This window comes from Anguilla rostrata, chromosome 1, assembly GCF_018555375.3.
Source record: "Anguilla rostrata isolate EN2019 chromosome 1, ASM1855537v3, whole genome shotgun sequence".
NCBI classification, from domain to species: domain Eukaryota; kingdom Metazoa; phylum Chordata; class Actinopteri; order Anguilliformes; family Anguillidae; genus Anguilla; species Anguilla rostrata.
The window spans coordinates 17488761-17777118 of record NC_057933.1 but is presented as its reverse complement, the minus strand read 5'-3'; the positions used below and the strand labels follow the sequence as shown (position 1 = coordinate 17777118).

At 42.9% G+C, this 288358-nt stretch overlaps 8 protein-coding genes and 1 long non-coding RNA gene across 22 annotated transcripts in view; 3 read left to right on the top strand and 6 right to left on the bottom strand.

Moving 5' to 3' along the window:
- Positions 1 to 89762, bottom strand: part of LOC135250381 (ryanodine receptor 3) — a 126762-nt gene extending 37000 nt beyond the window's left edge. For 4 of the 10 annotated variants that reach the window (XM_064326613.1, XM_064326623.1, XM_064326632.1 and 1 more), the window contains exons 1-50: positions 89482 to 89761; positions 67142 to 67261; positions 59129 to 59233; positions 54137 to 54151; positions 53498 to 53572; positions 53054 to 53132; positions 51005 to 51117; positions 49266 to 49365; positions 45710 to 45803; positions 43892 to 43966; positions 43430 to 43586; positions 41894 to 42058; positions 40891 to 41012; positions 38766 to 38946; positions 37648 to 37783; positions 36271 to 36366; positions 35610 to 35728; positions 34288 to 34421; positions 33785 to 34026; positions 33078 to 33270; positions 30723 to 30939; positions 30309 to 30413; positions 28069 to 28172; positions 26712 to 26795; positions 26308 to 26467; positions 25135 to 25282; positions 24616 to 24821; positions 24008 to 24182; positions 23537 to 23745; positions 22941 to 23140; positions 22720 to 22786; positions 22275 to 22435; positions 21988 to 22153; positions 21335 to 21421; positions 21011 to 21237; positions 19605 to 20409; positions 19152 to 19352; positions 17810 to 17912; positions 16351 to 16485; positions 9513 to 9786; positions 9237 to 9351; positions 8162 to 8294; positions 5485 to 5588; positions 5109 to 5244; positions 4074 to 4260; positions 3875 to 3983; positions 3449 to 3569; positions 2530 to 2699; positions 1187 to 1407; positions 790 to 880 (exon numbers count right to left, since the gene is read on the bottom strand). In XM_064326613.1, coding sequence (XP_064182683.1) covers positions 790 to 880; positions 1187 to 1407; positions 2530 to 2699; positions 3449 to 3569; positions 3875 to 3983; positions 4074 to 4260; positions 5109 to 5244; positions 5485 to 5588; positions 8162 to 8294; positions 9237 to 9351; positions 9513 to 9786; positions 16351 to 16485; positions 17810 to 17912; positions 19152 to 19352; positions 19605 to 20409; positions 21011 to 21237; positions 21335 to 21421; positions 21988 to 22153; positions 22275 to 22435; positions 22720 to 22786; positions 22941 to 23140; positions 23537 to 23745; positions 24008 to 24182; positions 24616 to 24821; positions 25135 to 25282; positions 26308 to 26467; positions 26712 to 26795; positions 28069 to 28172; positions 30309 to 30413; positions 30723 to 30939; positions 33078 to 33270; positions 33785 to 34026; positions 34288 to 34421; positions 35610 to 35728; positions 36271 to 36366; positions 37648 to 37783; positions 38766 to 38946; positions 40891 to 41012; positions 41894 to 42058; positions 43430 to 43586; positions 43892 to 43966; positions 45710 to 45803; positions 49266 to 49365; positions 51005 to 51117; positions 53054 to 53132; positions 53498 to 53572; positions 54137 to 54151; positions 59129 to 59233; positions 67142 to 67261; positions 89482 to 89529 — 7590 coding nt within the window. In that variant the 5' untranslated portion in view covers positions 89530 to 89761. Of the gene's footprint in view, positions 1 to 789; positions 881 to 1186; positions 1408 to 2529; positions 2700 to 3448; positions 3570 to 3874; positions 3984 to 4073; positions 4261 to 5108; positions 5245 to 5484; positions 5589 to 8161; positions 8295 to 9236; positions 9352 to 9512; positions 9787 to 16350; positions 16486 to 17809; positions 17913 to 19151; positions 19353 to 19604; positions 20410 to 21010; positions 21238 to 21334; positions 21422 to 21987; positions 22154 to 22274; positions 22436 to 22719; positions 22787 to 22940; positions 23141 to 23536; positions 23746 to 24007; positions 24183 to 24615; positions 24822 to 25134; positions 25283 to 26307; positions 26468 to 26711; positions 26796 to 28068; positions 28173 to 30308; positions 30414 to 30722; positions 30940 to 33077; positions 33271 to 33784; positions 34027 to 34287; positions 34422 to 35609; positions 35729 to 36270; positions 36367 to 37647; positions 37784 to 38765; positions 38947 to 40890; positions 41013 to 41893; positions 42059 to 43429; positions 43587 to 43891; positions 43967 to 45709; positions 45804 to 49265; positions 49366 to 51004; positions 51118 to 53053; positions 53133 to 53497; positions 53573 to 54136; positions 54152 to 59128; positions 59234 to 67141; positions 67262 to 89481 lie in introns of all 10 variants that reach the window. The other 6 variants (XM_064326645.1, XM_064326677.1, XM_064326661.1 and 3 more) reach the window with 2 other exon arrangements.
- A 4398-nt stretch (positions 89763 to 94160) lies between these two features.
- LOC135250320 (formin) lies at positions 94161 to 172828 on the top strand. Of its 4 annotated transcripts, XM_064326515.1 has the most exons (20): positions 94161 to 94251; positions 96421 to 98272; positions 111239 to 111399; positions 118970 to 119090; positions 121456 to 121517; positions 125200 to 125945; positions 127972 to 127986; positions 128517 to 128658; positions 135831 to 135915; positions 138926 to 138987; positions 139336 to 139424; positions 140398 to 140527; positions 141034 to 141180; positions 141328 to 141387; positions 142030 to 142150; positions 151634 to 151726; positions 162070 to 162121; positions 167259 to 167408; positions 170341 to 170422; positions 171118 to 172828. In XM_064326515.1, the coding sequence occupies exons 2-20, from the start codon at positions 96532 to 96534 to the stop codon at positions 171160 to 171162; spliced, it is 4104 nt and encodes a 1367-aa protein (XP_064182585.1). In that variant the 5' UTR covers positions 94161 to 94251; positions 96421 to 96531; the 3' UTR covers positions 171163 to 172828. The 4 variants fall into 4 exon arrangements, with proteins under 4 accessions (XP_064182585.1, XP_064182591.1, XP_064182600.1 ...); XM_064326521.1 differs by lacking the exon at positions 127972 to 127986; XM_064326530.1 differs by lacking the exons at positions 94161 to 94251; positions 96421 to 98272; positions 111239 to 111399 and adding an exon at positions 115789 to 118505.
- Positions 172829 to 175308: 2480 nt separating this feature from the next.
- Positions 175309 to 178285, bottom strand: grem1b (gremlin 1b). Its single transcript, XM_064326592.1, has 2 exons — positions 177964 to 178285; positions 175309 to 177098 (listed from the first exon to the last, which is right to left on the bottom strand). Exon 2 carries the CDS (start codon positions 177095 to 177097, stop codon positions 176546 to 176548), a length of 552 nt encoding a protein of 183 aa, XP_064182662.1. The 5' UTR covers position 177098; positions 177964 to 178285; the 3' UTR covers positions 175309 to 176545.
- A 1882-nt stretch (positions 178286 to 180167) lies between these two features.
- Positions 180168 to 187017, bottom strand: LOC135250361 (neuroendocrine protein 7B2-like). 2 transcript variants are annotated; one of them, XM_064326581.1, is made up of 6 exons: positions 186818 to 187017; positions 186013 to 186244; positions 184573 to 184704; positions 182333 to 182442; positions 181218 to 181271; positions 180168 to 181055 (listed from the first exon to the last, which is right to left on the bottom strand). In XM_064326581.1, the coding sequence occupies exons 1-6, from the start codon at positions 186818 to 186820 to the stop codon at positions 180945 to 180947; spliced, it is 642 nt and encodes a 213-aa protein (XP_064182651.1). In that variant the 5' UTR covers positions 186821 to 187017; the 3' UTR covers positions 180168 to 180944. The 2 variants fall into 2 exon arrangements, with proteins under 2 accessions (XP_064182651.1, XP_064182642.1); XM_064326572.1 differs by having other exon boundaries at positions 182333 to 182445; positions 186818 to 186998.
- A 1032-nt stretch (positions 187018 to 188049) lies between these two features.
- On the bottom strand, positions 188050 to 197310 carry arhgap11a (Rho GTPase activating protein 11A). The gene is made up of 11 exons (XM_064326548.1): positions 196670 to 197310; positions 195082 to 195152; positions 194747 to 194843; positions 194135 to 194391; positions 193858 to 194021; positions 193607 to 193747; positions 192673 to 192846; positions 192430 to 192565; positions 192038 to 192146; positions 190988 to 191135; positions 188050 to 190891 (listed from the first exon to the last, which is right to left on the bottom strand). The coding sequence occupies exons 1-11, from the start codon at positions 196793 to 196795 to the stop codon at positions 189381 to 189383; spliced, it is 2934 nt and encodes a 977-aa protein (XP_064182618.1). The 5' UTR covers positions 196796 to 197310; the 3' UTR covers positions 188050 to 189380.
- Positions 197311 to 198465: 1155 nt separating this feature from the next.
- Positions 198466 to 203516, bottom strand: LOC135250353 (actin, alpha cardiac muscle-like). Its single transcript, XM_064326562.1, has 9 exons — positions 203425 to 203516; positions 201954 to 202104; positions 201536 to 201664; positions 200860 to 200970; positions 200669 to 200753; positions 199986 to 200147; positions 199340 to 199531; positions 198917 to 199098; positions 198466 to 198708 (listed from the first exon to the last, which is right to left on the bottom strand). The coding sequence occupies exons 2-9, from the start codon at positions 202080 to 202082 to the stop codon at positions 198565 to 198567; spliced, it is 1134 nt and encodes a 377-aa protein (XP_064182632.1). The 5' UTR covers positions 202083 to 202104; positions 203425 to 203516; the 3' UTR covers positions 198466 to 198564.
- A 3168-nt stretch (positions 203517 to 206684) lies between these two features.
- On the top strand, positions 206685 to 233381 carry eif2ak4 (eukaryotic translation initiation factor 2 alpha kinase 4). Its single transcript, XM_064326476.1, has 39 exons — positions 206685 to 207020; positions 207462 to 207577; positions 208032 to 208134; positions 209000 to 209173; positions 209269 to 209349; positions 209740 to 209882; positions 209980 to 210095; positions 211998 to 212155; positions 212595 to 213130; positions 213583 to 213698; positions 213935 to 214089; positions 214384 to 214808; positions 215191 to 215263; positions 215349 to 215438; positions 215517 to 215639; positions 216587 to 216691; positions 217248 to 217311; positions 218160 to 218239; positions 218488 to 218589; positions 218685 to 218735; positions 218953 to 219189; positions 219483 to 219558; positions 220022 to 220143; positions 220345 to 220394; positions 220486 to 220654; positions 220900 to 221016; positions 221390 to 221455; positions 221879 to 222049; positions 222365 to 222499; positions 222621 to 222728; positions 223068 to 223196; positions 225797 to 225883; positions 226614 to 226726; positions 226834 to 226892; positions 228423 to 228526; positions 229112 to 229180; positions 230395 to 230439; positions 230955 to 231070; positions 232946 to 233381. The coding sequence occupies exons 1-39, from the start codon at positions 206892 to 206894 to the stop codon at positions 233001 to 233003; spliced, it is 4971 nt and encodes a 1656-aa protein (XP_064182546.1). The 5' UTR covers positions 206685 to 206891; the 3' UTR covers positions 233004 to 233381.
- Positions 233382 to 236881: 3500 nt separating this feature from the next.
- Positions 236882 to 273435, bottom strand: LOC135250299 (cysteine-rich motor neuron 1 protein-like). Its single transcript, XM_064326462.1, has 15 exons — positions 272678 to 273435; positions 268467 to 268628; positions 267959 to 268132; positions 259318 to 259560; positions 253475 to 253654; positions 250153 to 250356; positions 248709 to 248837; positions 248177 to 248330; positions 245175 to 245296; positions 243686 to 243904; positions 242951 to 243166; positions 241768 to 241989; positions 240374 to 240496; positions 239768 to 239946; positions 236882 to 239319 (listed from the first exon to the last, which is right to left on the bottom strand). The coding sequence occupies exons 1-15, from the start codon at positions 272973 to 272975 to the stop codon at positions 239128 to 239130; spliced, it is 2817 nt and encodes a 938-aa protein (XP_064182532.1). The 5' UTR covers positions 272976 to 273435; the 3' UTR covers positions 236882 to 239127.
- Positions 273436 to 287540: 14105 nt separating this feature from the next.
- LOC135250312 (uncharacterized) overlaps positions 287541 to 288358 on the top strand; it is a 13434-nt gene continuing 12616 nt past the window's right edge. The window contains exon 1 of the long non-coding RNA XR_010328899.1: positions 287541 to 288358. This exon is cut by the window's right edge and continues 94 nt beyond it. This is a non-coding gene — a long non-coding RNA (uncharacterized LOC135250312).

The following is a 288358-nucleotide window of genomic DNA, read 5'->3' as shown; positions in this document are numbered from 1 at the left end:
AGAGGTGCAGTCACCAATGCTCCTGCTGACACACTGACATTTAGATCTCATGGGGGGGGGGGGGGGGGGGGGAGGGGTCTTGGCCTACTCAGAGCCAGGGGTGGGGGAGGAATCTGAGATGTGGGCCGCTGTCGTAAACACTTCCCATCACAGCCCAGGGTCTGCAGCGGCCCAGACACCAAAGCACTGGCGACTGAGAAAGAGAGAGCTGGTGGTTCCCAAACATCAAAGAGAGGATGCCAGTGCAAACTGTCCCAGCTGCGCCGCCTTCTCAAATTCCCGCTTCTTTCTTGGGGAGTGTCCTTACTGGGAGCCTTTCTCATCCTTCCACGTCCACTGCCTCATTTGTCCGGCTCGAATTACAACCAGTATATCTGATCCCCACTATCTTTTCTCGCACCTGGTAAACATACATAAGTAGGCCCTGAATGGTGCGGGTACAGCTTTGCGACCCCATGCTGAGTTCCCAAGGACAGAACCAGCTACTCGCTCTCTCAAGCACAGACAGGCAGAACTTGAAGGCACAGCACATCTGACATCAGCTTTTGATGTCACTCTCCTGTGACTCTCCCCCAGGCACCCAGACATAAAAGCGGAGGTGCAGACATGTGCTAAACTCGGAAACAACCTTACCGTCGGTTAACGGGGGGGCCGTCAGGGGAACAAACCTTTGTCGAGTGACAGACGACGCGCGCGCGGCTAATCTCCCTCCGCCTACCGAACACCTGCAGGCAGCAGCAGGGGGCGTGACGTGTGGAGAAAGGGAAGGGGGGGGGGGGGGGGACGCACCTTCAGAGGCATCTTGCAGTACTCAGTCAGCAACGGCACGTCGAAGACGAGGCGGCGCAGGAGCTGCTGCAGCATGGAGGGACGCAGGTACCTGCGGAACAGCGACAGGTGTCACACAGCACCGCGTAGACAATGACACGTTACGCTATGTAACGCTAGCATTCAGTACGTTACAGGTCACTGAGCCAGCGATGGACCGGCACAACACAAACTACTGAAGAGATGAGAGTGGGAAGTAGCTCATGAACACTTCTGTCAGGGAATTACCTCAGACCTTGAGGAGGTAGGACTTTAGAGCCGACTCATTTGCGTGGAAGTCAAGCATGGGGGATTGCCCTTCAGAGAGTCTGAGAGGCAGGCGATTAGGTGCATGCTGGGAGAGGGCGGGCGCTCTTACTTGCAGATGGCGAGCAGGCACTCCTCGATGGCGTCACGCTGGGCCTTGGTGAGCGAGCGGCCCTTGGACAGCCGGTAGATGGTGTGCAGCGTGGAGTCGATGAGGGCGGCGTAGTGCTCAGTGCCGCCGAAGTGCGAGGCGCAGCGGGTCAGCAGCGGCAGCATCGCTGAGCCAATGTACCTGTTCATGGCCAGGGCCGTCTCCGTGGTGCTCAGCGCCTCCTGCAGATGGGAGGGTAAACCGTACCCTGTCATGCCATCACGATCACACCACTTTGTAACACTGCTGTCAGAGGAAATGGATGACTTTTTCAGCTGTTTTGAAGCAGTAACTTTACAGCAAATTCATTTCTGTCGTAACTTCTTTCTTCCACCGCAAATAAAGTATCGTATTTCATCTGCAAATTGTTTGTTTCACTCCATGTGAACTGCTTGTTCATAATGGTGATTATTACACAACAATATAACTTCACATTTTGTATTCTGACATCATGTCATTACATTATTTTGTTTTTAAATAAATCTATTAGTCCTGTACTAAAACTCTGTTGTGATGATCTTTAGAAAGTCACTGGGTAGGCAGCCTCTGTGATGCAGCTGGCCACATAGAAAGGGTATCATAACACACAGGCAGTCTAGACACTGAGCCACACATTGTGTGTAAATCAGTCAAAAGTTTTATTTGTTAGCTGTGGGGTTAAGTCCCCTTCCGTGAGCCTTAGCGCTTTCCAGCATGGATCATAGGGTTGGGTGTCCGGTAGGCGATACGGCAGTTGGCTATTCTTAGCCGTTGTCACATTAACATGGGGGATCGTGTTAGAGGGTTGCCCGACAGAGGTCAAAAACGAGCAGGGCCGGGGAGATTCCAGACCTTATCGAGGGTCCTGCCGTCGAGGGAATCACCAATATCCGCCCACTTCCCTAAATAAATCAGCACGGCCGCGGGTCTAGCGAGCGCTCATGACGGCACGCATTCCTCACCCCGCCGCAACTTTATGTGTTGACCTTGCCCGCTAATGTACACCACTGGGAAGTAAGCAGGCCAGCCCCAGGGGCAGAAACCAGAGGACGCAGCATTACGACAGCAAAGCCCTGCAAACTAATGCCAATTTATTAATGCGCGGCCAGTGTCTGTGAAGGCCTGGGTGTGGACCCCTGGCGATTGAAACATCGCCCGAGTCTCCACCATGTGAAAATATATAAAATCAAAAATCCACGAGTGTAGCTCAGTACTGTTCAGACTGTTGGAGTACTACTTTTCAAAGTCCAAATTCTGATCCCCAGTGATCAACATCCTTGTCTAAATTTCCTGGCTCTAATTGTTGTTTTCACAGCCTGACTCACCGTGTCCAAGGAGGCAGAGGCCCGCAGGTCAGGCAGGAATCCCACCTCCAGCAGGTGCAGCAGGAAGCTTTGGTCCTCGATACCATACACACGGTCCAGGAACAGCACCATGGGGGCCTTGTGGTCCGGACAGAAGCTGGCCGACATGTCAGGCTCCGTCACGGTGCCGTCTGAGAGAGTCAGGGTGGAGGGAGAGAGAGAAAGGAACTGAAGAAGAACTAATCCATGTACACCAAGAACACAAATCCTTGTAAAAAGCGAACAATGTGTGCTATGAAAGTGTCATTTTTTTCTATTCTAATCTATCCGTGTACTATCCATGTAGCCCTGTACCAGCATTCATACCTTCAGGAAAATGTGATGTATACAGTATGTTAGCTGCAAGTATTGATTGATGGGGAATACACTTTAGGGGATTTTTAAGTGGACGGCTTAATAAATCTCGAGAGAATAAATCCAGGCCTGCTCATACCATGACGCTGCTGACTCATAACATGCGCTGTGTATACTCATTTAAAGCAGCACAGCTTAAGAGTTCCTGGAGCAAGATGGCAGACAGCAGCAGTCTGGCTGCTTCGGGCAGTCTCAGGCAGAGGCAGGGGAATTACAGGGGAGAGCACATTCTGTGCCGAGCAGGCTCAGGCCTACGCGGTTCCACTGCGTCCTGAAATAACTAAGAGAAAATAAGCCTCCAGAGATCTGGCTGCACTTAGGTGAACATCACGTCTAGTCTTTATCCTTTCCCGGTGGTTAAAAGCACATTGAGCAATGAGTTGGGAGCTTAAAGCTGAGCCGGAGCAGGCTCAATCAAACGGCCGAATCATTAAGATTAGCGCTAACGCTGAGGAGGGAAGTAATCTGCCATTAAAGCAGGGTTTTCATTTTCATTTTCATTCTGCTGGGGACTGAGTCATCATACCTTTATTCACTATGGGCATTTTGAGGGGTATACTGATGATGCCCACCAGGTCCTCCGTGGGCACCAGGGAGCGCAGAATGGCACGGATTCTCAGGGCCTCTCCTTTTCCCTTGTTGATAAGCTGCAGGACACAGATAACACAGCAGCTCAGGGTCATGTTACCTGGCAACTGTGGCACAAACACATTTCCTTGTGTTCTACAAACGAGTTCTATCACAATAGTGTTCTATCACAAATAAGAAAGTATTACACAAAGACTGTACAACGCACATTAGATCTACAGCAAATTGTAGATCTGTATTCATTCAATGCTTTCACATATAGTACAAGCCCTGTTTTTTAAAGAATAGCGGGTGAAGCGGGCCCAGGTTGTGCATTAAAATCAGACTCCTGCTCGGGGGACAGTGCCACACCGCTGTGACTCACGTGCATCTCCGGAGCGCAGCGCCCCAGCAGGTCAATGAGGGCGGAGTAAAAGGACATGATGGCGTTTCCCATGTGCACCACCTCCTCCTCTTCATCGCCGTCGGCGGGCCTGGTCATGACAGAGAAGAGAGGGGTTTGAGGGGCCTGGTGATGGCGGGAGACAGGGCGGGATGGCGGGGTTGATGCGGTGGGGGCTTACATGACTGAGCTGACCCCGTGGGCGGAGCTGGGCAAGTCCATGGAGGGGTTCTCTGAGATCTTGATGGCCTCTTTCATAGCGGCCAACAGGCCATTGCCCCCCTCTCCCCGGAGCGCTGGGCCAAAACACTCAGGACGCCGAATCAACAGCTTCACCACCACGCTAGAGTTTTCCTCAACGCTTTCACCTGAGGTACCACACACACACACACACACACACACAGAGGCATCACCCATAAGCCAATCTGAAGAAATGATTCTGGTTTAACACGACAGATTACTGAAGTCTCAACAAAGCATGCCCCGTTGTAAGCATAGAAATTGTGAAGACCTGTTCTGGTACTTTACATCAATCTGAACACAAACCAGGCTCTGAGAAATATGCTTGCATCATCATCACATCTGTAAGAGCACTAAGAAACACAGAGTTGGTGTATTCCCTGTAGATGCTGGAGATGCTGCTAGACTCTGTACCACACAAAAACCTAATTACGCAATGTAATGAGATATCATGATCAATGAACCCAGACGAGCAAGCGGTAATGTACTCAGTTATTACCAATCAAGAGACATCAGAAAGGTCTGCAAGAACATGTCACTGCAGGAACAGGGTTTCTTTCTCCTGTTACAGGATGAGTAAACTATTCAGGATCTTGAACAGGCACAGAGAGGATCAGGTCTCCTTTTGTCTGTATCCACTCCTGTACAGTTGTGATCTCCTCACCTGGGTACTTAACCTGGCCAGCAGGTCAAATAATGACCATGTAGCAGTTCAGCTTAATCTTTTCACATAATGATAGAGCCTTGAAACAACTTTGTGTGAGCTGATCCTGGACTGGTTGCTTGGTGTAAGCCATTTCCCAGAGCCACTCAAATGCTGCCGAGCTGTCTGTCTTCTTGTTACCTGGGAGACCATTCCACAGCATGTCTGGCCTCGCGGTTTTCTCATCAGTCAATGAAAACAGCCTGGGTTTCCCTGCCCTCCACTGAAATGGGCTAATACACAGAAACTCCACCCGAATCTGGCAAGACGTACCATTGACGAAGACTGCAAACCGGAGGAAGGACAGGTAGCGCTCCCCTTCGATGGGGTTCCAGCCGATGTCGGGGTATCCCTTTGCCAGGAGCATTGGGCAGCTCTGGAGCCCACAGCCCGCCAGATACATCACCACCTGTCACCCCCACAAACACACAGCAATGAGAGGCCTCGAGCACTAAATTACTTCACTCAACACTACATGACACCACATCGAAAACAGCTTTCAGTAAGCCGTAAAAGAAGAACAAACGTGTACACACACACACACACACACACGCACATATACACAAACACACACAACACACACCACACCACACGCACACACACACAACTCACATACCACACACACACAAACACATACACACACACACACCTTCTCCAAGTCAGGCTCTTCCAGTGCCAGGGCCAGCCCGTTGTTGTCCATCACTGAGGATGCGGCCACATCCAGGGGAGTGGAGCCCCTCATGGCTGGAGATGCTGCGTAGAGTAAAACACTGCTTTACTTCCATGTAATGTCCCTCTAATCCACCAGAGCCCTCTAAAAGCACACTGCTGTACTGGCATGTAATATCTGTATCCTTACTTATTAGAGCCTAGGGCAGCAGTGCAGTATAATGTTTAGGGAACTGGGCTTGCAACTGAAAAGCTTTTGGGTTGATTCCCAGCAGAGGTGCTGCAATGGTACCCTTGAGCAAGGTAGTTCACCTGAATTGCTTCTGTAAATATCCAGCTGCATAAGTGGATAGTATGTACAGATGTAACCTGTGCTGTTACATCATTTAGCATCTGCAGAATGCAAAAATGTTGTGTTATGTAATGTAATGTAATATAAAAATATCATGTTAGGTAATGCAATGCTATTAGAGTTCTCTGATTCAGAATTGCACACTACTATACTGGCATGCAATGTTTGTCTCCTAATTCATCACAGCCCTGTGATCTCAACACCATGTCTTCACCGGAGGGTGCCATGTTAGCACCCATCACAAACCTCCCTGGAATTCTGACTCAGAAACTTTAATGAAATCCCGGAAACAAAATCATACAAGGCCACACAGGATGTAACATGAGCATGTGAAGATGAGTGCAGTTACTGGCACAGGCAGCAGGGGGAACCATTTTCACCCCTGTGCTGCTCGGTTCTATTTTTGTCTGCAAACTGTTAATCTGTTAACAGCTGCCTACACTGAATTTAATTGAAACTTTCAAGTGCTTCTTTAAAAGGATTACTAACACACTTCCCATGTTTAGGGGAACTGGTATACACTAACAATGAGCACATGCTGGGCAGAAAAAAACACTTCTGCAGTTCACTCTGGATAAGAGCTTGGATAAGTGAGTGGAATGTAAATTTCAACGTAATGTAACCAAAAAACATGTAAAACTGCTGAAAGCTAGTTTCTGTCAACCATTCATCAACTGCACCAAAAAATGTGCACTCATATCATTCCAAATCATGCTTAAATTATTGTATGATTGTGATCTGCTCAAAATGTCCTTTGAGTCATGTACGGTTTCATTGCATGGCTTGTGCTGCATTTGTTTTTCATGCAATGTCATATTTGCAAGGGTATCTGAAGGATGAGCATGAGCGTATATTACGAAGAGCACCCAATCTGATTGGACGTTTCCTGCATTTAATTGCATATCAGGGAGAAACCATAGCAGCTCCGGAAGGGAAACGAGATGCTTGCCCGCCCAGACAGGCGTTCAGCGCCGTCCACAGTCTTAACTTTGTGCCCGCGTCTCCTGCCAAAACTCAGGGTGAGTCACTGTTCCCTCTGCTGCATTCTAAAACAATACAACCCCCCCCCCCACACACACACACACACACACACACACACCTCACCACTCTCCGCCTATTCCCGCCCAGTGAAGAGGCGGGAGTCTGATCTGTGGCCCTACCTGAGTCTAGCTGTGGCCTTCCTCCAGCACCACACTGCTTTATGGGATTACAATCCATTACCGAGAGTACATTCCGCTATCACATGCTATTACGACCACTTTGTCTCCGCTACCAAAACGCCTTTCAACACGTCCCTATTTCAAATGATTACATATATAAATACAAGTTGCAGTACATCAATTAAAAAATGAATAAATAAATAAATAAATGAATGAATGAATGAAAGTTCCAAGAGTGAGTCATAACAGCAAGACTGCAAGGGAGTTTTCTTTACTTATGTGATGCGCCCACCTTCCTTTTGGCAATACTTTTCAATTATTTTAGTCACCATTATTGTCCCGATGGTGACCACAGCTTTATACAGCCATCTGAACTCAAGCCCATGTTAAATAACTATAGTAGCTTTCAGAGAGAATTTGTGATGTGGTTGAAATGCTTGAAATGGCCGTGCAAATGATGTAGTCTATAACTTTCATTTTGATAACATGAACTGCCATAAAACGTTCAGTTTACAGCACTTTTTATCTAAACCTTTCAGCAGTAGTACACACAGAATAGTAAAATACAAAGTCAAATGAATATTAATATAGGACCGTAAAATAATAAGGTCCCTAGTACATAGTGCCTACTATTAATGGTACATGGAATGTTTACTTGGATGCTTCTGGATTCAAAAGCACATCTGGGTGTGCTACAGTATATATGCACTGCAATACAGTATGTTTTATTCTGAGATAGATCCATGGACCATCATACTTACTACATTCATATCATAGCGTATAACAGTTTATTATTCTTTACTGTAGTACATATTACTGCATACCCTAGTATTTATGTGGGTATTTTTTGTTTACCTAAATAAACATGTACTGTAATAACAAGGGAAACATAGCTAGTTATAGAACTACATAAACATTGAAGGGTTCTCCTCGCTTTTGTTTTTATATTTTCATAAGCATAGCATGGTTTTCCCTTGATAGTTGCCAAGTGGAGATGTTACCATGGCAATTTACCACTGCGTAAGAACTGCAGAGCAGCAGATAAAAATTCATCTCATTGTAAATTGACACACACACACACACACACACTGCACGCAGAAACAGAAGCTGGAGAGGGAGAGGCAGGTCCCGTAGTTTAGACCCACCTAGGCCCACACTGCTGTTCTCCAGGAGATAGCTCAGGTGGTCGAACATGGCCTTCTGGTTCTGCCGACTGATGCGGCAGAAATAGCACAGGAATCGACAGCAGCTGGCCACCATCTTGGGAAAGGCGATCTCCTGAAGGGCAACAAGGTCTTCCACATTACGCTGCTCTATTTTAAAGGCAAGGCAATCTGCAGCATTTCCTGGACACAAACCCATTCATCTTCTTTTCAATAGTTCCAAAACACTCTTCTGAAACATATTAGAATCTGTACAATCGATTATTTTTAGATTCGATTAACAGAGCAGTATAACCATAATGAATACACAAACATGTAAAGTTGATCAATAATCCATTTGACTGAATAAAAAAAAAATTAACTGATCTTACATTTTACAGTACATATCAGAATTATATGTTTTCACATATGTACACACTATGAATACATTGCTCTTCATAAAGTTTCAAAAACTAGACAGATTTATAGGCAACAATGAGAGCCAGAATTCATATTAACACCACAGGGCTTCCCTAATTTGAGCACTGTAGAGAAATGAAAGAAGATAATGATTCATTCTAGGATTCCCACTTGTCTAATTTGTGCATAGCTTCTACACAGGCATTGCTACGGATCACACCCAAACCCAAAATGATACCCAAAAAGGCCTGGCATGAAGATCCTCTACACCCTTACCCCACCCTCAGGTTCGTACTCAAGTATCAGAGTATAAACAGCTCTGCCTAGGGAGTTTCTTCACCTGCTGAGACTCACGTCTTCATTACTGCTACTACTTACTGTTTACTCTTGCCAGAATTCAGCTGGGAGTCCCACAGGACCAGCTCACTCTGCAATGCGGCCACTTGCCAGCGCAAAGCAACTGCCAGATACCTTGTCACCGCACAAAATCAAAGTACCGCTCCTGTGTTCATTCATATCATTACACACGCCCGTCATTTTCACTTTTGGAACCAATAGGGTCACTGCAAATACAGCTTAGAGCGATGTTTTTCTGGCTTTAAGAAATTCATATTAGCAGGCTCCCAACTTTCTAAAATACAAATTTGAGTATTAGTACCTGTGACTTGTCTCCTCCCAGCACGTTGACCATCACCTCCATCACAGTCTCGTGCATGCCCAAGACCCGCATCAGGTTGGGGTGCTGGTAGAACACCTTGTTGTTCATGATGTCACTGGACACAAGAGAGGCACAGTTTAAGGACATAAAACCAGTTAACTTTACTAAATCTAATATGCCTCATGAGTAACTGAGGACTGAGAGCTGTCATGTCATTTCTAACAGTGAGGGTGTAGTTCATGGGTGATTCAGGCATGCTTGGGTGCGGCTCCCTACCCCAGGCCGTCAATCATGAGCCTCTCCTCCTCCTTCCCCATGCGCACGCTGAGCAGGGAGCGGATCTGGCCCAGGGAGGCCAGCAGGTTGATGGTGTCCTTCACGGAGGCGGCGCTGATGGTGTAGCTCTTCCTCATGGCACGGAGCAGCTCGCCCACACAGTCGTACTGCCGCCGCAGCAGGCTGAACATCACGCGCACCAGCTCCGGGTCCTGGATGTGGCACTCCTGCGCCCAGCTCACCATCGTCTGGGAGATCAGCTCCTTCAGGTTGGCTGGAAATGGGGAATGTGGGGGGCACAGAACGCTCATGGGCCCTGGTTTCACACAGGCTTACATATATCCATAGCATAGTGCAGGTATACAGCAAACTTAAACTTAACTCATGAGCAGAGACAACTATTTTATCATTCACACATTTTATTATTCTCTCATATACATATATACACACACATAACATGACATATAACTTAATGATTAAAATATAATACTAGATGATATACTGACCAAGAAGAACCTGTTAAAATGGCTACTGTACTTTACTATACTTTGGCATTTATCAGAGCACAGCAGTAGTTCAACTACATAATTGTGTCAAATACAGTACGATTGAGTCAAAACATTATACAGCAAAGTGCTTGGTTAGGTTTTTATACACATCCTTTATATACACATCTTTTTGATGAACCAATAAATTGTCTTTGAGAAGATTCACAGTCTTTGCCAAGACTGAAATGCTTAGTGTTTTAGAGTGCAAGGTTGGGATTTTCCACAAGGGTAGTCAAGTGCCAGCAAAGATGTTGAAAGCAAAAAATGGCAGTTGCTAATGAAAAACTCTGACAACTCCACAATGCAGCCCACACATTTAACATCAAGGATTCCGATCCATCCAGGAAAACAGCTATTTTCTGCAGTTTAGTTCTGCAGGGTATCGCTGCTTACACCATTGTGTACACAGTGCAGGAAATAACACTTCAGCTTCTGAGGTCTGGCTTAGTGCTCCAACATGCCTCTTCCAACACCAGCAAACAGAGGTCTACAGCAAACAGAGCTCAGTAGACCTCAGTCTGCCCTTGTGTTGGTTTATCCCACTTGTTACCGCTGCGAAAAGTGCAGACCATGATAAAAGAGAACGACTCAAAGAAACAATTCAGAGCTCGTCTCAGTGATGCAAATCAACTTGCGAAAATATTCCCTTTTGTACTGCTGCTTTTAGAAGCTTTCCAGCATTTTCAATTAAACAAACAAGGGGGAAAACCCTCTTTGTGTACCACACAGCAAAGGCTTTATTTCATCAATTGTGTCACTGAAGCAAAAAGATAATATTTTCATTCACTATTTACCAAAATACACTTTGAAAATCCCATTTATGCAGTGGCAATGCTGCAATATCTGCAAGGCATTATTCAAAATATACTTGCAATATCAACATCCAAATATGTGACTATGGATATTGCTAGTACAGAATTGTATTTACATATTTATATATTGATAGTATTATATTTGCAAGTGGCAAACTAGGTCATCTCTTTGGACAGCTATTATGAAAGGCAAACCTTAAGGCTTCATTAAATTCAAATCAATACACCACCAGCCTTGTATGAAGGCTGGGGAGTCACACAAGAGAGGGATCCAATTCAGATTCCAAAACGCTTCCATGAAATTGACCACAGACATGTAAAACCAGAGACAGCAGTATTAAGGGCTTCTTCCGAGCAAGCCCAAGGCAGCGGCCTCTGTTCAGCACATTCTGAAACTGTAGCCACATTCATGAGCTATCGCAGGCAGAGCAGGGTTATACAGAGGAATGCTCCGCTCGACCACAACCAGCATGACTGCTGAGACCCAGAAGGGGTGTGAAAATGTGGACGCTTGCACACTTGCTACTGCGTGCATTACAGCATTTCTAACGCTCCAGAAACATGGCGTTCGTGTCTCTTCCGGGCTGCGGGGAATGACAATGAAGTTATTCTAATGAACAGCCACACGGATCACTGGAGCGAGAATCCTCTCGGACGCGCCGCTCGCACATCTCTTCATCTGAGGTATTCTACAGGGTGATAATCGGAAACGCGTGAATAACAAAGGCTGACCACCGGCTGCGCAGACTGACAGATGTGTAATATATCTGGGAATTTTCCAAGCGTCTGTATCTGATTACTCCCAGCAGAGGGACACAGAGCCTCACTGGTGCCTTTGTTTTCCCACAGTGGCATTACCCCGGGCACAAGGATTTACGGCACCGTCCATCATGCCCTGTCTCCCCTGTTCTGGCTGCCCCTACTCAACACCGGGAAATAATGTCTTTATGGGACCCGCCCCCTCATCCAACCCCGACCAATTAGGCGGAATGCATTCCAGCAAGCTGTGAATATCCCTGGGGAGATTAACAGGGCAACCGAGCATCAGCCAGTGAGGACAACAAACTGACATGACGGCTTGCTGATTGTAACTGGAGCACTTTGTGAAGCCTGTAGAGCACGGCAGGGAGGGGATTGCTGATTCAACAGGATCCAATGGGAGGAGCAAGTAGAAAGCAACTGTCGTCTTGTCTTCTCTGTTCAGTACAAGCCCAGTTTTTCCATGCTCCAAAATGAAGTAGTAACTCCAAAGTAGCTGGCATCTAAAATATCTTCAATAACACACAATAACCTTCTAGGCCAATCAAACAGATAAACTAAATCTGAAGTAATATTAAAGAAGCTTCAGAAAGTGAGCTATCCCTTTACAAATATGGAGGAGAGTGTCTGGTGGCCCTAACATAAATTAATGTGTAGTGTCATTTTCCACATTACCCATGGTTCAAAAGCGATGGGCACAGGATTCCACTCAGCATTTATTACTGCTGATTCCAAATGAGGGAGTTTTAAGGTGTGGTGAACTACGCAACCACATTAACCATGATTCCACACAGAGGAGTACTGGGTGTATTTCATTACTCAGCCCACATTACCCATGATTCCAAAGGAAGTAGTGCTGTATGCGTCACAGTGTTCAGCCCACCCTGATGGTTTTACCTCTCAGTGGGCTTTGTTGCGTGGGATTCTATCATGCAAGCTGATGCGCCCCACAGCCTCTCCCTGCGTTCAAACTCCCTGCTGAATCATGATTAATTCAGAGCCAATAACGGCTGCAGCGCTAACACGAACCACACTCGCTTCTCCCAACAACAGGGGGGCTAAACTACAAAGGAGGTCATGTCATCAATATTGTACATTGTCCCGACAGGCCATTTCTAATTCTGGATTTCACCTGAAAAAAAATCTGCCCCCAAATGCAATTACTGATCACTGTGATAGAATATACCAAAGGTCAAAATAATAAAACACACATGCACACACACAGCACACACACACACACACACACACACACGTGTTCCATGTCTGAGGAAACTGTAGCTGAGGTCTCAAATGATTCTGCATTCACCAACATGCTTTCCTAGACGTGGCCAAACTAATATACCAGACACCAACCTGAGAAAGTTAATCTCCCAACTCTTACAGGGAAGGTAAGGTACACTTCAGTGCCTATACATCACTAGCCCCCGGCACTCCTCAGCACAAAAAATATACTTTTTAATATAAAGAATTTCTTCTTGACTCCTGCCACTGAGAATTAAGGAGTGGTTCTATTTCATCCCTCCTGACTGTCAGAGACAGTGCTTAATATCTCCCAGCTCACAGTAGTGCAGGTCCAGAAACTTATATTGACAAATCACCCGTGACCTAGGATGACATAAGCAAAAGCATAAGCAACCCATTTATCCGAAAAACTGTCCTTTTTCCATGTTCTTACTATGCAGGTGTGGTATCACCTCGTTAGTCTGAGTGAATTAAAAACAATTGCTCATTTGCAACGTATCTTGTCACAGGTAGCCTTGGATCTCAGGTCAGAGCAGCGGGTTTCGGTACGGAGCTGTGTTCTGCAGTCCCTGCCACTAACTAGCGAGTTGTTGCTGTTGTTTTTTCCTGCTCCGTGCTTGCGGGTGGTTCTGCCACACTCTCTTTGCAAATAAAATAGCTGGCCTAACTAGTTTCCCAAATACCCCTGATCTTACAAACACTCCACAGAGTTCTTCAGGGGAGCCAAAGGCTTCTGCTGGTGCTACAGCATACAGTATTTTCGAAATGACTCCCCTGTGCATTCCCATCAGGCAGGAGCTCCTGTCTCATCTGGGGGGCCAGATTTAGCATCCAAACCTGGGGGTACCTTCAGCTGTGAGTCTGGCCTCTGAGAGCACCCAACACAAACACAAATTCAAATAACCAAATATAAAAATAACTCCAACTTTGCAGCTGCGGGTTTACTTTCTTGGTCTTGCTGTGCTCGGACAAATGAAACAAAATGCAATGAAACGAAACTCAAAACTTACACCCTCAGTGTTTGCTCCCAGCCTCGGCCCCAACCCGTGGAGAAAAACAACCCTTTAAGCACCTGTGCTGATTAGTTAACGCAACCCAGGTGCGTGTGCTCTCTCCACCAGCCGGCGTGACCGAGACCAACCCGCTTCACTAGCAGACCGAATGCCAAAGGTTTGATTCTCATCAGAGTGAAGGGGAAAGGGAATGCAAAGCTGTTGTGCCCAGTGCGGGGCCTAAAGTCACACGTTGAACTCACTGGGACTATTCAGCAGTCAGACCAGCACTTTGTCTGCCACAGTTCTGCCCTTTTAAGGCAACATCTGTCCCAAAAGATATGATTTCCCATGCATACAGAGTGAGGAATCACTTCTCATTTTCCAAGGTCACATGCCACTTTACCAGGAGTGTCTCCACCTTGTGGGCAGCTTTAAGCGGAGTGTTTCTGGGCATCATATGTGCCACGGCTTTGTGGTCATCACCTTGCACTTTTTCAACATATTACTGGGTCACTGTCTCCTTCTACCATCCAATGGGTGCAGCCTTTTTGGCAAGGCCCTCTGCTTCAGCTTTGTGAGGCATGTGTTCGGATTCTTTGTGACCTTGTTTCCATGAGTCATCCAGTATTAAGCACTGCCTCTGGTGGTCAGGAAGGATGAAATAAAATGAAGGCTACAAATGTAAACAGAGATTCTATGATTCCTGGAGGACTGCCACAGTTCTCTGTCACTCAGAATCATCGCAACCATGCGAGAAGATTCCGCAGGACAGTTTCTGAGATGAGCGGATTCCTTTCGCCTCCGTCATCCTAGGTCACGGATGACTTTGCTGGTATAAGTTTCTTGACCTGCACTAGTGTGAGACGGAAGATATTCCAAATTAAGCACTGCTTCTGATGGTCATCCAGGATCCACAGAATTGCAGTTACATTCATAACTAGTTTTATTTGCTGTGAGGAGAATGTCTATTCAAAACATGAGAGAATCTGATTCAGTACTCACACATGAGGTTTAAGGCCATTTGACTTGCTTTCCTCTAACATAGGTGTAATTTAATTGCTTAACAAATTAATGCAATACCATGGGGAACACAAATGTTGGGCAATTAAGCAAGTGATATGTTTGCCAACAACCATATAGACAGCCTTTTGTTATTGTTTTTTTTTCTTCAGATTATTGCTTGCCAGTGCAAAAATCTCAAATCCCAGTTGAGTAGCTCTATTGATTTTCACTCACTACAATTTAGCAATTTAACATTTCTACTGGACTGCTGACAGTTTGCTTTAGTTTGGTTGAGCCCAGGTACGGTGAATCAACCATGTCCCCTCTGTGAAATAAATTCCTGAAAAGAATTAATGGCAAGCTCGCCCTCACAATACTATTCACTTCATGTTCTTGAAATATATGTTAATTCTCTTTAGACATTAAAGTTATTTTATTATAGAGGTGTGGTAAAATAAGAATGAGAAAACCAATGTCATCTATGAAATGGAGAAGAGCCAATGGATAATAGCCAAGGCTTGTGCCAGTTTCTCCCAATATGACCTATAAGCGTGTTCCCGCAGGCAAGCTGCAGCATGCCAATATGCACAACAGCATGGAGATCTACAGCACTGGCTTTAAACTGTAGAGCCACAAGAGAAACCATAACACACATCTTAACTCATATCACTTTCCATTGACATTCACATCTGTCTAATTAAACATGGCAAGTTACATTCACTGCATTAATTACAGCATTCATGCAGGTGTTTTGACATACATCACAGATATTTCTATTCCATATTTAAATATATGTATAAGATAATGCGCTCGGCAAGTGGGTCTTGTGCTCAGGAATGTTTGGGAGCCCGTGGTCAGGTCTATAGACCAGAGTCTAAACAGCAGGGTGGAGGCCCTTGTGTGTTTTGAAGGGTGAAGAAAACAAATTGTACTGTAACTCTTCTCTTCTGCAGAGGAGAGCAAATGAGAGAGTGAACGGATGGGCATAAAGCAGAGATAAGTCTCGCCATCACGGTGAACCAAGGACAAGCGTGCCCCACATTACCATAATAAAATTGAAACAGAAATTGAAATGGAAATGACTGATACTGGGCAGCAGTAACACGAGAGACGAAGAAATATAGCTTTGGTCTCCTTCCTGTGAGTTTCAGCTTTTTCCATCTTCATTAATTAGCGAAAGTGCAACAATTTGTCTTAACGCTTAACCTATCACCTTAACCTACCCACAGACAATAGGAGCACGTCATACACATCAGGGAAAATGCTAAATGGTGACATGTAGCTTTAAGCCTTTTTACATGTATTGATGAAGTGCAAGGGAAAACATAGAAAATCAATAACCACTGTTTCTAAACACAGCTCATCAAACAACCGAGTCTGAATGCTTTAAGACAGAGTGAGATATATAACCACATATGATGGTCCTGAGAAGCAACTGCTCTCACATAAATTCCTGCATGTGGACAGATAGCAGCCTTACTAGGTGCAGCCTGTTCTTCTTCTGTAGGATTCTCCTCTGTTTTCTGGGGGGGACCTTTGATCTTGTACACAAGGGCAAGGAGGCGGCCTTTTATGGAGGTGTCCTGCTCCTCTTCCTCCTCTTCAATCGGGATTCCTGGACAGACAGTGATGGAAAGGTTACATCCACAGATAAACTATGTCTCTCTGATTAACCTGGCTCTTTTTTGTGAGTCCCTTGGGCACTTGTGGTCTACATGCTGGGCTAAGGGTACTACCATATGTGGTAATTCAATTCAGTTCAATTCAATTTTATCTGTGTAGTACTTTTTACGGAGACATTATCACAAAAATGCTTTACACTGGAAAAAGAAAACTGGGAAAAACCAGGCCAGAATTCTCAAATAGTTAAGGTTAAAAACTCCCCAATGGGAAGAAATTTGGGGTAGAACCCTGCAGTACAACTTCTGGGATGAGGGGGGGGGGGGGGGGGGTAATAGTTCAGATAATGCCAGGGGGTACAATGGGTGCTGCAACTAAAACTGGCACTTGAAATTTTTTATGGTTCCCTATGGGTTGAGAGCACAACTAAAAATAATGAAAATAAATGGTCACCAGTTCATAGCAGAGAAAGGAGGCCAGAAAATGCCACGGTTACCAAGATGTTTGCACTGAAGACTATTCCATTTGGGCGTGTTAGCCATAGATGAGCACTGCAGATAAGTCAATAGCATTATAACTGCATCCCCCACGGCTCAAGGCTCCTCAGTTATTTAATGGTACATGGTGTCATGTCTTAAGTTTAAGTTTAAAAACGAAACCAAAAATGAGACACTGACCCTGTAATTCACGGCAGAACACCATGCCCTGGTAAGACCAAGGAAAAATAGCTGTCTTCTCTCAGATCTGAATGTCATTAAGATGTACTGTCAAAAGTGATAAGATGAGTACTTGACCTTTAAAACAGGGATGGGTAGTTAAGTCCTGGAACAGTGATATCCTGTAGGTTTCAGAGTTCCATTTAGCAACAGATTTACACAAAGTAGAGCACCAGAATAATGACTCAAATAAAAAAATCAATAACTGAGGTTGAATGACCCTGTGACTCTTAATGATTAGGGCTGTTCATGCTTTAAACAACGGATGTTTGCAGTTGTAAGGCTAACATTTTTTTTTCACTACCTTTAATGTACAAATTCTTTCATATGATTACAGTATTAAATCAAGTCATTTACAGATTGAAGGGAGTGTGTGATAGAAAAATCATAAGCTCACACCATTGTGATGTAGCCTGAATAAACATGTAATAAATAAATAGTGAATTTAATTTCCTGTTCTGTGATATATTTATGCTGTTGTCCATCACAGTTACTCATTTTGACACCATTAACACTGTGACCTATAACACATTGTGTTGCTAACTGAGGGAACCAAAGTCAGCTGATGGGTCAGAGGTGGCTTCAGTGTCTGCATGGTCGTACCACAGTGCAGGCGAAGTTCATTGTGGAACTCATACAGCTCCTCTTGGATGTCCTCTGGGCAGGGACAGTCCTCTCCCATACTGAAGTTCAGAAGCATGTTAATCTGTGGGAGAGAGATTTCCTTAAGTTTCCTTCCACAGCATCCTCAGTGGTGTGTCGGGTCCTAATCATCAACAGAGCCGTATCTGTGTAGCCTTTCTCTGGGCTCCATCCAGCCAAATACTTTCATAATGCACATTTTACAAGACAATATTTCACTTGACATTGAAATCTTGTTTTCAAGAAGACAGTCTAAGTAGAGCCATCTTAATTACTCCTGAGGTCTGATAATGGTCCCTGTGTGGTAACGTGTTCTGGAGTACATGGGAAAGTGCTTTGTGGCTGCGGTCCAAAGTGCAGAGCTGTGGTCGGAAAATGTGTGTCACTCCTCCATAGAAGCAAAGTTCAGAGAGTGCTCAATGCTAGGAGGAGATGGGAAAAGGTGAGACAGTCCTTGATATACTTGAGGTCAACGCACTGCAACTAGACCATAAAAAGGGCTTGAGAAGGGAGGGAATTTCTTTCTAGGCAAAGCAGGGGAATTTCAGTGTCATGGCATCAGTGACACAGCAGAAAAGGGTGGATTCACATAACCTTGGGACTCTGACGCAAGGCTGTCAGAGTGAAATTGAAATGAAAATGTGAAGGCTTCAGGGAACAATCAGCGCCAGAATGTGAACCGTACTCTCTCACTCCCAGAGACTGGAGCTGCGGCCCGCAAATGGGCAGATCCTGCAGAGCTTAATGACACAGGACCAATGGGACTGGGGCTGCGGGAAATCAATTACCCATGACTGCTTGATGATAATATTCCCACCAGCTCCCCACATGCACTTGAATGTGGGACCACATGAGAGCCACGCTTGAGGAAGCTGGAACGCCAAGTGGGTTGGCACTTGTGGATTTGCAGCACAGTTTCAGCCAATGAAGTGTTCTCTTGAAATGCACAACTTCTGCTGCTGTGCTGTACCGCAGCCTGTTCAGTGTTAATGCGCAAATTCCAGAGATCTAATATCAACATAACAAAGTTAGTGGGTACAAACCCCCTACAGTGGTACCATTGGGAAGTGGGCAGCTTTTCAAGATGCAAATAAAAGGCAAACTCAATTAAAGCATCAGATAGCCAGAAGACTGGGAATAAAGCTGCCAAGCTGTGATTTTCTAATGTTGTAACTGTACAGGAGATTACAAAAAAACAACTAAATATAGCCCACAGTCCCAGCTGTGTCTAACGAGTCAGGTTAAACACAGGCTCAACCATGTGTATTGGAAGACTGTCGGTTGCCCAGGGATTGTACAGTACCTGCTCTTGCGGTGGGGATCGAAATTCCTTGGTCTTCCTTGCTGTGATGGCGGCGGACATGTTGAGGGCCTGCATTAGCTCGTTGTATCGGAACTTCTGGTTGTACTGCAGCTTCGACACGAAGCTGTCGGAGAAGGACACGATGGCCTCGATTCGGTGTTTCAGCTCGCAGTCGCAGAAGTAATGAAGCAGTTCACACATCTGAGGGAGAAGTGGGGGGATCTGTGAGATTTCACAAATCTGCAGGGATTTTCCATATTCATAAATGTCAGGAAAAAAGTATAATCTTTAACTGGATATGAAAAATGTCTTAAACTGCCTAAATGTTCTACAGCATTAGACAGAAGAGCCACTGAGAGCCCAATCAAGGTCTATTTTCATTGTTGCCATGGTGATCGATTGACCATTTAATTCCTGGAAGATGGAAGCTAAAGCCACATTCCGTAGACTTACCTGCCTTTTGACTGACTCTGGCAGCCTCTTCTCAAGCAAGCCCTTCACTGGCTGCTTGCCATCTTTGGCCTCCTCCTCTCCTGCTTCCACGGCCTTCTCCTCATTGCTGGTCACGTCCTCCTTCTCGGTGGCTTGCTCTGGCTCCTCCTCCTTGCGCTCGCCAAAGACATTGGGGTCGATGAGCAGCAGGATCTTCTGGACGTCCTCGCTTCCCAGAATGCCCATGATAAGGAGTGTGCCGATCAGCTTGAGGATGGGCACGAACTGGAACTCCACGCTGCCCCCCACGGGGTCGCGGATGTGGTGACCGCCACCCTGCACTGCCTCCGTCAGCATGCTGATGGCCTTCTCCTTCAGGATGTCCAGGGGGATCTCGGGGCTGGAGAGGTGCTGGTCTCGCTTGATGGAGATGAAGCAGGGCGGGGCGAAATTGAAGCGGGGCTTAAGCGACGTGCTGAGCCCCACGCCCGGGGGTTGGTGCCTCTTGGACTCGTCGGGAAAGAGGCGGATGCTCCGCGTCTCGTCGGTGACCGGGATGATGAACTCGTTGTTCATCATGAGCCGGGCCTCCTTGGAGGTCTCCAGGTGTATGCTGATGAGCACGTTGTAGAAGCCCTCGCGCAGCATGCCCGCCAGGTACTGGTTGTCGATGGTGTAGAGCAGCTGGGACTGGTCCAGGTGGCTGCACAAGGCGTGAGCCACCCGGGTGTTTCCCAAAGCACAGAGGGCGCAGTACAGCTTCAGTGTGTGGTAGTGGAATTTCCTCAGGTCATCTAGTTCTGAGAGCTCCATTATGTCCACACACCTGAGAGACCACACAGGGCATATTGCATATAATAGTATCAATGGAAGAAATTGAGCATTGCCCCAATGGGTTTGTAAACAAATGTGCTTTTTACTTGTGAATAACGAAAAAGCTATTTTTTGAAACAGGAACCAAATGAGATATTCTTAATTCACCATTCTAATGCTGTCAGTGGACAGTAATGGTGGTTGTTCCTAATAGTCTGAGCTTTGAGGCTTTTTATGTAATACAGTTTAAGTCACACCCTTGACCAATATTACATATGTTACATAGCATGTTTATGTATGAGTGTAACTGAAGTATTCTCCCAAGGGGTGTGTCTCTGCTGGAGCATGCATGCACATGTGTATCTGATTTTGTTCGTACATTCCTGTCTGTGTGTGTGTGTGTGTGTGAGCCCACATGTGGATATGGTAGAGTGTCCATCTACGTGAGTGGGTTTATGTGTGTGTGCGCCTGTGCATGCGTGCGTATGTGCATGAGAGTGTGCGTGAGTGTATGCGTGTGTGTGTGCCTGTGCATGGGTGTGTATGTGCATGACTGTGTGTTTGTGGACTGAGTGTGTTTATATGCATGCGTGTGTACTTCTCCCGTCTCTGACCTGTTCTCCTCAGGGATGTGCACAGCCATCATTTGCAGTGGCTCCAGGCACTGCACCACCCAGCCGTGCCTCTCGCTGACCCGGGCCGTCTCCACCTTCAGGAAGGTGTTGGGCATGCGGCTCCACAGCACCGAGGTAATAGTCTGCACATCCAGCCGAGGCGGGCACTGTGGCACAGGGTTCTTGTGCTCGCTCTTGAAGATAGCCGAGGAGAGGGGCATGGCGTTCTGCGTGTGTATATTTGAGGGAGGTCGAGCAGGTCATAAAAAATCACAAATATGACAGATAAAACTGACATATGTTCATGCCAAAAGCCAAACAAACCTTTATCTTTGCCAACTCAAACTGGAACAGGTTGGGACTAGTTGGCAGCACAAAAACTGCTGGGAAGAGCTTTGAATTTGGTTCCACCTAGTGATAAGACCAAAAAACAAAACAAAAGAAAAACGTAGCTTATTTCAAAGAAAATCAGCATTGCTTACAACAAAGTATTCAGATACCACAGAATAGGGGTGTTCTCTGAAATTGAAATTCAGTTTCCTCATTCAGCCCGGTCACCTTGCCCACAGTATGCCCCCACTGGCAGGCTTTACTCAACTTAGCGATGCAGAGTCAGTGAGCTAATGTCGCCCTCCGGCAGTTTGGAGGCCTCAGCGTCAGGATTAATCCGGAGGGATTTTTCAGAGGAATTAGAACTGGAATGTCATTTGGCTATTGGTGTCAGGTGCTGCTGAGAGCAGTAGTAATAGCGGGGGTGCAGGGTGACTCATATGTACTGTTGCACTTCACTGAAATGTGAAACATTGAGTAGATTGTACTCTTCAGAGTGATGTTCAATTCAGAGTCAACAGCTCAGCCTGAAATTCTCTCCATATATCAAAACACAGCTATAGCAGAGAACTTCCTGTCCTGCCTGTTGCTAGAAAACTGTGATACTCTGATAAAATTGGTAAACACAGTGGATGTATAGTGGGTACCTGGTAAGAGGTTGGTAGCTCCTTGCCATTGGCAGAGAAGTTGACAAGGCCTGTCATTAGGTCGATGAGGCAGCCAATCTCAAGGTCTACATTGCTACGACCGGAAGTGTGGGAGGCGCTCGCGATGTCTCCGCCCCACACCATATAGCAGTTGCTCCTCCTCAGACTGGATGAGGAAAAAGATGGAATGACTTAACTCAAACACTCAGCTACAGTTTTTGTTGGCAGAAGGAGGCTTTCATGGGTGCACGGGGGGGGGGGAGGAGGGGGTGGTGCCAAATATGTACCTCTCATGGACTCGCCCACGCTCATCTCCCAGGGTTACAGTGACAGTTCGATTCTTGCTGAGGTTGAAGTGGTTGCTATAGTAATGGTAGTCCGGGGTGACCCACCCAACCCACACGCAGGAAGGGTCCTGCCCTGCAAACACCCTAACAGAGTGGTAGTACTGCAAAACACAACACAATGGGACATTTGTGCATGAACAGCCATTATCTCTAGACTTAATCCCCATGATCCTCCAAAAACAAAAAACAGCAACACAAAATTGACCCAAAATGTATCAATGAGATAAATGTTTGCTTATTAAATCATTATGAGTGAATTCATTAAATGTACAATGTATCAAAATTATACCTAAGTAACAAAAACATTTTTTTTTTTAATTACAGCAGTTGCAAGGACGGCCCAGGCAATGTCATGCTCAAAGTCTTGGGGACAGTGATGCTTTACCATTGTGATGCTGCTGTAATCCGCCCTTCTTCCATCCTCAGAGTGTTTCAGGGACTTCACGGGATACCTGAGAAGCAAGACCAATGACCAATCAGTCATGCCATCTTTATGTGAGGAACACAGACTGTGAACGGAGCTGGAATATGTTCGGCTATCTGCTGTTTTTATTTCTCAGTTTATTTGAATGGTACGAGGCCACTGTGAGCTCCAGGCGGTCACACCTGTGTTTGGGTTTTTGGGAGTCGTCTTCGTGCACTCCGTTCATGTCAATTGACGGGTTGCTCCTGAAGGCCGTTTGGAATTCCACAGGCATGCTCAGACGACAGAACACCATGTCAGCGTTGCTGTTCTGGGTCCCGAAGGTCTTGTGGGTCACTTTGAGACAGGGTGGGCTGTCAATAGTCCCGTCAATTCTGGTTACCTGCAAACACTTGGGATTTAAATTCTGTTCTTTGCTTAATTTTGTTTTACACACAGTCAAAAAATGTTGGTGAGTCGTTTCCTAACTGAAATGGAATATTCACACAGGAAAACAGGAATTGTTATCACCACCAGATACTGCTAGGTTGGGGTGAACTGAATTTAAATTCAGAAAATTTATTGAAATTCAAAGTCAGTACAGAAAATTAATTGAAATTCAATTTATGAATGACCAATCCTTGTAGAGCGTAATGGTCATTTTCAAATTCATTACCGGAATTTAAATATATTTCGTGAACTGTCTAAATTTTAATGGAATCGAATCCCGACCCTGACAAACTGAACTTTGGTGATATTTTCACAAATTGTCTGTTTTTATATATTAATTTACCATTACCTGAATGTGGTTATGGTCCTTTGGCACATTGACAAAGGTTGGTAGGCGCTTGCTGAACCACATGGTGACATCTCGATTCATGTTGACGGCAAAAGGCTCAAAGCCTTCCTGGAGCCCGCACATGGTGTAGTACTTGAAGGTGCTAGCATCCTTCCCAAGGTTCATGCGGCCGGTCTGAGAAAGGCCCAGGCTGCACACTGGGATGAAGCCTTGGGAAAACAGGGGGGGAATTATTACATTTCCAAATGCTAATTTTCTCTGAAAATGCTTGAAAGGTTGTGGGAAATAAATGTGCAGCAAATAATTTCAATTAATGTGCACCAATTTTCAAGCGTCACACTGAATAAAGGTCGTGCCATACTAGGGGCAGACTTATTCCGGGAAAGGTCATGACCTAATAAAATGCTAAAGTCACACACATTAATCACATTGCAGAACCCTCGTAGATTAAACACTGAGCCCACCGCTCACCGTCTTCAGTCTCAAAGTCAGCGAAGCAGAGCTCGGAGCCTTTGTTGGTGATGAGAATCTCGCCGTTGAGGGTGAAGATCATGGACTTGTCCTCCATGTTGATCATGCAGCCCACCACGTCTCCTGCGTGCCAGCTGCGACCGAAGAATCTGCCTCCCATGTGCAGCCGCTGACCCTGAAACCGCCAAAAGGCACACTGCTGTCTTCACTGCTGAGGCTTTGCGTGCCACGTGACTCACGTCACATGACTCACGACTCACATATGTGCCACTATGTACAGATATGCATCTGAAGAGAAAGCAGGGATTCATGAACCCCTCCACAATGGGTAGAGCTGCTCTCTGCTAGCAATCACTGGAAAATGTATGCCAATGAAAACACTCTGTTCTACACAGCAAGTCACCTCGACTGGCTGTCTTATATTGATAGCAAACATTACATTTATCATGGGGGTCAGTAAAGTCCCCATCATTACAAATCCCCAAGTAACCACTCCTCAAAAAGTGACAGAATAGCTGAATTTATTCCAAGCCTTGAACCATGAAAAACGTCAGGCCAGTGTATTAATGTAATCAATGTAATGCCAGATGGAGGGGGTGGGGTCTCACCCTGAACCCATCAAACACGTAGGCCTGGTCGTCCATGCCCAGCTCAATGTCAGGCCTGCAGCCAGGTCGCGCCCAGCCCACACGCATGTCTCCGCCCGTCACCGCCTCAAACTCGAAGTACCACCTCCCGGTCTTCACAGCGTACGTCTGCTCCACGCGGAAGAACCGTATCTTATCGATGCTCAGCCTCTCAGAGGTATGCGCCGCTTAGAAAAAATTGGACAGCATGGCATCAGGTATCCCATTTTCCACTTTGTGTTTTCTGACAAGACAGCTTAAGCTAAGTCTTAGCGATCGGACCTGCGAGACAAATTGTGTTCTGCAAAAACCTTGCATGAAATTCTCTGTGACAGCACAAAAAAACTGCTACTTTCTTCCATTTCCCAACATTTATGTTCGGCAAGTAGGCTGTAAAAACAACTTTATCAGCTGCTTCATGACACGGATAAAATACAAATGTCAAAAATCCCCCACCCCAAAAAAATAATCTCATCTGATTTGAAAGGGGACTTGACTCACCACTCTCTTGGTCGGGAGGATCAATGTTGTATCCGTATCCAATCAGTGTTCGGATAGCCTCGCGGAGGCTATCTCGGTTCGACTTCTTTGTGCGCTCATCTAGTAAAGCATATGGCACCAGGCGAGGATTGCGCTTGCTCTTCAAATCCTTCACAAAACACAGAGGCAAAAAATGGATTTGCTGGCAGACGCTAAAGCACAGGCCGCAGTACTCGTGTGTACTGTGTACTGGTGTTTGTCACAAGTGAGCTGTCAATTCCCCAGCATAATTAAACACTTGACTTGCCATTTGTTATTATAGATGTCTCACATCCCCCGCTGCATTTATGTAGTGCCTTTCAAGGAACTCAATGCCATTTCCTGTGAGGGAGTTGCTTGGACCACAACTAATCGAGATCTCCCACAGAGAGGATTTATGTCAGCCATTTTGCCCCAGATCACTCACCACACTTTGGCTTGTAGGGTAAATTATATATTTAGCCATTTTAACAGGGTGTTCACAGCCAAATTGCAAAAATTGGACACTATGGAACACCACTACTCCTTGAAATAAGTGGCATACCGTTTTTTTAAGGCCAGTGAGGATCTCCTGTCAATGCAATGAGAAAGCTGGAAACTCATAAAACATCATAAAACTCTGCACTAGGGGAATGTTTTTATTTATTTTTTCCCCAAGCAACTTTGTCCAGTGGAAAAAGCATGACTGGCCCATCAATGCACATTCTAGCATGAAGCTAGTCTGCCATACAAATTCAAAGCTGGCATAACCCCTTTCAGCTTTGGCCATTTTGTTGTATAGCACAGCTACGTGTTCTTTTAGATTGGTAGGATGCTATATCATTTGCTATCTTTCAAATGAATATAGATTCATTCTTAAACAGATAAAGATTTCAACGCGCTAAATACATCTTTTGTTGCCAAAAAGAGTACAGTTTTTCCTTTCTTTCTAGGAAACATTTATCTCTGCACTATTCCATCTGTACACAGCCCATTATGTGTAATCGTACAAGCACTATTTTACAGCTATATAAATAAGCAAAAATAAAGATGAATTTCAAGTACTGAACATTTTCATTGTAGTCAATAAAATATACAATCCTTTTATATTCCATTTGCCCAAATGAATAAAAATAAACATTCAGAAAGCTGAAACACTCCTTCACAGAATTTTACCTGCTGAATGCCATAGGTCCATCCTTGTTTTATCCTGTCCTTGGCCCAGACATTGTGGGCATTCTCGGCCAGTTTATCGACCAGAACTTCCTGACCAGGGGTCAGTTTCACATCAGAAAGCTCCAGTGGCGCAGGCTTATAACCATTAGACATCATGTAGCTTTGAACGACAAAGACAGGATGTCACCAAAAGCATATAATACAATTAGGGAAACCATACTGCTCACTACCCAAAAGTAATGCTCATGAGCCACTTCTGTACTTTGTTTTCAATGCAGCAATAAAATATGCAATAAGGCATACAGCTCATATTGTCTCTAGTGAGATGCTTACAATGACCACCATTCCATGATACATGTAATCTACCAAAGCAATTAGAGTTCTGCAGACATATAGAGACTCACTTCTTGGGAAGTTTCATCTTTTTCAAGTCTTCTTCTGCATCGATATGGATGTGGACAACGTGGCATCCTAACGCCAACAAGGTCCTGAGGGCCAGAAAAGTATTTGGTGAATACCATAACAGAAGAAAGGAAAGGACTGTACATATGAAATCATATCTGCATTATTTAAAAATCAGATTGAGTGAAGAACCCTCAGCCCTTAAAACAGTAAGTCCTTTTACATACTGTGAAATGAAACCATCTTTTACAGTTAATGAAAGAAAAAGAATCAATGTTGTAACCAACAAAGTCATCACTATGTACTTACAGTACTGCAGTCAATGTGGGTCTATAGGTTTGTTTTTGTCTTTTGGATAGATGCAAGCCAGATTTACAGAGGATCAGCTAACAACAGTAGCATCAGCTTAATTATAAAAACAAATTACTTTCCTAATTAAGCATCTTTCTGAGGTAGGGTAAGTTATTTACATAAGTAACCATACAGTATCTTCATGGAACATAATAATACCAGATTCCAAAACATAAGGGTCAAACTTTCTGTAACCTATTGGTGTAAGTTTTACTAGTGTTCATGAAGCAGTTGGTGCAGGCGAGGTGAAATTAAGGGACAAAGACAAAAAAATTGTAAAAAAAAAGGGGATAGGAAAGCTTAAATCTCATTGGTATAACACAACAGACAGTGAGAAGCTGTAAACATGTCATTTTATCTTGAAGACACAGTGAAATAATACATTATTCTTGCCCTGTAATGAACCTCACTCCATCACAGCCACGATTCAACATATTAACTTTGACAGCTGCGCTTTACTGGATGCGCTGAAGTACATAATTGATTTTAGGCAATGAATGTACTCGTGGCCTTTCTGCTGAGCTTCACTCGAGAAATCTGAGCATGTGACTTCTGCGCCTTCTGGTCGAGACAGAGATTAACTGCATGACTCTTGATCTTTCAATTTCATAAAAAAAAGGTCTTTCCACAGGCCTGAGTTTTCATTTGTGTTTCTCTTCCTGAGATACATCAGAAAGGATCAATAGCTGACACAGACTGCGGACACAGCAACTGTGCAGCCCAGCTCCCACCGTCCCCAGCACAGCTGGGCATGCAGGAGGGAGCCTTTGTTCTGACTAGACACATCTGTTCCCCCGCATCTTCTTTGAAAGCAGACAGCATCACAGAGGCCTGTCATAGGAATGATTTTCATTCGAGGAATCTACTTTACTGCAAGCGGCAATATTCTTCACACATTTTGCCTACGCACAACGATACGGAGGCTCGCAGCATATGCATGCTCCTCTCCAATTCCGAACTCTGGACTGAAAAGTGCAAATCCAACAGACCCAGGAGCTCAGAGCTTACTTTAAAGTTTCAGTTGACATCTGCAGGTTATAGTTCTTTTCAGTTTCAGGGAGTTTGGAGAAATCCACAAGGCAGGGATGATGCCTCTTGTTGTCATCTCGCATCTAGGAAACATACGCAGAGAATCATTTCTTTGTATTTACTGCAACAGAGAATGTATGTGCACTTCACAGTCAACAAGACAGAGAAACAAATTTTAAACACAGTAATTGTACTTGAAGTCATAAAATGGTCACTATTGGCAGCATTTTCAATATGTACGTAGCAGTGGCTTACATGTATGCGGTGTCGGAATACCGAGGAGATAAAATCTATTCTAGTGAATATGGTATGGATGCACATAAGCATGTTTTCTTGGGGAAATTGGGAGAAAGGAGCGTGGAATACCAGGTGAGTAATCTCATGATGTTTTTTTACGATTGTATTTTTGTGCAAAATTATCCACTTGAAACAACCCTGAGCCTGAAGCAGAATTAGATTTACATTTCCAAGAAAACATGCAGTGGGTTTTTTTGTTTTTCACTAAAAGCGAGCCTCTTCAGATCTGCAGTCATTTATTTTAATTAAATGAACACCAGTCAGCTCATTTTATGCAACAATTTTACTCTAAAAAGACGATTCTCCACGTTTGAAATGGACTACCGCTAAAAGCTTCTCAGAGAGAACCACTTGACAATCCTTCACATCGACTTCCATACAAATACTGATGGCTGGGTTCCATTGGTTTCTGAAATATAATTATTTCTGGGAAAAGGGAAATGTTGCAGTTCAAATTGTTACCAACATTCCCGGAAATTGCGGACGTGCAAAATGCGGGCCATTTAAATAATTTACACGGTGGTTTGCGGGTTCAGAGTATGCAGTGAGTCTGACTGGAACACTGCAGCACTTGACTTGCTTAACAGATGTCTGCTATCAGTGAATATGCTTTGGCTAAAAGCAAAACACAATGTTAGGAGAGAACTGGAGGTACCACACGTAAGAAAAAAATAGATGCTTACAGTGTAATGGAATCTCCAAGGAAACAAGAACATTCTGTGCAACAGTGGGGTGAATAACCACCAGAAATTCAAAGATATCACCCTTGCCAAAACACCACCACACAGCATGATAATAATCTATCCAGTGCGTAGGGCTATTCCACAATGAGCAGTGAGGACACATTGACAGGGAAATAACACAATCTGTAACAACTGGAAGATCAGAATCATGTTTTTATTAATGAGAGAGTTTGACCATTGCGTGATGTTGTCTTCACCCCCTATAACATTGTCCAAGGCCTTGGGAAGCAGCCTGTGGGTGGAGCCATTTCTCACATGGTTCTTCTCTGGGGGAGGAGCTAATAGAGAATCTGGGACTATTTCCTGGAATGTTCAGGCTGGTAACTGTACACTTTGGTGATGGGTATACTTTTGGCCTGTCAGAAATGGAAGCCAATTGCAGGGCAGCAGTTATAAGGGGTGGAGAGAGGGGCTGAATTAATCGCTGCCTTACTAAAGCATGATATCCTTGATTTTGAGTACTGTTGACAAACTGTTTCCTCTTCTTGCTTGTACATTAAGCTGTCTTGATGTTAGCTTAGCATCATTATTGTTTTTCCGTCTGTGTGACAGATTTACGGAATGATCGCCATGAGCCCGAAAAGCAAACCGCAAGCAAACTAAAATGGAATCACTAAAATGAATGAGCAGAATGTCGTGAAGGAACAGAATGTGGTTTTTTTCACTTACCCGCTGTTATTTTGAACCGCAAATTATAAAAGAGAAAGCAAAATGACGTATAGGCTTTTGTTTGGCTTGAATGGTGATAAAAGATTAAATTAGGTCATATACATGTTAGGTTATATACATGCAGATCACGCAGTTCACATTCAAAAGCAAAAACGCTTGTGCATTTTGTAAACGGCATCTGGCAAAAACACTGCTCCTCTTTGCGGCAGAGGTTGTACAACATAAACTTTTGACATTCTAAAATGTAATATTTGATAATTGCTAGTTCTAATTTGTTCAAACATTTTATGAGGAATTAGCATTATGCAAAGATGTAGGGTGATGACTACATCTGTGAGACTGCACCTGCTGGAGATAAGTGTCCCCCGCAACTCATCCTAGTGACACTGAATACTATTCAATCCTTTATTATTAAAGGGTAGTAAATGCATACAGTCGGTAGAAACAATATTCTCATCTTGCTGGTGTCTGTGAATACAGTGGGCACGTATTTTATATGACATAACTTACCTTACCATAAGACCAGCCAAGTTCAATCTTGTTCATACCCCACAGTTCATGGATGTTTTCAGCCAGTTTGTCCCGTACTTTCTCAAGGTGCGGAGGCAGCACAATCTGAAAGAAACATCAAAAGACAGTTGTAGTGAACAGAACCGTGCACCACTACCTATTACCCAAAGCTATGAAGGCATTGCAAATAACACTCAGCTGTCCATATCATTCAAATACTTCTCCCAAAGGTCTGTATATTAACCATGGATAAAAGAAAGTTCAATATTATTATTTTTAAACACAAACAAAAAACACAAGCTATTATGTCAAATATAATTTCTAAGAAGTCCATCATACGTAAACTACTGTATCAAACAGATGGAGAACAGATCAGGTTAGTGGGATTGTACACAGGGGCACTGATGTGGTTACCTGGCTGGTGTCCACAGGCATAGGTATGAAGGAAGCCTGCGACATGAACTGTGCGGTGCCCAGCAGATCCCTCACGCCATCAAAGTCTCGCTTGTACTCCTTCACCGGCTCCACTCGCATTTTCTCCTTGGGCAGCAGAGCTTCGTAGCACGGCGCATAACCAGAGGGTGGCAAGAATTTGAAGTCGCCATGGCGACCGCCCAACAGGAATCGCACTCTGAAAAAATCAGAGCCAGGCAGATGAGCAAATAGCTACTTAAAACCAGACAGTCAATTTACCAAAAGAGCACCTCACTAATAATCTGTTTACATAAAACACAGGGCAGGCTGTCTCTGCCCGCAGTCAACCTCAAATGCTCTCTTTATCCATCCAAAGCAGTTCACTCAGATGCCCTCTACTCACACTGCGCTTCCCTCAGCCACCATTTACCCACAGTACACTTCCCCTAGCCACCTTTTGGCCACAGTTCACTTCATTTAGCCACCATTTACCCACAGTGCACTGCACTCTGTCACCTTTTACCCACAGTACAGTTCCCTTAACCATAATTTACCCAGAGTGCACTGCACTCTGCCACCTTTAACCCACAGTACACTTCCCTTAGCCAGCATTTACCCACAGTACACTTCCCTTAGCCACCTTTTGCCCACAGTTCACTTCAATAAGACACCATTTACCCACAGTTCACTTCATTAAAACACCAGTTGCCCAGAGTACACTTCCCTTAGCCACCATTTACCCACAGTTCACTTCATTAAACCACCATTTACCCAGAGTACACTTCCCTTAGCCACGTTTTCACACAGTTCACTTCACCTAGCCACCATTTACCCACAGTGCACTTCACTCTACCACCGTTTACCCACAGTGCGCTTCACTTACCCATCATTTACCCACAGTGCACCTCACTCTGCCACCTTTTACCCAGAATGCACTTCATTGTTCATAGTGGTCACTATATTTTTATTTTTCAAACTCGTAAAGAAAATAAAATAAAATAAAATAAAAGAAAATAAATTAAAAAATGAAATAATTTTATTAAAATGAGGAAAATCAAGAATGAACAACACAGATTCACTAGAATGTGTGGTTGACAATAAATTGCAGATCTTTCCAGTTCTACAGAATAAGGTCATTATAACTAGTTATGATCTAGATCAGTATGCCACAGGCTGCGTCTGTGCACCATAACCAGATCAAATACTGTTTACTGTATTAAATCAGAAAAAAGTCATATGCAAAAAGTTATACATTTACACTAGTTCAAGCCACTCTGCTTTTTTACTCAATTTTTTAAATGTCTCATTTGCAAGTAAATGAGGATTACATTATAACAAACACAACCGAAGCCAGTCGTGGAGCTGGAAACACCCTGCACCTCCCAAAGTGCCCATTCCCTACCGGGGCAAAAGGAGCGATCGCAGCTGACACGTCTGACAGGGCCCTGGCTGTGAAGTCGGGGTGTGGAGTCAGCCTGACAGGCGTGAGGAGAAACAGCGCCGAGACTTTCCATTCGAACGCCGAGCCACCGCCCGTCTGCCCGAAATAGCAGCCGAAGGAGTAGTAATGGTGACGTACTTCAGGACTATTCTGAGTGCGGAATCAATTATTAAAAAACCGTCGCACGGTGGCTGCCCTCCTTCTGCTCCCTCTCTGTGAGTTGAGAGGTGAGGACGTGCCCTGCCTCAGCGGGCGCGTTATTTCTACTCGCTGGTTCTTCCCTTTACGTCAGCTCTGATAGCTGACAAAATGATGTAAATGCAAAAGATGGGTTATGAAATCTCTCGTACCAGCACGCATCATTCCGTGCGAAGCTCCCTCAAATTACATTAATACACAAAGGAAACAAAAGTAGGAAAAATTTAAATGAAGTACAAATGTTCTGCAGTTAAACCGTAGTAGCGGTCGGGCTGGAAAGTAGATCAAAGAATAGCCTGGGGTTGTACATACTGAGTGTGTGTCAGTGTGCCGAGAATGCAGGGCTAATCATGGGAGCTGTGTAAGCTCGCTGGAGCTTGAAATTCCTACTGCAGACATGCCAATCATATAACTTGAAGTAACCATAGCAACACCATGAGAAGTAGTTCTAGCACCTGTGTCCAGACTCCTTTATATTTATGGATTCCAAAATAAAAAGAAAGATACATGTCATTATGTAAAAAGAAATTCAGTGCGCGCGTGTGCTTGTGTATGTGTGCTTGTGTGTGTGAGAATGTGTGTGAGTGCGAGTGAGAGCCCGTGTACGTGCGTGTGCGTGCTATGCGCAGGTGTGTGTCTGTGTGTGTGGGTGTGCGTGTATATTGCACTTTACACCGCGTCTGTGAGTGATCGCGCGGGTAGCTGAGAACACATACTTGACCCCGGCAGAAAAGCTGACAACAGGGAAGAAGAGCCCGTCGGTGTTGAAGTTCTCAAACATGCCCTGCACAGGCTGCCCATTGATCCGGAAGGAGATGCTGGGGGCCCCCAGGTCCAGGCAGCAGCTCACCACGTCGTCCGAGGTCAGCAGGTGCTGGCTGATGGAGGCCACTGCCCGGGGAATCCGACCTGCAGTGGGCACAAGGAGTCAGATCTGAACTCGCCGAAACACCACACTGGTGCTATAGTATGTCGTGTGTGGACTACTAGCCTGTCATATGGATTTACTACAACAGCACCACAGAGTACACATTACAATCATTTATACACCTAAAACCAGTCTTGCCACGGCCTGAAGGGAACGTGACATGACAAAAAGAAGATCTTGCTGATATGGCAAATGAGAAAGAATATGCGCATGTTTTAATCAATTAACAATAGGGACAACATAAGTAAAACTACTCAGAAAACCATTCCAGAGTGATGGAGAGTATCCCGATATCCTTCCGTATGCTCACTACTTGCTTCATGTCTCATTGAACAGCAGTCTAAGAAGTGATATGGCCAAGTGAGCATTTTATCAGCAATTCTGTAGCAATGCTGGCCATGTCATTTTATTACAGGTTATCATCACAAAAACGTCATTTATGTAACACTATGTCCTGTTTAACACAGTGGAAAAAGATGTTTTACAGGGACCCACCTGACCAGAGGTGAAGACCATCAAAGCTATAGGAGTACAGGTCGTCCCCCACGCCGTTTCCACCCCAACCCTCGCCCCCTCCAGGATAGGGGGCGTACCCTTTGGAGTTTGCCCAGCCCACACGCAGGTGAGACGGCTCACTGGTCAGGAAATGGTCCACCTGGTCAATCATCAGCTCATAGTACCACTTCCTGTACTGTGCTGAGCCCTCACTCATGCCAAGGAAAATATTGGGCCTCATGCTGGAAACAAGAAACAAGGTAGAAATCATTATCACGGCTCTCTATGGCAACAGGTGACACAAGTAAAGAACAAAAAACAAAACAAAATGCAGCCTTGGAATTGTGTGCTTCAGTCTATCACAAATAATTTAACACAAGGCATGTGTGGCATGGTGTACTGTACATTATCCTTCCTCTCACAAATATAAACCATTTTCTATTCAGGTGGTGGTTCACAAATAACTTTATCGAGTGACAGACCACATCAGTGAAGCGTGTTACCTTTGGACATCATTAACCAATCGCGTCTGGAGGAGCAGGTCCCTCTTTGGGAGCAGGTTATCACAAATGAGGTTCTGATTGGCTCTTACAGCCACTCCATTGCAAACACAGAGGGAACAGAGAACGTCCAAAATCTGCATAATAGTCAAAGACAAGAGGAAGAGAATGAGGAGGAGGAGGAGTGAGGGAGTGCGAGAGAGATCATTCTTATCATTGCTTGGTTTTTCTTTTTCTCTTTTATACATCTTAACCTGTCATATGCATCAGGGCATGAAAAGAACTTAACTCACCAAATCACTCTTTTTTAAATGCATAGGAACAGGACAGAGGGCACTGTAGATGTATCCCAAGATTAACTCTGTGGTAATCTTTTATCATTCCAATAATGCACAGACCATCATCCAGAGATGATTATTGATGAAAGGCATACTTGACCATATGGACATATATGATGACACACAGCGCTACTTCACAAGTGAGAAAAAGAGAAAGGGGAAGGAGGATGGCCTATGTGGGGCGACATAGCTCAGGAGGTAAGAGCGGTTGTCTGGCAGTCGGAAGGTTGCCGGTTCGATCCTCGCCCTGGGCGTGTCGAAGTGTCCCTGAGAAAGACACCTAACCCCTAACTGCTCTGGTGAATGAGAGGCATCAATTGTAAAGTGCTTTGGATAAAAGCGCTATATAAATGCAGTCCATTTACCATTTACCATGTGATGGGTGCTGGACCAAGGCATGTGAATTATTATCTACCACATCCACAGTGGAGTGGGAAGGGTATCCACTAGTTATCCATACATTTAAACAGTGAATGCTATCAGGTGTAACTGTCTATAACACATCATGGATCTCATGAGACTAAAATGATTGTATAAAACAGACATACTTTAAAATAAATAACAGATTTTGCTGAAATTTGCAAGCCACTTATAATATAAGAAATCTGCTGCATTACACTGTTATATAAAAACATTACCTAACTACTCGACAGCTAGCCACTACCTAAGCATCGGCTAATTCAGATCAGCTTACTTCACTGAGATGAAGATGATCTTCCTTCTCTTTGCTGGAGGCTCAAACCCTGTCATTCATGATTTTTCCCCTGGAAACTGCAGTACAACCTCTGCATTACCCTGCATCAACATTACTCTGAGAAAAACCTGTTGCCAAAAACTACAACACTTGTCCACTTCACACAGTATCCCACAGTGTAATTCTTATTCTCCTCTCATCTTCATATTCTCCTGTCCAGGGACACAGTCTCGTTCAGAACTGTTGGTGCTTAGTATGCGGCGCGTGTCCGTCAGAGAGCGGCTCCGTCTCACCTTGTGGTTCCGTCCGTGTTTGTACAGCAGGGAGATGATGGACTTAATGTGTCCTCTCTGAATGATGTTGAGCGCCTCCGGGCTTTCAATTAAGATGCAGTGAAGAACCTCAAGAATTCCTGCAGGAAGAAATCAGATAGCAATGAAAAGGACTGGGGACAGCTGAACAAGAGAGCCCGATAATGACATGGGAATCACAAAAGATCATGACGATGCAAACTTATTACTTTGAGTAATATTTCACTGACTTGTACAGCCTGCACATTTCAGACAACCATTAACAAGCACACGGTGAAAAGATGTGCTGCTCCTCCTGTAAATTTCGCCGGTCAGTTATTATATCAGGGCTGACAAGAACTTGGGTCGGTGTAACTCACCAGGTTCGTCGAAAGTAATGGTGAGCAAAATCAATACCAACACATCGGCGTTGGAGTGTGAAGGGTAGCAGGCAGGCGCTGGGCGAAAGCCATAGCGCGCACATAATGTAGCGCTGTCTGGCCTGGGCCCAGCCTCTGGGGCACGAGGACAACGCTGGCCCGGTGACAGGGGCTAATGACCAAGTAAATCCCCTCTGATCGCCGTAGCTTCCCCCAGCTTTAACCCATTTGGCCCCACTCAGCTACCTGTGTCTGAGGCAGGGGGCTTGCCGGCAGCGCAGTACCTGATGAGGACTCCAGTCTCTCCAGCTTGCTGACCAGCCAGTCCAGGTTTTGGGAGAACTGGGTGCAGTTGTTTCTGTTCCCGCGGATCAGGGCGGCTACAGGGGAACGAGAGGCAGAAGGGAGACAAAAACATTATTACTGTTCGCTGTTACACCGTAGCTCTCCTTTGATGTCTTTTCCAGTCATTTAACTTCCAGCCAAGGTTCTGCACCTCCCTACGCACACACTCTGTTTTTAGCTCTTTATTCGCTAGCCCTGGGACTCCGCACATCTTGAGTACGCTGCTCCTGCTAACAAAGCACACCTTGAATATCAGCCACCCTCGTTCAGTCTCAATGATAATGACGTCTCCTGCTCTAGGCCTTCATTAATTACGCCAAATAAAAGAAAGGGGAAAGGTGCCACAGAGAGGGGGAAGAGAGATCCCCGGCGAAATGACAGGGTCAACCAAACCCGCCTGACTGAGGACACATTCATTTAAGGATGTACCGCGTGAGGAATATGAAAGCGAACGTGGTCTGCACACTAATGCACCCCGTGAGGACCAAGCACGCTTTGTAAACATGAAAATAAAGGCAGCTTCGAGAGACGCCCAACAGACTCAAGCGGGGAATTAAAATTTATCACACACAGATATTTAAAGCCTCTGAGAATGGCGAACACTTCCTGAATCTCAAAATGATTCAAAAAAAGAACTAAAATTATACCATTGTCCTTTTTGGAAAAAAAAAACGACATGAATATATGGTGATGTAGCCAAGCCTCCCTCTCGCTGAAATAGCGGCTGACAGGCTGGCTGGCTGTATTACGCTTTTTCCACTAAAAAAGTGTAATACATGAGGCATATGGAGAAGGCAGGATGCAGCTGAGGGTGGTGATCAAAATTGATGGCATGTTCCTCCGCTAGTTCAAAAACCACACGGGGAACAGAACCACTTTCTTCAGCTGAGAGTGTTCCCTGCTTGAAAGGCTTGTGGGGGGCAGGGGGAGGGGAAAATCTGTCTGAGTTTCTCAAAACACAGCAGACCTACTATCTGCCTCCAGCCACCGGCTTCCCCACCCAGGGTCTGCGCTGCTCCCACTGGCGACCACCCGGGGAGCTTTTCCAGAAGCCATAAATGAGTGTGTAAATGGCATTCGACCCCCCCCCCCCCCCCCCCCCCACCCGCCTCGCCGCACCAAATAGCCCACGCCGCGGCGTTGCCTGCGCTAGCCCGGCGGTAGCGGCGGGTTCAGAGCGGGCCACACTTTTTTGATTTGCGAGGAGCAGCGGCTCCCCGGGCCCCGGTGATTGATTGCGGCGGGCCTGTCATCGGCGCGGGCGATCACACGGGCCGCTGGGGCAGACAGCTGCCGGAGGGCTCCGCCTCTCTTACCCAGCAGCTCGTATAGCAGGTTGAGAATGTCCTTCCAGGCCCCGGCCGCCTCCTCCCCGGCGCTCTCCCCGAAGTGCGCCGCGCTGTTGTACAGGTTCAGCCGGTCGATGCAGTTGGACACCAGAGTCAGCATTCCCTGAAACACAGAGCCGTCGTTCCTCCGGGTTCTGACCACGCATTTCACCTTTTTCCATCAGACATCTGTGCCCCCCCGCCCCCCATTTTTCCAACTTTACTGCCTTAATATAATACTCAAATTCAAAAGCTAATGTAATACACTGAAGATGTATGTGTGTGCTCAGAAGCATGGAAAAGTAGAGAGAGAGAACAATGATGAAACTTAAAAAACAATTTAAATATTCAATTATTTTAGATCAGCTCTCAACAGTGAAAAATGTATGTTATAACAGAAGAACTGAAAGAAGGGAAGAAGAACCTCACACAGATGTGACAAAATTGTGATTTATGAAATTTCAGGCTATAGGAAACAATCCTTGATGTTCCATTAAGCATTGATGTGCAAAAGAAAACATTATGATACATGCTGAAAATAATATTGTATAAAATAACAAAATAATTGCTCCCCATTGCCTATTGAAGCTCTCAAGAATGGTTTTGGTAAAAAATGTAAAAACATTAGTGAAAAAAAAGTTGTGGGGAAATTATTTGTACCAAATTATTTGTTTAATTTTAATTGATATTGTTTATAATTTCAGAACTCGGTACATCATTGTTTACCATAGCAGATATTTAAAAACTTGGTTTACAAACAAACTTGGCTATCAAGAATTACTCTCATTGATGGAAGAAAAAAAAAACATTTCACCCTGGCCACAAAAAGCCCAATCATAAAAATTATTGCTGTGTTGTCAGGGGAGGAGTAACTTGTTATTTAGAAACTGCTGACAGTTTAAAGACTTTAAAATGTGATGTGGCATCAAAAAGAAAATAGAAATAAAAAATTGGTTAAACAATATGAAATAGTGTTTTGGCAGGCAGGGGACTACCTCCACTTACAAAGATTGGCTCAACACAGTTGAAATCCCTCAGTTAAAGCAGGGAATACACAGACGCCTGCTCAGGCTCCCCACATTCCTCCCGTGTGTGGCAGGACTTACTTCCTGTTTGAAGAGGTTTTGCCGGTTCTTGAGTGAACGCAACTTGATTTGTTTCTCCTCGTGCTCCAGCTCGGCATCTGGAAGCTGGAAGTAGGTGATGAGGTCATTCAGGGTCTGCAGGACCTCCTCAATATGCAGGGCCACTGCCACGCGATTCTTCCCTCTCAGGCTGTCCAAGTCTCTGCGAGAGCAGAACCACACATGAAAATGAGGACACCTCACACAGCAGTGTCAGAGTCTTCCGAACTGCACATGAACATGACGACCACTCATATGTAAGTATCAGTCTTCTGAACCATACACGAACATGACGACCACTCATATGTAGGTATCAGTTTTCTGAACCATACATGAACATGACAACCACTCATATGTAAGTATCGGTCTTCTGAACCGCACATGAACATGACAACCACTCATGTGTAAGTATCAGTCTTCTGAACCACACATGAACATGACGACCACTCATATGTAAGTATCAGTCTTCTGAACCATACATGAACATGACGACCACTCATGTGTAAGTATCAGTCTTCTGAACCACACATGAACATGACGACCACTCATATGTAAGTATCAGTCTTCTGAACCACACATGAACATAATGACCACGCAAATGTAAGTATCAGTCTTCTGAACCACACATGAACATAATGACCACTCATATGTAAGCATCAGAGTCTTCAGAACCACAAATGAACATGACGACCACTCATATGTCAGAGGCTTGAGAGCAAAATGTAAATATGCAGATTCTCACATGTTAACAATTTTGATACATTTCAACATAAAATATTCCTACTTAGCTAACTAAAGTATCGTGTTGGCGAAATTAAATTCCTTGTGCGCATGGTTTGAAATCACTACAAAAAAAAATTCCAAAATCTACTAAAGTTTTGGTTTTCAAAGATGACATAATTAGCCCAGGAACATTATAAACCTGAAGAAGATACATTCAGCCTTTGATTTATTTCTGGATCTGGATGTATGGGTGGAGCTGCCAATGTGCCAGTGAGACCATTTAAATACCTTTCGGTACTTTCTTCCAATCATCATTTTCCTGTCTAGACTTAAAGCAATACTCAGGGCAGTTACAACCACTCAGTAAAGCTAATCTCACTTCATGAATAAATGACAGTGGCCACAGGCAGAATGCAACCTTTGCAAATAGCTGTGACAGCACTTGCTGTATTTCCCTTCACCATTAATGAGAGAGAATGGAGTTGTTGTTTTTTTCTACAGTAAAAATATTTTTGTCAGTGTATTGTAGTGCCAGACTTCACATCTTGTATAAAATACTGTCCAAGTTGTAGTTACCACCAATCTCTTACCACACAGTTCAGACGGCCATGTTTAACAAATTAGTTTACTTCACAGTAAAAGGTCTATGTACCATTTTTATGTAGCTGGTACAGAGCACCCAGAACACTACTGGAGTCACTCTTGTCTCATGATGCAGGGACTCAATCCCCCAGGCAATGCTATGGCTAATTACGTGCTACACAGTAGGGCTGCCAGCCACAGTGAGCTCTGACACAGTCAGGGTCTGATTCCAGACTGCAGGGCTCATCACTGTACACAAAGCATTAGCGCTTTAGCTATATACACACCACTAAATAGCTACACCATATGTTGCAATAAACTGCCAGTAACACAGAATAATCCTCAAAAGAATAGGCCCTAACTCTTTTTGTGCTGAACTAAATTGTAAAAGAGACTGGCAAAGGTTCAGGTCATGAAGAGCTACGTGGACACAGACAGTAGGCACAAGAACGCATATGTCTGTTATATAACAGTGTGTTCTCCAGGGCTGCACCTTGTGCACCCTCTCAGAAACTCAACTCCATCAATCATGGCTGTCCTTGCCTTGGTCTGATGTTCCATCGGTGACTGAATTGGGAAAATAACTGCAATCACTGCAAAAGCACTGTAATGCTGACACACAGAGTAATATTCATGAAGTGATTTTATCTTTCCTTGATGAGCTCTGGAAGCCATTAGTCCAGTGAATTGAGATGCTAAAAATAGACGCTCGTGCCGCGGTCCTGTCTGAGTGATTGAGGGGTGTTGTGTAATCAGGTGAAGCGGCTGCATTTGGGCCCGATGGGCCACCGTATGGTCCCACCTGATGAAGTGGCTGAAGAGCCGCGTGGTGTTGCGGATGATGCGGGCAGCCCGGGACTCCTCGTGCTGACAGCGCTGAAGGGTCAGCCCGTCGTCCATGTGGCCCTCCACGTGAAGACAGGCCTGCACAGGGGTTCACAGAGGTTATCCTGCGGCTATACCACACAGCAGCTTGGACCAGCTGCCAGTCAGCCGCTAAAACTCTGGAAATCCAGAGCCTTTTTTATCCTGAGCAGGGGAAGCTGGCCCGTTTTAAACCCACGCTAATTAACGTTGCGGGATCTGTGCTGCGTGGATTCACATCGCGGCAGCGTCACGGCTGCAGTGGGGCGTGCTGATGCACCCGTCTGGGCAGCGTGCCATTTCTGGAGCCCATCCCGAATTCAGGCGACCTCGCAGACACAGCCTCCATCAGCACGGCTAACCCTCTCACCGAGATTTCCCCACCTGAGCTCACCTCATTATCACCTACGAAATGATGGCTTCTGAGATTGAGGTGTTTTGTCTGTCTGTGCTAAAACCAGCTCGGCCCACAGACCCCGCGGGACGACGGGAGTGGAGGAAGGGCACCTGCCCTCACTTCTGGCAGATTGAAATGTGCCAAAGGCAAAAAAAAAAAAGGCTATTGAAGTGAACTATTGAAGATGCTTTACATATTGCACAACTGAGAATGACCACTGCTTGGCAGCAACTGCAATATCTGGAATGCGTGCCAGTACTCTTCGAGTGGCAGCACTGCAATATATTTACTATAAGATTCATCCAGCAGCACTTTGAAGTTTTTGCTTAATGATGGACCAAGAGTCAAAGCATTAACCATCTCAAAATTTACGGGGGAAACCTAAGGTCTTACACTGTTTGAGGAAGGATTTACACTTCAGGGGAAAGTTTATGTGAATTGTCACTGCCAGTTTCTTAATGAAAGTAAGCTAAACAAATGCACATTCTGCAAGTAGCCTTGGATACGGTTATCAACACAGACTCCGACTGCAATAATCCCTCACCCTTCTTTTGAGAGGTCCCAGGCGAGAAGATTTTACATCAGGCGCCTGGTAGGACAACCATAACCCCGAGGCCACATGTAGGACGAAGCAGATCGAGTCTCCGTACTTAATCTCTGCCACCCCCATGCCTTCAACATCTCGCTTCGGGCTGGAATCCTGCTTGTCCTAAGAGAAACAAGCAAAAAGCAAATTTGTATTTCACACCGGTAGCACAAGGCACCATTTTGAACAAGGGAGATATCCAGTGGAGAAATCTTTAGTCACAGAATGTGCAGCCTGTTCAAAATACATAACTATTCAAATCACACATTTGATTATGCCAAGCAGCAGGTGTTGAGGCCGTGATCTGAGAAAGCAATTTAAAACCTGCTGACAGACCTAAATCAGCGTGGTAAAAGGCCTTCGAAAGCAGTGACCTCTTTCTCAAAAATAATTAATAATTAAAAATGAGGGATAGAGAGGGGGAGAGAAAGAAAGAAATAATACTGTCACTGAATAATATTGGCAGGATCATTTAGGTGACTCAGTACCTTACATTACATTTGTATCACGCATTCAAACCTGAAAACAATACCATTAACAATTTTGCAAATAGAAAATTATTGTAATGAGTTACAAAAAAAAAACATTTTGAGCAGCACATACCAGGACTGAGAACATCATTATCAGAGAAAACCCTTGAAAATCATGACTAGTACATGCTGCAGCTAGATACAGACTTGTTATGCAATCTTCAGTATTCTATCTGCAAATAAGTAAAAAAGCACACGATCTCATATAATAGATCAAATACATTATGTCTGTTGTATCCACCAATAGATGTACAGGTATTTGTGTTCATAATTATTTATTACAAATAGATCTGTCAAGGCCAGAAATGTCTGCATTTCCAAAATATAAACACCTGGAATCCTATCTCATGCTAGATCTGTGGGTATGTCCAGAGAACTTCTAATATCTAAGAAGGTATCAAAAGTGTTATAAGGACTAGATAATAATGTAATAACTGGAAAATATAAATATTTGCAAGTTCTAGCTGGAACATTACATTTCTTGTTTGTTAACCCAAAAAGTTCCTCTTGTTTTCTATACAAGTTGAACAACAGTCCTGACATAATGATACGATATGTGTCATGTTTACATGGATTTAAAACATTTTTATTAGGTGAATTTATATTTCATATGATTGCCTTGTGCATTCACAACAGAAAATATATGCATGCTAGGCTGAAACTGGGGAGTTTTAGTATTTGTCACCATGGCTGCCATGCTATATAATGACTCACAGCTAGTAGGAGCTTGTCTGAAGAACCACCATAGCTCATAAGCACCTGACTCACTATAAGAGCTACACTGTTATGTAATTCTAACACACAATTTCAACATTCACGCATCAAATTTCAACTGCAAGTTTGTAAAAAGTTTGAAAAGGGTATTTTAAAAAGATAAAACTGAGACCAATCATAACCTCTTTCTCCATAGCTTTACTTTGTGGCAGTGACAGGTTCCTCATTGTGCTTTAGAACTGGACCTCACCTTGGAGGCTCTGAAGCAGAAGGCAGTGGATTTCGTGTCAGATTTCTCCCGGTCTTGCAGCACCAGCCCCCTGTCCTCCGTCAGTGCCAGGTAGTGACCCGTGGTGAGGTGGCGAAGGCGGAAAGGCTGCCCCCAGCGAATGTGGCTCCCGCTCCAGCTGGCAAGGGCACACGCATCGCCCAGACGAACGCAAAATAAATGTCAATACAAAAATTCCACTACTTCACAGCGGACGCAATGGTCCTATGCCAAGCTCATTAATTAGGCAGCTGGAGAAAACTAAAGCTGTCGAATCGAAGGAGTGGAGTAATGCTATAAATAGCAATAAATCCATCTATCCCATGGGTGAGTGATGACTTGGGTGAGTGTTCAGATTTCTCTCAAAAAAAGTGTGATCTCAAAACTGGGATTTCACTGAAAGAAATGTATTACAACATAACTGCCGAAAATGGGTGAGCTCACCTGATTCTGAGCGGTTCCAGTCTCCACAAAGACCTGGCTTTAGCACCTGCTTTACCTGCCTCATAGTTCACTATCCTGTGGGGCGAGAGCACAAAAAGCCATTTAATAGCTGTTCATTGGACCCTAGTGCACTCAAGAAATTCTCTGTCAGATTTCCATGACGTAGGAGTCCTTATTGCTTTCTGGTTTTGCAGTCTGTTATTACTCATCTTTACCACACTGTATGCCATCAATGAGAGCACACACACAGTGACAACTGAAAAGAAGGTGCCCATCATGCATGTGAATCGGAAAATTACAGAATATAGTCATTCTTATTGGTGACAGTTCTCGTGAATGTTGTTGACGGACCTGGTGAAATTTAAGGGTCTTTATGTACGTTCCTGCCCGATTAAATTTCAAGGACAGGACTAAAAGTAAAGCCAATGCTGACAACTAATATTTAATCTGCAAGGGTATTTGCCAAAGTCTATTAGCTAAAAATAGGCCACATGGTTCCAAAGAAGATGAAGGGTCCTATCACATCTCCAGTGCTTGGTGATGCTTCTCAGAGCCTCGGCCATGACCCATTTCTGTAAAAGCACACCATTTTCCTCTGTTTACTGTCATCTGTAGTGCAGCTCATCTATACATAGAAGGGTAACAATTTTTTTCATTTCCTCAGAGATGATGACTCACAATGAGTTGTGACACCGCACTGTGGTGCCCCTAGCCCTTTCCTCATGACCGGTCTTAGTCTGCACAGTCTACCAACATGGGACAGCCTTAGTGCTCTCCTGTGAATCCTGTTCATGATGGCTGATGGAAAGCACAGAGGCACACTGACTGCACAGGTGCTCCATAGGTTTGGAGGCCTCTGATTGCTAATGCATATCTTTAGCAATTAATTAGTTTTTTCCACATGATATAGACTACAAGGGCTAGAGGCACAAACCATAAAGAGAAAATGCAAGCAACAAAAGAGGCACAAACCATAAAGAGAAAATGCAAGCAACTTTTATATGGCTGAACACAAATTCTCATCAGTTTATTATTAAACGGGTCTAGACTCAGCAGTGAATGTCAAACAGACGAACAACCAACCAAACAAACAATAGCTAGCTTTTTAGATTCCAAATCTATCTTATGGACTTTAGTCTACACACACAAAAAAGAACCGATGAGGAAGGGGGATTATCCACCCATTATCTAACCCGCTTATCCCTGGTCAGGTCAGCATGCATTGGGCGAGCGGTAGGAATACAACTTGGACAGGTCGGCAATCCATCGCAGGGCACACATTCACTCACGCACTCATACTGTACCTATGGCCAATTTAGACTCTCCAATAACCTGCATTTCTTTGGACTACCGGAGCACTTGGAGGAAACCCACAGATACTTAGAGAACAATGAAAACTCCACACAGAAAGGCCCCGGGCCGGGATCCAAACTCAAGACCTTTTTGCTGTGAGACAGCAGTGCTGCCCACTGCCCAAAAAGGAATCATTCATTTTTTTCATAAGAAAGTCTAAGAATCATTATGGGTGAGAAACCATCCAAACAACCAATTGATCGCCAGCCTGTCCGATATTTCAGAGAATTGAAGCACTGAGTTTGGGGAATTAACTTGTGCTGGACTGAAAAGTGAGCATCTCAAATGGAAACAGAATGAGAATGAGCAAAATCAAAGTCACTTGGATAATACAGCAGGTGATTCAAGATGTATTGCCCAAAGAGAGCTCGAGCACGAATGATGGATAACGTGAAGTGATAATATAATCCCTTAGAAAATGAACATACAAGTACATAAATGAACATAAGCTTCTTGCAAGCTCACCTCTGTTCCTCTTCACTCTGGTCTGACCCTGGAATGGTAAGGGTCTCGTCATGCCCATGAAACAGACGCATCACGTGACCACCAAGCAAGTACCCTATTGGAGGAGGGGGGAAAGTCACCATCAGAAAGGACAATAAAGAATCACTGATGACTGGCAAAAGTAGAGAGAGATGATTTACCCCTAAGGAGTGTGTTTAATCGAAAAAATTATCAAATTTTAATTAAACACATTCAAAATTTCTTGAAGCAATCTAAGCCCACTTTGTAATAGATATTTGGGATATTTATTAACTTGTGATCATAGCACAGTTATACATCCCCACCAAGACTATTGAGGAAGCATATTGTTTATATAAATATTAAGTATTGAATAGCTTATATTACTTCTCCAGACCTGTCATTTTGCAATTATGTTATATGTGGGGACAGTAGTTTGGGTAAATATAGCATCATAGAAGTTGTAGTAATGGCCACATTAGTTATAAAAATGAAAACTACAGTATTCAAATGATTGTATGCATAGGATGTAAAGAAAATAAATATTCACAATTAAATCTATTCGAGAAAACATGCATACGGTATTTTTAATGCTGTTCTCCTGAGTTTGGACCACCCAATTATGCTCACACTGCAATGCTCGGTTGCCGATTTGGCAGGAAGATAAACATCAGCTCTCCTCCAAGTCATATAATATCACTGATGCTAGTTATCGCACCTCAGTCTTCAAGCTGGCCTGATACACGTACATCGGAAACACTTCCTGTGAACTGGAAGATGCCTTGAAAAGGATGAGCCACCCAGCTGCTAAACATGTGTATTTTAAGTAAAACAAGGATATTAAGCTATCTGAATTGAGTGCTAAATGCCATTACTTCTAGTCCAGTTGTGGATACATGGTATGGTGTCATCAAAAATAAAATATCTTAAATAAGATGACATTTTGCCCGAGCGGCCTCCTGTACAGTTGACCTGTAGGTGGTCAGTAGGAAGGGGTCTAGGCACTCCCGGTTCTAATGTCAAACTTTACATCACACACCACCTGCCCACTCTTGGACTCCAATATAGTTTGTGATAGTGCCAAATCATGAAGTCTTACTAACTTCAGGAGATTTTAATGCAAGAGTACGAAACAACAACTTTACCAGAGAGAGACAGTATATGGGGGTAATATGGCCAGGGAGCTCTCAATAAAAATGGGGAATGGCTGTGTTGTCTTGGTGAAGAGAAATCCCTGAGTATTTCAGGCACCCACTTTGAGCAAAATAGAATTCATAAACTCACATAGAGATCACTTGACGGAAAAACAGAGTGTGACTGATCATACAGTTTATCAGGGTAAGTGGAAAGATCTCTGCAGGATTTAGAGTAAGAAGAAAAGCATACATGAGTAGCAACCAGAACATGGCCATGGGGACTGTATCTCTGAAACTCAGGAAAAAACAGGAAAACAAAACAACACTGCTTTGACAGTTGAAAACTAGATGGCAGACGAGGGAATAAAGATTTCACTATTTCCCTTAAAAAGTTTTTCAGCACTGTGAGATGAAGCCGAGTTCACCATCATAAGTTTGAACTGTGCAATGGAAGGACAAAAGTCTATCCTAGGAACATGGAAGACACTTGTAAGAAGGGAAAATGATCAAAAAAATTTCAATGGATGCTACATCAGAAAAGACTAAAAGAAAAGACAAAAGTGACTGTCGAAAAGCTTTTTTTCACAGCAGAACAAAGAGGCATAACATGAAGAGATGACAGGACACCAGAAATTTACAGGAAACCAAAGGCCAAACCAAGACAATCTACTGAATCATAAAGATGGGAACCAGATTACAAGTTACAAAGGGAAATTGGCAATATGGATTTCCACATATTCTGAATATGCCTAGTCCAATTACATTAACCCATATCCCTGAAGCATGGAAAGGATGCCATACCTGCCTAAAAGAAGAGCAAGGCATTAGGATATGGTGGCATTTGCTCTAAAAAGGTCAACGCAGATTTCAAAGAACCACCAAAACATCTCACACACAAAGTTCGAGAATAAAAATGGATAGGCAGAATGTTAAAGAACCATAAAAGACGATAGAGTTATAAAAGATTTTTGCTATATCATTGCTACTGCCAATCAACAAAACCCAAACAAGTGATTCACCCCTCGCTATATCATGCAGACTCAATACACATCCTGGGAGCATCACGGAAAGAAAGGAACAAAGGAGGTAAAAAGCAGTCTTGAAGCAGATATTATTTTTGTTTCTAGTGCCTTTTTGCGCTTCAAAATGTGCTAATAATGCTGAACCCCTTTTCTCCCCAACTTGTTTTTGGGACCCAGAAAAAGACTAATGTCTAACTGAACACCAGCTAGATAACTATTATGGAATAGTAGAACAAGGGCAAAAGACAATGAACCATAATTAAAATGGCATGCGGCAATTTATGTCTTCAGAGATGCTGAGCCAGAGCTAACCACACTTCCTAAAAAATACACCAGGCAATGCTGGATACTCCTCTCGAAAATGAACAATGACAGTACAATTTATATCCATACACGTTATAAATGAACCACCGTTAACAACTTCCTCTGGAAGACTGCAGAGAGCCTTAATGCAATTGCATTGTGTCGCTCTGGATAAGAGCATCTGCTAAATGGCAGCTAAGATGTAACAGCATTTTAAATGGTCAAATATTGAATTAATAAAACATGCAGCTTTAATGAGCAGAGCAGAAGGTGATATAATTCATATTAAATTGTTTCAAAATGGCTGTTTTAAAATGGTACCCTATGGGCATGGTGAATGGCTTAAAAAATATGACATTAAAGTGTTTGGATTTTAAACAAGGTTAGAATGATCTGCTGGGTGGCACATCATGCTACAACACAGGTGACTTAATGCACCAGGCCCATTGGGAATAGAATCCTGGCCATGCCAGTACTGACTGGCTGGGATTTCTGCAGGGCGACACACAGCTGGACTTGCACACAGCAATAGTGACGTGAGAGTGAGATTTGGGAAACGGAACAGAAATGAACAAATCGACCACTTGCCATTAGTGACTAATTTGACATATCAATGCATTTTACTGTGGAGGGCTGAACATTTCGGTTTGTTTTGACAAGTCGCCGACTGAGTTTCAGAATGTCTTAAATGGGGTTCTGAAACTCGACTCTCCCATCACTAGTTAGCACCACCCTGGCCTGGGAGGGCGAGTTTCACTCAGGGATTTGCCATCTCGTCACACGGGAGAGACTGCTGCTGCGTATGAAGTGTAGCCCTCCAACTCAATGACACTTCTGCTGGTGAACTGAAGTGTGATAAGACGCAGCTGCTGGCAGCAAATAATTCAGAGGACACAAGCACTAGCCTGCAATCTCCCGAATTAACAAAGGATCTCACAGCAATTGAGTAGGCCTACAAAAACAATTAACCATTCAATTTAGGGGAAAAAAATCGGGGTTTAACCAGATACAACATCTTTATGTATCGCAGCCACTTTGATTTTCCCTTAACTGGCCTGCCATGTTGTTGATCTGAGCACTGCTGTGTTGCAGAGTTACCTTCTTCCACACTGCTGCCTGAGCAGGTAGGGTGGACATTCCACAGAGTCTGCATGAAAGAGGCATCCACTTGGATGTTGCCGTTGGAGATGGACAGATGCTGAACGGGGAGAGCAAAGTTAACATAAGACAGTGAAACAAAAACACTTCAATCCATACACTGCATTGACTGCATCTGTACTTAACAAATGTGATGTCTTAGCACACATTTATATATTTATTTATTTATTTAGAAGCATAATTATTTCATCTTTTGTGCCTTTTATTATTACCGAGACCAACTGCAAGTAACAATTTCACTGCACTGGTTGCACTGAGCATAACTATTGCATATGACAATAAAATTGAACTTGATCTTGAAATTACTAACATTTCATCTAACATCAATGAAGAGACTCAACTTGTAAATGCTTCATCATATAAAAAAATAAAAACATTATTAAGCCACTGGCCAAATCAAACCATATTTCTTTTACACATATTTAAGGAACATATTTAAGTGGCGTCACTGGAGTAGGCAGCATAATTCAGTGGAACTGATCCTAAAACTCTCATATTGAAATTCGGCAACCCTGAAAACACAAAGGTCTTTTCCTGTGCATGTAACTATATTACTATTTTTCTGTGGTGTGCATGTGTGTGTGTGTAGTAGCAGTAGTATCCTTGTGTGTGAGACTATGTACACCAAATGTTGGCAGACCCTCTTCTCCTAAGGTCAGTAGACTGTTCTCACCCTGCAGAATTCTGTAACAGTAGGTCACCGGGAAGTGTGTTACTACTGGTGACCTGGGGCCTTGGATTAGCTCTTATTAAAACACAGCCCCTTGGGAGGCTGCATGGAACAAGGGGAGCGGCGGTAACATGAGAGCAGGGCTCCTCCGGGGCATGCCTACTCCCTCATGCTGGCCACGTGGGGACACTGCTTTTACACCCTGAGGCAACTTTTTCCGAGCGTCAGACACGGAGATGCTTCCCAGGGCTGGGATTCCAAGGGTGTGAAACCGGTGAAATCATAACGGGTCTAAGGGCCCGGGGAAATATAACGGGGCCCACTGAAGTGTTCGGCCTGGGGTTGGATGGCATGTTCTCCTCTCCTGTGTTACACAAGTACATTCCCAGCAAAGGCCTTTCCGTAGGGTACAACTGCAGAGCACAACAGAGCCATACCTCAGCCTTAAGTCTCCCTCAGGCACAAAGTGACGACAAAGGAACCTGGGCTATTTCTTGTAAATCCCGCTGATCTGATCGCATCGGGGCAGTCTGTGGCTAGATATACGACTGAAATCCACAGAACTATTCTGTCCAAGAAATGTACTTCCACAGCCAGTTAGTCGTACCAAAGAGAGAGTCGTCATCAGAGAGTCGTACCAGACCACTCTATCATAGTTAGCATTAACAGGCATTTGAAGATTTGGCTGAGAGGGTAAGTGAAGCAGGCCTTCAGCCCCACTGTGTTTACTGCTTAGTGCTCAGTAGAGCGTGCATAGCAGTGTTCCTCTCAGCCATGTCTCTCTTCATCCACTGCAGGCCTTTTATGTGCCTTTCAAAGTCCTTATTCCCACTCTTGTGAGCCCCTAAGGGTGCACAATGAGTGCAATCACAGAATAGGCACAGAAGCTGATTTTGCTGGCCTCTATGATAATTCTTCAGGGAAGAATGGGCAGATTGTCCAGGGTCTGTCCAGGCTTGACCAGTACAGACTACATGCTCACTTCAGGCTTAAGGGCTGCTGCGCTCACCAGATAGCGTTCTGTGGACACGCTGACTAGGATGAGGTCATCACCAATGCGCACTTTCTCTCCTTCTGACCTCTGCTTTGAGGCAGGGTGGATAGTCCACCAACAGGCCTCACCTGCAGGAGGAAGAGATGCAGAAATAATATAATAAATGGAAGACCATGCTGCACAATAATTTCACCTATCCACAAATAGAGCATTACATACATAAAGACAAATGAACACACATGAACACACACACAAATGAGTAAACAGAAATCTATATATTTATAATTCCCATATATTTTTACATTCATAAATTTATATTTATATAAAACTGTGTATTAAATGTATAACAGAAATGATGAAGCATCAAATCCATTCAGCTCAGAGGTACTAAAGTATTAGTTTAATAAAGCACTGGATTTCTGGGTTTTAGTAGAAAACAAAGCCAGGGAAAAGCTTTGGTGCATTTAAACTGGGGACTTTACAACAATAAAGAAATTAGATAGTTTAGACAGTCCTATTATTCACAGCTTCCCCAAAGAAGTTACAAATATGCCAAAAATGGAATGCTGTATAATGAATAGGACGTTTTAGAGGATATTGAGAGAGTAAATTTTCTTTAATGCACCACGGTTTGGAACTGAATCCTTTGCAATCTTGTGACATTAGTCCCATGTGGAGACAGACAACCGCCCACATTCTTACATAGTGACCACCAGGGTATGCTCCATCTCATTGTACAGTACAAGAGCAACTGTAAAGCAATTACTGCACAGCTCAGACTGTGGACTTCAGAGTGAAAACAAAACAAAACAGTATCTAGCACTATGTGCTACAGAGGCACAAATGGGAGCAATTACAGCATGAGATTAGCCTACAAATATGTTCAGGCAACTCAAAACTTGGGGACAAAATGGGTTCAAAAAGTAAATAAGTGAAGGGAATAAAGAAAATTTGGATGAAGTGTATTTTGTTTAAAAAATAAATGACAGGCCAGTTTAACAGCATCTAATGTAATATACTGATAACTATGAATAGGGACAGGTTAAAAATATGCTACCAAATGATTTTGGAAGAGACGGATCATGTTAATAATCTTGTTTCTCAAGACGGCTACAAACAGTTTTCTAAAACTTTCAACTGAAACAGGGTTAATGATAGGTGCATTTTCTAAATGAAGTTACTTCAATGACGTATTCTATCCATGACACATTATCAAACTGAAAACAGCAGGAATTACGGGATTACTCTCAAAGTGGATTTCCAAAACATAATTCAGAGAGCAGTAAAAGAAACATTATATTTGAGCACAATTCTGTGGGAAGTGGAGTGCTGCAGTGACTCATTCTGGGGCTCTGTTCTTATTTACATAAATTACCTTGATAAAGATAATTGCGGCAAAACATTTACATTTTCAGGGGACAAAAAAGCATGGCAAAAACTGTTGAAAACATTTTGGAAGCTATCAAAATGTTTAAATACTATAAACATCTACTTAAAAATTTTGTAAAGTTTTTCATGGCAAACGTCAGTAATACAGATAAATGCTCTGTATGCAGATGATAATAATTTAAGACCATATCATTTTATGGGAGGATCTAAATTAAAGCTTAAAGCATACAGTAAAATTGTCTCGGGTGAAATCAATGACCAAGGATCTCAATAAGAAAATTCTAATAAAGTTATACGATGCCTTCTTCAGTTATTACAGTGATCCAGTACTTCAATTCAAGACGCTGCACAATTATGGCACATAATCTCTTGAAAAGCACAGAGAAGGCAAACAAGACTGTTTGTTTGGAGAAAAAAAACTGAAAACCTTTTAAAATGTAATCTCTTCAGTCAGCAAAGGAAAACTTGTTTTCCTTTGTTGACTGAAGAGAATTTGTTTCTGTTTACAGATATTATGTATGTCAAAGCTACAGAAATTATGTTGAAATTAAGTTTTGCTAACAGTACAGTAGCTGTAAGTATGTGAAAACAAAAGTCAAATCATAGGTAAGCAAATGTTTGAAAATGAAAAAGTAACAAATTAAAATGGAACCCAAGTGTATATGTATGTATTACCTGTCGAATCCTCTTGTAATCCCACATCAAAAGACAGTTTATCTGTCAAGGACCTTGACGTCTTCAAGCAGGTTAGGTACTGCAGTGCACACAAATTGATGTCAACTATATAATTACATAAGGAGTATATTGCCCCTGAAGCATACAAATCAGTTAATGCATTGTCAGATTTCCAATTCTTTTCTCATAGCATGTGCTCAATGAGTCCCCAATTTTGTACACGGCTTATTTTGTATTACATACAGTATTTGAAACCCTGGGATAAATTAATATTAAAACTGTGGGTAGATATTACAGGCCAGAAATTCAAACCATACATTACCATTGTTTGAACTGTAACTCCTTCATCCTTGACAATAAGGAATTCGATAAGTAAATAGCATGTTTGACAGGAAGGCTATATTTCTCTCCATATCAGGTTTTATGGCCGCTGGGCATTCTCACCATTCCGCTGAAGGAATGCCTGAGGAGGATGGCGTGGCCATAGAGTAGGGTCCGGTGTCCACCCCCTTGTGCCGCCTGTGAAAACAGCACACCCGCCTTAAAGGCCACCCTCTCGGAGGAGCAAACCTCTCAGTCAGAGCACCAGAGCTCCCTCTCCCCCGCCTCAGCCCATGGGAGGACCACTGCTTTCATGGCACATGGAGAGGGGCGACTCTGAGGTCTCGCTGAGGGCAGGTTGTGCTGAGGTTCTTTCAAGGAATTCCTATTTTATCAGTTCAAACCAGTGCACACATGCACACCATCACCAGGGCTGATTCTGTTAGGAGGGGTTCCCTGTTCTTCCACAGAACGGGAAAAATTTCATCACAGTACCGTTGATGAGGAAATGACAGCTCTCAGGATTACTTTGTTGGCAAGAGCAAAAAAAAAAAAAAAAAAGATTTCATTTAAAAAAATAAACATAAAAAAATAAATAAAGGTTCTCGGCATTTTGTAGAAGATGCAAAAAGAAGCTGCATAAAAAAAGATTTCTATAAAAACCAAGTGGTTTGTAAAACCAGGTAGTACACACATCATTTAGGTTTAGATCCTTTTTCAAGCCTTTTGTTATGGACAGCTTAGACAGCCAATAATACTCACCTTTCTTATGAGCCTCTAGGAAGCATTAAGATAAAAAAAGGACGTTTGTCAGTATTGTTTGGCATCATGGTAAACAACATATATGTCTTTGATGTCTTTCAATTTTCTCAGACGTTGATAATGTGAATACACTGCAGGTCAAATTGGTATCAGCGATTATGTTAGTGTCACCTTGACTTGAGATAAAATGACTTTAAACAGACAGCCATATCAAACCACAGACATTTTAAAATCTTACATGTGCATCAAGAATTTGAATCTCCAAGCACAAAAAAACTGACATGACTGTTATCTCAGTGTATGCACTGGTTTAGTTGCCATAGAGTACATACAGGCAGCAACTGTATCTATGAATAATTATTGTGTGCTTCAGGAGAAAACACCCTCACATGGAGCTGTGTTCATTATCATGTTGACTACTGCACATGTGGGAGTAGGACCATGGCTTTGTGCTAAACATAACGCTGGCCCTAGCCTCGCCCAGTTCCAACGCTACATCCAACCGTAGCTTCATATTCCCAGGACAGCCCACAGCACGGACGAAAAAGGAAAGGGCGTTCGATCAAAGAAAAGCGAAAACTGTATCTTGCCCCCAGCTGTTGCCAGGAGACGACATGCTCACATTAAATCAAGAACTTTGACCTTTTGCCACACACCAGCAGCTACCACGGTTCTCAGCTCCGACTGGGACAGTTCTGTGGGGTTTCTCTTTAGGACCCAGGAGGATTACACCCCAGCGGCCGAGAAAAAAAAAAGCACTGCTTGCCACTGCTGCCAGAGGACATCAAGGTTATATTCTTTAAATCTTAGTGATTGCTTATTATTGCTGACCTTTGACCAAGACCTCATCCAAAATGGTCCAAATTGCAGATTTGTCACCGAGATCCACGAAAGCTGGTAGGAGGGCAACTTTGTGCCAAATTCATTTTGAGAGACCCAGCTGAAACATAGCCAAACCTCAAAAAAGACTTGACCTCAAATCATCCTTGAACATCGTCTAGTAAACAGCAGCAGACAGCTTGATTTATAAGTACTCCATGGTTAAAAACTCAAGAGAGGTACAAGATTGTTACCCTCTAACAAAGAGTGGGAAAAATAAATAGAAAAGAAAGAGCCTATAAAAAAGGCATGCAAAATAAAACAACTTCCACCTCCAGGGGGAGACACTCATGATGCCTGTGTAGGCTACTGCAGCACATTCGGCTGCAGGTGTAACGGCACACTTCAAAGACAGTGTGCTCTGCTCAACAACAGAAACCATTGATTCCGGAACCAAGTCCGATTCCAGAACATTTCCTCCTCCTTGGTACACTTGAAATTTCAAGAGGTTAGAAATCAAAGAATGTAGAAAGAGAAGAACAAAAAAACATCACATAACAGAAGACACGAAACCCACTGAGTTACGCAATTGCTGAGCATATTGAGTTTCCCACAGCAATTCCTTCATGTCTATGGGTGAGCCCCTACTGTGTTATTAGAAAGGCACAACCATAAAAATTAAGAATATAGTTAACTAGAAAACAGTAGAAAAGGCATTACACTTCAGTGATAACACCGAACTGAAGCCCATTGTGTCACACAAGTTTTCCACAAGCACTGGATTTAGTTTGGTCAGTTGGCTATGCTGATCAAATTCTACCATTCCCTCCCTCTCACAGTCGAAGCTACAAAACAAGGCGCTGTAGTAAATCTTTTAAAGGGGAACCCCAGTGTCTAGTTCAGTTCATTGTTTTCTTTTGGCATATTATAAATATTCTTACAGCAATTAACAAGCAGAGGTGTGACTTCATTCTAAACTCAAAAGGAGTCCTTATTTGTGTGGCTTAGTTAGATGGCTGCCCACCTATTTAGCTAAGTAACTTACGGCTATTGTTGGAACATGAATCACTATAGCCTATGCACCAATCGGTGTAAATATTACCTGAGCATTACATTAGCCATGGTCTTCTCCACATGAATTATAGTTAATATAATAACAGTAGCATCAGGTATAAGTAGTTGTAAAAAAAAACTGTATTTTAGCTCATTTGCAAAGAGAAATACAGTAATTGAATATCAGAATATCAGTGCAAGTGCAGCACTTCTTCATGTGAAAGTGTAGTTTAGTACCAATACTGATGTACAGTATTTGCAGACCGTGAAGGTGTGTGTTCAACTGTAAAAAAAAAAAAGTACATTTTTCTCACTGGAGTTCCTCTTTAAGCAGAAGGAAAATGGTAGGGAAGAAGAAGGCCCTTAACTGTGCATCTTGGCACGGAAGACCAGGATTAGACAGTTTCACTTGAAAATGTTACAGTATATTGGGCTGCAGGAGCAAGTGTATGCTAATGGTAGCCCTTTGTAGCGCTGCTTTGGATTTGTAAATTACCATCAGCTGGCATTCTGAAGCATAGTGCAGGGTGGCTGCTTTGACAAGTACGTGCATCTCCATTCATGGGCTGAGATATGTGCAGGCCCCAGAAAGGTCTGTTGACTCACACACATTAGTAATGAGTGCTTCAGGTTTTTCATTAATTTAAGGACCATTTTCTATTCTCTCAAAATGTCAGACTGTGGACATCGGGATGAGCAATTACTTTAAGCTTGATAAAAGTCAAAAACTTATTTTTAGATGCAACCTAAATGTCCACTGGAATTCCATATGCATAAACTGGGAGAGAAACAGACAAAGAAATGTCACATTATTTAATTCTGTATAATAAGCAGGTTATTTAAATACAGTTTGTTTGTTGTTTTATGCGTAGAAAAATAAGATTCATGCTACCATTTTAGGTTCAACCTAACTAATTTACAGTACAGTACATTGTTAGATAATAATTGGGTGATATTTCAAAGTAGAGTAAAGTGATAATCTAATTAAGGACAAACAATATTACAGATTTAAAAAACTTATAGATGTTAATTATTCGATTGACACTGGTACAATACATATATTTTGCAAATGTATATATTTTCAACTAAAATTAATAAATTGCATACTTTTTTAAAACTCCAGCAGACTAGATTAAACATATTCATTTCAAATTTGGAGTTTCCACTGTTAATTGGAATACAGTAAAGATAACTGTCAAGCACCGAATATATACATTTGTAGATTTGGGCGTGGTTGCAAATAATTTGCCATGTCATTAAAAACTGACACCACTGGTTCATAATCCAGATCATCAAAATGATAATTAGGCTACTTCTGCAGCACACACCTTACAGCACACATCATTGCTGCCACCGAATTATCAACCCACTCTCTGCTCCCAATATAAAGATTCAACATATTCAAGTGAAATAGGCCAAGTAACCCATTGCATTAAGAAAGCTTACATGCTCTTTGAAAATGTCAGGAGTGTTGCATGAATGATAAACATACCCATCGGTCGTGGTCAGGAGGCTAGCAATGTTGAAAAGAAGAAAATGATACATCAAGACAAAAACAAATTATTGATCTGCTGCAGCCCAAATTAATCAATGGTGAGCTTCGGGAGAAAAAGCACAGATTTAACTAACACAGATTCACATTACTGTACAGCTGTGTCTCTTATTACAACACTATTCTTACCTGGCTCAATACAACTTTTTTCAAGAGGCAATTGAAGGAACTACTGTATAGCAATTTCTGATTTTGCACCTCTGAGCCAAAGTAAAAAAGAAAACAAAAACAAACAAACAAAAAAAAAAACTGCTGCGCGATGAATTAAAGTAAAAGTCAATCAAAGTTGGTAAAAACATTAAAGTGCCACAATAACAGTCTATACTATTTTGTAGGCATTTCATGTACACACAGATGCATGAATTCAGGGAACTAACTATTACAGTAGTTCTCAGTTTATAAAGCAAGAAAGTTCTGAATCGTATCTGCCTTAACTGAATAGCACACAGCGTAACCTTTCAATCAACTGTGGACATCTCATCTTCCACTCAGAGTGAAACTGCACGGCTAGAACAGAGATGAGATTCTGGGCACATTTGTCAGGGAAAGGGTGAGAGGGAACATAACCAGCAAAAAAGTGATTGTGCATCCTCTCATGATTGTGAAAGAATAGTTTCTTGTTTCCTGCCTGCATAAAATGTTTTTATGTATAATATTATGTATGCAATTGCCCTGTCATTTAGCAGCTAACTATCCTGTACAGGTTCTATCAGTATTATCAACAGCGAAATTATTATACAGCTACTTCAGGCTGTCACAGCTACAATGTTTGTTCTTTGCAAGTGCATCATGCAGTAAGGAATTGTTACAATGTTCTCCGCACAGGGCCGCCGGCTGGCTCACGCTGTAAAGGCGCTTGTTCCGAAAACAAAGCATGAGCCCTGCAACTGGGACTCGAACACCCTGTCACGCCATTGCTGGCTACGGCCGTAGATCCGCATTTGCAGGGCTACAACCGGCCCAGTCTTGCTGGGGGATGATAGGGGGGATGATGGCCAGTTCCGCTGATTTCAACACTCTCTACTGGCCACTCTAGTGGTCAGACCAGGCACGCGCAGACGCGCAATCCGAGAACATAGTGACCTCGACACCCTCCGACGACATGGGCAGCATATAATTCGAGGTGCGTCTGCAGTGTAGATAGAAGCAAGAATAGGCGTCTCCTCCAGACGTTGACAGGAAGGGTTGCAGTGAGAGATCAAGTTCGGTTTAGTTCGGCTTAGGAACATCGGAGATAAAATTACGTTTTATGTTCTCCGTACAGCCATAAAATGTAAGTAACAAGCAACACATCCTATAATGACACTTGAAGAGAGGCAGAGGCAATCAAGAGATTCCCATGTGCTCTCTTCCGACTTAAGTAGTTTGTAATTCAAGAAACATTTGGCATCAGTACAGTCCTTACTTTATAACCACTGTCAATACCAAATAATCTTTTTCCAAATTGTTGTGCCTTTTTATGTCGGGTATTTTTTAATGTTGTGGATAAAGTATAACCACAATGTTTGGAAGTGCAGTTGATGGCCATCGTCTGTTTGCACAGGTGTAGACTGTAGAGCCATACTTACTCCTTCGCTGTTTGGCCCAGTTTTGGCCAGCATCTCCTGCAGGGCCCGCACAGAAAGGGACTGCTCCAGCACAAAGTTACAGATGCACAAGTCTGGAGGAACATACTGCAGCAGATAGGGAGAGAGTAGACAGGAAGTAGTCAGGCAAGAGTCATCGTTTAGTACAGGTGCATTGTTGTGTAGAAAAGAACACTCCTAAACTAGACCTACCTCTACTCCAGCTAATGCTAGCTAGTGACTTCACTGCTAAACCGAATGTATTAGAGCAAGCTCATTTATAGTAAGTGAAACTGTTTTTTAATCAGCATTAATTGCCCAACTGTCAAGAAATAAAATTAGGGTAATCCCCAAAACCACATGTTAACCTAAAACTGTATTGCTACAATGTGAACAATTTGGTCACAGTTGATCAAATTTACCTAAAGAATTGTAGATATGTATTAGGATATCTCTAGCAGATCATTCTGGAAAGTAAATTCATCCAAAAATAAGCTGAACAGACAGTAGCCTGTTGTACCAGGGCGCCAGTGCCTCACCATATACAAAGACATTCGCTAACCTTTGTGAGAGCCTGTAAAACTGAATTAGAAAATTTGTGTTTATTAGCAGCAAGATCCATTCTTAGCTAGGTTACAGTTCATACTGAGTGAGCACATTGGCAGCCATATTGTTTGTTTGTTGTTCATGCAGCAGCATCTTCATTTTTACACATTTAGAGCCATTACCATGACAGTCAACACTATACAAGTAGTTAGTGTAAAGCACACTGTGGACTCTTGCATCCAGTGCCACAAAATTCCTCCACACCATGTATTAAGCACATGGCATTGCAGGAGAAAGACAGAGAGAGGAGGGGGAGGGGCAGCTTCAATGGCACACATCTGTGAATTGAAAGTGCACTTCTCTGCAGTGTTTAGACTCTTGAACACAATTGCTTCACACAGAACTCCAGGTTTGCATCCATCCGTCACAACTTGTGGCGAGGACACACATCAAGGAAATAATCACAGCCATTACAAATTAGGCACCGCGGCGGCCAGCTACCTGCGGGGGACAAAATGCATCGCATTTGCCAGGAAAGCTTTCAGAAAGCTCCCAAGCCGCTGTGCTGCAACACCGCATGTTGTGGTGATTATGAATGGGAAGTGCATTAGCCGTTACTTCATTTGTAGATCAAGAAAACAATAAAATGTAAAACTCTTGAGCAGAAAAATGTGATTTACACCTCCAGAATTATCAGGGATTTTGCATTGAAGTGGTTTTACATTTCTTCCCAATTTAACTTTTTGATCACTGTTCAGAAATAGGGCAAAATATCTGAGGTCCATCATTCAACAATGCTCAGAGAACTATCTGTGGTGTAATCTGAATGTGTTTTTGTTATATAACAATTCAATTTCTCTGAGGTATCTCCACAAATTGATGGACTTCCCACACAAACTCTGAGATCCTCTGTGGAGAGATCATAGAACAAACAGTGTATGGTAAGGCATATCTAATAACGAGCATTGATTTAATAAGGAGATACAAACACAAATTCAGAAGGGGAATGCACATACACATGAGTGTGTGCACATGGCAATATTCATGTGAAATGTGCATGTGTGTGTGTGTATGTATGTGAATCCCCCCCTCCCACAGGACTACTGGGCGCAGTCAACATAGTCAACGTAGACGATATTTGATCTGGGTCATAAGACATCCTCAGCACAATACTCAGTCAGATGTGCCACGGTGAAGTAAGTTAAAAGCAAGGTCAATCAAAGTCAGAATGAGACAAGCGTACTGCAGATCTTTCCATAAACTTGAACTTGACTTATTTTATGGCTTTCCTCTGCATAGTATTTTGCTGATTAGTCCAGTACTCAAACTAGCACAGAACTGCACTATTTAGTAGTACTGTAGAGTAACTAATTTCAGTAGCAGTAGCCTACTGCACTGCATTAGTGGTTAAAGGTCTCGGTCTACTGCAATATTTCAGCAATTAATGTGAGAAGGGAGAAAGTGCTGAGCTTGTACTGTTACATACAGTCACTGACATGCCAAAGATGGATTAATTCCTGAAATTGAGATTTCATTGGCACTATCATTAATATCAACAATTTTTTTTTAAATCTGATGAAATTTCTGCATTGCATCCATATGAATAACCTTACTTCTTCAAGCCCACTAGCATGATAATTTGATGCCTTGATGGATTTGAGTGTCTTCCTGAGTCATATAAAACATTCCACATCAGCAAAAAAATCATCAGATAACATAGGGAAAAAAAAGAATTACTAAATTGAACTAGCAAGATTGATGTTTTTATTAGGATCCCAATCTTTAACGACCATGTGCTGACTGTGTAACTGCATTCAAATCATATTCAGTGCCTGCCTGGTAATCTCAGATCCCTTAACGTTAGCTTATGCAATCTCCACCTTAAACATAAACAGGAAGCATTCTAACAATTTAAGGTAACTGGGCAGGTCCATTAAGATAATGAACATTATTGCAATGATCTTGCCATATTACCATATCCCCATGACAGGACAAAAAGATTTAGAATTTAAAATATGGGGGGCTGGGAGTCGGATGGCAGAAGTAAAGACATAACAATTAAAGAGAAATGTGCCTGGCCTAAAATATGGGCCAACAGCCAAACAGGGCAGCGCAGCAAGCTGACAGATTGAGGCAAAAGAGGAGGCAGGGACCTGTGTGATGCAAAGATAAATGATGCAAACCTAAGCTACATGTCCCCCTTTTTAAAGTACAAAAAAGTAAACTGTACTTAACTAGATCAATTCGCTGCAGTTGTAGTTCTGTGAACACAAGCCAGTTGAGCTGCCCTCATTTCCTAGGCCTTACTGCATCCTGACATGGTAACGGTAGATTTCTCCTTTGTAATCCTTTTACACCTTAAATGCAGCTTAACAGCAGTGTAGGATAATGGGTAAGGATCTGGCTTTGAAGCCTAAAGGTTGGAGGTTCAATTCCCAGCTAGGACATTGCCATGGTACCCTTCAGAAAGGTATTTAACCAGCATTGTTTCAGTATCTATCCAGCTGTATAAATGGATTCAATATTAATGCTATGTAAAAAAGTTGTGTATGTCATGCTCTGAGTTGTGTATGTCATGCCCTGCACCAAAGCAGTGGGGGGCACTGGTGTGTGATGAGGGGCCGTAAATCTGTCTGACTAAGCCTTCCCATCCCTGGGTGACTCTAGAGCCAAGTATGTATGACTTTGTGGTACAGCTGGCCACAGTTGGCACTGGCATGGCCCAGATTGGACATCATACCATGGGACCCAACCATGCACTACAACAGCACCTTAGCAGGATGAGCCACCTAGCAGCCCCCCATGGCAATGTTTCTCCTGGCTACAGACTGATATTTCAATTCAATTTACAAGAAATTGTTTTTAATAGCAATGATCACCTTGGGTAGCCTCTGACATGAAAAGCATATATTTGCTTTGGATTCACACCATACATCAATATGAAATCCAAACATTCACTTCAACTACACAAATCAATCTTGTCTACAAGAAATATTAAACAAAATCAATGCTGGTATACTCTGTTTTGACATTAATCAGTCATTAATTAAATGGTGTTGAAATAAAATATCAAGCGCATGAGAACTCCAGACAGAAAATACTTCTAATACAACAAGGGTGTGATATAATATTTGATGGCATATATATTGGGGAAAAAGATACCCTAGGAGACAGGCTCAAAGGCAAACACTATAGTGTGACATGTGGCAACCTTATCAACACTCCCGAAATTGACCACAACTCTCATTAGTCTTAAATTTCCTACAGACAGAAGAGAATTCCTACAGTAGATTATGTATTTCAGAGTTCCCTCATCAGGAAGGGAACTGGATTAAAGAGAACGCCCACTTGCAGAATGTAAATGCTATTGTCCAGGGCAATTAGACTTTCAAAATATGACAGTACATCTGTCCAGCAGTACAGTCAGCTTCCGTGTTTTTGTCATCCACCAAAGTCTGTATTCAGATGGCATTTATGCCATTTTGTTTCTTTAATTATTGGTCTGTGGCGAGAGAGGCTGTTAATTCCAAGGGGCTGTCAGAGGTGGAAGCCCTGCGGTTGGCTCTGTCCTAATTAGGTCCATTAATTCTCTTCCCCGGCTCGTATCACAGCGCACATCAACTTTCTTTTAATTGCCAGCATTTTCTCTCTGTTATCCAAATCCTCAGAGATCAAATTGCCATCCCTTCTTCTCGCCTCTTTATCTGTTTATCTGCCACCTACCCTTTGTCTGCTGCGCATCCATGCATGGTACAGTCTGCTTAAAGCTGGACAGCACCTTCTGGGCTAGCGGTCCATTTCTCCTCCAATATCTCCGCAAATTCTCCCCTACGTCTCCTCAGTGTCTTTCTCAAATCTGATTAGCACACACAGGCCTCATTCCCACTCTCAAGCCTAGCATTTCTTCACAACACCCCTCCCTGCCCTTTGTCAAGCATGTTTTCTTTTTAAATTATCATCCTTCACCAAGCGCTCCGGTAATGAGGGAAAGTGAAATTGGGGGCAGCACTTCCCTGTGGTGAGAAGCGGGCACTGGTGACCTGTGGCTCCTTAGGAATGGTGTGAAACTCTATCAGGGTGAAGCGGGGTGGGGAGACTGGGAACTGGCTAAGTGAGAGAAAGCAAATAATGAGAAGGGTGTCAGGTCTGAGCGCGGGCAGGGCTGGGAGGAGCGTGTCCTCAAACCCTAAGGCCACGGGGGGAGACGGGCTGACGGGTACATGCCTGAATGCTGCCGTCTGCTTGGGAGATCAAACCGATCAGTGAGCTCCTCTGTAAACACAGTGTCAGTTCTCCCTCTTTCCTCACTGTACCAGGGTAAAAGGTCAGGCTGTATTTATCAGCTGATTCCCAAAAAAAAACACTAAGTGATTATGTTCCAACCAACCGCTTCATAATAACACACAGCAGGAATGGAGTAATAGACTGTCAAAGTACCTGAAACCCAGACTAACACTTAGACATGTTTAGTTTGTTCAGTGTTAGTATGCCACTGTTCATAATGAGAAACCCAGCTCCGAAAGAATTCTGCCAACAGGCTTGGCCCCAGGTCTTCACCTCAGGCAGGTTGGTAATAGATTTCCCCTCACTCCGGTGCTGTCTTCCTATTCAAACCTGAGGACCTGGGGCTTTCACAGATAAGACAGTTTGGAGGCACTAAGACTGGTGGTGCCTGTTTCACTCTCAATTCGGCCTCATTCTGCACTATAAACAGAACAATCATATATAATCCTGAGAACTGGCAGAAAGAAAGTATAAGTACTTTAATTTTTTTTGATTTAACACAAGTGTCTCGGATGACAAAAACACACTGCAGTGAAAATATTTTTAAAAATTATTACTTAATTGAATGTCCCTTGTAGTGTAAATTTCAGCATAGTAGAATATATGGATCTGGAAATTCAGTCTCACGTCCTGAAAAAGAACTGTCGGGTCTTAGGAGGACATCACCAGTGAACTCAAGTGCGTCACCCTAAATCGTGACTGGTCCGAGATTTGCACCGCGCACTAGTAATGACAGTGGAATGCTTCTGCCCCTTTCATCCCTCCAGTCACAGCTCAATCACAGTCAAGCCACTTTTCCTCCGGCAGCAATATTTCTCAGTGGGATGATGCTTTTCATACAAATAAATTGCAATGAAGACAAAGCGTCCAATGAAGAAGCTATATATCATCTCTGTCCACTTTAATTACAGTATGATATGGAGCGTAAGCCTTCGGTTTTATTCCTTGTCCTCTTTCCTGGCCGAGAGCATGGGTGGAGAGAAAGCTTCATGGAAATAAATCATTCCCTGCTGTCTTTCATTTCTGAGTGTCTGTGGCGTGATCTTGCATCTGAGCCATGCAGAAATGAATTCAAGACAATGGCAATGGATTATAATCCAAAGAACAATCAATGCAGAAAATCCAATTATGTCCTGCTGTCACCAACCTGCTATAGAACATAGTAATGTAAGGTTAACCGTGGGCTGCTAATTGGTGTATGACTGATTAAAAGAATAGCTTTTTCACTCCAATTTGTAAACTATGTGCTGATAACTGCAATAACGTATGCTTCCATAGATTCAGTGTTATTCTCAAGGGACTTAAACAGTATCTATTTCTAAACATTGAAAGGAAAAATACTAGACTAATTAATTGGTTGAGTGTTTATGCTAACTGATAACTGCAAGGCAATTGTTGCATTCATGCCAGGTTATACAGAACATGTTAGCGGTTGATCCAATTAATAAATCCATGTACATCTATCCATAATTATGAAATTTTGTAAACAATCAGGACTAAGATCAGGAAACAAAAAATGAAACATTAAAATAATGAGGAGACGGCACATTTACAGTGGGGAATGCGATGGCTGAGATTTTTCATCTGTTTTGTGATGCAGTTCATTATTTCTCTCTCCCACTCCTTACTTCTGCTTGCTCGTGGTTGGATTGAAGTAACAGAGTTGAATCCAGAGAGCTTGTGGTTGCCATGGTGCTCAGCTTGCAATTCTCTCCCCACACACTATACTGTAAAGACTTAAATTCAGCCTTAAATGCACCCCTTCCTCTGCATTAAGACTGTGGCTAATTAAAAGGAGTATGTTTTGGATTTTAAAAGTCTCAACCGATGTGTTCACTGACATTCCTTGGGTGACAAACGACTGCATGAAAATCCTGCCCAGCATTTTGTAGGGTTATTTCAGTTCACTGCCTTATTTATGTGAGTGAGGAGCTGTGCCGTCGCCCAGTATGATTAATGACAGAAACAGGGTGTTTTAATATATATAAAAAAATACCCTCAAATGTCATGGGAGTGCTAACAAAGAATAGCTTTTTGGTTAGCCTGGGGGCTCCCAAATCTTTGCTTAACCTGACCACCCTGTGGTTTATGAGCTGTGCCTCAATAAAATGGTGAGCCTCTGACACTTCCAAAACTAACAACAGGCTGCAATGAAGTGGCTAGTTAACATACTATACTGTACATGTTAGAAAATACTTATTTCATTACTTTATGGTTCTACAGTATATTAAAACTATTCACTACAATTTAATATTCAAAAATGGACATGATCACAATGCAGCACAATTCACTTTTAGCTCATGTTTATTTTTAACACAGCTTTCAACATAAGCAGTAAATATATTATTGTATAATTAAACTCATTTTCATTTTATAATGCTATACATAATTTTATTTTCTAGGAATGATCTTTTCTAGTGTGCAGCCCACTATCTCAAATGAAACCCAGAATTATTTTGAAATTGTTTTTAAGGACTAAAGTCATTCTTAGATTTTATAAATGGATTGCCAAAATGCCACTGCTACCATTGTCAAATAAACTTTTGAAGCATAAAAACATTTAAACTATTTCACTCATTGTATTTGACAGCTGTCACACACAGATGTTCCTCTTTGATAACCCTGTTCATTGTTATATTCTTTCCGGTTATCTGATGTGCTCAATTTGGTCTTTCCAGTTTGGACTAGGCTTCTGTTTCCTTAGTTTTGCATGACTTTGTCCCTGTCTGAGGGATATTTAAAGCCTCGCCAGGTTCATTTTTACTAGGATTACTTTCCATTTTTTAATCTATCTTGAATTATAAACTATGTGAATAATTAATATGGTGGTTACCAAATAACCAAGTCTGTGAGCCCACTGTTAGCAGCAGAAATTGTTATCTCCAAGTCAATGTTCATTCAACTGTTTCAAAAATGTTCCAGACTTGCAAATGTTACTTAACGTGTACCTGTTTTTAAGACCAAATAATGTAATGCTGTTATAGTAAGGCCTTTAACTGTAACTTAAAAAAAGATCCCCTCATGCTCCCTCATCGACCCCCAGGGACCTTGCACCCCAGTTTTGGCCAAGCCCATGCTTTGGAGTGCAGAGTGAATTGAAGTAACTGAACTATAAATCAAACATACTGGGTTAGCTATCTGGGTTAACAAGGACTTATACTTTTGCCAGACACCAGTCAGACCTACCTTTGCTTCTGATGTGGGTTCCAGGTAACACAGTCGATTTCCGAGTCCTTCCGCAGTCAGGCAGAACTTGCGATTTTCTTTCTGGATGCTCGCGACACACTGCAGCACCACTTCATCATCCTGTCAGATGACAAAAATTACATGTAGTCAGCGAGGCTGGAATACCTGACAAGATTCAACAGGACTTCCCCCATTTTAGGCCATGGAAAACCCTGTCTTGTAAAGCGCTGATTCTTAGCCACCCTCTGTTTCTGAGCTGATTATTCAGCTACAAGCCACTCTTTATTTCAGAGTCTAGACCTCTCCTGTCAGTTCCACTCACAGAGTGAGCGGCCTCGGAATTAAACTTCTCCGCCGTAGGTTAATGGGGAAGCTTCAGGCAAGAATGCATTACCTGTTACATCACGTCCTGCTCTTAATGCAGACATGTGTTTAAACTCTATCAGCTGTTCTTGAAGGATTGCTGTTCCATCAGTGCTCTCAAGAAACACCAGGGGCATGCACGTAGGTTCACTGAGGTAGGCTTAAAGCCAATGACTTGTGTAATTTCTGTCCAAAACAACTCAACCACGATCAGCTTACTCAGTTCTGACTCTTACAAACATAAAGACAGTTCAATATGTATAAATGTATGCATAAAAATACACACTACATGGTATGTGGACACCTGACATCCAACATCTCATCCAAAATTATGGGGATTAATATGGAGTTGGTCCATCCTTGCTGCTATAACAATCTCCACTCTTCTGGGAGGGTTTTATGCCAGATGTTAGAGCATTTTCTGCAGGGATTTGCTTCTATTCAGCCAGAAGAGCATTAGTAATGACGGGCACCGATCGGGCAATTAGGCCTGGCTGGCAGTTGGCTTTCCAATTTATCCCAAAGGTGTTGATCGGGGTTGAGGTCAGGGCTCTGTGTAGGCTAGTCAATTTACTTCACACCGTTCTCAACAAAAGCATTTCTATAATATTGACCTCACTGTGTGCCTGGGGGCACTGTCATGCTGAAACAGGAAAGGGCCTTCCTCAAACTGTTCCACAAACATGACTGCTTTTCCGATGCATAAGCAGTTGATACAAGGTCTATGTATGTCATATTTACTAAATGGTCACAATGGGTCAAAATCGCTATTAGGATGCATTTTGTGGGGAATTCTCTGCATAAATAACGTACTGAAGCATGCATTAATTGTGTGAGAATTTTTTGAACTCCTGAAAGCAGGCAGTAATTTGCACTGATGTGACCTATAGCTAATACACAGGATGCCAGATAACTTTTTGATTGTGAATAGAACCAGTCTTGGTAAATGTGTTGGTATGTGCGACTGCAACAGAGCCGCCATATAGTGATATAACACAATATAACAGAGCCGAATGTTTTGCTCTGTGACTATTTCCTCAAGGGCCAGATTTACTAAGCATTTGGCGAATAGTTTCAGGTCCAAATTTGAAGCGTTCTGCCCCAAAAGCATGTGTCTTATGCAAACAGAAATAGAAGATTACACAAATAATGAGTGGGGATGCTGTATTATAGGTGTAGCTGATTATGTTTATGTTTTAAGTTCACGCAATTAGCGAGGAACAATTTTTGCATGAAATTTTTCTGCCTCTAAAGAGCAGGTGTAAATCAAGCCGCAAGCAAGACGGAAACACAGGTATAGCCCTTGAAGATGCACTGAGAGAATCTTTGTACACATGCAGCTATTTTTATGCACATACATCTGGCCATAAGACATTAGAGATGTATATGCATTTCATCTAAAAATGCAATTTGGCACTTTGTCCTTAGAAATTATGTTTTGTTATGTTAATTCTATTTTATGTGTAATCCTGAAAACACCAGAAAAACACAGTAAACATACCAGAATACAGACAAGTAAGTCAGTTCCAGATAATTTAACAACAGCAACAATCATAACAACAACAACAACAACAACAACAATAATAATCATCATCATCATTATCATCACCCTTTAAAAACAGCTAATTAATGACTTGGTTGCCTTAAACAGAATTACATGTTTATGTTTGGTAAACAGGTTAATTATAAAAGTAAAATATGTCATGATTTTCACTCACTTGATGAAAATAAAGCAACATCCATAAATCCCTTGACTGTCTGAAGTATGGTCACATCCCAATTTCAACAAAAATGTTTGAATGGGAAATCCTTTGGGCCTGCTGTTCACTGTTCAAACAATGTAAATGAAGCTGCAATAACTGATTGGATTGCTTAGTTATAAAAGGAAATAATGTTATAACTACAAGTGTGCTGAGTAGCTTTCATTAAGGAGAGCAGTTACACTTTGCTTAAGGGGGGTTATCTCACAGGGAAAAACAAAGTCAGCACTCTTTCCTTTCACTGTCCTGAAGATATAATTTAAAGACACACCGAGGAGCTTTGCATAATTAGTTATTTTGCTATTCCTCTGTTAGTTCTTTTAATAAAGCTCAAGTACAATTTGAATGGGACTGACAAATACGCAAAAGGAGGTGTTGTCCTTTATGATGTAGACCCTGCAGGCCAAATATCAGTACAGTCTGAACAGCGTGAGTATTGGAGACAACTTAGGATAATGTGGGTCTTATTAAAAATAAATACTATGCATGTTCTCAAAACACCAACCCATTATCATAAATCATTATGACACCATCAATTTGTTGATCAATTTGAGAATATTTTGTCCATGTCAAACTTTAATATAAAGGGTAATGCACAATTTATTTAATTAGTAGAATTAGAGTTCTGGAAAACGTACCTATGGACAAATAAGTCCAAGACTCGCTTGTATCAGAGTGATGGCAAGAGCTAAAAATGGAGGCCAAAAGGAACTACCCAATATCCAAAGCACCCCCTTCATCTGAGATGGTGATGGGGGTGTCATGGCTTTGGATTGCATGGATGCCACAGGTACTGGCTCACATCTCTTTGTTGATTATATAACTGCTGATAGCAGCAGCAGAATGAATTCTGATGTGTACATAAGCATCTTATCTGCTCAGGTTCAACCAAATACCTCCAAAGTACTGCTATATGCTATATACTACATACAAACACAATGCTAAAACAACAATGGAGTTTTTCAAAGCCAAAAACGTGAAAATATTTGACTGGCTAAGACAGCCACCTGAACTGAATCCAACTGAACATGTGTTTCACATGCTGAAGAGAAAACGTAAGGCAACTGGCCCCCAAAACAAGCAAGAGGTGAAGATGGCTGCAGTACAAGCCAGGCAAACCATCACCAGAGAAGATACTCAGCACCTGGTGATGTCTATTGGCCACAGACTTCAAGCAGTCATTGCATGCAAAGGATATGCAACAAATTACTAAACATGAAGTATTTAATTTGCATAACATGTACCAAACATTCAAACATTATGGTCTCAAAATGGTGTGTGGGTGGGGTAATATGTATAAAAGTGCTGTAATTTCTACATGGAAACCAAAATACATTTAAAAATATGTCTTTGTCCCAAACATTATGGAGCATGCATATATATATATATATATATATCTGCTGTAAAAAGGTCTGACTTCAGGCATGGTGTACCATCGTCCACTGAGATCTTCATGCAACCAAGCATCCATTTCAACACTGAATAATATCTGCTAATCATGGACTCGGGAGCCACCATAGAATAGCACTGTGACTTATGCATCTTGCTGATACAGCTACACTGATCATACCTATAGCATCGCCATTGATCTGCTGAATGGTTTTAAGGATAGAATCTTGTTTAGCATTATACTGCACATCAGTTTGTAGAGAAATACGTGAGTTTGTAATCCACTGAACTCTAGAAAGAGAGAGGGAAACAGATATTCTCTGTGGACAAAAATAAAAAAGTCATAATTAGTATATACAACATCCATCAGTTTTAAGCCTAGATAAATATTTCTTGTGTGGGCTCACAAGAAGACCTGAAGCTGTTGTATAACCCATGGTGTTTATCTAAAGAGATCTGTAGGCTTTTTCTAATAATGTATCAGTTTACCCAAGAAATATTTTGATTATTTTATCCCCACTAATTTTGATTTGGGTTTCATGCACGTACCATCAATCACACTTGAAGAAATAACTATATGTTTTATAATAATCTGGATCACTCACTTCACATGCAAATTTGACAACCTGCAATCGTTGCTGAATTCTAAACTCTTAATTTGACCAATAATCTAAGAATTATTGGGTAAATTTAAATGAATTACCTATCTTTTTTAAATAGTGATTCCAAATTATGCTTACTTCAATGCATAATAAGTATTGCTGTCATTTTTTGTTTAAAACATAAATTACAAACTACAACACCAGAATTGTGAAAAGCAAAAAAATAAAATAGAAATGATGATGAAGCAAAACATATAAAATATAATACAAGGTTCAATGGTTCTTTTAAATTTAAGACAAATCCTTTATGGGATAAATCTGCCCTATGTTGTCCACCCTAGCTGTATTCAATATAAATCCTTTTTATAAGAGATTCATTGATTATTATAAATGACAAAAGCTGAAGCATATGGAAATAAGAAAGGAAGCAAAAATGTCTTATTTTTACTGCTGTGATTCAGCTGTTTGTCGCCCATAGCCCACTGCTTCGAAAAAAGCAGAGGAGGACGTCAGCTCTCCAAACAGAATTTGATATACAGCAACACAGGTCTCTTTGCTCTCACTTTTGAGTTTATTCCATGGGATCACAAATATAAAAAAGACAGCATCATTCAAGCATGTGACCTTGTCAGCAGCAATGTCTGTAACGTTACAACAATGGGAAAATAAGGGCAGATGTTTTAACACAGATGGGTATTCATTGTAAACATAAAAGGTGTAGCCAGTTCTTTTTGATGGGACTGAGGAACCAATGCTGCAATACTTTTCGCAAAAATACTTTCTCTAAGACATTCATGAGCAGATATGGCCATAATTTATAGAGCTGGGAATTCAATTGGGACTGGGAGTCAAATTTAAAACTCTGATGCAGCATTTTCTCTATCCTAAGGCAAATGAATCTAAATTCCCTCATTCTCTATGTACAAACAATATCCCTTGAGCTTGTACTTAATGGCAGCACTTCTGTTAAGGGATTGCAAATAAATATGTAAATTATTAATTAGGCAATCCATCACTTCTGAGTGATGTATTTCCTCTTAACATGTTAATAAATTGAAACTCAACATGTGGTTAATAATGTGCAACTAACCGTTACCCATTTTAGCATTAAAAGGGGGGACGTATTGCACTAATAGTGTTGAGAAAGGCATTCTGCTCGGCAATGCCTGGCTGTAAGTGCAGTGCAAGTCAAGTTTTCCTTTGGCCAGGCAGTTATTGCCATGATCCTCATACTGCTACAGTAAAAATCTGTGCACAAGCACTTTGCAAAATCTGTGTCATTCCCTAAATTTGGTAATTGCATTGATTTACAGGGGGGGATTGCTTAGGTTGATTTTATTCATTTTCCATGGGCCAGAATGTGCTGATCCTGCTCCAAAATGAGAGAGGCTGCTTTTATGGCACAATAGGAAGCTGCATTATTAAATATGAAGAGATTCTGGGAGAGAACAGGAGTTCCACACTTTGCAAGAGGGCAACATACCTTTACACTGCTGCATGAATTTAAATGAGACCCGGCTCCAGGGAGGTCTCGGCCTACCCTAATGTGTTCAAACACCGCAACCTCTAATAACACACAACATTAATCATTAATATTAAGGGAATTATTAAATTCTTTGTGCTAATATGTCACTTTGGATAAAGAGAATAATGCTGGTCAATCAATTTCTCATTCATTGCTCTGATTTATAGGGAGTTTTACTATGTAGGCAGGTACAGCCTGTTGTATACTACATTACCACCATGAAGGCAAAGGCTATTGGAAACAAAATTAAAATCAGCAAGGATCAATAATATGGAAATCAGACAAAATTCTGCAAGCACAAAGGACTGTATCAACATCATGCTGTCAACTGCAGACTTAATACCCCATGGAGCCTCTGGATCCTTCTCATTGGTGCCATATGAGAGAAATATTGATTTGTGTTTCCCTCATTTTCTTGGCTGTCTGCTTGGCTAGCTCAGAAGCCACATTAATCAGAACCAGCAGTTGCCATGATTTGGCCTAGAGCCCCCTCTCTCAGCGCGGCATTAATACATTAATACAGCAAAAACCTCCAGCCCTGAAACTACCTCACAATGCAAGCTGTACCTGGCCCTTAACTACCATCCATTGTTAAAGCATGGGCTTACAATGGATCTCAAATGCTGGCACAATGCTCGTTGGTATATTTTCCAACTGGTGTAAGATTAATCACCAACTGTTCAAACCTACAGTTCTACCATTTCTGAAATTATTTAATGTGGGATTGCACAGCTAATTGAATTACACCAACCAACTTTACACCCAAACCATTCCAGTGAATGCAAATAAGGATGCAAACTCGTCTGACCTTGCGCACCATATGGCCTCATGGGTACACTGTCATGCCCCCCCAGTCTGAAATCCCTCCTGAACGACTCCAAGAACCCAGGACACAATCCTGATATAACAACCATACATTTTATTGAATGGAAAGGGTCTCAACACACTGATGACAGTGCTACTACGGGATTAGTTTGTACATGCATGCATCAATTGCATACGTGCAGGTAATTATTTTTGTCTAACTACTTGAAATGATTGAAATATCTTTCACAGGCTCAGGAAAATATTTCTGCAGCTGGACTGCTGAAAGGTGCGGTCCAAGAGTCCCAAATGGAAGTTGAGCCCAAACCCAAAATTCTCCACCCTGCTCCGCCCTCCACTCCAGGACCCCCACCCCAAAATACAGTTCAGTTTACCGGCCCCTTTACTACCTTGTGCTCATCAGGGCACATAAACAGTACAGGCAGGGGGTATGACGACTCCTGGCAGCCAACTTTACGATGAAAGTCCCACACAGGCCTAGTGGCTAACTTGACTCCCCAAGGAGAGGAAGGAGAGCCCCTGTTGCTGTTGGCTAGCAGCCCCATTCCCCTGGAAGCATGACTTCCTCTCCTTGCCCTAGACCAGGTGTGTGATCCCAGGGATGTTGATTTCCCAGGGGTGGAGTAGCACACCCACTGAGCAGTCTCCTGGGGGCACTAAGTGAAACTGGCTTCTGAAAGAAGACCTCAGGCTTCAGAATGAGCGCTCCCTGAAAGCAAGAGAGATGTCTAGAGACAGATGTGAACACAAAGCAGGATCCTCGTCTTAGTTTTTCCTTTTTTATGACAAGGTCTCCACTTCCTTTCTTTATCCATAAATCTTACTGGTAGAGATACATGTCACCATTATAATGAATGATGGATGATAATCAAAACAGACAGCATGAAAGTAAGACTTAACTATATACTTTATAAAGACTTGCTTCATCTAAGCAATCTCAGGTTTCTCTTTCAGTTTTGTAACACCATGATATCTAAAAATAAGTTGACTTAATATTAGGCAACATTTTATGGATTTTTCATAATTTTCAAGTCCCAATATGAACAGACCCCTTAAAATAAGGGTACAGCTATCTGTCACGAAAATTGTGCATTGATTCATTTATTTAATTGCAAAATATACATATATATATACTGTATGTATATATTTTTTTAATATGCCATGCTCATTAAAATTTATAAAACCTTTTTCAACAAGCAATTCAGCACTTCATTGTTTTACTTAATGAGACATTTTATCCGTTACAGCAGATATAAGCTAGCCTTGAGACAAACATGACAAGCACTGTTTGTCTTGGTAATTCGATGTGATCTCCTGAACATCAACCCAAGTCTGTATTGCATAACAGTCGGAAGTTCAATCAAGCAGCAATCCTCCTAAATGTCTGAGTTTCATCAACTCAAAGCTTTAAAAGGTGGAACTAAATCTTTCCTTCTTCTCTTACTATAACTGAAGAGGTTCAGTTATAGTAAGATGCTTTTCTTCATACAAACCTTTCCCCTGACTGAGAGATTTACGCGTGTAAAGCTTCCTACCAATCTAAGATGTACCTCATCTACATACAGTAAAAGCAAGCCATCGACTCAAACCACAGTGCTTCATATTTAAGAGGGAGATTTTTTCACTCTATAATTTGCATCCATGCCAAGGAATCTGGTGAATCTGCTGCAAAGCGATCTGGGGGAACTATCTGCTAGTTGGCTAAACGGTGGCATCACATGCTATGTATAGTGCTGGGGAATGGAGTGGCTCTTCCCCCTTTACCCTGGGGCAGCAATCTGAGCAAGGCACATGGTGTCCTTCCCCTTCCAGAACCACCCCCCACCGCCCCCAATCCCCAGATAAACCCTTCCAGGCCTGTTGCCCCCTAGTGGTGCTCAGAACCCCCATCGCCGGCCCTGTCAGTCTCCTGAACACAACATTCCAACATCTGGTTGAGTGGCAACATACCTTCTCATCTCTGAACACAAAACAAAACAGTGTTAGGCCTCCGCGTGGGGCTTCTCTTCTGTGTTCCGTCTATTCGAAAGCTTTAGAGACAAGAGCAGGTGTCCCGCAACAAGTGTTCAGCAGTAACCTGAGACGCCCCCCCGAGACATCCCAGAGCCCTGTAGGGCCAAACTAACGAAAACACAGATGGGAATTGCGAAAAGGTGCACATACGGGACAGGCACGTACCTTAGCTGTATGCAGGAGATCCAATGGATAACCTACCCTTAGAAAATATGCCGCTGAACAGAAGCATTTATTAATGTAAAACTATTTCTGTCAGCATTTACACTTTAGTGTTACATGTCAAAAATATTTTCTGTATAGCATTGCAGGTCTTATAAACGTCAGACAAGGTGATAAGTGTTATTTTCAAACTATCGAGTTAGGTTTTTATTTTTCAGGGGAGCCCAAAGGGTGAAGTCACGCACCAACCAAATATATCCCTACAAAAATCACACTGTCAAACTGCCTGCATTGTTAATAGCACACATGCTAACCATTCATTAAAGATAAATTTAATTAAATATGAGGCATTAAATCTAATGGCAACTGTCCTCATCTAAATGTGGATCTTCCAAACCCTGATGCACGCAGGAATGATTCAGAAAGAAAGAAGGAAAGAAAGAAAGAGCACCAGGTTTTAGTTCTAGGCAGGGCTTTGCACCTGTGACTCACTGGCGCTAATGTTCAGCAGCACCGCGGCGGTGAGGAAGCCGGCTGATGAGCAAGCTGCCTGAGCACCAGCCCTGCGTTCCCACTCCCTGGAGTGACACGATAAATTAATCTCTACATCCATTACACATTTCAGGCTGCTTTAAACCTGTCGCTAACGGCACGGAATCCGACAGCTTTATGATGTGATGTGGAATGTATGCGTGTGTGCGCGCGCGCGTGTGCATGTGTGTGTGCATACGTATGCAAGGCAGGTCTAAGCCATAAAACACTAGCGTTATCGGCGAGGGTCCTCTTTTGTAAATCACCACTTCTGCTCATGATGTTTATTTCCCTGTCCGGTAATGGGACTGATATGGAGAACAATGCTGGCAGGGTTTTCAGGAGCCTTTCCTGTATCATTTTATGACCAGAATGTTGGCTCAGTTATATCTCTGATATAATCTTACTTTCTCCGTACTTTCCAGCAGTCCTTTGTGAAAGGTACTTGTACTTCTTAAGGCAGAGTATCTGCAAAATGCATATCATCACTACAGAAATGCCTGCACTACAGTACCATGTGTTGCTGATGTGGAAAATTGTGTCACTGCTGAATATCGGGTGATGGAAGTTCAGAGGTCACCAGGATGAAGCGGGCATCGCCATTCACATCTCAGGTTTTATGAAACTACAGTCTGTTATCCTTGTCAAGGTTTAGACAGCAATCTGTCTAGTATCCACATAAATCAAACCAGTAATCCATACTCCACTGTGAACAGTCCATACTTTTCAACAGTGTTTGAAATAGTAGTGGTACCGATTTGAGTGACGGATAGGAGTGACCATTTCTGGTTGTGGTTCACAGGGGGGAAATCTGAGGCAGTAGGCAATTCATTTCCAAAAGGCCTTGTCAGTAATGTGAACTGCCTACTAATCACTCTAAAAGGGCTTTCTTACAATGTAAGACTGTCATAAAATCTCCACTGTCCACTTTTAAATGAACTGATTCCACTTCAAATCACAAAACAACAAAAAGCACAGTCTCTGCCTGTCATGAAGTAGACTTCCACCACAGCTGCATGATGGGAAAACAAGAAACAGCTTGCTTATTTCCCTTAGCCAAGACTGATTTACCATGGGAGACACTTTGGAAACCAAACAGAGGAGGAAAACAGCTATGTTAACAGGCACCTGCTAAGAGAAGGACATATTCAGCGACAAACACTTTGAACGTCCTGCGGGAGGGAAATGCAAATTGGCGCTGTCATACCCACTTATCTGCAGGCCCCCAGCAGAGCTGGGCAATGACCGGTGAACCTTCTATCCTCCTCAAGTATGCCAATAAAAACTCCAAACTATCTCCCACCTCTAGTTGAACTTGTTACTAATCGTGCGAGAAGGGTCGTACAGTAATAGGGATGGCTGTGGAAAACCTGGCAAGCCACCTGTTGTTTTACGGGCTACTCGACAGAGCCTGCTGATCCTCTTTCAGATCATATTGCACTGAGTTAACGAGAATGATCTCTGTACCCCAAGCACGGTTAGCCTTGTCTACTGTGTGACGATGTGGTACAAGTGACGTTGTCTCCTATGCTATCCACACATTTTTTAAAGAGCCAAGCCTAGTTTCTGGGGCTGTTAACTTACGAGAGCTCACTGCTTTCCACCTGAGTAAAGAGCTGAAAAGACCCAGGAAGTTCCTTAAGGTAAACATAGGCTAGATGCCCACAGTCAGAGCACCCATTTCTAGTTTATAGAGAACTGCAGGTGGCATTAACCGAACTGATTGAAGCATTGTGTATAAAAGATAATGGCTGAATCGCCTCATAACTGACTTCACAGCTCAGTTTTGCAGATGCTGCGTAAAAACTCGCCTTGCCTGTTTCAGCTGAGGAGCTACCACTAACAATCAAACTGTGTGCCAGTGTCTCAGTCTTAGGGAAAGGCGGATGGCCTGCTGCGTTTCATTTCTTGTGCCGAGAATGCCCATCTGCTCAGGCGGAGTCCAGAAAGCCACACATTTTAATTCAAGTCTTACTTTTTTACGAAAGGCAGACGTGTGCAGAATTCACTGCAGACACCAGACAAGTGCTTGGGATATTGGTTCAGCTTAAAAAAGCTTGTTATCCAGGGTAATTACTTCTCTCAATTCAACCAATTATGGTCTCCTCAGCAATAAATGTTTATCACTAACTTCATGTAAGGGACACTGAATTCATATACGATATATTAAATATTCAATAACATATGCAATAACAAATTTACCAGACAGCCTTCACAACTTTCTCTGTATGTCTTATCTGCCTGTGCCAGAAGTTCTTCCTTTCCAAGGAAAGAGACTGTGATCCTGCAAATTATATACAGCCATGCTGCCCATCTCTTTGTGAGAGACAGGCAGAATACCTCACAGTGAGGGTATCCCGTGAACCAGAACTGATCCGCCACTTTGTCAAACGTAATTTGAGGTGAGAATGTCAGAAATGCCAGCTCTGTGCTTTTCGCAGTCCACAGCACTCTGCATTCAGAAGAGAAAAACCACGTAGGTTATATCGATCAATAAGGTGATTTTGGAGTCAGATCTCAGAAAACAGGTGCAAAGTTAAAGGCTTTTAATGGAATTTCCTCAAGAGCAAATAAACAAAGTAATATTGTGCAGCTAAACACAGCCTTATGGTACTGTATTTCCCTGTATTACAAATCTGGAGTGCACAAATGTCCCATACAAGCACATAAAAGAAGGGGCACGGGCTGTGTAAGAGAGACGCAGTAGCCTAGCAGCCCTAACGGTAATACATAACAGAACAGCAGCACCCCACACTTCAAAGCTTCTGTTTGACAGGCCCTGTCCTGAGAGCTAAACTGGCCAATCAGACGTTGCCTCTGCTCCGCTCTGCTCCCTGTCTCCAAGACAAATGTAATTGAACCCGGGGTCCTCAGGTGCAGCCCGGTGTCTTAATTAGGGGGCCGCGCTCTCCATTAAAAAGGTGCAGGAGCAGAGGTGGCGAGGCCTGATTACATATGAAGGCCCAAGATCCCTTTATGTCAAAGCTTATCAGTGTCACGGCTGTATATTACGACAATCAGGGCTCAGCACTTCCTAGCCCAGCTTCCATTTGCTGCGGTGGCAGAAAAATACATTGTTTTATTACACACATCATTGACTCTGCTGCAACGAACCCAAATAAAAACGCAGATATCTCTGAGTCTGCGGCTCATGACGAGGGGACAACACAGCGGCCGTTAAAGAAGCATGAATCTTTTATGAGGTGAAGAACGGCAGTGTCGCAAATATTGGACTTCGGGTTTAGCGGCTGACAGAAAGTAGAATCCCTGACAAACAGTAATTAACCCAGCGCGCGCGCGTTCTGATACTGTCTGCGAGTGTAATTGGGAAATGCACAGAGCAAGTAAAGTCACTGCATCAGTGAGCAGCAGAATCAATGCTAAATTCGAGATGAATTAACCTGCATTTCCAGTACTACGAAATCTCAGATTTTGGAGGCTCGTTGTGAAAACAAAAATAAAACAACAATGTCAGTGGGAATAGGAGAGTGTTTCAAACTGCAGAGATATCGTTTCTACTTTCGCAGTTCTTTAAAAAGAAAAAAAAACTTAAAACTGCAGTTACGGCATCCTTGTAAATACAATTCAGGCCTGTGCTGTTTCTTAAATTGGAAACTTAAATTTCTAATGTCATGAATGTAGTGCATCGAATGCTCTTTAGTAATGAAAGGGGGAATACATACTGTCATCAGTGAGTTTTGTAAAAAGGCACGCAATATTACCATGCAGCGATTTTAAGTACCACACCAGTAAAAACAAAAAATGTCCTCTGAGCAAATGTAAGTAGTGCAGGAGTTCAGGGATTAGACCTGCAGAATGACTACCTGATCAAAAATAGCTTTATTTTGCCTCAGAGACGCATCAGTACCCAGTGTGCTTAGAAGGGGAGTTCTGTTAACTTCAGACACAATACTGCTGATGCAAAGCAGAGGCAGGTACGGGAAGTGTGTCAACACTTGTACTGCATGAAGTGGAGGTAAATTATACTTTGCTTCATTGCTTTACCTACTTTAGCTAAATCTAGAAAAATGTTGGTTTACTTAAAAATGCAATCTGCTCCAGGTGCATTTGCCGGCTTTTGTGTCTACATAGTACGTGTAACTGGACAGAGCACAGCTATGTAGTGGATAAAAGGATAAAAAGAATTTCTGCTACTACATAAAAAGGACTGCAGTTACTACATTACCGCTCCAAAGAGACCAAGAGACCCACAGTGAAATAAAAGGGAGAAGAAATTGCTTTCTGGAACAACACTACCTGGGCTGCTGTTAATTTTATGAGCAGTGCTGTTCTTTTTCAGTCGGCATTTGGCGGTTACGCACTGCTCCTCCTGTTAGGTCATGAGCGGCATGGCCCAAATTTTGAAAGTGGCTCATACCGCAGCATGGGGGAAACACAGAGCTCTTCAAAGAAACGACGATGCTCCTCGAGTAAAAGTGAATTCATGGGGTCAATGTCGAGGAATCCTGTAAATTGGATTCACCCAACGCTTGCATTTTTACTGCCCCAAAGTCACTTTCCATGCAATGGTGGCCAGGACAAGCCGAGGAGTCTGGGAACGCAGACCACCCTCCCCCGCCCCATCCTGCGACATGCAGCATGGCATTGTGGGCCACTGTGGAGGCTGGAACAGGTTCTGGCACTTGAGAATGTAACTCCAATACTCAGCTCTAGCAGACACAGGTAGAACATGGCAGAAAGCATCATGCCCGCTATGGAATTAAAATGTTCGGCAGTCCTCCATAAATGAGGTGCGTCAGCTCATTCTGCAGCCCTCCAACAGGCCACGCTTTCCCAGCATAAGCAATAATACTGATTCCTCTCCAGCTCATACAATAAATCCACATCCTGAGGCACTGCTTGTGATTGCTTCACTTCGATAGCAAGTTAGCTCTAACAGCAAAAGAACCTCTTTTACGCCCTTGTGTATGTGGGAGTGTGTGGTTTACGGAATTAAATTATTTTATTTTGTTGCAACATTACATTTTTTCCCCTTAAAATCAGTCTCCCCCAACTACTATAATTAAAATATGCATTAGCGTAGCTGAACATTAATGATGCCTGACAGTAATGTCACAGTACATAGTGTAACAATCCAGATCACAACTTTTTTTGGTTCCATGAAAAATGTGGGCAAATCCCCATTTGCCCTGAGAGAATTTCTGTTCCACTGAAACATTTTGGATCATATTCCCCCTTGGCCAAAATATTGCTCCTACATTTCCACAGGAGCGATTTACATCAAAAAACCTGACAAGAAAACTCATACAAAGACATCGTGTCACCATTGATATGAAGAGTCAGAACATCAATGTTAAAAACAGGACACCAATGTTCAAATAGACAGCGAGAAAAACACTAGAGCAGTGTTTTTCAATCCTAGTCCTGGGGACCCACTGCCCTGCATGTTTTGGATGTCTCCCTGCTCCAACACAACCGATTCAAATGAATGGGTCATTATCAGGCTTCTGCAGAGCTTGATGACGACCCATTCATTTGAATCGGGTGTGTGGAGCAGGGAGACATCTAAAACATGCAGGGCAGTGGGTCCCCAGGACCAGGGTTGAAAAACAATGCACTAGAGGATTCACACACATAAATCTGCTATTTTTTATTGCATTATTAAATAGACAAATCACTGCCAAAAGAAGCATCACTGTAGTGAGCACAAGAGCCTTAATGGCGTGTGCAGAACAGGGGCCCACCAATGCATCCTGTAAAAATGACAGGCACAAGCACCATTAGAATTCACAGGGAACAATAATTAGCAGTTTTCAGAAATAGTCCCAGCAATTTATTTCTAACTTTTGTCAATAGATAAAATACGTTTTCGGTTAATTTATGCATGATAGCTCCTGCAATGTTTAATGGTGATAGAACACACAGTCACAAATTGTTCTCCATAAATACTATGTATAAATATATTTTTTTGTATATATTTTTTTTACTAATATGTAATATGTCTTACATTTCAATTGAATGACTAAATTAATATAAATAAAAACTCATATCGGACTGAAATACCAATCAACCAGCACTGAAACGGGCATACCACTGAAATCAGTCTTCAAGGAATTTCTTAATTTAGAGACTGGATCAATACCTCATTAAAGCACCCAGCAGCCCAGCTCAAATTGTGGCGCAGGCTTAATTCCCTCTGTAAGTTCTCAGTCACTAGCCTTCCTCGGGGAGAACAGGAAGGGATCATTCTGCTGACATTTCCTGTTCAATTTAGCCTTCTGCCTTTAAAAGAAAAACTTGGCTTAAACTTCAGTGTTTGTAATGTAATCATATTGATGACATCATGAAAGAGAAAAGGCAATTTAGCTAACTTTTCTTTGCAAATAAACACTAAAAATCTCAGCAACCTCTTTCATCGTGCTGGAATATTATTATCACTTTCATCGAACACTTTAAATCTAGAGTTAGCTTCAAACTTGCAGATTTAGCTCATTACGGGTTTCAAGCTACAGAAACCACAATATATGCCACAATATACAATACAAAGTTAAATAAATCAAGTACAAAAAGAAATACAATAAATAAAAATACCATAAAAATACAGTTCTATTGAAACTGTGAAGCTGAAGTTCCCTGGGAGAGTGGGAAGAGCTATAAAATGAGTGCTATATAGGCTGGTCAGATTGTTTGATGTTTCTACAGATTTTGTCTGACACAGCAGTATTCATTACAAAAGCTAATCACACCTGAAAGCTACAGCTGTACAGTCCCATACATGCAAAACTACTATACAGCTGCAATGTGATTTGTCACTTTAAAAGTGTTCTCTTTAATTTCCAAAGCTATATCAGATTTTAAACCTTGGACATGTGCTTCATTCCACTCGTACTGATTTCAGACAAAACTGAGTCTGATCAGAAAGTCTAAACCAATGCAGATCTGCAGCCAGCGTAGACTAAGTGAGATCTGAGTTCAGACAATAATTTACCAAACTGCATGAACACAGGTCTCACAGGGTGGAATTTAACAGTTGGACTGACACAGATTCCACAGTGATCCAGAAGGAGATAATTTTATTGAGAACATAATGGACTAGTCATCCAGTCATCACTAGATGACTAGCGATGACTGGTGTTTTCCAACCTCACAATCTACTCTTAAGGTGAAACTAGTCGTTGCAGAAGAAACTGCAAATCATCCCCCCAGCTGCCACATTGATCAAGGGGGTCTCTGGCCCTGCGGTCCGGCAAGAGCCATCAGGTCACAATGGACAGTTTCAAACACCTGGGACTGATGGATCCATGGAGGAAATGAGTCACGGCGAGGCCCTGCAGAGGGGAGCGCGTGGGAGCGGAGACCAGGCAGCCGCCATCTCGCTAGCATTGAAGGAAGGCAGCGTGAGACGAGATGGGTGCTCACCGCAAGGTGACCTCTGTTGGGACCCACCGCCTACGTGAGCTGCCCTGATGGACGGTGAGGCCCTAATTAATATCAGCTCCCTCCGCGCTGACAGCTCACCGGTGCGCAGAGCAGAAGTGCGCCTCTGTAAAAGCTAGCATTCCCCGGCTCTGCCAGTAAGGATTAATCACATTTAAATGTCGCCCTTTCCACCACTGCTGTCCGCCCACTGCCTCACGCTAGAAGCAGAGCCTTTGATTTTGAGCTGTCTGTTGCAGCGGTGTACCTCCTGTGATGGAAGCTCTACTCAGCTTTACTCATTCAGATTTACAGGTGATCAAACTGCGGATCATGCACTGCAGAATCAGACGCCTCCCTTATCTGAGGCAAAAAACAACAAAATCAAACTGGCAAATAAATTGAGGCCAAGAAGTGGGGCAACTGGTCTTTCAGCGATGATGGCTCTGTGGCCCCCGGGGTCAGTCCATTCCCCAGAGGCAGTGATTGAACACCCTTCTTAATCACCGGTGCAGAAATTAGAAGGCTGGTGTACGAAGCTGGCGAAGTTGAGAAAGTGTAGAAGGCGCCCGACTGCACTGGCACAGCTGGCTGCTTCCTATCTGGGCGTCGCATCACACCTCCCTACCCAAACCGCTCCTGGACACCAGCACTCATGCCCCCAGGACATAATTTCAGACCAGGTCCTGAATTTTATTATGCTACACTTCCACATCTGCCAGGAGAAACATTTCAAAACATGCCACACTGATCAAGTTCATTTATAAACACACTGATATACTTTGCCAATAGATTGGTATTTTAAATCATCTTGTCTGCCCGTACACAGAGGTGGAGTTGATTAGCTTTAAATTACATTTTCCAGAACTTTAAAAAATCCACCATGGCTCTCCTCAGGTACCTGTTTGAGAATATGGCGATAGAGTTTTGTGCTTGTGCAACACAGAAAGAGCTTCTGACAGAAGGCCTTCACATCTTCCCCCGTTCCCCTCAGTATCCCGTATGAAATGAGAAGCTGTTGACTGCAGAGTATTAGCACTTACATTTCTCTTCCTGCAGCATCAAATTGCCCATGGCACTAAAATCCCTCCTATCTCCTGGGTTTACAGTAACACCGAGACTAGGGTCATTTCTCTCTGTTCTCAGGGGAAATAACTTCATTTAGCTGTTAGAGATACAAAGCAATAATGCTGCCTGCGCTCCCACTTATTAAAGGCTTTTGTAACAACACACGCAGCCTACAGATTGTTCCAACAATTACAGCTCGCTGACAACAAAGCATGTCACAAAAAAAAGACACGAGGCATCAATTAGAAATAAATGAATGGCGGATCCTTGAGTCCAGCCTGTGTAACGTGCGTGTGCATGAAAGAGGCAGGTGGGGAGCAGTTCAGAATCAGAGTGATGAATAATTGCTATGCGGAGCCACGTCTGGACCAGCCCGGCTCTACGCCTCCTCCAGACAGGCATTCACACGTCGCGCACACCCCGAACACCCCCCCCCCCACCAACTACAATCATCCAGTCAGCTGCCGCCTCGTGTGGACAGACCCAACACGCTGCTCAGCTTTAAAGGCACAATGCCTTTTGCACTCCCACCGGCTGACAAGCTGAATCATCGAGCCTCCAGCAACTGGAAGAATTGTATTCTTTCAACAACACAGCACAACACACTGCGGGACACGTGTGAGTCTCATCTCAATAACCTGGAAAGAGGGAGTACAGAAATGTTCAGGGCTGTTACAGGTTCTTTTAATATTATCATACTTTGTGGGTAGAGAGTGTTTTCATTGGTCCGGAATAGAATATTTCCCAGTGTCGGTGTCAAAATGCCATGCCAGACCTGGTGGTATACAAGCTGATGAAATTGTCTGTATATGCGTCAATATCAAGGGACAGCCTGCAGACGCTGTGGAAGCCTCAGATTTTTAAAAGCTAATTTTAAACCTTGGAGCTGTCTCCTGGAATGCAAGAGGCTTCCAGAAGGACATAAGCTCCAAATAAGCCCACTGCTAGTGAGCAAGTGCCTTCTGGATCACCTGGTTTTAAAGGAGCAGTTTGCACCAGTACCTTTGCTCCCTTTCCATTGTCACCTGTTGCACATCGCAAGAGCACGGCGCAAGGCGGCATTCTCTACTGGAAGAGGACACAGCCAAAGGCACTGATGAGGTCTCTAACCCTTTAAGTGCACATCTAAAAGGTAAAATTATGCTCATGTTGAAAACTGGATTCAGTACGATTCCGATGCCTTGCTACATCTCACCCATTTATTCCTAATGGCTCTTAAAAGGAACAGTGGTGCAATGAAACTGGGACAAGTAGCACAAAAATACAATCAGCAACATGATGTGATGTGGGGGGTGTGTGTGGGGGGGGAGTCTAATAGCCATGACTCAGCCTTGCACTTTAGAGGTGACTGATGTTTCACAGGTCATGCACTCAGTCCATTAGTTTTCACATTGCTTGTTTGTGGAATGCATTAGTTTTCATTCTATGCCTGCACACGCATAAGAAGACCAATCCCAAGGCCGGGACAAGCACATTGGAAAACATTTACTTTACCTGCATATCAGGCTCTCGTATTTATAGAGCGCTGTCGCGTACTACGTTACAGCCATAATTCAGAGGGCGACACAAAACTGAAGTGCCTGAGGTCAGGAGGGAAGCGCGATGCGAGACAAGTGCTGCTCGTGAGAAAACCTGATCAGTCTGTACACATGCATGTCACGCTTTGGAGTTGGGGGGGTGGAGTGTATGGGGGTGAGGGTGTCAGAAGGGGGGCCTCTGGGGGGAGAGTGGCAGGTGACGGGAAAAACAGATTGGATGCTATCACTGCAGGCATCGCATTTGAAACATTATAAATTCTATAAATACTGGCGAATAAAAAAAAGTCAGGTAAGAAAGCCTGAATACATTTCACCACATTCCATCGCAGGCCCTCAGTCAACAAGCACTCGACCAAGTTTCTCCCGCGCTGTCATTGAGAAAGAGTCCATTTCACTGCCAGCTTTCACACCTTTACACATCAACCACGGGGTGAGAAAAAGCAATATATGGCAAGCCTGCCAAGCTTATAGATTGATCTGCTACAGCATGACTTCAAACTGTCCGTCATTCACAAATGCAACTGACTGCATTTCAGTAAAAACTGAAATAATACTGAAATTGTAATGACAGGAGGCCCCTCTTCTTGGCATGCATGCATGCCTGACTTGCATAAGGCTGGCTAGAATGGTCCGAGGAATCGTAGGCTAGACGAGGGCTAAATTTGGGATGAATTTCAACTCTGCTCATATAAAACAGACAAATGAAAGACCTAAGCAAGAAGAAAGTACAAATTAATCTCCTAATAATCGCGAAATTATCACTGACTGAAAATTACGTGCAATTTATTCATGGAAATTATTTTTTCTAGTAAACCATAAAAATGCAGAACATAGAGTTCATAGGGTATTCCAAATTCTGAATGTAAAACTGTACAACCTGCTTCCATACCCGAAATTTGAACGTCCTATTTTGTTATAAAATAGGACCCCTGTATCCTGAACAGGGCATCAGCAGCGAATGGCCCATCGGAATGCACCCACTACCCTCTCTGTTTGGACTGGCACCATGACCAGGTTGTGCACTTCATCATGAAAGAAAGGGAGCACAGCTTCCATTCACCTCACACAGACAGGTAAACAAATACATGGCTAAGCTATTCTGGAAGGGGAGCCTTCTCATTGAAAATTACACACTAATATCCATGCTGCTCACATGGACCAGTGTTATTAATTTATTTGAAATGCACAATGTTTGCGTGAACAACTGCCAGACATGATTGTGTTTTTTTATGCACAAGCTATGCAGTAAACCCCATAACCGAACTATAATAAAATCACACAGAGAAATTGCCCATTAAAACATATCCCAGTGCACTAATCAAATTACATCTACGTAATATGTGAAGATATCTGAAAAAGTGTGACTAACAGATAAATTGTTTGATTCTTAGTAATTAATAAAATGACTTTTATCGCACCAACATGAAGAGTATCTTGTGAAAGCATTGTGAGCTCACTATCACTGAAATGATCCAGATGTGTTGAAAGACATAAAAGAGGTATAGCTTTCAGTATATGTATCTATTGCAAAATCTATTACTTATTTTCACAACAGCTAGTACTCTGGCAATGGTCAGGCGAAATGTAGACTGTGTCAGCCAGAAATGAGCTTGTTAAAAGACATCAGCATCTAAGCCCATTATGCTACACTGTGATCCCTATCCTCACACTTTCACCCACACAACAGAGTCACCATCACCACAGCCAGTAAGACTGAACCTGTCTTTACCACCATCAAGTGATCCGTTCCTCATGGCAATTATTGCCTAATTCCAGACGTGCATGCCAATGTCTACCTTAGTACAGTAGCGAAACAGTATGTACTGGTTTGTGTTGCATTGTTTTTATTTTTATTTCTCCTCACTTTGACACTGAGGTTAAATATATTTAGGGAAGCCCCTTACACAAATCACCGTTGTCATCAGATAATTAGCATGCCATTGTGACAGGAGAATCCAGGAGTCCTGGGGAGGCAGGGTGAAGGCATGTTAACAACTGGAGGAGCTATCAGTCTGTCTTACTTCTCTTGTATAACAACATCTGAGTAAGTAACGCATTAACATTTGCGTTTATGATGGACTGAAGCAAGTGACCATTCATTTCCATTTGGCTATGAATTCCATATCTAAGCAAAGCGTCATACAAAATCACTGATATCCACACAAAATATTACGTGAAAAAGGCTAATTAGCAAAGGTAGTACCCAGCCACCAAATAAAGACATATAGCCCTCTTAATGTGTACTGACTTGTATGGCTCTACTACTGAGTAAGGCACCGTAATTGCAGGTGTGCAATAATGATCTTAAACAATTAGGGCCAATCAAATAATACGGGCAATACACTAACATACATGCAAACGCATTAAATATATCTGACATATCGTATCACATTTGCGTGATTCATATCGAACAGTAAAAATAGAAACGTCTATAAGAAGCCCTTATGTGAACAAAAATGGTCAAAGTCGCATATTCGCTCCAGGCACACCAAAGCACCAGAGGTACAGCGACGTCTGAAGAAATTAGAGGCAGAAAGCATAGCCGCTGTCAAAATTATAGCGGCGATCACTAACGTCACACTTGTTACCAAGTGTCCGCGCTGTTCTGTTACAATAACACACACATCTAAGTGTTATATGAATATTACGCCTTTCGTTTCTCTCAATAAACATGACAAGTTCAACTTTTCTACGATAACTAGAGGTGAAATCTATTGTTCTAGCAAAAGAAGACAGCAAACTTTTATTTGAATCCCAAACCAAAAAACGCACCATGTGAGCAGCGAGTTAAATAATAAAACGACAGATGATATTGACAGTAACTTGGCTATCCAGTTCGTGCGCATTTATAATCCGTACAAGACAAGTTGCGACAATCACAACGAACGATGCGCAAAACAAAAGGATTGCCCTTTAGCCAAACCAGGAGGAACGCACGAGAAACAGGTATCATGCGCGCAACATTTCACTTAAAATGTCCACTGAAAGAGACGTCGCAATTCATTAGTTTTGGAATTTGTATGGAACCGGATGATGCTTAAGCATTTGTTGTATTGGACAAAAAATCGTGTCCACGGGCTTGCTTATAGCGAGGCTGCACTGACATAGACAAAGGAATACAAGACAATTACCTTAAGTACGCTGCGGTTTTCAACATTTGCTAAATTAAATTAGCGGAATTACTTACAGTTCTTAAGAACTGAATTTCATCCTCCCCTTCTCCACCTTCAGCCATGGCTGTTGAGGAGCCTGCTTAGACTCTGATAGCCTCCACTGTCGGCTTGCAGCACCGTGCTGCTGCTCCTCTCTCCAAACGATATTAGCATATAGCTAATCCACAGCCATATAGGGGAGCCCGGGCAAACCTACTGCACTGCAGCCTGTCACTCAAGCCTGCTCACTGCCAATGCCAAGGGTGCCTTTCTCGAGGGGACAAGCGAACATCAGCTCTCGGTGATGCTGATGCAAAATAAAGCGTATTCTTGCAGTCAAAATATGGCACTGGGGTCTGATCTCTGACGTCATTTCTGGCGTTTATTAGTGCCAAGCTAAAAGTGATCTCCACTTTAATTGCGAGGATTTTACTCACGCCGCTGAAGAATAGCTCTCTCCTCCAATTAATGGCAGGACACCTACAGTATACTGAATCAGTAGCTAAATAGCCTCATGAAAAAAAAATGCAGGACATTTTGCATCTAAGGGCATGAAGTTTATACGGTTGAATTAATAATAGATTAATATTCGCACGTAGGAAAGTTACATTTGGGTGATGGCTTAGACTGATAGATAGATAGATAGATAGATAGATAGATAGATAGATAGATAGATAGATAGATAGATAGATAGATAGATCACATAATACATGGTGTTAAACTGTAAATGTTGCAGGTTGACCCAGAATATCACTTCTGCAGTGCAAATACACAGTACAGTTCTTAAGCTGTCAATAGTTAAAATAATAAAGTTATTGTTCAAGCATAGGCTACACCAAACATAGGCTAAAGCTATGACATATAGCTTGCAGAAGTAAAATCCTAATTGAATTATACACTCATTTGTCCATTAAGTTAGACAGCAAGTTCCTTATATGTTCTTCTATTCTAAAGTAACATGAGAAATGCACTATGCAAACGGCCTGCCCATATCTACTTTCAAAGTGAAGTAGATTGGGTAGTCAGAAGAATTTTGCTGAAAGTGACAGGACACAATAAGTCTTACCTCACAGATTAAGAATTTGTGATGAGGACTGCTTGTTCATTTGTGTGTTTGATTAATGAACCATACTTTCATATGTTTAGTTTTACAGTTACTTGAGAGACCCTTGTATCACTGTTGCATAATAACATTTGACAAGGTATATCTACCTGTACTTTTTGTCTAAAAAATAAAATAAATAATAAAAATAAAACTGTTGCCAAATGTGTACTGTACATTCCATGACAGTTCATTTAAAATGACAAAATAACCAGGAAATTCCTGATTTAGATTTGGTGCCAGTTCTTCTTTTGCAGAATTACAGGCACCAGGGGGCCAGCAGCAGTCGCCAGAGTGGCCAAGGAGACGGTATGGCTGTGCCCACATGGTTCAGGGGACAAGGCATGAGAGTCAGTTGGGGATTCCGCCACCCAGCTGGTGATCATGTGACCAACATGGGAGTTAGAGAGCAAAACTGGATAGCATAGAAGCCAGCTGTTCCTATTTATGTTCGGAGAAAGCTCATCTGAGCCAGTTGGATTCACCGTGGTCTCATTGCAGAGATACTAAGTAGCTTACATACAAGCTTGTGGGTAAAGGCAAACAACAATTTTTCTGCTTTGAATTCTGAAATGTGGCAATACGGGACATTGGATTTTCAGACTGTGTTCTGACGTTAGCTCAGATAATAATATACATCGATGGCGCACACATAGCTGTAAAAGTAGGCTAGTCTAGGTATATCAGAATTATTTTATATGATTTATTTGAGACAATGTCGTTATTAAAGTTACACCAAATGCACATTATCTCCCATTTACTAGTACTGAAGTTATTTTAATATATATCAGAAAAGTCCGTTGTCAAAAAGGATGCCCCGCAAACGGATCAAAGAGTTGAGGTTGCAAAACGAACATTCATTCTCAGGCCTCTGCTGCTCCCCAGCGGTTTTGTGTGAGATCTTCGAGCGCAGCCCTTTTGAGCCGCATTTCGTTTTCTTCAACAAAAAAAAGGCAAGACACAGGTAGCCTAGTGTACGTGCAATTACTGTATGTAAGAATGCGTCGCGCCGTTCGCTAGATATAGCGAAAGAACCAGTATTATTAGTGTACAGTTATTGTATGCAATAGCGTATTTATATATAATTCATGTCGGTTAGCGAACACTGTCAATCAAGGCCTACCATACAAAATATCCCTGTCGTGTGAGGTTCGGTACTGTTCATCCTCAGCTCATTAGATCATGCGTTGGGGCTTTAATCTTCATGCATTGCTTTCCAATTAAGTGTTTATCTAGATCACTGTTCATTTAGTGTCCATAATCAAACATATGGAAAGCATGCCGAGGCATGAGCACCAGACTAACTCTGAACCAAGCATGGTATAAATTGATCTTACTCAACCTTGTGTTAGCCTTATCTGATGTAACTATTTCTACCAATAGGAGCACGATGTCAGTCTGAACACATGATAACTAGAGACAGTGACATCTTATCACACGGGATGCGGGAGAGGTCAAACCTTTAGTGTAGGCCTAGATATGCCTTCCTCAGGAGATGGAGACCATGAGATCGAATCTTGATGTTATGGGACTAGTTGGCATGAAGAGGATGCCAAAAAACCCTTTATTCCAAAAGCCTCAGATATGTCCTTTGCAAGGCAGTTCATTCAGAAGAGAGAAGCATTAGGCTAGTACAGCTATTACACTGTATTTGAAGGTTAACAACTTCAGAAATGCACTATAACTGAGGCACACTGTTTACAAAATCATTTTTTGGTCATGCATGGCTATACAACAAGAGCAACCACTGCATATGACATGGGCCTGTGCCAATTCAGTCCAACTAAAAACATATTAATACACAATCTGGATAATCACTTATGAACAGTTTTCAGCATACTTATTAATAGCTACTACGTGCCGTTGCAATTCACCTTGAGGAATGTGAGACCTACTACACATAGGAAACAAATGCATGTTGTGTGTTCTTATGCTTATACTATATGAATAGTGGAAGTTCAGTTCTCGCTGAACAAGTAAATATCATGTGAACAAAATGTGTGTCCTTTGCTGCCCTCTTATGGAATCTTAGTGATTGAAATATAGCGTTCTGTTGAAATACAGCCTCTAGTGGTAGATTTATTTTTTGTTAAACAAAGTAAATGTAGTAGGTTCTGCTGTATGATGTACTGTATTTGTTGTACATTTGGTACATTTTTAAACCTGATGTAAGATGAGTAAGTTTGTGCATTGGAAGAGTACATTCATTCAGTACATCTCAAATGCAGTCTTTATTGGTGACTCAAAAAGGACAATGTGTGACTCATGGGGAGGAAAAAAGTTAAAAACACATAATCATTATTGTTTTTGTTTCTGTTATGTTTTAAATAAAATAATAAAACAAATACAACATGCATAAAATGATTTATTTTTGTTATGGTCATTTTTTGTTCACGTCATGTACATAACATACTTTGAAAAGGAATCAAGGTTAATGCACTCAGAAGAAAAATAGCTGCTGTTGTCTTTGTTGATTCCATTTAAAGAGGCATGAAATAGGAGAATCTAGCAAGACTAATAAGAAATGATGAAATGTGCTCAGCTTCACACAGTGACACAAAAAGTTCACTTTGTCAAGAACATTAGCAATAATTTATTCACAAGAATGTACTGATTAATAGGCCTATGGTTAAAATGAGAATAACTGAACTGTTAACTATTGGTAGGCCTGAAGACAACCAGTGCAGATGACTGTCAATGGGTTGGTATCGGGGTTAAGGTTCCAGGCTGTGGGGAAAGGGAAATAGTCAGGACAGCTGTATACTGTAGGTTAGGGATAGTTAGCCTGCAGCTCGATGCCACAGTGATCAAGGAATAAGTTGTTCATCCTTGCTCAATTGTGCAATCACTGGATGTGTCAAAAACACAAATTCTATGCTGAAGGCTTCTGCTAAAATATCTCAATTTATTGCAAAGCCTTGGGTTCAGGGAACCAATGTACCATTGATCAGCTGTTTGATATAAAACAATGAGGCAAAAGAAAGATGCTCTGAACAGTCTATTTTTAAAAATGCAAACGATACTAATAATAAAAATGTTTGCTGTTGCAAAGCATCCATACAGTGTGAATACAGTACATAATTTTATTACCATATTTTATTTTGTATTTTGTCACCTTGGATCTTTCATGTTACTATTTGGTTTTATTTTTAAAAAGGTGAAATTGCCTTTAAAATTGATCCATATGGGTTATAGTTAACTAATCCACTGCCTTTGAATATAGTAGCTATAGAATGCTACTATATGCTGTGTTTACGTTGTCGTTGTATTTGCCCTTGTCACCTGTCCTCAGTTTGATCCGTTCTCACACAAAATGATTAGGTGTTATTAATATTACTCACAAAACCGAATTGGTTCTTCTCTATTACTATTCTTTCTCAGTATTCTAGCAGTTCGGCGCTCTACGCGTCTCCAGCTACTTTTCAGGCTGAATAACAAACAGAAGCATCGCTTTTCCTTATATTTTCACTGCCTACAATTTTGCAGCTGTAATTTATCCATGCCTTCTTCCCTGTATCACGATACTTCTGGTTTGGATAATTTTTCGGCGCTCCAATCGGAGCTGTCCAAAGGAACTCTCGGCTTTCCGAATGGCTCTGGCCCTTGCCTGTCAATAGCCGAGAGCGCTGTCCTCTGAGAGGCAACAGTGAAGACTGGCAGGACAGAGCAGATCTGAGAATTCATCTGAGTGCGAGTACAGAATGTAAGTACTGACATACATGTTTTTGTTGAAAACACCTGTCTGCTTCAGGTGAGTCTCTAGGATGGTTTTCGCGTCTATATACATTCCCGCATATTTTGCGATAGGATCGTAGCACGCGCATCTGCTAGGATGCGCGTGCAAAGTTATAATGCCGCACTGTTTTTTTTTTCCGGGTATTATATTAGTGGCGGATGCACTTAGAAGCATCTTTGGATGCAGTTTGGTCAGAGGACTGTGTGAAATAGTCATTTTCCACTATTCCGTAGTGTGCATCCATAGATTTTTAGCGTTTACGTAGGTTAGCATATTACCTACACAATACGTAGCCTGTACAACCTATGTCTGCGTTGCGAACAGACGGGCTAGGAATTGTTATAATTTATGTCCTACAACTTAAGAAAATAATTGTCCTATTGAAAAAATGTTTATAATTCCAATTACACGCACGTTTTGTGTGATATAAATTAAGTGTAGAATTTGTGCTATTTACGGTAATGAAAATCACATTTCCGTTCCATCTGAAGCATCTCCTTGTGGGACCTTTTTGCTGCAGCTTGTGAAATGTTGATGCCTTTTGGTTGGCTAAAGCGAATATCATATTCTTTAAAGGGTTGTTATGGAAATTATTAAGCTATGGCTATATTAGAACGCTGAACGTTGTTGGCAGTACTTTTACGTTTGTGTTTGGGTAGCATATAGTAGAACCATTCATTGCCATCATTCTCCTGTTTGTAATCCATACTGTAGCCATAGTTCCCAGAGGACACGAAAACTATAATTAGACCTACCATTTATTTATAACAGCCATACCGCATTTAACAAGAGCGGCTGCAGTGATGCATAAAATGAAATGCACGGACAAACTTTTGCTGCACGTAATTGTTTTTGCATTTTGTTGCAGGCTATATGGTGCATATTCTGAGCAGAATTAACTCATTTTTTAAAAACTGAAATGTATTTAATTTTCATATTAAGTTATTATTAGTCATATATAGGCTATGGAACTCACATAACTAAATTAACTTGCACAGTATTACGCAGATATAACGGTATTTTTGATATACTACTGTGGACCTGTTACTATTATGTAAATATAGTATACAGTATTTGGTTGCTGTAGGCCTGTGTTGCATTTCCATATGTCTGCATTCTCCAATGATGTAAAACAATTTTAAAGTGATAGTACTTTGGTAGGTGTCTGGCTGAGAAAGAAATTATCAAATCAGATGAATCTATTGTGCGGACAGAATGTCTTTGTACAACCTGAATGAAAATAAATGCTGCTGTTGATGTGCTGACATTTTTCTGTCTTTATTTGTGTGCTGGAAGAGACTGCCTAAGATATTAATTACAAATAAATTACAAATCATATTGTCTATATAAATATATATAAAGCAGCATTTTGTAGTTTGCATCTAGTGATCCTGTGAGAGAAGGCAGACCTGTTCAACAAGCAGAGGCAGGACAGGCTTTCTCAGCTGTAGTCTCGCCCACATGTACCCCCATTTTTTATCTCTCTGGAACTGGATTTCAGGTTCCTGATGTGCGCTAAGCTTGTTAGCAGAGACTTATTCAGTGCCTGTTAGAAATCAACTTGTGAAATTTCAGAATAGCAACCGAGCAGCCAATTTTTTTAGGTGTGTGTGTGACTCATTCTCACACTGCTATAGCAGTTTTCTTTTTTCTGCAATCGCCTTTTTATCTGGCACAATGGTGATGGTCCTGTGACCTGTAGCCTGCTGAGTAATTATGTTCTATAGAATATATTGTAGAAAGTAAGTGCTTTACTGTTTACGTGTTTGTGTGGCACAACAAGAATTAAAGGGAAGTTAAACATGAAATTAAAGCATTTATCCATAGCAAGAGAGATGTATTTAAGATTTCCAGTAGCTCTTTTTTTTCTCCTTCTGTATTGAGCCGGGATATTTTACCATATAAAGTTCAATGGCTGTATTGATCTACAGGAAAAGAGTGCTGGGTTGCTCTGTATTTTCTTTGTCACTTAAGCTTTTTTATAGTTTGGTGCACAATGCAGTAAATTATAAAAAGACCAATTATTTATTCAGAATGACAGTGTCGCATCATTCTGAATAAATAAGTCAGTGTCAAGAAAGGCTGCTGATGTATTTACGGCCTGTTCAGTAACGGCCTCTTCTTGGTTTCTGACAGGAGCTCAATAGTCCAGAAGATGGACGCAGAGTGCTTCGAAGGCTCCTCCTCTGCCCTGAGCTCAGTGCCAAAAGCAGGGCACTCCAAAGACTGATCACTTAATTAAAGTGAATGAATAATAAGATGGCGCCCACCATGGAGGGCTCACATACCGTCCTGCGGCTGCACAGACCCATCCGGGAGCTCAGCCGCGTCAGCCTATACGTCCCTGCTGCGAGGAGGCAAAGGTTCACGTACAAGGGCGGGGCTCTGTCCAGGGCCCAGCCCACTAATAGCCATGACCAGATGGGGGAGGAGAGAACAGGAGCAAAACAGAAGGGCCAGTCTTGCAAGAATGCGTGCGAGAGCCAGAACTCCAGGGAAGCAACAAAGGGCGCCATTGCCGAGCTCCACCGGCTCGCGGCTGAGCACCACCAGTTGCTGGCTGACCTCTTCGCTCTGTGCGCCGACTGTGCCGCCAGGGTCAGGATGGGCAACCAGGACGGAAAGCCCCTGGATTACGAAGACTGTGGGGTGAGACCACCTGTGGAGATTTTGAGCAGCAGCAACCTGCAGCACTCCCTCGCCCTTTCCCCTGAGTACAAGAGGGCTGTCTCACGGACTCGCAAGCTGAAGAAACTGGGAGTGAAGAAGACTGACAGCGCAGAAGAGTTCCTGCAGAGCAAGATGAAGAAGAAAGTAAAGACCCCCAAGATGGTCTCTGCACGGCCAAAGGAGGCTATACCAGGGGTCCAGTCACCACAAGATGTGAAGAGCCAGGGGACCTCTTGCTCCGCACTGGGGTTTGACACCTCTGGAATGGGCTCCTATGCCAGCATGGCCAGCGGTGGCAACCTCGCTACGGAGGAGAACCTCCACGCCACTCAGGAGAGTTGGGAATTCATGGACGCCCGCAACCTTGAGCCGGACATGGACCTCTGCAGTGAGCTCTCGGAATACGACAACGAGCTCTACCTGGGCTATGGTGTGACCTCCAGCTTCCTGGAGGAGGTGCAGGACCAAATCCGACAGGAGCAAATGCTGAGTGGGAGCAACCTACGCCCTTTTTTTAACCAGAGCGATGTTCCCAAGCAGGAGGAGTCCCCTGTAAAGTCAGCACACCAGCTGTATGACCAGATCAGCAGGAGAGATGCAGGGGTACGAGTGGTGGCCAAGGTGCAGGAGGCAGAGGGGGTGGTGCAGTGGGTCAGTCACACAGGCTCGCACGTCGCCTCCAACTCCTCACAGCTTTCATCCTCCATGCCTCTGGAGGACACGGTGACCCGGCACACCCAGCTACAGGCAGCTCTCCCTTCTGAGGATCAGGTAGCACAGGGTGAGGTGCTGATGAAGCACCTGTACAAGGGACTACAGGCAGGCAACCTGGAGGAGCTTGAGGAGTGGAGGGGGCAAGGGGGCAGTGCTGTTTTTGGTGATCCCTCGGGATCTCTGCACCTAACCCACCAGCGCCCTGCCGATTCGACCCCGGGCTTTAAATCGGGGTCTTCAAAGAGCCCTTCCTCGCCTTCTCTTTCGGGGGTCTTCAACAACTCCTATCCCGTCACAAACAGCCTGCAGAGCATGTCTCCTGTGCTCTCGCCCCTGTCCTCCAAGCTCCCCAGCCCTCAGCTCAACCACCGCATCGTTCTGTTGCCCGAGGAAGATGGGGGCCCGGACAGGGGTGACAGGAAATGGGTGCAGGGGGCCCCCTCGTCCCTCGACAGCGGACACGAGCCTAAAGTCACCACGGAGGTCATTGATAAAAACGGCAACAAAAGGACCATTACACGTCTGGATTTGAACCTCTCCAGGCAGGGGGGAGGCTCCAAGTGGACCACTCCCAGCACGACCGTGACCACACCCTGTACCGCAGGTGAGTGACTGTTGCTGAATGCATGAGCACATCTCTTGCCTTTCATTGTTCTTTCTATACCCCACACATCCACACAACACTTTTCCATGCTTAAAAAATTTCCTTACCCTGGGATCAATAGATATTGTTGGAGACTTTCTTGGTGCATTCAGGCTTTGAGAAAAGAAAATGAGCTTTGCTGAAGCATTGTGAAGTCTGAGCCTCTCCAAATTTGGATATATAACACCTGCAGAGCCTCTCCAAATTTGCATATATAACACCTGCAGAGATTTAAATGCAGTCAGGCTTGTGTGCTGGCTCCAGAACGTTCATGCCCTCTGAAAGAAGAGACCGAAGGTGTCTTTGAAGGTGCAGCACTGCAGTACATTGACTGCCAAACAGGTCTGTTATCAGTAACAAACAGAGACAAACAGCACTTTTCCAATAACATTTTTCATGCGCGCTATACCCTGCTGTGCGCAGTGCATTACCCACAAATGTGTAAAACCTTGCACCGCCGATGGTTGTTGTGAAATACACGGCTGCATGCAGCGCTCCAGTCATTCGCTGATGATCTTATTTTAATTGGGGCGGCTTCCCGGCATCAAGCTGGGGGCTGACCCGATGTGCGTTCCCCAGCCAGCCATGTGACTCTCGGGTGAAAGGCGCCCAACGGAGTGCAGCCAAGTGGAGCAAACACGGATGAAGCTCCGAGTTGGAGATTGATGCCCCCTCCTGATTAATCATTATTAACTATTTCGGTAGGAGTCCCAGATCAAAGGCTCCATGTCAGTGTGCAGATCAAACACATTCTCTCCCATGAAAACAACTCAACTAAAGCCCTGCCAATTTGCCCACTTAGTGTTCCACACCTTAAAAACGTTCCCCAGAGAGTAGGAGGGAAGCAGAGACAGATGTCAGATTTGTACTGGCTGTCTGCATTCCCTTCATTGCAGGGAAAAGGATTAGGCTAGATAGAACTTACTAGTGTTTTAAGAAAAAGTGGACTTCCGAGTTGGAGGGCCGGAGATTAATTTTGGTAATCTGAGCTGGGTTGCATCGGCATTTTCACAACTAACCAGCCAGCAACCAACTCTACATGTAAGCAAAGCACCAATGCCTAGTTTAATTAAACACAGTGATATTCTCCTGTCTATAAATTAATGATACCCCCAATTCCTTGTCCCTTCTGGAGATAAAGCATCCCACCCTATTCCCCAAAGCCTCAGATTCTGACTGCTGATTTCCAGGCTGATCCAGAGATTTCATTTGTGGCCTCCCATCTCTCGGCGTCAGCGGCTGATCTCATTTCAGCTTGAGGACGGAAGAAACTGTCTTCTGTCTCACTCTACTCATTTTAAACAATGGCGATGGTTCACCAAGCCGGCTGATTGTGTCAGGGTCTGTCTTGTGCTTCGTTTTAAAGCAGTTACATCGTTATGCTGTTTGACTGCATTAATGACCTGTGTTCTTCCTATTCAGCTCCCTGTGATTGAGTTGACCTTTGTGTGACGGTGAATGAGCTTATTTATTACACTTTGTGTTATGACAAAGGAATTTCAGAGGTGTCTGGATTCCAGTCAGTTTTTCAAATAATCCATATTTTAGTTAAGCAACTTAATTACAATGCCGAAGGGTATGCTCATCGTTACATTGCTCTCTTAGTGAGAAGTTTTGGAGCATAATTTCAAGTATTTTTGAAATGACTTGTAAAGTAGCATATGCTAAATTCTATAGCTATATGTATGGATTCTCAATTTCATGCTTATAAAAAACTTCCCAAAGCCTTTTATTGATATTTTTCACTGTAAGAAATCGGTCTTGGTTGTAGAATGGCTGCTGGATCATTGGATGCCATTTTATGATTAACTACATCAAATGAATCTGGCCATGCACTCTCAATACACTTAAGGCAAAGCCCACTTGACCTTAGGAACTTGTTATCATAGCATAGCCAAGATTTGTATGGGCTGATTTATCTGTGTCAAGATCAGGATCAAGTCCATACCTATAAACCCTTATGTTTAGCTCTGAAGGAGGTCCACGAGCAATGCTATTCAATATCATTCCACAAAATCTGCATTTATGATTAGACAATTTATAAATATGGTTAATGGCAAATATACTCTGACTAATGTGCAGGCTGCCAATGTCCAGTTGTATAATGTTGTGTTAATCGATCTTCAAGACTCATGACTTCGCTTGTGACTTGTAATGAGTGAGTTCTGGTAACGCTGCTCAAACAATGACTGCTTTTCATTGGTTTTACTGTGGCATCCGAATGTTTGGTTTGTTTTGAAATACCGAAACAGAGTATGCCGTCAGTTCCTTCCATGTCATTATATTAGTGTAATTTGTGGGAGAGAGAAAGGCTCTTCACGGATATGCTGCAACATTGCCTTGCTCAGTAATTCAGGCCAAAAGTCAATGTGCAATAGCTTGGAAAAATACTCTGAGATCCTCCATGCATAGCGATCACTGTGGACCATTCGTAGAGATAGGCAATTATTTTGATCCTTTTTCATTTAGTTGGGTACAGTTGTCATCTGTCTGTTTCTGTTGTGTTGTAAAACAACAACAAAAAAAATGTATTTGAATATGCTCTGCTGACTCACATACTGTAAAGAGCAGGACTGACAAGATTCTACTCAGGGGAGGCAATAACACAGAATGTCACTGTTATTTTTACTTTGTATCTCTGTAGTTATTCAAAAAAGGATATTAGAATGCAGTAATGTAATTTGTTTGGTAGTTTGTATACTCCATGTACTAAATGCAGTCACAGTAGAGTTGTAGTTCAATAGCATGACTTCTCTTGAAGTCATGACATGAATGATATATGAATTCACAAGCATGTGCTTTGCAGTTATATGATGATTATAGGCTTTAATTAATGGAAATCCGTGAACTTTCTGCCAGTGACAGAAAAAATGCCATTGCTGTAGGGTGCAGCTGGCTGTGGGTATAAAAATTCAACTCACCACAGTATTTATCCATCTTCTCCTGCTGCCTCATGTATGTAGAGAAGAATATGTATGTAGATTTAAGTTTTTTTTTTCAGTTTTTGATAAGACGTTGTTTTTTACAGAAATTATCTATCTTTGTCTTGTAATCTAAGTTAAGGCAGTGATACGAGTTCTATTAAGAATATGTTTTTATGGAACTCTCGGTAACTCATGGTACACTTAGTTTTCCATTTTTGTAAAAAAATAAATACATTTAAAAAAAGCAGGCACAAATCTTGGTGCATTGTTTCCGGAAAAGTATTGTAGGCAACTTTCCAAAGCAATAACAAAACCTTCTTAACTGACCATTGATTGGCTAGGCCCCTTATTTGGCCAAAATGTCAGTGTAATGGATGACGTTATGCACTTTCCTGCAGAGTATTGGAAGTAGCAACAAAGCAACCACTCCAGCCTTACTGTGACTGTGTCAGCTTAAAAGCTCACAATTTAATATGGTTTTTTGGTTGTGTCCCAGTTGTGTTCAATAGTGAACTGGAGCAAGATTAGACCATAATTTGAATGCACTATTATGATTCTCATTGCATCAAACAAAGACTGAAACATTGCTGGCTGCATTTCCATACACAAAGGAATGTTTCTATGTGTTGTATCAGGCAAAATATTAGGTTTACTGTTAACTGCTTCGTGACACTCATGAAAAAGATTGAGGATTTATTGCGCAATGATATTCAATTCTTCTCTTACAATAATAGGCCATTAAAGTGCCTTTATATTTTTTCTGGCATTGTTTGGTCCAGAGAATGATGTTACATAAGTCTTCCAACATTCATATGAAAATATGTTTTAGCACTATCCATATTTAATCCTTAATGTGGAATATTGTTGTGGAGAAGGCAACATTGCATGCCTCAGCGCAGTATGGCATCACTGGGAGCCAAAGCTAAGTTTGTGTCACAGAGGCATTCTAGAACATACAGCAGGGATGGTAGTACTGCTGTCACAAGACCCCTGCAATGATTGATGTACAGCTGGCTGACCTCCACATCTATAAAAACATTACAAGCCTTTGGGAGACAAAATGACCATGTAAATTCTTTTTTTATTTAAATGACACATATCTTATATTTGTGTCTTTTTGGTGGGTCTGTGTATTATCTACAGAAATCAGACTTTAAATGATCATTGCATTGGCCATATCTAGAACAGAAACACGAGTAGCATAGGTATAAAAATCAAACAACAATAAGAGGCTAACCTTAGTCACTCTCTGCACATACTGTACTTGGAGAGATTTTTGTGTCAGTGATCTTGTGTCTCACTAGATCCTCTACTGTCTTCTGGCAGTAAATGGAAAAAGTCTTAAAAAGTGCCTAAAATCACCAAAGTGAGATTCAGCTACCCTCTGGCATTTGTTAAAGAGCTTCAGTTTTCTTGGTTCACCTCACTACTGTAAATATAATTTGGCGATCCCCTGACAACTCTCTGCTAATCCTCAGGTTGGGATTTTCAGTTATTCCTGGGACATGTTCAATGTTTAATTATACCTGAAATGTTAACAAGGTCAAATTAAACAGACAAAGAAACTGGGGAAGGAAGAGCCTACCCTTCATGGTTTTTATTCTGCCAGTGACCTCCAAATTTAGATCCCTTTAGATCCAGTTAGATCTCTTTAAACTCTGTTTGCTGGTCCCTGAATATGTTATTGAATGAATGATGAATGATGGAGATGAAAGCAGGAGTCATATCAACAGAAATGTGCAGCATTTGCCCCTGTTTAGGAAGTGAAAGGGTTTTTAGAAATATAATAAATGGTGCCTTTATTATATTGAAAGTACAGAATGGATTATAGCTGGAGTATATCCCATAATTCCTATTTGCATTTTTGAATCAATCTTTATTTGTGCTACCATAAGGTTAGAGGAAAAGGTCACTGGAAACTTCCAAAACACAGTCAGAGGGGAAGTACATAAATGCAGTGCATAATAGAGCCTATTGTCTTGTCTTACACATGTTGCTCCCAATTATGAAGCTTGCAGTCACTCACCAACTGTTGGTATGCCAGTTTTTCATAACTGGCACCTAAAGTGGGCTTCTAGCAGACAGTTGAGATAAGGCAGTTCAGATGAAGATCAGCGGCTAAAAGAAGGAAATAGTGTTGGGTAATGAGGACTGAGGTAATGCCAATTTGCACATTGCTGTTGCTGATAGAATTTCAATCGGTGCACGTTTGCTGAGTCTCATCATTAGTACTGAGTGTGTTGATAGGTTTCATTGGCAGAGGGGTTCAGTGTGCGCAGTGGAAGTGACTGTGGTTCTCACATTATTTCAAAGTGTTAATGAATGCCCTCTGGATGTACCCCCAAATGTACTGTAAGTAATATTCTTATTTTATAAACCAATTTTCCGAAACTGATCACACCAGAGAACAACTTGTTCGGCATCTCCATTTTGGCATCTAACAGGAAATGAACAGCACGCCGTACTGCTCCCTCAGCTGACCTAAACGATTAAGGACAAAGAGCAGTTCTTTGCAGATAACTATAGTGGTTTGTCAGTACAGTTTTGGGGAAGGAGGATTTGCTCTCTGTTTTGTTTGTCATAGCGATGCGGGAAGCACTATTGAATGGAGCTCTTTTATTTCTTCCCCAGGGATTTAACTGCAAAGTTGTAGTGGAAGATTGAACATTTTTATTCACATTCTCAGTTCTGTCTCTTGCACATACTGTCACTTAATACATTATGACATGCTGTGATAGAAAGGACATATGCTTGCTCAAAAGTTGAAACAGATAAACATTAGCCAACATTTGTTCTCAGTTTTTTTTACAAGTGAATTCTTTGGTAGAACAAAAGCAATAAAACGCATCTAATGTACCATGCCAAACAGATTAATCTTTCTTCCAGTTAGCTTTTGGAGTGTGGAACTTGTGCATAGACTCTCTGATTAAATGGGATGACATGCTGGTTTTTCTCTAAAGCAAAATAAAAATGGAAGGCGGGGGGGTGGTGGCAGGGGTGGAATTCCCTCGTTCAGTAACACTCTGTAAGCTCTTTGTCCTAGAAATAGAAAGGACAATATTTTTTCACGGTGGAGTCGGTATGAAAAATGATTGTGTGAGGATCTGGTACACTACATTACTGATGTCTCCCTCAGGGCACTACGATACTCTCCATATTCATCTCCTCACCCGAATGCTGTAAGCCACAGCACTAATGACAGCAGTCAGGACAGCAGGAAAGAAGTGCGGGATCTGGAAGCCTTCATGTTTTCAATTTAGGTTTATGGGTTTTCAAATTGGAATAACAACAGGATGGAAGGGTCAAAATTTCCAATAACAGAGATAAGTAATGTGAAACACGCAGGAGGACAAGACGAAACCTTATCAGCATAAGAAATTTGATTAGGTATGTGTGTGCGTGTGTGTGTCTGCGTGAGTGCGTGTGTGTGTGCTTGTGTGTGCGTGCATGAGTGCGTGCACACGTGTGTGTTTGCAGAATAAATTTGCTATGTAACATGAGTTGATGAGAGCAGACAGTTTCAGCTCTTCTGTCATTGAGCTCTGGGAGCAGATGCTGCTGGTATTGTCCCTGACCTCCACAGACAGACAGCCCCCTGCCTGCCCTAATGAGATCCAAACCCAGGGCCTCTCACGAGCCAGGCCTCTGTAGCTCTTCAGAAAATCAGTCTGATCAGAGATTAGTTGAAGGGGAGCGAATGAGTGTGTGTATGCGCATGAGTGTGTGTGTGTGTGTGTGTGTGTGAGACCATTTGTGTGTGCATGTGATTTCATGCTTTTCAGCTCTCTCAAGGCCAGTAGCAAGAAAACCATATATATTTTTTTTTTCACTTGATAGTCTCTCTTATTGAGGTTCACCTCACTATTGTTGACATAATTTTATGATCCCCAGACTATTCTCTGCTAATCCACAGATCAGGATTTTCAGACATTCCTGGGACATGCTCAATATTTAATTACACTTGAAATGTTAACAAGGTCAAATGAAACAGAGACAAAATCTGGGGTGGAAGAGCCTGCCCTTCACGGTTTATTCTGCCAATAAGCTCCAAGTTTAGATCTCTGTAGACTCTGTTTGTTGGTCCCTGAATATTTAATCACCAGGGTTTAATTTCTCAACATACATTGGACACCATGAAGGATGGAGTTAAAACTGGAAAATACATCAACAGAAACAACAGAGACATTTGCAGCTGATTAGGAAGTGAGAGGGTTTTATACATATTGAATGGCACCTTTGTTATATTGAAAGTACAGAACGGTGTTTGACCATTTGTGTGTGCATGTGATTTTACACTTTTCAGCTCAATAAAAGACAGAAAGAAGAAACCCATATAATTATGTTTTTCAGTTAATGGTCACTTATGCAGTACCAGGATACATTTCATAAGGTTTTCTCGTATGTTGTATGCTATTTAGGAGATTGAATCTGCTATTGCATGCCAGAAAGGTAATGAAACAAATCTCTCAACCTAAGCTACTGGTGTAGGATGGGATAGCGTCTGTTCTTTTCTTTGGAAGGGGGAAATTTAACATATTTTTCAGCAGCAAATTTAAAGAGTGAACCCTGCATCAGTGAGTAGTGCAGAAAACAGTGGCTGAGTCAGATGTATTAAAGAGTATGCACACATGAGCTGCAGTGCTTGTGGCATACTGCTGCTGATTTCAATTGGGAGAAATAAGGTGACACATTATGGCAAAACGTATCACTCAGGTTGACTGTAACTCTTAACAATACACAGCTCCACTGTTGCCCATTCTCACTGAGCCAAGGTTTCTAAAGGAGGATGTGTTTCTTAACCTACATACAGTTTGGTTCCACTGGGGGAAGTAACCCTCAGTCTTACAGTGTAACATGGAGAGCACAGGACCCAGTTCACTCAGTAGCATCCAGAGCAGTCTCAGCACATCTCCCTGTGCTTCTGCCCGGCCCACGTTCTGATGTGCGCGGTCAGAATAATGCCCGCAGACCGTGCCCTGCACCATGGGATGAAAGTGAGAGAGTCCCTCCATTCCTGTCTCCATTGTCTGTCCGACAGCTGCTCACCTCTCACAGCCTGCTTTTCTGACTGCAGGCGTGTCGATCAATCACAGCGCAAAAACGTTTCAGTGGTGAAATGGGATGGAAAGGTTTTGCCTGTAAGTTGGGTATTCTTGGTCTGTGGGGTTTGCCTGTTTGTGGGGTTGCTTGGTCTGTGAGGTTTGCCTGTTTGTGGGGCTGGGTCAGTTTTGCCCTGGAATCCCTGCTGTATGAGTCCAGAGAGGAATGTCAATGATACCGTTGATGCTAAAGCCATTACCTGAGACTGGATCCCATCAGTTGCCATGCTGTCAACAAGAGAGTGAAGGCAGCATTGATACTATAATTCTTTTCCTTTTGACAGCAATGAAAAGACTGATCTCTTTAGCGATTTGAAATATTCAGTTTTTCTAATTCAGCCTACATTCATCTGGCTGTTATTATATCCCTTAGTATAGTTCACTACTATATAGACAAAGTCTTTATCTTAGTAAAAATGTTTTTGAGTAATTTCCCGGACTATATTTTAGAATTAACTAAGCTTGTCGAGTTTAAATGAATGAAAGGATATTTTTATACCGGCGGCAGATGTAGCTCTCATAATGGCACAGTGGCTCATGCATCCGCAGCAGCTGCTTTCTCCCTCCCTTGTGTGTTTCTGCACATGAGGGACCAGGCTCCAGCAAATGGAGAAGAGAAATGGCTGTGCTATAAACCTGTATGAGAGGGCACTATGGGAGCTGGGCCTTAATAATGTGAAGTAATGGCCTAGGAATCTTTGGACTTTTGAACACTGGGTTGTATGTTTGATTCTCATATCAGGCAATACTGGTTTATGGTGGTGAAAGCTACTTGAATTGTTATGTAATGTGTCACCTATGCAAAGCATCCTGGGATTTCCCATAAAATATTCAGTGGGAAAGTTCCTCTGCTGGGTCAAAAACCAGTGGCAGCTGCAATACCTTTTCTAGCCTTATGGTGGCAATGTTACTCAGTTTGGAAACTTTGTTACAGGTTTGTTATTTTAAAGCACAACATGACATACTCTCATGTGAATGTATTTAACATTAGCGGCGGTGAGAAAACACATGCATAACATCTGCTTTATGTTATGCCTGCCTATTATTGTTAGTGTTTTTAGTGTTTATTTTAAAAGTGAGCCCTTTAAATTTGAATTTAACTGATATGTAAATGAGGCGTCATTCAGAAGTGAAGTGTGATCTCAGATTTGTGAGGGTAATGTACTGCCAGTGAGCACGTTAAAGGAGTTTTTTTGATCTAATTATGCTGTTGTCTCTTGAGCTGTGAATAAATTGAATAACGAAAAGACATTTGTGTGGTAATGTCGTTTCAAACAGTTTTAGTTTGAGAAACATAATCTGATATTGCCCTCACCCAGGAATTCAGTTTTTCCTTTTATGTTCAATTGGCAGAGGCGGCTACTTCTGAGGATATGCAAGGTTCCCTCTATTAGGGAGGATGAGAGCCCATCAAAAGCATACACTAAGGTCAGTTCAGAAAAACATGCATGGTTTCACTGGTTTCTTTGAGGATTGGAGTATAGACCGCCAGGAAGGGAGGCTGAGCCCTGAGCACTGACAGTGAACCCTGAAGCCAGTCTCGCTAAGGCAGCAGTAGCGCACCGCCTCCTCTCTCCGTGTTGACATGGTGACTAACACTCAGCACAGATTATCAGCTGACTCTTTGTGGGAGGCTGAAATGCCTGGCGGGGGAAATAATTGCTCCTTCAGCGGAGAGAGAGAGGAACTGACGAGGTCGGGAGCAGAATGTAGCTCCGCTTTTGGCTTTGGACTAACTATGCAGTCAGCATTTTGAGGACTCCAGCTCCGAACCCGTTATGATACGTTATTATGATAGAGATTGCTAGCTCAGTCAGGCTTTTACATTGCATTTCTGTACAGTCTTTTCATACAGTACCTCTTCATAATATTTGTCTCCTGCTGGGTGCTTTCTATGAATGATTTGTATTCCAGTTTTCTGCTCTGATACTTCTATTGCAAGCAAAGGCAATAAATTCAAATATAACCCCTGTGAGTTTGCATTTTATTGTAATTTATTCGACTGCGGCTTTCATCTAATGTGTGGGCTCATTTATCCAGCTAAATGTATTTACAGAAGCAATCCCTGCTGAGCACTATGCCATACTCAAGGGTACAGCATCAGTTGCTTCAGTGCTCAACAGGAGCTTTGAATTGGTTATTTTTAGAACAGAATCCTTTTCTCAGGTAAATGAAAGGCAGGGTTGCAGCTGTGAAACTATAATGGTTGTGTTGTTTGGTGTTCTGTCAACCTAGAGATGTATGTCAGGTCTAGTTACCTGCCCTACTCTCTCTCTTTCAGGCCGTTCTCCCAGAGCATCCCAGACCTCCCTCTCTCTCTCTCTCTCTCTCTCTCTCGCACTCTCTGTCTCCATCTCTCTCTCTCTCTCTCTCGCTCTCTGTCTCCATCTCTCTCTCTCTCTCTCTCTCTCTCTCTCTGTATCTATTCCTGTTGTGTGAGTACATCTCCTCAGGGATGATGATACCACACAAGTGTAGGTGCAGACTTTGTGTTTGTGCATCTGTGAGTGTGAATGTCAGTGTGTGGGATGTGTATATGGTAGGAGTGCACAGACAGAATTACTTTGTGAGTGTATGTGTTAGTGTGTTAGACTTTGTATGTGCATACATGTATGTGCACATTGTGGTGGAAATGTGTGTACAACAGAGAATGAAAAAGGGAATGTTGATGTATGTGCGTGTGATTGACCATGAGTGCCTGAATATGCATGTATATGTACATGTGTGCGTATGTTTGTGTCCTCTGTTCATAGAGGGTAATGACATATGATGGGTTAAAAGTCTGATATACAGATCTGGGTAAAAGAACAGCCTGCACTATTTGAAGCTGAGCAGTAAAGTAGAATACAAATTTAATCTCTACATCCAAAAGATAATCCTTCTTTATCAGTGTGTTTCTCCATCCACTAGGCCTTAAGTGAATCAGGAAATGGAGCACACATATTTGCTTTCTGACCATATATGTCAACATTTAATTGGCTGTTCATACCTTGGCTGTCTCCCACTGTCCTATGAGCTGATTGCACTGATTCATTAGTATCATGCTTGAAAAGTTTCACCACTGAATGTTTTGCAAGCAGTGGAGCTTGAGAAAGGAATCAAACATCTTACCCAATCGCTGTCCAATCTATGCTCATCCACACGTGTCATGAAGTTTGAATTGTTGTTACAGTTTCAATCTATATAATCTTAGGAGCACATCAGTTCTGTATAAACAGTTTTGGCAATAGTGATTGCTGCTAATGGCTAATTTATGAATTGTCCAATGTTAATGTGTGGGATATAAATAAGTCATATGTGAAATATTTAAGGAATAAAGATGAACATTGAGCATGTCACTGGTCCTCCCATGTTGTATTTCCTGATGCAGCCTTTGTTCCTGTTCACACACTCTGCGTCAACAGGCCTTTCTACTCCAGGAAAGGGTGACCTGTAGACTCTCAGTACACTTTGTGTAAATGAAAACTGACAAACCACTCGCAGTATTTTCTACAGAGCCAACCAAGGTTCATTGTGCTTAAGGGGCACTAGGTGGATTTCAACCAGTGACCCCACACACACACACACACACACACACACACACACACACACACACACATACAAAAACACATACATGCACTAATACGCAAGCACACGCACACACATACAAAAACACATGCATGCACTAACAGGCACACAGTCCTGGATTCAATCAACATTTGTCATTGCCTTTTACTTACAATCAAATGGAAGTGTTCCATTTTTTCTCCATAAACAAGTCAAGTCTGTACAAATGTTGATTGAATCCAGGCAACACACACATACACACACACGCACACATACCCACCCTGACCTTAGGCCACAAATGCAGAGTCCTATTGACTTTGCCTGCACTTAAAGTAATGATCCACATAATCAGTGCATGCAGTGCATGTACAATGCAACCTGTTGAAAAATGGGATAATTCTAATGGTTTCTGAACCTAAGTCATTGTCTATAAGAACCCTGTGATGAAGGATGTACTGACTCATCCACATTGATCCATGGTACATCATGGCTTGTTGTATGCGTATCTTGTGCTCATGTGGAGACCACTCTTGAGTCACTTTTCATTATTACTTAAGGAGTTCAGCCTCAGTACAAAAGCTTGTGCTCAAGATGGAACTGGAATAGCTGAGTACACAATATAAATATAAATGTCTTCCATTCATAAGAGCTGGGTTATTCCTGCTGCTAGTATAAGTACCAGTTACTGTGACATGACCTTTCCCCAAAACACCCTCATGTGCACCCACTCACCTCAGTATCAGCCACCCTTCAGCTATTTGTTCAGCTGCATCATTTCCTTCAACAATAAATCAATTTGTTAACAAGCACAATACGAACAGAGATTTGGAGTCTACTCTTATTACACATATGCTTTTTCTTGATGCCTCGGTCATGAGTTTGTGTCTTAGCAAATGAGAGCACATGAAAGTGCTGGTTTGTTAGATGTGATATTTTTCTGAGAGACTGAGTTGGGACTATAAGAAGGAAGAAAATCACAGACCACATGTGTGATGTTTGGAGTCACATTAAAGACTGCAAAAGAAAAAAAAAATTACTTTGCCAGTAATTACATCCTTGGTTTTTAAAATAAAAATAAACACATCATTTACAGCATATGTGTGTTCATCAAACAGCATATAGTAGTAAAAGAATGACCAGCACCAGGCCTCATTCCTTCCTATTAACAGCCATAAACTAGTCATGTTGAAGGACACCAGAATAATATGTAGGCGCTTGGTCTGAGGGGACATGAACATAAATCAGAATCATCATAGATAGTTCTGTTATGGAAGCTGAAAATTGCAATGTCACACTAATGTCTGATTTTCCCAAGGCGTCGGAACTGAGTGTTGCCCTGCGTTGTGTGTGTTCTCCAGAGACTGAGATCTGGCTGCTGGAAGGAGATGATGCCATCTCTCAGAGTCACGAGGGCCCGCCCAGTATTCCCAGGCCAGACCACCTGGACTTTCTGAGGATCACGCCCCCAGAGGATGACATCATCGGCGACACACCTTACTATCCAACCCTGGAGCTCACAGTGAGTGTCAATGTGAAAGTATCCCCAAACAAATGGCACATGATTGGGCACCACTGCATTGGTTTCTCCCTACTCCACGACAGGCACCCAGGCTACCAGTTATCATCCGTCAAATATGACTCTCCTCATATTGATCCTTTAGCACTCCAAGGGCTGTAGGGAGCAGAATCATCATTGGCTTTATGAGTGCATGAATAGCTGCAGAGGTCCTTGCGTGGGTGCAGACATCACTAATTAAATGTAGTGAGCATGTGTAGGGAGTCAAAAAATATTTGTAAAAAAATCCAAAAGTAAGGTTACAAAGTTACTGGTGAGATACTCTCACAGCCAACAAATGAATAGAATGTTTGCATTCAAAATTAAGCTCGTTCCTCATTTTTAAATTTACATTATTGTCCCAATATAGCACTTCCGGTATAAGACAGCTTCAGAATACTATTTTTCATCCTTTATAAGACCAGAAATTCTCTGAGCTCAATAGTGTGTCCACGACCTCAGCAAGAAACAAGCAGCACTTTTCACAGCTCCACGTGACAGATCTTATCTAGAGCATAAGGATATCACAGAGCTTATGTGTAGATTCAAATCCATTCAGAGCCAGGCAGAGGTGCGCCTTCTCAGTTTTTAATAGTCAGGTTTGTCAGATGAACAACTAAGCACAAATCAAGCGTGTTTATCAGCATTCCAATGCCAGCCATACCGTACCAATGACAGCCAGAGCACCCTGGACTGGGCTTTTATGTGCAACGCCAGTAGAAGATTATGTGCGTGCGGCGATGTCTGTCTTTTGCCTAGTGTGTCCTGAAAAATACAATTATTTGAATAGTTCAGGATATATTACCTGTTTAAATGTTGTAATATCTGTAGGAGTTCCCTTAAACTTGACATTCAAACTATGGTAGTTCCACCCTTGCTGAGTCATTGCTGGTGAACATGGTGCTGCTGTAGTATTGCATTGTATATTTGAGTTCCTTTGTTGTTGTTGTTGTTGTCATAATAATACCATCTATGTGGCTGAACAGAACCATATAGGAAATGCACATTAGCACTGGTTCAGTCCATCAAAATGAAAGTGTGTTTGTATACTTAGGCCTCCAGCCTCACATTCCACTAGTGATCAGTTGCATAAAACAAATGACAGGGAGTCGCTGAAATATCAGCTTTAAGAACGCCTGCAGCTTAAATGTATTTTTAAAACTGCCATGTCAGAGATTTGCATTTAGGAGAGTAAATATCAGGCACTGTGCTATGAGTGAGAAGGAACTCTGACTGTGTGCTAGTGGGATGCATACAGCTCTGTGCTGTGTGTGAGTGGATCAGCTCTATGCTGTTTGCGAGTGGATCAGCTATGTGCTGTGCGTGAGTGAATCATCTCTGTGCTGTGTGTGAGTGGATCAGCTCTGTGCTGTGTGTGAGTGGATCAGCTCTGTGCTGTGTGTGAGTGGATCAGCTCTGTGCTGTGTGTGAGTGAATCAGCTCTGTGCTGTGTGCTGTGTGAGTGGATCAGCTCTGTGCTGTGTGTGAGTGGATCAGCTCTGTGCTGTGTGAGTGGATCAGCTCTGTGCTGTGTGTGAGTGAATCAGCTCTGTGCTGTGTGTGAGTGGGTCAGGTCTGTGCTGTGTGTGAGTGAATCAGCTCTGTGCTGTGTGAGTGGATCAGCTCTGTGCTGTGTGTGAGTGGATCAGCTCTGTGCTGTGTGTGAGTGCATCAGCTCTGTGCTGTGTGTGAGTGAATCAGCTCTGTGCTGTGTGAGTGCATCAGCTCTGTGTTGTGTGTGAGTGCATCAGCTCTGTGCTGTGTGTGAGTGCATCAGCTCTGTGCTGTGTAGTCACAGAGCTCCCCTCTCTTGCTGTGCTTCTGGTCCTTCGTTCTGTCACTGGGCATAGAACAGACCCTTCTGCATTGGCTTGTTTCCTGATGGATTTACACTGAGGGAAGTAAATACCATTACTCTTCCCAAAGGCCTTATGAGTCGCTCTGTTTATCCGTGTGGCTATTTTAAATCCCTTTTAATGACAGAGAATCACTCTTAAGCCTTGATAAATTACACAAACACGTTTCCTTTTCCTCTCCAGGCATAATATCTATAGTGTCATATTGGCGACTTAGCAGAGACACTAACAGTGACCATGTGGAAAGGTTTTATTATCTTCGATTTAAGTTATCATTGAAATGGTACTTTGAGTATAATGCATGCACTCAAATACATTTCAGTGCAAAAGATTTAGTCAGTGGGGTTTATTTATTTATGGGTTTATTTACAACACTTGTCATGAGCCATAAACTACAGTGACAATCCAGCTTCATAAAGGAAAACACATGACAGGAAGTATTGCTGATTTTCAATATACTAATATATTTTTGACTGTTTGTTTTCTGTTTAAATGCTGTCTGAGGACTACACATATTATATAAAACAGAAGCTGGCCATTAATCTATTACATTTTTTCATAAAATAATTGTTAATAGTAACCTAGATCCAAATGTACAAAGGATTACTTCATACTTAAATGGCTATAATATTAGTGTATGGCTGGAATGATAGGTTTCCTTTAACATAACATAGCATAACATAATGACAAGAACAGGCCATTCAGATCAACAATTTCCTGACTAAATTAGTTCCCTGATTACCTACAGACTAGATAATATTGTATCAAGCCTAGTTTTGAAAATCTCCAGAAATTCTGCCTCTACTACATGACCTGGCAGGCTATTCCACACTTTGACTGCTCTCTGTGTGAAAAATTCTTGTAATGTCTGTTCGGAATTTACCTTTTGCTCATTTCCATTTTTCCCCCTCGTTCTACTAACTGAACTCAACCTGAAGAATCTCTTGTAGTTCACTTTGTTGACCCCCTTTATGAAATCAAAAGCCTCAGTCACCATATGTTCACATTAAGTTCACCATATTTAAAGGAATGTGGATGGATCTTCAATTTGCATGGCAACTAATGGTCTTAACCAGGCTTGAAATTCCATTGGAAATTCCACTGGGGACTAAATGAATATTTCTCAGGCTTTTTACGGAATGTTTCCTTGTATACTGTGAAGCCAAGTATCAGTAGTTATGCTGTTAAGTTAGTGTCAGTTCTTCACTTGTTGTATGAGATTACATTTTCTTTTAACTTGTCGGTGGCACAGACTTTATGCATAACTTACTGATGTCATCACAATGATCACATTTCAGTCAAAGCAGTTTTCAAATCAAGAGTGGGCTTCATGCCGTGAGCCTGGCATTTACATGTAGTGTGTGCATAATCCACACTGCAGGATAAGAAGGCCTGTGTGTCTGTTCAGTGCTTAATGCATACTGTGGCAAAAATAGAGTGTCTGGGACATGGCAGATAACTATCTCTTCGAGGTACTAACAGAACCTGATATGACAAGGCTCCAGGGCCACTCCCAAACACAGCCACCCATATACAGACAAATGTGTTTCTTCATTCTGACAACATGCACTACGTACACACCCTAAATTTTATTCTCATGCCCCTGAAAAGCTATAATAAGCTTTGTTGCCTTTGTTGGTAGCTGCGTGGCATTTCTCTTCAAGTAGTAGATGTTAAAAAGCAGCCAGTTAAAAGGCAGCCAGTGCTAAAATGGAGTTAAACTATATAGTCTTGTGCTAGAGGCTGTACTGAGATGTGTGGAAATCACACCTTTGTGCTGAGAATTAGTCAAGCCTAGAGCTCAAAGGTGTAAATTAGCTGCATTATGTAGCCTTGCTGTACTGCTATGTGTATACTGTTCATCATGGTGTTGAATTTAAACTACAATCATGGCTGCCTTGTCCATTAGCATTGCTATTACATTGCATTGAATAATCTGTTTTATACTTTGAGCTTTGAATTGTGGCCCTTCTAGACCCACCACTAAAACTATTACACAGCAATTATATTGAGAGCTCCTAAGGCTACTGAGGAGTAAATATTACTGTGGCATTGAACATTACTGTCCAGAATTAAAAGCATAGGGTATCACTCATTAATAGAATGTATAGCCTCTGAGATGTAAATGTGATTTGTACCCTAAAAAACATGAGTGAAAACAGAAAAAAGTAGAAAATAACTGAAATATTTTCTCTGGAGTTGGAGATTTGCTGTTGAAGCGCACAGGGCCAGACAGGCTAATTGCAACAGATTATGTCTTGTGGTGTAATAGCACACAGAGCAGTGCTATGCTGTGCCTACCAATCCACCTGACCTGTGGGAGATTAGCGGCTGCGCTGTAGAGCTCTGTTTAATCAGTGCAAGGGAGAGCAGCGTTGTACCTGTCCCGCGGAAGTAGTTTGTGGAACCAGTGGAAACCAGACACCTTAATTGCCGCCAGAGTTCCCTCCCTGGGAGGGAGGGGGGCGGGGGAGGGCGGGGTGAGAGGTTGGGTGGATGCCGATCTGCATTCCTTTTCAAACCTGGAGGGATTTCTCAGGCAGCGCAGAGCTCTCCTGTGCACACACGGATATACCCGGGGACAAGCGAAAACATCGCAGTCAAGAGGACAGAAAGCTGGACCCCACTTCACATGCTTTCCTAGGGGAAGGGAGGTGGAAACTTCTGGATCCCACGGCCTGTCTCGCTCTAACTGGGCTGGGCAGGGCTGCGTTTGAAGTTTTTACCCTCCTCCTGCCTGTTGTGATTGCTCCCTCTTCCTGGTTTCCCAGGGAGATTATTCAGAGGCGTGCTCACTCCGTGTGAAACTCCCTCTACACCGGCGGGATCATTACGTGGATCAGCACCGCTCGGCTACATTTCGGACACCCGAAAAACACATTTCCTGGCCACTGAAGCGTGAATTAAGGGAAAGACTTTTGTTTAAAATGCCAATATTGCTGCCTGGAGAAAATCTATTAGTGTCTATTTGTGTGCTGCCAAAAGGATTACAAGAAACCAGGGCCTATCATTGCAGCCCTCTTGGGCAGAGTAAGAAGGCCCAGGGGATTTGTAGTGACAAAGGGCTTTTGTTTACTGGACCCGCTGAAATTGGACCAGAGGCTGGTTGAAGTGCCTGTAAAGGTGTAGAGATGACCTTTGTCAAAAGACTGAATACTCACTCTGTACTGGATTAACCTCCTCTTGCCAGGCTACAGTTTTGTAAAAATCAGCATATCAGATTTGTCAATTACGGTCTTCATGACAAAAGAAACATAATTATGAGATGCACTGCTATTATTTAATGTGATTTGGTGATTTAAAGCAGCCTCTGAATTGGTTTTTAGAAAAATGGCAAATGCAGACAATGACCCAGATGCCGAGGAGAAATTTCCCCCTGGCTCATTTTTCAGTAGAATCACGGGCATGTTTTCAGGAGCTGGGATGGAGAAATTGGAAACACAGAATCAGACGGAGGAGAGTGCGGTGCTCACGTCTTTCCGGAACCTGTCCAATGAGCAGGATGACACTGAAAACAATAGTAGCCCGGTCAGCAATGGTGATGATGGCCTAAACAAAATTGACACAGGCCAAGATACGGAAGGGGAGCATCAGAATAGTGAGGTATCTGAGACAGAGAGTGACGAAGTATTTGAGCCCTGTAGGAGTGGGGATGAGTCTTCTCCCAAATTGCGAGTGGATGGGCCTATCCCCACTCCGAAAACGCCAGATTCTCATTTGGTCCAGGTGACCATGGTGGAGACCTACAGTGACACGGAGACGGAGGATGAGGAGGGGAGTAGCAGCTTGAACCAATTAGTAGAGTGCGTTTCCCCCAGTGAGATCCACCCTCCTGAGGAAGATGAGCCCACGGCAGGCCTTAACGAAGATCAGCTGCTGGGCTCTGAAGGTGATTCGATTGAGTGGGACATAGAGGTTCCTGTCTTCAGGCCTCACTCTCTTCAGCATAAATCAGTTACAGATGGCTCTGACCCTCAACAGATGCCAGATAGCGCAGAACGTGACAGTCAAGAGGATCCCACCGTGCCTTCCTGTGAGACCGAACAAGTGCCTGCCGTTGACTGCAGGCCTGACGCAGGTCCAGATCTCTGCAGCCCAGACGCTACCCCGGACGCAATGGGCCTCCAGTTTTCTTCACACGCCAGTGCTTGTGACACATCCACCGACCGTTCACCTCGCGACCACGACGTCAAGGATGTCTCCGCAATCTACCGTGTGCATTCTGGAGATCGCTCTTCAGACACGGGTTCCACCGTCATACGCACCCCATCAGACCTCCTGCTCACCCCTGCCCTGATGGAGGCTGTGTCTGAGGGGTTGGAGGAGGACCCAGGAAGTGTATCGCCCCACCACAGCCAAGCAACGTCAGGAGTATCTGAGTGTCCATTCCCTGCAGATGACCAGACAGGTTTCAGTGAACCTCCAGGTGCCACAGAGACGGAGAAGGTGACCTCCCCCAGCCTGAACGAGCAGCCTGACCACGAGGTTAAGGAAGGCCCTCCAGAGATGGACACAGCAGAGCCACACATACAGGATTCCTCTGCTGAAACCCAGCCAAGTGACATGCCCTCTGTGCCTGAGAACCAGAAGGAGACGCCTGCTAGCAGGGGGAAGCCTACGAGCACACCCCTAGGGGCCTCCTCACGGAGCACATCCTTCCAGCTGCCTGCCCTCTTCAGCGGGCTGAAGGTGCTGAAGAAGGGGGCCGTGGGTGAGGAACGGGAGACCGTGTCTGAGATCAAGCACAGAGACACGGATCTGGCTCTGCTCAGTCTGAAAAAGCCGGTCAACAAAGCCAAGCTCTTCCCCGAGCAACTGCCCAGCAGGAAACGTCTGGAGCCAAAAGGCTCGCTGAAGCCAAAGGGCAGCCTGCTGGGGCAATTCACCCAGTTGCTGAAGCTGGACAGTCCAATAATCGAGGACAAAGAGGACTCTACATCAGAGTGCAGGGACAAAAGGGACTCCGAGGAGCAAGATAAGGGCACTGAGGAGGACACAGAGCCAGCCTCCCCAAAAGAGGATGCCGGGAAAGTCACAGAGACTCCATCGGATGCCTTAAAGTCTTCCTCCAGTTTCAAGACCACAAAAAAGAATTCTGTTGATTCTGTGGACCTGGATGCAGTGAAGAGGAAAATCAGAAATGACAAGGAGGCGCTGAAAGCCATCTTTCAAAGATCTGCTTCTGTTGAAGTTAAAAGCATAACTGAGTTAAATGTATGTATGTATTTGTCCTTCTAACATTTTCTTGTCAACAAAACAAAAGCCGTTTGTACTGAAAGATGTGTTGTTTTAGATCTTACTGCAAATAATCTCACTTTAATACTGCCAAAAAACCTGCTTTTTATTTCTTTCTAACCTCCAAATATTGTTTGAAAGTTTTAAAATTATGTTAGCTTTATGGAAATTAAGTTGATTTTGCTCTCAACCTTACCCAAATTGCTTTAAGCTTTCATTTTCAGCAGATGAATAAATAAGTTATTAGTTATTTCTGGCACTGAAGTTTCTTCAACCAGAATTCTTCATATAGATTTAAGTTGGATGTCCACAGATCTCTGTTACTGTGCAGTGTTTGCATTTTTTTATTTTTAACGTCCACATCAATTCATATCTGTCCTGTAAAACTGCATGTCGACCTGCTTCTTATTTGTCACTTCTGTCTCTGATGTTTCTGTCTTCAGGCTGAGGTGATCTCTCCAACAGACAGTGAGGATCGGACCCCTGGCCGTCTGCAGGCTGTCTGGCCCCCTCCAAAACCCAGAGATGAGGAAGAGAAGGTGGGCCTTAGGTACACTGAAGCAGGTGAGGAACAATGTTGTACACTGCAGCTTTCATCTGCTACCAAGCCCAATTATTGCACTGATGTCCAGCTTAATCTTTTTGTCCTAATGAAAATAAACACACCTCCACTCTTTTTAATCCAGGACTGGAGGCTGTCCTTCCAAAACACTTAATTTGACTGTTTAATTTAATTGCAGGGTAACATTAACAAGTGTGTGTGTGTGTGTTGTGCAAGGCTAGCTAAGCACAGATACATGGTATCTGTGTAATGTATCTTCTAAATCTGTTTAAAGCAGGAACCCACTAAAACACTGAGCTCATAATGCTGTTTGCTGGACATCTTGTGACTTCACAGGACACTGTAGGGCTCAGAGAGGTTCTGTTTCTGGAACAGAGGAAACTCTGGAATTCTGGGATAGAGTCAGCCTGCCACACCTCAGTCAGGCTGCTCAAAAACATGAACACACACAAACAAGCTGAAGTCGTGCCGCACTGAAAATGGGCAGATCTAATTACGGCTGTTAGTCAGTTTCTCCTAATGCCTTTACTGTTGAGAGCAAAGACCTTTGCAACATGAAACCAACTCCACTGGTACAGCCAGTTTTACTCTACCAGATAAACCAGGCTAGTGTACTTTGAAGAGTAGGTTTAGTGGAACAAAAGTCCACAAATGAATAGATAATATATCAGCAGGCATGTGTAAAATTGGGCATACACATGTTGATAAAATTTACACATACATGTGCACATACATAAAAATACAAATATGTACTGTTGTGGGAAACATATTATTTGATATTTTAAAGGTATCATTGTTGATAAAATATGTTGTATATGAATAATGTTTGAGGTTGTCAGGAGAGGTCAGTGATAATTTGAGATTATTTTCTGTCCTGTTTAAATGATTTATTGTGTGGGCGTGTCTTCACTGAAGGTGATAAGCCCACTCTGAATACCTCTTCTACCAGGAAATACTACTAAAAATGTAAACCTTGGTTTGTGTCCGTGATAATAATACATGCAGTAAAAGTGTTAACAGATCAACTTGTTAATTAACATTCAACTCTAAAAGAACTTACTGTTGTACAACCCTGATGGTACACATATCACAGAGCTAGCATGATGTTTTAATATACTGTTGTATAGAACTGTAGTATTATTATACTAGTGTGATTATTATAGTAGTTTATAAAATATAGTCGTACAAAATTACATGCAGTGAAACAATATGAGCTATCTGATCACTTTGTGGCATTCACATCGATGAATCTGAAATAGGAAATGCTATTTGAGGATACGAAATGGGATGTAATAGTTGCGGTTTTAATAGAGTACATTAATAGTGTATTAAGTAAAATAGTAAGTAGTTTTATGGCATGCCCTTTAGACCAAAAGTATCTTTTTAAACTGGCGTGTATTGTACAGAAATATCCACTTTGGGTGGAATGATAAATTTGTCACCATGAAATGGGGGTGAGCTCTTTCTTGTGTGGTTTGTTAAATAACTTGGATGGCTGCAGTACATTGTAAGTACAGTTAGTTCATTTGGATATGTCTTAGGCACTGTAGGTAAGTTGACATTTCAGGAAGAAAAGTGTTCTCTCCCATTGCCACAATGATAAAATGTGTACTATAATATACCTGCCTAACAAGCATGATGACTACACTGTCTTCATTTTTACCTGGGTGTGGATGTAAAACAGTTTGGATGTATCCCAACCCTAGCATTCATTTGGAAGACAGGTGAAAATATATTATTGAAAGTTGTCAGTATACCTAGCAAGTTTCTGCTGAAAAAAAAATGAACTTGTATATACTATGTCCTTGGGTGTGTATAATTATTATCATGGAGCATACGTGTTATTATTAATGTTACAGAAAAATAATTACCATTCTAAATGAGTTAACTGATTGAGTGTGATCTTCAGTTGCAACCCTAAACAATCATTTACTATGTCCAGTAGTATACTTCTATAACCTCTTCCCAAACTTTGGACCCATCCTAGTTTTCAGTGACCAGAACCCAGCAGTTATTATAAAGAAGGCTCTTTGCCTATAGTTTAGGCCAGAAACCACCAGAAGCTACCCAATGATGTGTCACTGTCAGTAGAAGAAATATTGCACTTCTACCCTCCTGTGGAAGTGTTGTGTATTACATTATCTTTGTGAGAGTATATACTCCATCCAAACCTTTCTGCAAAGGCTTTTTTGTGGGAAAAAATGGTTTACATTGTACATTATATATCATTATTAAAATAATTATTTATATGTAATATGTTTAATTTAAATAATTATATAATAGTGTAATTTATATAAATATATGCTTTTACAAAGTGAGTGTTGACTTTTCTGGTGAAGAGCCCTGAAGCTGTTTTGTGTTTCACAGAGCACCAGGCTGCCCTACTGCAGTTGAAGAGAGAATGCAAAGAGGAGGTGGAAAAGCAGCATGTAAGTCAGTCAGTTTCTGTACCTCCCCTGCAGCACACCTCTTCCGGTGGATTCTACAGTCCCAGGCTCTAGATTCCCCTGGCAGAGTTATTCTTTGCAGCCGTGCACACACTGTCTCAGAATCACTCCTAACCTGCGTGCTGAAAAGTGTCTGTGTAATACAAAACGATAAGAGCGTAAGAAATTCCACAGAAAAAGAGAAATCCTGCTCATCTTTCCTTCTGCTGGGCCCCAAATCAAATGTCGATTAGGGTTCACTGTTGGGAGGCTTGGAGTGATCTCCTGTTACATCATTTCATTTTGCAGAGAGGGAAGTTAATTTGTCTACTGAAACACAGAGGGGTTATGGCAAAATAAAAATCATATCAAGTTGCTAAGTCTGTATTCCTTTACTGGCCAGATGTCCCATAACCATTTGAATGTAAAAATAAATACAACCACTTAGCTTGTACGCTGGGCTAAGCCCTGGAGTAATTTTCAGAACTCATTAGATGTCACCAGTTACAAGGAAGAGACATTTGTGAATACCAAAATCTACTTTGCCTAACACTAACTGACACATGATACACAGTAAAAAGGCCATATCAAATGACCTATGAAGGAACCGCTTTCAATTCTCGTAGTGTATCCACATAATACACAGATAATTACTGTGGCAAACAACGCTCCATATGACAGATGGAAAGATTTGCAGTGCTTGCAGGTGCGATCAGTGTGACTTATGTCTGTACGGGGAGTGTTAATGATGCAGCTATCACCAAATCTCAATGCTTTTGAGGCTGATTTTCGAACTTTTCTGTGAATAGCTGTTAATTCCAGCCGTTTTGATAGTTAACTCTTCTGTATTGTACAGCATGGTTTCCCAAAAGTATACATGCAGGTTCCCATAAGCGTTAATTGCAATTCTCAAGTAGAAAGGGCCGTTTATTGTTTCAAGACATTTTAAGGTTTAATGTCATTAGTCATTAGTTAAGAGATTGGTCGTGAGGAAAACTTCCTTTGAGTTGTGAGAAAACCTTAAGTAATATAATATGACAATTATTCATATAGCATTTGCTTTTCTATAAATAAAAGTTGGCGTGCCGGGTTGAATATAAATTGTTGTGTTATGTATTATTAGTTGTTACGAAAGACAATCCAAAGACAGTTGATGGAAGGCTGGGCATGGACTGAACCAGACCCATTACTTCAGAAATTGAATATCAGAGCACAGTCTGTTCCGATGGAGATCTATGCACTGGAAAAATCAGGCTGAGAGAGTAAATTGGCCAGCATGTCCAATAATAAGGACTGGCTGGACATTATTAAGTTTTATTGTTTTTGAGAATAATTTTCTTGGCTACTGTATATAGCAGCAGGGGAGCGAATTATAATTAAAATTCATTTTTTAGATTAAGCTGTACTGTGGGCTTGTCAAATGTGAACTATGTTTTAACACAGAGCAATCTACTGCAAGAGGAATCTTTATTGGGAGATCTCTTCATTGGGAAAATGTATCCAGGACTGCAGACCAGTAACAAATTTGACTTGGTTTGATGCACAAATCTAAAACAGTCTTTGTGCCTCTGTTGAATCACCCACCTAGCCATCACCAAAGAGCCTTGAATTGTGGCCTGCGCCAATTTGACAACTAACTCAATAAGCCAGCTGTCTATCATCATTGGGTATTTCCTTTCTGTAGCTGCCATTTTGATGAGGATCATCTCAAACTTGAAGTAAGATCTGTAGAACATAAATAGTGGTGCAAAATGCATAAGGAACAATGAGGAGTAATAGTATATGAAGCTGCTATTTGTATTCAGCATTTGAGGAATATTCACATTGAGTTATGTGTGCAAAAGGAGCCATTCTCCTACATTACATTCATTACATTACATTACATTCATTTGGCAGACGCTTTTATCCAAAGCGACGTACAAAAAAAAGTGCATTTCATGGTCGTAGATAACTGCTAAACACGGGTTCAGTAAGGTACAATACTTATTTTGTACATCTATTTCTAGCCGAGAACAGTGAACACTATTCTGTACAGTATTAGGACAAATACAAATTACCAAGAAGTGCTGGGATGGGACAACATGTAACAAGTGACAGGAAAAGGGTTTTTTTTATTTTTTATTTATTTTTTTTTTATAAAAGAGTGAAATATACAGCGTGGTGGATAACTACAGTCCTACCTAAGCAGGGAATCAGGATAGTCAGAAAGGTTCGGAAATCTTTTCTGAGAACTGTCATCTTTATCAAATTAAGTTATAAACTTCAAGCACCTACCCAAAAAATGTTAGGAAACATACCTTCACAAAAAATGAGATGTGAGATGTGGAGGAAGGCTAAAATAAGATGTCTATGGTGCTGTAATTGTTTCCACATGTAGTCAGCTTGCCTCCTGCCAGTTCTGCGTATGAAATAAGATCACTCTTTTGCATCTGGGATTTGGTGGCCTTTAACAAACTGCAAGCATCCAAAATGGCTCATTTGTACGGTTGTGGTCAGAGCTGTCTCTTCTCTGGTTTTCCATCCATTATTTTTCTGAAATGTACTGTTGAGTTTTCTTGTGAATTATTGACAGGAATTTAATGTGCTCATATATTTAAATTTGTTTGTTGTAACACAAATCCTGTCCAACTGAACAGAAGCGTAGGCAGTCAAAGCTGGAATAACTTGGTCCCGAGGGAGGTCTAAAATGCATTTGGTTTAATTCTAGTGTCTGTTCTAGGATTAGCACTCAGATGTATTAGTCTGTGATCAAACATTTGAAGTCATGACATTGAAGTCATTTCAGTAGAATTACAGGCCTTTGTCTTGTTCCCTCTTGTAAGACTTGTGTCTACAGTACATGTTTTATTATAATGTCATATACTTTATGCCATATTGTATTATTATATAAATCATATTATATTCATTATAATATGCCAAAATTACAATGATGTAGTGCTGCAATTCAATTCCATATAAAAACATATAAATGTTTCATAAACCTCCTTTGACATACATTTGCAACCATTTTTTATCAGTTTTGACAAGATTGTCTTCATGATGATGAATCGATGATGAAAATTAACTTTGAATGATATTCTAGTGTTGAATCTCCGGTGTCATTTGTAATGAACTGTATGTGCGTGCGTGGTTGACGCACTTCAGAAATTGAACATGATTTTCACATTCATAAACATAAACTTAAACACTGTGAAACTACAGTAACGTGCCAGATCCAGTCTTGTGCTGACCACATGCTAACGAGGAACATGTGTTAAACATATTGCAAAATTGTTTCCTTCCAAACCCGAGTCTGGTTTTCAATTTGACTCTGAGTCTATTTGCACGCATACTCAAAATCCCATTGTTTCAAGCATGGCCCAATTATTTTGATGTTCAAAATGTTCAATAAACATCCATTGTATATTGTATTAGCCCTTCATTAGCAATCAGCAATAAATCTATTGTGCCACATGTGGTTAAATTGAAAGGAATGCACTGGGATCTGGACATGAAGTCGACATTAGTGTCAAACTTTAAGGAGAAAGGGACTACTGTTACTATTAAAGCCATCAGTAGAGGCTTCTATGTTGTGTATGACTATGTTGTCATACCAGTGTGTTATCACCATCCATTTGGCATTTGCATTCATGATTTTGGTTCCTCTGTATATAACTGGGGATTTCTCTGGCCATGCTCACCACAGGAACAGTTCCAGCTCCAGATCTTCCAGTTGCGAGGGGAGCATGCTGTTACAGTGTCAAAGTTGGAGGAAATCATTGCCAAGATGCGGAAAGACCTGGCCTACAACGGGTGTCACGAGCGCGGTGAGGTCCGGGAGGTATGCGTGTCCACGGAGGACGACCTGCCGCCCAAAACCTTCCGCAACGTTTGCATCCAGACGGACCGCGAGACCTTCGTCAAGTCGCCCGAAGGTGAGGGCAGCAAGGCCGCCCAAAGCCCCAACCAGAACGTGCCTAAAAAACTCAACCTTGAGTCCATCAACATGAGCCTTGCAGGCAAGACGGACGATATCTCAGGACCGACCCCGCCTCCTCCTCCTCCTCCACCTCCACCCCCACTACCTGGTGGTTCGTTTGCACCACCACCTCCACCACCACTACCTGGTGGTTCGTTTGCACCACCACCTCCACCCCCATTGCCCGGCGCTGGGATTCCTCCCCCACCACCTCCCCCCCCATTGCCTGGTTCTGGAGTCCCACCCCCACCACCTCTTCCTGGAGCTGGTCCCCCTCCTCCACCTCCTCTCCCAGGGGCAGGGCCCCCTCCTCCCCCACCCATGCCAGGGTTTGGACCTCCTCCCCCGCCTCCTCCCCCCGGAGGGCTGGCTTTCAGCCGCCTGGAGGAGAAAGCCCCGCGGAAGCCAGCTGTGGAGCCAGCATGCCCCATGAAACCATTGTACTGGACAAGAATTCAGATCCAAGGCAACAGGTTCGTACTCACACTTGATTTGAGACTTGCAGGAAGATTCAGAAGCAATGCAGGTAGGGAGAATGTGCTTTTTAGCCTTGGTTAAGCCCTCCACAAGACACCTGTATTTTCACAAGAGCTGAAAGGCACTGATGAAATGCACTATGTCCGCAGTTAAATTGAGAGTGCTATATACAGTTGGAACGGTCTGAGTGCCAATCTGTGTGTTGTGTGAAAGATTTATTGCCCTGTATTTCTATAGAGGGATTAACAGAGGAAGTTGAGTTCTGGCTCGCACTCTGTAGACCAGGCTGATAGCGAAGGATTGAGTGGGCCACAGCAGTTTCATGTTATATATACATTTTACAGTTGAAGTGCAAGTCGGCAAGCATGAAATCAGTGATACGAAGCAGTGATACGACTGGTTAAATTCGGAGTTCCATGTTAAAGCCATTTGCAGGAAGAACTTCTGTGGCAAATTATGGGGAATGTGCTATGTTTTAAACAATGCCAGGCCAACACTCTCATGTATATTTTATGACCCCATCAAACGGTACGCATTTGGGTTTTGTATAAAGGATCTAAGTGGCAGCTTTACAAGGGAGCTGTAAGTGAGAAAGAGATCCTTTGCAAATTATGAGGACTCTAAATTACATTTTGACTTAATTCAATTACAGTTTTCTGTTCATACTCAGTGTATTTAGGGGTCTAATGAGGTTCACTTGTTGGCGTTCTCCATGTGTCAGACCCAATAGCTTCAGTATATGGCTACTTAGATACAGTATGTTCCTCTGAAAGCAATTTTAAATGAAGAAAAGATTCATAAAGTCATAATGGGGTTTGTTAAGTTCTCCTGGCCGTTTTAAGACATATTTTTGTCATGGGTGTGAGTTGCCAATTGGTCTGATTGGACTTGCTTGACACTAATAGGACTGCTGGCAACATGGTTGCATGGTAAGCCAGCCTTTTACTTTGATTGTCTGTTTCAGTCCATCTCAGCAGTTGTAAAATGCTGCGGGTGAAAATAATCCTTGACGCTCTACTCAAAACAATCTGCCCAAAATTTGACTTAATGGCTGCTTACTGGTTTTGCATGAGATAATGAAACTTAAAGTATTCAGTATTCGGATTGGATTTGCAGTCTTTCTGATTGCCAGAGCTGTGTGAAAGCATGCTATAAATGCTGCAATTCAAGAAATAGAAATTAAGAATGTGGACAATCATAAAGAATGCACTAAAGTGTCTGTGATGGCCAAGTATAACAAATATGGAAAATCTACACCCCCCATCATGTATTGCATTTTCACTGTTCGTTTAAACGTATTCAAATTTAGTTTAAGATCAACATCTTAAACTAAACCTTGCAAATAGTGGGCTCAGTGGTTACAACAAGGTGGCACTAGACTTAATTACAGTACATTACAGTATATTTAGCATTACAACTATGATATATCCTTACTCATGTTTCCAAATCACAATGTGGCCCAAGGCCAACCCTGGAGCCAATCTCCTTTTTTTGAATCTGCAATTCTCTTTAAGGCACGAAATATTTTGCCGTGTTCTCTACTGAAATAGTTCAGAGCTGCTGTAGTTCCAGGCAAGTCATTAGCACTGGGTAGAGATTGGACCTTGGATAATTGTCCATTGAAAAAATTATTTTCGGTCAATGTTTCATACGCAGATATTAAATTATAGATTCACCACAGTGGCTCTTTAAAGTATCCTGGTGAAAAAGTATGTTTGTTGGACAGTATATTTCAGGGATGTTGTCAGAGGTAAAAATGAACTTTTAAGCACAGAACCGCACGGGAGACAAGTTCACGTGAGGAAAAGAGACAGGAAACCCCACCCCCCCCCCCCATCCCCCATGCCCAGATGACATATGAACAACCCTGATGAACTCTGAGTCTACTACCCATGCCTGTGCTAAATGACTTATATTCAGTCTGATTAAAGCATTGCATTAGCAGCCATTGTAGGTGCTTTATTGCTTACTGTAGCTTAGTCAGTGTTGGCTTGACTGTGTTCTCTTCTTTTTTATTTGAAGGGATGGAAAAGCAAGGTAGGGGTTTCAGCCTGACCTCTGTGAGACTCCTCTTCAGACCGTCTGACTTCACTTGTTTGTTTCTGATGTTGCTTGGCAACAAGAACCAAAATTCATCTGAGCAGTTCAGTTTCAAATGGGCTTTCTGTTGATATGTGCTGGGACCAGGAAAGCCATTGGCTCCAGAAATTTAGACTGAAACTTGAAGTGATGACTTTCACTTTAAAAACAGACAAGTCCAGGTCTGTGTTTTCTTAGTGTGAATCTATACTTGAGGAAATGTCAACCATTCTCAAAAAATAAATAAATATTGGATTCCCTCAGCACACATTACATAAACTGCAACTAGGCTGTTTATGTCAGGGTTTGGCTTGTACTGCTACTTCAGAAAAATCCAAGAGCTTCTGTAAGGCCTTGTCCCGCTCATCAATATGTCACTACTTAAGGGAAGTTCAATTTCAGATCATGTGCATTTATAGCTTGTACATCTACTACAAATGCTATGATGGTCTTTGTGCTGAAGCCAGTGTCACTGTCCCTCCCATCAGTAATAACACGCTCTGGGGCTCTCTTGAAGAGCCAAATATCGTCGACGCACAAGAGTTTGAGGACCTCTTTTCTAAAACAACGCTGCAACCAAAGAAGAAGCCCCTGTCAGACACCTTTGAGAAGAAAGCGAAGGCCAAGAAGGTATGTTTTTTATTATTTTGTTTATGCGTGTGCAAACATGCAAACTGTCAAGCATTTTAATTTATTCTGCTCTAGAGGACTCTTTGCTTGGACTTGTGGGAAACCTTCATCTGTAATAAACTGATACAATTGTGGAAACTCCAGTACGCTACATCAGTGGTCCCCAAACTCGGTCCTGGGGGACCCCTGTGTATGCTGGTTTTCATTCCAACCTCAACAGCAATCCCAGAATTTTAACAAGCTGTTAATTGTTCTTAATTAGGTGATTTTCATGTTTTAGAGCTGTGGTTCCAGAAAGGGCTAGTGTGGGTGCACACACCTGATCCTGATTCTACTAATCAATCACTAGAGTCATTGCTAAGCACCTTGATTAGTAGAATCAGGATCAGGTGTGTACACACACACTGGCCCTTTCTGGATAAGACTGGGGACCCCAGCTCTAAAACATGAAAAGCACCTAATTAAGAAAAATTAACATCTCGTTAAAATTCTGGGATTGCTGTTGAAGTTGGAATGAAAACCAGCATACACAGGGGTCCCCCAGGACCGAGTCTGAGAACCACTGTGCTACATCACTGGTTCCAGAGCTGTGCTGTTTGTTGCTCACATAACTCAGCTCATCGGCTACTGAAATCACTAGGCATAGAAGGAGTAAACATGACGGTAAACATGATGATTGGTGGAATTACTCACAGGAAAGATCCTGGCAGCTTTGTGATAGCTTCCTGCGCAGAATAGTTTACTGAGCAGTGTGAACTCCTGATCTGGAAGGAGTAGGAGTAGCAGATGGAATTTAATTGGCGCCACCAGAGGGCGTTTGAAGCACATGCTAATGGGCATGGTGAGGAGTCCCACCAGATTAAAAAGGACCTCAGTACATCTTCCAGTAACTTCCTAAAAAAGTCAATTTGAGCAGGCTTGACATAAGAATTAGGGGTAAAGAGCCATTCAATTTAATGGCAAATAAAATTTAATTGCCTTCTTTAATTTCTTCATTTTTTTAGCTTAGGGACCTTTAAATGATGGAAGTGCACTGAGCATGTGCTTCAGCATAATGCTTAAGAATGATTTAAAACTGAACCCAAGAGACTGATGAGAACACAGTAGTCGTGAAGTGAGCGTAATGGAGTGAGCACTTTAGAGGGCATTGTGGGCATTACAGGATGTTGTGTCTGTTCTCTTACGCAACTCGTTTGTCAGCACAATGATTCATTTTCAATATATTGAGTGATTTGTGAAACAGCATAAACACAGATTAATTATTATACTTTCTGAGGCTTTCTTGATGAGCCAAATGTAAATATTGCTTTACTTTTATCTACACCGACCATCCGTCTCTTCAAAGCATTGACAATCCCAGACAGCTTTTTCAGATTTCAGAAATAAATCCAGTGGATGAACTTGGTCCATGCATCTGATTACATGGTTGTGAGAGCATGCGCTATGCCACATTTTCACATTACTCATATTCAAACTTGGGAACACTTGGACCTGCTTAAGTATCCTGCAGTGCCCTACTGTGTTTACCGGTTTAAGCACACATTATGCTGAATGCCGACCTTAAATGGAATCAAAACAAGAAAGTGCAAAGTGTGCCAACTCAGTCCCACCTCCCCATGCTGTCCAAATTCTGACTATTTCTTTCTCTTGTTTGCTTGGATAAACTTGGGTATCAGGGAACAGGAGTTCTCTACTCGAGGTTAATCGCAGCTGGGCAGGACCCATATTTAAACTTCCCCCCTCCTTAGTATCAGCTCTCAAAACTGAGAATAAACAGAATTCTTTTTGATGAATGTATTTCTGAAAAAATATTAACACAACAAAAAGATATATGCTCTTTGATAGCTGTTGGGGAGTTTGTGACTCTTAACTTGTTTTGTGTGGTGCCTTAAGTGTACGTGGTCTGTGTACAGTGTGTGCTGGAGATTTTTAAGACTTCCAAGAACAGACCATTTGTGCATGTTTTGGAAAGAATATGAGCTGCAGACTGGAGTGAAAACCTCAAACTTAACCAAGCGTTCTGCGGTGAATTTGAGTGAAACTCAGTCAGAAGCAAACTTTCCCCCTGAGCCACAGACAAGCTGGAGCATCTGAAAAAGATCTCAAACACATCTCTATTGTGTCACATCTCTATTGTGAATTCAGTAATAAGTGGATGTCACTATTTTGTGTGACTAAAGGGGGCTTTCAGCCAAACCCTAAAAAAATGTTAATAAAATAAGAATGTAATACGTGCTTAAAGACTTAAGCAAGTATTAATTTAAGTTTACCAAGAGGGACTTGGTTCAACAGCCCCATAGGTCCTTTGTCTTATTACAGGATGGTCCTGGTCTGTGTGTGATATGTTAGTTTGTAATGTGAATTACAGTCCAGTGCTCCACCAGTCCTGTTTTCTTATAGATATGAATAAATGCCTGTATTCCTTTGGAGGCAAGCTTCATCAGTACTGGGGTCTGCCCAATGAGGCCTGCTGTGGCAACCCTGCAAAATGGGTAACGCATCAGGTTCAATGCTGCCGACATCGCCTGGCATCCAAGTGGTTAAAAAGAACCAGCTGGCCGAGTCTGCGCCCGCCCCCCCCTCCCGGATCAATGGGACTGGGCTCCAGGTCGCCAGCGTCTATGTGTCAGTCTCTGTAGCAGTCCCTCAGCCCTCTATCCAGTCTGGTCACCCCGAGCAAGTCCATAAAAACCGCTGCCTTGACATCCGATCTGACCCAGTTAGCCACGGATATCCATACTGCCAATCCTCTGCAGTCCTCAAACTGCAGCACAAGCCAAAACACTTTGCTTTTCTTTCGACTTGTAATGCTCAGCCAAGCATAAGCCATGACACACACATTTATAATTTACAGGAATGTTTCTGTTATCATTACTCTGTTTCCCTGTTGGTAAGAATACTGGGAATGATTAAAAGAAGTGAAAAGGGTGAAAAGGATGCTGCCTTTTAAGAAATAGTACATTACTTCTGGAATCACTGTCCAGATCAGACCTTAGAGGTCTGTGTTCTTGTGGTTAACCAGAGAAATGTTACCCATTAAAATGGAATGGGATACTGTACATTAGCCTAGGTTAGCAATGGGGACCATGTGTGCTTTTACCAGAGAAAGTTCGCTAGCTCTATTGCTGTGAGCTCACTAATGAAAGTGAAATTGGGTGTTACATTAGCTTTCCCACCTGCTGAAGAGCCCAGTGCTTGAGTTGTGGACTGTGTCTCAATTTTGCTGCCCCTTTTTCTCATCGCTCCATAGTGATAGACTGTGTTGTGCATATTTCATTTTTTGGAACTGCTGATGTAAAATGATCTGATTAATAGCTGCAACCATGAATAGCATAAGAGTATATAATGTTTCTATGCAGAGCTGTTTATACATATTGTTTTAAAGCTATGGACAAAAGGGTGAAATAGTCATGACATTCCATGTATAATGTATAATCACAGTGAGATGAGTGTATAGTATCAGTGTCCATATAGGATGGCATAGATCTTTTTCTTTGCCTTAAGTACCAGACTGTATAACTCTTAAATGAAGTGGTCATTGTTTCCGTATTACAAATCCTTCTGATGGAGCTGTATTTGTCAAACCTGTCTGACGTAGAAGCTGTGTCAGGGAACTGGGACTTGGTCGGAACTAACAGATCTTGCCCAACAGTTACAGTGTGCATGGGGAGATGAATGTGAAAATTTGGCTTCCCCCCCTTGGCAGGCAGGGTGCTTTCGTAAAGCACAGCTAAACAAAAGTCACTTGTTTACATTTCTATGATTTTCCCTGAAGTTTGTCCTGAGAGGTACAAGCTGCTTGGACTTGCACTTCCAGGTTTTGTGAGATGGAATCACTTTGACTGGCACAGGAAAGGGGGAAAGGTGTTAGCCTGCCAGACACCCTCAGCACTATTTGCACTTCCCCCCAACGACCAATAGCCCAGTCTGGGCCTAGAGAGACAAAGAGTCAATGGAGAGAGGCGTCTTGCCTCACTTGGCAATATCTGACCCCAGGACATCTGACAAGCCAATAGTTCCTGCCCCCATCAATACTGGTCAGGCTATTTCAACTCAATCAATCATAGCGTGGTCTCCAAGCAAGTAGGTGAAGAAGCAGAGCGCAATTACATATGCCACACAGGCCGATGTCTATGTTAAGCGAAGAGGCTGTCTGTGATGTGACGACTTTGGAGGCCGTGCATATCTCACAGGCTTCGTGAAAAAAAGTGTTGCCAGATTATGAATGATTCCCTGCCTCCAGGGGCTGGTCCTTGGGGACGTGTAGGGAAAGGACCGGAATGCACGCGCATTATGGAAATGAGCTCTTCTCTCACGTCAGTCTGGAGGCGTACAAAGGTCCGCCACCGCTCCGCTACCTAGGAGCTGAGTAATTTGTATCATGTGTCCAGTCCGAATCAAAAGGCCCTGTTTACTCTGGAGCCCTCGCCCGGCCGGTCATTATCATATCAAAGCCGCGGGGATGACATGGAAGGGAATGGCATTTCTGTCATCTCTAACTGCCAGCCGGACCGGCGGTAATTGCGGGCATGTGGCTTCACTCAGGGTCAAGCAGGAGCGGGCGGCGCTGGGATGATGGGACGTTTGAAGTGGAGGGGATGCGCGTGTCGATGCATTTTCCACGTGGATAATGCTGCGGCAGCAGATCGCCCTGGGGGGGGGGGGGATCAGACAGCCATCACAACTGCTTCCACTACAACTTTCACCACAAGAGACTTCCCCTTTGTCTCTGATGTACACCAACGGTATGGAGGGAGTAAATATTACACAACTGTTTATGTCCCCGTGAGCAGTCCTCTCCAGTTCAAATGAAACCATTTGTAATTGTTGTTACTCTTTTATGGTGATGTCAAAATGCTTTGTGTTAAATCAACTATATCATAATTTATCAATCCAATAGGGGAAAAGGTACTTAAATAAGTTTGTGGGTGTGTGCAGTCAGTCTAAAGATACAACACTGGTGTGTGTAGTTTGTGGTAGACGGTTTATTGTATGTTGCTTACTTATTTTTGTCTAGCAGGAATGTCTGAAGTGGTTGTCATTAAGCAGACAGTGTGCCTCTTTTACAAATGTTACACTTTCACAAGTGTGTCTCACTGGAAATTGGAGAAACCTGGTACCTCTCTCCATCAGTATGGAACAGCTTTGCATTCAGGGATGCATGGTCATGTGTCAAGGGTGTGTAAACTTGTCCCAACCTACAGACCAAATGGGCGTTCTTATCCACATTGTCCCGTGCCACACCTTTGAAAATGAACCTCATTGAAACAATTAACAGTTTGGTTGAAACTATGGGGATGCTGCAGTTATGGCCGAGGTTGCCATTGGAACCTATGGCTGGTGTGGCACATGTCCACATGTGTTTCTGTATCTGGGTGAAAGTATAGCTGATATTGAATTGGCAGCCCACTGCTTGTTGTGGTCTGGGGTTTTGCTGCATGTCAAATGTGTAGATGATATTGCACCTCTAAATAGGTCAAACTAGGCCAGTGGTTTGGGTTAAGGTTAGGGGTAACAGTAAAGAGAAATTCCCTACTTTTGTGCCAATACCATACATCATCTTGTAATATGAATCGGTGCATCCGCTATTTTCTAACCACTGCATATTCAGAAGAAACTATTTTGTTGTCTCAATATGCTTTATCCTGTGACTTTTGATGTGCCTTCTGACACCTAACTCGGAGACTCAAGAAAACTTCTCTGATTGGTTGGCAACAATCCTGGTGTCCACTGGAGGGTGCTGTTACATCTTGTGTCCAACCATGCATGGGTCAAAACATAAAAGGGGGTTGACAGCATCAGCATCTGTCATAAAAAGTTGCCAGTGTAAGTGGCTTTGAAAATCTCAATTAGTTCGGGCTATTGAAAGTTCCCAAATGGCTGGCCATTGAATTACCTGGTTGTCATAGTCGCCCTTGGTGCCCATGGAAACAGTAGCTGGGAAGGATTGCTGGCAAAGATTAAAGTGTGGCCTTTACAAAGAAGTTAATTAAAGGTGTTAGGGAAAGACTCACACGTTCCCAGTTCCCCTCTCTGTCTCTATAGTGGGATATCACCAGTGATATTAATAATGGCTGTTGAAGCAGCATGCATTCTTACCTTCTGTAATGCAATACTCACTTCTAAGGCTTCTCTTCTTGGTTCCCACTGGATGTCTCGGTAGCTAAAACCAAGTAATAACAGGCACTTCTACCTAATGAAGAAGGCTGAAACATTAACTTTTAAAGCAGGGCTTTACCTTGCCAAAAACTGTTTCTAGCTTTATGGGTAATTCAGTCATAAGTAATTGTGACCATGTGTAGGCACAAATAAAAACCCCGTGAATTTATAGTTTGTTATAAAACCCAAGACTGCTCTTCCAGATTGAAAAGATGTCCTTTTATGGTTTCATTTTTTCCTTTAACTTTCCTGCTGCTTAATATTTTTGACCATATCACATGCATGTTTTGTGGAGATTTCCTTTGTGTTTCACATTTTTCGCCCAATCAGAATGGTCCTCTCCTATTTTGCTCTTGTTGGTGTCATTCAGTAGGGCCTGAATTGCAAGCTTTTTCACTCCTCGTCGGTCCCTTTCAATCGCTGAGGTTCACGCCACGCGGGGTCATGAGGATTTTGACAGTCTATGGATTTGCCGTGGGTTGGGGTCATTTTTGGGTCTCTGAGAGATGTTCAAATTACACTCTCCCAGATCCTACATTTCCCCCCTTCAGATGTGAATCTTTTGCTCGAGTGCAAGAGTTTGTCTGCAGTGTGGACAGGTTTCAGGAATAACAGAGATGTTCTATTTTTACTGTGAATAAGAACACAATATTATTATTACTTGGCCAAGCCAAGAAACTTACCAGTCTACCTTGGAAAGAAATACATAGTGCCTGATCACAAGCAACAAAAACAAGGATGTGATAAAAATAACAAGTAAAACATCAATGATTTACTACGGTGCTGCAAACCATGGTGTGTAAATGTAACTGCAACAACAGCTGTTTTGTTACACAAACCTAAGATCTTTGATCATGAAATCATTAAACATCAAACTTTGATCATTAAACCAACAGTGCCTTACATCAGCCTACCCATGGAACCATCCTGTTAGGCAGAGTAGCCGAGCGTGTTTGTGTTTCTCATCATTAAGCTCAATAACAAGACTGTCATAATTTTGGCCTGTTTTTCAGATTAAACTGCTGGACGGAAAGCGGTCTCAGGCAGTGGGGATCCTAATTTCTAGTCTGCATCTGGAGATGAAGGACATTCAGCAAGGTGAGAGAAGAATGCACTTGTACTCCATTGCTCTTGTCAAGTTGTAGACAGTATTTTTCATCTCCCTGAAACGTACAGAAGAGCAGGTATGTTTGATGTGATGCAGGCCAATGAGCAGTCTAGATGCAGTACTTTCTGCTTTGATAATAGGGGCAGAGGAAAATGTAGACATGGAGACAGATTAAATCTTTCAGCACCGTACCTGTTCCAAAGCTGTATTGATTGCTGCCGTTAGAAACTACGCAGGTAGTTGGTTTATTATCTGAGTCTGGCTTTGAAATTTTCCTGGTTTTCGTGGTAGAGAGCAGTTTCCCAGGCAATTGTCCTGTCTCGTGAACGGCTATCATGCATTTCCTTTGCTTGGCTTGTCTATTGCAGGCACCAGCCAAATGTAAATGGGGGTATTTTCCTTCAGTCTGCAGGAAAAAAAAGTACAAACTCTTCCTCTAGGTCCAGGGGGAGAAGGTTATATTTGATTTGTGTCCACTCCCAGGAAAGGGGCAAATTCTATTTGAGAACATTTTAAAAGCCAAATTTGATTTAAATCATTCTAAGCCGCATTCCTTTTTCTAGTGAGATTTTATTTCGGGGCCTTGTTTACAAATGCGATGGCGTCGCAGGCCCCGGTGGGGGCAGGGCCCCCTCGCGCAGGACTCCAGCAGGAGGAGACGCTGGGACAGCGCTGGTGTTCCCAGCAGAGCGCCTGGCAGTCTGACCGTGCCGCGGATCTGTTTATTGTTGCCAGTGACGGTTTCCACCGCCTAATGGGAGCGACACCCCACTAATGATCTGAGTGTATATAAATCCCGCCGTCGCAGCCGGCAGAGACACCGTACCGCCACATAAAAACGCTCGACGCAAGCCAAACAACACATTGGGCCAAGCTGCGCTTTTTGGTTTTGATTTTTTTTTCTCTCTCTCTCTCTCTCTCCCTTCAGTCGGTGTGGAGGTAGAGAACCCCCTAATAAAAGAGCACAGCTCTCTCCCAGCGTGTGTCGACTTCCTTCTGCCTTAATGGGAGGTGTAGGTGAAATGGACAATCTGAATCTGACAATGCTGGAGAGCCGCCTAATAAGCACTTCTAAAGGCCCCAGCCCCTGCTCGCCAGCCCTTTGTTGGCAAATTAAAAGGACATGGGACATGTAATGTAATTACGGCCTCGCGGGACCTGGAGGTGCGGGGAGGGCTCTGGTTACTCTCTGCGGCCGGAGGGGCGCGAGGGAGCGCCGGTCGGGGGGGTGGGGGGACCTCCCGGCCCACCTCAGTTGGAGGTGAAAGGGCGGCTCCCCACGCCTGGCGTGATGAGTGAGTGGAGGGAAATGGAGTGACGCTGCACTGGGGCTGACTTTGATCTCCCACTACGGAGGTACACCTGAAGCGCCCTCAGTTCCCGAGCTCCAGGCCTCTCCTTTTGGCATTTGATTGACAGGTGGCAGTGGCACGCACCTAGGCCCAAAGGTCATCCTTTTTAATCAGAGCTGGGAAATAGTACCCCCCCCCCCCCCCAAAAAAAAACAGCCACCAGGCCTGTGCCAGCCTCAGTAAGGGTGGCCAGGGATCACAGGGCTGGAATGCCGGAAGGCGTTGGTCCTTCTTATCCTGGAGTCGTGGGATAGGAGCACTGGCCTGAGGAACTGCATGACATTCACCGCCAACTGCCTCTCTTTCAGTGCTGTGCAAACTAAAGCAGAGCAGAGACAGAGACTACTATGGCAGGGCCAGTGCAGGGACTTTTGGCTCCCTCACTGAACCCAGCGTGACCCGCAGTGAACAGTCCCCGACCCCAACAGCAGAGCGATCAGTGTCAGCGCCAGAAGCTATACCTCAATGTCTCCTCCTCCTCCTCCTCCTGCTCTCTGAAGTCAGTCGGCCACAAGCACACATCTGCCTCCCTCTTAAACACAGACAGAGCAGCAGAGCTCCCCCTCTGCTGTGCGATTACAGTGCGCAGGCAGTGCTATCTGTTAGCGTACCTGCCGAAGGCCCGCTCATGTGAAGCGGCAGGCTGGGCGGGGGGGAGAAGCAGAGCCGATAGCAGCCCCCATCCCACCCCCCCGGCTCCCACTCCAGAGATCATTACTGCGAGCTGCGGTGGTTCCCGCCGCAGGTCCAGGGGTTAAGCAGTTACAGGCTCTCTCCTGTGACCCGTGGCCGTGAGGCTTAGTGCCCCGCGTGTAGATTAGAGCAGCGCCACTGTGCGCGGGCCCCTCTCCCCACACTGCGGCTGCCCTCCCTCACTTCTGCTTACCGCACACACCCCGCACGTCTGCCGTGATCTCATATGCTGCGTGTGCGTGTGCGTGTGTGTGTGTGCGTTCCTGTGTGTGTGTACATGTTTGTGTGTGTGCGTTCATGTGTGTGTATGTGTGCGTGTGTATGCGTCTGCATGTGTGTGTGTGTGTGTGTGTGTGTGTGCGTGTGCATATGTGTGCATGTGTGTGTGTGTGTTATGGTATGTGTTTGTGTGCGTGTGGTTGCGTATACATGCTTGTCCAACTATATTTCATTAGTAACAGAATGATTTAAAAATTATGTATCATTTTATTGCAAGGTAAACAATGAATGTTTCCATATTATGTATTTTTATGTATTTTTATGGGTTTTGCATATTGGGAATTTATAACCAGTGCGGGTTTTGTTAGGGCTTGCAGATCACAGCACATACTTTTTTTCCACCTTCGCTGTGCCTGAATGATGTAGGAAAACAATTTACAGCACAAATTCAAGATGAGAAATAAGCCTGTTACTCCTTCTTGTTGGTCTTGCTCTGTGAGATAAGAAGAAAAAAAAAAACTGACTCCTTTATTCAAAAACCTGCTGTATGTTTGGTGGGAATTATATGGAAAAAGAAACAGCATGACAGCATCGATTTACCCTCCTTCACTTTGCAGCAAAATTCATCTAGGCATGGCCTTCAAATGCAAGCAAAAGTTAATTAAGACAGCATGTTTGCTTAGAATAATTCCTCTTTATAAGAGAATGCCTTTAATACATGGATCTACCATTCCAGCTGTTTTGACTGTGGACAACTCTGTGGTGGACCTGGAGACCATTGAGGCTTTGTATGAAAATGTGAGTATTATGGAATATGTTGCAAAGTAATCTGATAGCATGAGAGAAACCGGGCACCCTTTGCTCCCTTTTAAGTGTTTTTCACTGTGAATTCTTAATACCATGCCAGTATTTAATAACATCAGTGTGCTCTGTGCCTACGGCTTATGTTGGATGATGTCATTTTTTGATTTTCTGCCTCTCGCCAGTTACTTTCGTATTGCCACTGCTTTCCCTGTATTCTTATTGGTATTTTCACAGTATTGTTCTACACTCCATCTTGGAATATTTCCTTTATCTTGTTTAGTCTCGTTTTCTCCCAATGCTAGACGTTTTACTGAAGTTTCCCTTGTTTGTTTTCAATCGCAGAGAGCCCAAAGCGATGAGCTGGAGAAAATCAAGAAACATTTTGATACTTGCAAAGAGGATGAAGTCAAGCTGCTAGACAAACCTGAACAGTAAGACACATTCTACAGGGTTTCTAACACAGGCATCCAAGGATGGAGTTGGGGTGGGGGGATGTGATTAAAAGATGGCTGTCTGAAAAATAGGGAAGGGGCTACTGTGAACTTTACAATATAGGGATCATCATATAATGTGTGCCTGCCAGTTGACTTATTCAGGATTGTCATTATCACTGACACCTTAGACCATGGAGAACCTAGAGGCCAGATGCACCCTCCGAATTCACAGATGTACTGGTTCCTGACAGCCAAAGTCATTGTGTGATGTTGTTTATAATCGGAACTCAATGATTGTTCCACAGCCTTTCCAGTAAAAAGTAAACCAAACATTTCTGCTGCAGCTCTGACGTTTGTTCTGCGTCTGTTTCCCCATCCTTGAATAGTTTCCCTGTTTCCATCCAGTTCTCTCCTCCCTGCTGGCGGTAGGACTTTCCACAAGCCATCAAATCCACAATAGCCCAAGCCGCTATGCTAAAATTGCGAAAGATTCAGAGAGCCTCCTGTTTGTACGAAGGCCACATTTTTTTGACTGATCACCGCTGGCTCTCTGCGATGGATCCGGCCAGGCCGAGCATTGGCCTGCAAAGGAATTGTCATGGTGGGGCTGCCATGTTTGAGTTAGCCGTCACAGGGGAGATGAGTCACATCCCTTTAGTGTCTGGCTGCATCGGCCAGCTAATCAGCGAGGATATTACTCCCCGACCCAAACATGTTTATGTTTATGCGAGCGTCGCTGAATCGGTGGGCCTTTACCTTTGATCAGTCACGGACTCGGCCGTGCTCGAGCCGTTCCCCAGGCGCTGTGCTCGGCCCTTTGAAAGAAAGGGGGCGGAATGTCTCACGCAAATTACCGCAAATTCTCTTTTTCGAACATTGAGATTGCCTGAATCATTTGACTGCGTTTCAGCGAAGTTCGGTTCGTTGCGCTGGCTTGTGCGTAACGCGCCTGCATCTCTTCTGTCCGCAGGTTTCTGTACGAGCTCTCTCAGATTCCTGATTTCGCCGGGCGGGCCCAGTGCATCATATTCCAGTCTGTCTTCTTCGACGGGATATCTTCCATCAGCCGCAAAGTGGAGATCGTTTCTCGCGTGTGCAAGGTTAGGCCTGAGCCGTGACCCCACGCTTTTTATTGCTCCGTTCATCAGCGCTATCAGCGGTCAGGATTATCCCACTCCAGGAATGACGTGCATGCATTATGCTGGGGCCTGACTGACGGCGCTGTGATCTACATCGTTGAGCACCGTGTGGGATAAGGGGAAACAGAGGAATCGCGCCTCTTTCTCCATTCTCAAAATAGCAAACCGGTGACTTCAGCCTTTTTATTTTTATACAATGCATTTCTCAAAGTCATGGCGCTGTGTTTAGGGGATAAAAGACGCAAAGCCGAGCCAGAGAGGTTGCTTCATCTTGTGATGTAGAACAGGACCATCTGGGAGCTGTGGTTAGGGCTCTGGACTGGACTCATAAGGAAAGAAGTGGTGTTCAGCACAGCCTGGTGTCAAGCCTGGCCTGGAGCTCTTAACTATGCCTCCTGTACAGAAATACAGTGCTGTAGGTCCTTTAGTTTCTGTATGATTTGAACAATGACTATGGCTGTTTCTAGGGTCTTCTGGATCAAGACACTGTGAAGCAGGTGATTGGGCTGATTCTGGCCTTCGGGAACTACATGAACGGCGGGAACAGGACCAGGGGCCAGGCCGACGGCTTCGGCCTGGATATCCTGCCCAAACTGAAGGATGTCAAGAGCAGGGTATAGTCTCATAGAATGAATGTATTCTCTAACTAATGGGGAATAGCTATATCGGCAGTGGTGTGGGAAATCAGTATTTGAAAAGAAACAGTACTGTGTTCTGCCATTGCTGTCTTCCTAGACTCATTGGCATTTCCTGTCTTTCAGGACAATCGTATCAGTTTGGTGGACTACGTGGTGTCATACTATCTCCGCAACTTTGACGAGGTAGAGCACCGCCACACTGAATGAGTGAAGGAGCCATGCTCTTGGTGATAAAGCCATGTACTGACAGGGTATGCGCATAAAACTTTACTGTGACGCTAAACTCGACGGACATGCAGATGCCATTGTTTAGTGATGCATAAAACAACCGATAATCTGGCACATATGACTGTGGCTCATGTGTTACTTATTTTAAATAACTGGTCATTTGAATTGCGCATGAACACTGCATGAAAGTGATTACGATTAAAGAAAGCAACGACCGTAGTGTTGCACACTGAAACTAATGGTGAGTTTTGTCTCTATATGTGTAAAGCACGACATTTCACTTCTTTGCAACGTACTATGCAGTGAGCTGGGTATTGTTCCTGGTGTTGCATCTTTAACTGTCAGTCACGCAGTTTCTGTATTTTGGGTCATTGGATGGAATAACAAGGTCACTGCTGGTCCTGTCATGTCAGTCTCCATTCTGCTCTCACCAACAACAGGGTGTTTTGTGATGAATTAACAATGAATAATTAACTTAATAATTAAGCTGATTGCAGATTAAGACTTGCACTTAAGATACCAGGCAGACTTTTGCACTTGTCCGCAGCACCAGTCTATATTTTTATTTGTCCCTGATCTGCTCCTGCTTATTCTCAGAATGCAGGGACAGACAAGAGTGTCTTCCCTCTGCCTGAGCCACAGGACCTCTTCCTGGCTGCCCAAGTGAAGTTTGATGACCTGGAGAAGGACATCAGGAAGCTCAAGAGGGATCTGACAGGTAACTGGCCACTTTACGATTGCAATGACATGATTGTTAGCGTTATCTCAAAGTCATAATTCACTATATTCACCCCTGGAGTCCCTTGGAACAAATGGCTGATCACCAGGAATGTCTCGATTTTACTTTTGCTATGTAACGCTATAACAGGCAAGTTATTACTCCCACACCACCTATTCAGATACTCATGTTTTAGGAGAGCATCTTTTGTAGTAGCAGTGTGGGCATTTCATAAGAACAAAGCCAATTCTGTTCCGTAAGCTGACAGTTTATATGTCCGTGGGAGGTGTGAACCTGAAATTTGACCTTGGAAATAAGCGAGTAACGATTTTAGTGTGGAAATAGGTAAGATGCTCTCCTCTGTGTATGTGTGTGTGTGTGTGAGAGAGAGAGAGAGAGAGAGAGAGCCACCTGGTCCACCCAATTGTCCTCTAGCCAGTCCTGAGGTGAAAGGCTTTGAGTACTAGTCTGCTGTGGAACCCCTCCAGCCCCTATGCCTGTGATTATTAAAATCAACCAATAACACGCCATATGAAAGCAATTAGATATGCTGGCCATTTTCCCCTCACTTTGCAGATTTCTGTTAAACCCTGATCCTCTCTGACCTGCGGGAAAAATACAAAGAGTCTGCAAAAGAGTCCCAGGCCCACCTTGAGCTGTCAGTCATTTATTAGTCTAAAGCCGAGACTCGGAGACAATAAATGCAACATAAGAGCCTTCGCATTTGATCTCTCCAGAAGTTTAAAAGTCTGCTCTGAATGCCCTTAGGGGTATTGGCACGGCCCTGTAAGAAAAAAAGTCTTAGTGTTTTTGCTGAGCATGTCCAACTTGAGGTTTGGCTCTAAATGTTATCTTGGCTGGTGAAAGAAGTCGCCTCATGTTTTTAGTAATCACCGTTTCAGTAATCACCATTTTAGTAATCACCAAAAAAAGTACCTTTTAAAAATAAAGTGTCTCTATAGCCTGATGCAATTTGCTATTTTCGTATAGCTCTGTGTAATACCGTGTACCATTGCAGGTCCTCTGCCGGTACCTTTCCCTAAAAGCGAGGGAGCGGGCCCCAGTGCATGGCGCATGGGAAATTCCACCTCTCCTTTTCCTCCTCCTGTCGTCCTTAGAGAAGGCTCACTCGATGAGTCTACGACAGGTCCCCGCTCTCCGGACCTTGGACATGGGAGTCGGCCCCCTCCGTCTCCCATCCCCATCTCTGGGGTCTGCCCCAAAGCAGCGGCGCCGGGTCGCGGTGATTTATCTGCCTCGGGTGTTGTGTTGTGTGTGTGGGGGCGGGGGGAGGGGGGTGCGCTGGGTTAGCGCAGGGAGGAGGGGATCAGTTGTTGTTTGTGCGGCGCGGTCACACGGGAGCACGCTGGCCTCTGGCTTGACGACCCGCCCGGCCCCGCTGCCCTCTCCCTGCTTCTCTGCGCAGAAACATGATCTGTGTTTGATCAGCCTTCCTCCTGGGGAGGTGGGGGCCGGGGCTGCTCTTTTCACCGCTGCCCCGGGATCGTTCCTTCCCTGCGCTCCTCCGCTTCAGGCCTGACAATCCTCTGTACCTCCCGTTCAGGCTGCATCCTCAAATAGCTTTTCAGCCGAACGTGCCGTGGGTCATCACCGCCTACGGCAAGAAGGGAGTCTCTTCTGCAGTAAACTAGGACTAATAAAGGAGAAGTAGATGTTCCCCTCAAACAGCTTTAAAGTGTCATGTAGGCAGTTAATTGAACGTTGAGGTGTCATGCTGTAAAAGGGCCGTTCTCCAATTGCAGTGTAATGGTGAATATTGCGAGGGGGTTGGTGCGCATTTGGCTCTCTGCTGGTTGTATGTTACGTTCTGAAAAACGGACGGGATTACAGTACAACGCTGACGCTGCACCGCACGGGGCAGGTAATCCCCTCTGCTGGTTCCGTGAAGTCGGCGGTGCTACGCACTGATCCCGGAGTCCAACGTGTCCCAGGAGCCTGGCGGGGGATGCATTCCGGGGGCAGAACGAGGCTACGGAGGGGCTCTTTTATCCCTCCTTGAGGGAAACCGCACGTAAACATCACTTTAACTGCGGCGTAATTGAAGCGGACAGCGAGGCAAGACGCTCCGGGATGAAGAAGTATCAAATAAAAGTGAACAGTCAGAGCTCATTTGCTGCCGAGGGGAGTTTAATGTTTCACAGAAGGCTCGTACGGGGCTTAGACCTTCATCACCACGGCAAATCAGGCAGTGTCTTTATTTTAAATGCCCCGTAATGTCAAAGCAAGGTAAGGCCTTTACTCTGAGAGGCGTTTTTACTGTGGAAGCGCGGGCTCCAAGGCCCATGTGTGCAGTCTTTTAAATGGGCTCCCGGGCCTCTGATCCACCGTGGAAGTTCCTCTTCCATGGTGTGCACGGTAGCCTGCCCCAGTCTCTGTGCATAAATGCCTGTTTCCTGCTTCGCTGTGAATATTCTCAGGTCAGCTGTGTTTTTAGCTGTCATCTACCTTAGAATTTATCAAATTAATAATAATTTATAATAAGGATTTTGTTCATACAGTGCGGCTATGCAGCCCCATACCCTTGAGTGAAGAATCAAGCTATTGATAGCAATGAAATTCACTTCATTAAACGGCAAGGGGTATTTGTTTGTTAGTACAGCCCAAAATACAATCAAAAACAATCCGAAACCCAATAAAATAGCAATAAATATGTGGCATAGATTAAAAGTTAGCAATGCTCGTAAAAGCAAGTTCAAAAAACAGCATGATGAAAGAGTCTATAGAAAGGTTAAATTGAACTGATTTTAAGTATCAATTCACATAACAAGAAATGCCTGAAATTAAATTAAATCAAGCCATTTTTAAATTGCATCCCAACTACAAGAAACAAACCTGTATTTATGTACTCTCAAACTGTATAGCCTACATAGTTGGGCACGGGATGCCTTAGACTGTCTGTGTGTACATGTAGAGGCGGCTGTTTCTCTGTTGGCTGGAAGGAGAGATAAAGTCTCATGGGTGCTGTAACAGCATTGTGTGCTGGCTATTTCCCACACCACTCAGCCACTCTAATTCACTCAGAGAGGCAGCAGAGCACAAACAGACCCACTGCTCAGCCACCTCCCAGATGCTGGCATTCTCCTATGCCCTCACTGACTCTACTACACACAGCAAACTGACACTCCCCTACGCCCCCACTGACTCTACTACACACAGAAAACTGACACTCCCCTACGCCCCCACTGACTCTACTACACACAGCAAACTGACACTACTACACGCCCCCACGGACTCTACTACACACAGCAAACTGGCACTACTACATGCCCCCACTGACTCTACTACACACTATACACTGACACCCCTGAACACATCCAATGACTCTACTACACACCACAATTAGTCTATTTTTTTAAGCGAGCAGGGGTACATGACATCAGATATTCAAATGTACAATATTCAAATAGTTCTAGGGTAAAAGTGAAAAAATTCCTCCAGCTCATTACGATTGCTACCTCAACCAATGCCTCCTGCGAAGGAGCATTATTTATCAGTAGAACATTTACTTTATTTATTTTATCTTTGTGGCATGCTATAAAGATGATCTTGGGGGCGTGAACTCCATGTTCAAAGTCTCAAGGAGCAGGTAGTGTAGTTTTTAACGTGTGTGGAATGATGGGAATATATTTATCAGGGTAAATTACAATCCCAGGGCTGCACAACAGAGCTCTCTAGCCTGTGGAGTAGATGGAATTTATGTTGGGGGGGGGGGGGGGAATGAAAGCCTGGCGGCCCACTGAGGTTGTATATAATTGTGGATTATCTGTAGAATTCCGCTGCTTTGCTCGGATGATCCATGACACAGTGTAAATAACACAGACCTGCCAGGCATACTGACTGAAGAGCCTGACCTCCTTGGATAGGCTCAGACACAAAAAGACTTTCAAAAACATTATCACACTCAGGAGAAAAACCTGAAATGGTTGTGTGTGTGTGTGTGTGTGTGTAGCTGCATGTTATTATTTATCTGCCCAAGGTTGTCTTTGCACTGAAGAATATTTTCTTTCTTGGGAAAAATAAATTTCTACTTTTGGCATCATCAAATTTTGTCATGATGCTAATTTCTGGAATTGCAAAAAAAACTGAAAAACAATGGCAGCACAGCAAATGACTGAGAACCTGCGTTGATATGTATCAGTTCTTGTGCAATTTGTAATACACTCACATTTATTTTTACAAAGTTGTCGAATTAACTTTTTTCTTACAGTAAATTTGAATGTTGTTGTTGTAATAATAATAATAATAATCATAATCATAATTGATAATTATTTTATCATTTTAAAATGGAAACTTCAGTGCAACTTCCTCATTGTGCATATTAAAACCACTTCGCTCACCTGCCTAAAACCACATTGCTGTTATTTTGCTGCATAGCTAAAACTTATAGTGACACTGTCACAACAGTATTTAATGCTGGTAAATGATCCCTTCTTTTAGTGAAAGGTTTGGCTGACCAAGCCGTTGAATTGGATTTCTGTGTTTTTGTTCTATACGTTCTAATGATGCAATCCTCTAGTGTGGCAGTCTGCCCAGTGCACGTGTCCCCAAGGACATCTCTCTCTCTCTCTCTCTCTCCGTCTGACCTACTCTCTCTCTTTCTTGGTTGGTAGAGACTCTCTGGAGTCTCCCTAATGCATCCCTGGCGCCTTTAAGATACGATTATAATCCTGCCCATCTGATTTTTGTATCTTTTTATTCTCTGTTCGTACTTTACCAGGTAAAGCTGGCTGGATCCAGCAGCTTCACCTGTGCTCTTATGCAACGAGGGAAACAGTCCGTCTCGCTCGTCCAGAGGCTTTATCTCTGTCTGCCTGACGGGCGGTGGGATACGCGACTCCGTGATACACTGTATCAACATTTTATCTGCGCTACATCGATGCCGTATCAGGCGGTCTTCACCGCGGCCCCAGATGCGTGCCAGAGATACGCCTGAGACAATAACATTCTTTGCCCGTGAACACAACATTCGTATTGTGCGGTGGAATGACCGTGACATCGTGCTCATCTCAGCTTTGTCTCAAGCTTTTGAATCTACTTCATGCTTCGGTTGAGTGCTCCGTATCTATGTGTACCCTGACATCGGCGAGCGCCGCTTTTGTTTTTTCTTTTGTTTTTGTTGGGGTTTGAACTTTCAAAATAAGCACATGGTTCATTTTGCTTTCAAGTGTTTTTTTGCCTCATTGCTATCGTGAACTTTATGTGGATTCCCTCTTAATGTTCTTTTATTGGAACTTGGAAGGAGTGAATGTTAGAATTTATTTTTGTTATAAACTGTAGTCTAGGTTTACAGGTTTCCCAATGTTGTAATTATTAACAGAGTTCATATAAAAATCAATGATTACTGAGCACGGCATGAGACTTTTGAAGGACAACACAACAATTTTTAAATATCTGTTCCACCTCTATTTTTAGGAGTCCATGTCCTATTTATTTATAGGTTAAGTGACAGCATTGCCCTTTTCCCCCCTTTTGATAATGAGCTCTTCTTCCCCACAAAAGGCAAAAAACCAGAGTTGAGACCCAGCGCTCCGCTCCCTCCTCCACAGTTTACACAAATCCTGAATGAAAACAGTATTCTTTGTAATCTTATCTGGTGGCCGATGCTGATCGGCCGCGGTCGCTGAGCTCCGGCTCCCATCAGGGCGTATTATGACTGCGGCGGGAGACGAGTCCCCTGTGATCCTCTGATTGGACAGGAAGCCGGAGGGAACAAACGGCGCAGACAAAAGCGCGGGGCAGCGTTGCAGGCGGAGCGCAGATATCTGCAGCCAGCATCAGAGCATCGTCCAAACAGCCGATAGCCCAGGGGGAGCGCCGAGACGGCCTCTGGCTCAGGTGGAGGGGCGTCTACGATTCGGGGGATTTATCTTTCCCAGCGATGAAGGAGGGGATAAAAAAGGAGGGAAGGAGAAGCTCACCGCGGATGCTCCTGTAGGTCTGACCAGGCTACGGAATTCAGCTGTGTACTGTTTGATGAATAATTTCTTCAGATGTGGAAGGCTCTGAATGCTGTTTATTCAGTACCAACAAAAAAATGAGTCAAGGAGTTAGCTGGCCCAGCAGAACGTACTGTTTTCAGTCCAATACAGGGCTTACAGTAGAATAGAATCATTTTAAATGGAATAAGAGTCCTAGTAAGAGACCTTAAAAAAAAGTGCGGGTCTTGTGTGCTCTCTGGTCTTGATCAGGGGGAAGCTTTCCCTCAGACCGCATACCCACCGGTAAGTTGATACAGATCTGCGGGCAGAGAGGGCCCGATTAACTCTAGCCGGCCAATTAGAGAACAGCATGGATTTATTTGCCGTAATGGGATTAGTCCGACCGTGGGGAGGCTGGCTAGAGCAGGAGCGGGGCCTGTAAACAACGAAGGAGGAGTAATTATACTGCATTCAAAAGAGCCCGTCCCCCCTGCTCACCCCCCACCCCACCCCGCCCCACCCGTGGCCTATACAGAGACAGTGTCCCGAATCCAGGGAATGCTGAATTTTTTTTGTAGAGCTGCTGTTGTTTTTTGGAGTTTCCTTTTTTGTGGTCCTCACTGTCTAGACCGCAGTTTGCTTTGTTCAGGGGTAGCCGCCACAAAATTGCAGCCTCGCCATTGTGAACAGCCGGTAATACGTAAGCAGAAGAGGTTGGGTGGGGGGCTGGCTTGGGGGATGGGGGTATAACGTCCCGGATGGGGAAAACAGAGTTTTCTTGTTTAAGGTCGCTCGTCAAACTGGTGGCCCTTTTGGCTTGGGATGAGGTGAGTGCACCTGCAGTGCCTCTCTACGAACGGTGAATTTATGCACCTGTGGCCTTTTTTCTGCGCTCAGCCAGGCCTACCTGGGATGGATATCATTTCAAATCAACCTTTAGCAATTATCCATGGATAACAGCCGGTGAGCATTATTAAAAAGTGAATTGCCGTGACGGTGAGTAATGTTTCTCACCCACCTGGACATGAACTTCATCAGATATCCCTCTCTAGCAGCATTCAGGTGGCTCAATCATACAAACTGAGCCTTATAGACAGACATGCCTGTTTTGAGTCTTGCTCCTCTGTTCAGTGCAGAACTCTCCTGTTAAACACTGGTGGCTTGTGGTGTGAAAAATATACATTGGCTAATGTCACAGATCAGTCATGGCAAAGTTGTTGAAAATCAAGGAATCACAGAGCGTTTTTTATTTATTTTTAAAACATCAATTAATTGAAAGAACATGCAAGCATAGCAACAGTGTTGAGTGCTTGAAGTTTAAAAAAAAACAATTAGTGGGCAGGTGCCGCTAGAAGCAAATACGAGTATTATGCATTGATAGGCTGGTGTAATGAATCGCTTTGGTCCATCTTGGAAAGAAAGAGTTTCCTTTTTTGCCTTTAATTTGACAAAACATTGTAAGAAAACGAGCATATTTAAATTGCATTACTAAAATAATAAAACGGGGTTACCGTGTGTTCGTTTTCTATAGTACATTGCCTGGTTTGAGTCCTTGATTGTAGCACCTGTTGTCACTGACAATGTTACTTTCGCATGGGGAAAGGATTGCTGAGCATTAACACTGTCAGAGGCCATCAGAAATCTCATTGCAACGTTTGGCAAGGATGGGAATCTTTCTTCTGGAAGCGTGTTCCAGATTCCTCTAATTTGTCGATCTTTGGTTTTCCAGGCATTTGGAAACATGGTTAAAATGCTTAGACCTATCACAATATAGGCTGTTTTAAGTTGACAGTTATGAGCATGGAAAGCACTAAAAACAGGGGAAACAGCAGAAATGGCAAAAAAAACTGGGAGTCACAGAGCTCCAAAACAAATGGCAAAAGTCACTGAATCTGTGACACCTACAACTTCTGTGACAAACACCCACCCATAGTTATGACTAGTCTACTGCACCCTGCTAATTGAAGTCAGTATTTGATGTAATAGTTCCTGCCCTTTTTCGTCCCCTCTTGCATTGGGAGAATGAGCCCTGCAGAGCTAATTCATGCTCAAGCTTATCTGTACATTGAGCAGTGCTGAATATGCCATCTCAGCAGCCCCTCTGCTGTGGGAACTGCAAAAAGAGTACCATGTAAACTAGGGAGGCATAGTATAAACACAGAAGCACCAGACTAAGTTAACTCCTATATACAGCATTTTAGAGCTCCAATTTCTTCCTGAATTTTGGTATTAGTGACCCATAGGCAGCCACTGAGTGTCAGAAGCCTGTTTTTATTTTTAACATGCTATTTGTTTTATGGTCTGGTTTTATATGGAATGTGCTGTTTGTTATTTGAAAGGATTGTTCTGAGGCAACAGAATGTTATAGAGGCAGCCAACAACAAATACCGTGTAGTAGGTAACTCAAACCTTGAGCAGCCAGTCGTTCTGTTCTGTTCTGAAACTATTTAAGTGCGTAGTTATAACCAAGAAAAGGTATTTACTGCAGTTATTAATGACTAACAGGTTCTAAAAATGTGAACTTTATTAACACTGCTCTTTATTCAGCACCCTACAGCAGATCTTTGATGGCAGCAGAACAGTTTGACCAGAGTGTTGCCAAGGCATCGCTTGTGCAAGCCGCGTAGTTTGGCAGCAAAACAAAGGGCGTTAAGAACAAACAACAAACAGGATCCCCGTGCTCAGCCATTAGCGTGTGTACGCGGGATACCCGGGGCCGTGCCGTCCGGTACCGTTTCCCAGGTGACTGGGCCCAGAGCCTCTGGGGGTGGCAGGCCATGGGGGCTTTTTTAGAGGCCTGCTGCTGGTAACCCCCCTGAAGGAAGCGCAGCTCTGGGGCTGAATGTGAAGAGACAGCCAGGCTTACACTCTCCAGATGTGCTGCCTGTAGTGTGAACACTGAGGAGAACAGGGCCAGGCTGGCTGAGGTTATTCTCTCACAGAGTCAGCCTGGGATAGGTCTGCTTCACAGGGGGCAGCAGGTGCTGTGGGAAGTTCAGAGAGGTTTCCTAGAACGGTACTCCTGGGTACTCCACTGCAACGTCTCACACGTTCTATCTCCAGATAGCAGTAGAAATATTTTCCAAGATTTCCATCTGACAGATACTGAAAATCTGTATTTTGCTCATTCTTGTCCATTAATTACTTGAATTACAGTTTTACATACATTCTTCTACCACCAGAAAACTTAATTGTTACCTCCAAAGGAAATTATTTCGTCTTCTAACAGCTAATAGAAATAAAAATGTCGTTTCTTGGAAGCCAATCTAATTTAAAGGTTCCTTTAAGCCATCTGCTTGTACTGCTCTGGCAGGCTTCTTATGCTGTGCCCTCCCTAAAGGCTTGAGTTCATTATGAAAATGTTGCTAGGAAATTAATCATTAATTTATTGGGTGTATTTGCCTTTAGTGCAGCCTTTTTGTTTTTCCTTTTAGACAAAAAACACCCTGAAGACAGTTTCAACTCTGTCTCCCTCCGGATACAAAATTTCATTACATCCTGGTGTAAAAATCCCAAATAATCGAATGCATTTGCCTTTTTTCAGCTTGTGAAAAGAATGTGGAGAAGGTGTGTGCAAACTCCTCGGAGGAGCACCTCCAGCCGTTCAAGGAGAAAATGGAAGCTTTCATCTCAACCGGTGAGTAAAGCAAACAGGAAATAAAGAAATTCCCCCACCCCTTGTGTTGACTACAAGAAGGTGATATGTTTTGTTTGAGTCAATGCACTAGCAGACGCTGTGGATTGGAAACATAACGTGTCACCTAACCCGAGCCCAAGCTTCCCTTTTGATCCCGAGCAGGTCTGCTAATAAAGCCAGGGGCCGGAGCGGCTGGACTGATTATGTTTAGATGTGTTTAGACTCTCAGTGGGCTCCATAGACCCTTTCTCGGCTGATTATAACGACGGCGCTTGGAAACTGGCATTCCCAAATGTGCTATATTACTCACAATGTCTGAGGCAATTTGGGGCTCAAGCGAGAGCAAGTCTCTGGAATTGATTCATGAGGAGCCTTCACTCTTGTATATTTACAGAAACTCTAAATCCTGAGAGTGAGACAGTAATGATGAATTTTTTTCATCTTTTTCTTGTAAACTACAGGCTGTCTCCACACTTAACCAAGAAAGTCTTTGATCTGCATTTTTACATCTCCCAAGATAAAACATTTCCTGATCTTGCGAGAGGAAAAGGGGAGAATTTGGAGGGGGTTCGTGGCGGTCAGGCGACTGATTCGGTTTACTCATACGCGATTTCCGAAGCCATCGCGGCGTAATTTTGACGCTTTCCTGCTTATTTTCATACCGCGCTTGCCTGCTTAATTTCAGCATGGTGGCGGTAACTCGCTACGCCGTCACCCTGTGGGGCTGGTGCAGGAATGAGGGGAATGCGCACTGTAAGACGGCTCGGGTATCAAAAGCGGCACGGGGTAGGATGCCGCGTATAGTCCGTCCTCCTGTAAAGCCGGCGGGACTTCCCCAGCTGCAGGCTTGTAAACACAAGCTGAGTCTCGGTGTGATGGCGGGGGGACCACCGTGGCAGGGTGCACCTCGGCACGCCTCCCTGATCTCTCTCTCTGCCTCTCTGTCTCTCTCTTTATGTCTATCTGTCTCTCTCTCTCTCTCTCGCTCTCTCTCTCTTTACCATTTGCCCTTTAAACCATCTCCGCTCCCTAGATAAAGTCGCGCTCGTTCTGCTCCCATGGAGAACATCTCGATTCGTCCCTCTCTGACCCTGATTATCATCTGTGACTTTCTATTCTTTGGAGAGATGGTTCCGAGTTAGGTTGAGGCTGCAGACAGTGTGAGATGGGAATCAGGGTGGCTTTGGCAGTTGCTGGGAGGGCTGAGTGAAGCAGAGCAAGCCCAGGGCAGCAGAGCATACTTCTTCGGTACAGCTGCTTTGAGTTCTGAAGGTGAACCAGTACAAGTAGAATATAAATGGAAATGTTTCCATTTTTAATGCCGTGTCATTGTCTGATGAGATGATTATGATCACAGAATGAAATGGAGCAGTAGGCACATTTGAGGGCCAAAGAATCCCTTCATATTTGTCTCAGTTTTCACCATGGCATTGCCGGCACAACAGGAGTAGGGTCTCAAATTCCCCATTTCTCATAATGATGCATTGTGGGATTCAAGATAGAATACAGTTACTAAATTTACTTTGTAGTTTCTTCTTGACATTTATGACTGATGGTGCAAATGACAGATGATGCGTTGCTGGTTGATGCATTTCATAACCCTGTTTGAAAATTACCATGAACTACATACTATAAAAGTATCAAAGAAGCATAAGTGTAACCGGTGGTGCAGTCATATTTTGTATTATTCATAAAGAGTCACTCAAGTATGGTGAAACAAACATGGCAGTCATAACCAATTCCACAAATGAGTTCCTCCTTTTCTTGTCTGCCTCGATTTGGCAAGATATAAACTTATTAATTGTCATTGATTCTTTGCAAATGCTACAGGAACCATTCATTCAGATTAACATGACTGTAGTACTGCACTCTGAAAGCCAAATAAATTTGTTGTGAAAACGTATCAAAGCATATCAAATAATTCAACTAATATCAGCAGCCTTATCAATTTTATTTTTATTTATTTTTGTAGTATTGTGTAGTATTTTATCTGCTGTTCAGCACCATCTTACCAACACTAAGATTGTTGGTATGACAATCCTTGTTTTGCTTGCCAAGCAAATTACCAAATGTGCTCAATTGTTCTTCGTATGAATTACATAGCTACATACTTATACACAACTGACCATAAAATGTCTATTTTGCCTATTTTTCAAAAAAGAAGGTTAAGCAAATGTAATAATACTTATGTAGCAAGAATACAAGACAGGTATTTATATATATATAAATATATCCTGTTTAAAACAGGCCTTCAACACTGTTATAATTGACTGTATAACAAACTGGTCATGTATTAGGTGTAACATTACAGTAATTTATTGAGCCATTAAATTGTCCTTAAGGAGGAAACTCATTTAATGTTTCCGCTCCAGTAACAAACATTTAAATCTACAGTGTGAATACTGCTCCCATTCAGAGGAATTATGTGAATACTTATCACGAGCATCAGTAATTATTTTTAGCAGCCAAGTAAGTGTAAACCGTTTTGCTGAAATAGGACAGAGTCCTGTGCCTGATATCACCTTTTCTTTTTCTTTTTTTTTTCTTTTCTTTTTTTTTTTTTTGCTGAAGCATAGTCAAAGCTTGTAGAATTCTGGCAGTGTCGAAAACGTTACCCCGTTAGTGTATATTTTGTAATACTTTTAAAAGTGTTATTTTAACATTGAAATTGATGGAGTCATATGTGGGCCCACACTTGCCAGAGTTACATAAACACTGGCACATTTGCAGAGTCATGATCAATAATCTAGTGTTTTGACTTAGTAAGCACTGAATGTTCTAGAAAAAAATAAAAATAAATAGAAGAATATATAGAACTGAGGGCCACTTTTATGTTGAAGTCATCCCTGTCTATGTATTGTTATCATAGTTTTTCTATAAAGGAACAAGGAAGGTTCAGAGGCAGCATGAAAAGTAGTTCTCAAATACTTTACCAAGTGCCAGTAAGGACTGCAAGATACATTCTACCCACATGCCATGCCAGCAGCACACATTTTATATGGTTTATGGTTTTCTAGCTGTGATCCATGAAGGGTTAAAACCTGGGAACCAAGTATGCCTTCTGAAACCACAGAACAAGATGGAATTGTAGAGCAAGCTCTGCCAAAAAGGAATTCTGAAAAATCTGGCCCCACCTGTGTGCAATCTTTACATTCACCACTTTGCAAAGATACCTCAGGCAAGATAAGGAAAAAGATCCAATTAGCTCTTTTTCCTCCACCACCAAGAGCTGTCTGATGACAAACAATAATGCCAGGAACCCCTGTCTTGGGAAGTCTACAGGTTTCTAAGTGGAGCCTTGTTTCTCAGGCCACATCATCACCTCTTTAATCTCCCAAAGTGTTCCTGACAGACAAAACTGTTAACATCACGCAAGCAGATCCAGGTTCTAAAGTAAAAAAAGGGGAATTTCATAAATTGCTTGCGGTAGGCTAAAATATTGTAAAACAATAGCCTCCTTCTATAAAACATGCAAATTAGGCATCTTGCGGCAAGATTGTGTCCATATGTTTTAGGTGCAGAATGACAATTAAGGAAGCGTAGTGAATAAGTGGTACTCACTGGAATTTTCAAAAGTTTTTTGCTGCATGCCCCTGTTCTAAGGAACTTTGAAACACACTGTGGTGGCATTTGTCTATGAGCTTTAGAATGCAAGTTGAAATTTTCCACTGACTTGTTACAGTTTGTTTATTCACCTTTTAACGGCAGGCATCTGAATGTACGTGAGCACAGTGTGGCACAGTGTCCCGGCTTCCAAATGGTCTTAAAACCTTGGTTGTTGCCACTGGCTACAAAATAGTGTTGGTTACCAAAACACTTCTTAAAAATAAACTCCACAGGGATACTTTCTCACTTCTAAACAATTCCTGCACCAAACAGAAAGCAGAAATTGACAGTAACACTTCTCAACCCCTTTGAGTGGGGTTATTTTTATTATTACCCATGTTAGAGAGTGAATGATCAAAATGGCTGCTTTCTAAGGTTCTCTTTATGTATTATTATGATTATTATGATTATTATTATTAGTATTATTATAACATACTTTTTGAGTATGAATACTGTGAATTTTGAGTAGTTATTCATCAAAATTGGCTCCATGGAGCAGACATTTCTTGGCATTCTTGGCTTTTGCTTTGCCATTACAATCTAATTTTCCCATCTAATTTTTTGTTCATTTTCTAAAAATGAGGAGTCATTTTTACACCTGTATTGGACTAGTGAAGCGATGTATCATTCTTTCAACCAAATATGTATTTAAGGAAGTATTATTAATATTATTATTCTAATTATTATTACATTATTACAGGCTGTTACAGTGATTTAATGTTCCAATTATTTGTATTCCCATTTATCTGCAGTTAAGCCGCGTTTCCACCGCAGGAACTATACCCCGGAACTAGGAACCTTTTGAGGAACTCAGTGCGTTTCCACCGCAGGAACTAGGGTCTAAATTTAGTTCTGGGGGCTTTGTTTTACCCCCCAAAACGTTCCTGCTCGGGGGGTAGTACTTTCCGAAAGTACAGGAACCTTTTGGGTGGAGCTTGCAGCGCTGAACATTTCTGATTGGTCGAGTACTCGTAGCATTTGTGTTGTATTTATTTTCCGCCATTACCCGCCATGTTTGAAAATATGCAGCGCAAACCAATTTATTTTCATAATAACTTCAAATCAAACTTGTATGTTATGCGGCGCAGTAGCCTACTTTTGGTTATAACCTGTCAACGTCTTGGAATTATAACGTGTGCTCTTCTGTTCTTTTCTTGCTTTAGTATTCGTTTTATAAAATGCTAAGCATTCGTGCTGGGACAGCATATTACGTAGGCTACCAAAACATTCAAACGGATTAATTCGGTTGCTGAATATTTTCGTCCGGATTTTCTTTGTTAGCCCGTTGTAATTGACTCAAAACGTTTGATACAGTTATGTGATGTATGCGGTAGTTCTGCACAATTAACATTGGTGATACAGTACAAGCAAACTGGAAATCACCTTCCGCACTTTTTATCCGGGTAAAATAACAGGTTAATTCTAGTAATCTTCGCTTTAGCTTTTTCAGACTGCCGTAATTTTACTCAATTTTACTGCCATTTTTCAATTCCACGAAAAGACCAGGAAGACTATGGACTCATTTATGGTGCATGGTTCGCATCTGGAGGGCACACTTCGCTGCTCGGCTAGCAGTAACTTCGAAGGAAAGCAAACGGTGGCTGTACCACTACTAATTTACATTTTCACGCAAGTCCGAGTTTTCGTTCTATTCTTGTCATTTTGCAATTAGCCTATATGGAATTGATGACGAGAAAGTAATAAAACAGCAAATTGTTTACAACGTGTGCATGTTTTCTGCTGTTAATGAATGTGTTTGAGAGGATATATGAAAATCAATAAATACAAAAGTAACCATATATAGTCATTGTTGGTAACCCGTTGTATATAGGTGGAATAAACCCCTCCGGGCTGTCCCGGTTATTAGAAAATAATGTAGGCTACTTCGGTGGTAGTATGGGGTTACAGAAGAAATCATATAACAGATGGACCGACGACAACGTCAGTGGGCTAAAATTTGCCTAATCTTCGCGGTACTTTAGACCCCGGTGGAAACGCAGACAACCATTGGCTGAAGGAACCTTTTAGTTCCTGGTAAAGTAGTTCCTGGGACTGAAAGTTCCGGGTAATTTTGGTGGAAACGCGGCTTTAGAGTCATCCTCTAGCACATCTTTGACTTTTTTTAAACTATCACTTAAAGCTGGGATAGCATTTGTGCTAAAATGCAACCATTAACCATCCCAATGTTTTATGGAAATGGCTGCAAATAGCCATGCAATCTGTTATTTTTATGTATTCACTTGTGGAGATGAGAAGGGGAGAGGAGGAACTGTTTCCTGTGTAAGCTGACCTTTCTCTGCAGTGGAGGTGGTAGTTGTGCTTCATCTGTCATTTTGATTTTGCCTTGCATATTTCTGAACACCTGATTTAAAACACTGTGGAGTATTTCCTGTCTCCAGGTTTCTTGTCTGCTTGTCATTTTTGACAGACTTTAAACATTGAGCATGTGCATGCTTGCAAAAAGTAGCCCTTTACAGTGAACACATCAATTGACAATTAGAAAAATCAAGTCATTTTGATTTCCCCTTTCTCCACATACACAGTCACAAGTTGAAGGTATTCCAAGCCGTTTTTGACCGCCCGACCTAACCTCAATCATCTTGACACTGTGTTATTGACATGACCCTCCAATAGAATTTCTTGTTGATCAATCTTTTTTATTTTAAACACTCAGCTCTCCATTGCTGTTTGCATACTCTTCTGGTGATTTCTCTCTTTTTTTACCTAAAACGTTTGTGCCTGTGCTTCAGTGACCCTGAGCTGTGTGAAGTCTGAGTGTGGGGCCTGTGTAAAAGTGGCTTCTCACTTGCAGGTGCACCAGGGTCTTGCTGGGAGTCGACAGTAAGGGGAACACACCTGGATTAGTGAATGAGAAAAGGGTGGGGTCCGGTGCTTGCTCTTAAATCACGTGTGTGTGTGTGTGTGTGTGTGTGTGTGTGTGTGTGTGTGTGTGTGTGTGTGTGTGTGTGTGCACACAGATGCATGCATATTTGTGTCTGTGTGTCTCTTGCTTCAAATAATGTCTGGAGAACTTGTTCTCCTCACACATGCACAACTACACACTTTGTTATTGCCATAAATTTTGGTGTACGGCCACCGCACCATCCCCTGCCCATCCTTTGTGCCGTCTCTACCTGCGCAGTGGTGGCTGCTCTGCGTATTTCAGCGCGGCCGTGGAGCAGTGACCAATAACTCAGGCGTGAGCGGTTTACGGCCCCACCACTGCGACAGGTTCAAGTGACCGCAAAGGCAGCTCCCTCACAGCAGGGCCCACAGGTGAACTCGAACGACCTGAGCGTGGGCTTTTAAACTGGGCTGTGATCTGACAAGGTTTTACATCTCAAGAACTCATTGAACCATTATCCTGCAATCCATTACCCTTCTTCTACCCCCACACCCCCCTTCAACCCCCCATCCCACTTTCTGTCCTGCTCTCTCACCGACGTTTTTAACATTTATTAATGCTCAACATAAATCACAACATCTGAACTTTATATAAAGGTGCATGGTGAGTCCCAGGCATGTTTGTGTCAAAGCAGAAAATGGAATATGAAACTGTACCAGCTGTGGCTATGCATCCTATTTACCAAGTCCTCCTTGCATTTTCAGGTTGGGCACTGAGCTCGCTGCCATGAGAGCTATGGTTTTATTTATCCTGGTGTAATGGCTTCAATGAGAGAGTGTTTTTTTGGTTTTTTTTTCTCACAAATATGCTTTTGAACAGTCTGCTTTGACTGCGTAGGCTGTAACAAAAGCAGCCAACAACAGATCCAACTCCTCAGTTTTCTATATCCTACCCAGATTTTGTTTCCTCCTTTGATGTTTCCAGCAAATATTTAGAGTGCTGTTGGTTTCACAGCAGCGTGATGATGGGGTGTGGAGGGGGTTGTTAAGCAGACAAGGAATAAAAAAAAATCTGAGTTGAATTTGAAACAAACTTCTATTTAGTATCCTCCATTCCCAGTAATAGTCTTATTCTTTCACTGTGTTTTCACATCGTCTTGACAGGAATTAAAGGTTCCAGATATTGGCAGAGGGATGTTTCTGTGTACAATTACTGTTTTGAGGTTCTATGCAGTAATTGAATTTTTGTCCTGTCAATTGCATGGGCATCCACATTAAGTACCATTGGATTTGCTGTGTTCGCATAGCAGCACTAGCTTGTGCGTGGTTCCGACACAGAGGGGAACATGTGGTTCAGTTTAGTGCACCCTGTTATTTATAATTTCTCGCGACGCATCAGCTCTTACAGTAAAGCCCCACAGTGACTAATACAGTGTCTGTGGACCAGTCGCGGGCACATTCAGGAGTTGTGCTAAACCGGCATTCTTGTGACATGAATAGCCAGTGACAGTGTCATCTTCAAAAGGGAGAGATTGTTTTGCTGAGTCCAAAAGAGGATTTAATCATCTCCTCATGGACAGTGAAATGGGCTGTCTCGCCTGTACAGGAGATGTTCAAGGAAATATCTGGAGAATATCCAGGAGAAATGAAGACCTTCCTGTAATGGACTGGTCATGGACACTTTGGCCATGTTTCTGTGTGTCATCCAATCTGTTACCACATCATGAAACTGGAGGGTCAATGGTTATTTCTCCTCTGCGGTATTTGTACAATTTTGACAGAAACATCGTGTACTCTGATATTAGAAGGTTAATATTATTCGTATTGCATTAATATAAAAGATAAGATACCCCAAGTGTTTGCATTTCCTTGTGACAGATGACTGTAATATTTAAGTTTACAAAGATTAACAGTGTACAGACGGTCTACAGTGGTTGAGAAACACGAGAACTCTGCCTCCGTGTAATGCTTTTTACATTTTGTACTTGACCCTTTTTCCTCTTTTGGAGAGTGATGGAGTTCCACTGAAAGTGTGAGTATGAGGAAAATTACGAAAGTGTGGTAAGGTTAGCAATTAGCACAGTATGTGAAAATCCCAGTCCTTTCACTGAACTGAACAATTTTGCATTAAAGTTGTTTACAAAATCGAGGAGCTGGGAATAAGACAGAAAGCAACAGGCCACTTTGTAATTAATTTCAAATTTCAAACATTTATTATCTGACTTTAAGGTTAAAAAAAAGGGTTTGGTAAAGTGTGTCATAGTTTTAAAGGTCCTAATTTATTGTCCCTCTCAGCATGCAAGTCCCATAACTTTCTAGCCACTCCTGTGCTAGCCACTCCTGGTTTCATGTTTACAGAGGGAGCGGGGGAAGAGAAAACTCACACATCCTCTCGCTGGGCTGGTCCCACGAACTGCGGTGCCACCTTTGCACAAAGCCGCACTGGAGGAGTACCTCAGGCGCCAGTAAACCCCCGCCGTGGCAAACACCATTGGTCACGGCCCTTCCCTCCGTTTCCCCTGCCCCCTCCCTTCCAATGCAAGACATGGCTGTCCTTCCTTCATTAAGGTTACCTTCTTAGTCTGCTTACCCATACATATTTAGAAGGAAAAAAAAACAGGGGTGGCGGTGCCTCGAGCTCACCCTCTCTCACACACACCCCCAAACCTGCCTTTGAACAATTTTTTGGAGACTTCCCCCTCTTAAATCTTCAATTGGGAAAGGTCCCCCCATCATTGTAAAAAGGATGAATCTGGAAAAATGCAATAAATCTGAGATCACAGGCACTCTCTGGCCCTAGATAAATTCTTGCACCTCGGTCTGGCCCACTGCACACATCTGCCTTGCATTTAGGCCCTTTTACATGGCCAGGCTCCACAGGAGTCCTTGTGCTCCCCAGCCCTACTCCTCCTTAGCCCTGCTCCTCAGCTATGCTCCTCACTTCTGCTACTCCTCAGCTATGCTCCTCAGCTCCTAAACCATTTACAGTCCTGAGCTCAGTACTCCACAGCTGAACTCTTCATCCCTGCTCTTCAGCTCAGCTCCTAAACATCAACTCCCTTGACCTTTCCACTGGCCCACAAGCCATTGCCCCAGACCCCTACTTCTCACGACCCAGCCATCACAGCCCTACCCACAGTCAAAGAACCCTTCTCCTGAATTCTCCCTCAGCAGTCCCCAGCCCCTCTTTCTGTGCTACCCCCCAGTTTGGGCACCTTTATGAGTGGGCCGGCTGTGTTCCTCACTGCATAACTGACAGTGGTGAAACATGAGTCTCTCCACTAAGACGATCAATGGAGTTCAGTAACATTCATGAACAGCTTTGCAGTGGTTAGTGGACAGTAAAACCTAGCCTGGGAAACACAGATTCCAGAGCAGAATCAGCAGGGGGGGGTTTGTAATGGTGTCCTCCCTATACCACCCATCCTTTCTACTGGGGCAACACTCCTGGCTGGACCACCCACTCAGGGTGGGACACGGGAGTTTGCTGTCCCTTAATTTCTGTGTGTATTTCTCATCAACACTCTCTTATTTCTCTTATATTTGTATCTCTTATATTTAAGTACTAGGCATGACATTAAAACTGATAACTGCACTTCTATTACCCACCGTACTGCATGTCACCAGATGGCTTGCTGTTTTAACTGAAGTTTGTAGATACAAATATCTCTTTCTGCTTTTTTTTACGACAGGCTTCATACATAAAATGTCCATAATGGAATCCAGACTGAGCTTACATTTGTATTTGCTGCAATACGTAGGCCTACACTATGTGTAGTCATGCAGACACCCTAATCAACTAAAACTGCATTACTTCATTATACATGTCCTTGTTTGACTTCAGCTTCGTTTCTGTACTTGGAATGTAACCAATTATTTATTCATTTTTCCAGCACAAAACGAACACAGCGCAGAAGACGACCATCTCAAAGCTGCACAGAAAAGGTACAAAATAATCTCTCTGAAACTAACAAGCTTGTGGTTTACTTAATATCAAGAATGTAATTGTTTTTTGGTATTGTACAATACCTCAATGATAATTCAAATGGCTTTGACCAAACTATGCCTGGTATCTATTTTGGAACAGGCATCTTCTGAATGTGTCTTACTCCAGTCGTAATGCTCTGTTTCCTAGTGGAGTCTCTAAACGTATGGAAGGGAACACAGCCAAGTGTAATTGATAGTCAGTATCATACTGTCGTCGTCAATTATTTAGCATGTTTCACACAGATAAGAACCATCCAGCTCCCAGCATCAGATAAAAGTAATACCAGCGATTTGTACAGCTGTCAGTGGCAATTAGCATGACCTGATAAAGAATCCTCAGATAAGAGAAGCTCCAGCGCAGGGCCCTTCAACTGGGCTTTAACGTCCACCCTAACACGGGACCCTCTGTCATTTACAAAGTGCACGGGTCATAATCCAGTGGCTGGATAATTAATCCAGGATAGGAAACTGGAGTGATGCCTGGAAATGTGGACCGGGACGTACCTTCATCCGTTACATTCTAGAACCGCTCTCTGTCCTTATCTTCCGTGTTTGGTGGGGCAGTGTCCAAGAAGTCGCAACCAGAAACGGCCCCTCTTGATTTATTGGGAAATTTGTGAACTGGCAGACGTTTAACTTTTGTAAGGGGAAATGATATCTGGAAAATTTCATATCGGAAAATACACTGGAGAGGACAAACAAAGCAAATTGATTATTTTTCCTTGTTTAGATAGAAACCGGAGTTGTTTGCTTTAAATCGTAACTAACTCGATTTGAAAATAAATCACGGATAGCACATAAAAGGGCAATCAGAAATACACTAGACATTGGAAATGGGGAACTATAAACAATTAAGCCATAGCTAGTTTTGGACAATACCGTAATTCAGCAAACATTTCCAAATGTTTTCACCTTGTGGCTCAATTTCAAACCAATCAAACTGCATTCTCAAAGGCTTCCATGAGCCAGGCTTTCACAGAGGCTTTTGATGATTTCATCTTCCACGGTTTTTCAGCGTTGCATCTCTCTTACAGCTTCAGTGTCAGGTCTAGCACCCGAACTAATGAAAGTGCCAGGTTCACAATATTGATCAAAAGCGCATGGCAGCTTTATGTGGGGCCTGTAATGACGTTCGGCTTTTATTTTATCCAAAACCAGAGGCATTAAAGGGGCTTTCTCACGTTCCCACCGACACACCTCGTTAAAATGACATGCTGGTGATGCGTGTAGCCCTGGCCATATGTTGGGATCCTGGTTGGACCCTAATATCTGTCCTGATGGGGGAGGTCCACACACAGTGTTGGACGAAAGATGTGATTTTTTTTTAATGGTTTATTGCTTGTGCTACTCAAAATCAAATTGAATGCTTTAACAAAATGTCTCAACTGAGCCTCAGCATTGTTATATTACATAGCAGTACTGCAATGCTCAGTCAAATTTTAAAAATAATAAAAAATGTTTGTGTGTGTATGTATGTGTGTGTGTGTGTGTGTGTGTTCGTGCATGTGTGTGTGTGTCTCTACACATAGTATATACAAACAGCCCTTAATTGCCTGGGTTAAATAAGGAAGATTTCTACTTAAATTCTATTTTAGCATTAAGCATTAAGTTATTTTGGGGGTAATGTTGGATGTAGCAAATTAGGATGACGCATATGTTCACTGTGTTATATTATTAAAAATGTGGTGAAAACATACTTTGCATGTAGACCAAATTTAATTATCAAAATGTATTGTTTTTACGGTTAACCAAAAAGAATTGACCACACTAACCACTAAGCACATTTAAGCCAAGAGCACATCCCATAACTGGTTTGCGATGTCCAAGCCACAACCCCCATCACTGGTCCTTGTAGGATACTGTTTCCCCAAAAAATAACAGTGAATTAAATCAATGTTATTGGTTTATTTTATATAGTGGCTTCCACTGATCTTGTAAAATCAGGGAACTGACTCACCTCAGTCACTACCAATGTCTAGCACCCTCATCTGTTCTGACATACAGTTGCTATTTAATCTCAGAATCTTCACCACACATCAACTGAGATGGAGGATTTGTTTGTGCCATTTGTCTGTGGGGCTTTTATGATCAGACAGAGAAAACTGAGAATTTTTGCCAAGACAGCAAAGAAACTCCCTACTCTGTGGTAAATGGATCTTTAATGACCATAGTGTACAAGGACCTCAGTGCTCATCACTGTACTGGGAAGGTACTCCTTTTTCCTCTTGGTTCAGAGGAAAAACTGCCCCCTACTGGCTCACCAACACCAGTTCCGAATTTCCTTCTACCCAGCTGCACCATTCATTTTTCATCTTACTTGAACGAGTTTTCAAAAAAAAAATATCTGCCTAGACCACAGAGTGGTGATTATATATGAGGACTAGAACGCGTGCTAGGGGATTAGATTTAACTAGGCCAGAATCACTATGGTCCCTCATATGTCTTCCACCCCATCTCTACAGGTCCAAACTAATCTAAGCCATTTTCCATTAAGCCACTCTTTCTGTTCATACATGTCTCTATAGAAACTCCTTGAAACTCTAGAAATGACATACAGTAAATATTCCATACAGTACTGTAAGACCTAATCTGCTGTGAGAGGGGAATGAATCAGTGTGTTCAGCTGAGTGTGAGTGGGCTATAGTATCTTCATCTTCCATAGTTCAGCCAAGCACTAAAAGCAAGCTTCTGCCATTGCTGGAGCCTTCTGACTGTTTATTTAAACTTTCAGTTTTACACAAGAATGGGAGTGGGACATGAAGGATTGTGTATACATTTCTTGCATTCCATTTTAATACCAGCATGATCTCCTCAAGGTATATGGAGACCAACGCTGTGGTTACCCAACTCACCTCAACAAAAACAATCACATTTCACAATAGCGTCTCTGCAGCCTTCAGGTCACAATGGTCTCTGAATCAACTGAGGCTCTGCCCAGATTCCATTTTCAGTGCCCACTCTAGACCACATTCCGTGTTGCAGTCCTTTGTCAGAACAAATCTGTACAGTGTCACTGGCAAGCATACCGTGTGGTCCCGTCCATTGCAACACGATTGTGTAACACCTATTTATTATTTTGATAATTCACATGATTAGTTTCTCAGACACATACTACCAGTGCATAACCCTCTAGTGTATGCTAACCAGCTTGTACGAGGAAGGTCGCTCTCTCCAGAAAATACAGTCCTAATTTGCTAATTTTATGTTTCTGTTTTGTTGAGGTTACCTTGTACATTCACATTTGAAGGCCCATTAAATTTCCCCTCATTCATGATGCTTTCCTTCCTGATATGCAGGTGTATTTTAGTTTATTCAGACGACTGTGGCATACTAAGGACTTATTTTAGAATCTTCATATTCTTATTGGTCAAGCTTTCATGTCGAAGCTTTCATAATGTAAATTGTGTGTGTGTGTGTGTATGCGCTGTACTGTTTGGGTATTTACTCATCTGTGCTCTCATATTTGTGTATTTTTGTTCTAATATTCCCCAGAAGTATGTAAAGGGCCCCTTTTTTCATTCTTCATGCCATCTCATGAAGCAATAAAAATTCTCACCGCAATGACGCCATACTGATCTAAAGGTGCAGATATCTGAGTGTGGCCATGGGGATGCTAAACTCAACGCAGGCTCTGTGTGATTTGTGTCCATTCTGACACATGACCCGAGTCATAAAACGATCCAATACAAAAGAGGGATAATTAATCATGGCGGGTCCAAGCAGAGTCTACAAAGGGCTTGAGAATTGATGTCAATTTAGTAAATCAAAGCTCCCGGCCTCTGTTCCTGGAGTTCCGCTCGGGTTCGAGGGAGAGGGAAGGATGATCTACGACACTATCTTCCCAAGTGCCGCAGTGGCGGAGTGCGTGACGGATAACCGGGAGTGGAAAGTGGCTTCGCTCTGGAAACTTCTGCCGTGCACATTGCGGTCCTGCTAGTATGTCTTCCATTAACATCGCAAAAGCCACTTACCATCTGGAGGTCAAAAACTGTTTGTCGATCCCGGCACATCCCTTGAATCATGGCTCCTTTATGTACAGTGCATGACAACAAGGGCAAGGAAAGTCTTTAATGTACAAGGTGGAGAGCGTCCCTGAGCTGTGAGAACCACTTTTGTGAAGAGTCAGCTTTGGTTACAATTGAATTAGCCTCAGTATTTGCCCTACAAGCTGCCCTGAAGTCTCTCCAACTGGAGATTCTCCTTATGTATGATGTATGAGATCCATGAATCTCTTTCAGTCCTCCAGAACATACGTGCTACTTCATTCCAACAAACCCTAGGCACTGTGTATCTTTTGTGTGACTTTAACTGTTTTTTAAATGGTGGAAGTGTTATTTACTGCTTTATTGATACAAATTAAACAAAGAGAGACTCTGCCAAAAAGAAAACTTAATTTAAATATAAAAAACATATGACCAAGCGCAGGTCATTGTTCTGTGCTAGAGGTTTTTTCCTACTGTAATTAAAGAAGCCACGGTTCGTTAGCAGACAGTTGATGGCTGGGTCTAACTGAGTGTTGGTTAACCACAGGTTTCTGCATGTTATTACATTTCACAAACCAACAAGAATTATCTCAGTGACAGATTTTGTACCGCAAGACATTTTAATATTTGGGTTAATCCAATTTGGTAGAAGTACATTTGCACTCTTGAAAAGCATTATTGCATGTGCATTTGCTTAAAGAAACATTAGGCAGTTTAGGGTGTACGTACATGTAGAGTGACTGAATGAATGCATTCGGCACACAGTTAGGTGTGTGTGTATAGTATGTATGGATACGTATGCCCAACATGTATATGTGTGTAGACATGGGTGCACTGGTATGCGCTGCATGCTTCACACATTTGTATGCATGTAAAGGTTCTTCACCCCACACAGTAGTCTCCGTTCCAGGATGGAAGAGAAAAGACTGTGAGAGTAGCTGCGGTGAGCAAACAGGCCCTGCAGTGAGGCTTGCGGCTCTGCAGGAGCAGCTGAGTCTTGGCTCACTTCCCCTCGGGCAGGAGGGGTCAATGCGATAATCGGAGCCTCCGCTGCCGACTCCCCTGAAGCCCAGTGGGAGGCCGTCTCACAGCCTCGGTCTCCCCCTCCACAGCTTCCAGGACACGGTGAACTACTTCGGTGTGAAGCCCAAGTCTGGGGAGAAGGAGGTAGCGCCCAGCAGCGTCTTCATGCTGTGGTACGAGTTCTGCAACGACTTCAAGAACACTTGGAAGCAGGAAAGCAAAAACATCTCCAAGGAGAGGTGAGCAGTCAGATGCTGGAATTATAAAAAAAGTGGGATGTGGTGGGAACACAGCTATGCTTTCCAGAACCAGAAATCCCTGTAACCCATTTCCCAGCTCTTGCAGTTGTTTTGACATCACAGTGAAAGAAAAGGTTCGTTTTTTTCAAACAGTGGTCTGTCTGTGTCTGTGGGGAAGTTGGGCCTTTGCCCTCTAAATCAAGGAATGACAACACCTTTTTAATGTTCTTCAATTACCTGCTGAGGGGAAGCTCCCGTAACATAGGCCAGATTGTGCATCTCGCTCTTACACATCTCTGTGTTGTGTGAATCCCTTTAATTGAGACAATGTGAATTCCATATACAATATGGACTGTTTTTTACCAGGTATTAAAGCAGACCAAAGTTGCATCAAAGCAAAGGGAGAGAGGCCTGGTCCAAGGCTTGGTACAATGTCAAAGCCTAGGGCTGGATTTACAATGTCTCTCTCAATGTCTGACCCAGGGCTTCCTAACAGGAGTGTCAAACTGTGGGACAGCACCACTCTCTGCAGCCTCCTAGCTTTATTAGGGCAACAGGAGCCCATTAAAGGGGGGGTGTTCCAGGAGAACTCTTAAATGTTGCCATTATCTGAAGAATCCAAAGAACAGGGTTAATACTGTTGGTTTACAGATACAGTTCCCTGTATATCTCTCTCTGTCTCTGTTGGCTGGTTTAAAATCAAGGGAATGTATGGATGAAATGGTAAACAACGATGGCAGAAAATTTAAATCCAAGTGTATGCTTGATTCAATTAATTTACACAAGGATGTATGATGTAAAAGAAGATTGGGGACCTTTAATATTGAATGTGTATTAAGGTTTAAAACAATAGTTTCCAGCATTTTAAAGGACCAGTATGACAAAATATTGCTTTTGTGTATGTTGCTTTAAATTGTAGCATTGCATATCATAGAACAGAGCTGCTATTCTTCCATAGAAGGTCTTTAAGTGGTGAGTTAATGATCCAAATGCCATCCCATGGTACTTCTCCTAATTGTTTACTAGGCAATCATCTCCCATTTTACCCACATCTGAAGGTGCTTATGTACAATTACCTATATTTTTAAATACTGTTTACAGACCCATAAATCCAGAATGTTTGTGTGCGTTTTTTATTTTATTTTTAGAAACACACTAACTGTCTCATAAACCTAGTGTCATTTTTCTCTCAGTTTTCTCATGTTAACAGCATGTAAATTTTAAAGAAGAGTTAAAATAGCATGCTCATGGCTAGCGCACATGTCCATGGGAGAAAGGGCTTCAAAGTTACTGTAGCAAACAGTTCTTTGTCCTGCACCATTCGTAAGTAGGCACCACTGCCCACAGTCAAGTGAGAAAAGTATCAGGGTTCATGTAGCTTGTAGATGCATAAAGGACCTTCATTTTTCCCAGCACGCTAAAAGAAAAAAAAAGGCTGACGTGGATTTGCTTTCTTGATAAAAAAATAATTGGTTGGGAATTAGCTGTACGAGCATATACTGCTAATTTTCATTTTCCCAAGCTGAGTTGATATAGCTGTTATTAGCATTGGGGATGTGCGGTGGTACTGCGCTGTTGGTGTATTTCATTATGATAGACCACCCGATAGGCACGGTCCCTCGTGACTCCTGTGCTGCACCATGAGGTCTCTAATATCCCAGCTACTGTCAGTCTTTCCCCCTGGACATCTTGTAGTAATTATTTGTTCTCCCTTGCTTTGTGCAACTGACTTCTTTGAAAGTGCTTCCTTTTACTACGATGCTGAAAACTCTGCAATGAACCATGACAATGAACAGCTGAGGCAAAGGTAAAAAGGCTCGAAGAATACACCTGAGATGAGGGAGCTCTCTGAAGGAAGATCTGTGTTTAAAAAAATATATCACTGCTTAATTATAAATAAATGGTATGAAAACTGAGAAAGGAGCACCCGAAGCATCATTTAGCAAACATGCAGGGTGTGAGACCAGATTTGCTGTGGACGCCAGTGCTAGGCTATAATTTATTTATTTATTATGAACTTTTTTAGTGGGTGGGGATCAACTTAAATATTCATCTTATTGTTTTTGGCTCATCTGCCAATTCTCAGCTCCATGTGAAGATTCTGAAAAAAGCAGCGGTGTGGTAGTTTGGATTTGGCTGTTCCCAGGCCCCACTGGTTGCCCCGCCTTAAAATCCTCCATTCGTGACAATGTTAACATGAAACAGGGGCAACCTCTGGACATGGCCCTAATGATTTCTCCTCAGCCCGGGGGGTCCTCTGGCTGTTTGGACTTCATACTTTGTGCCTCATTTAACACTTAAGCAGGAATTCAGATTAAGTAGCCAGAACGAACTGTATGAGTTTTGTAGAAGTGCAGATTTATTTTGCCTTCCATTCATCAAGGCCAAGTCACCTGTGTCCATATGTAGCAGCCGGCGGTCTCTAGAGGTCCTCCCCTGACACACGTCTGCCCTGTGAAGTGTTCCCCAGGTCACATGAACACTACCTCGCGCTACCATGTTTAATTCTTTAAGCTTCACCTTCCGAAGTGCTAGTGTCCCATATGGTTTTTGTCAGCATATTTTGCTTTTTTGAGGAGGGGGTTTTTCAAAGTGTTCCTCTTTATTGTGAAGTACTGCTGAAGAATCGATTTGGATAGTGAATGATTCTAGGAGTAGCCCCAGTATGGATAGTATCTATGGGATCTCCCTCAACCCGCTAAGAGCACGCCTCGATTTAGCTGCAGATCGCTAACAAAGTGAGAGGAAGGAATTCTCATTAAGTATCAAACAAGACCTGGGGGCGGGACCCTGTTGCTCTAACCAACATGCCACTTTGCTGTCAGCCAACATATCATTAGATTATGTGTCTGCAAAACCATTATTCTTTAATGTCTATTCTCAGTCGTTACCATTGATAACTGCTGGTTGTTTGCAAATGTCCCTGTTATAGGCTAAAGGAGGCTCAGCAGACTGTGAAGAAGATCACTGCAGAGAAGAAAGTGGAGACTAAGAAGATCAACCCCAAAAGTCTGGTAAGAGGCAGATGCTCCTTTTCGCAGTTTTGAGAATAACAGAATAAAATAAAAAACAAAATTTTGTTTATGAATCATTCAATTGACTTGTGTTGTTTGGGTCAGTACAGAGCAGGAGTTGTGTAATATTTGTTTTTCAAAGAAAAATTAATACATTCATGCAAAAAAAAAAACAAGCAAGCATGGAATGGGATGGGTTATTAAAAGGAATCTTATTGGAATGTTACTTTTTCTTCAACTGGCAATTTATTGGAAGTCACTGATGTTTTAATGAATAAAGTTGTGTTTAATTATTTCTCACTTGCTTCTGAAAACATCTAATCCATTCAATATTCGAAGTGTGCTTAGCCAAACTAAATACTCTTAGATAATCAAGATAATCTTTGATCTTTTTACATTTTTACAGAGAATGTGTTTTTACAGCTTTAAGGCACTTTATTTTTTTATTTTTTTTGTAACAATGAATATTTTTGTACGGCATGCAAATACAGAAGGCCTTCATTGTGTAATAATAGGTAAATTAATATCAAACACTAACTCACAAGCCTTCCCTTGTGTTAAATACAAAATCCATTTCAACAATTCAATAATGTATACATGGATTAAGTCAAAAAAAAAATATTCAGATTCCAGGAAGTAACTGAAATGCTTAATACCAAATCTGAGTGACACAGCCTCCTTTCTACCCGCAACAGAAAGAGCGACTTCGACAGAAGGAAGCAGGTGTGCCCTCCAGCTAGCTAAGAGAGACAGAAGAGTGAAGAAAGAAATAAAGAAAGTTGTGTGTTTCACCTCCAGCTATATAATCCTCACCTTGGATATCCTCTGGACATCATACCTCAGTTCTCACTTTGCCTCAGTGCCAAGACCTTACTACTTCCTGTCCTACTGTCCAGAACTAGTACTTACAGTTTATAAGGGGGCCAGATGAGACAGGAGCCATCTCTGCTTTTTTGGAGTGGAAGATACTTACCATTCTGTTAAGAGTCAGAGAAGGTGGAAGTCCAAGACAGTGACATGAATGCTTGGATATCCAGTATCCTATAACCAGTGTGTCACATCAAGAATGGGTCTCATTTTAACGGCATCTCTGTGGCTGGTCTGTGAGGATGTAGCAACACAATGTTGAGACTTTGCTTAAACACGAGGTATATATGAAAAAAAGGTCACTTGTGTTCTCATATGCCTAGTAAATGTGGAAGCACTTTCTTCTAGACATTGGAATTGATCTTTCTTGAACTCAATCAAATGCATTATAGTTCTGTTATATGTAGCATACAAAGATGAAATGGTTTTAACTCAAACTCACTACTTACATACATAATCAGATGAAGAACTGACGCAAAACAAACAATTAAAGCATGTCATTCATTATCTATAATGTATGGGCCAGAAAAAAATGTTTTACAATATCAAAGCAAATCCACGTTTATTTTTTCAGCACTCATGGATCATCATCGGTTCATCCCTTATGTTGGCAGATTCTGCCAAATTTGTTAATTAAGCATGTTCCAGGATGAAAGATTTATATCATAATTAAGAAGAAATTCCCACCATTTTGGACTGACAGTTATTGAGACAGACTACGATGGCAAGATAAACATGGTTTTATCTGAACTACAGGGACCCTTTCAGGGGAAGGTCAGGCAATGCTAGATGATGACACCTGTCTTTGAAGACTATTCCTTTAAATTGTTCAGGCGGACTAGGTGCTTCACGGACTGGTTTGAGTACAATTTTGGTTCTAATTGAAAGTACTTGAGTGTTCCACTGAGTTTGCATTCTTGTGTGTATATAAAATGCATAGATATTCTTATAGAATCCTTCTAGAATAAATGGATATTACATGTTATGAGATATGAGAATATGCATCACAATCCTAAGCACTTTCCTGCTTGCAACAGCTTTACTTGCTATGCCACTCTGCAGCCGAAATGGTAGTGGTTCAGATATATTGCACTTTTTTTAAACCTCTGTTTTAATTCCTATGCAATATTTTTCTCACTGTAAGTGTAACATCTGTGAATTATTGAATGATGTTATAAAAACTTATTGTCCATTGTACTTTTAGGAAGAAACCATATATATTTATTTAATAAAGCATTTCTATTTGAATTCTGGATGAAAATTGAAAGTTGTCTTGGAGAAAAACAAAAAGGTAATTCATTATAAATTAATAGGGTTTGAAGTATATATGTACATATAAATTAGAGATTTATTTTATGCCAAATTGTCTATTGTATGGCCATTGAAGATGTATTTTTGTATTTTAAGTGGAAAAAATACTCAAGTGTGAATAAGGAATCAATATGGTTAAATTAGATGAGACATATTTTTTCTTAAAGTTGCCACCCCCATGTAAAACCTGGTTATAAATTAAAATGTGAAATATAAATTGTAATAATGGCCTAGCTATTTACAGATTCTTTTTTCTCACTTAGAACTTGGATTGAGTGATCACATTCATGCAAAAAAAGGTTTTAAATGTGTGTGTGTGTGTGTGTGTGTGTATAATAACCGGTTCGCCCTATCAAATGTGGTAGATGATCTTTTTGAACTTCAAATGCAGTACACTGGCAGAAGAACATTCATATTCATGTATGCCTACCCATTTTTATTTTGTTTATCATGAAAATCAAAATGTATGATTAGCTCTGAATATGGATGTTGTAAAGTAAATGCAGGGTTGACCAGATTACTCACTTGTGAAGGATGGCACCAATAAAAATACCCTTAATGTTCACAATCAAATGTTTAATTTTAAAAAATGTCAATTTCCTGTTTTCAATATTTCAGATGGATTAGTACATTAAATATAACTTGTGCTATATCCGTACAGTTTCAACTGCACTCTAGTGACAAAAATATTTCTATTTGTAATTTGTTTCCTTTGTTATTTATAAGATGAATCCAAGATCTCTTGACAGTTTAACGTTTAAGTGATGAAGTGACTCAGATCAGTCATTTTACATGAGAAAAAAATATCAAGACCATTAAGCATTGAAATATTTTGTCTTATTCTTACCAAGGTTCACTACAGGAGCTACATTGGGGCAGAAATATGAAATTAGTGTATTCAATAAATTTGATTACTAATCCAGTTTGGGCCATTTCCCATATTATCATAGGTCATGTTTTATTGCTTGGTACGGTAGCGTATACATTGAGGTGAGCTCTGAATGATGAAGGAAAAACTCGCTAATTTTATGCCACAACATGACTTTCAGTTGTTAATTAAGTGTTCAACATTATAACTTGACTTCACATTTAACGGGGATAATATTGGCGACACGTGTACGTTTAAGCAAAATGTATGGTGCGGTTGTTTTCCGAGTTTTTGTTCCGAGCCCTTTGAGCCATCGAGAACTATTGGAAGTAGCTACGAACTCCTGCCAGAGAATTTCCAATGAGCGCTGATTGAGGAGGAATGCGTCTCAGTCTGGGATTAAAGCAATTTATTGAAACGTGGCTAGAAACGTCCCTGCATCATTTCCAGAAAAATAACTTGGAACTAAGATATAAAAACGATTTGATTTGCATGTTCAATTTATGCAATGGCAGTGAAAGATAGATGTCAGCAATCCAATCTGTGTGTTCGGCAAAAATGCATGCAATAGCAAACTGGTATTTGTTTGATGGCGTATAATGACTCATTTGAAGCTTAAAGCCATAACTAGGCTACCCATTTACTTCTGATTAGCTCATTTGTGAAACCTAAATTTGTCAAATGGGACATTTGGTTTAAGCTAAATTGAGACTGGTGGTCCTGTGGATTTAGGCTATGTATTGTATTTTATTATTTTATGAAAGTGCCTTTCTTTGTAAAATATCGTTTTTGTAGTACAATTACATCATACAGTTCAAATGAGTTTCTTCACTTGACATCACAGCCAACAGCTGTACGGTTGAGTTCGAGAACAGCTTCCGTGGAACTAAGCACTGTAGCGTACAATATTCTCAGATAGGGTATCTAATGTATGAGGTTTTGAACGGGAAACAGTACGTTTTCTAGTTATGTGTAAACGCTACCCATCTACCTCCAGGCCAGACAGCTGAAGGTGAAATTACTGGGCTGAAAATGTACATCTGTTTACCAAGTATTTGTGTAAATGGTCTTTTACCATCCGTGACTACATTTGGGAACATTCGTGATCTGGTTTTAACTGCTTGTTTTACATAATTGGGCTTAGCCAGAACAACATAAAAACTTGCTATGAATCACAAGATGGTTTCGCATCCACTTAATTAGTAGGTAAAGACTCAAGACAAGTAACTAGGCTACTAGTTATCAGAGGATCATTCAGATTCGGGCTATTATTATAGCCTAGATTCTGAATTCAGATTTTGATTCAGATACCTAGATGCATATCCATCCTAGAATAACATTAAACACTTCATATATTGTTTTATTTCTTGGTCTTAATTGAAATAAAGTAATGATACACATCATGTGACCTCGTAAACAAGTGACTTGTTACCAACTATGCCACTTAACACGTTTTTTTTTCCCAGCTTTTTTAATTTTGGTTAAGGGAGACTCTGACAACTCTTGTTTTATAATATTTAGGCCTACTTTAGCGAATGGTATATTGACCTATTTCTATAGGCCTAGATTTAAGAAGCAGCACATTGCACTTAAGCACTGAGATGATGAAAACCTATGGCTGTGGCAGGTTTTGTGAACCAGTGGAGAGTCTATAGTTAACATGGATAACATCTTTTGAAGGGGTGGTTGAAAAGGTTGTTGTGCTTGACATCTAATCGCGTTTCCCGAGGTCTTTCCTCATAAATTATATCGGTTTACGACGAAATGTATCCAAGGGTCTAAGAAACGTATAAAAGTCTCAGCAAGAGGTTGGCTCCGAGCGAGAAGAAAGTACGCCATCGCCAGAGAAGATGCCTTTTATTTGGTGTTTCGGGTTAACTTGATGCATAAAATGCTCCACATGAAATCGGAGTCTTCGCAATTTCCAAATAATTTATGACCCATTCACCCTTGTAGTGTCCGCCGTGTGTGCTGAAATTTAACAACAGTATTTAGCGTGGTAGTATGCGGGTGTTACGCTAGTTCTGGGCAACCGTTTCAGTCAAGGCGCAAAACTTCGCTACAGCTCAAGTTTTCCCAACGTTTTAATTGGCTCCTGGAAAAGTCATGATCCTGCTGCAGTTTGTACAACGTTATGTTATTAATTTACAAGAAGGATGACAAGTGTTACCCTAAAGATTATGTATCAGCTTTTTACAGTGGAAAAAAAGCTGTTTAAAAACCAAGACAGTTATTTGACCGGTACACATTTGAAATTGCGAACACTTGTAGGCTATTGTAATTCAGTCCCATTGATGTCTTATAACATAGATCATTACAAATCAACATTTTCTCTCAAACAGCAACTAAGACAATTTAGACTAAGTGAGATTCACAGACATGTATGCAGCATACATATTAATAATACAACCGTCTCATAATTACATTAAATATTATCATCACTCTGTTCTGTTTTCACATTCCACATAGTGGAAACTATCTATCCACTCAATCAATATTTAAAGTCTGGCAAAAATGCATTATGCAGTTGGAATAAGGAGATAAAGCATACCCCGTATAAGTGGTCCGGAATATGGCTGGTTCTGTCCAACTTGTGGAACTTAAAAAAATGGATACCACTATATTGTATCCGCTGGCTTTTCTTGTAGGTATTATAGCCTACACGAGCAAGCCAAGTTCTGCAGTCTTCAGAGCGTATGACAGCAGTGAATTTGGCTATATGTCAAACCACGGTTTGTAATGTGTTAATTTCACACTTATGTTGTACCTGGTGAACTGCTATATTTGGTGATATTAGTTATTTGCAATGCGCAACAAAAACGTGTCGTGTGTAGGTTTGGTCATGAACCGCGTGCATTTAAATACAATCAAACTCTGACTTCTAAAATAATGTATTCACATCATTTGACATGTATGTTCGTGGTTTTTCATTTTTCTTTCCCGTCTGAAGATTTCCCAGAGTTCTGCTGGGGCAGATAAGTCCCATTTATAACCGTGTTGTACATACGCCGTGCGTGAATCATCCCTTTTGTGTTAAATAAATTGCCAGATCAACACAGCATAATACAATTATTGACCTAGTCCAGATCTATTGAAATGCAGCGGCACTGCTTTACGCGCTGAACGCGTTTCTTTTTGGTAGGAGGCTGCTGGTCCGGACAGTTAAGAGTGAAAGTCATTGTGGTGAATCTTTTCGGCTTACAGAAGGAACAAGACTGGAAGGCACCTTCCTCCCTGCGAACATGTCTGGGGATGTAGAACGAATTGCATTGTCCATAGCAGAATCTATTGATGATTGTGCGACTGACGCACCCCTCCTCGTGGATAGTTTGCTTAAGCGGCTGAGTCTTGCACCAGTCGCGTTTCAAGTAACTGCGCTCCGTGACATGCAATGCTTCCTGGCTAGACTCCAGCACCTCCTCTGCAGGCGCAGCCGACCCCCTGCCTCGCCCCCGGGACCCTGAACCCGCCTGCGGTGGCTGCGGTTGCTGCTCTGATTCGTTAGGATTGTTTTTGTCGGGATGAGGGATGGCGCCTTGGGAACCTCGATTCCTCTTGCAAACCACCGGGCAGAAGATCAGCCCAAAGACGAAGACCATGGCACAGATGACTCGCGCAGATCCGGTCATTCTTGAAGAAAATAAAGTGAGGACAAAATCAATTTTAAGTATAAGCGACAAGAACCAAGACGCATGAATAGCCTACTTCGTCACATTTAGTTATGCGCCACAAGTCTCCTCATAATGTGAGGTATATGCATATACTTAACTTTATGACACAAAATACTTGCTGATTTCTATTTCATTTTGAAATATAAAAAATGAACTAAAAAAACATGTATAAAGAGAGAACATAACAGCCCACAGTTAACGAATTACATTGTGGATGTGAATTCCTGGTAATATTAAAGAAATCGAAAGTTTCTATATGCATCCTTTGTCACAAAGTCTACATCCCATGTTGGTGGTGCTTATAAAGAGTTTTAGTTTATAAACAGTTTTAGGGCAAGGACTGTGAGTACTTTCCATGTTAGCTCAAAAGACAACTTTAAAGATTAAACAATGAGAGTGTACAAAGTTATTCTTCAATCGTATAACCTTTCAGCCTGATATGGGTGCGCAAGAGTCTATCTAGTCTAATACCTTGCTGTAACGTCGAGGTTTTTAGTCCATTTATATATAGGCAATATATTATATATTATATAATATATATTATATATATATATATTCTAGCAAACTTTTCCATATAACACTCGAAGATAAACATTTTAAATAAACTGTTGGTGATCCGACGGAAGCCTGTATTCATCTGCAGCTTGATGATTTTTAAAAAAATATTCAGTGAAATAAGTATTGTCCTCAACAGAATGCTGGTTTAGAAAACTTGTCACCTGTTTCGTTGCATGCTTTGTAATTCCTCGAAGTTAACGGACTCGTCGTTTTACGCATGTTGATTTATAATTAAAATTAACGAGAAATACGTGAAAATAACTCACCTGTTAATACTCCAAACAAAGGCAAAAGTAGTGGTATCCCGAAGGTGTTCTTTGTATCAACTTTTCCCCAGACAAGAAAACACTAAACGTGTGGACAGTACAACAGTGGGGGTGCGCGCTTGTGGGAGTCTGTAGTTGCTAACGATTCCATAGAAAGAGAGACTGGGTTTAGTACAAATTGCAGCAGCGCCGGACTGTCTCCTTTTTAAATGTCTGCCAGCTGAGATGTGCAGAACACTTCCCTCCACATTATTGGCTGGGCAAGATGCGAGGAAAAATCAAACTATCCGCCCCCTCAACACTTCCCCGAACCCACTTGAGAGAAACAGTTCACAGACGCAGTTGTGTTCGTGTGTGTGTGTGTGTCAGGGGGAGGGGGGTTACTGACCACCACATACATTATGAAGAAGAATAAATCAGCATGTTTGAGTTATACATTCTGTTAAATGTTGCAGCCTACATTAGTTATGCAAGGTAGCAAATCTCTAGCAATTGATTAAATTAATTGCATAAGTAAAAGTGTGTAATGGCATGTCGGCCCTGGTTCATTTCCAATATGTTACAAACGGACGAAAAAAGAAAGAAATAAAAACTCATGAAAAAAATAATCCTACAGAATCACATGCACTGAACGTTTTTTCAACGTTTTAACACATTTATGTAATTGCAATTTTAGAAGATACGTGAAATACAGAATTACATTATTTTCCAGTAAAGGATAACATGAGAATGATGTGTATGTACACACAAAGATACCATTTATTATTGTTATTAATAATAATAATAATAATAATAATAATAACAACAACAACAACGACGACGAAACGTTATTCATTATAAAATAATAACATGGTTGCTATTGTGAAATTGTTAGCCTATTTTCTAATGATATTTTCCGCCAGTAGAGAATTAATGCAACGACTTCCATACCCGGCTGAACGATGTAAATTACTGCAAATATATGTCTATAAATACAAGACTTGCAAGAACAAGGGCATATTGACATTTTTACATGTATGAATGTACATCAATGATGGTCCTTCGGTAATATATATACATAAAGTATGCCTACATGAAGCATGTATTATTAAATCATTTTTCATTTACTTTATCGAATGACACGACTACAAAACCTAATACAAGCGAGCCAAACTAGGTATTAACATATATTGTATAAGAATTCTACAGCGCAAAATTGATGTCGCGAACATCAGCCCCTAAAAAAGATGCTAAAACTATTTCCATGTCTGGCACACATTTCCAAATTGTTGTTTTTAAACTGGTTTCTTGTCAAAACCTCACAACAACCAGGATTTTTAGAGAATTAAAAATATATATTTTTAATGAACACAAAGGTATTTGTTTTAATACAGCTGGCGATTTCATGAATTCCTCCACTGATCCAGTACCTTCACTGAAAACAATGGTATACACATGACAAGTAGGCCTACAGTAATCGGCAAAATCTTTACTGAATCTTGACGCATTGCCATTCTGTGGGAGCAATTCTGAATATTTCAGTTTGTTGTGCGAAACATTTGTAATTTTACTTTTAAAGTAGGCAATATTTAAATAACGTCGGGCATCAAGTATTACTTTCACAGGCATATATAGGAACCTCGTTTTTAAGGTAAATGTTGGTAACATCCAGTCTGAATTATGGATATTTTAGGTACTGTAGATTGAATAAATTAAATAAAATACAAAAGCTGGAGTGATGTATTGTACAACATTGAATGAATAATGTAGATAAAAAATGTATGTTTTATAGTAAAAATAAATAAATAATAATACACGGCCCACATCATTTGCTATGCCAAATATTTATCATTTTTGTATGTTTTTGTTTACAGAATAATCAATTGAGGTGAAATGTGCTTCTGGCATAAACTTCTATAATAAGTATTTGAAATTGTTAGCACTTTGCCAAAGATATCTTTCAGTACAAACCCTACATCCTCAAACTCTTGCCCCTCTCTTTGGCTCTTCAAAACCCTGTTGTAGTCGTAATGCACCCATGTGCTCAACACATGGTTCACAGTCACTTCCCAACGCCGAGATCTCCCTATAGAACACTCTTGAAAAGAATATCCCAGGTGCAAACACAAAATATTATCTGCATTGTGGCATTAAGCTCCCACTCATACCCTTAATACCAAAAAATATAAATCCATAATTCTTCTGTGCAAGACCAGATGTGCACATTATCAATTGAAGTTTTTATTGGGCTCAGCATATCTACATCGCACACATATGCAGAGGAAGGATCACCCTGTGATAACCTTGCTGATATACAGGCAGTAGGACAGTGAGTTTCAGAGAAAAAAAGAACTGGGCAGTAAATAACTGGTGGTTTAGAGGGACTGTAATATGGTAGCTGGGTTTATGAACTAGTGAGAGCAAGGTTACCTAACCCTGTTCCTGGAGATACACCGTCCTCTAAGTTTTCATTTCAACCCTAATTTGGCACGCCTGATTCTACTAATTAGCAGCTTAATGAGATCTCTCACTCAGTGGTTCCCAAACCGCCCCTTGATTATCCCCAGCCAGATCCAGGTATTTGATGTGTTCCATCTCAAGCACCATCTAATGCAAATAATCAAGTGCTGAAATACCAGAACTGGGCTGAGGGTATCCAAGGAGAGGTTTGGAAACCACTGCTCTAGGTGTCGAATGAGGTGTGCTCTGTTAGGGTAGAAGTGAAAACCAACAGGATGGCAGATCTCCAGGAACAGGGTTGGGTAGCCCTGAATAAGAGACTCTAGAACAGCTTACCAACAAATGGGGAAGTCTCTGATTATGGCAAAATGAATTACTTGAATTGGAATAAAGGAGATGAAAGCTCCTAGGTTATGACAAAGTAAAACTGTATTGTGTACGTGCATATATTTATATGTTTTTGTTATTTAGTTACGTTGATAAGACCCCCAAAGTCATTCAAAATGTTACAGCATGGTGTGTACCATTCTGGAGCTGGCTCATTATTTCTTTGTGCTGGTGATGTTGGAGTCATCTTCTTCTGAGAAATGGGGCACAGATTTTTTAGCCACCACATTATCCAATCTCTGGCCCATCAAATAAGGATTGGTGCTCTGGAACAAATGATAAGAGATGGTGTTACTAGAATAGGCGTTTGTTGGGGGGTGGCTACAGTACTTCTTTACCATATGTGTCATTGAGTGATTGGTCACTCTCAAAGATGTCAAAGAATGTGACAGCTTTCCATCGAAATGAAGTCATAAAGAGATGAGTACCCTCTTCTTTCTTTTTGCTCCACCATTCATTTTCTCATACAGCAGCTCCTTGTTCTAGAAGAAAATAGTAAGGAAAATCAGTCACAGTACCAATGTCTTTTCTCATAAAAGTTTATACTTCACCCCTGCCTGCTCTGAAGCTCTCTTGTGGGAAAAAAATGAAATGTCAAATTTCTTTTTTTTTGCACATTAATGCCATTGTTGTTGGCTGTTTATCACTCAAAAGGAATGAATTGATTCACTGACATCTACATTACAATGAGAATGGCATAAAAATGATACTTTGTGGGTGTAAACTTAAGTCACTTAAGAGCATACAGACAGAATGACAAATCTGAGATATCCATAAACAGTTATTCGATGTAGTCAGACACCACTGAGTAAACAATCAGCAAAATATAGTAGCTGACACATTTCACAGGCAGCCCTTAAAGGTGGGCGGAAGACTAGCTAGTCTTGGGAGCATACTTGCTGTGGAAAAACTGTGGCTAGTTCATATAAACGAAATGACGTGAGGTCCAGGGAAGACAAGGGTTACAGTTACACGTAGGTGTACATTTAAGATTATTAATCACACTCCTAATAAAAATGTGTCAGCCCCATTGTGATGAGAGAACACTGGCTGCTCAGTGTATCAAACTAATGTAAAAAAATTAAAGAAAAAGGGTGCTCTTTCAGCCAGGGGGAAATCAAACAAGACAAAAAAACGAGAAATCCCAAACTCTTGAAAAGTGTGGAAAACATGAATAGAGTGTACTTCCTTTGTATTCAAGGCACTCTTATGTGAAAGAGGAAGAGGAAAATACATTTCAAAACTCTTTATTTTAATGGCATGTTCCACAGGAATATTTAAACAAACATGAACGAAAACAGGTGAACATGTTTTGACCACATTTTTTTGTCTTCCTCAGGGCCTGTGTATCCAAGAGGAAAGTCATCATACATTTAGATTTAAAGACCAATGTGTCAGACCTAGTTGAAAAAGGGTAACTCACACAATTCTGGACAATGCAGCAATGACAGTGAGCAGGTTTGTCCAACTAGTCCCAACTCCCTACAGATTACACCGACCGTGGGTTGTAACATCTAGTTACAACCCACTTTTCCTCACTTACCCACTTAGCCAGCATCGGGTAGTTGTGCTCTGGGTCAAACAGGCGCTGGTGCTGCTGGAACTCCTTGCTAAACTTGGCTGTGTTTGGGGAGCTCTCCAGGCATCCGTCCACTGCTGTGGCACCAAGAAAATAGTGAACTGAGCAGATCACCAAACACTACCACTGACACATAAAATCAATCACCAAAACACTACTGCATTCATGTCTATAGCACATACCAAACACCTACCTATACACAACCACATTCAGTTAACCTTGTCAAAAAGGGTGATGAAAACCAGCAATCCTGTTTTATACCAATCACTCACACCAAAGGATATACAGTATAGTATGTTTTTTAACAAATACATAATATAACCACATGCTAAGCTAACAAGTTAAAAAATTTGCTGATGAAAATCTGTTGATGGTGTATGCACGAAAGGGGAATTTCTTAAAAACAGTGAACAATCCTTCAAAAAAACATCCTATAAGTGTTAAGACCATGGAACATAGGCTATAAAACACTCGCTGCAGTTCACAGTAAGTGTTGGGCCAGTTTGGACCAGGCTCTATATGGATTCATCTAGAGAGATCGCCCTGGAGACTTGGCACAGATCACCGCTCTTGCTCTCAAACATACCCTGCCAGACTGCCCAGACTTGGACCTCTCCCAACCACCATTTTCTCAAACCAGATCGGCCTAGTATTGATGTGCATGAAAGATTAATATCGGACCTCATGCTTGAATCTGCTGTGTGTAGCCAAGCGATGACCACCACCCACAAAATGCCAGAAGTGGGAGAAACTCCGGTTACATTACACAGGCAAGACGGCACATTCTGACTGCAAGGTTCCCGTATTGGCCATGTTACGTCCCATGTTGCATGAAAGAGATCCATCCGTATGAATAGTTCTGAACTGACCTTAAAGCTACAGCTTTGCGCTCGCCTGTGCACAGTTGCTCTCACAGCAAGCATGGATAGGTTTGAGACCTGGTTACAGAGAGCAGCCTTAGAGCCCCTCTGTAAGGCATCATGGCTGTTTGCATTCTGAAGGGCTTGTATGTGACAGGACCAAAAGAAAGACAGAGTTGAATGCCTAGGGGACAGCTGGCTCTTTGCGTGAGGGCTCTTTGTGAGGAAGATAAACACATCCTCGGTTCCTCAAGTGCCCTGTTCTGCACAGATTCTCTTACAAGCCTCAAATCTGCAAGGTGTCAGCAACCGAGCAATGCTTTCACAACTGGGGCTGATGGACTCTGACATTGACTAAAACACATTAAGCAGTTTTGTATGGTTCAAACCACATGAAAGGTTCCATATACACAGAAGTCTTGCAGAGATATTTCATCATTACAGTGCTTATAGCATCAAGCATTCTTACACCTCATAATTCTTGATGGGTATTACACTGATTCTCAAACTGTATACATAGAACAAACTAAAGTAGGTAATTAGTCTATGAGAACCCTTAAAGAGACTTTGGTATGTAATTGCGGCAGGATTAAGAGTTAGTCCTTGGTGTATATGTGCTTCACAAATGTGGTTTATTGGACAGCACTATCCTATGTGAAGAGAAAAACGACTTTCTAAGGGGTGCGGGCTTATTACCCTTTAATGACCTCTAAACTGGCAGATGGAGAGTTGCTATTGCCACAGGTATTTGCAGAAGTACAGACGGACTGTATCACCCTTAAATGAAGATGATGATGATGATGTTGATGATGATCATTAGAATTATTATTATTATTAGTAATAGTAGTAGTAGTAGTAGTTAGCAGCAGCAGTAGTTCTTTTAGAAGATACCCCTGTCCAGGCTGACATACCATGCATGTTACAGTTGGATAAATGACCCTGGATCATTGGATAAATCCTGGTTAAAATGAAAGAAAGGTATATCTGTTTAATTTTGAAAAATTGTAACCGGAGGTTAAATCTTTAAAATAATCTAGGTTAAATTCTTATGTACCATCATGAAATAGAGGGCATAAAATGAAGTGTTAACAGTATAAAAATGGAGAAAGCGGCAGAATACATCATGTATTTTAAAGAGGTGTTTTCAAGAGAAAGTAGGCAGGTATCTCAATCCACCAGGGAGTGCAGAAAGCCTGAAATATTGAAATGGAAGTACAAAGAGATGGAAATATGGAGTGTGGAAATAAATACAGTGAAAAGACTAAATCAAGTGAACATTTTATTCACGTAGAAACAGTATGCTATGTGCATCACGTGACTGCTGCTAAACATGTTATAGCCCACCTGTTTTGCCCAGAGGACAGGGGTTTGGAGGGTCTGGATAGGCCTGGTCCTCCTTTGGGATGTTGTTACCTGTCAACTCAGCTACAACGTTTCCATAGGGGCCAAGGTGCTGGAGTCCCTCATGAGCACCACCTGGTGGCAAAAGGGGGTTTCCTAAGTTATTAGTGGCTGCTTTTATGCACCACATTTCCCAGAAAGGGACAGTTAAAGCAAAGCATAAATCAAATAAAAAAACATACACGGCTTAGACTACTTTTCTAATACGGTTATGTTTTTTGTTTGGTTAACTTATAACAAATAGAGCTTTGTTTGGGCTAACCACATTTTGAAGCATATCTAATTTGGGAAATTAAAAGTTCAGGTATCAGGTTTCTAGCAGAATATGTTTCTTGGCCATTGATGTTCCCAATATTAATACTGGCCACAAGTTTACACTAGTAATCAAGTCATAGTGTTTTGATGTCCGGTTTGCTTCCCCTACAGCACCCTCTTCTGGAAGAAGAGAATTAGCATAGTTTGTGAGTGACCTTAGTTATCATGTGCATGGCTCCCTCATACAATATTCTAGAGAAGCCACAAATTTAGAAGCTCAGCACTTTATTGTTTGTAAGTGATATGGATATTGGGAGAATAAAATACTTTGATTTCAGGTGTCGAAATGGTCAACTTGGTTACACATGATAATAATCACCAAGGGCCCTTTTGCAGGATTCCAAACAAGATAATGGATAAGGCTGGCTGCTGCTTGCTGATTGCTCTGGGGGGCCTCTGGCCGAGTCACATTTTCAGACTATAGATCTGTGTGGCGTTGCGGTGACCATTCTACATTGGGGACCGTCTGTACTGCAGGCAACCACAGCAGAGCCAATCCACTGTGGGTGACCTCATCCTTCAGAGAGACACTTGTCTGGAGTGTTATCCACCAGCCCCAGCCACTGAAACACATGTGTAAAGGCAGTGTTTGAGCCTCTGCCAGTTGAAGCAATGTTTGGTGGGAAATAAAAGAAGAGGGAAAGGTGTCCCTACAATCTGGACAAATTATAATTTGTCACTATGAAAAAGGTGAAACCTTCATAACAGTGCACCTGGACAATGAAGGAGAAACCAGTTAGTTTCTCAGTTTAAAAGTCACCACAGAAAGGACTCACTGATTTATGAATCCTAATTTCTTGTTTGCTAATTATTGTTTGTTTTGTTACTACATATTATTTTCCATTTTCTTAATATTAAAACTGGGCTATATATATCTTTATTATCTTATTGTTATATTTTCTGTGTTTCCTATCCGTGAGTAGGCTACTTTGTAATCATGCTTACAGAAATAATAATTGACCCCATGCGGTTCCACATCCAAACCAACGTTACCAGATATTCATACCTCCCCGGTACAAATCTTTAAAAAAATATCGTCGAAATTGGAACTATGAGACATTCATTTACCTTGAATGCTTTGAGGTCCCACGACGTTGGTCGCCTGCTGTGCAGTGTACTCCACTCTGGGTCGCGCGATTCCCAGCTGCTCCATGATACCGTGCAGTACGCGCTGTATGTCAGCTTCCGATATCTTGTCCACAGCGCGGATGCTGAGGCCAGATGTCAGGGCCGAACACATCAAAGCGCAAAGCACAGCTCTGCACAACCGCCCTGTCGTGGTCGGCATGGCTGCGGTCGCCTGAAGTGACATCAATCACGTTCAGTGACTTTAAAAAGGTATAGGCTAACGTAGCCTATTGACTGGCCTAGTGAATTGGGGAAAACCGCTGGAGATGTATGCCGCGCGCTTTCCACCTTAATTTCTTATCAAATATATTTCGCATGCAAGTAGCCCATTTGCCGTTATACATTATTTGGGTAGCATTGAGTTGTTTCCGATTATTTCAAATAAACTACATATCAATATCGGAAGGAAATTTTCAGAAAGAACCTTGGATTATTTACTGCAATCACATCTTTAAAATGAACTATGTGCAGCCATACACGATAAGAACCAACCTGATTAACCTTGGGATTTATATGCCTAGACTAATGTGCACTGCGTAACGTCGTCTTGTCTGTAAGAATATTTGCCTACCGAGTTAGTGTCATAGGCCCGCCCGACACATTGTTATTCAAAAGAGCACTAGGCTATGTCAAGCAAGAGCTATACATTTTTAAATTACTACCTTCATTTTTATGATCTTGAGAAACCATGCGTGTACGAACGAAACATTTTATTTACAAAATGCGTCAAATTATATTTGCTTACCATGATATATCCGGACGGAGATAGAAGGAAAGGGGACGGTTTTATTTTCCTCCTGGATGCAGCCGTCACGATTAATAATTTATGCGGTTGCTAAGGCAGCCAACCCCGCTGCAGTCTCAAGCTGCTATTGGCCCTAGCAAAATTCAGAAGACCCTTCCAGATCCAGATTTTTTGTTAATACAGACCAATGCTGCAACCAAAACCCGTTTTTGTATTGCTTCGGTAGATGTAAGTCAGTTTTGATGTAGCCACGCAAAACTCCTTGATAATGCAGACTATGCTTACCATAGGTAGGCTAAATCCGAATTTCTTCAGTAAAATATCCATGTATAAACAGATTGTACATAGCCCACGTGTATACTCAAAAAAATGTAAACTGCGTAACTCGCTCGAAATAAGAACATCTACTAAAGCTTAAAATGTCATGTAAATGTGTAGTACCTTCGCTCACACATTATTTATGTAATCGTTGCATTGAAAGTGCAATATGGGCCTATGTTTGTTTAAATATTCGATTTAGTTTCTAATCCAGTTTAACAGCTGCAAAACATCAAGGTAATATAAATTACCCACATATGACCGTTTCAAGTCGTTAGATGGCAAAGATGGTATCTAATTACAGAATGCTAAAAATAAACTGAAAAGCAGTACATGTATGCAATAAAATCATGAATGAATCACTTTCGTGTTTAGAAATGTACTGATCACCTGTAAATCTGTATAGTGACATAGCCCCTTATTTAACTTTATAAAGATAGCGTTTATAACGATTAGTCAGACTTAGATCGTGCAGCACTAGGATATTACAAGTCCTGCTTTTCATGAAAATGTTTTGCTAATGCAGTAATTGTCCTGGCATGCAAATGATATATCACTATGTAAAATACGGTAATTTATAGCTATACAACTATATGCTAATCTGTCAGATAAATAACATTGACAGTTAAAAAGTAGGCCTAGTGTCAGTGTAACTGCCCCGCAAATATTTTCTCTTTTACTATATTTTCAAAAATCTTACTTCTGAGTTGCGAAGCAGCTTATTACCATTTTCTACATCCGTCGATGTTTGCTGTGCACCTACAATTCGTGATGACGACAGTTTGACATAGGCCTAGTTCAAGCACCGAGTTAAATTACACAAAAGAAAACTTCATACGCTATATGTACACCAACTAAATGGAGGTGTTTCTTTAGAGTGTAAGGCACTTCAGTTACACAAAAAACGAAAAATGTAATTACCAACGTTTGTGCATAGTTTATTACAGGTTGGATTTGTACTTAAAGGAGTAGTTTACAATGGGTATTCACTATCGTAAATTGTGATAGAAAATATCATAATTTGTTGATAGATTTCAGCATTAGTGTATGTTTTTGACTACCCTAGACAGTTTGAGTGCAACAAAGGATAAATTGGATACTTAACATTTAGAGAAGTTTGACAACCTGCCAGATACCAGGGCGTTCAGGGGTTTGTGGTCTAAAGCAAGAAAATGCACGCCAAGTAACCCCAAACCAGCCTATAGTGATGTTATGCTTCCACAGGCTTAACATATGAGCAGATTCTCATCAGTTCTCAAACTCTGCACAAGCTCTACACATCCCAAGATCCATGAAGAAATGCTGATGTTGAAAGCCACACCATATTTTCACGCAGTGCAGGTTGCATGGTCATGTCAAATAAAAATAAGTATAAACATAGCTTTTTGCAGAAAAGTCTGGCAAAAGGTCAGAAGGCATAACATCAGTGCTTTGGAGTCACCTCCTGAAAGCCCTGATACCATAAGCTTATACTGTAGGTTGTCAGAAACGCCTTGAAGTATGTAAAGTATCCGTCATTGTACACAAAAGCGGCCTGGACCAATCAAAAACGCACACTAAACCCAGTGAACTCTTTAACTTAATCTGTACATTATTTCAAGGCAAAAATACTTTCTTTTTTTTTACATTTTCCATTTTGTTTTGAAATGGACAGACTGTATCACAAATTTTAAAAAATCAAATAAAAGTAATACTGCTAATTAAACCTCATTCTTAAATATGTCCAAAGCTAAAATGTTTCTATAAATACAAGGCATATTTTACCAACCAACATCTAACCGAAATGCACAAAATAGAATTTAAAGGAAAAAGCCGAACTTCAACCAACACCAGTTTTCCCCACACATTACTTCTGAAAATAACCCACAAGAAATTAGGTATAAATAATTACTAGAGACTCGAAATCCAACCATCCATGCTCACTCAACCACAAACTGCACAATGAGCACTATAGGCTAAAATAATTCTCTCAGTCAACCCCTCATGCACCAATACTACCGAACAATGTATAAATGCAAACCCGCTTTAAAACATTTTGGCTGCAACATAAAATAAGGTTGACACATCAGTAGTTAAACAGACATTATGCAATCAGTCACATTACACAGAACAGCATTTGGAAACTGAGTAAACAAATTATAAGGTACTCAGGAAAGTCTAATAAAAAAATGGAATGGTCTGAAGCAATTTAGTCCATCTCAGCTGGACCATACCATTGCACGTAGCATGAGGTCAAGCGTGAGATTCATAGATCGATGGGCTTGGTGGCTGAACGTAGCCTGCCTTCAGGTAGGGGGTTCTTTGGCGAGCCCTTATAGCGGCACTTTTCTTTCTCAGCGATTTCACGGACAGCAGACATCCCTGGGTTTTGCGCTGTTGTTGTACTGCTCTTATTTGGCAGGGGCAGGTCACCTTTGGCCTTCTGCTGCATCTTGTTGGTCACATCACCAAGTGCGGTATGCAGGCTTTGTCGTCTGATGCTAGTGCACTTCTTGGGTGGGACAGGAGGGGGCACCCGTGAGCTGTACCGCTTGTTAGAAGGGGCACAGGAAACGTAAACCTGGCTTTCAGCCTGGTGCAGCGTTAGCTCTGCACACTTAGACAGGCCGCTATCACAACTAACCGACTTCACAATGGGGGACCCCACAGCGGCTGTGCAACTGTCGGGCCGCGAGGGTCTCGGGTCCCCCAGGAGGGAGTTGATCCTTCTGACGGACTGGCGCACAGGGGTACGCTGGAACTTGAGCGGGGACCGGCAGCCTCTCGCCTTTGGGGAGTTCAAGGTGAGCTTGTTGAACCGTTGGACGTGATCAGCCACTCTCAGTCTGAGCATCTCTGCGGTGTCTGAGGAGTTTTCTGGATTTCGCGCGAGCGCTCTGGGGTCAGGCTCTTTCATGGACTGGGGCTCTGTGGCTGCTGGGACTTCACTAGCAGTAGGCAGTGGAGTGTCCGGCTCCTGAACAGGCACTGCGTTTCTGTAAGGCGTTGACTGTGCTTCCGATGAGGGACCAAGTTTGAAGTGCAGAGGGCTGATATCAAGGGCTTCAATGAGCCTGCTGCTATTTACATGCTCAGTCTCTCCATCTTTAACACCGTCATCATTGCCACCAGTAGACTGGAACAGCCTGCTGCCCTCTTTCTCCAGTGGACAATACAATGGATCCGTCTCAAAAAGGGCACTGTCTATGTGCAAAGGAGACAAAGGCACTATTTCTATTTGACCAAAGGTGATGTCCTGGTCATCCACTACAGTCTTCTTTAGGTTTGGCGTGTACACATTCGGTTTGCCCTCCAACACAGTGTCCCTTCTTGCAGACGACTCTGGGTGTACGGAACCGCAGGTCGTGTCGTTTGGCTTCGGTTGCCCCGCCGCTCCAGAAGGGGCGCCGTGGTCCTGAACGAGAGAGCGCAGATCACTGCCGGACTCTGTGAAGGCCCTCTTGATCTTGAGGAGGGTGGGGCCGGTCACGCGGTCGCTCTCGGTGAAGGAGCCGTCGCCCTCCAGGCTCTCGGCACTGGTGACGCAGCAGAGGCGTTTGGGGATGCCACCGATGACCGGGGGCTTGCCTGGCACCAGGACGGGCTCCGAGAAGTAGTTGTTCTTGAGGCACGCACCCATGGGCGTGTCTGTGTAGGAGTCTGTGCTGAATTTCTGGGGCCCAACCGGGCTGGCTCCATTCCAGGACGTCCTGTGTCCGGTGGTATCGCACTGGGGGGTGAGCAAGTTGTCCTCAGACTTGCTCATAAACTTGGAACCTGCAAAGCAAAATTGAGAGATGTTGCTTTTTTCCATAGAGATAGTGCTAAATCTAGAAAAAAAAAGTCCAAACACAAGATAGAGGAAGTACTTACTTTTTGAGGTGTTCTTGATTCGCAAAACTGCAGGACTAAATGCGGTCTCTGTGGTGAACCGAAAACTGGTGGCGCTTTCTTGAGTGGCAAGTCGCCAGCCAATGGTCTCTGATCCTTTTGGCGCCGGAAGTGAATGTGAAATGACACTCTGCAGGAATAGAGGTATCTATCTTTTATTCTCCTGATCGAGTAACCGTGCGTAAAAATTTCTAACTGCGTAAGGTTATGAGACAGGAGACTTCAGCTACTGTACATAATAGGAATCACGTATGACTAATAACATATTCAGAGAACCCCAAGTAGTTGGTCATTATTATTTTATTTTGTTGTAAATATACAGTCCAATATAATGCATTAGAAAAACATTTTACAAAAATGTTACAGTTCACTAAAAACCCACACCGAGTTACAGATGTACATTGCATTGAAGTGCAAACAGTATTATCTATATTAACAGTTCCTCTTTTTAAATATTAAAAATGCATATTTAACCCTTCAGTTAGGATTAACAATGAACATTATGTAGTGTATATTCAAAAACAATGCACTGACGTAAAATTTACAAGAGATGCAAGAGTTTTATACAAGCATCATTGTACAAAAGTGCAAAGATTGAGTCAATTATGTGGAAACAACACATTGATATACCAATAATTTAGTTTTTATTATTAAGAAATGAGTGATACCATTTTAATTTTAAACCGATTAAGGCATTGGGACACACTGTTATTATACATTGTGTGCCCAAAATGATAGTTTAAAATCCAAAACCAAAAGCGCTATATAACTTAATTGGTTAATGTAAATGTGCAAGCCAATTAAAATGCTTTAAAAACAAAAAGGTTAGAAAGATAAATCACATTCAATAAAATAATGTTCATGCAAAACCGTACCCCCATGCACAGACATAACTGCAGATTATTTAAAAATCAGCTGCTCACAATGAACTCATTTGAGGTCACATGGCTTGATTCGAGGACCCGTTCCAACCAACGGCAACACAGACCCGAGTGCTGAATCAAACACTCATTCAGCGGAAGTGGGACTTACAGGCTCTCTGCTGCTCTTTCCCAGACTGAAGCGCAGCCGCAGGGACTTGCGGACTGCCTCTTTCTTGGTGACCTTGGGGGAGAAGCAGCCAGCCTTTCCAGATTCAACTCTGAAAATCAAGGCGCAACATTTAAGCATGCAAATCAAATGGCTGCGGGATGAATGGTATCCATTCAAAAGACTCAGTTACCACACGGACCTGCCATGCTCAATGCTTATCCATGATTTCCTACAGAAAAAGGCCTCACCTCATCTCATCTCCCTTCGCTTCTTTGCCTCCAATTGGATCCAAATGTACAATTGCATAAAATAACTTGAGGTAGCGTCAGGTGGTGTTCAAGGCCAAATCCGACTATCTAATGTTTTATAAGGTTATCCAGCTCACCACCTACCTGTTGACATGCTTATTGCTGATTCGTCTGCTCTTTCTCCTGGAAGAGCTGGCAGAGTGCCTACTGGCCACGCCCACTGAAGACAATGCATTCTGGGAGGAGTCCAGGGACACAGACGGGCTGGATTCAAGGTGTACTGGGAGGAGAGGAAAGAGATGTAACATGAACAACGCTGACCTTCAAGGGTCATGAAAGCCCTGCTAGAGATGCTGCTGCTCTTATTAAGACTTAGGGTAAGTATACCTGAGCCAGGGGTGGAGCCGCTACCAAACAAAACGTTTGGAAGCAATTCCAGACCGAGGTTCTTCTTGATGGATCTCCGTTTCTTGTTTGAGAACCCCATGCTATAGGCAGATTCTGGACCGAGCTTCCGTTTAGTGTTTGGAGTCATAATCACAGGAGTAGCTGATGAAAAGCCTTGACAAAGAATGAAATACAATGAAACTTTATTCCATTAAACAACAAATTTTGAACAAGGGCAGCAGAATTAAATAGGTTTGAGACTGGAAATGAAGTCGATTAAGTTGATTCATTCCATATGTAAAAGCAGGCATCATTGATTCATAGCAATAAAGATACTGGAACAAGTAGCAGGAACACAAGCAAAGAATCGGCAAATGGTGCAAATTTGAACAAGCACATTTTCTTAACGTTGCCAAAGAGGTGCATCTGCAGGACAAAGCTGATAGACGAATGCATTCACTACCATCAGCAATAAAATACTATTCAAGCCACCCTTCCTCAAAGTTAATTTATTAATTTGAATTTAAGCTTTTCACTACACAGTCCATTTATTGTCAATTATGAGCAGATTCTTTGAGGCGAAATGGGTAGTTTGAACATGCAGACATATCAATGAGGCACTGTTGGGAACAAGTTTAGAATGCAGGAAGTCTATACCTCAACACCTACCTGACATGTCAGTTTGGGGTGTATTTGTGGGAGTTCTACTACTTTTTAACTTATTGACAGCTCCATTTACCATATCTGGAATGCAAGACATAATACCATTTTATATGTGTGAGATCTGAAGCATGTCTGGAGCTCCAAGTGAAGAAAGCACCAGAGGATTAAACTTGATTTGACATTACATTTCACACTTACGAGGAATAACAGCTTAAATTTAAAACTTAATTGCATACAGGACTGTGGAAGATCACTGCAGGTTACAACTCACCTCCAAGACTGCGCCTCCTCCTCTTCTTCACCCCAGAGTCCACATCCCCATCCTCGGTGGCATCCAGGAAAGGGGAGCCCAGCCCCGGCTCGCAGCCCAGCATGGCAGGGACCTTCTCGGCGATGAACTGAGGAACCACACCTATAAGATTGGGGGCTTTCAGAAGCTACTCCACAGCAGGACTGAACACATTCACGCTTAAATAAGCAGCGTACACACTGCTCTCAGAAGAAAGTGAAGTTGAGTCCTACCAAAGGCCTGAGCATTCTCAATGAAGCAGTGCAGCACGGCAGCTTGTAGCTTCAAGCGCCTCTCGGTGCTGCTGCTCATCTTCTCCATCCCGTCGCTGGAATGGAGAAGGTTTGGGGCGAAAATCACCGAAAGGTTACTGCTGTCCATCTTGTTGTCCGCACATCTGGGATGAGGAAGAGAAGAAGAAAAAATATGAAGAGGGATCAAGGGCACTGATCTCACCAGTAGGACTGCAGACATGTAAGCAGTTACACTGCTCATATAAAAGTACTCTACCTCAGCGAAACGTTGTTGAGAAAAATGAAGAAATAGCGCAGGGCATGCAGGTTTCTGTCAGGCAGCATGCAGGACAGCAGCAGGGTGGCCGAGGTCCTCTCCTCAGCAGTGGGCAGCTGCTGTGCTTTCAGCAGAGCCTCGTGCAGCTCGGGGGGGATGACTGGGTCGGGCAGCTCACGAAAGAACTGCTTCAGGAGGCCAGCCACGTCACAGGGGAGCGCTGTAGGGATGCACTCCTCACCCTGGTCCAGCTTTGCCTGAAGGACCAAATACAACTGCTTTAACAAACTTAACTACAATTAAAATGGCGACGGTGCAAGTTGCTAGACAAAATGGCACAAATCATGCAGGGACAAGCAACCAGTGTTAGGTGAAACAAAAAAAGGATGTTTATTGTAAAAACGTGCTATGCAAGACACAAAATTCCTCAGCAGTGCTCAAAACAGATGAACAGTGAATAAACAATGCACTGAACTTGGTAAGTATTGTAGTCATCAACATGTGTTGCTTGGAGTGTTATTCATGCATTCTGCATCATGTTTAAATTCCTTTTCCAGGCCCCTTACACAACCACAATACATGGACAGTTGGACACAACCAACTATCACTTACTTTGAGGGCTTTCAGACGAACAACCGAGCCAGACTTCCTAAACAAGCCCTCTGTGTCAACATGCTCCATTAGACATGTACAAGTATCCACCAGAAAGCTGGAGATAAAAGGATATAGGACGAATGATTAGATCAGTATTGACCATGTTCAAATTAAGCAATTTAAATTGGTTGGCTTTGTTTGAGCAATTTCATATTAAAATTAATACATTATCAATACCGTAACACTAACCATAAGATTGAGGGGAACACAGTTAAATCCTTACTACAGAATGATTTTGCAATGTACGTTAAATGATAGTGAGTAAAGTACCAAGTGAACACCGACAGTCTTACCAGGGTATGCTCCCATATTCAGCCACATTGCACTGCCGCAAAGTATCCAGAGGCACTCCAAATACTTTGCTCTAGGAGGGAAAAACAGAGACCAGTCAAAGCTTACCGAGCTCCATCGCAGATTTAGTGTATCCTGCGGTAATACTGGCAACTAAAGCTGGCCGGTATGCGGTTCTTCCCTGCACTTGGAACGGTACTTCTCTCTAGGGTTTTCGACACACTTGTTCCTGGTTATGGTTATACACTTTGTTGTACGTCGCTCTGGATAAGAGCGTCTGCCAAATGCCTGTAATGTAATGTAATGTAATGTAATGACCACATCCGGTCTGTTTGAAAAGGTCGCTTATTATATACACATAAATATAGCCTACATTAACGAATGTTAAATGTCATGCACGATACACCACAGAAGATTTTTCATTATATAAGTTTTAATAACATAGTAAAATTAAGCAAATATTTCAACAGTAAGCGTTTTTCAAAAATGTCTGGATCGGCAGAAATGTTTTGTTCAGCTGTCAATTTTGCAATGGTGACTTTCCACAGCATGCAAGTTGGTCAATTAGTCTCACCTGATTACAAAGTCTCTATTGTGCTTTACAAAGACTTAAATCGTAGTGTGGGGAACAGAGAGACTTCGACACAGATGCAACACTGTTCATTTGAAAAACGACTAGGCAATCTTAAGGTCTGGTCATGCATTTCGATTACGGTTTGTTGGCCGCAGTGAAAGACGTTTTTCTGTAGACCTAGTTTTAAAAGAATTGTTTGCACTGCAGTGGCAGTATTTCCACGTATAGCTAGGAAATATTTTGTTGTATGTACAAGAGGCATCCGTTGCACAGAGCAGAATGTTACATTTAACGTAAGCCAAACTACCTTTGCTGGCACTGTCGCGTGCTTGTTTTGCAGACTTGAATTGTGGGCTGTCTAAAACGGCTATGTAGCCGACTAGCCATCTCGTCTACTTAGGAACAACTGAGGAAACGGCATTTTACCAGTCAACCTTATCTATTAAACATACACGTTCCAACCCTTCCCAGTTTGACCATGTTACCTTCTACCTGATGCAACTAATATATTCAGATCGACTGCTGAGGCCTCTTAGCCTAGGGCATAACGTCGGTCTGCATATGAAAAACAACCATGCTGGTAACACTAACTCTGCCTTTAGCGATGATCTACGGGCGCTAGAATATAGCCTAGTTGAAGAAAAACAGCTTAATGTTACTAAAATACTACTTTACAAACATAGCGATAGTGTTTGCAGTTTAGCTCAGTTAAACTAACACATCGACGACGAACATATAACTACTCGGTAACGTTAATGTTAGTTGTTAACCAAGTTACCCGCTCAGTAGCCATCTAGGTAGCTTACTTAATCAAGTATTTAGCCCACGATGGTTTGCTTGCAAGCTCAATGCATATCACACACTGGCTGTGCAAAACTTCAAGTTAGCCAGCCACGTACATATCTAAATCGGCCCATTTAACTACGAATTATCTTTAAAAAGCCAACCAGCAAGAAACCTAACTTAGCTAGACTAGACAACATTAGCCATTTTAATTAGCTAGTTATCACACTTACCGAGTGGCCTGCTGTCAACTTGTTGCTTGCTTTGCTTTTGTTCCAGTTTTTCATCTTTATTCCGTACGTTGTGCGGATGTGTTGTACGACGGCCAAGCGCATCACATTTCTATCCGAAATCTTCATTTTCTTTCTTGTTAAGTATTTAAGCGTGCCAACTTTTCCAAAACAATTCAGTAACGTTCCGAAAACAACCACTGAGCGACCCCCTTCCTTTCTCAAACCTTCAGTGTAGTTTTATTAGATTCGATAAACTTTGCTTGACCAGTCAACATCCTAGCTTTCTAGCTAATGTTAACTAGCTATCCACCCCGTCTGGCACATACAAGGACCTTCTTTCACGTTCCAAGTCTAATTTCAATTCTTCACTTCATTTGTCTACGACTTTCGGCTACGTTACGCTGACTTGAACAACTACTTATCGGTCTAGATGTAAGAAATAGCTACATTCTTCTCTAAATTCCTGAATTATCAATTAACTACACTTACATAAACACTACCCGTTTCATTAACATCTGACCCTGCGTTGTTCCGCAAACCATTCAAACGGCAGGCGCTTTCTGCATCCGTACGCTGATTGGCTACAATATGTTCAAATATCAGGACCCAAGTTTCAGAGTTAACACAGTTAGTAGGTGGCCGTGGAAATGCCCGCTAAAAACTTGTAGTGTTGAACAGTGCACGGGTCATATCTTTATACGGTCTGAGGTTCCCAAACTCCGTGCTGGGGCCCGATGTGTATGCTGGGTTTCTTTTACAACCACAATTTCAATCCCAGAATTTTAACAAGCTTTTATTTTTTGTTAATTAGGGGCTTTTCATGTTTAGAGGGATTATTTACCATCTAAAGTCACATTATGTCAGAAATAGCTTTGCATGCCATAAAGAAAAAAAAAAATCCATGTGCATATTGTGCTATATTGCAAACAATTGCATACAAAATTGTTATTTTTTTGATCAAATGAAACACAAAGGTTAATCAATAGGGTCCTAATTAGGTTGATGAACATATGATCAATTTCTTAACCTTATGGCCTTAAACATATTCGCACATTGCAGGTTTGGCTTGTTACTACTTTGGCTTTGAATTCTTCCAGATGGTTAGGTTTAGTGGCCACATGTCCACACTTTCATCAGTTCCGAGCCTATCAATTCACCTCAGTCTTTAATTTGATCAGTTAAAAATAATTAACCTATTTTTGTATGGTTGTTTGCAATATAGCACAATATGAACATGGAAGTTTTATTCTTCATGGCATGAAAAGCGCCTAATTAAGAAGCATTAACAGCTTGTTAAAATAGTGTAGTTATTTTTTATGAGTTGTGAGTTTATTTTCTTCCTAGATTATGTTAATCTTGTAACATGAAATTATCCTTGTCAGATGAGGGAAATAATTCATACAGGGAGGTAAAATAACACCAAACACCAGCCAGAGTGCTGAGCAGAATTAATTCAAGTGTGATTTTCAATACCTCTTGGCCATGATGTGTAATATTTAATTATGAGTCACCAACTTTTTATTGCATCACAGCTCATGTGCTTTTAGCTGCATAAATGTGATCTTGCCTTTGTCACTGGGTAATTCCAATGACTGAGTTCACAAAGATGTAAAGAGGTACCCAATTTAAAGTATTGTATACCCGCATGCAACTGCTAAATGACTGTAATGTAACATAATTGTGTATCATCTTTGTCTATGAAGTATTTGTCTATAAAATGACTATATTCAGTTTAATTTTATGGATCCTGGTGATGGTGATTTTATTTTCATTTGAATAAAGAAAAAGCACAAAAATACTGTTACAAGCATCTATTTTTATAACAACAGTACATGTATATACAGTAAATGGCACAGTACAAATCCATACAGAGTGAATGGAAAAGGGTTGATTGCTTAGAAGCACTTTCTGTGGACAATGGAGGGGCCTGCCTCATCATATTCCTGCTTGCTGATCCACATCTGCTGGAAGGTGGACAGGGAAGCCAAGATGGAGCCACCGATCCAGACAGAGTACTTACGCTCAGGGGGTGCAATGATCTAGTGGGCAAACAGAGGACAGGACATTCATTAATTAAAAATGCCATCATTATGAAAACTAATCTTTTCTGAAGTTTGAATTGATACAAGTGCTGAATGATTAATTTGACATGACAGGACCATGATGTGTGCCTTTATTTCAATTTATCTGCCCTGAAGCAATATAGTTGCTTCCATTACTGGTAAATTAAAAAGTGGTTTCCCTCACCTTGATCTTCATGGTGCTTGGGGCAAGGGCTGTGATTTCCTTCTGCATGCGGTCAGCAATACCAGGGTACATGGTGGTACCGCCAGACAGGACATTGTTGGCATACAGGTCCTTACGGATATCAATGTCACACTTCATGATGCTGTTGTAAGCAGTCTCATGAATACCAGCAGACTCCATACCTGTCAGGCAAATATAAAAGTCACTTAAATAGATAGAAACATCAGATTATGTGTTCATTTCAGTCACAATATAGTGATATATAATCACACAAAACAACACATTGAATCCTGTTGAAAACATCAAGTTTTTTAAAAATGTTTTTGTAAGGACATTTTTTTTTTTTTGTAGCGTACTTGTTTTCAGTGATGCTACAGATACAATAGTGGATTACAATGAAAAGGGTGAGGGAGTGGGACTCACCAATGAAGGAAGGCTGGAAGAGAGTCTCGGGGCAACGGAAACGCTCATTTCCGATGGTGATGACCTGGCCGTCAGGCAGCTCGTAGCTCTTCTCCAGGGAGGAGGAAGAAGCAGCGGTGGCCATCTCATTCTCAAAGTCCAGAGCCACATAGCACAGCTTCTCCTTGATGTCACGCACGATCTCACGCTCAGCTAGAGTGAACAAGTTTCAGAGAAGACATGATCAATTTCAGTGGAAAAACACAGTGATTTGAGATCTCTAGCAATCAGTGGCTCCACTGTATGCACATACACCATTAAAACATCAATATGCACATTAACGCACATATTTCTGGCTATAAATAATTAATTAACCCTACAAAATGTAGTCTCTTACACACTTTCTTACTAAGTGAGCAAAGGGCTACCCCATGGCATCAAATAATGTAATTTTAACTCATGATTGTGAAGTCACAAATAGGGAGATCCACCAAAGTAGCCATAGACTTTGAATGGTGGCTGCTATATACCTCAATTTAAGTTAAGAGTAACAATCTCCATAAAGTACATAAAATCCTCTCTCTTCAGAAGCTGCTACATTGTCATGTTCAAAATAGCTCAAATATTTTTTGCTATTTGATTCCTCAATTATCTGTGTTGTTCTTACCGGTTGTGACAAAAGAGTAGCCTCTCTCAGTCAGGATCTTCATCAGGTAGTCGGTCAGATCACGACCAGCCAGATCCAGACGCATGATGGCGTGGGGCAGAGCATAACCCTCATAGATGGGGACATTGTGGGTCACACCATCACCAGAGTCCAGCACAATACCTACAGACAGACAAGACTATCAGTCAGTCTGCATGCCATGTCATGTCTTTGGTTTCGTATGTCAATAACCCTGGGCATTTGTTACATCATAAACACACACTACTGGTGACATTAATGATTGTAGGTGGGGCACATACTATGCCAAAAGAAGAGTATTGCTAATCCTTTACAATGCAAGAGCAATTTGTCAAGCTGTCTGGCAATGACAGAGATCTCTTTCAGCACTATACCATTTTGTGCTTGACCTTGTTTGTCCACATGGATGCCAATTTTTAAATTAATCTCCAAGCCTTAAAATGATAAATTCTCTTGGCAAAACTCAGTTTCCTGGAGGGACTTGTACATTCTTTCAATCTTTTAAAAAGTCATTAAACACGACTGCATTGTAATAGCATGTATTGGAAAACCCAAGCAATTGTGTTTCACAATTCCCAAGCAAAAGTTCTTCCAAGAATCTGGGTAATATCAACTGTTCTCGTGGACTGCTTTCAGAAAGAAAGATAAAACTCTGATGTACTAACCAGTGGTACGGCCAGACGCATACAGGGACAGCACAGCCTGGATGGCCACATACATGGCGGGGACGTTGAAGGTCTCAAACATGATCTGCAAGAGGTGATGGCATTGTCTTTAAAGGTCTGCTGTGTCGATAGAGTGGCACATTCTTTAAATTCAAAGTAGGAGCTTATGCAAGGCTGGAGTGTTAATTTACCTGGGTCATCTTCTCTCTGTTGGCCTTGGGGTTCAGGGGGGCCTCTGTGAGCAGAGTGGGGTGCTCCTCAGGGGCCACACGCAACTCATTGTAGAAGGTGTGATGCCAGATCTGAGAAGTGCCAAAGAAGAGGACTCAACACAAAGTAGACATAATCGAATGTCCACTGTTGGCACATGCATTGCAATGACCAAAGTGGAAATAAAAGTTCCATAAAAACGTTGTATAAGTCTTTCTGAATAAGAGTGCCTACTAAATGCCTGTAATGTAAATAAGTGTGACTTTTTGTGCTATCTTTGAAGATCTTAAGATACATCTATTTTGTACCATGTTTTTAAATAATTGTCAAATAAGCAAAACAAAACTAAATGCAGTTTTGGGTGATTGGGAATATCCTTGCAATATTTATTCTGCAATTTTGCAATGATTATGAAACATTGTTTGAGAACTTACAATTCATAATGTACTTAGTTACGATAACCTACTATTTTATACAGGTTCTGCGGTACAACAGCAAACTACATGCACTACAGAGAGCTAGAGGGAGTCTAAATGTACATCTGATTAAATTATTTACTTTCAATGTCTCAATGCTAACACTAAAAGTCAGTGATGACCATTGGTGGCCTAAACATATTGCCATGCAGTGGGAGTATGTGCATACTAAATCCCCTACCTTCTCCATATCGTCCCAGTTGGTGATGATGCCGTGCTCGATGGGATACTTCAGTGTGAGGATACCCCTCTTGCTTTGGGCTTCATCTCCTACGTAGCTGTCTTTCTGGCCCATACCCACCATCACACCCTGGGAGAGAGAAAATAAACAGGTCAGGAGAAGCACACAACCATCTTGACCCTAATGACGGCATACTGCTCACCATTTGATAAAGAGTGTAGTTTCACAGAATTACTCTTCATTCATGAGAAAATGAAAAATTGATCGGGTGCATAGTTTTTTTATGGTTACCATAAAGAGTACCACCACATAGAAGATGCAAATCCAGTGCATTAGATAAACTATCACATATTTTATTGTATAAAGGTTGTTATTTTAACCGTGTTGTACAACTTTTTTTGCATGGTCTGAATCATACCTGGTGGCGGGGTCTCCCAACAATGGAAGGAAAGACGGCACGGGGAGCGTCATCTCCGGCAAATCCAGCCTTGACCAAGCCAGAGCCATTGTCGCACACGAGGGCGGTGGTCTCTTCGTCGTCACACATGGTTGGTGTTTTCTGGGATGGTCTTTGGAGGAGAGAAATGCAGAATTGTAAGATAAGAAATTAATTTCGTTGGAGGAACATACACATGCTAATGCAAACACTTAGCAAAAGCGAAATAAGTTGTTTTTTAAAGAACTCTTAAAACTTAAAATGTGTATCGTTTGTATTGTTTTAAAAGCTGTTACTTTAAAACTAAGGTGCACAGAGAGAAATATGTATATTTCTTCTAGAATAAATGATTGAGATGAATGGATTTAGGCTAGATGTAATTCGCATATAGGTTGTAGGTAGCTACTGCATTAACGTTATACAATGAAATGCGATCATCTATTCAGGTGCATGCAATAATGTTGTTTCCAACGAAGTTGCGGTGTGAAAGTATTTCAGTACCTTTTCTACATTGGATTTCTTTGTTATTTAGTTAGATTATACAACAGTTGTTTTTTGTAGTTTTGAATAAATTTAATTCAGATAAAGATGCAATGCATTGTAGATATAGGTAGCAAATTCTGGATCTTAACAGGTAATATTAAGATGTATCTTAATATCTATATCTTAATAGTTTAATGTGGCAAAACACTGGATCTGTCTAGGTGAAGCCAAAAAGAGACATATCCGAGCCCTGGGCAAGCTGTCTATTTTAAGCCCTAGCCCTGATAACTCCAAACTGGGCTATACCCAGTTGCTTAGAGCTCCCTATCGGTCACTGTTTCCCGGCTGAGACAGTTTGGCTCCTGACAAATGACAGCAGCAGCCTGATGCTGCTGCAGCTGTCAGCACATTGTAACACCTCTGTTCACAACATGGCTCCCAGCCCCCGGCCTCTGACAGCTTCATTCATTACACATTGCCCAGGTTTTCATCAATATGCCTATTTGATCCTAAGAAACCTCTCAACTCTTCTCTTCTCTTGAGAACTTACTGTTAAACTTTTGAATGCCTGGCAGGAGCATGGCACATGCTGTTCTACCAAAGAAAGAATATTAACCTTATTTTGTATGCTTACAGCTGCAATCATATTTTCTTGCTCATATTTTCTGATAGTATTTAAATAGGCATCATCCATCACAGACCAAACAGAAATGCAGATGCCATCGTTGGCTGATTCCAAATATATTATCAGTTGAGTATGCAGTTCAGTCAATTTCTTTTTTAATCTGTCCTCCCACCTTTGATTTGGTCAGTGGAGGAGAAGACAGTGATAGCCAACGAAGTTCTTAACATTTATTGCAACTAGCATCCTCTCAGCATTAAATCTAAAGTCATGCAAGGGCTGAGAGTGGATACCCAGTCCCAGCAAGTGTGGAGTAGTCCAAAGAGAAAAGGAGCAGCAAACACTCACCAAGTTGTATCGCAAGACTGATGCTTCCACTGGGACAAAAGGCGAGGGAGAGAGGGGCTTCTTAAATAAGCCTGCAACTGGGGACTAGGGGGCGGGTCCAGGGGTTCACACAAGCCAAAATTAGAACTGCTAAAAAAACTTTCAAATGTATCCGATCTGCTCTGAAGAGACACCACTAAAATGGAGAGATGGATCCTAGGACAACCCAGGCCTGCTTGTTATGAAAAATAAAATTAGTCATAAATTGAAAGTATTATTTAGTTTAACTCTGTATGTTTGCTTTAACTTGTGATTTGGGACATTATGTTTGCAATTATTTAATTTCCATAAAATGTTTTCTGTTCTAATATTATTTTACTAACACATTGGCATTTAAATGCATACGTTCATATTTTCCCTATGCATATTTTTTTGTCATATAGAATGCTCCGTTTTTCGTTTCATATATTTATTTTTATTTGTACAAAGGCCACTGTTCATGTTTACAATGAATATGGTCCTGCCATATTTATTGGCCTGACAAGCCCTGACAAAGTTGGACATAACTTTATTTAATCATAAAATTGGTTTTCATGGAACATTAAATTAATTTCAGTGAATGTCATGTTGTATCACATAGACATTAAATTAAACGAAGAGGGCTTTCATTTAATTTCAGAAAAGGTTCGACCCTATTGTAATTGTTCAAAGACTCTGGATTCATTGTAGTATGTTTGTTTTCCTTGTTCTAGCAATTTTCTTTAATCGGAAATTCATTCAGTAGTCACATAAATAACATCAGTATTGTTACATTTTATATCTCATTTGGCAAGACAATGCTACATTGCTGATTTAAAGCACATTTACAAACACACATATGTGTAAGCTATGGCTCATGTCATACTTTGTTTATTATGTCTAAGAACTGGATCAACAGCACTTTTTGGTAATATGCTCAGGCACACTTAGAGCTCCTTTCCAACATATAAATGTAAATAATAAGCTATGAAATAATGACAGAGGATCCATGCATGGACGTATAAACGACAGTGAGTGACGTCATCCTATCGGTCCAGCCAGTCGCACTAGAATGACCATCCTGGATGCCGGGCTGTAAATGTGGATTTGCAGGTCTGCTTAAGGAAATGTTTGAAAGGGGCTCCCATCCAATCTGTAGAATACTGTATATGTCAGTAGGCCAACGTCCTGGTATGTGGGATGGGGGCCTTAAACATGCCGGACAGCTGAGAGTTACACCGATGTGGCCCTCCTCCGTGCTGGCTGTTAAGGCGGCCCCATGGCAGCTGCAGCCAGGCTCTGATTGGTTCAGCTCTCTCCTTTTAGGGTCATGGCGTGTAACAGGTGTCATTCAGTGTGCAACCAGTGTGGCTTCAGGGTGTTGAAGTTGCAGCTGAAGGTCCTTATTTGTCGCCACCCTCCCCCCGCTTTACATCTCTTATTTTACTCGATGAGGAAATACAGTTTTCCTTTTCCAATACAAAGCCTTCATACCTTTTTGACGCAATTCCCTGGCAACTAATTAAAACGAATTAACCATCTTTAGGGAAAAAATGAGTAGCCTTATTTTTTTTTGCAACACACTGACCTAAGTTTGACTAACAATACTATTATGTGATGTGTCCTTTCTCAGCACCTTATGTGTGTTCAGTTTTATCATTCAAATGCCTTAATTGTAATTTTATACAGCATGCTCAATTTGTAACATTTTTAGTAACATTGAAAGGCAGGAAACATTACTGTGCTGTTGTGACAGCAATAAATTGATAATCACAATGTACTAAGTTAAATACTTTGCCATTTAAGTAAGTAGCCATTGAGACAGTAGAAATTATTTTTTGAACCTGTGTTCCATCATCTTATGTCACAGCTGAATTATGTGACAACATTTTTCACCTCTAAGCAGTCCCACCGGATGATGTTAAGTGCCTATTTTTAAATGTTTTTCGCAGTATCAACATAGATAGGTGGCACATGCAATCCTCCAGAGTTCCTTGCACTGTATGCATCTGATGGATGTTAAACTGGAATGACACTAATGTAGTCACACGTGGCTGAAACGAATGACGCACACTGGTAGGTGCAAACACGTCAGACTAGGTTTGTTATGCAATTAACTTGAACACATATAAGCTGACAAGTTTTGTCTAACAATGTAGCATTCCGCAGTGAAACATATAAAAATATGATATAAAGATATAAAATATGCTGGATTATCTTCAGAAATATTAAATGTTGTTCGTTTAAAAATGGTAAGCACATAATGGCAGTATAGGCATTAAATGATACACAAATAACACTTCAAGACTATTTATTTTCAGATTTATAAATAATATAATTGTGTTGATGTAGCAAAACTCTTAGATTGAACTGGCAATGCTGAAGGGTCAGTTTTAGCAGTAAGGAGAAAGACTGGAGATTATTGTATGACTGAGTGACTTGGCTGAAATGTCTGCCGTCAGGGGACTTCTGTCCTTATACGGTCGCACGAGGGGCAGCAGGGACAGATCTGTGTCTCTGACAGCCACCCTTCCAGTCTTCCTCCCCATGTCTCATTGTTGCAGCTGTTGCCTGCTAATGCCTTCTCACATTCAGCACCCCTTGTTTGTTTGCCATCCCAAACCTGCCCCTGCTTCAGACAGATCAAAGCAGCACGCCAGTTAGTCTATAAATAACACTGTGCAGAACAATAAAGGATTTCTTTAGGTCCAAAAAAGAGTGAATTCAAACACTTTTGTACCAGTTTACAGAAAAATGCGTAGCTAAAATTTCACTCATGAATTATTTCCATAAATTAAAAATATCACAGACAAAAAAAATGTATTCAGCCAAATTTGGTGTTGAATAGACATGGTTTCACTTGTAAGAGAAAAATGGCACACTATTTAGCATGGTTCATTTTTCACAATGATTTCTAAATAGGCTACCAAAATACATGCACATCATTTCAGTTTATTTTGCTACTTTGTTTAAAATTTAACAATATAGCACCAGTGAAAAACATTTATTCGCATGACAAAAATGTATCCTGTCAAGACATAATATGCAATAGAAAATACCACGAAAGGACTCCTTCAGACAAAGCACATTAACGTAAACACATTGCTTCGATCTGTGTTCTCCAATTAAGTGTTTGCAGTCAAATGCTTACCTTGAACCGAAATGACGCTTCACACGACGTACTGTTTAGGCTCGAAAACGTAATGACGTTTTGTCTGCGGCGACATGACGACTGCCACGCGCCAGCGTATTCAACTGTTTTGCAGTTGCATGTTGTGACTAGCTAATATCGGAAGTTTAGGTGGAAGTTTTCGTTCGCAGTACCTGCTGCCGGATGCGAGACATAATTTCACTATGAAGCTATTAATCGCAGTTAAACGGTTTTATATATAGCGAGTTAGTTGTGAATTGTCACGATGGCGCCGTTATGGAAAAGGGGCGTGCGTGAGTGATATGTATCATGCAACAGAATGAGTTCTTTTCAAAGCGTTGCAGATGAGCTGGACGACTACACTGTTCAACAAGAAAATGAACTTGAAGCGCTTGCATCCATCTTTGGAGACGATTTTGAGGATATTCGGAAGAAACGTCCATGGAAGGTAGCTGTACTTCCATGGTCATAACTAGTCAGTTAACTTAGCTAGCTTGCTAACTGGCTGGTAAATGTCTTGGTTCCGTATGTTGTATCGATAGCTAGCTACGCCAAAACCACAAATACATACTCTGTAACAACATAACGACACGCTGGTTGAGATCATCGTAATACTATTGCTTGTCCTTCTTTAGAACCAAAGCTTCACTTCTCTGGCTTGACCTGTCAGATAAACTACCACTACGTGTTTAGGTCTATAGGCATGGCTTTTCGTTTGTGCTGGTCAGTACGCCCATACTGTGTCGCCTTCATAGCCTCGTTGCAGCTTGTTTCAAACCAAGCAAGAAACATGCAAAATCAGACGCAAATGGTGTACATGGAACTGACAAGGTAGATGAAAGGCGTGTTCTTGTATTAAGCGCATTGTTGTTGTCACATATATTCTCAGGTAAAAAGGCCACCCGAGGTGTACCTTTCTCTGCGTCCAAAGGGACTAAGCAATGGACAGGAAAGCTATGTGAAGGTGGACTTACAGGTCAAGTGCCCACCTACGTATCCTGATGTGTGAGTGTCCTATTTTATAATCATAAGTATTACTCAAAATGGGTCATTTTCCTAGTACAATTTGCATACCATATACCTGAAATACAGACCTTTCGTCAGTGGGTGATCATTATGTTATTGATGATATAACCTATATTCCCTGTCAAAATCGGACTAGATTGAAACATGCACAGTGCGTGTCTCACCAAATTCAGTACATCTAAACAGGTTGGATAATTGTTTTAATTCATATATATTTATTTCTAGCCCAGGTCTCTGGACTACATTTGTTCCTATGTTGTTCTGAGCATTTAGAAGAAGAGTATTACATCTGTAGTCTCACATATTGCATTTACCCTCGACAGTTCTCTCAAGTTCTTACCCATACTTTGGTAGGACATGTTCAATCGAATGCAACCTATATTATGTAGTGCCAATATAGTGATGATAACTGCCTCTGCTTTTGGGGATTTAGGCCTCCAGAATTTGAACTGAAGAATGCCAAAGGTCTTTCCAATGATAACCTTCACAACCTCCAGACAGAGCTCACCAAGTTAGCTGCAGACCGTTGTGGTGAGGTGAGCCTGAACACTTTGAAGCTCAAGATTCTTACTGTGTGCTTTTCTGTAGAACTGTGTGAATTTGGTGCTAATTCTTCTTCAGAGCAGGTATTCATTCAGGCTTTTTATTGAGTGGATGCTTTATCCAGCACATTTTATCATCTTTTAATTTGTGTGGAGAAATTGCAGAGTAATTTAGAACCATGGTTACAAAACTTCCTGTTTCAGTCTAAACTAACTGTTGAACTTGCCCTGCTACTTAATATGTTAATCTTTCATTGTGTTATTGCATTTGCATGCTTTATTGGTCACTACTGATTACTGTTCTTTCATTTTTTGTTTAATGCTCACTTTTTCTGCTAGTCTTCTCTTCTGGATACCTTCCAAATAGCACTGGTCAATTTATATGTTCAACGCATTATCTGTGCATTTCTGAATAATGTATTTGGGTTCAGACAAACCCTTTGTTCAATGGTTTTTCATACATAGTTCATGAGCCACCTGAGCCCCTTCTACAGCCCGCCAATATGTCCCCTGATCCAGAGTTTGGCAACCACTGTTCTAGACAGAATAATTTGCTCAACTAAGATTGTAATTTGATCTCTCAATCACAGGTTCAGACTTCTGAGTTCCACCGTCAAATAGGCTGATCGGTCGTAGTTCATTCAGTTTAATTCAACTTTATTTGTATAGCGCTTTTTCCCAAGACACTGTCACAATAGATGCTTTACAGTGGCAACAAAATTGGGCAAGAACCAGGCCTTAGCTCTCAGAAAGCGAGCATGGACTTTTCTCAAGGGTAAAACTTCAGATGTAAAAATGCAAGCGGGGCTCCCTGTGGTGTCTGTGACCTGAGCTCCCCCACCGGCCTCTGCTCCCCCAGGTGATGATCTACGAGTTGGCCGACTTCGTGCAGGGCTTCCTGAGCGAGCACAACGTGCCGCCGCCCCGCTCCTTCCACGAGGAGATGCTGAAGAACCAGCGGCGGCAGCAGGAGAAGCTGGCCCAGGAGCAGCAGCAGAAGATCGCCCAGCAGCGGCAGCTGGAGGAGCAGATGGTAAGATCCGACCCGACCCGCTCTGCCCGCTCCCCGTGCTCGGCCCACTCCCCTGCCTCCGCCGCACTAACCCCTCACCTCTTTCGTCTCTCCAGCAAAATGAGATCTTGGCTGAGATCCAGAGAAGAGAAGATGAGAAGAGAGAGGAGAAGAAAAGGAAGGAAATAGCCAAACAGGTACCTGTATTGTACTAATGTGCTGTCTTGTGGTATGCAATGGATGTCACTTCACTTTTTGAGTAGTCGGAGCATTACAGAAATGAATGCAAGTGTTTCAGTAGTGAGTGTGTGGGCATTTTGCATTCATCTGAGTGTGTTTGAGGTCTTCAGTGCTGAGTGTGAGGGCATTTTGCATATCTGTGAATGTGCATGTATTCCAATGTCTATGAATGTGCAACCGCTTAACAAGCGCGTGCGTGGTATACTTTGTTTATGCAAAAGGTAGAGAATGAATTATGGCCCAAACAGCCTCTTATATTTCCTGGCGACTTCTCTACATGTGACTGGGAGACAGTGTAGCATTAACCTGAATGTTTAGATAAAACCCTGCTTTGTGTGACTGAACAGGAGCGCTTGGAGAGTGCAAACCAGCCTGCTTCAGAGAGCCCGGTGCTGGGGAGCTCCTGTTCCAGCGGGCCGGCGCCAGAACCCGCGGAGGCCAAGAGAGGGTGCGGCAACCGCCGACGGACCACCTCCAGCAGCCGGCACAGGCGAGGCCCTTTCTCACCGCCCGTAACGACCGTACGCGCCGCCGTGCCCATCCTGTACCGTGCTTAATCCCGCTGTGTGCCGCTTCCTCTTCACCAGGCGGGACACGCATCACTCCTTCAGCAGCAATGATGACAGCCCCCGGCCAATGGAGGTCTTGCATTTTACCAGCAGTGCTTTGGGTGACATCAGCGTACACAGAGGAAAATGTATAGGTAAGTCCTCCCTGGGAAATGCTGTTATTCGTGGCTGTAATATATTTTATTGCGTATTTTCTATTTTTGCTGTTGTGTAATTTGTGTTTCGTCCTTGCATAATTAATTGGCAGTGTAGGGGAATGTTAAATACAATATCACAAAAGGCTGGGTGGTTAAAAGTCCCAACTCATTTACTTTTCCTGTAGAAAAAGAACATGGGGAAGAGAGGTCTTTAACTTGTACTCAGAAAAATTGGCACTGTGCTCCTGTACCATAAAAATAAATCTTGTGTGGGCAAGCAGAAAACAAGACCGTGGATGCAGTTGTGGAGTGAGAGGTATCAATTTATTTTGGAAGGTGGATGACAGTCTATGGGTAAATGTCAGGGTTTCCTGTTCTTGGAGAAATTTGTGCTGTCAGGTTGAACAGGATTTAGGTTGTGTTTGAGATATAATCTCATTAGCCTGCACGAACATATGCGCAAAGTTTGCTCGTCTGAATGTGGTCATTCACTACACATGACCGAAAGTGTATTTTCACGTTATAGATGCCAATGCTGTCTAGCCCCCACTGTGGATATCTGATTGTTCTTTGTGATTGATTAAATGCCTTTGCCATCTCTGGAAAAACTCAGTGAATGCTGGTTTATCATATTGAAAGTACTTTACATTCGTTCAATATAGCCAAAACCGAAAAGCAGTATTTTCACTTCCCCAAAGCTAAATAGCACAGTTATGCTCTTTGTACTTGTCTGTCAACTCATTATCAAGTGGTCAGAGGTCATACCTCCAAGTGACCTCCTGATTGGTCGTCCTGGTGGTGGACAGAATTGGTTCTGCGAAATGAAAAGGAAACCCTACCTAGAACCCCACTCTTTCTTTTAAGTGAATGGCTCTGATAATGAAAGTGTGGCTAAAGTGTGTTCACAGTGTTTTTCCTCCTGCAAGCTTGCCAGTAGTGCAGTACTTAAAGGGATAGTTTACCTTCTCCGATTTGTCAAAATAATTGAATGTTATTGTATGTTTTCGACTGACCCAGTTAGTTCTTGTGTGCAAGGAAGGACATTTTAGATACCGTTATAAGCTGCTTTGGAGTTACGTGAAGGTTGTTTTCTTGCTTTAGACTGCAAACGCCCTGATGCCCCTATACCAGCCATTGTTAAGATGGCAGGTTGTCAGAAACTTCTGTAAATATGTAAAATATCCTTTATCGCACACACAAACTGTCAGCGCCAGTTGAAAGCATAAGCAAAAAACAGAATGATAGGGAAAAACCATTGAAAGTGAGCTTGAATACGTAGGGTGCTGCTGGGAGCTAAGCACTAGAGTAAAGACAGCAAGCTGCACTTCAGCTTCTATTCTACTTAACCATTTGGCGTCTATATTTAGAGCTTTATCTTATCTTCTGCCACTGTAGTCCTGAAAGGCCTGACAGCAAAGAACTTTAGTTCCTAAATCACAAGAATGGGTTTGGATACAACCCAGGGCCTTGCGGTTCACAGTTGTGCAGTTATGTGTAACACAGACATTAGAGCCAGATTGTGACTCACAGTGGGCTTTTGCTGGTTTTCAGGGTTATTAAAATATAGTTTAACTGATTGTAATGGCTGTATCATTGGTGCCAATCTGGAGGTAAGCTGGCTCTGTGCACCAATGCAGCTGTCTAGTTCTTAATTGGCACCAATGATGCATCACGGACTGTGTCATGCCTGTGGTATTAGCCCTGCTCATTTTATGGAGAGGGCAGTGGCTTAGTTTGTAGTGTGTTTAAATGCACATAAATCATGACCACTGGGTTGGGTATTCACATCCATGTAAAACTTAGGTAAGAAGGTATGAAAAATGTAGTCTTGTGATTCGGTCCAGTGTGTAGCAGATAGCGTAGTCCTCTGTGTCAGTGAAGTGTGTGTGGTTCTGTCAGGTGAGAGCAAGAAGCTGGGCCGCAGTGTGTATTACGGGTTTGAGGCCGCCACCGGGGACTTTGTCGTAGTGTACGAGTGGATCCTCTGCTGGAACAAGAAGATGGGCAAGTTCTTCACCACTCAGGAGAGGGAGAAAATCGACAAGTGTAAAAAGCAGGTGAATGAAGTGTAGATGAATACAGAGTCAGTTCTATTCTGTGCTTTGCTGGCTGCTGTGGAACTTACAAATAAGCGTGTTTCCCCACAATCATGTTTTGTAATGCAGTGGATTATGTTGCACTGTCTTTTACAGTAAAACATGAAAACTGTACTGCTCTCTTAAAAGCCATAATCCAAAGGTGTTGGCTTTTTAAATGCATGTGATTTTTATTCACTGAGCCGATATATTCATGTTTATTTTGATTTGTTCCAGTGATTTTCTAAGCAGCTGATTCAGTCATATGATTCTTATGAGTTCAATTTTTTAAAAGATTAAGGCCATTTAAGGCCATTTCTGTTTATAAATGACCCTAATGTACACTATTACTCCTGGGTCAAACACTAGTGAAATGGTATAATTCACTGTGACCACCCTTCCTCCGCTTTTGCATCCCCAGATCCAGGGTGTGGAGTGCGAGCTGCACTCCTTGCTGAAGCTGGAGCACCCGCACCTGGTGCACTACACGGCGCTGAGCCACCGCGAGCAGGAGGACTGCCTGGCGGTGGACCTGCTGGTGGAGCACGTGGGCGGCTGCAGCCTGGCGCAGAGCCTGGCCCGGGCCACGCCCACACCCCCGGAGCGCCTGCGCCAGCTGGCCGCCCAGCTGCTGTCGGCGCTGGACTACCTCCACGCCAACTCGGTGGTGCACAAGCAGCTGTCGGCCTCCAGCGTGCTGCTGGACGCCGAGGGCAACGTGCGCCTCACCGACTACAGCCTGTCCAAGCGGCTGGCCGACGTCTGCAAGGAGGACGTCTTCGAGCAGGCGCACGTGCGCTTCTCCGACGACGCCCTGCCCGTCAAGACCGGGAAGAAGGGCGACGTGTGGAGCCTGGGCCTGCTGCTGCTTGGCCTCAGCCAGGGCTGCGAGGTAAAGGAGTACCCCGTGTCCGTGCCCAGCAGCCTGCCCGCCGACCTCCAGGACTTCCTCAACAGGTAGCCGCGCCCGATTCGGCCTCCGTAGGAGGCGGCTGGCTTATGCGTCGTTTGAGCCTTGACTTGTAGTGTTTTGTTATTCTTTCCTTTTAATGGGTTTTTCATTGGTGTTACATTGGCCAATTAGGAGCAAATGAATTTTGAGTTTATTATTCATTGTTTTTCTCAATGTGCCTGTACAACCCAGATGGAGATTTCCCATTAAAAAGCAAGTAGTGTTTTCCCCCTTTGTGCCTGTGACTGTATACGAATAGGGACTGGGCAGTGCCAGTTTTTGGCTGGGCAGGCTTTTGTGCCAGTGCTGCCGTTTAGCAATGTGCAGAGTGACGGGGGGATTATCGGCGCCCGTGGGCCATGCCAGGAATGCCTCTGATGATCGTCAGCGGCGTGAATAACTGGTGCAGTCATGAAGTTTCCGTCGCAGTGGTGCAGCGTTGTCCTCTGTGCCTCAGGTGCGTGTGCCTGCACGACGCTGACCGCTGGACCACTGCGCAGCTCCTGGGCCACGCCTTCCTCAACCCTCCGGCCCCCAAGACCCCCTCGCAGTGCCAGGAGGATACTCCGGAAGGTGGGTCCCCATAATGTGGTTCCTCTTTAACACCCAGCAACACAGTCACACAGACCTGCAGTGGTTCCACTTAAGACTGGCGTGACTCCCACACCACTCCCATGTACCCTCTGGCGTTAACATTTCTAGCTTAGTCAATAGGACAATATCCAAATGCTGTGCATGGAGCCAGCTGGAGAAGCGGTTTCCGTTTTGGCTGCGATTCAGGCAGTATCCTGTTTGCTCTCGTTTCACAGATGTGGGTGATGACTTTGCCTCCACCGTCATTCCACGCAGTTACATCCTTAACGCTCCCTTTAGCACCCAGATCCAGAAGCAGTTGTCCCGCTACTACAGTGAGTTTGAGGAGCTGCAGCTGCTGGGGAAGGGAGCTTTTGGAGCGGTTATCAAGGTAACGTGCTCTTCACATGTTCTTGTGTTTGTTATGGTTTTATGTTTGATGCAAAGCACGTTATGGACCTGGGTTGTAACTCACTCAACTCACTCATCCCATTCAACTCACTCACTCATTCACTCAACTCACACAGCTCGCAGAACTCACTCTTGTTTGGCAGGCTGAAAATTCTCCACAAGGGGGAGCTGTTAGCACTCAAGTAGTTGTATAGTGCTTTGCATCAACGGCACACTGTGTGTCCCTGGTTTAATCTCTGTCACGTTTGTTGGCTTTGCCTACACCTCTGCGCAGGTCAAGAACAACTTGGACGGCTGTTATTACGCGGTGAAGAGGATCCAGGTGAACCCGGCCAGCAGGCAGTTCCGGCGGATCAAAGGGGAGGTGACGCTGCTGTCGCGGCTCAACCACGAGAATATCGTGCGCTACTACAACGCCTGGATCGAGAGGCTCGAGACGCCCGCCGCGGGCTCGGCGAGCAGCGACAGCTCCGCCCCCTCCAGCTCGCCGGACAAGTCCCTTCCGTGCCGCCGCCCCCTGCTGGACGAGCTGGGCCTGCAGGACGACGTGGAGGCGAACGCGCCTCCCCCCGCCCTGGCCAGCTCCGTGGAGTGGAGCACCTCCATCGAGAGGTCCTCCAGCGCCAAGTGCAGCAGGGCCGACCCGGAGTCCAGCGACGACGACGAAGAGGAGGAGGACGTCTTCTGCCCCTCCTTCCTGTGAGTCTTGCACCTGCAGGATCAGAATGCTATATCGATTGTTATAATATTTTGTTTTTGTAAGCTGCCATTTTTCTGTGTACTTCCTGCACATTTTAGTGTTTGAGTATGCTGCAATTAGATGAGTCGGATCATTTGAGTTTTTTTCAGGATGTTCATTTATGTATATGTTTGTTTACGTAATTTAGTTAAGTTAGGAGTGTGACTAGACTTCAGGTTTTTATGTTACCAGTTTGCAGATTTGTGTACTTAGGTAGAGGTCCAGTTGGGTAGAGGGCAAATATTACTTGTTTGTACTTAGTACTTATTTTGTGTTAGCCTGTGATTTGTGTATGTGTACTTGTATGTTTTCATGTATGTCTATGGTCTGTTTTTTTTCCAGCCCATGCAACATTGATTCTGAGAGCGACATCATTTTTGACAACGGGGATGAAAGTCGAGACAACCTTTCCCAGGTGGGCGTTTCGGTTGGTTACCGCGTTGTGTCCGTCCTTCTCCATGGTAACAAGCTCAGATAGTGACTGTGCACTGCTGTTCCAGGCGGAGGAGAGCAAGAGGGCGGGGACGGACGCCACAGAGAGCTCCAGCTCCGAGAAGCCCCTCCTCATAGCGCACTACCTGTACATACAGGTGAGCTCTGCTTCGCTGCAACGCTTGAGCCGACTTAGCCGCGGATCTGTCTGTTGACCTGAGGCTTGTTCCCCGCAGATGGAGTACTGCGAAAAAAGCACTTTAAGGGACACGATCGACCAGGGCCTGCACCAGGACCGCAGCCGCCTCTGGAGGCTGTTTCGGGAGATCCTGGACGGGCTGGCGTACATCCACGAGCAGGTCTGCTAGCGGGAGAAACCCGCTTCCGTTTCGGTCAGGCCTGCGCTAGCAATCAGCGACTTAGCGCTCGGAATCTCTGATTACGCCTTGTGCTAACCGCCGTTTGGCTAACGGAGGCTACTCGAAATTAGCGAGGACAGATGGAGGAGATCGAGGAGACAGGAGGTTGGACAGAGGCAGTGTCTGTCATGTTCAACTAGCGGGGAGACAACGCTTTGCAGTCCAGAGACAGGATACTGGGCATGTTCCACATCACAGAATTATCGCTGTCAAGCTGGATAATACAAAGTCCAGTCCTTAATGCTTTTTTTTTTTTTTTGTCTCAAGGAAACTCCTTACCGTGTCCTTGAATTCTCAGAACAATACTATGTTTTTTTGGTGCAGTTATGTTAGCACGGCTAAATCAAGGCACGTGTTTTAGGAGACCAAGTTGTAGGACAAAAACAGAAAAGGCAAACATAAAGAACCTCTGGGTATGACAACATGCACATGTTTTTAAGAAAATAAGCATGAATAAGCGTGTGTTTGCGTGCGTGTGAGAGAGGAAGTGTGACGGAGAACTCGGGCACGCCATTTTTTAGACCGCATGAGTGTTGCCTTTTATCTGACTTTTCCATTAAATGTGACTGTTGATTGTTCTTTTAGCATGTTCCAATCTTCAGCCTTGGGAAATCAGTCTGAGTGTCTTTGTGCCAATATGCTCTTTTGAACCGTTAAAGAGCATTATAGACAGATCTCTACTGACCAAAGGATTTCCTATCAGCTCGCCTTTGAGAGTTCAGTCCTAAATGTGTTCCTGATGGAAGCGTTTACCGGTAGAACGAGCAGACGCTTTGTCAGAGAACGACACAGGGCACCAACAATGGCGTATGATGCAGGCACTTTCTGAGTCATGTCTCCGGTTAGCTTCCTGCCATTGATTTCCTTTTGAATTCTTCCTGCGATAGGGAATGATTCACCGAGACCTGAAGCCTGTCAACATATTCTTGGACTCTCAGGACCATGTGAAGATCGGGGACTTTGGCCTGGCCACGGACCATCCTGCTTACGTGGTACGCATGTCCAGTGTGCTGCAAACATGAGTGGATGTTGGGTGAGATGGGTCTGCTGACCTGCACAGTAGGACTGCACGATACATGTTATCGTATTTGTTTAAGTATATATAAGATTTTTTACATTTTTTAAAATCTGTTGTGGTGGTAAACAGCCAAATGTCCGAGGCCATGAGGAATGCTTCTGGGGGGAATAACATCATCGCTGATATCTATGTTGTGTTGATAAGACAGCCAGTCAGCGGAAAGATTGTACAGCTTCTGTGTAATCATGTGATGTGTCTTTTCAATCACACACTGAAGCCGCAAGGCCTTTCTGCTGATTGGCTTATGGTCTTATCAGCACCCAATCGATATCAATGATGATGTTTTTTTTCACGGAAGCATTTCCAATTATCTCTTACATTTGGTCGTTTACTACCGCATCAGATATGATTTTTTTAAAAACAAGAAATTATTCAAATTACCCTTACAAAAACCACAGTTATAATGTCGTGTGGCTCTACTACACTGACAGAGTGATGCGGTAAAGGTGCACCTCTCTCCCGTCCCACAGGCTGCGGAGAAGCTGGAGATAGAGGAGAGCGGCTCGGCTCTGATGCCTAAACCAGACCCGACGGGTAATGAAAAACAAATTCACGGTCGCTGTCCTCCCGCACGTTTCCTCCTGCTCTTTCTCAGGCCCCGTCTGACTCGCTGCTATTTGGCTGAAACCTGCTTTTTCGGATGCTGTTGCGTATCAAATTTGTCAAGACTTTGGGCTCCCTCATCCGAGATATTTTGCCAGCGAGGCTCTGAAAAGCGCTTAACTTCAGTGAGCATCGGCTGTTTGTCTTCGTTTTCCATAAATCGTGTGGACCGGCCCTTTGCAAATGAGTTTTCCAGAGGCCTGGTTTTCGTGCGGAATTCGCATCGCTGAATCCTGGGAGCCACGCTCTTCGCGTTTGCCGTTGTTATCGTTCCCGCTGCGTGATGGTCATTATGGGAGTCCCCTGAGCTACCTGCCATCCGAGATCCCATCAGGCACGGCAGGACAGAGAGACATGTCTTATTCGTTTGACTTAATTCATACCGATTATTTTATACGGGGGATTATTATTTTCATGAGTCTGTCAGATGACATATCCACCAGAGGCATTTCGTATTACGGCAATGTGCTCCATAGTCCAGAATGTGGTCTGGATCAGCGAGGCATTGCTGCTATATTGGCTTTGAGGCCTGTTGGGCTGTGAATAATTGCCCATTGACATCGGTCGTTCGCGTAATGCTCCATAACTCCACAGCTCAGCCGGTGGAATGCGGAGTGGAAAGAAGCACCAGTCTGCTGTGTGCAGCCTTCCCAAACACTGTGTCCAAAGTTTCCTGAGTACATAGAGTTCCCTGTCCCAAACACAAGTTACATGAAGAGGTTATATTTAAGTTCAGCATCTCTTCCATATTGTAATCCTACCATCTTTTGTCCACACAGACAACATGACAGGCATGGTTGGCACTGCCTTGTATGTAAGTCCGGAGGTCCAAGGGAACACAAAGGCCACGTACAATCAGGTAAAATAGTTTGATGTAACAATACTGGTGTTTCACAGTGAAATTTGTTTGTATGTGTTGGCCTGTGCATTTGTCATACATGTCAGAAAGGGATTTTTTACATCGGAAATGGATGTCAAATACAGCAGTCCCAGATGCGGAAAGGAAAATAGATATAAATGGAGTTACGCATTTGTTAATTAAGCAGGTGGCTGCAGTCATTTTGATTGGACGTTCCGTATGGTACATGTTCTCGCTCTCCCCCTCAGAAAGTGGATCTGTTCAGCCTGGGCATCATCCTGTTTGAGATGTCCTACCGGCCCATGACCACCGCGTCCGAGCGCATCTCTGTCCTGAGCCAGCTGCGAACGGTCAGGTCTTCCTCCTGAATGGAACCGAGCACGGTCTTGTGTTTGATTGCGCACGTCATGACACTTAACTCTGTGCTGTTCTGTTGTTCCTCCAGGAGGCCATTGAGTTTCCAGAGGACTTCGCTGAGTACGAAAGTGGAACACTGGTAATCGTCATGTTTTGCGCTTCAATTTGAAAATCTGGCGACCACAAAAATTAATTTGTGATAGATAGTGACCGACAACAACGTGTCGGTAATTTTTGTGCTTTTTAGAACTGAACTGCTGTTGTACACGCACAGTTGTGTCACGATACAATGTGGTAATTGCTGCCTCTTGAGTCTTCCAGCCATTGACCGCCCGCTTGTCTCCGCACTTCCCCAGAGGAACGTGATTCGCTGGCTGCTGAGCCACGACCCCGCCCTGCGGCCGTCGGCGGTGGAGCTGCTGAAGAGCGAGCTGCTGCCCCCCCCTCAGATGGAGGAGTCGGAGCTGCACGAGGTCCTGCAGCACACCATGGCCAACGTCAACGGCAAGGCCTACCGCACCATGGTCAGCCAGCTCTTCTCCCAGAGCATCTCCCCGGTCATGGACTTCACCTATGACATTGACTTGCACAAGGTACCGGCCACTGTGCTGCACCTGCTAGCGCTTTGTTATCTGGCGAATCACTTGACACTGCTGCCCCCTCCTGGACAAATCTGTGACAGGGACTGGCTTGTACAGTTAAGGCCATCAGAGAGGGAGGCACCTGAATAAAACTTGGTGCAGGAAAAATATATTTCCCCTGTAGGTGTCACTGTGGAGCTGAGGATATTCTCTCATGTGCATTGGAGGCCTGGCAGATTAAAGTTTTTAATTTGGCAAGTTGTATTGAGCTCATATCCAAATTAATTTGTGTATTATTTTTTCAGGGAAGCTTTAATGCTAGTAATGCCAAATTACAGCAGTATGTTTATGAAACCATAACCAGGATCTTTAAAAAACACGGTAAGCAATCCTGTGGATTCTTTTTTAAGACCTCTGAGTTTATGTGTGTGTGTGTGTGTGTGTGTGTTCATGCATTTGTTCATGTGGGCATATATGTATGTACACTTGTGCATATGGATGTGTGTGTGTGTGTGTGTGTGTGAATGTGTACTATGTGTATTTGTGTGGGCATATATGTATGTATGCTTGTGTGTTTGTGTGTGTGTGTGTGTGTGTGAACGCGTACATGCATTTGTTTGTGTGGGCATATATGTATGTATGCTTCTGTGTGTGTGTGTGTGTGTGAATGCGTACATGCATTTGTTTGTGTGGGCATATATGTATGTACGCTTGTGTGTTTGTGTGTGTGTGTGTGTGAATGCGTACATGCATTTGTTTGTGTGGGCATATATGTGCGCGCTGCATGTGCGCGCCCACGTGTAAGCGTGTGTGCGTGGTTGTAACGAGCGCCTTGCTGCCCCAGGTGCGGTGCGGCTGCAGACTCCCCTCCTCATGCCCAAGAACAGGAAGCTGTACGAAGGCTCCGAGCTGGTCTGTTTCATGGACCACAGCGGCATGCTGGTCAGCCTGCCCTACGACCTCCGGGTGAGGGAACGGGAAGTCGTAGCCGCTCTGCTAGTTAACCCCGCACGAACGTGCGGTCGTAACGTCTGCCCCAGGAAACCGCCGATAGCACAACCACTTCCTTTGAGTGATTTATCGTAACCTTACTTTCACCGGGTGCTCTCTGCTCAGTGACCCCGATCTGTCTAGCTTCAGCTTATTTTCCCGTCTCCTGTCTTGCAGCTGGCGTTTGCGAGATTCGTGGCGAGAAACAACGTTTCCAATCTGAAAAGGTAAGTGTCGCGCGACGCATGCTGCTCTGTGACATGCTGCAGGTCTGTGAGCGTACGGAGCCGTAATGGCGGCGGGTTTCCTTGTGCGTAGGTACAGCATCGAGCGGGTGTTCCGTCCGAGGAGGCTGGACCGCTCTCACCCCAAGGAGCTGCTGGAATGCGCCTTCGACATCGTCACCCCGGTCACCAACAGCCTTCTCCCCGACGCAGAGACCATCTACACCATCTCTGAGATCATCCAGGAGTTCAGCGTCCTCCAGGTACTCTCCCGAACCCACGGGCCAGACGCGGGAGGCCGAAATCGGGCATGGTTCTTTACTCTCGATTGCTCAGTTTAAGCTTCCCTTTAAGGGGCTTTCAGAACCTCTGAGTCATGGGGCCCAAATCAATGACCCTGCACAGAACGGCATTCATTCGACGGGCTCCCCGCCGCCTGCCTCGCGTTGCGGCTGCTGCGTTTATTGTTGTAGCGCGCGTGCTAACGCCTGGTCGCTGGTGCCGACAGGAAAGGAATTACAGCATTTACCTGAACCACACCAGCCTGCTGAAGGCCATCCTGCTGCACAGCGGGGTCCCCGAGGACAAGCTCCACCAGGCCTCCAGCATCCTGTGCGACGCCATGGTGAGGACACTTCCGTCCCCATGCCAACGGCACTTAAACGTTCGGCCTGTGTGGGCCAGGCCTCGCGCTTCCTTTTTCTTCTTTTCCCTCCCACCAAAGAAAGAGGTTTTTTATGGGGGACTGAGATCATGAAGTTAGGGTGAGGACAACTCCTTTGTGCTTTCTGCTATTTAAGGGAGGTCTCCACTATAGTAAATTTGTGACCGTAGGGAATTGCTAATCCTCTACCTCTCAATTCCCACTCCAACCCAAATCCATATTTTACAAAGTTGGACATTTTCCTCTTCCATCATTTTTCATAGTTTGTAAGCCAGTTCGAGATACCGGCCCGTCTGTGTTTGTTCAGTTTGTCGTCTGCGTTTCTTTCTCCCAGAGTGAGAAGCAGACTCGACGGGAGGTTGAAGCCAAGTTCTGCAACTTGTCACTGTCCACCAACAGTGTGAGTATCTTCCCTCCTTGCATGTACCAGGCAAAAACAGCTCTTCTCAGCAAAGCACTATGATGTGATCGAGTCCCTGATGGCTCCTCCAATTCTGGGGTTGATTGATTTTTTGTCTCTTGGGGCCTTTATGCTATGCAGTAGTATATGTGTGAGGTTAATACAATTTTAGTATAGAACAATAAAATGTCACATTCTCATATGATTTGTATCTCTGGTTCACCATATGTATGAAATTTCGCTTGGTTTTATATGTATGAAATTTCGCTTGGGTTTGTATGTACAAAATTTAGCTTGGTTTTGTATGTATTAAATTTCGCTTAGGTTTGTGTGTATGCTGAAGCCACACTCTCTCATCAGTATTGTGTAGGCTTTGAATGTCCCCAGTCCCACTGTATGACGGTCTCTCCTCTCTCCTTTCAGTTACAGACGCTGTACAAATTCATTGAGCAGAAGGGGGATCTGCGTGATCTGAGCTCCCTCTTCAGCTCCCTGACCAAACCCAAGACCATCGTCACCCAGCTGGCCAAGCAGGGAGTGAAGGACCTGGAGGAGCTCATCAGCTTGCTGAAGAAACTGGGCGTCAAGTTGCAGGCACGAACTCGAGCCGCGTGTCTGCGTGTCTGGATGTCTGCGTGTCTGTGTGTCTGCATGTCTACGTGTCTGTGAGTCGGTGTGTGTGTTTGGCTAGAAATAGCTGTACAAAATAAGTATTGTACCTTACTGAACCTGTGTTTAGCAGTTGTCTATGACCATGAAATGCACTTTTTGTACGTCGCTTTGGATAAAAACGTCTGCCAAATGAATGTAATGTAATGTGTGTGTCTGCGTGTCTGTGCCTCTGCGTCTGCGTCCTGTTATGTTGCGCATCTCTGACTGCGACTGTGTGCGTGGCTGTGTGCGCTGCAGGTGGTGGTGAACCTGGGCCTGATCTACAAAGTGCAGCACCACTCGGGGGTCATCTTCCAGTTCGTCGCCTTCGTCCGGCGCCGCCACCGCACCGTGCCGGACATCGTGGCTGCCGGAGGACGCTACGACCACCTGGTGAGCCGGAGTCAGACGCTTCTCTCTCTCTCTCTCTCTCTCTCTCTCTCTCTCTCGCATCCGGCGAACATCCCCGGTTTGCGGCGCGGCGCTCTGACACGCTTTCTGGCGCTCTCTTTAGATCCTGGAGTTTCGGGGACCAGCGTCGTCGGCGCCGGTGCCCTCTGCGGTGGGCGCCAGCGTAGCTCTGGACAAGATCTGCGCTGCCCTGGCCAACATGGAGGAACCGGTGAGTCCACGTCATGGCTGCCTCATTCTGAGAAACTAGCCTGACACGGCTTTCTGCGAGTACATTTCTGTATGGTTCATGAGCCTAGAGACTTTGTCTGGCACAAAAAATGAGCCATTACATGATGAATATTTGTGCTCTGGAAACAAGTTTTTATATATTTTTGTGCATGGTTTTAAAAATTTTTTTATGACCTTTATTTAACCAGGAAAACCCCATTGAGATCGAAATCTCTTTAGCAATGGGACTGTGTAAATCTCATGTTGAGGGGAGTGTGTGGAGATGGTAGGGCTTGACTGCGCGACGTTGCTCCCCGTTGATTCTGTGACTTGTGCCCAGCCTGTGGTAGGCTCCTGCGACGTGCTGGTGGTCCCTGTGGGCCAGACCTCGATGAGCCGAGCCATCAACGTCATCCTGAAGCTTTGGAACGCCGGAGTTGCCTCTGAGATCATCTACGATGTTTCGCAGGTCAGAGCTCTCAGTGTTCACGGGACAGGAAGTGCAGTGACTGCTTTCTGCCAACAGAGGGCAACAGCTATATTTCAGTTCCTGGAAATAGTGTTTTTATATGACTAGGCTTATTTCTAACCGAAGCTTAAAAATAGCTTACGGAGTTGTGATGTGTGTATTTATAGGAATATCACTATAGTAAATGATATTGTGTAATCGTACGCAAAAGTATTTTGGCTATATTGAATATAAGATCGTCGTAATGTTTGCTTGGTGAGAGATTTGTTTTTCTGAAAAGTACGTTGCTAAAGTACAGTTAACTTGGGCAGTTCTGGCGCCGTATGTCATTATATTTGATTTATCTGTAATAATTTCTGAGGTTATTGCTGAATTTCTAGATGGGGTTTTTTTCCCAGTGCTGAAAGCCTTTTTTTCGCAGTCAGTGTAATTGTCTCACTCTTTCCTCCAGGTGCCATGCCTCTGTCACATTCTTCATGTTTATGTTAGGGCCTGGTCGCAGCTGAGGGTCCGTGCGTCACTGCTGTGCTCTCTCCCACAGCCTGGCACAGCTCTCAGCTCTCAGCTCTCCTTTCAGAGGCCTCTCTCTCTTTCTCTCACTCTCTCTCTCTCTCTCTCTCTCTCTCTCTCTCTCTCATTCTCTCTGTTTCTGTCTCATTCTCTCTCTCTCATTCTGTATCTCATTTTCTGTCCTTTTCCCTCTCCCCGCTCTCCCCTCCCTCTGTACTTATGTTACTCATTCATTCCCTCTCTTCTCTTCCTCTTCATTTTCTGTGTCCTCTCTTTCTTGCTTTCTCGCCCCCGCTCTCTCTCTCTCTCTCGCTCTCTCTCTTTGTCAGAGTGACTCAGGCCCGGGCCCTGCGGATTGCCCAACTCTTATCCCCCAGAGTCGACAGTGGGGGAGCTGTTTTTGTTCCAGGTTACATCTCCCTCAGTTAGAACAGAGCGAGTTTGAGTCGCAGCGGTTTCAGCCTAACGGCTTTTAGCGCCACGCTATTAGCACGCTGGCCAGTTACGTGTCCAGGGGCCGCTGGTGAGAGCAGCGAGACGGCTGAGGGGGAGTGTTTATGTTTAAGGCCCTGGCGCCCGCGACCCCGTTGCTAACGCTGTGCGTGCGCATCGCTTTCGTGTTTCATTTCTCCAGTTAGCGGTTCGGACCCTGGAGACGGTTCCAGTCTTTTAGCTTTTGCGGCCCAGATAGGGTCTACCGTTTCCATATGTTGACCCCTTTTGGACATGTGGCACAAAGCTGCTCCGCGCTCAGGTATTCTCCCATCATGCACTCACGATGGTGGTCATGACTGGCTGGCTGACGGGGACTGTTTTGGAACCAAAGTGATCTATTAGGTTATTTTTTGTTTTAGCCAAGCTCCCCACTCCCCACAGTATTTGATTCGAGTAACTGGATGTGAACTCACAGACACGGGTGAGCGAGAACCTGGATGGTGAAAGGTTTAGGTGAGCTTGCTAGAGTAGAGCCTGGGCATGCAAATTCCACGCTGTTCCACTGGAATTTATGGTACAACTGCAGAGCTGTTTCTCTGGCATGAATTTCGTTTTTCAACCTTAATGCCTCAGCACAGGGGTATCTTTGTTCTTTTTCTCACTTGCAGTTATCTGTGTGTGAAATTCAGGAGTTCTCTGCTTTTGGTACGGTTTGTTGATGTAGTCGAAGGCGGCCCCTGCTTGCGTTTTTGTGCGTTAATGCCGATAAACGGCGATGACTTGAATCCAGTGTTGTGCTTCCAGCTTCTGACACTATAAAGGCCCAATTTCTGGCTCCTTGTTAGCGGTTACACTGCTGCCGGTGTTGGACCTGCGGCTGAGTCCCGCTTTAATCAAGCTGCAGAAACCGAGAGCTGAAAGAAGCCTTTTCCTCTGGACCATACGGCACGTACTGTACTCTGAGCCGGTTCATAGGTCCCACCAGTGAGTGTGTATGTTGTAATCCAGAGGTCCTCTGTGTACAGACTTTGTGGCAGGCAGCGGTTTTTCCACGGATTCGGTGTATTACGGAGGGGAAATTGAGTGCTGTTGAGATAATATGTAAGTCATTTGGGATCACCGCTTGATTTGTGACTTATAGTAGTGTCAGAAGAGGGATGGTTTGTGGTTAAAATGAGTTTAGGTTGATGAGTCATTTTACATTACAGGCATTTGGCAGGCTCTTACCAGACGAGTAAACAAAGTGTATACATAAAGGACAGTACGAACCTAGAAGAGACGGTCCGAGTTCATGACCGGGGTTAATATACTAGGACGCAACACGCAATCTATGGAAAAAAATAAATAAAATACAATAGTCGTAAGACTGGCGCATCACCTAATCCCTATAACAGCTGCTAGTTACACCCAGTTAGTCATTACGGGGGGGAAGGATGGGAGGCAGCCTGAAGAGGTGGCTCATCGTTGAAACGTTCGCCGCATCTTATACTGAACTGAGCGACCCTCAGCTCAGTCCCCGGACCGTAGAGAGAAAGCGGGTGCCTGTCCAGAACAAAACAAAATGGCGCACCCTGAGAATCATTTGCGCTGAAGAGCATGAGAGCAGGGTTCTGTCTCCTCGCCTCACCCGAGCGTGCTGTCGGTCTTGTCTCCAGTCTCAGGAAACGGTGCTGGAGCACTGCCGGCAGGCTGGCATCCCCTGCGTGGCGCTGGTCTCCGATAAAGAAGGGAACCACATTAAGGTGAGGCCTCCCGCCGCGGGGTTCGATGAAAAAGAGAACTCGCTCTGAGGAGCCAGACCGTGCCAAAAAATCAGCCCCGCCGCTCGTTTTCTTCCCCTCCTTTTGCTTTTCAGGTTTTGCCAGCGAAACTTTTTGCTATTGTTTTTCGAACCGTTCACGACTTGGCACCGCCTCTCAGCCGCCCGGAATGCAAATGATGGAGAGCAGATTGGCCCGAGTCCTTCGACGTTGTTTTCTAAGAATCCAGTCTGTGCGAAACGTGTTTGGAACGGGGCTTGTTTTCACCGTTTTTGTTCTGTGAGAAGTACTGGATGGCTCCAGCGTTTCTGACAGAGATATACTGACAGCTCCTTTCTCCGTGGGAAAGTATCACTGAGCTCAGCAATCAGGCTTGTTTCGCACAAAGCAGCAAAACGGCATGCCAAAAAAAAATTATAGTAATAATATTTTGTAGCTCGTAGTTTTATTATTTAATAAATATATTGGAAAGGCACAGGGTTACGCATGAAAGAATATAGCGTAGGAAAAGTTGATGTGTCCTGTAAGGACCTTATAATAGGTCTGGCCGGTACATCGAATCATACACTCTCCATAGTGTCCTTTTCAAGTAACTGATCCATTCAGACATGTTTTAAATCACTGTCATAAGGGAGCAAGACCTCCATGCCCTTTCAATGAAGGACATTGTAGACTGTTTCTCCTCTGGGTTGATTTTTTTATTGTTTGTCAGGTCAAGTCTTTCGAAAAGGACAGGCAGTCGGAGAAGCGGATTCCGGAAACGGACCTGGTGGATCACATTATTCAGAAGTGCCGGACCAAATTCAGCGAAGAACGGAACTGCAGGTGCAGGGGCCTCTCAGTGTGCTTTCAGCTTGCTGTGAATGCATACGCAATGCCTCAGGACCGAACGGCATCACCCTTTAATTTCTGTTATGTGCTTACTCTAACAGGGAGATGTCTGAAAACATTTCGCTTCAGAATCCCAAGGGATCACTCCTGGTTACCTCAGGTACTGTAAAACGAAACGACTCCGCGGCAGAACAGCGGCCTTGTTCTGAACGCAATCTGTCCCTCGACTGGATGTATGGAAAAGTAAGACGCCTGACGTATCGCTGAGTTGCACAAGTCTGTCCGTAAGGTCCCAGAAGCCACAAATCCTGTGCTTTTGTAATACGAGTCCAGCGGCTAGTGAAAGGCAGCTTGTTTATTTGCTTTGCTGACAACCTCATTCTGGGGCACTTGGGTGCTAGGCTTTGCATACTGTGCAGCCTATATAAACACTCAGCTTGAGTGTCTTGTCTCGATACCCACACGAGTGTGCCGTGCGGGAATGAATCCCTGCACTCTCCCGTCAGAGATTCCCCCCTCTCTGTCCCCGACTCTATTTTTGTTGTGAGCAGGAGGCCCCCGGCAGGCAGGATGTGATGTCATGATCAGACTCAGATGACCTGGGCTTTCTTAACTGCCGTCTGCCTTGCGGGAAGCTCTCCGTGGGCCACTATCGCAGATGGAAGGAATAAGCTGGAAGTGTTCCCCGTAGAGGCTTCAGTACCGTTTCAGTTTGTTCCCTCCGAAATTCCTGCCGTGAACGGGGGCTAATCCCCAGCTTCTCGTAGTCCCGCCTCCCCGCTCCTCGGTTTCGTTCGAGTCGACGGATGGCGGAGATGTGTTTTGCTGACATTAGTGGAATAATGACGAAGCGTTCTGGTAGAAAAGCGATTGGAGCTCGCGTGAAGTTTCGCGCTCGCCTCTGCGAATACGCCGCCTTGCTGCGGCTCGTTGTTTGTGTTAGCCGGAGCGATGCTAAAGCCGCAGAGCACGCTTCAGAGAGTCGCGACAGTTCTAGATCAGCGGACCTGAACAGCGGGCCTTTAAAAGCCCGTCGCCTGTGAGAGAAGATTTCCTGCCTTTTCCACTGGGTGTTTGGAAAACAGTGCAAGATACAGATGTGGCAGAACATTGCTCTGTTGAGAATACAGTGTGAGATTGAAACTTTTTTTGTTGAAAATACAGTGTCAGATACAAATGTGGGAGAGTATTGCTTTGTTGAGAATACAGTGTGAGATACTAATGTGACAGAGTATTGCTCTGTTGAGAATACAGTGTGAGATGGAGATGTGGGAGAGTATTGCTCTGTTGAGAATATAGTGTGAGATACTAATGTGACAGAGTATTGCTCTGTTGAGAATACAGTGGTGTGGAGTGGAGTATGTGGGAGAGTGGGAGATATTGCTCGGTCTGGTTTGAGAGACTAACAGTGTGAGATGGAGATGTGGGAGAGTATTGCTCTGTTGAGAATACAGTGTGAGATGGAGATGTGGGAGAGTATTGCTCTGTTGAGAATACAGTGTGAGATGGAGATGTGACAGAGTATTGCTCTGTTGAGAATACAGTGTGAGATGGAGATGTGGGAGAGTATTGCTCTGTTGAGAATACAGTGTGAGATGTGGATGTGGGAGAGTGTTGCTTTGCTGTAAATACTGTGTGAGATACAGATGTGGTTGCTCTGTTGAGGGAGCACTGCTTTGTCGTTCTCCAGGGTCGTCCGAACCACACGGGTGCAACGCAGCCATGAGCATGAACGTGAACCTCATCACGCCGGACAAGGTGTCCGCCAGCGCGAGGCGGCGATACGAGACGCAGGTGCGTGGGCGGGGCTTCTCTTCCACGCCAGTTGAAGGGAGCGTGCGGCTCGACTGGGTCAAGAAGCTCTGGACAGGACAGCGATCTCACTGGCCCCCACTGGCCCCCACTGGCCTCTTGTGGATCTTGCCCTTTCCACTTAAATAAGAATGACTGTTGATGTGACACAAACAAGCTATTCGGTCCATTTAGTTCATTTTCCCTAGAGTCTAGAGAGCATCTAGCAGTGCATTGCTCCTGGTATCGAACACCCAGAGGGTCTCTGCCTCTACTGTATGACATTAACCCAGTTTGGGTACCTGGAGCGATTCCATTATTTGACACTTTGACTCATTTGACTCATTAACTCTATGCAAAAATGTCACCTATGCCCCGGCCACCTAATCCCCTTCACAACGAGAGCTTGGTTCAGTCTCATTCGTGTGTTCGCATTTCTGAGAACCCACGAGATCCCTCACGCACAGCGTTTAATCTCCCCTCCACGGCTTGTTGTTAAACCGCGTGGCGTGCGAAAATGGATTTTGTATCCCTCATGCTGTCATTGCGATCATGGCCGTAATTACTCTTCTCTCTTTCTTTGAACAGATACAAACCAGACTGCAGAACCTCGGTAGCAATCTGCAGAACAAGAGCAACGACATAGAAGTATTAGCTGTAAGTTCTTTGCATTTATCATGTGTGTTTCCCCGTGTTCATCTGTGAAGTCATTGAATAGGGACATTAGTTGATCTTGTAAACTTGTTTTTTCTTATAAATTTTTGGCAGCCCCCAGTGTAGTGGGAATTTGAACTCCCTCTGTGAGTCAAATGGCTAAAAAGTGATTCCAGTTGCAAAAGAACAATAAACAGAGAAAAGAAGGAGGCTGTCATTTGGAAGTAAATTACTTACATATTTAGATTGTTTGCAGTTCAATTTTGATTTAAGTACGAGGAGTAAATGATAGACCATTATTTTTAGGTAACTACATTCTCCAGCACGCATTTGTTATTACATGTGCGGATTAAGATTTTTCCGAGTTTCTTGGATAGAAGAGATTTTTTAATTCTGCCATGGTCTGGTGCTGCCACTAATTACTAAATCATAACAAACAGGATCACCGTTAATACAGAAGCAATGTTATCCAGCGAGCTTTTTTCCATTCAGCATTCCTGGTGGAGCAGCATCCATTATGGACACGTGTTCTGGGAAATGCATTAATGTTTACAAATGTTAAGCCATGAGCCAGTTTATCCTTGGGACAAATGTTTCCCTAAACTTGAAAGTGGAAGGTCAAGCTGTCTAATATATTTAGCGTAATAGTGTGTCAGTCACTCCCTTGCTCGCTGTTAATAGCGTTCACCCGTTTCAATAAAGGGAAACGTACCTCATATGTGGAAAATCAAACTGCCAATTTGCACATCCTGTACAATTCTTCTCTTTCCCGTGTGAAGTGACATTAAACGATTGGGAAATGAAGGAAGGACAGGCAAATCTGTCATCAGCTCCTGACTCATCACTGGGTTTCATTGGGGAACAAAGTACCTATGACATTTGGCATTTCATTATCCTGTTCAAAGTGGTTTCCATTGCCAGTGGACCATTACAAGTGTTCTAAATGAATTTGAATAGCGTGCAATGCACCTTGGGTCCGCTTGGGCTGAACTAATTGTTTCCACTTCAGTGAGCCAAAAAATGGATGTTAGGCTAATATTAGTTAGTATTTTCCCAGACAGTGAATGCTCATCATCTGTAAATTATGCAGAAAACTTCCTATGGAAACTTGCTTAATGTAAACAAAAGTTTCCACTGAGATTCCTGTGAGCAGAGATTCCATTGTTCCTTCCAGCCAGGCATCCGATGAATTCCTTATTTTGTTGTTCTTTTTTCAGGTTGACCTGCCAAAGGAAACCCTCATCAACTTCCTGTCATTGGAGGTTTGTGCCGTGCTTTATTTATTATGAACTTTCCAAAGTAAATAATGCATACCTCACTGGAGAATTGAGAGGGGGCCTCGAAGGAAGATAGCATGCTGTGTTGGGGTGGGGAGGGGGCGGGGGGGGGGTGATAGAGGGGGTGTGTCTGGGGAGACAGGAAATGGAGTCCCAAACTTCCTGTGGTCTATGAGTCTGCTTCCATCAGAGGTAATCACCTGTTCATGAACCCATTGCCAAGAAATACCAAATAACCCCAGGCCCTCAGGAAATAAAGGAAGGTTATTACAAATGACATGCAAGTGTAAGCTTGAATATTTTTAAACCAAGCTACAGTCTCTGTCAGCAGGCTATATATACAGGATGTTCTCCACTTCCATGTACTGCAGATGTAGGAAGCCCTTTGTTCGCAGAGTTTGACACAGTTCACCCCTGTGACGGCGCACCCCGTCTGTCGAAGCGCCTCTGTTAAATGTCCCGCCTAAAACGCGGGCCCCTCTGCCGTTTTTTTTCCGCAGTTTGACGGAGAAGAGCAGTTTAACATCAGCGTGAAGCACTTGCTGTCGCGCCTACCAAAGCAGCGTTACTTGAAGTCCATCTGCGACGAAGTCCACCGCTTCAAAATCGTCAAAAGGTTAGTACTCTCTGGAACGGCCGTTTCTCTGCGGCGCGTTCTTGGGGCCGCCCCACGATTCCTCGCTTCCCTCGTCCCTGGCGCTTAACTCAGGTTTCTCCCCCATATTATTTTAAAAAATCGTGAAACTTTTAAGTGAACCGCAGAACATGTTAAACTGGCGTTTGAGGCGGGTCTGGTTTTGCAGCCAGCGTCCGCCGCAGAAACCGCCTCACGCCTTGTGGAAATCCCACTGTTAAAAAAGCACTGCGGGTCTGCCGAGCTGCCATCACGCTGAACTCCCCCGCCCTCTGTGGCTCGAGCAGGTTTCAGTTGAGCTGGGGGGGGAGAGGCCGGCGTTACCGTTCGCCTGCCCGTGGCGTTTCCATCCCTGGCCGCCGGGTCTTGTGAGCGGCAGGTTGGTGGCTCTGTGCCACCCAATACGCACCTCACGCTTACGCGGGCTCGTAAACCCCGCCGCTTGCGTTGCCCTTAGAGCAGCCCATTTAATACGAGGTAGGATTGACTCCTGCCAATCCCGTTCCCTCCACTCTTAGCCCAGAGAAAATTGAACCACGTTGCTGGACTCTGGAAAACGGAGGTCCAGAGGCGTTCAGAACTACTTTGAACAGTCGGCAGCAAATGAATGGAAAGTCATGCACACAGAGCCCCTGATGAAAGCAGTTGGTTTTAATTTGCCTCTCATACACGCATCTTGTTATTGCTGAGAAACCATGTTTGCAGGCAATTAACTTTATTTGGACTCTTTAACAATGGGTGTATTCAGGGTGGATTTTATGTGTGTGTGTGTGTGTGTGTGTGTGTGTGTTTTTTTATGTACCTCAGGCTGAGGGCTAGATATTGGGCACAGGCAGGCCCCACATGAGAGGCTGACAGTCAGCAGCACCTAGACCAGTCTACCTAAGAGGTCTGCCTGCACCCTGGTGTTCACACTGCTGAATGTTGTCGCGACCTGTGACACACTGATGTTCCTGCAGGGCTTTCCCCTCTCTCAGGGTTCTTAGACATTTTGATTGAGACCTTCATATTTTACAGAAATCATTAGTTATTCCTCAGAAGTTTGGTTAGAATACAATACAATAGAGTCGAACGGCTGGTCAGAGGTATACATTGTTAGTATTTCACAATGTAAGTGCATAATCATTTCACTACTCTTGGGAAATGAAAGGGCTTGTGCGAGAAGCGACCAGATTGTGGTTGAAGTTTTTATGGGAAATGCCACAGAAGAGTGTAATGGATTACCATGTGTCTGCTCCAGCTGTGTGTGCACTAGATGCTTACTGTAACAGCATAATGCATGCAGTGTGCTGTAAGAAAAGTACAGTTGGCAGCAATAAAGATTAAAACACTGGCAGACCTGAGACTGTGATTTGGCACAACAAGTAGATGTGATTACATAGTAATTATGGTGTGGTGGGACGGTATTTATCATAGCTACCAAATGTCTTGGTTCTTTGTCTTCTAAATTTAAGGTGTGAAATTTTAATCTAGAATTTAACATGGTCATTAAAATTGCTTAAATGTGATCTGCTTATATTGGAACACATTTCTTTTCCCATGTTTTCCTGTCTGATTGAATCCTAGTAGTCCTGGAATTTAATCAGTCCATTCTGACCCCAAATTTTGGTATAAATTGCCGATAAGGGACACAGCAGTTCTACAGCTCATTTGTTGGAAGTGAAGCTTCATGTGACTGTAGACAAGCCCGTCCACTTCGGGCAAGCACAGCAGAGACGGTTGGCATCAAGTTAATGTAAATTTAAATGCCACTGAATTGTTCAATTGTATGTTTTGTTGGTAGTTTTTACCTGAAGGTAAGGAACAATGCCAAAAGCACTGTTTTGACATTAATGTTTTTCCCCACTATCATTGCAGGGTGGCAGTAGTTGTATTATACAGCTACAAGGATGATTACTACAAGATTCTTCTCTGAGCCTGAAGACAATATCCAGTGTCTCCTTATCTCGCTGCTTGTTTTAATGCAGTGTGGAGTTGCATGTGAATGAAAGTATACCTGAGCCCAGAGGAAGAACTACAACATTTTGAATTGTGAGAGCACCTTCAGTTTGGCCGTTAAGGTCATTTCAGTTAGCTTTACCCTTCCATTTCACATCATTACCGCTCATCAGAACTGGAAGAAACACATTCCCATTGTTCTGTCTGCTTTGTGAACGGTTTACTCAAGTTGTGTGGGTGGGGGGGGGAAATGATTGGCTGCAATGGGGCAAAGTATTGTTTTACGCAAGAGGCTAGTTTTATAATAAAAAAAGTGATAAATTAATGTGATATTTCATTAAATCATTTATTTTCACTTGCTGTGACTGATGTCTTTACTGATTAAATGACAAAACACACAGTTTTCATGATGAAGTCTAAAGGTATCGGTCAGTGGAGTTGCAAGCAGGTAAGACCCAGTCTCTAGGTATCAGTCTGGCTCCATTTTTTTCATCACCAGTTTTCTGCCTGGACATGCTTGTGTCTGCCCCAGCTAAATTACTTATTTAATGAAAATGTTTTTAAACTCCCGTATCACCCATGTGAAAAAGGATTTGGCCCCTTAGTTACCCAATTAATCAATGAATTACCCAAATTTAATTAATAATAAGATTCAACTGATTGGACACAGCCAGGCTTGATTGCAGCCAGCCCTGTTGAACCTAAACCTCACTCATCGAACCTTAACATCGGAGTGAAGTAGTCATCACAAAGTTTCTACAAGCACACTATGCCATGATAAATGCAAAATCCAGAAGAGAACAAAACTAAAGATCAAAAGTCGTTGGAATATATCAGTCTGGAAAGGGTTACAAAGCCATTTCTTAGGCTCTGGGACTTCACTGAACCACAGTGAGAGTGAAGTCCTCTCACAGCAGTCTATCTGCTTAAATGTTTTAGGAGCTCACTATTCACAATGAGATAGACAGGTCTCCTATAAGATGCTTGGCAGCTTGAATCCAAAATGATGTCATCAGTTAAACTCACTTCAAACAAGGCGAGTATTTGCTTTTGCTTGAAGCTGATCCTTTTTTTGTTTTAAGAAGAAATACTGACCAACAAGGAGCAGCAATTTTGCAGACATTGCGATGCATGCTTTAAGTCCCAATTGTTAGATAATGCTAGATAATGGAAGTTCCTCGGATTCTTTGGTTCTCAGATTCTATCCTCTTCTGTGTGGTTATGGGTTTTACCAGGACAGATTAGTTGCGACAGAAACAGGGACTCCTGTGGCACCCCATGCAGAGTAACATCTTAAATTCCTCAGGAAGTGAGTTCAGACCTGCCCAGTCTCTCAGGGTTTCAATTGATTTTGTGAACCCTCTATATCAGTTTCAATTTAAGAGGATGTGGAATCAAATCCCTCTCTTAGCATATGCTATAGAGTTGTGGCTTTCAGAATCCCAAGGCACAATTTCCCAGAGCCAGAATGGACTGTTAAAGAAATAGGATGATGTTTCACCACATATTAATATGTCTAGTGGAGATAAAACACCTGGTTGTTTAACTGACTGAATTATAGTCATATAGTCAAGAAGTATTTTCATGGTCCAGTATATACAAGGTTTCCTTTAAATCACCATGCCATATTAAAGGGAGGTCGTTCCATGATATACAATTCTTAAAATTCTAAACAATTCAAGATTCATCTCAACAGAAAAATTAACGGGATTATTTAGGACTACTTTGGTATTCTTGGGTCCCTAGATAAAAGTTTTAAAATAGTACAATAGTTTCTCACCCTAGACATTGGATTTAGGATGATACATTCTTTGTTCTCTCTTGTCTATATTAGTGTTAGAGCTGTGAAACACAACTCAAATACAACAGGGAAGCGGCCAAAAGACACAGTATGTCTTGAATGACAGGGCACAGGGTGAAAGAAGGCATGGTTTTGAACCTGCTTAACCTTTTTCTCATAAGTGCTCTTCATTTCCAATTAAGGCAGTAAGTGGTGACAAGTCTGGCATGACATGCATTTCTTTTCAAATGCCAGATGTTCAGGAGTGCACATCCTGATGCCTCTGTTGTTCATGTGCTCTTGGTTCTGTTTTTTATGATTAGTCTTTTCAATGCATACCAACAGAACTGATAACAGTCAGTGGAAGAGTCAATAGGAGAGGGTTGTTTTTCCAGCCTAAACAATTGAGCAACATTAAAGTTTCTTGTCCTGGCAACTGAAACTAGATCTCCTTTCCCTTTGGGGATTCAAAGTTCAACCATAATGTGATCATCTTTCATTGGCACAGAGGACAAGCTTGATGCTGTGTTTTTGAGTTCCGCTACGTAAAACACAGCACCCATACACTGTTGAATGTTCTTGTACTCTTGTAAAGTAACAAGAGAAACAGTATGCATGCAGGGCTTCAACTAACAGCTTGTTTTTAAATTGGAAGATGGCACAATTCCTTAGTCACGGTGAAAGCCTAGGAGAAACTAGGACAATCTCAAAAACCCATAAAAATAATTAAGTGCTGGGGTAAGATCAAACTTGTAGCTTCCAGCAATCAAGGACTTAACCAAATGACCCAAAACAGCCCTTTGACAACATGCTCATAAAATGACTGGGAAGAGACCGATTCCCCTAGAGAGGGACCCCAGAATTCAAGGATAAAAGCTTTGCTATGTATAGTACAGGTTCACTTAACTTTCACTAACACAAAGCCCTCATATTTAAAAGCAGACAGCCCATAAAACATAAAGACAAAGTGGTCTTTTGAGGATTCAGAACTGCAACCTCTTGGCCATGGTAAAATAAAAAAAGACCAGGTCCAGTTGCGGTATGTGTCCAGTTCACTTTATTGCATATTTTGGCAATAAGGCAGTTGCACTGCATCTCCAATTCTACCTGAGGCATGTCCATTTTAAGGAAGATATGAGAAGGATTGTCAAAAAGTGTCAAAAAGATATGGAAATAATTCAATGTAAAGCTTGGAGCTAGAAGCTTAAATGCTTTTGTTTAAAGCTGCAATATGTATTATATGTTTTCCAAGATCCTTTTAACTTTCTACATGCTGGGACATAAAATCGAGGACCCTGCAGACAATTTAATTTCATTTTCAGCTAAATTCCAGGTGACGCATCACTGATCCCTGTAAACAGGGGCCAGATGGCGTCCGAAGGTGGATTTTATGAGGGCGCTGGTGTTTTACCCTTGAGAGGGGTACTTCACTTGAATGGCTCCTGTAAATAATCAATTCAGTGCAGACACATAAGATTTCATATGGGGGATGCTGCAACCTAACCATAAACTGATAATTGGCCTTTGGTTGTTTGATTAGACAGATATGGATGTTCCATCACCAGCCGATTCTCTTTTCTTGATTGCATGTAATGTGGCGGAATCACATTTTTGGTCCTTAAAGAATCCACATTAAATAACATCTAAAATATTTGCATTTGGGTAACTCAATTATTTTGATTACAGACATTGGAGATGGTTTAGAATAATAAAGGCTAGTTGCAAAGATAGATAGGAATCACCTACCAGATATTAGAAAAAGTATAAGGTTATGAATGTTGGTAAGGACGGAGTGCATTACAGGCCACACACCACTCCAGTGAGAACATATTTCATCATGTCTCTAGCTCACAGACTTTTTCATGGGTAGTAACATGGGTGGCATCACCTTAGCTGTTGCTTTTTACTGGATACTTACTATGCTCACTATTGTAAGACACTCTGACACATCTGCTAAATTAATATAGTGTAATGGATGTAGCATTGGCCAGCAGTGGTAGCACAAACATTTTCAAGGGCTGTACATTTGCCATATACCGTCAGAAAAATTGATGAGGACATGTATCCCAGTCCCATATGGTTCACACAGTTTATTTTTCAAGAAAACAAGTGTAAATATTACAGTTCAACATCTAAGAAATTATATATTTACAGTTTGCAACTGCAAAAATAAATAAGCCTGAAAAGAAGAGCTGATAAGAGGGAATGGCTTACAATACCTAAAATGTACAGCAGCTTCGGCTACCAAGATGACATGTTGACATGTTAAACTATAGTTTAGTATTAATAAATAAAGCTATGTGAAAAAATAAATAAGGTACTTTTCTTTCCACTACTTTCATCTACCTTTTTACACACAGAAATAAAATAAAAAACCGTGAAAGCTTTTACAAGTAGCATTTTAAAGCATGTGGTTGCAGTTCATTCCATCCAAAATCATCATCTTAGTTTTTCAATGTTTTCCTTTTTCATTTTTGCTTTGGCATCATGATTCTCTTTGTGAATGACAGACCATGTAGCCGAGAGACACTCCTACGTTTACAGAGAGAATGGTACGTATAAAAAGAAATATCAGTCTATTTGAGATGCATGTTTCTGGAACTGTGCTAAGCGGAGTTGTTAGTGTATACATGAGTGGTTTATTGAATTCACAATGCCTTTTGTTTTTTTATAAAAGTAGGGTTTAAAACACTTTGTGAAACCTGTAAAACAACAAGAAATTCACAAGTGTTTTGAATTGAACACTTCCTCAAGAAAGTGTTCATCTTTCACAGCTCATTTCAACTAACCCCATTACAAATATTGCCACAAACTAGTAGTTGCCACAGACCATTTATAAGAAAGATGAACAATGTAAGCCATATATGATGAAAAACCCTATATTGGAGTACAGAATTCTCAGTTCTGTTCCTAACAAAGGAGGAACCTCCAAACATTTCAGATAAACATTCTGTGCCAAAAGTTTCCAAAAGCAAACCAGGCATGAACTCAACACACATCAGGCCTCATACACCATTAACACGAACGCTGGAGTATAAATGAAAATAAATAAGGCTACGAAAAAGTCCTCTTTCAGGATGATTACAAAAACAGTATTTTTACATTCTCTAAATATATTAACTCTGAATGAATTGCTGTAAGAAAGCCATTAAAGCATGCCATCCTGATTCCTGATTTCCCCAGAGAACTCCAGATGGATGATTCCGGAGTGGTGACCACCAGGTTCTGCCAGGGCTGGTCTGGTTGACCCGAAGTAAAATCTCTGGTGCCATTACCATGGCACCTCCTTGGTTCAAAGCATACGAGATGCTCGACCGGTTATTTGATGGCGATTTCTTCTTGCGTTGTATCAGTGCTACCATGGCACTGCTGCAAGCGGAAATGCACAGGCAGCTAGCTGGGGGGGTGGGGGGGGGGGGGGGTGGGGGGGCGTAGCAGAGCCCAAAATAAGATCCTTCACACAAAATAATTTCATCCTATAATAATGGTACCTCGAGATATGAGAAGCACATTTTCACGTATGTTTCCAAAAGATAAAGCATTTTTGAAAGTGGGCAGGGTAGGGTTACAAATATAGTTTGGAGCTAAATAAAACGGTAAACTTGTTAAGATAGAAATGTACATCTTGTGCTCATGATGTCCTCTAAAGCACATTGTATTCACAGATATTCATGGCGTTCGCCATGAGTGTTAACTTTGAAATGAACAGACTTGTGTGGGAAGAACCTACATGTAGGGAATGTTTAGTTGGGTGATCACAGCTTTAAATGTTAATTTTGCCACCAGCAATACATCAGTAACGATAGCAGAGAAATGACTAGGAATAATACTACAACAACTAATACACATGTAAATATAAAACATAAAGATTTTGGAATCCACTCATCCTAAAGCTTTTTTTGATAATGGTCTTCATCAGCATTGTTCCTGTTGTCATTCATTTTGCCACTAAGTATAGAGGATATAAGATGGCTTTCACTGTCCTGGCCCCCATCCAGCCACGCCCCCTCGCTGTAAGCACTGTCCCACCCAGCAGGTCCATGTCCTGGTAAGTATGGCTCCCTTTCTCCCTTGTGACAAAAAAGGGCGACTTAAAGCTCCAAACTTGGAAACCGCAACAAACAGCAACAAAGCGATCATGAGACAGCACTGAAACGCTGGGACTTCATTTACAATGGAGAGGAGACTCCGTTCTCTCAATGAGGCCTTTGAGTATCCAAGATGGGCTTCTCTTGTGAATTGAAAACTTTTTTTTTTTTTTTTTGCAGAAGTGTTTGAAGGGAAGACAGAGCGCTCTGGGGATTTGGGGCGAGGGGTGGCCCTAGCGCAGTACTCGGCTGGGCCCGTGGCTGAGTTTGGCGCGGGGGATGCCCATCCTCTCCCCGCAGGGGGACCCCGCCTCCGGGGAGAAGTTGACGCCGCAGTCGTTCTTCACGCTCTGGAACTTGTTCTCCTTCGACGGCTCCATGTACACCACGGAGTTCTTGTTCACGTGCTTCTTCAGGATCACTGTCTAAAAAGAGCAGAGGGAATTCCCCAGTTTTAATGGAAAAAATATGAACTTCCACAGTAACATGTGTGAGCTACTTTTACTGAATGGCTCCTGTTGGAACATACTGTTCAAAAAACAGATCCTTCTTTTCAAGAGAGAAATGACAGATTTTTTTCTGTGTCAGTGCTCATTCAAGTTTACGGATGGTACAATAACACCATCCAATTCTTTTTACCCTTTTTTTTCTAAAAGTCTTCAGAAAATGAAACTGATACCCAGTGATTTACCACATCAACAGTGTGCATCGTAGTAGGAGCTAAAAGAATGAGGGCAACGTTTGACCCTCTTGCCCTCCTCCTGCTAACGATAAATTTCCGCCACGGGTGGTGGGTCTGTAATTTAGTTTCAGGAGGGTCAAAGTGTGGATTCCAGCCTTGGCATACATTGATTTACTCTGCAGACCTCCCACCTTTTTAGGTGCACTGTAGCAGGACATCTGCACCCACTTCTTCTTCTTGTTGATGAGTAGGGCCACAATCAGGAAGATGACGATGGCCAGGAGGAGCCCAGCGAGGATCCAGGCTGCCGATTGGTAGATCAGCACCACCTCAGCCTGGCTGGGGAAACCCTCACCAAGGCCTTTCCCATCTAAAGAATCAGGGAACGTGTCATAATTCTGTACTAGATCTCCCCTCTGGACTACAGATGCTGCTGACTTCTCCCACACGTACATATTTCCTTAACTTTACTCCCTTCAATTTGGTTCTTGGCTCATTTCCCTTATCATAATGACAGCTTTCCAAATTAATGCACAGTACCTCAGAAATGTTTCAGCCACTTCTTGCACATTTGTGGTCACATTTATCATCATCAATACACTCTTTTTATATATAAAGCCACCACTGTCATTTGATGAATGTTCAATAACCTCTGTACAGGATGACATCAGAGCCACAGCATACATTTTGAAAAGGCGCTAGCAGATGACACGAACCAGCTAATATTACATGCTTCCAGGATTGTTCACTAGATTCTGAGCTCAGTCAAGGGGTAAGAGCAGGGGCACATTGCTTACCTGTGGCCACAACAATAGGCGGCAGCCTATCGGTAGTCATCCAGACTCCACCATCTTCCGCCACAGTCACGTTCTCTTTAGGCGATGAGGTCACCATCAATGGAGTCGTGGTTGTTGTAATATCTGTAGAGCAGAAGAACAAAGCAGGTGCGAGTCATGAATATATTCATGAATAACATAGCAGCTAGATGCACAAAGGTTACGCTACCTTACTGACATTTAGCAGGCACGCTTATCCTGAGCAACTTTTACATCCATTTATACAGCTGGATATATACTGAAGCAATGCATGTTAAGCACCTTGCTCAAGGTGTCCTATCTGGCGGGTACAACAGCAGTGTCCTACCCAGGAATCAAACCTGTGACCTTTAGGTTACAAGACCAGTTCCTTACCCATTATACAACACTGCCGCCCTTGGGTACGATTTACACAAGACTATTTGAGAATGAAATACCAAGAGCTGCAGCTTAATCAGGTGAATGGAAGGGGAACTCTCATTGGTGCAAAGAATGATGCGTTTGCTGGGATGTGTTATAATGGAGTACCCACTGCTCTCTATTGTGGCAGCCTTATGTAACGGGGCTGTTTTCAGCAGGCCAAATGCCGAAACAAAGCAGAGATGAAACAGTCGCAAATCGCTCGGAACAATGAGTGTCTGTGCCGAGGTTCTCCTCTAAAGGAAAGGCTGACATGCGGCTTTGCTTTCCTGTCCCCGCATTGATTCAGCAGGAGACAGGAAACACGTGTGAATGTGCGGATACACGGGGGAACGTGTTTGGTCTGAGCGGGTCGCGTCACGCGGAATGTAGCTGTGAGCAGCCCTGCCCGCCTGCGAAGCGCCAGGGAGACTGGCACTCACAGAGCAGGCTGCCTGCCTGCCTGCCTGCTTTCTTTCTTCCGCCAAAATGGCCGGTCTGATTCCAATAGATATTTTATTGGCTGATACTTCTGCTTCAGCAGGCCCCTCTGGACTCTGCACTCCTGCTGTGTGCCGATGGGGAATTCCCAAGCAGCAACTAAGTGTTTCAGCTGCATTTGGATTTGAAATGAAATCTTACACATAATACCATACTGCCCATTAATTCTACCTCCTATTCTTACACATAATATCATGCTGCCCATTAATTCTACCCATTGGTTTACTGCCAATTACAAAATACCTATTTATCTAACGTCTTATCTAATCTGCAGCCAATATTGTTGCATGCAGTGTGTTTAAGTGGCATATGGTTTTATTTCATCACCGACTTTGCTTCCATTTACTTGTTCAGACTTGGAGGGTTTCAGTTTTATGTATTATGGAAACAATGTACTTTGTTAACGAGAGGAACAGAATTCAATGAACCTTTTTTCTCAGCGGCTTTCTGAACTGGGGCGCTAATGCAGTACCCACCCAGGCAGTGCGGGCAGCACTGGCCCTTTCGCAGCACGGGCACCCTGCAGTTGGCTGGCGGGCAGCGCTGGGAGAAGCACTGGATGGTGCCGTTGCTGCAGGTGCAGCTGGTGCAGGCATTGGCCTTCCAGGAGTCGCCGGCCAGGAGCACGTCCCCGTCGCTGGAGATGCAGTACTCCAGCTGACTGCTGTTGACCGGCAGCAGAGGCTTGAGCTGGTCCTCTGTGGACGCAGGAGCACACTGGGTTTGAGTGTGGACTACAGCGGTCCCCGCAGGCCCCCACACAACTCCACGTTTAAATAAAAGTCAGGGAACAAATTAACCCTGATGGGCGGCTATACCGCTGCCCGCACACCTGCATCATCTGCATCATTCAAATCGTCAGTAAAATTCATGGCTTGAAATTAAAGCCTAAAGCCTAAATTAACTTTATTATCGATCGCTCCTGGCCCATGTATTAAGCACATCACTATGACACAGGTCTGTAATAAACCACAGGTCCGCTGATCTTATTCTGCCATAGGTATGCATCATAGATGCTGTCATTTAAATGTGTTCAATCCCACAGCCTTCGCACGCAAGACGCATATATCAAAGGGCTGTCTGTGCCAATCCGACGCGGGAAATGTGATATGATGATAATTCTGCCGGAGTGTCCTTTCTGGGAGGGAGTGGGTTCAGACTGCCATGTGATTGTGATTTGTGGCATTTTGAGTGGGGCCGGAGGGCGCTCGCACGCGTAGGGGGTGGGGTGGGGTGGGGTTGCGGGGGTTGAGCGCACCGTGCGGGTGGAGATACGCATGGCCAGTCGACTCAGAGAGCCCACATGTGTTTCTCACTGCTGGAACCTCGTGTAAAGCTCAGCCGGTTTGGGCTGGTCTCTTTATGGGCTTGTGTCAGACATAAAACTGTCCTGAGAACCCCATTCGGTGGTGAGCTCAGAAAAACCACATGTTGATAAAAAAGAGAATATTTGCAGGCTTTCAGCCATTACAAACCCCTTAATTAATTTTAATAATCAATTTCCCTCACAATCCCCAACCTACACAGTTGTGGTTGTCAGTAATCTAAAAGGGCTACAGCTGAGTCGTATTGCTGTTGAACTGACAGAACGCAGGGGACTCTGTGAGTGTCTTTAATACACTGCAGTGAAGACAGGAGCTTGCAGAGGGCAGCACACACCTGGGCAGACGTAGCAGCAGGTGTCCTTGTTCCTGGTCGGGGCTGGACAGAGGGCAGGGGGACACACTTCGGTGTCGCACAAGACCCGCCCTTTCCTGCAGGTGCAGCGCGTGCACTCGTCCAGTTGCCACGTCTCCCCCTCCACGTAAAACTCCCCTCCGGGGGCCCTGCACACCACCAGGTCCACTCCCTCGGGCTGTCCGCTGCCCGACTCGTCTGCAACGCCAGAGAGGGGAATGTTGGTTCCAGAGACAGCCAGACATAAAACACCGAACAAAAAAAAAAAACTTTTATTACCACACCTGGACTCCCACCGCGACTTTTTAACACGCTGTTTTTCCAGTAGTGTGCACAAACTCCATAGAGCTTCTCTGTTCCCTCTAAATAACCATTTTAATACAGGCCAAAAGAGGGCAGCTCCTGAGTTAAAATACTAGACATTCTCCTTTCTTCATAAATATTTGAGCAGTCCACTCACTATCTCATCCAAAAACAACCAAAAAAACCCTCCAAAAGTTTTAACATTGCAGAGGAAGCGTTACTCAGTATCCACGCCTCATGCCAACCCCTGTCATCATCGCAATCCCACCGCAACAAATGAGCTTCGCAGTCTCACAATGCTCATGTTGAGTGTGAGACCGGCCTGGGCCTCTGCTGCGTTAATGAGTGAAGTGTGCTCATGTGGCGTCCCTCGGGGACGTGCGGCGTGGTGTGGTGTGGCGGCGCCAGGTATACCCTCGCAGGTGGGGCAGCACTGGTCGGGCCGGACCACGGGGTGAGGGCAGCTGGGCGCCGGGCAGGTGATGAGCACGCACATCTCCCGGGCGCCGTGGCAGTAGCAGTCCCGGCAGCCGTCGTGCCAGCTCTCCCCTTCCTCGTAGCGGTGCCCGTTAGCGGTCAGGCAGTAGCTGAGCGCTGGGACCGGGGTCGTGGTGCTCGGGGTATGGCTGCTCTCTGAATACACAGGACACAGACACGTTTTCTAAGGAGGTTCTTGTACAGGAAATAGTTGAAAGCAATGGCAAGCAGATGGGAAGCAAAGAGTCTAGAAAACAATTGTTTTGGTTTCCTCCGCCATAAAAGATAATTGTAACTTAATGAGGAGTGCACTGGGAGGAAATGCAAAAACTCAATATGTCAAATAACTTCAATATGTTTAAAGGGGGGGTAATCAAATATATTCTTATATAAGGTAAATCTGGGACACAAGCCTGCACATATTTTGGCTGGATGTACTGGTGTGGTTTACAGATTAAGACCATAGATATAAATCTATAAAAATAAAATGATTTATAACTCTGTCAACATGTTGATCTTCATTTCTTGAACCTGCTCCCTGTCTACACATCTATAGCTCATGCTTAGAATGTGTAAATATGTGTGCCCAAACACATGGCAGGAAGACAGCATTGATATTGGAAACGTGTAAATTAAAAGAGTACATTCACACCAAATTTACAAATATGGAATCTTCTTTTTAAGGGCTTTCATTTCTCTAGTGAATCCCCATAACCACCAACAACTGGGCCATAAGCTGTGTTTAAACTTTCGGTGACTGGAATCACATTAAGAGCCACACTGTTCAAAACAACATAGTTTTAAAAAAGTATTGCGTTGCCAACCCAGAAAGACATTTATCTCCACACCTTTTGTCCACTTGTATACAAGGCACGCAAAAACAGCTTACTCTCTCTCTCTCTATAAATATTTTAACAGTGATTTTATATTCAAGGCTTCAGTGAGAGAGAGAGAGAGAGCCTGAGAATGTGAGTATGTGTTTGGAGGTAGTGTAGTTATGGCAGTGACTGCTACTGAATGAATAACTAAAAATATTCAGATCCTAAAATATTTATAACCTCAATGGAAAATAAACAGAAAATAAAACTGCCACAGTAAAAATACTCCATATTCAAACTTTGTAACTTTTGTGGTTTTCATGAAAAATGTCATTAGACATGCATATACACCCACAGGCGAATAAACAAAAGCTGTTGATAAGTGGCTTTATAATAAACACGAAGGAACTTTGGAACCCTTGGCCAAGTGGGCTAAATGTTATTTTGTGGTTGGGGGGAGGGAGGAAAATCTTAACATCCTCATTAAAAGGGAAGCCTTTGCACTAGCTCCTGACACTGAAGAGATCACTCAGCACATGCTTTGTGGTCATGGTGAAAGTGCAGCTGTAAGCCTAGCAGTGGAACATTTATGAGGAAGTTTGCTCTACCTTTGCAGTGGCAGATGGAACAGCCTTTCCTGTTCTGCCTGTAGCCATCAGCACAATGCTTGTCACAGGTGAAGGGTGCGCATTTTACACAACGGCACATCTCACAGCCATGTTTGTTCCTCCTGTAAGGGGGGGAGGGCAAATGTCAGCTCAATGTGCATTATGGGAAACTGAGTTTGCTACATACACATATCGGTATATTCTGATATGTTTTATTACCCAATTATCCTCATAGAAATATAATGCCATGTAACCAGACGGTCACCCTGGTAGACATATGGCTCTGCTTTCCTACAATATATTGGTTTCCTTTGAAGAAACTAAATCAAAGCAGGGCCAAAAAAACATGTGAGATCTCTGTGGTTTGCACTGCATACCATGGCAAACACCAATAAGCAGCTATTGTAACTGACTTGTTTCAAACGCTCATTGTTACTCTCTAACAGCTCAGAAGCGACTGCAGAGCAGGATACCCAGCAAAGCCACAAATAAAAGGCCAAACCCCAACCACAATAAAGGAGACGCTCACATCACATATCACATTTCAAACCCATCTTTGAACCTCCTTCACCACATCGGCAGTCGTACTGAAGTGTTTGGCCGCCGACTGCGGCTTTCTTCAGCTGCAAGGTAAGGAGGGCCCGCGCTTAGCTAAACCATATTAATGCCACCAGGTGATTGAGGCAGAAGCAGATATGCTTCCAATTAAATATGACCTCATGGCTAATTCATAAATAAGCATTTACCGGAGAGGCTGCAAGGGGGCTCTGTGAGTAATCGCCTGTAAGTGCAGGAAAAGGGGCTCCCGGACTCGAAGCTACATTGCCCAGAAAAAAATGGATCTTTTAACAAGAGTGAAAAGCAGCTAAAGACAAGACCCAGAGAGACCATGCTTACACTGGAATGCCAGACGTTTACATTGATATTTCGACCGCGACCGTCCCTCCCCGCCATAACGCCTCAGGCCAGCTACGCTATGCTGTAATTGAAGGCTCAAGACCAATGGAGAGAGGGACCTGGACAATAGGTAGCCTCGGCAAGGTTAGTGGGTCAGCTATGTCACAAAGTGGATTCACTTTTCCCACATAGTCCTCATGCAGAGAAAGAAACTTGAGATACGATCTTCGAGCATGTATGGGTAGCTGTGCACAGTAGCGATTAGGACTTTCAAAAGGACGACGTTCAAATGAAGGAGCTTAACTGCCAAAGGAGTCTTGAGCAATATGTTGTGCCTGGTTTAATCCAGTTATGTCCGAGTGGGAATCAGTTCCCGGGATTTCAGGTCATTTAATGTTAGCAATGACCCATTTCTTTCCAGTGATCCACTTTTTAAAAAATGTCTCCTCATATTTACTTAGCACAAGGGTGCTAAGCTCCACCCATTTCTCTCTCTATTCCATCTCTCCCTATTGCACTCACTCCCTCTCATCCACTGTTTCGACCACAGACAATTATTGCATTGAGAAGGAAAATGAATACATGTGCAAAAACATTCAATTTCTGTATAGCAGCACTAAGTGGAATGTGGACTTTGTCGTGAATGTGTAATTGCACTATTAATCTACTTCCTCTACTCAGCTGAAAAAGTGTCTGCATCAGTAGCTGCTCTATCTTCCTCTGTAGAGAGCATGGGGTCCATTGCTCTGCTGAAACAGCAATAATGTGTGCACTGTGAGCCCCAATCTCAGAGCCAGCAGTGTGCAAACAGAGAGACGGTGTGCCCGGTGACCTTGGAGTTGTGCATTGTTTAAAGGCGATGTGTGGAATTTCAAACACCGAGCTGCTCGTGGGTTTAGGCTGGGACTGCTGGCTCTGCACAAATTCCATCCAGCCAAGATCCCGAGCGCCAGAATGCCATGTATGTCCTGTCAAGTCCAATGATGTTTTAGCCCCATTGAGCAGGGGAAATGATTAAAGTCCGTCTTTGTACGCTGCTAGAAGCAGTCAACTGTACAAAATGTCAGAATAAACATACCTTTTGTCATGACAGACACTGACAGGACAAAGCTCATGGATTTTCCCCCTTTATTATAGAGAGAGGCACAGTACTATGCATTCGAATATTTGTGCTATACGAGCTGAAGAAAACATCTTAATATTCAAGCAAGCAAGGTTTTAAGAAATTCATGTCACAGTAGAGGTTACGGATGAATGCAAACTAGCAAATACGGACATCCTCTCTGCACTTGACTCTTCCACATTTGTGGTGTACCTAAACAAAGGCCTGTTTTCAAAGCCCGGAGGTAAGAGTGACAGGCTCGGTGGATCCAAACCTCTGAAGCTGCCACAGAATTGAGGAATACCATCTACGTAGCCACCACTTCCTGTACAACTCCCCCACAGGGGAGCCCTCCAACATCCCTATCTGCTCCATCTTGAGTGAAAACTCCACAGCACATGGTTGAGATACCAGAAGAATCCCTGTGTATACACTTCATAAAGCCCGCTTTTGTACCAACGTATTTTTGATGATTGTTTTCAGACCGAGAGATGATTTATGAAATGAAACTGGCTGGTGGGGGAGAAGAAAGCTTCCAGATGTTTGATTGAGTTTACGGGATTAGAGGGATGAAGGAAGGCCTCGCTGTGAAGTGGGCACACAGCAGCCCGGATTAGGGCCCGGCTGGGCCCCATTTGATCTGCACTGCCGATTCATCTGGGCGCTGGATCAGAAACGCTTCCCCTGACCCGGTCCGCTCAGGCAATTCCCGCTGCGGGTCACCCACATGATGCATAGCATGAGCATGAACTCACGGTTTTTACATTTGTTGTGTCTTGAGACCATTTTTATCCATAAAACTCTTTCTTTTTTCTTTATTTTAGTTACAGAGTTAGTTATATGAACCAAAGTAGACCAGACAAACTTGTGCCTTATTAAGACTGGTTTGTGGCCAGCGACCCCAATAAAGTTAACACAGTATCTCTTGTTAACATTAAGTCAGTACTGGTACATTACAGAACTATATAAACAACTTTTTTGGGTGAGCACTGGGGACACTTACGCGTAACCATTGGGGCAGGTCTTGCTGCAAGCTAGTGGTCGACATTTGGGCGTTGGAGGTTTGCACTCGCACACTTCACAACCAAAGTCGTCCTTCTCATAGCCAAAGGCGCACTGCAGAGAGCAGTACTTCTCCAGGTCAGGGCAGGAATCATCTGAAATGAACAGAATAACAATAGAATCACAGGACCCCACAGTCTACACTCTACAAAAGAAATGTCTCCAGGAAGTCCTACCACACAATGAAAAACAGTCTGCTGGAATTTTTTTTTAACATGTTGAAGATTTAGTGTCCTGATATGTTTATGTTTATTTTACCAGTACATGTTTTACTCTTTGTCAGTTAACTACATTGGGCAATGAGGATCAGACGTTTTTTTTGTTGGAGAGAACTCTGAATTTTTCAGACACATTTGCAAGCTGGAGAGGACTATCCATTTTGATTGCAGTGTATTTTGTGGTGTGTTGTGTGCGCCCCAGGGACTGGTTGCATGTCATGGCATGCCCTGTGCAGGGCCAGGCGGAGCTCTTACTGTTGAGGCACTGGCAGAGCAGACAGCCGTTGTTGTCTTGCAGGAAGCCGTAGGGGCAGTCTTTCCCTGACAGAGTGCAGTTCTCCAGGCGGGGACACAGGATGGGGCTCACCGTCTCGTAAGAGGGCTCTGGGAAGCACAACATCATCACATCCCATCAGCTACGCCACATATTTCTAACCTCTCGCATCTGGAGTCATTAGCAACCGTGCCAAAACCGATATCTGAAATTCCCTCCCCACGCATCGCTTGAAAGAACATTTTTGTAAACCAAAGCTGCAATTAACGATAAACGCGGAGCCGCACACCCGAGAAAGACTTTCATTATCTGCTACCTCTGATGAATGAGTACCTTCCCATTGTTTAAATGACCCGCTGAGGCACACAGGCACGCCGGCGTTCTAAAACAAACATTAAAGCCCTCCTGTTTCAGTTCAAATGTTGGAGATTTAGAAATCAAAGCTCCCCCTCCTCCTTCGCAGAGAGCTTGGATGTGCGGCGAGGAGCTTTATAGTGGTCAGGCTTGTGCGAGCGCTCCACCGTCCCAGAACGTTCTTCCCCTGCGTGCGGCGGGACGGGCAGCAAACGAGCTGTAACCAATTACGTTCGCACAAAAAAAAGTAACACGCTTCAATTAAAGTACCCCCTGGGCTACGCCGTCCCCCAGGTGCGTCTCATTTGGGGGGCCGGGCCAATAAAAAGCGAAGCTCCTGCAGCCTGAAGAATGCGCGCCGGCCTCTCGCTTTAATGAGCCCCCACCCCGTCCGTGGGACGCGTGCAGTTAAAGCCGTTTCAATTAGAGCCGGAGCGCCTCGTCAAAGGCAGGTGCTGATTAAGCGCGAGCTGTCGGCAGCCCCTGTAAAAGGTGTCCCATAGCTGCGGCAAAGCCGGGAGGAAAAATTTTAACCGGGGGGACTCGAATGCAGGGTAACTGCTTCACTTCTAAGGCTCACGACTTTTCTTCTTTCGTAGGGGTTTTCTTAAGGTCTCCCAAGTCAAACTTTGTAAGAGATGTGTCTTGACATTTCTTTAAGCTGCTCATCTGTAAGTCCTAAAAGATACGAGTGGTTAAATGAGGCAGATTTTGTGCAGCTGCTTTTGCTATTGTATGTGTTTGTGTGTTTATGCCAGTGTTTATGTGCGTGTGCATGTGCACTTCCTTCACTTGTTTATACCGTATGTGTGTATGGGGAACGAGCTGAAAATGGGGGGGGACTCAACACAAAAACAGATGTTTCTGTAAAATGCCAAGACATATATGCATGTAAATGCCATGAAATAAAATCAGATTTTCTGTACTTTTGTCTCATATTGATCTTTTCATCTCAGATCCAGATACCTTAAGTACGTAGCAAGAATAACAAATTTCGCTCTGCTGTTCCGATACTTTTTGGAGGGCACTGTATGTGTGTGTGTACTGTGTGTGTGCGGGTCAGTGGCGTACCCTCGCAGAAGGGGCAGCACTCCCCGGGTATCTTGACGGGGTTCTGGCAGCTCTGCTTGCAGGCCATGGCGGTGCAGTGGGCGTCCCCGTCCACGCACTGGCAGAAGGTGCAGTCGTCCTCCTTCCACTGCTCCTCGTGACGCCGCAGCTTGTTGTTCACCCAGCAGCTGGCCTCCGCGCTGTCCTCCGACAGCAGCTCCACATCTGGAGGAGAGCCGTTGTCACGGGGATGAGCCCTCGGCGCGCCCATGCGCTGCACGCATGCTACGCGCCGCACCGCTTACAAGCGCAGACGTACCCACAGGCAAAGACAATAAGACCCGCCTGAGACCAGACAAAGCCGCAGAGTGATAGATGGGATCTGCAAAAACAAACTGAAGGACCGCGTCTATGACTTCCTGCTGTTCCGGGATGGATTTTATGTGTGTGGCATGTCTTTTTCCCACGGGCCTCCGTTTAGCGGCGACTCGTACGCAGGTGTCACAGGTGCCCGTTTACAGAGGGCAGTTCTGAGGGCAGAGGCCCGGCAAGTTCAGGGTTCACATCAGTAAATGTCACCTGAAGCAGGAGCGGCCATCATAGAGAATTCCACCAATTATGTGCTTTATCCCTCTATTTGAAGTTACGGAACGCTGCACCAAATCTACGTAAGGGCGCTACATAATGGACCTCATTAATCTCACATGATATTCGTTGATTTTCTGTAGTATACAGGTAAGCAGGAAGTTCTGTGCAGTGGGGCTCGGCTCCCTGTTTGACCGACTCCAGCAGGAATTTGGCTGTTTGTGTTTCTGCCCATCTGGGGGTGATTACCTTCACAGCTGCCCTTCTCTCTCCTTTTCTCTCTCTCTCTCTGAAGGAGGGATGGGGGCTCAGATCTAGAGCCCTGTGGCCTCCCCCAGGCGCACATCGGAGGCCTCTACCCTCAGCAAGGGTTCAATGGTCAGGCCCAAAGTAAACCAAACGATACCCCCCAATGTTTCTTTTCCACATGAATACTCTTGGGCCCTGCGCCTGCGAATGAGATGAGTGAAGAAACAGGCTATGCGATCTGCTGAGCCTACGAATGCGCGCTTTGTCACGGCTCCCAAGCCCGACAGCGACAATTCATTTGTATTTGTGCAGCTAACGGTAGCTTTGGCCGGGTTGCAAGGGTTAGTCCATAAATGGATTTCCACTGTGGAATATAGGCATGTGAGATTGTGGTAGCAGGCAGGCCCCTGTCTTCTGCATTTGACTGGACTCTTTTCAGGTGTCGCTCTTTCCACCCTCAGTTAGTATCCTGCGATGTAAACGCCATCACACACGCCACACAGCAACACCACCAGAACGTCTGTGTGTCAGATTTACACTGCTCGTAGCTGAATTTTTTTTTTGTTTGAAATGGCTGAAAAGCTTATTCAGACAACATAAAGGCTTAAAAAAGCTTTACAATAATTGGTCCACTACATGAAGTTCACTACATGAAACTGCACAGACAATATGTTCTATATAGCCAACGTATTGTTCTATTTACTGTTTGATTAGCTATAGACTATTTTGATCCATGACTTACTGAACTCAGTGTCATCCAAATATCAATTTGTTATTTACTGTAGTTATTGTTTGTATTTGCAAGAATGTATTAGTTATTGACTATATTTGCAGTACGTTGTATATACTCACAGCAAAATGAGCTGTTAATAGCCCCTAGTGATGGGGGATCATTTCCATCTGTGTCCCGTTGCATAATCATAATCCCAAATCGCTAATATTCAATGTTTTCTCCAAGATATACATTTAATTTGTGGCTTCTAATACCCTTAGGTTATGTCCCCCCAGTGTACACTAAATGTACCCAAAACTTGAAAAACAGATTGGGAAAACTGATTTGAAAACCATGGGATCCGAGAGGTGGATCGTAAATGAAGTCCGGATAAACACATTCCCAGAATTTGGGAGCCGTGTGCTCCAGGTGGAAGACTGGCACTGACCTACAGTAAGCACGTCTCGCTCTCTCTGATGTCTCTGATGGATTAACAACAGCAGAAAAGGGACTGAGCAGCTACGAGCCATCCAATCTGTCTGCCACATGCGCACCTCAGACCGTTTTATCCACCCCAGCACGAATTGTCAGTATCCCTACCTCCATCATAAGAGTCTTTATCCATTAGAACAGCTAGCATTTAAAGCAAAGCAGTTATACAAAGCAGTTTCGTGTTCCAAGGCATCCATATGCAGTAGCTTATAAATGTGTTACTGGTCATTAATATGACCGGCCTTTTATGCAAGGCCAGTTCCAGCTGTGTCTTTACTGAAGTACTCCTGTTAAAACTACTGTGTACAGCTTTAGGGAAACGGATCAAAACACTAGGGTAGTCAAAGCCCCCCACTCCCCCCAATCATTTTCGGTCTGGTTGAGTACCCCCCGTGAATACATGCTTGTTATCAAATGGAATTTATACAACCACGAAAGGACAGAAAATATGCAGAAAAATTCAGCAAAATATCAAAGGGCGCTAGTGGTTCGTCAGCACCGAAACTCAATACTGTAATAAGGTAGATTGTTCATTTGCTGAGTTTTTCCATGTATAACCAGATCCCAAATGAAAATAAATTCAGACCATTTACTGTAGTCTCTCAGGGTCCCCCTCCCCCCCAAGCCTCCATCCCTATGTTGGAGCCCACAGTCCAGAGCCCACTACAGTCCTGTAGTGTAAAGCAAGCCAGGACCCAGTCATCCTACAACACTGCAGCCCACAAAGAATCCTTTCCTAATTAGTTAAACTAGTGCTTTATTTGTTTCCCAAGAGGCCAGTTCAACACACCATATGTAAAATTATTTGCCTGAAAGATGCATTCATTCACTTCAATCAAAAATTCAAGTTAGAAAGTCTGAGGAGCATTGACAAGTGTCAAATGTGTCAAACAAGAGAAATTAACACAAAAACACCAGCATGCATTAGGGGTGAATGGTAGTATTGTGACAGTTCATATACGCGTTACAGTTATGTGACCCTATGAATTAAGGCTATTATGACAGATGTTGTGTGAGTGTTTTCATAAAGGACTGGCAGGCACAGGGAGATATGTGTTGCATGTATATTTGTGACACTAAGATGTTTGACCTGAGTGTGACAGTGGCCATATTAGCAGCAGTGCCAATAATATAATACATTAGGGAGAAATATGTGGCAGTGTCTATTTGTGGCATTGACAGGATGTGTGTATAAATTGAGGTGTCTATATTTATTTATACATCAGCGAGAGGTGTGGCAAATGCTTTCTCTGGTACTCCAAGGTGTGGGACAGATCTGTGAGAGGTGCGTGTGTGTCTCTCTACCTATGCAAACGGGGCAGCATTCTCCCTCCGGTATGTAGAAGCTCTCGCAGTCCAGTTCAGCACATTCAGCCTTCGAGCAGAAGGAGATCCCTCCTCGACACTGGCAGAGCCAACATGGATCCATGCGGTAAACCTCACCATCGGAAAACTCCTTCCCATTGTGGACACACTTGGGAGAAACTATAAACCAACAGAGAACACAGTCAAAACAGTTGCCTGGGCCGTATCATGTTAAAATAAAGAAAAATGTTCCTTCCCCAAAGAAAGTTCCATTCCCAAATGTGACGAAAGATTCTACTTAAATTTTGCAGTTATTGCTTTTAAAGTTATTATTAAATTATTTAAGTTAGTATTGCTTAATGTTTCTTCAGCAGGGCAACATGGCCAACAGACTCAGAAAAATGGAAAACTTTTATCTAGTGCTGTATAATTCATGAAATACGTTTGCTGGTGTCCAGTTACTCGATAAAACCCATACCACCCTGTTCTCACATTAGATATGATTGGTTGCCAGAATGACTCAAATGCATGAGTACTGTTAATGTGACATTTTCCAGGATGACATATTTTTAAGACAGAAGAAATAGTATTGTTCCACCATTACCATGGAAGTCTCATTTTTGGTAATCTCATCTCATGCAAGTCACCAAACAATGGACCCACGGGTCTTTGTGGCAGATGTTACCTGTCCTTAAGGGAGCCATGCGAAATATGTGATCCAATGGAATGGCCATTACTATTAAAATGCAATATGATATTTTGTTCATGATATTCTGCTCTCAGGTTATAAAAAGGGGTCTGGCTAAATATGATTTAACCACTAGCTACTTCTCTTACTATGTGAAATCACTGCTGCATGTGAGACTTTCATTTGCTACTTAGCTACCCAAGATACTTAATTTTTAATATAGCTACCTTGCTAAACATGGATCAATTAAAATAAATAAATAAATAAATAAATAGATAAATAAAAAACTCTCTACCTTTCCTTCCACACATTAATTCTAGTGACAAAGAATTACCTATGCTTGAGGTGTTAAGGCACAATCATTGCATTTTCATGACTTGCTGTTTGGCATTTTGGTGATTTATGAATCTCGGCCTAGTCCTTGTGCACTAATTGCAAGTCGCTGTGGAAAGGAGCATCAGCTAAATGCCAAAAAATGTATATGTAATTAATAATGAGAAATGAGTACAGGTAATGACTGAACAAGGTAGTCAAGTATTAAGTCTTGTGAGTAGTACAGTACTTAGCTACCAGACTCTAGAGCCAGCTGAAAAATACCTGAGAAAAGTCCTGTATACTGTACATATAAAAGCTACTGTATAACCAGAGCTAGTCTCCTTCAAATTATAAAATATTAAGAACTATACTTTGCTATTAGAATACTGATATACCAACCTCATGGAAAATTATGTTTTAAAAACATCTGATAATGATGTACAGCAAATAGTGATAACAAGCTGTAATGTAAAGGCCTAGTTCAATTTTACAGACCTTAAGTGAGGTTCAGGTTTTAAAAGCAGGAGGATATTTTTCTGATTTTGCTTAGCTCAGCATTCAGCAGTACAGTACAGGTTCCAGAGACAGTAGACAATGAAGTCAGCTGGAATTTTGCACAGATACGTAAGGTCTCTCTAGCCAGGGTGCACGGGAAAGAAAACACCAGCAGGAGTGCTGTGGTCTCGGGGCTGGCGGGACTGGCGGTACTGGCGGTGGATGGGCTGAGCGAAGCCAGCGGAAAGTACCGGAAACCTGCACTGTCTCAGAATGCAGGAGCTGGACAAACACTAGCTGTTATATGGATCAATAGAGCCCGTTAGCTCAGGCAGCAGCCCTGCAGACACTGGGGACTGCCTCGCGGTGTACAATGTCCCTGCAGCATCTTGGGACTGTAACCGCTTGGTTCATTTGTTTTCATGGCCAACAGCCCTACCCACAAGCTCACACAACCACGGACTGTTGTCCAGACCATATTTAGCTTAAATTATTGCACATTTAGTTACAGAATCAGTTTATTAGAAAGGCAAACATGCAAATATCAATAGCATTTGGAGAGAGATATCACAGATGCAGCTCTTGAGGGTTTAAGTGGAGGAAAGGGGAGTAATTGTAGCATCTGTGCCTCATACTGTGACTGCAGACTCAAATGCAGGGCTGACCCTTAACTGCTGGACTCCCTGCCTATTCTAATACAGAGCAGGTGGGCCAACTGAGTTGAAAGTAAAGAGAACATTTGCCTTTTTCCACTTGCGTGCAGCATAGCCAAGCAGAGAAAATGCAATAAGCACTTTACCAAGCTTAAAATCAAAAGGCAGGGGGATTTTTTAAAAACAAGATCGGAAGTCACATGACACGATGTTCACAAATGATTTCCGCAGTGTTCGTTATCGTTAATCCCTAAAACAAACTTGTGGCCAAGAGATTGAGTTCCTGGCATCCTTTTATCTTAAACAAGAGCATTGATGAAATTGTTAGAGAATTACGGAGTTTGCAGCTGGAAGTGAAAAAACTATTGTCCAACCCACTAATCGCTAATGACAAACTCCATAACAATAAAGGCTGTTTAGCATTTTAGAAGCTGAAAGTGTAAACACTTTAATATAAAACACAATTTCCAATGGACTTGTCTGATGATGGGTGAATCACAGCAATAATTTATTACTGCCCAATCTTATGCTGAATTGATTTCGATTTGAGCTTTGCAACGTACTCAAAACTTAGATTTTTGATTCTTAATAATGCTGACATTGCATATTGTACAAGCATCCCATTTAAGTCAATAGATCTGGTGAACATTAACAGTGAATGCACCCACACACGTTATAGCAGTTCACACTGTTTGCCACCTGAGACTACAGAACTACTATAGATGTATAATTTTGTGACACAAGCCAAAAGCTGTGACCTGGTTTACACCGGCCCTGCATAAGATAACACTGCTAGCTGTTTGCCTGTCTCCTGACTGTCAGACAGGTCAGTTGTAAAGGGCACTAAAGGGCGCGCTGCAGAGAGGCTCTCAGTCACTGAGCTCATGTCATCACCTGCCTGCCCATTCCGGCTCATTCGTTAGCCAGCCAGTCGCTCACTCACTCACCATCGACGGGATCACACAGGGGTCAGTGCTGCTGCCCTCCTAACAGAAAACTCTACCAAGAGCAAACTGCCCAGCTATTCCAACCGACCCAGACACAGTACAATGAACACGACAAAAACATAACATAATCACGCTTACATTTACTTAAAGAACAGAAGAGACTGCTTCCAGCAAATTAGCAAGTGTTTTAAATTCATTAATGAAGCTCTCATTCCACCACTGGCCCTCCAGTAGAATAATCCCTGCTACAGTGAGGACAACTGCCCATGTGACCATCTGAACACTGCCTCATTGAAAATGTTCCCATTTAAACTGCACATTGACTCACCCACTGTTGAACGTTGAACATTTTGCATGGGCTTACAAGCCCTACTTAAAGGGGTAAGAAACACAAAGCAGTTTTTTGAGATGTTAACAGATATGCAGCTGTTGCTTATGATTGAAGAAGACAATATGTCAATTTCTTCTTATCAGGCATGTGTAGATTGCTGCTCTTTAGGAGCTAAATCAGGTGATTTTCCTTTTACCGGGCTGAAAAGAAAAACTATAAAAATGTGAAAGGATATTACATTCTGTTGTAGCTTTGGTGTATGAGATGATGAATGCTGGTAGTTTGTAAATTTTATGCTCAATCCTTTTCATGTCATCTGAACAAGGAAACAGCCATGAACAAATACAGATAAGAATAAAATGATGAATGCCGAAATGTTCTTGAAAACATTCTTATATGCAGTTTATGATCAAATGTGATCGTACTCATGTTTTGTGAATGAGGCCCATTGAGTATGGCAATAAAAGTTGATATTATTGCCTATTTTGCCTTTTAATTGAGCCCCTGATATAATGATTCCTGTGCCTGAGGTCAAGGAGATAATTTAGTTATCAAAACGTGCTGTCTTGTTATTTAGTCTGCTAGCTAGCTAGTGATTTTCTGTTTCATTTCAAGTTGGAAGCATACTTAGCTATTTGGGTATGTATGATCATATTGGGAAAATGCCAGGCTTACATGAGTTTTACTAGCTAACGTTACAGTCAAACTTATTTCGTAGCTAGCTAGGCTACAGTTTGATGTATCTATGGAAGCTTCACTCGCCCCCAACTCACCCCCATCCCCTTGCCCCTCCCTTCTCCTCCCTCCTCTCCACCGTTGCTCCACGCCCAGATTATTGCATTTTTCAAACTACTTGGGTAGGTGGGGACTGACTAAAACTGAGAGTTTCATACTTCTTTAAGCAAAATAAAAAATGACATCCCCTCACCCATTTGGTTCCTAATTCTGCTAACACAACATTCTCAATTTCACTCTTGTAACTTGGGCATTTATTTCACTTTATTTCACTTACTACTTCCTGTTGTGACCCTGACTTCGCATCAGCACCATTCATTACCTAAACCTGTATGTATGTACTTATATAAGTTGCCCTGGATACATGCTTATGTATAAAATAGATGCATAATGGCTGTTTTAGGGGTTTGGGTGCTACGGAGCACCATGTTGTTTGCGTGTGCTTTCTGATGTGGGCACAGTCATGCGGGGCTAACGGGCAGCTAGGGCGGCACAAAGGGCATCAAGCCCAGGCCCAAAGGACCAACAGACACTTGTTATCAAATGACTGATCCTCTCTCCCCCACGGCCACCGCCAGAAGCCTGCTGCACCTCCCCCTCCACCCGGCCTGCCCGTCCAGATTACGCGCCCTCTCTCAGACTGGACAGCATAAAAAGCATTCCCATCAATGAACTGTTGAACCTTTTCCCTTTGGACGTGCGACCAGACAGGAACTCTTTGACTCTGCACTTCTGTTGAACATATTCATAGCCTACGCAGTTTTCTGGTCACTGCACTTGTTAAGCCCATTAATTCCAGGACACAGCACACATTTATGAAGGCAGAGGGGCCAGAATGTGAATTTGTTCTGTTGGTAAAACACTGAATATTTGCTATGACCACAGAGTAAACAGGAGGGCCCACTCCCTGCTCTGTGGAGAGCAACAGGTCACTCTGCGTACAACGTCCCCACTCTGCCTCAGAGAGACCAAGAAAAAAGTCAGAACATAGACCCACTCCCACATCTGTACTAATTTAAACATGGGAAACTAAAGACGGAGCAAAACCTGGGACATATTCTGGGCAGATGACTGTCCACTCTAGCCAATTATCATTAACATTACTTTTCAGATCCAAATTTTTTGGTTAACAAGCATCTAATATTCTCTTTGAACCTACTTTGCACTCAGCATGGGCCATGACTGAGGCACAATTCAGGAGCAGTCTGCCAGTAACCACCTCCCTTCTACTCTCATCGTTCTCATGTCCAGAGGAATGGCAGTGGATTTCACTGGAATGCGCAACTAGGGAAAGAGACTGCTCTTGGATAAATCTACCACATTTAAATGCCTATTTGGGGACAGTCAATACGACATGTCATGCGTTTTCATTAGTAAACACATGGCACACAGCTCAGACCAGTTCCCGTAAGACATGGCAGTCATGTCTACAAAGAGTGAGAGTATCCTGGATGACGATACACAGAGCCAAGAACACACAAGGCCATAGAAATGAACAAGCATCGCACAAAATGGCAACACCCAACAGGACAATACCCATCAACACAACACAGTAACACTACATTAATTTGACTGCTCTCCCATAGGAGCCTGAGATTTCTCTGATTTACAGTCCATTTGCAATGTCAACTGTGAGGATGAGCTACCAGTCTCCTATTCCCTGTTAAAAGGGGTCTTACCTCTTTGGCACTCGTAGATATCACAGCAGTCCCCGGGGACACCCTCAGCGGCTCTGAGCAGGACCTGCTGCTGTCTGCCAGGGCACTCTGGCTTCTGACACGTGCGGAAGTCACAGGTGCACACGGGTAGCACCGAGGGACAGCATCCAGCAGGGGGCGTGTAGCTCTTACTCAGGGCTGAATCCTCAGGGCACTCCAGCACTGGCAGGCTCGGACAAGTGATCCCTGCGCACTTCAGCTCCTCTGAAACAGACAAACAAAAAGAGACACACACTCAGGCTATCAGAGCAATGCGTCAAAGATGGAGCCACAGACTGAGGTCCAAACATTACCCCTACTGTTTGGGAAGGAAAGGAGGGAAGTGGGGGGGCCGGAGTGTAAGACTCCCAGCATGCGGTCGTGGTGGAAAAGTGGTGCTCGTGTTGCATATCCCTGAGCTCACAGCACCGTACAGTCAATAGATTCCTTTCATAAAGTGACAGCTTTACAGTGTCCCGTTAGTTTGGGTTTTTCCATCGGATGCTAAATGGATGAAAGTGGTACTGTAGACATGACAAAGATGGAAGTACTTCCTGTTGCAGTCCGTGGCCGCGTGCTGATCCCTGTCTGAGGTATATCCCCTTCAAAATCCAAACAGCACTTCAGAGCCGTGGGAGATTAATCCAAACCATGTTGAACACTTCTCTTTCAATGGGCCTATTTTAAAATCTCACTTAACATACCAAGAATTGTTTTTTTTATTCATTTGCCCAAGCCAAGATAATCGTCCTGATACCCTTCTTAGGGGTGCTAGGGGCTAGAAGTGTGCTTTGGAAGCTTTTCAGGAAAAGAAAAGTGGAGAGCCCCTCTATGCTCGTATTGTACAAGAACAGTAGCTACCTCACGAAGCTTGGATTACAGAATCCTGAACCGCTGTTAATTTTGGTTCCCCATGTCATGGTAATGTATACATAGCGCCAAAGGCGCTGGGTACTGCAGGCACACGTCTTGGCCTATAATTGGCATTCCCAGAGTAATATCACAAATACACAATTAAAAATGGTGATGGTGTATGCCTGCTTAAGTATGGGAATGAGGGAGGTGGTCTGGAAGAGCTGTTTCAAAGAGACCATAGTGAAGGCCTGATTAAGTTGCCAAAAATATAACCAGTTTGTCCTTCCACCTTCACCCATTCAGAGCTGAAATCACAAGCTATGGGAACAAATAAACACGCCATTGTCCAATATGAGAAGAAAACAAAATGTGTACCACAAAAGGTAGAGGAGCATAGATCAAAATTGTGACATGGATATGGTCAGAAAAAATGTTAAATTGCATAACAGCAAGGACTGAAGACAACTGAAGTATCCCAGAAGCTGGCCAAATAATGGACTTCCCAGATTCCAGAGGTTCCTCCCTGCAACTTGATTCGTGCAGAGGATGTATCTCATCCCTGACATTTGGGGACCTGTAAACTGAGCCTGAAGAGTTTCTTACCAGATGGAGAAATAGACTGGCAACGTGGCCAGGGGCAATGGTCTTTTTTCCCTGTGCTCTGTCCTCACACAGCGAAACTAGTGTGAGTGAAGTATTATTTTTAGCGATTAAACAGTCGGAAGTAGACGGCTGAACACACTGGTGCGAGCGGACGCTCGCGTGGCATTTTAATCCTCAGTGAAACTTTCCGTTTGAAGTCTCACTCTTCATGACCCAGAAAAGTTGAAAATTAAGGAGCAATTTATAGCATGAGAGCAATATTCGATCAAAACATCTGACAGATTAAGACAGAGGTGAAGGAGGACTTTTTGATTCTTCCTGTTGAATAAATACGCACAACCGCGAGCTGTCGGTACTGTACTGTTTACTTTGGGAAACTGTGGGCCCTGAAGGCAAGCACAAAGATTGCATTGATAATCTCTTGCTCACTGAACCTCAGTCACAGAGAGGGGAAAACTGCGTTACTGTCAGCAAAAAAAGCTGTTCAACAGCTTTTGGCTTAACTCCCTCAATTAAGTTTAACAAACATCACCTTGATGCTGATCTTTCTCCTTAAAAGTGCTTCGCAGCTCTCGTTGATGCCCCATGGAAAACCAATTTGCGTATGGAGAAGCTATTACCCAAATGGGCAAATAACTTGCTTAAATGCTTCCAAGAACGAAGATCTCTGGAGAAGTTGTGCAATGTGTGTGCTTAACATCAGTGAAGTTCCATCCCCCTCTGAGGAGTGTATTACTATTACTGAGTCTTAGATAATGTTCCAGCAACATATTTCAAAATGATTCAGTTTGGTGTGATCTAAGAAAAGTGCTTTTTATTTGCACTATCGTCAGTGAGTTACTGGATTCAACACAGTTGATTCCATTTCAATCCTGGGTGGCCAAATTAGGAACATTTACAAAAAGAAGATATTTCAAAAACACAACATGCATATAAATGAGGTAAAAAAAGATTTCAACAGATGACATACTTCACTGCTTTTGATTTGTATTTAATCTAGAGACACAAATGTGGCAATTAGCTAGTCAGTGGCCACAGGAGCAATCTCTGCATCACAATGGCTTCCATTCTCTGTCTCACACAAACCCACACAAACAAAAACACACAAAGGCCCAATTTGGCATGCTTGATCAAGTCAGTCTGCGAATGCACTGAATGTCTTCCTTGTGGATTGGTGAAATACTACAGAACGCCTAGCAACCTGAGGGTCCACAAACCATCTGCCTGAATACTCTACCAATCTCCATCAGGCCACCAGCCAGCAAGATGCAGAAGTTTGGAATCCTTCAGCCCTCACACACACTCTCTGAACAACTCATGCTGTACCCAGGCACCCACAAATACAAACACACACACGCACGCAGGAAGCGCGTGCACACATACACACAGACACACACACTTAAAACGCGCAGCTGAGACCAAAGAGAGATGCGGAAATTGGTTTATTACCACAGAATGGACTATTAGTAACAATGCATATTTCTGGCATCTCAGAAGCTCGTTCATGAAAGAAAAACACCTCTTTGTAAATGAGTACTTTTTGCAGGAGGCACAAGGACTGCAGTCTTCTGCTGGCTAAGTCCAGCTCTCGCAGGCAGAGGAGGCTGTGTTGACAGCCTGAGTTTACTCACGGAAAAAGCGCACAATGTGAGTTCTGTTCGCTGACTGACTTTGGAAGCAAGTCAGCAGAGAACAAAGCAGTCTTAGTGCAGCTGCCCTCCGTGGTTTTTTGGTAAGTCCTCAGGTTTTATATAGTTTGTACGCAAAAGGGACAACGGGTCTATTTCTCACGTAAGCTGTATAATTCTGGAGCCATGCCCACTGGTGGCTGGAGTTTAAAAACTCTGTTAACACAATGTTAATAGCAAGGCCTATAAAGCAACACAGTGCGCAGACCCCGGGTCACAGAAAGTAAATGATGAAAAAAGTAATATCAGACGTCCTAGCACGGCGGTCATCTCCGTGTGGACAGACCAGCGGAGAGCAGCAGCGGAATGGTCCCACTGCAACTGGGTTTTCTCTCTTTCTCTGCTTTGATAAAACATTCAAGGATGAAGAATGTGATATTGGTGGCAGGGCCTTCTGGCAGGGCTGTTAGTGTGCGCTTTCAGAAGAAACAGGCCCTTCCCCGCATTGTCAGATCTCCAATGAGATTAGGCCAGTGAAAGTGGCTGAAAGAGGCTGTGCCTTTATCAGGCTGAAAGGAACTAACAATGACTCGGACAAAAAAGAAAGGAAGGGTTCCTAGAGATCATTGTGTGAGCTTGGCACAATGCGCACGCTAGAGCCTTACTTTCAAGCAAGGGTGTCATTTCTGCGTATTTTGTGTTTCTTTGTACGTTTTCAGGGTACATTGAAACCTCAGTGATGAGTGCTAAAATGCACATTTTTCAAATCAGCTGCCTTGGAGACTGTCACTCCCTAGTAAATGCTTGCCATAACTTACACCTGCATCACTGACTTCTGAAATATGAGTGGTACTGAATGAATAGCAGCACGTGAAGTGAGCCTCACGCTCACAGTTTCATTTGACTCACAGTAATAAAACGTGCAGGCATTTCCCAACTTTTTGGTCAGTCTCCACTCGCACAGCATGACTCAGCTGCTTTTCCCAAATAGATCTAACAAACCCAACCCCAACAAGAGCCCTTAAGTGCACATATCGAAAACGAGCACAAAGACATTGGATTTAAAATGTAACCTGGAGTCCCTCAATTTGTGGCAAATTACAAAAAGCGGTCAAAATGCAGGCTTGGTTTTCTTGGTCAGCCAGGATAACCAAGCACTGCTGACAGAACATCTGAAGTTGACCATAATGACTAAAGTCTTTGTGTCCACAAGCTGTGTTTCATTAAAACATTAAATCACATCACACATTGAATTGGGAATCTGAGTGTGATGGGGCTTCCAAAAACAATACATAAACGCCAAAAGAGTATGCCTGCCAGCCACTGACGGACCGAGGATGTGCCAAACCAGGGAGGCACCGACAGGCCTCAGTGGCCCAGAACTAATGAAGCTTTTCAGATGAGGGTATTTTGGGAAGGCCAGATCCACGTCGGTACAGCAAGTTTGCTGACTCACGGCAGACAGTGACCTAGAACAGCCCCATGTTTAGCCGTTTCATTCCCCGAGAATGGAGGACAGTGATGGCCTGCCTGTCTGTTCCTCCAGTCCTTTAGAAGAATTATAAATCCTATGGGACACTCACCGCCCAGATCCACCCACTTTCGGGTACTGTAGTTGGAAACAGCTTCCCAAATCAAGAGGTTCACATGAACATAATGCCAAATGTGGCCATTATCACTGCTTTTCATCGTTTGGGAATAAACAAGCTAAACTGTGCCTTCCTATAAATGTCAAATTATATAAACCTCATTCAGGCCGAGAATAACTATCAGCTGCAAAAAGCATCTCTCACACTCCAAAACATAATACAGAGCACATAAGTAGAAAGTAAAAAGTCATTGGTTGGCGCTATTTCTGTGGTCATCAGGCCCATGTTGTATAAAATACGCATTCAGGATCAGGTCACCAGATCCATGGTGGATAATTGTGCCTTGGTGACCCAATCACCAGAACTGTAACACACTGGAGGTGTCCACAGTAGTACTTTTACATTTCTGGTCTCATACGTCATGTACTTGGCTCACAACACAAAATAAACCTAGATTTCTCATGACCAGATTCGCAGAATTAACATTTGGTATTCATAGTGGACTTTAAAGTGAAGAATGCTTATTTCCCATTCTACACCCTACAGTATACACTACGTTGTACATCGCATATTTCAAAAGCCCAGTTACTCATATACAGTACGCATAGCACATTGCACACTTATCTCTACACAACTATACACCTTTAAGCATAATAAACTTAAAAATTCACCAACATTCAAGGAATTTTGCATAATAATCAGGTCAATTTTTTCAAGGATATTGTGTTATTTGACCCCTTTCCATGACTTTATCAAGGCTTTCCATGATGATGATGTTTGAGAACATATTTTTCAATGACTCTATGCAGAAAAATGCCTGGTGTAGTGGGGTAGTCCAAATGAGATGTCTGAATATCTATCGAGTATGCAAATGGCTTGCATTTTTATTTGTTGTTTGTTATTGTTATTGTACCACATCGCATGTTTTGAATAATCACAAGGAACCATAGATTGTATTGATTCCTTTTATGATTTATTGGAATATTGTGACTTCATAATAGTAACTGAACCCAAAATTCCTATTTTGTTTCGCAAAACACAGGAAAAAAATTTCAGAAACAACTTTATACAGCTTTATAAATACACTGAAAAGGAATATGGTTTACACATTAGGGTACCAAAGTGAGTGGAATTATTACACTATTATAGTGACTTTAAGTAAGGGCAGATATTCAACAGGCACTGCAATCCATGCTCCTGAAGCCAACCTCAGTTTCCCACTGTCCTCAAAACTGAAGGACCAAGGGTGCCCTTGGCTCAATTAGAGATATGAATAAGATCACAATATTGAGAATCACTTAGCAGGAGCCAAACGAAGGTAGCCCACGCCACTGGCATTAATCAAATCCATAAAATAAAGGAGTATTATATAACTGAGCACAGACGCTCTGCCTCCAGCTATTTCCGGAATTTGACACAAATGATTTGTCAAAGTCCCTTCCCAGCATGCAACTTGTTTCTCAGTTGCTGCCTCCACAGCTCCTCGCTGCTTTCTAACACTTCCTGCAGAGAGCTGAAGTCAAGGTCACCTGCATCTGAAATATAATTCAGTGTGCACTTTCCCACACTGAATGGTCTTTGGGTAAAGCTGAGGATCACCTTCAATTCAGCAGACATAAATATCTCTCTTTCAAAATGTGTAAGCTTCTTAAACAAGAAAGAAAAAAAAACCTCACAGGATTATTTACTGCGAATTGACGCAATTTAGTCAGACTGACAAATAAGACCTAGTTCAAAGCACCACCGTGAGCGTCTGTGTTAAAGCAGACGGCTTAAAGCTCCCGTGGTCCACAAGGACTCGTTTCATTTTCTGCCTGGAATGAAGAAACACTCCAGCGCCGGTAGAGCTGAAAACAGGAAACCGGCGGCGCGCTAGCAACTATTACAGGCACAGGACGTGTTTGCGGAGAGCTAATTCCTTGTTTGTTTTCTCCACAGGATTCGGATAAAGTTCGGGGCGGACGTCGGAGAGGCCCTCGCCGCCACTTGGACGGGCGATCACACGCTGCGGCGCGGGGCGCCTCCCCACCTGCCGCGCTCCGACGCTCCCGGTGAACCTAAACCGAAGTGATCCAGGATGCCCCCTTCCCCTGCACGCCGATAACGAACAGTCAGCTTCGGCTCTGAAGAGACAGCCAGGCAAACAAGTTAATCGCCACCAGATGTGTGTGCTTAACAGGCCTCGGTATTGACAGTGGTTTGGGAGGGAGGGTAAAAACCAAAGAGACATTTTGTTTACTGTTTTTCAAGTGGTGTGAGCACTTGGTGCCATCCTCTTCGCACAGCAGCTGGAAAGCGAGGGGTTGTGACACCAAATGTGGAGTAAACACACACTTTTCAGTGCGGAGCAAACATACACTTTTCAGTGTGACACTTCAGTGTAATGACATATGATCTGCACTGTTTTCTATTGACTAGGGGGGAAATATAATGGTGGTACAGTGCTGAGCAGCAGCAGCAACTGTCATATTCTGTTTCACAGTTCACACCTAGCCCCTGGTGTGCTACTGACTGCATTATATGTATATAGGAAATGGCAATATGTACACAATAGGTTCTTATAAAGATGGTCATTTATATCAACAAGAGGGTGATTATTAAATTTACATGGCCCTTGAATAATGTGTTTATAAATAGGCAGACATTTCATGTCCTCTGAGATTTTTAAAGCCTTATTTCTGAATGAATGGTTTCTTTCAATCTCTTGAATTAGACTTATGTGTCTACAGCAGGTGTTCTGCAAAGGGTGAAATAAAATCCTCTTCTCAACCCAAGTTATACATCAGAAGTGCCAGTCAAATGAAAGTAAGAAGTGTGGGCCAGACAGGCCACCATCTACCTCACTGAGAAAGCTCCCTTTCAAGGGGCTCCTTCATTCCCAACACCTTTCCATATTCCCATTCATTCAGAACTCGCCTGCTGTAAACCATGAAAAGAGTTTGCTGTTAAAAAATCCAGCATGATGCCATGAAGTTTCCTCTCTCTGAATGTGTGCAGCACCGCACGGCTTCAGCTTGACTCCAATTACACTTTCTTTTCTTCTCAGGCTTCTGTAGTTTTTATTTCTTTCTTCTGATGTATTTTTCCCCCATATCTGATTATACATACCAGTGTTATATTCAGCTAATTTATGTTATAATCTCTATCTCTCTCTCTCTCTCTCTCTCTGTTTCTCTCTCCTCTCTCTCTCTCTGTTTCTCTCTCTCTCTCTCGCTCTCTCTCTACACAGAGTTGGGCCACAGTGTACGGAGCTCTACCGCACACACTACATTAATTAATCATCCATGTTTATATAAAAAATAAGGCTTTTTTAAATTAAAAAATCCTGCTGCATGGCACGTCACAGTGAAAAAGCCACAAACGTGCTTTTGGCTTGAAAAAAAAATGTCCTTCTAGAAAGAACAATGCACTACAGAGTAATCAGCGCTGTCCCTGCCTTCCCCCCTGGCCCAGCGGCTTGCCAAATCTACAGATGCCCTCACTGGGCCACTGCTTCCACTCTCAGAATGTTTTTTTGTCTGATTTCAGTTTAACTGCATTCAGCAGGAAAACATGAAATGCAAATAAGGAAGCATAAGGGATATAAGGACAGACCCAGGGAAGGCTCCAGCACCAGCTACCATCTCTCCTCTGAGTTATGACAAGCGGCTGAGTAGAGCTTAGCAGTCCTGCCTACCTAAGAAGGGTGGATGTGCTGTATTGTAAATAGGCCATGAAGTCCTCAAACTAACTGTCCAAAAACTCTCTCAGAGGAAGAAAATCCACCCAGGTTAGCCCCAATCTAAATGAACTACACTGGAAACACTTATAACTCAACAAACAAAGTAGAAAACAACTATATTCCACACAGAGGGCTGCATGCAATGTTATATTTTATGAGTATAGTAGTGTTACTGTGTGCAACAATGTAAATTGCAGAATGGAGAATGGGCCTGACTGTAGGCTTACCCGCAGCAGCCTGGCACTGGCTGCGGTTGATGTAGGTGAAGTGATGGCTGCAGCTCTGGGACTCGCACACGCAGCCCTCCGCGGTCAGATTGCACCCAGAGAACATGCAGGCTGGGTTGGCGGGGCCCACAAACTTGTGCCTCTCCCTGTGCTCCCTGTTGTGGCGCCCATTCTCTGTGAGGAACAGAGAAAGACCGTGACCGTTTGTGTGCCGCAATGGTGTGGGTTGCTTCAGAGAGAGGCAGCTTCCCCACCAAAAGCCGGTGTCCATCATTCAGCCCTGAACAGTGGTGCTTCTTCTCACCAAAGGCCTTCCCATGATGCTCCTCCACCGATGTGACAATGCTATCACATACCTGCCACTTGACTGCACTAGTGGGAGAAAGTGTGGCTGATGGTAGGCAATAGAGCACTAACAAAACTTACTTTCAATTTCCCGAGTCACTGATTTGGTCGCCTTTGGTGAACAAATACTTAGACAAGTCCAGTGATAAAGACGGGGCCTCACCTGTCCTGGTGGCTCTGCTGCAGGCCTCCATGTTGGGGTAGGTGAAGGTGCTGATGCAGGCGCGCCGCGTGTCGCAGAAGCACTGCCCACCCGCCCTGTTGCATCCGCTCAGAAGGGGGCAGCGTTCATCCTCCACTCCTGCTTCTGGACTGTCCGGGAAAACTGCAGCAAGGGAGAGGTGACACACAGGGTAGAACAACACCATCAATGCCAGCCAAGCCAGGGGAGCAACATCAATCCCAGGGCCCCCGTCAAGCGAGACGGCCGCCGCTAATCTTCCACCCGGCTTTGTCTCTGCCGATCCGTCTGTTTATTTGCTTTGGTTCCACAGCGCCGGGGGGGGGGCCTCTCGGCGTCCCTGCCGCCGGTGGTAGCGATTACTCCGCTATGCGCCGCTGCCTCTGTGTCACCCCTGAAAACTCCCGCTTCTCAAAGGGCTCCTTTGGGGGGATGTGCGCGAAACAAATGGGCAGCATTAATGGCAAACAAAGAGTTCGGGTCAGCTGCTTCTGGCGCGCCGTGCGCTGAATAGCCGATCGGCCCCCCTTGGGATTATGAGACTGCGATCGGCGGCAGAATGCAGGGCCCCGTCGGGTGACCATGTGGCGGGGCCCCGTCTCCGTGCATGCGTGTGAATAAACAGGGCCGGCAAGAGTGCATCGGTTCCCCTCCTAAGAGGTAAGGAGGTGATTGCAGGCAGCTTATCAAAATAGACCAGGAGGCCAGGGCACTTTCTAACTCAAACCATGAGGGGCACAAGATAACATCCTCTGTTTCACATAGGAGGAGTAGACAATGACATCATGAACAATGCATGTATTTGTGTAAGAAGAACAAAAGTGCTCCTCATGCTGCCTGCATTGATCTGTTGTTTTAATTCCCATTTAAATGGTAAATGGACTGCATTTATATAGCGCTTTTATCCAAAGCGCTTTACAATTGATGCCTCTCATTCACCCATACACTCACACACCAACGGTGAAAGGCTGCCATGCAAGGTACCAATCAGCTTGTTGGGAGCAATTAGGGGTTAGGTGTCTTGCTCAGGGACACTTCGACACGCCCAGGGCGGGGGATCGAATTGGCAACCCTCCAACTGCCAGACAAACGCTCTTACCTCCTGAGCTATGTCGCCCCCAGTGATATTTATTTACACCAGTGATACTTCCTCTGTGTTAATCTGTTCACCTACACAAGGAACTGTCTTACTCAAACGTGGAATAAAACCGAAGCTACTGAACATCTCCCCGGTGTCTCCTGCCATCCTTCAGAGCCTGTGAGCTAGATGACACTCCTTTGAAAAAGGCAACTGGCACAGCAATAAAGAGATTTATTCAACACACAGAACTGTTAGAGTTAGGTGCTGACTGTGCCGCTCATGCAGCAAAGCTCTCACCGAGGTGTAAATTGTGATACTTGGCTTGGCATGAAGAGAATCCAACAGAATCTCAGCCTCAGAGCACCTTTCACTTCAGGCCACGAGGAAGAAAAAAGCCCTGGGTAGCAGAGTAATCACATTTGTGAGCCACTTTTCCAGTGGTAGCTAAGAGCAAATGCAGGCCATTTTGTGTGTGAGTGTGTGTGTGTGTGTGTGTGTGTAGGGGGGGAGGGGGGTATTAACTTGTTTGGCCGTGTAATTCCATTTTATGAAAACCTCTTGCTATCATATAGCATGGCAGTTCTGCACAGGCTGCAAACCTCCTATGTTGACTGGCAGCACACAGCCAGGCTTTTCAAGTACAAGTCTCATGCTCCACCAAACTCTCCCTCGCTTATTTCCTGTCACCTTAATATGATCTGTGCCTCCACATTTTTTCCATTTTGAAAATCCTGCTTTGAATGTACTATTATGTGGTGCTTAGAAGTGGGCGTCTGTAGGGCATTGGAGTGGTAAATATGGCCCAGCGGTCAGGGATAGGTGCCAAAAATGAGGGGGTCTTGAGGTCAGGCTTGTAATGGGTTGATTATTAGATTAACCAATCAGAAGGGAAATACAATCGGGAGGCGAGCCTGTGGTTCTGATGGCTGGCATTTGCACTGCGGGGTCCCTTTAGTCCCCTCTTAGTCACGGAGACTGTTTGTCTTGGCATCCAGAGTGGCGATGAGGCAGCTGACCTCTGGGGCCCCTTGCTGATAGCGAGCTAAAAAGGAAGTCTTTGAAACATGAGTTAGATAATGAATGTGCAGGGGGCAAGGGGTCGCAAGGGGAGAGGGTGGCAGAGGCATTGTCCTCTCGTAGCAGTTCTGGACAAACATCACCTTTGGCTAGTTTCTGAGTGGACTGGTGGAGGTGGATGCTTTGAAGTGGAAGACGGGATATGCTGAATGCAGCGAGAAGCATTTTTTTTACTATGCTTCCCTAAAAGCAAAAACAGATGCCCATGTGAATACGGTAACGTTGCAGCTGATAGAACTGAGGGGATCAGCACCGTACTAGAGCATATCCTCTGAGATACTGTATGAGCTGCTACCCACCTGCCCCTGAAAACCACACAGGGAGTTCCATATCGAGCCCACCCTGAACGCAAGAACCAAGCCTCAAAAATGGGGAACAGAAACGGAAAAACATTCATACCATGCCATTGATTGTGACCATAATCACTTTAAGGTGCTACTTCAAGCTTTCATAGGAAATCCCAGATCATGTAGCATCTTTCTCCCTTTTCAAATCATGCCAAGGTTGATTTACCCCTAAAATGGCCTTACAGGAGAGCTTGTGCAATGGGCGCCTGCAGCGACAGAACTGGAGCCCTGGCACAATCATCTTAAGAGCCTATTAAATTTTAAGCAAATTTAATGCTCCTAATTTGGGGAGGGGTAGTGAATGAGAGATGGGATTAGCATTCCTCTGCTGACTTTGTAAATAAAGCTCAATCAGAGCACTGCCCCCGGGGATGAACTGGAGCCAGTGTTGTGGGGTATAAGGGACCCCACATGATGACGAAGGGAGGGCAGAGTAATTTAGAGCCAGCTCTTCGGGGGACTGCTTTCTCTCACCTTCATTAACTTCAGTCCCATGCAATTGACATGTTTAGAACTGGAGAAAACGCAGGTGAGGGCTGGCGTGTGAAAGGATAAAACCCAACATCACATACTAGAAGGCAAAGTCCGCTATGCTTCTGGGTGGGTTTTGACAACATACAACAAAAGTAATTATCCTACAAACTTCTGCACAACTTCAAATATGAAAATACAGATCTGAAAACACAACTGGTCCAAAACTATTCTACGTCAGCTTGCATGCTTGCTGTTCATGTGTCATTACACTGGTGGGACGGATGAGGACTGCAGAATGGTTTGTTCTTAGTAGGGTCACTGTTGTAAATTCTACAGCAGCACTATCTAACCATAAAAACCTGACCCACTGGCCGTCTTTTGCAACGCTGTGGATTATACTATGCAGGGGGCCAGACAGAAAAGGATATTGTGCAACCCATCATAGCAAAGCACTATTCCACATACACAGCCAATTTGTTACCATAGCTAATTCAGACCATGTTATGGAAATATGTCTTGGACTATGGCAAATGTGCCAGCCAAAGTTAATGCATCATTATTCTTAAAACCCATTTATAAATGGAAGGTTTTTTTTGTTTGTTTGTTTTTTGTTTTTTTGCTAAGCCAAATTCACTGGGAGTATAGAAGCAAGTCCTGCTTTGGCACTGCAAGCTTAACACCAGTAATGCAGACTTGGGGCATGTTGCCAGTGCCCTTGTCACCCTTACCAACTGAAAAGAGCAGAGGGGACTAAGAGGGCTGGAAAAAAATCCTCACTGACAACTTGTTCTCCTTTGACAGTGAAGAGCTACTCTATCTTGGAAATCTCTGACTAGCCTATTGCCTATGTAAAACCAGGGGGTTTGATTTAATCACGAAGTGGGCGGCTGGCACTCCGGGGTGTGCACAAGCCAAATTACTCAATACCACTTCATGGAATAAAACGTGCATTTCCTCTCCTATTCCCATGGTTTCTCGTGCGCACTTCTGAGCCTGCTCTGCGAAGTTTCAGCAGAAGGCTAGTCCTGCCTGTCGCGGATAGCCTACGGTATTCAATAACGTACTAATCCGTATTAAGTTTTAAAGAAGGAAAGATGAATCACCTACTGTAACCTAAAACAAGGCAAAACATTACATTCAAAATTCATATTTGTAGTACTCATTCATCACAGAACAAGGGTATATCCTATCACGTACAACAATAAGGCACCAACCTTTACAAATTCCCATTTCAGGCAGCGCTACAGTTGTCGTACTGTTGACAGCAGCGCAGGTCAGCCCCAAGCCACAGTAGCCTAAAGTCCAGTCTGGTCCGCCACAGGGTTCCCATTCCAGCCGACTACAGTGATCGCAGCATCCGCATGGGTCTTTTGCCAGGGTTCGGCCGTAGTCGCAGGTATGCGGGGGCTTCTGGAGGCACGTCCGGAGATCACATGGCGTACACTCGTAAGCCACTACCGCACGCACTAACATTGAAAAATTCAAGACCGCGACCAAATACTTGGTGTACATACTCAGTCAGTCAGGTTTTCAGGTCTGAAATGTTTATTTGGCTTGTTTTAAACGAAATCTACTTATCTCCCTCCAGGCAAGTCCCGAAAATGATTCTTGATTAGCAAGATGTTACTCCAAAGTTGCACAGGTCTGTAAAATAACTGTATCTTTCGATGCTTGAAGCAATGTCCCTTTGCAGAGTTGGTATCACATGAGGGAATCCTCTATTCTAAATTTCAGACGTTAATTTTCTTTAGAAGCCTCTATTCACTGCGCACTAGTAACCAAGCGAAAAGGACAAACGTTTTCTGTAATGTTGCAAAGTGAACGGCCCCTTTGCGATACTCAGAACAACCTGAATACTAAAGTAAGCCAGTTTTGCGGGACATCGGCAGTTCACGGGCTGTCTAGCGTTGATGAGATTGAGTAGCTGTAACGACTCTCTCCAAAGGCACGGGGATGCAATCTGAAACCTAAACTGACATTACTGTGATGGAGAAATTAGCGGCGCCCCTTCCCTCTGAGTGACATGGGCGCTGTCCACTCACAAGTAGAAAATAGAGAGAGTTTTCCAGTTTCAGTTTCTTACAAAAAAAAAAAAAGACAAACTTTTTCAGATGAAGAAACAGTTCAGGAAAATCAGTAGATGTGACTCCCTAACCACGCATTCAAACTTATATTCATATTTATTAGTCTAATTAACCCTAAATTATTAATGTGGTATATTATCTATCCATGAAATTAGATTGCTCAATAAAATATTTTTTAAAAAGATGTTCAGATATATTAAATAAGGAATGAATACGAAATACGAATGAAATACGAATACGAAAGAATGAATAAATAAAGAAATAAAATATTTGCTTCTCAGTTGATTATTAACATTTAAATGTGTCCATATAAAACTTAAGACTGAAATGGGCATTTTAGTTTTAAACTCAATCAATAATTTGAACTTTCTTATTTGAAGATTTAATTACCAACAAATAATTTAATATTGCATAATTTCTTTATGCTCTCATTTATGATAACACGTGTTTAGCATATTCCAAGTTATTCTGTGGGGTGTGTGCAGGTGTTTACATTTCAACATAAGATGGGTTCTATTCTCAGAAGCCCAGAAGGAGCAATACCCGTATAGGGATAGTTCTTTTTCTGGGTTTTTTAGATATTATTTCAGGTTTAGTGAATGTTTTTGGCATTGATGGTTTTATGTGTGATACCTTCACAAAGGTTCCGAGGACCTGCCCGCTTTACAATGGCTGGTGTGAGGCAGTCAGGGGTTTGTGGTCCAGAGCAAGAAAATACACTTCAGGTAACTCCAAAGCAGCTTGTGCAATGACAGTATGCTTCAGGAGGCTGTATATGTTAAATGTATAGCATTGATTCACTTCACAATTATAAACACACATATTCATCCATGTGGTTTGAGCTTTTGTTGACCATGGTTCCAACCAAAAAAAGAATAATTGGATAATATACACTCCAAGATCTGGAAGCATAAGGTTGCTATATGAGCTGCTTTAGAGTTAACTGAAGTGAAGTATTTTATTGCTTTAGACCACAAGCCTCTGAATATCCTATACCTGCCACTGTAAAGCTGAAAGGTCCTCATAAACTTCTCTAAATGTCTAAAAGATTATTCATCATACACATCTGGGGTAGTCAAAAACATACACTAAAACAGATATAAAATATAAAGAAAGTCTGGAAAATGGAAAAACCATCCACAGGATGAAAACAATGAAACAGCTTTCATGACAATTCAGCGAGCATGATCTCAAAGAACATTCTTGGAGTTCTGAAGCAAGCCAGATGGTGCGCAATAAAAAGTAACACGAATGGTGAGGGCCAATGTCCAGTGATCTTCACTGAGCCCTCCACCCACCCTCAGTGGACATTTTACATAAACCCAGAAATGTAGATCTGAGGCTTGTCGGATCTTGTCTGGCCATCAAGGAGATTCCAGAAGCGCAGAGTGAATTTGCCAGTAATTGAACCTTCATTTACAGTGCCGTTTGCACTGGCATTACATTGGAGGTGGCGAGTTTAGGTGTTAACTCTTGCTTGAGCTGGGGATACAGAGGAGATTTAGATGGGGATCATAAAATTGTGATGAGCGCTCCATACAGCACCATGTGTCATGTCACAGAGGAATGCGGCAGACCAGGTTTACTCAGACCACAAGTCATCCACGTGGTCACAAGAAGTCGCAAAAAATGGAGCACCTGTTTCAGCGCTATTATTCCATGTGGAGGGATCTGGTCTCACCCACCAGCCTCAATGGCAGAGGCCTTTCCTGGCAAGTCGCATGGCACTTAAGCTCAAGTGTCCCATCTGCAGGTACATCTTAACCGACCCTCTCATTTCCTGCTGCTGCATTTTTCTGCCAGGGCTGCATCGCAGAGCAATGGCCTACCCGGATGAGCCTGGCCCTGCATGGAGGCATCCCTCTCAGACGCCCTGACTCCTCAGAGAGGAGACTGTGAGCTTGCTGATTACCAGGTGTCCACGATGTACGCAGATTACCTGGTCACCCTGACCGCGTAGAGGGAGTTCCCTTTGTGTGCTTTGGCCGGCACGCAAAGCTTAGCTAGATTTCTCCAATGCCAAAGTGTTAAAATAGTAAGTGCCTAGCTCCGCGGTTTGCCACACGATATGCTTCGGTTTCAGCGGTCTCAGGTTAATTTTATTTTTTTCACTGATTTTGTTTAAATTAGCAACGTAAATATTAGGTCTGGTAAAACAATGGTTTGCATTTGTATTTGTAGTTAGAATGAGGGAAAGGTTTTTAAATCATCTGTTTTAAGGTAATGTCATTTAAGAACACATTTGAGTCCATCTTGCTTGTTTCTTTGAAGAGAAAGTGATAAAAGACTTCAGCTTCATTGCTTGTCATTTTTCTCACAGTCTTACACTGATAATATTTTTATTATCCATACGTATTTGGCAAAACAGTTTAACAACATACTTTGCATGCATTTCCTGTTTTTTTGCTTTTGCTAAAGGCAAATATGAGCATTCACTGGAGTACATGGAGGTGGTTGGAAGGTAAACAAGAGGAGTGATGCTGTGTTCCAACAACAAATTCACTTGTCATTCTTTCCAGTGCATTCTTTCCAGTGCAAACACATTGTTAATGACTGAATCATTTGCTTCTATTTGGAAGCTGCAGCTGTTTCAGTTATGTCAGGTTCATTTTATCCTTTCCATTGACTAATAGAGCCAGTCCATTTGTTCAGCCTTCATTGATTCCAAGATTCTGTCATACCCTGTTAATCAGCTCTTCACGAGCATATCTCGAGTGTCTGAACCGTTTGCTCAGAATTTGGGAATATTGACTTGTGTGTGTGGGTGGGTGGGTGTAAAAGGTTAATCTGTTCTGGTGCATGTTTACAGATTTGCACAGATGTGTCACGGGCTCAGCTGCAGCACGTGCTAGGAGGTGGAGGGGTGTGGTCCGAGGGGCGAGGAGGAGAAGGTCGTGGATCTCCTGTAGGTAAAGGTGGAGCAGTGGCTGTGGAAGATCATTGACAGGCATGTCTGTTGCAGATATTGGCTACATGTCAAGTCACAACCCCAATCCAACGGAGAGATAAAGTTTTAGCATTAGCATTTCGTTTAGTGCAACTGTGTCTTTCATGGCACTGTGTTACAGAGAGACGAGTACGCCATTACAAGCTGTGCAGTACTGTGATGTATTTTGATGTTGATTTGGGTGGTGATATTCCTATGAGCTGTCAATCCCCTTCTCTGTCAATAAAACAAATGTTATGTGTGTTGTTTCTCATTTGTGAAGCAGTATGAACTGCGTTGCATTTCGGAATAAGAAAAGAATAAGAATTTAAATGTATATAAATACGAATAAATAATGAATATGTGTGCGTGTCTGTTATCTTGTAGATTTAAATGGTGCTCTGCTGTGTAATTCTCCCTTACTAAATTTTCAGTTTAGTCAGTCATTTGTTTTCAGTTCATTCCTGGCTACAGGCATTGTGTTTGACCACCGACACAGCACCCTTCTTTCTAGCACTACCTAGGGATCTAATGAATGTCACTCTCCATGACACCTGGTTACCCGGAAATGGCTTGTCCCGCATCCCCACAACAGCTGCTGCAGTTTGCTGGGGCCGGTGGCTTCATGCCCGGCAGCCACGCCTGGGAAGTGGAGGTTGGGGGCAGATCCAATGGGGACCTGGGGGTGGCCAGTAGAAAATTTGCCAACAGGAAAGGCAAGGTCATCCCATCCCCAGAAAAATGCCTGTGCCTACCTCTTCAGCAATATGGACTATTGGCCTTAGACATCTGCTGCGGATTTGACTCTCAAATTTAATACGAGGAGAATCTGTGTACAGCCTGAATGCAAGGCTACCAGTCAAGGCGGACATTTTGTCCCAAAATTACTTATCTTATGTAGATCCAAAGGAGATGATTCATGTACAGAACACAGCTCCTACTCCATTTGCAACATCTGCAGTGTAAGGCAGGTTCCAACACAAACACAGGTGCAACAAGGAAACCAGTACACAGAACGCATAATTATCTTAAGAAAATTGTTCTGTCTCTGTCCAAATCACTCTAAGTTTTATAACTCAGACAAACTATCTTTCACCCAAAGTTCTCCACTGCCAGCTACACTTCTTTTGTTCAAATTCAGAGTCAAAGCAGGGCCAGCTGGACCCTCTTAAAGGCAGCTCATCTGTCCTTATCATTAAAAGGGTTTTCTTTGGCCGGGCTGAATGATACCATGAGTTTAGGGAAATTAAGTTCCTTTTCTCTCCATGCAGTTTGGGACTCTAATCAGACTTGGCACGAAAGGCACACACTACAAAACCAAAGGAAGCCTTGTAGAGAACTACCATATTGATTGGGCAAAGAATGTCCTGATTAGTGATAATTAGGCTCTCTGTTGTTTATTGGCATGGGGGATGGCAGAATCCAAATAAAAACAACAGTTATTCCATCCATTATGACACTGGTCTCAGTTTCCATTGATGTGTCCTTTGCCGCTCGTGTTTCTGCCGAAAAAGAATGTGTATAATGAACAGCTCTTCAAAGGGTACAATAAATTTCCTTTAGTGCACTTAAACAGGGACCTGCAGAAGCACGATGCAGTTCACCAATGGTTAAAGAAGGTACTGCTGGGCAGGAGTGAGTGCGCTGGGTGTGGCACAAGCGAGTGAGGGTGGGGCCTTGCACATTTCCTCCTGCTGAATGACCACAGTGTGCAATGAGGCCCATCGGGACTGACGGAAAAGAAGAGTGCTAGAAATCCGGTCTCCGGTCTCCAAACTGCGCTCCCAGGTCCACCATTGGCTGCTCCAGAAATTGTGAGCATGTGGCATGAACACAATTTCTAACACAGGTCCTGTATCCTTAAACCTCCTTGCACTGTGGTTGTACCTCTCACCTCATTTAGGGGTACCACTCTGCTGCAAAGGACTGTGGGAGCAGACCTAAAGGAGAAGAATATGGCCAACAAGATGCTACCAGTGTGCAGATCTCAGCATGACCTGCTGAACCTCTTATACCAAAGCTTCTGCCAGTGCCTGAATGAATGCAAGACAAGTGGTGAACATGTGGTAAACCAGATTAAACCCACAGAGAAGGTGTTCTTGGCTTTTAAAGGAAGACATGGGCATTAGTGCTCCTGTCTCGCACTGCTGCTTATCACCGAACAGATGATTTCGAGATTGTTTTCAAGGCAACAATGGCAATGGCAATATACTGCGACTGTTGTATTTTTCAATTTGAATCCACGAGTCTAATGAAAAACAGCACAAGCATCTTGTAGCTGGTTCTGTGCTAAATAAAACTTGATAAATTGTGCTTGATAAATTGCCCGTATTAAAAATAGTGAACATTAGGACATCTTTCTCATGCCCTCAATGCCTTGGTCGAAAGGAAAAACACATGTGACTCTGAAAAACTGCTAGAAGAATGGAAACAACCTTTCTAATAGTTTTAATAGTATTGTCCTCATAAAGACAACAAAATGCAACACAGCGTTTGAAACTTTGGAGGTAAGTATGAATAAAAGCATTATTACTGTGCATGTTGGGCCAAAGTGAATTATAATGTTTAAAAACACAGTCATTTGACTCAATTTTACTGGAAAAAAAATTGTGAAAAACCTGCTATATGCATACAAGGAGAAGTTTCCTCACAGAAATAATGCCCTCAACCTTCAGTTGCAGATCATTCCACACATTTATTTAACATAAATATTTAAGATTTAAGTATACTTAAATCTTATTCCCAAGCACAACAGTACAGGGTTGTTTAAAATAGTATAAAATTAAGTTGTGTATACATTTATAAGGCATATACACACTATGTTCCTGTGTCAGGATTGGCTAGAAAGGAGCTTTTTTGAAGACCAGCTCAAAAGTTTGGCCTCAGTACTGTGGCCAGGGTCCAGTATGATCAGACTCTAGTGAGAGGGAAAAGACATGGAAGGTCAGAGCATTAAAGTTCCACCTAGCACAATTTCAGAGCACAGAGTTGGACTCAGAGCAACACTTCAACACTTCTGCCTTTAAGTTGATCAGGAGCAGAGGTCACCAGGTTCAGGAGCATGAATGACCTACATTATTTTACTGTGGAGATCTACTTTACAATAAGCCTACGCCACCCTAAACCAAAATGTGTTGTTTTAAGTGATGTTTCTGGTTGACTAAAGCTTACTGTTATCCTTGTCATGTGATGTCACACTAAAATGTTAGATAAATTTTCATTGTTAACACTTGTGCTATTTATTAAATCATTTATTCAGTGAAAGGTGAATTCAAAGTCATCTGAATACTTGGCACAAGTTTAATATTTCCAGAACAATCTTAATACTTTTATTTTGTATCCCGTTCAATTGGTTCATATATAACTGAACCACTTGTGAAATATTTAAACTTTTCTCAATACCAGGGCGTTGCACCGCTCACCACCTGGAGGCAGATTAAAGCTTCTCTTCCTGTATTTTCCTCCGGTGAATATAACTGTATCACTATGTCTGAGCCGGTTATTTATTTAATGTTTATATTGATGGGACATAATGACAAAGCAAAGAATGTTTTGTGAGTTCTGTTCCCAGTGCTTATTATTGAATGTGCATTTCAGAGAGTCTCACATTTGACGCCAACAAATTACTCCCAAAACCTGGTGGTGTCTGTAGTCAGAACCACAGTCGAGCACGGCGAGGAGAGACAGGCTATCTCGAGAGCCACGCCATAACTCTGGGAGGCTTCAACAGGAATGTGGAGGTGAGAGAGAAGGCCCAATAAGACCTGGGTGCAGCCTGTGTGTCAGCACAACATAAGGGGACCATTACTGTGGGGCCAGCTGGCTAGTAATGCAGCATCCTGCTGCAGGATGTGGTCAAGCCCTCCACCTGTATCCCTGAAACAGGTGGGGTACAGGCCCATCAGGGTGGGGAGGTTTCCTGCAAAATAGCTGTATATCTTGTTTTACGGCACCTCAGTTGGACCCTGTCTTCTTTCTTTCAAGGACTCTTTCAGTGAATATTTTTTCCCTGCTTCCACACTGGTCCCAATGGTCATCCACTAAAGAATTGTGTAAATCAATTTCAATAAGAGCAAAAGCAGGAGTGTTGAATACAAATGGGAGTACATGTAGATGCTGTTCCTTTTGTATATGTGACATAGTGAGTAGGGATGTCCCACTGTCTCAGCTGTTTCCCATTTTTTTAATTTACTTTGTACGACCACAGATTTTCTCTGTGAAAGATGCTTTTATTTCCAATAAAGACACCACATATGTGAAAAGCCTTTGTTAATTGATAGGGATTCATTCAGCACATGTCATGTAATCGACAGGCTTACCTTGCAGCCTTTTATTATTCATCCATCCATTATCTATACCCACTTATCCTAGGCAGGGTTGCGGGGGGTGCTGGAGTCTATCCCAGTGTGCATTGGGCGAGAGGCAGCAACACACCCTGGACAGGGCACACACACCATTCACTCCCACACACATACCTATGGGCAATTTAGAGTCCCCAATTTGCCTACCTGCATGTCTTTGGACTGTGAGAGGAAACCAGAGTACCTGAAGGAAGCCCACACGAACACGGGGAGAACATGGAAACTCCAGACAGGAAGGCCTTGGCCAGATTTGAACCCACAACTTTTTTGCTGTGAGACGACAGTGCTACCCACTACACCACCACCATGTCACCTTTTATTATGGTTATTTTATTTATACTATTGAATGGAGAATTTTTTAAAAACTAAGAAAGGCACTGGTTAGAATCAGTCAAGCAAAATAGAATTAGACAGAAAATATTTTTGCTACCCAAAGTTAATCCTCAAATAACAGACTTTGGAGGCCTTATCAACAGGGTTGATGATGTCTGTACTTAAGAATGGAAAGAGTGGATTAGAGAAATTGAGTCTAGTGTGCAGTGGGCTTTAGCACACAGAAAAATCAGTGTTAACATTTTAATTACGAAGTCAGAAGCTGGTCAGTCAACACAGACCTGATGACTCCATCCACTGTCAGAGTATGACAATCAACCCTTAAGCAAAATCTATAGCAACTGAGCCAGTTCTAAAGGAATCACTCTTTTGCGATTTGCTGTCTGCTGCATCTCCCAGTAGTTGAATGTGAATACCTAGCCCAACACACAGTGTTTGTTTTCTGTAGCTTCTCTTGGTCAAATTGTTGAAGACTGTACATAAACAAAGGGTGTGTCCTATTAGGGCTAGGGCCTTCCTTATGATTGATGTCATGGGCATGGGCAAAGAATCTTTATCCCTTAGCTCATACCACCATACAAGCACTCTCGGAAAAAATCTGACCTTGGGGAATGATGGTTGTATTTCCATAGACATGAAGGGAAGTATGTTTGACATTTGTAAGTGGCATGTTTGCACACCCTTGTCATGTCTGAATGTACCACTAAGTGGATGCCTTTGAAGTTTAATCTGTAAATCTTTGTGTTGATGGTAAATTCCAAAGTGGATTGAAAAAAAAAACCTTTGTGCCTCACTCTTGGGGCACTGCTACTTTTAATCCCATTTTGAAATTGAAATGAATAGGGTCACTCAAATTCTTTGCCGGTAAATATATTCACATACTTTACTGAATGCACTGCTTTCCAGTACAAATAGGACAGGCACCACCGAGAGATTCATCACCTGAATGAACTGTAAGCTTTGCACCTCTTCTCAGTTTTCAGGCCCTGAGAAGAAATCGCCCCAGGTAGCGCTCTGAATTTACGGTTTGACTTCCATCTGGCTCTGGAATGTCAATCTTCTTGTTTCTGTAGTAAAACACCTGTAATTACAGTGTCACCGACTTAAGCATTAAGGTGAAATAACAACCTTGGTGGAGGAAAATAATTGTTACTTAATCTTATGTCTGAGACACAGATTTATTCGGATGTTTTGAGGGTTACGACAAGGGGCGAAAACAAAAATGTGAGAAATTCTTGAGTACATGACCTCTATAAAGGCTAAAATAAAATATCCATCATTACATTCAAAAGCTTGTATGAGCATGCACCAATATTCCAGTAAGCAGGAAAATAAGCAGTTCTGGAGAAATGAATGGAGTAACTTCCCCATCTAGTGGCTTTTAAAAAACATCCTCATGACTAATGGAAAAAACGTGAAACAAAAACTGTGCTTTTAATGGCATAGTTACACAGTCTGATCAGAGAACTAGACAGAAACCATTACTCAAAGAACACCATCCTATTATGCAATTCTAATATGAAAGTTCCCATTTTGGTTTTCCATCCAATTCAACCCTTCCTCACTGCCAGTCCTGAGGCTCTGTCCTCGCCTCACAAAGCTCAGGTAGGTGGTAGTAGGTGGTAAGTATGCACACAGACACATGCACTCTCAAGCTGGTACAGATAGTCTACCCTATACAGATGAACAAGAGATATTTTGGGGATTTTAAGTCCAAAAATTGTCATAGAAATATTTTCAATGTTACAGTTACATAGGTAATTGTTAAAAAGTCCTCAGAACATACCTCCACACACACACACACACACACACACACACACACTCAAATTTAAATATTTCCCTGACAATCAAAGACATGCATTTCACATAAACAACACACACAAACATTAAGTCAAGCTTGTTCAAAGTGGGTGTCAGATTCCGCCAAGGGTGCGCTTTGTCTCCCCTCCCGTTTGTGTCATTCATGGACAGGATTTTAAGGTGCAGCCGAGGTATGGTGTGTGTCCAGTTTGGGGGCATAAGAGTGGCATGTCTGCTGTTTGCTCCTTTTAGCCTCATTGTGAACAAAAGTGTGAGATTGCGAATACAAGTGGCCGATATGGGGTTCCTCCATAGGGTGGCAGTGCTTACACTGCACTGCTCCTCCGCATTGCAAGAGTCAGTTCAGGTGGTTCGGGCATCTGATAAGTATGCCTCCTGGGTGCCTCCCTCTGAAGGCGTTCTGAGCACAGCCACTGGGGAGAAGACCCAGGGGCAGACCTAGGACACGCTGGAGGGATTATATTAATCAGCTGGCCAGGGATCACCTTGGGATCCACCAGGATGAGTTAGCAGAAGTCTCTGGGAAGAGGGATGTCTGGGCTGCTCTGCTTGCCCTGTTGCCACCGTGACTCTAATCTGGATCAAGCGGTTTGAAAATAGATGGATGGATGGAGCACACACAAACACACACTCACATTCATACACACCTCCATCCAATAGGTTGTATATTTCTGAACAAGTTAACAGTTATATTGCTAGGAGTGGTAGTGACAGCAACAAACAGGTTGAAGACAGGAACAGGCAGTTCAAGATTATGACTACAAGTGAGCTTTGCTGTTTTTTCCATTCTTCATAAATAATCACACCTTTACTCTAGGTCCCGCACACCTACAATAAATTAAAATGGGAGAACCTGAAACTACAGATGTTCCTAATGTTAATGTTCCTATTCCCCATCGTTATCAGTAAATCAGAAAACATCATGAATTGCTGTTATTTCAACCATCAATCAAAAAAGGGCATAGTTCCACTGTTGAAATAAAATGCACAATAAAACAGGAAACAAAAATGAGTTGATACAAAAGGTACAAAGGTACAGATAAAAATTAAAATCATTAACAGAGAGAGAAAGTGATGCTAACACAAAACACAAAGTACAGATCAGCTTCATATCCTACCGAGCAATAGTACCATTCAAAAACTCCTATCATTGAATACCAGGATGATGCAACTGAAACACAAAATAATCCCTATTTACTACAGGCCCTAAAAAGAGACTATACATTAGCTGAATATCTCTACTCTGTCAGAAATACAAATCAGTGACAGATCCTGACTAAGTACAGGCTCAGTTCCCACACCTGAGCTATTGCATGGAGTTGTCATTAAAAAACATTTTTGCAAAAATAAGATATATTGTTCGTGTAAGACAGGACAGGTGGATATAGAGATTCACTTTCTCCATTATTGAGAAAAATATCTAAAAATAAGAAAAATACATTTCAATAAATGTTCTCATATTATAAAGAACGTCTCTTCCTTGACAAAGGATAAAACACTCCAAATCCCATTAGAAGGACCGGCAGCCTTAGCTGTGGCAAAATATGTATCTGTATGCCATGACCTGAGAGTGACAGAGAACAGTGACCACAAACATCACTACAATTATTTTTTTCATTTATAATTATTTTCAATATAATAATATTGTTTTTTATATGTGCGAATTTGAAAAGATGAAATAACAAAGTTAGATGAAATAATTTAGAAAATACTGGGTGGCCAATATTGTTTGTTGTAATTTGGCCTCATTTTGATATCAATACTTTCAACAACAGGCCAAGATTTACCAAGTTTTAAGTTATGACTTATAAACACTGCTTTGTACATGTGGGCAATTTTTGAAGGTTGAAAATGTTTTTTGTAATGATGTTATTTCTTTCTGTACTGTATTATGAGTAGACAATTAAAGCCATAAGATAATTAAATCTAAAGAGAAACATGCATATACATACATGCAAAGACACCATTCTATCTCAAAGAAACACATAGGCCTGGATTCAGGAATTTGTCTTTTAACATGAATTAAGAAATAAATGAAAGCGTCATATTTTTATGCAAGGGTTTGCTGGGGACATCTTTATCAGTATTCCCAACTAAAGTAGAAATCAATGGGGTTATATTAACAAAACCAGCCCAAATCTCGTCACTTTGCTAGTTTAAAAAAAAAAAAAAAATCAGTGATCTAAGGTTGAAAGCTAACTCTACATCCTCTGAGCATAGTACTGTACAATTGATTAAGGAAAACTATGTGTGACAAATCATGCTCATTTACTTCATCATTGGTAACGACCAACAAAGTTGTTAAACTCCTACAGTAATTGCCTAATGGAAAATCTGCTGGCTATGATTTTATAGACAATACTTTCCTAAGACATGCTGCTTCTCACATTGCTATCCCCTTACATACTTGTTCAATTGATCAATAGAATCGGGGCATTTTCCAAAGGTGTGGAAGCAGGCCAAATTGTGTCCAATACCTAAAGATGGTAAAAAACCAATTATCACTGACAATAGTCGACCAATAAGTGTTTTATCAGCTCTTAGTAAAATACTAGAAAGCGGACACACTGAGTAAATCATGATATGGGACAATATAATTTGGAAAGAAATAACCTTATCTCTCCAAACCAACATCATAAAGACCACTCCACTGCAACTGATTTAATAGAGATGAGTGATAATTGGTTGGATTATACTGACAATAGTAAATCTGTTGGTGTGTTATTTTTAGTGCAGCATTTGACCTAGTAGATCATGAGATATCATTAACAAAACATTTCCACTATAATTTTGATCAGAAAGCTATGGATTGGATGAGATCCTACTTGTCAGAGAGAACACAGAATAAAGACTAAGCTTTTTTAAGGTAAAGTTGCGATAACTTTCCACAATGACGTTATCACCCAAGAACAGAAAATCATTGTGGTGCCAAGAAGGTTAGGTAGACCCAAAAACAGGAAATCATTGTGGTGCCAAGAAGGACAGATGGTATTTTAAGGAATGTGTTAGGGGGAGTTGTGGGGTACACAGTGTATAAAATGAATGTAAAACTGACAATCGAGGTTCAATTCTGCAGAATTGATCCGGCTTTGTGCACCTGTGCAAATAAAGTCTAACTTTTCTGAAGAGCTTGCTGCTGTGGTGTCTTTTCCCTTGTGAAGTTGTTTTCTACAAATTAATGATTGGACTTTGAATTCTGTTGGTTCCTAGACATGACATTTTGGGGGCTCGTCCGGGTTGCGAGAAAGGGATTGCTGAAGCTCCCGGCTCCTGGAGACAGAGGCAGAGGGTACTAGCCCCTTAAAAAGCTGGCCATCTTATCAAAAGGTAAGAGTATTTAACTACTTGTTTCGGATTGGGGCACTGTCCTCTCTGACCTCCTCTCCCTGACGCCGGGAGTGAAATCCTCTCACAAAACTAACCCGGACACTAACACCGACAATTGAGGGGAAGGAAGCGGCAAGCTCTCCAGAAAACGTGCGCAGCGAACCATGAGTGAATTGAGTGTGGTGTGAGTGAAAGGACGTCATAAATTGTGTTGAAAAGTGTGATTGAAGCAGAATTGATATTGGAAATATTGTTACTGCTGATGGTTTAAACTGTTGCTGTTGTTTTAAAAAGAGGTGCCAGAGACTTGGGAGGAGAGAAACCCAAGAAGGGCCACCTGCAAGAGCTCTGGTAAAAGCGTTTTTGGGAAAAACACTGTCCTCTGAGGTGTAAAGTCAGAGAAAAATTGTTGGTAAGGTAAAATACTGTTAAGCTGTGCTGATGCTTAGATGCTTGTGCTTGAGCGGATATAACGTTGTATTGAGGCAACTGAGGTAAAAAAAATTGTGATTTATGTGTATATACAACTATAAAGGAGAAGGGTGAAAATGAATTGATAAACTAAATTAAGTAAAGAAACGTGAAGTGTGTAGAAGGTATAAACGGGAGAAAATACAATAAAAGTATTAGCCCCGGCTGAAAATAAAGGTTAAATATATAATAAAATATAAATAATAAATAGAATAAAAGTATTAAAGTAAACATAAAATAATGGAAAAAGGAGAGGAAATGCCGGTTGAGATAATCACGGGAAAATATCCTAAATGTAAACAGGAGATAGAAAATATATCAGAAAAATGGACAAAAAGAACTAAAAGAATGGCGACAAAATGGCCCAAAGGGGGTACGTTTGATAGGGAAATATGCGATCAGATGGGAGGGGTAATAGCAAATTACAGAACAGGAGACAAATCAGAAAAAAGAAAGCTAAAAAGAGAACAGGAAAAAGCAATTTTCTAATGGTTTAGGTCCACTTCCCTAGAAAAAGATGTAGGAATGTGTAGGGGTCACAGTTAAATAATGACTCCTCCTTCGTATGCCCCGCAGTCACCAGGACATAGGGAGATAAAAAAAAGGCGAGAGAAATAAAAGAGCTGGATAAAGAAACAGAGGCGAAAAATCTGTGGCATCTGTGAAAATACAGAATATGGACAATGGATATACAGAATATTGACTTTGAAGCCACCCCCGCGCCTGAACCACGGAGCAGCCTGATGGTGCCCCAGCCAACGGTGATCTATACCTCCCCAGGCTAGGCCCCCATATCAGAGTGGGGGATCTGTAAATTACCAAGGTGCCCAATAGGGGTGCCCAGAGAACCAAGGCAGAGTAGGACAGCATGTAATGATAACAAACGGGCCAGAACAAGAACCTATAACAAATGTACAAATCGGAGGAAAAATTGTCCCCATGATGATAGATACTGGAGCAACATGCACATGCATTAGGAAAGAATATGCCTCACATCTGCCACTGTCGGGAGAAGTTATTCAAACAGTAGGGTTCTCTGGGAAAACAATGTTAAGCCCGACCACAAAACCGGTATTAATAAAAATAGGCGCAAAAGAAGCAAAATTAGAGGTAGTAGTATGCAAAAATTCCCCCGTAAGCCTTCTAGGAAGAGATGCAATTCTGGCCTTAGGACTAAAATTAAACTGTGAAGGAGAGGGCATAGATTTAACAGGAATGTACTATATGAGAAGTGAAAACCTCCACATGGCAAATATATATTGGGTAGGGGATATTAAGACACAAGTAAAAGACCAAGTGTGGAGCACTTGGCAAAAATATGTTGAGGCTCAGATCCCGCAGGCAACTGGGCCAGAATATGACTTACATTGCACTATGAGGTTCGATCCCTACCAGGATCCAGATCTAGAAAGAGAGTGGAGTAAGGGAAAAGGAGAAAGACAATATTTGGTGCCAACTGCGCTCCTGATAGGACAGGAAGGAGCAGCATTAAACATAGCAAGGACCCCATGGATTGAGCAGTGGTTTCAGGAGGAACATGCGGCGCCATTTCAAAATTCCCTCCAAAACACC

What these genes read in the sequence shown, in the direction of transcription:
- LOC135250361 (XM_064326572.1), bottom strand. An exon ending in GGGACCTCAAAGCATTCAAG is followed by an intron (nt 184,705 to 186,012) that starts GTAAATGAATGT and finishes TTTTGCCACCAG; the next exon opens with GTGGTGCTCATGAGGGACTC. An exon ending in ACCCGATGCTGGCTAAGTGG is followed by an intron (nt 181,272 to 182,332) that starts GTAAGTGAGGAA and finishes ATTTTCTTCTAG; the next exon opens with AACAAGGAGCTGCTGTATGA.
- arhgap11a (XM_064326548.1), bottom strand. Translation starts at nt 196,795, where the DNA reads ATGAAGATTTCGGATAGAAATGTGATGCGCTTGGCCGTCGTACAACAC. An exon ending in AGTTGACAGCAGGCCACTCG is followed by an intron (nt 195,153 to 196,669) that starts GTAAGTGTGATA and finishes TTTCCCTCCTAG; the next exon opens with AGCAAAGTATTTGGAGTGCC. An exon ending in GAGGAGGCGCAGTCTTGGAG is followed by an intron (nt 192,847 to 193,606) that starts GTGAGTTGTAAC and finishes TTCTTTGTCAAG; the next exon opens with GCTTTTCATCAGCTACTCCT.
- LOC135250320 (XM_064326515.1), top strand. Translation starts at nt 96,532, where the DNA reads ATGAATAATAAGATGGCGCCCACCATGGAGGGCTCACATACCGTCCTG. An exon ending in GATGAAGGACATTCAGCAAG is followed by an intron (nt 135,916 to 138,925) that starts GTGAGAGAAGAA and finishes CTACCATTCCAG; the next exon opens with CTGTTTTGACTGTGGACAAC. An exon ending in TCGTTTCTCGCGTGTGCAAG is followed by an intron (nt 140,528 to 141,033) that starts GTTAGGCCTGAG and finishes GGCTGTTTCTAG; the next exon opens with GGTCTTCTGGATCAAGACAC.
- grem1b (XM_064326592.1), bottom strand. Translation starts at nt 177,097, where the DNA reads ATGACCGGATCTGCGCGAGTCATCTGTGCCATGGTCTTCGTCTTTGGG.
- LOC135250353 (XM_064326562.1), bottom strand. Translation starts at nt 202,082, where the DNA reads ATGTGTGACGACGAAGAGACCACCGCCCTCGTGTGCGACAATGGCTCT. An exon ending in ACAGAGAGAAGATGACCCAG is followed by an intron (nt 200,754 to 200,859) that starts GTAAATTAACAC and finishes CACCTCTTGCAG; the next exon opens with ATCATGTTTGAGACCTTCAA. An exon ending in TGCGTCTGGCCGTACCACTG is followed by an intron (nt 200,148 to 200,668) that starts GTTAGTACATCA and finishes GTCTGTCTGTAG; the next exon opens with GTATTGTGCTGGACTCTGGT.
- LOC135250299 (XM_064326462.1), bottom strand. Translation starts at nt 272,975, where the DNA reads ATGTACACCAAGTATTTGGTCGCGGTCTTGAATTTTTCAATGTTAGTG. An exon ending in GCTCTGCCAGTGCCTCAACA is followed by an intron (nt 248,331 to 248,708) that starts GTAAGAGCTCCG and finishes TGTTCATTTCAG; the next exon opens with ATGATTCCTGCCCTGACCTG. An exon ending in TTCCATCTGCCACTGCAAAG is followed by an intron (nt 243,905 to 245,174) that starts GTAGAGCAAACT and finishes CTGTGTATTCAG; the next exon opens with AGAGCAGCCATACCCCGAGC.
- eif2ak4 (XM_064326476.1), top strand. Translation starts at nt 206,892, where the DNA reads ATGAGTTCTTTTCAAAGCGTTGCAGATGAGCTGGACGACTACACTGTT. An exon ending in CAAAGGCCACGTACAATCAG is followed by an intron (nt 218,240 to 218,487) that starts GTAAAATAGTTT and finishes TCTCCCCCTCAG; the next exon opens with AAAGTGGATCTGTTCAGCCT. An exon ending in ATCACTCCTGGTTACCTCAG is followed by an intron (nt 226,893 to 228,422) that starts GTACTGTAAAAC and finishes GTCGTTCTCCAG; the next exon opens with GGTCGTCCGAACCACACGGG.